The sequence below is a fragment of the Lissotriton helveticus genome, chromosome 3_2 (assembly GCF_964261635.1).
Source record: "Lissotriton helveticus chromosome 3_2, aLisHel1.1, whole genome shotgun sequence".
NCBI classification, from domain to species: Eukaryota; Metazoa; Chordata; class Amphibia; order Caudata; family Salamandridae; genus Lissotriton; species Lissotriton helveticus.
Genome location: NC_136062.1, coordinates 385,272,963 through 385,561,320, shown reverse-complemented (window position 1 = coordinate 385,561,320; position 288,358 = coordinate 385,272,963). Strand labels below are relative to the sequence as shown.

The window sequence follows — 288,358 nt, the reverse complement described above, 5'->3', positions numbered from 1 at the left end:
CACTAAAGATAAAATAGCAGTGCCCTCCAGCAATCGTCTCATTTATCTAACCCACATAATACATTAAAATTAAATACACCGCTGGCCGCTGACAAATCCTAATCGGCACAGCTTTGTGGGGGTTCGCGTTACCGCTCCCTTTGTTAGTTACTCTACAACCGCTAACCACGATTTATATTCCAGTAAAAATATGTATATATTTCTATGCCTCCCCTCTACACTATTCAAATGGATGCATTTTGTTATATCTTCATTATAGCGGCATTAAAGGTAAAATAACAGTGCCCTCCAACAATCGTCTCATTTACCTAACCCACATATTACATACAGGTTAAGTGCACCGCTGGCCACTAACAAATCCTAATCGACACAGCTTTGTGGAGGTTCACGCTAACCGTTCCCTTTGTTAATAACTCTACAACTGCTAATCGCGACTTATATTCGCAGTAAGAATACATGTATATTCTATGCCTCACATCTACGCTCTTCAGATGGGCGCGTTTTAAGTTGTTAAGTACGAGCGTTATTCACACTGAACATTAAACATTACCCACTAACGGTCCGCTATCACCCATACGTCTTAAATTATATAGCGCATTGGTTCCTCCTCACCTTTTCAGACGTGTAGCGTCAGCTGCCTCAGGGGTTCTGTTGGTTTGAAAATAAATAAACCACCCTGTTAGACGCGGAGTTTATATAATCCAGCGAGATACCGTGTACGTAATTGACATACCATACGCCATTTTGAAAGTATGATAGCCTCATTACTGCCAGTAGTCTCGAGCTATTTCAAAAAACTTTATTGGCACACAGCTAATTCCACTACCGTTTTGGTAGTTTAAAAGCCTCATTCCTACCTACTGGTAATGTCAAAAGAACTTTTTTAGTGACCACCCAAATTAGCTAATTCCACTACGATGTTAACCATATTTCCTATTCAAATTTAAGGGACTATTTACCAAGGTCATTGTTGATTAAGCTCAGACAATTGACCATGTTTCTTATCTCTATATTGCATACTCTATCATAGAGAGAAGGGGTTACAATAAATGTCCTCAAATCTTACAGCATCCAATAGTGTGCACATTCATCCAACATTCATGGGTATATACTATCGTGCTTTAATCAATTTTGCCAAAATTTAATTGTGAGTAAAGTCCTCATAATTTACAGCGCCAAAACGTCAATGTATTAGACACGTTTTTAAAGTACATTATATTAGTTATATTGTGATGTGGCTTATACTTTAACTCAATTGAATCGTATTAAACCGCTTTCTTAAGTACATTTTATCAGTTATATTTTATTATGGCTTATACTCTAACTATATTAGTACCTACGTGCAAGCTATCATAATAAATGGATATATATCAATCTCTATTCTTACTAATATCATTGATCACTATATAGAAAAATAGTCCTGGTCTGTTAGCTGGCCTGTAAGGAAGCCACCCACCTATATATGCAATAAATGTTATTTTGCTATTTGACTCAACGCATTTGTATTTTCATATAAGATGGAAACTGCTGACTATGGGTTCTGTATTGTCACTACACTCCATCTATACTGTTTATCTAATCAATCTCCTCTCTATTGTTCATACCTTGGTAGTAAGTTTTAAATTTAGACATGAAGAATTGCTCTCTCTGTTTTCTTTTTTTATCGATATCGCCACCCCTAACAGATATCTTAATTTTTTCCAAAATGAACCTCTTAAAGTCATTATCCTTGTGGCCCTTCTAGACCCAATGTTCAACCAAGGGTACATTTTTCTTATGATTTCTTGTTGCAGATCTATGTTCTATTAATCGCAGTCATACTTCACGACTTGTCTCCCCTATGTATCCCTTATGACAGGGACAGACAATTAAGTAATTTTTTTTTCCTACAGTTCACCAGATCATTTATCCAGTGTGTGATTCCATTTAGTTCAACTTTTTCCTCTTTAATTATAGATTTACAGTGCGTACAGGTACTGCACGGAAAATTACCTTTTAACTTCGTGCCATCTTGAATACTCGTGTGCCTCCTAAATTTTGGTTCCCTAAATGTTTCAACAAGATGATTGCGTATGGTTTTGTTTCTTCTATACGCAAATGTAGGTTTGCACAGAGGATTCATGCTAGGTTTGTTCAAAAGGGACCAATTCTTATTGATGAGACTTTTCAATTTATTACTCATTCCATTAAAGTTGGATACCATTACTATTCCTGGTTCTGTGTTAGTGAGTTTCTCTTTAGTCTCAAACAAACTATCGCGATTAAAGTACTTGGCTCTCTTATAAGCCTCTCTTCTTAAGCATTTAGGATAACCGCGTTGTGCTAATTTTTGTTTTGGAGTCGTAGCATAGGCACATGTTTAACTTGTAACATTCAGCTGGGGTTTGTTGTCCGAGTTTAGCATATTCGGGATGGACATTGGGATGGCAGTGTGTTAAGGGAAGGGGATGGGTTAGTGTTAAGTTATTAACAAGTTGGCAGGGCGATTAAAATGTGCAGCTCTGCTGAAGGGGTTAGGGTCCCTGCTTGAACCCAATAAAAGCAGCCTTTGCACTCAAATCTAAAGGGAATGGTGTGGTGATTTTCTCCCAAGGACGGATGTAACCCAGTCAAAAGGATATTAAAGTAGAAATGCTACAGGGGTGGGGCAAAAACACAAAAATAGGGGAGAAAGCCAACAAATCTGGAGCATTTAACAGAGACAACAAAGCTATCTAAGCAAAAGCACCAAGCTGGCACAAAGCCCTCTGTGTTATTTTATAGTTTTTGGGGACAATAGGTCAATGGTAAAAGACAATTCTAGCTGCTTGGATAGGAGACTTAATCATGACAGGCAGGGTCGGTCTGGGTACCAAAATCAGCCCTGGCAATTTGACAATCGTCCCCCCCCCCTGCCCCCCTCTTTTTCCGGATGCAGGGGTTTGCGGTGCATGGAAGTGTAAAGTACTGCTGCTTTTGTTACAGGGGGGCAATATTGAACCACTGCTGAAAAACGGGCCCCCTGTAAGAAAACCAGCCCCACCACTGCAAAACCGGCCCCCACCCTTTCAGCCTCCCAGGAAAGCGCCCGATGCCCGCTAGGATCAGTATGACTTTGATGACAGGTCTTGTCAAGTCCCTAGTTTTGATGCAACTTGCAAATTGCAACAGTCACTATGAAAAGGACAGAGATAGTACAATGGAGTAACAATCAATAATAATTTTGAAATACGATGTTAAATTGTTGTGCTACCTCAGTGGCACCTGTCTATGCATTAAATTGATATGTGTAGTTGACATTCGCCCTATGCATGTCAGACTCATTTATTTCTGAGGCATTCTTTATTTTTGTTCTAAACGGAATTGATTGGCCTCTCTTTTTCTGATTTGGGTATACCTGGGTACTTTCTCCTGTCAAGGCATCATCTTTCTCTTTTACTTTGTGTTTTTTTTGTGCTCTTTGTGCTGTTCAGGCATAGTTGATATTTCCATTCTGATACCCAGCGTGTGTTTTCTTTTACACAGAGTGCAGCTATCCCAATTCCTCTTGTGTTCGTTTTCTGCACCCTGTTGGTTCTAGTCACCTAAGTGGATGGCTGCTGCCTGCAGACACTGCACCTTGTTGTTTTTTATTTATTGTCTCCTTGTATTGTTGTGTGTCTGAGTTGCCTCATCAGTGTATTCACCTCATAGCCTGCCAGTGGCTGTTCCTGACTTTGGCCCAACTTACTTGCCGTGCATGGGGTGGTGCTACGCCGACATGGCTGTTGCATCTTCTCTCCCTGATGCTTGTTTAGTCCTTCTCTGTCAGTATGAGGTCTTGGTTGGATGTTGTGGGATGGGAAGCTTTCCACAGAGATGTGGGTCATCTTTTATGCTGCTGTCTTGAGTCACTGGGGGTGAGTGCATTAACTTGCAGAATTTCCCTTTTGATTGCTTCCCTCCTCGGTATTTTCCTTCTTCCTTCTAGCTGAATTTCCTCTTGTTTTTGTACTTTGGAAACCCAAGGTGAATTGCTTGTCTGTGGGTGGGATGTTCTGTCTTCCTAACTCATTCCAGTATATTTCTACCCATTGACTTGTGGTTTTGATGTTATTACCTTCTCCGGGTTCTCCTTCTTTCACTGGAAGTACAGGTATAATTTGCACTCACGTTTCTGCTGTTTATTGTCATAGGCTCAGCTTCATCCGGTTGTGGTCGATGGTACATAAGTGGCTTTGTAGATCTCGGGTTCTGGTCATTGCAAAAGACCATGAGGTCGGGGGAACATCCTTTACGACGCGGATGTTACCCCGCAGTACCTTTACAACGCGTATTTTAGAACGCAAGTCGTAACTACGACTTGCGCTGGAGGGCGCTAAAGGATAAGGAATAGTAGATTTCCTATTCCAACACCTTCCCTACTGTACGTAGGCTGGTGTTGGAATAGTAAATTAAACTATTACTAAGTCCGCACCCCTACAGCGTAAGTCGTGGTAACGACTTGCGTTGTAAAATACGCGTTGTAACGGTATGCGTGGTAATACCACGCGTCGTAACAACGTACATCCTCGGGTCGCCTTGGTATTGCCAGTTTTATTTGTGCCCGTCAATTTTTGCTTCTCTCAATGGTCACTCTGTTGTGTCTTCTGCTCTCAGTGCTTCATTGTTCATCCTTGACTTTCCTAGTCAGTGGATACCTTTGGGCTCTTGTTTCTAAGGGTATGGCATCCTCCTGGGTCTTGCTAGGTCACTATGTACGCAGGAAGGCGGTACAGGTTTTTGGCATGCCTTGATCTTCTTTGGCCATACACTTGCCTTCTGCTACCTGGCCTTCTGCTACCTGGCCTTCGCCAGATTTTCCAGTATTTTGTCCATTGGTGCCTTTTCCGGTAACTGTTTAGGAGCTACTCATCCGCCGCACATCTGTCATCTTTGCATGGGTCCCACCTCTGCACAGATTATTTTTTTCTCATGGCTCTAGCCATGTTTCTGCATGTAGGTGATTTAGCTGATTTCTTGGACCAGATTCCTCTTTTTCTGTTGTTGTAACTCCATCAGATGCTCTTTTGTACTAGTTTCTTATTCAGTCTTCCAAAATTCCTCCAGGTTGCATGTCTGTCTCCAAGACTTCTCATTGGTTCATCACTGTAGTATAATGTCATTCTTCACTTGTCTGAATGTTCTCTCTCTCTCTGTTCCCTGCCTGTTCTTCTACCTTTAGGCCGCCTGTTCTCTTGGGTGGGACAATTTGCACTAAACAAGTCAAACACAGCTTAGTAGGTGAGTTAGTAGCTGTGTCTGGGGTGCTGGTTAATGGAATGTAATTCTTAACAAAAGAGGGAGAGGGAGAGGAAGATGTGGATTCTGTCTCCCCTAGTAATTATCATAAACAAAAGGAATCCACAGGGTGGAAGGTGGTTGCTACCACAATGGTGGGGAGCAACCTGGGTTGTTAGAATACCCCTCACACACCAACAGGCCCCTTGGTGTCATGCTTCATCATCGGGGTCTCCGCAAAACCTCTACGGAATGCGGCGTGCTACGACTTCACGACTACGCAGGAGCACTTTTAGGTGAACTATGTGTTTGGTGTGTGTGGGTAAAACAATGTGAGTGGTGAGGTGAAGGTGAAAAAATTAAAAAATACCTGGCACGTGAGTACAGAAAAATTTATTAAGACTCCGGCTGGTATTATTAAAAAGAGTGCTGTGATGGTTGTGGTCTACTAATTAGGGTAACCCAACCATGTCAGTGCGTCGACATGTTTCGGAGTTTGAAGAACTCCTTCTTCAGGACGAGGATATGCACTACTTATCCCCACCTTACTCACATGTGTGTAGATATAAAAGTGTGCTCTACAAAAAAGATATGGTGAAAATGTACCTATCTATGTTTAAAATAAGGTCCGTTGCGCCCAATTGGCGATTCAAGACACTTATGGAAAGAGGTTTACATGGCCTCATGAGCCACGTGAAGAGGGAGGAAGTCAGGAAGCCCTGAAAGTAACCGTTGCCTTACCTGGTAGAACGGACCCCTCCTACACGCTGTGGCTCATGAGGCCATGTAAACCTCTTTCCATAAGTTGCGACAGTCTCTAAGTGTTATGAATCATATACAATTATCGAACAGAGAAGTGATCAAATATATAGATACAGTGTAACTATTGGTCTTGTATTGTGATAACAGATGATAAAGGCCTCCTAGTTGGCAAAGGCCTCGTAGAGTTAATAAAACAAAGTATAAATAATTATATAGATTATAGTATGAGTAGTACTGATCATTCAAACTGCATACCTGGTTGAAATAAGAAGACTATTATGGCCAGCACAGTTGTAATATGTGGGTTTTTAGGAACTGTCTGAATTTAAGTGATCTTCATGGCAAAGGTCCACTGAAGGGAGTGCCACAGAGATAAACTTGGACATGAATGGTCCTTTCCCAAAGTATTCTTGTGGTGGAATAGTCAAATGGATAGGTAAGGATCGAACAAGATTGTCAGGCTGTCGTAATTTGGCAGTACCTGAGTTAGCGTTAAGCTCAGCTACACGAACATTTCTGTTAACTTGACTAAACGTGTGGGGGCCATTTTGTATTCGGTGGTTTCCATTTCCTATGAACATGCGGCCTCGTGGTCAGCATGTCCTTTCGTCCTTCCTTCATGCCAATGAACCTTTTACCCTACCCAGCAACAGGCTATTTTTAGCAATGGTCAGTCTTGCGCATGCGTACATCTGATCTTTTGACTAGAGAGTGGTCACTCCTTAGGAATGTTCCTCCCAACTGACCAGTGGTATTAAACCCCTCCCTCATGTTGGCTGTGTTCCAAAAATGCCCTTATATGTACCTAAAACTGTTCTAATGTATACCGCCTACCTTTTTATTACCTTTAAACTGTATAAAAGAGGTCGCACACCGATGTTCGGGGTGATACTTCTTGCATTGCCGAAGGGTGCTGTAGGAATGTACCACCACCCCATGGGGTCCTAATAAACTTGTCTCTTTGCATTTTCAGTTTCCGTGCCAACTTCTGTTTTATGGTGTGAGAGTGTTTCTGCAAGTATGTAGACCTGATAGAACCCGACACCACAATTGGCGACCACGAAGGGACCTCATAGGAGATTCGGATGCCCGAAGGAGAGGTCACGACGAAGGATTGGAAACTCGCTATGGACGCGTACACTGCCACTGAGTGACCCGAGTCTTGGCACCCATGGTGTTTTTTCCTTTCCTTCTGATCTGACCTTCCAGGTGGCGCCGGTCCTCGACTGAGGTTCTGATCGTTTGGCTTGTCGTGTAGTGCCTGTTTTGACTGATTCGGCTACGGAACTTGGCAGTTGGAATCTGGACACTTTTGAAGATGTTTGGTAAGCTTATGTTTGGTAAGGTAGTCTACTGACACTTACTGTGGCTTTTTGAATTTGAATTTGAATTTGTATGAGTTAGCTAACGTTTGGACCTATGATTTGAATTATATGTGGAGTGCACCTCACATAGGCAGGCGTGTAGGGATATTTCTCTGCTTTTGAATTTGTTTGAACGGCACATTGTGCATAAGTACCCTTAAGTGCCATTTTATGTAATATCGCGTTTTTTCCATGATATTTTGAACATGCCTGTCCTCAGCACACTCCGAGGAATGTGCTACTTTGGAAATGGTACCACTTATCGATTAAATGAATCTCAGCCGGCTCCCCCAGAGGGGACTCCTAATCGCGAAATGTACATTAAATTTGGTCTTCCTCCCATAATGTATAGCACGTTATGGCACAAATACACTAAACCTGATTGTGAATTGCAATGGCCACTACATGGGTCATTCGATTTGCGAAAAGTCCAGTATGTAGAACAGTGTTTGTTTCAGCGCAGGTCTAGACAGGATATGTTTGATTGTGTGCGTATGTGGGAGAAAGCGGTGCGTGAACGAATGAAGCGTGCAGAAGCCTTGGCGGACAAAGAGCAGCGAAAGGCTGCTCGGGATAAAGCTTTACAGCTACAGGAGAAGGAATTGCAGGAACAGAAAGAGAAAGAGAGTCGAGAACGTAACCTGCAGAATGGTCAGTTTCCTATTAGACGTCCTCTTTATCCTGTCCTTACTAATGAATTAGATGATTTTTCATTGTTAGATCGTTGCCCGCCTCCGTATGTTCAACCTACGGCTCCGGATGTGGAATCGGACTAGGATAATCAGGACAAACAACGTACCAGGTTACATGCCGAGCGTATGACGGAATTGCGTTCGATTGCCCGTAAACTTAATGTAAATTCTATAACTGTTTCAGAGGTTGATGATTTTATGAGCAAGTGGTCCGACAAGGAACGATTGTATTTTTTAGATCTCCTTGCAGGTGAAGTTGTTGAGCGGTTTAGAAAACACTCTCCTGAGTTGGAACCTAAAGATATATCAGTTGGTCGTGAGAATTTTCGTAAAGGTATTTTTGCTCTTTCAGATGCGGACGAATTCTTCCGGCGGTTGGTTCAGTTACGAGATGAGGCGACGCGATTGCGAGCGGCGAACAAAACATGAGAGCAATCAGCGTCTGGATCGACGGAAAATACCCGAGTGTGCCCTATTTATGGATCAGATAAGAGTGTTGCAATTAATGTTTTGCCTATGCGGGAAGCTGCACCTTTGTATGTCCCTCCTAAAGGGGACGGTACTGATGATGATAAGACGTCTAAAGATTCAAAGGGCTATTTTGTGTATAATTGGGTTTATACGCCATGGAATAGAGCAGATGTTATGGCACTTAAGAATGCTTTGCCTGACCCCCGTAAAAATCCAGCAGCTTTCGATGAAGGTGTGGAGGGTGCTATTTCTTCATGTATTATGACGTTAGTTGATATTGATCTTTTCTTTGGGCTGATATTGCCTCCTGATATGTGGAGGGTGATTCGTAAGTTTGACGATCGAACGATATTAGGCGCAGATTGGAAGGACATAGTGAGAGCTGATTCAGATAGGGAACCTGCATGTAAACCGTGTCAGTTGATTTTAGATTTGCCAACAGCTATCTTGAATAAATTAAAAACGCTTGTCCCTCCTAAGAAAATAGATTGGACAGTGTTAGCGTTGTGTAAGCAGAAGCCAGACGAATCAGTTTCTGATTTCTTTTCACGTTTTGAGGAAGCATTCCATGATTACAGTGGCCAATCATTAACAGAGGACACGGGCAGGCACTTATTCGTAGATAAGTATGTGGCTAATCTCCTACCGGAGATTGCAAAGCGATTAAAGGCTAGTGAAAGTTCATGGACCACGGCAACGCCTGCCTCCTTATTAACTATGGCTCAGTATTATGAACGTCAGGAACTAGAGGCTAAAGAGAGTAGTGATAAGAAAGCGAAGGACTTAAAGACGAAAGTGATGTTGGCACAGGTTTGTGCTACGCAATTGAGAGGGAACGATAGGGGTAGACGAGGATCGTACGTTACGTCTCCCCCTCGTTCCGACATTTCTGAGGATCAGTGTGCATACTGTAAGCAGTTTGGACATTGGCTCGCAGATTGTCCGGTGCTTCGTGAACAGCGTAGTCAGAGGGGTCGAGGAAGTGGAAGGTCACGGAATAGTTATTCAGGACCAAGAGGTGGAGCGAATGATCGTGGTAGGGGTGAAGAGAGGGGTCGTGGTCAGATTGAACATAATACGTTTGATCGACGGAATCAGTATCAGAAAGCTGAAGGAGAGTATACTGAGTCTCAGGATAAAAATTATGCATAGGGTTGCGTAGGATGGGGTGTGGAATCGGTTGAAGTACCAGTCGATCAAAGGGGTCCATATATATCAGCACATGTTTTGGGTTCTACTGATCAGTTTCTGGTCGACACAGGAGCTACTCGTAGCGCTCTGTCTAAACACTTGGTTCCAAGGGCTCCCCTGTCTGGCGAAACGATTACAGCAATAGGATTCGATGGAACACCTTCACTAAGCCCATTGTCTCAACCCCTTACATTTCATGTTGATAAATTCACTGCCCCCTGTCCGTTTTTATTATCTCCAAATACACCAGATAATATTATGGGACTTGATATGCTAAAGCATTTTTGTGCAACAATACGCTGTGCCCCTGAAGGGGTGCGGGTCATTTTGAATGAAAACTACCCAGAAATAGAGAGATCGTGCCTCATGCAAGAGGCCGACGCATTAGCTTCCCTTCCAAGTACGTTATGGGCTACTTCCGATACTGATGTGGGTCAAATGATTATTACTCCTGTGCGCATTACTGTAAAGGAGGGAGCGGTTTTACCTTGTGTTCCTCAGTACAAGATCTCTAGAAAAGGCAAAATAGCTTTGATACATATTATGAATGACTTGATAACGGCAGGGGTGGTGGAGGAAGTTCCCTATAATGTTTGCAATAGTCCAATTCTTCCGATCCTAAAGAAAGACACAGATACTAAGATCTATTGTTTTATTATTGATTTGAGGGAAATTAATAAGATAGTTGTACCGCAGTATCCAGTAGTATCTGACATTACCACCTTACTTACTTTGATTCCACCCACGGCTACTACATTTACAGTGATTGATTTGAAAAACGCTTTCTTTTCAATCCCTATCCATCCTGATAGCCGATATTTGTTCGGCTTTACATTAAATAATAAATCATATAGATTTTGTCGAGTTCCTCAAGGTTACACCGAAAGTCCTAGCATTTACAGTCAGGCTTTGAAAAGACAACTTGATTCATTTGATATGCAGTCTGGGGTAGCACTAATACAATATGTTGATGACATTATGCTTGCAGCAGACACACAGGAGCAATGCGAGGAGAGTACACTCTCCCTGCTTTCTTTCCTTGCGGAACACAATCACAAGGTTTCGCGGAAGAAGCTAAATATTGTAGACCAAAGGTGACATATATTGGTCATCTTTTGTCTAAGGAGGGACGTGCATTAACATCAGACCGAATCCAAATAATCTTAGATACACCAGTCCCTTGCACGCAGAAGGATGTTCGTGCTTTCATAGGGTTAACGTCCTTCTGTAGGCAATGGATACTAGGATTTTCGTACATTGTAAAACCTTTGTTAGCATTGCTGTCCAAAACTGCATCCCTCCCCCTCGAATGGACGGACGAATGTCAAAATGCTTTTGAACAATTGAGACAAGCTCTTTGTTCTGCGCCAGTGTTAGGTACACCAGATTATACAACGCTCTTTACACTGTATGTACATGAGAAGGATGGGTGCGCATTGTCAGTCTTGGTACAGTTACACGGAGATAAACAGAGGCCTTGCGCATACTTTTCAGCGGTACTCGATCCTGTGGCTCGAGGACTACCTGTATGCCTTTGAGCAGTTGCAGCAACAGCAGTAGCTATACGGCAGAGTGAGGGAATAGTTTTGTCACACAAATTGTTGGTGTTAGTTCCCCATGCAGTAGATGCGCTATTGAACCAAACGAAAACGCAGCATCTAACCAGTGCCCGTTTAACAGGATACGAGTTAACATTCTGGCGCCACACATTACATTGAAGAGGTGCGCCACTTTGAACCCCGCTACTTTATTGCCATATCCTGTTACTGAGACCCAGGAAGAAGAACAACATGATTGTGTTTTTCTGACTGATGAACAAACAAAGGGTCGTGTCGATTTACAGGACACGCCACTTCCTGATGTAGATGGGGAACTGTGGGTTGATGGATCGGGTGTGAGATTGCCAGATGGTACGGTTTCCGCGGCCTATGCGATCACGACACTTAAGACAGTGGTAGAAACAGCACGAATACCACAAAAATCTGCTCAAGCGGCTGAATTGATAGCCTTAACGAAAGCATGTGAGCTAAGTGCTGGATTATGTGTGAATATCTACACCGATAGTCGTTATGCCTTTGGAGTAGCGCACGATTTTGGCCTACTCTGGAGGGAACGAGGGTTTATGACTTCACACGGAACACATGTTATGTACGGAGAGTTGGTATGCGACCTCCTGAATGCACTATTATGCCCAAGGAAGGTGGCGATAATAAAATGTAGTGCACATAAAAAGGTGACGGACAAAATAGGGCAAGGAAACGCTTTTGCAGAGCGCATAGCGAGAGAGACTGCCATGTTGCAAAATGACTCCCCTATGTATGTGGTGAGATCGCAAGCCGAGCGATGGCATGATGCTAGAGAGGAAGTTTTAGACATACAGAAATCAGCGTCTGAAGCGGAGCTTGCAGCATGGGCAATAGAGGGAGTGTTGGATGATGAGGGTTGCTGGAGAAGCAAAGACATGAAGAAATGGAAATTACCTGCTGCTTACTTGCAAGCAGTGGTTCAAATGACGCATGGGCTGGCACATATTGGATCTCTTGCAATTACGAAATTGCTTACACGAGTTTGGGAGCATCCTGAGATTACCAGCACGGCTAGGAGAATAGTACAGACCTGTCTGATATGCCTACAGTACAATCCTGCAAAAGGGACCTCTACTCTAAGCATGGGCGGATCTAGCGGATCTCGCGTACGCGAATTTGCGTATTTACGGATTCGCAATCCTCAAAATCCACGAACTCTCGCGGATTAGCGGATTTTTAAGTTTTTTGTGTTGGCGAGCGTTCGCGAGGATTTGTGGACCATTTCGCAATTGCGAACTTACTTTTCGGCTCGCAACGGCCGCGACTATGTTGTTTCTACGTCTGGTTTATCATCACAGGTTCACAGCACCCTCTGTTTCACCACTGCCACCCTCTGGTACACCCATGCCACCCTCTGGTACATCCTCACTGCCACCCATTAGGTTTGTTTATCACTGTAGATTATGGGGGTGAAAAAAAGCAAGCACACCAGCCCTGCTTCAACTGCCATGAATTAATTTGGGGTTGATTAATGTGTCAGTGATTTTGAAAATTCCAGTCTGGCTGGCACCTGCTTCCTTCCTTATCTGTAATTTGCTTTCTGTTGCAGTGAAAGCAAGCACACCTGCCCTTCTTCAACTGCCATGAATTAATTTGGGGGTGATTAATGTGTCAGTAATTTTGAAACTTCCAGTCTGGCTGGCACCTGCTTCCTTCCTTATCTGTAATTTGCTTTCTGTTGCAGTGCAATTTTTTTTCACAGGACCTTTATGGTCTACATGTAGCTTTTCTATGAGCCTGCTGTTTGGGTCATAGCAGGGTCATGGAATAGTTGCAAATAGGCAACTGAACTCTGGAGGGGCCCCTCAGGAAGCACTAGAGTGAATGGTTACTAATGTTAAGTTTGAACTTTTGCACCTGCTGATTGCTTTCAGTTTAGCAAAAATAGTTTTTCTGCAATTTCGCGTGATTTGCGGGGCGCGAATCCGTGCGAATACAATTTTTTTTTTGCGGCGTGTATGTTCGCGTGATTTTTTGCGTGTTCGCAAGGCGCTTGTAGCTATACGTTAGCGAAGTTACCCTAGCGGTCGTACACGGGCGCGGCCATCTTGTTTGCGTGACGTAATTCCGTTTCCGGCCGCTATGTGTAATCTCGCTAAGTGTGCTGCTTGCTAGTACAATTTCGCGCGTGATCGCGAGGAAAATCTCGCGCGAACTTACCCACGCGGTCGTGAATGGGCGCGGCCATCTTGTTTCTCATTCATTGCTATGGTTCTGGGCATGCTTTCTGTATCCTCTCTGAATCTCTGCCATCCTTTGCTTTTTTGAAGTTTATTTGATCTATTTTACTTATTATCTATCCCTCTATTTTTCTAGCTCTATATTTTTGTGTTTTCTGCTACTTTTTGTTAATTTTAAACTACTTTTTTAAACTCTTTTATTTTCTTCTTCCCTATTCTATTTCTTCTTTATTATTTAACTAATTTCTGCCCAGACCATGGTAAAGGGAGCCGGGAAGCACCCTGAGAAGGGGAAGAGTCCCGCACCCCGTGCCCGGCTCCCGGGGGGAGCAAGTGATGCCACGGGAGATCTTTAGCGCGGAGGAGGTGGCCGCACTCATCTTCCACGTCCAGCGCCGCCTCCCCAAGACGATCCTGGGAGGCGGCAAGATCGCAACCGGCTATGGCATCCGGGAGCGCCGGAAGCGGTGGGAGAAGGTGTGCCGGGCCATGTTTAAGCTCTCTGGGGTCCGGCGCACCTATAACCAGGCCACCCACCGCTGGACGGATGTCATGGACCGGGAACGGGACTTGCTGGACGCGCTCGGCGTAGAGGTCCCCGGGCTTGGTGAGTAGTAGTAGCCATTTCTAGCTATTTCATCACTAATCTGTTTTATCCGGCTCTGTTATTTGCAAATCTTTGTTCTTTACCAAGAGCAATAATGCTGCCGATTACATTAGGTAAATTATATTTCAAAATCTTCTATGCATTTCAGGTGCACTGCTCTCCTTCTCAGTAGCCTTGCTTGCTACTATGCCTATTTGTTTTGTATTTTGTGTTCATTTCATTGGCCTAAGAAATTATGTATGAGTGTAGTGTAAAGAACTGCGTAATGCTAGACACTAAGGGTCATATTTTCAATTACCGGCGCATCCCTGCAAAGTAGCAGGGATGCGGCAGTAATTGTGCGCCATGCCACCACCCATTGGCCCAAAACGTCACAGAAGCCTTACGCATCTGTGGCGTAAAGGCGGCGCATTGCTGGAGTTGCGTGCCAATGATGGCGCAGCTCCAGCAATGCTCTGGGGTGCCCTATCTCCCCAATGCTGCATCAAGCCGTACGTCGGCTTCAAGCAGGCGCAGGGTTTGAGTCACGCATCATTGTCCTAAAAGTGACTGATTGACATCTTGTAGATTTCCCTCAGCCACTTTTAGGATTCGTTCCTGCGCAGGAACGCCCTCCCTTGCGCCGGAACGCCCCCTGATGGTGCAGGGCTTTACAACGTGATGCATCTCCCATATGCTTTTTTTAAAAATATATACGTCGCACCATGGCGACTCTTTTGTTCTGCCGCTGCGTCACAAAAGTCACGCAACAATGGAGGAAAATGAGCCGCAAGGGACTTCTAAATCAGCCCCAACAGACTGAAGTCCAGTCCTTCCTTTAGACACATGGCTATAAGAAGAAATAGTGGTGGTGGTCGGTGGATTGATAGTTTGAGTATTCACTGATCTGCAAGCAGGGTGGACTTTGTCTGTCACTTTGCGTGCTGCGTACTTCTGCCTGCCAGGCCTAGGCAAACCTTTTTAGTAGTCTGTTTATTGAGTTACATAGGAACTTTGAAAGTCAACGGTCCGCAAATCAGGCAATACGAATAACGTAGTATACCACATGAGATAGGTCAATATATCCCGTGGAATAGTTGTCTATCTATTTGCTATTTCTCCAAAATATTTTGTTATAGTTCTTTTGAAATGTTTGATTTGGTTGACAAATCTCATCCATGTTTTCTGGTCTTTCTTTCTTTCATGTTGTACATCAGCTCCCCCCAAGGGCAAGAGGACACAGGAGGAGGGTGCTGTTCAGGAGGATCGGGCAGGCGAGGGCTCCTTTGCTGGCCCCAGTAAGTTTTAATTTTAATAAAGAGTACCTATTTTTTCCTAGCGTTCCTCATTCAATTTTTTCTAAATCGTCTTTGATCTTCTTGTAGACTGGATCTAAATTTTTATCCTGCCTCGACTATGACTCCCTGTGGTATTACTAGATTATTCTTATTAGTCTGTTTGTGTAGCTAACTAAGATTGCACATTTGGCAATTCCATTGGACTCCCATTCTAGTCAGCAATAGCTCTATGCACTGAGTGCAGTCCTCTGGGATTGTCCATAATGTCTTTTCAAGTCTTCTAAATGTTTATGCTTTGACAATTGCCAACAATAAAAAGGTGAATGACCACCAAGAAAGAATAAGATACTACTTTACTTTTGTTTTGGATAGGAGGACAATCCATTCTACTACTGTTGCAGGGACAAATCTGCACAAACCGAACTATGAACACTAAATAGTGCATTGTTTATCAATTATAATAGGCGCAGGTAGACTTTCTTTCCACATACCTCAGTGATATCAGACTTTGAAGAACCCCCAATCTCCTTACTGACTAGATAGTGTGGCAGAGTCATTTAGCTCCCTAAGTCACCGATGATTGTTCCCCAATGATCATTAGATTATCCTACGCAGGGCAAGAGTACGGAGTCACAGTCAAGAAGTGTCAGAGGCACTCATGCTTGCAAAAATTCCAAAACCTTTAGCTCATCCACTCTAGTCTGGAGGACCAAAAACCACAGAGTCTATTTAAGTTTAAAAGCTTTATTAAAACTAAACACATTTATTAAAATCAACTTTGTCATAAAAGTAAACGTTTAACTGAAAATGGAAAAGTGCTTAGTGCTAACGATTAATTGGACACATTTCTTGTGGTCGAGCTGAGCTCTCACCTGGTTTGAACTTGAGCTTGACCCTGATCGTGTTCTTAGAAGTCAAGCTTCTGTTAGGAGAAAAAGTGTTGTGTGTTAAAAATAAAAAGCAAGCATTCATCAGTTGTGCCAAAAAGTGCAGCAAGACAACAGCCTTCCCTGGAAAAAGGGACATTTTTACTGTAGAGTATACAGTTACAAATTATTACATTGTATTTCGTTTTTTTAACTTTCTTTATTCCTCCTAGACCAAATATTATACAGTAGTGAGTGGTGTATTCTAACATTCTAAAAATTTACTTTGTAGGTGGAACATCTGGTGGCGGGGCCAGCGCGGAGGTGGTGGATGAGGAGGACAACACTTCTGGGGAGGAGGCGGTGCGAGTGCCGGACGACACCAATGTGCCTGTGAGGGTTGACACGGTGGTGGCGGGCACAGGTAAGCTATATATTCGAAAAGCGAAAGAAGGGTGTAAGTAAGTGTGGAAGGACGAGAAATTTTATGATGGCTGGCAAAGAAGAATGATATGTGTTTGCTTGGCCCCCGAGGTGGCTGGGAAGGAAAGAATATGGTATGGTGCATGGCTGGGTCAATGATGAAGCAAGGATGGGTGGAAGGACAACAGCCTGGGTGGGTGAAACATAAACTGTATGTGTGCATATACTTTGAATGGATGGATGCCTGGAGCATGGTATTATCTGACTCTTAGATAGCACATGTGTATCTAGAGAGAGTAGATGGTGACTGGATGAACTAAGTGTTACCTTGAAGAGCATGTAACACCGCACCCGCACGTCCGTTCCAGTGTAGGGAAGGCAAGGAAAAGAAATTGTAAATTTGTCCAATACTACCATGAATAGTAGCAATAGTTTGTATTGCAACTGCAAGCACAGCATATATCCGGTTATTACGGTGGACACTCCGTACCTCTCTTAATAACTTTAGTTTAGTAGTAGTACGTCATTCATGTGTGGGTGTATCACTGTTCACTCAATAATAAGCAAAGCACCTAAAGTCATCCCATATGTCATCAAATACATCCCATGTGAAGTGATAGATAATCTAATTATTTAGCTTCTTCATTTTCCTTTTCTAGTACTCATTTGCACTGTAGGGTGAAAGGTAAATTAATTAAGCAGTAGCCCTTGTAACCGAGTATTCTCAGTGCCACCCGTAATAGAAAAGTAATAGCTTCACCACCTGCATGTACTGGACCGGTACAGTAACGCAAGTCTGTCTCACTCATCATGGTGTGCGTCTGTTTTTCTCGGGTGCAAGTTCACTGCGCTGGCATTTTGCCGGCTTGCATAAGATAACGTACCAATTGTCCGAAACAAGAGAGAAGAAGAAGAATAAGACTGGTGTACTGTCATAGTCGACTGTAATGGAAGTCCATAGTGGTCGTAGAATTTGTTCATTAAACTACCACTAATGTTAGAGCAAGGATGCAGAAGTGGGAGGTTAGATAGATACTGTCCTCAATAGTTATGTACTGTGCTTTCAATTTGCTACTTGTACTGTGACACAACTTTCGGCTCAATCACTTTGTGTTATTAATGTTAAGGAGCATTGGTTACAGACTATGTCTTTCTTTCTTCATATAGTTGCTCCTTCCAAATCGACATCACGGAGGGAGCAGGCTCGAATGGCCCAGCAACGGAGGCTGGATGCCACTGTCGCGGAATATCGGCGGCTGGTGGCCCTGGAGGAGTCGGAGGACACGCAGTCGACCGGTGCAACCACAACATCCTCGACTGGGACAGCTGCATCCTCCTCCGTGACCCCACGGGCTGCCAGCCAGCGCAGTGCTCCAGCGGTACGGAGCCGGGCTAACAAAGCCAACCGCCACCGCCAAGCAGCAAAAAGACCAGCTGCCCCCCACAGGAGCTGCAAGGCACGCCAGCGCCGCCTAGGAGTGAGAATGTCCTACCTGGAGCAGGAGGTCCTTAGGTACAAGAACTTGGTGGAGGGCCTCCGCTTCGACCTTGCCACCTTCAGCAAGGAGTATGATGCCCTGGCCGCAAAATTCACCAGCACCCTCCAGTAGTGGAGTGTCCCTTGCCCTTTTTTTAGAGACTTTTGGGGGTGGGATTTGGGAGTTGGGTTCTTTTTGGGACTTTTCAAAGACAATCGTTGGGGTTAGGGAGGGTCTTGAGGGAGATTATTTTGTTAGGGCTACATAAATATACTTTTTTAAACTTTATCTGACCATACCTGTTTTTTACTGCTTTTCAGTCTGGTGGGTGGGGGTGTAACAGTAAGTTTGTTTTCCTGAAGAGTCCTAGGACTTTAGTAGTACTACCGTCAATCTCTCGTCTAGTCCTAATACTCCATTATACTACCTCCCACCAAACGCTCATCTTACCTGTAATTTGTGTTAGAAATTAGGGCTAGGCCCAGGGCTGGCTCCACGTGAAATGGGGATTAAGGTTGGCAATCCTGGGCGGATGAAATTTCCTCATTGCGGTGGTACTAGTGGTGTGACACAGTGGCAGTTGCATGCCTATGGAAAAAAAGAAAACGAAACCTGGTTAGTCCTTACTGTAGCATTACAACGGTTACGGTACGATCGAGAATATAGCAGGTGACAGTACACTAGAACAGTGCCACAATGTAGCCTAACAAATGGTAAAGTATTGCAAGTATAACTAGTACTTGCGTTGAATTTATTTGACATTGGCTCCTACTACTACAAGAAATAGTACTGAAGCTGAGTAAGTCTAGAATATATCCTCGTATTCCTTCACCAGCCTGTTGCTATGACCTTATCCTCCCCAGCAAGTGTGTGGAATTATTGATGTCATTTAGTCAGACATCAAGCAAAACCACACAGCCCGGGGGAAGAGGGTTAGGGTTTGGAAAATGGATGGGAATGGGGGTTTCTTTTTGGGTAGGTTTTGTTGAGAGAAGAAAAAAAAAGCACAGCATGGACAAACAATAATTGAAGATAAAGAAATCTTTGGGTACAAACTAAAGCTAACCACATGCAGTCACACTCATAGAAGAAAACAATGGATACTGTATCTGTATTCTGTATGTTGTTGGAGTTGTCCTGTTGAATTTGGTAAGTAAGTTGCATGGACCAAACAATTCCTCTTATTAGCGGCACTCCTCCATTCCAGCTGACGCTTCGTCCATCAATGTTGGTGACCACTGACAGAAGACACCCTGTCCACTGCCTGCCTGGCGGATGTTGACTGAAACCCGGCCTGTAATTATTGAACGGAAAACAGGAAGTGCTATTACAATACCACTGATAAATAAATATAAGGTATGTACGCTGTGTGGTGCAAAAAGTCACACTTTGATTTCCCTAATAGTCAGTATAATATTTTTGAAATTGCGTACTCTGTCTGAGTCACCTTTTTAAGGATAAATAAGTATGGCCAAAATAATTTAGCGGATTTTTCCCCTCAAGCTAGGTGTACTGTAAACTGTGTTTTAGAACAAAATTTGACCTTAACAGCAATGCTCCCACCAAGACCCTTACTAAAGCCAGTCGCAAAAATGTAGAAGACCCCCAATCAGATCTCAAAAAACGAGGCCTAGCAGAAAAATGGTGACAAAACGTACTTTGAAAGTAAAATTAGGCCCAAATACACCCTTACCCACCGTGGATTGTATTCAAACCACTTGCAAGCAAGCAAAAGTATCCATAGCCAGCATCGCTCCAAGAGTGCTCTAACACCCCAGAACTGAGTTGCAATAGAACACCCCGAAACACATGCAATCCTGCTGCTAGGGCTAACCCTAACGAACTCTAAGTTACAAAAAGTGCCAAAAGGTTTTTCCTTATGGATTTTGTCCTAAACACTTATATCCGGTATTAGACCTTCACAGGAATGCCCCAAGAGACCCGCCAACCCACCCGCAAAAAAGCACGCGACAACACCCCCAAACAGCCAAAAAGCAAAATCTCATACTTACAATATCTCTCGACCTTCGGTCCAAACGCGCTGTGCAGCTAGGTCATCATTCATCATAACTCCTGTTTTCCACCACGGGTGTCCTGAAAAGCAAATGCAGTCAAGATTAGACTGTCGCAGCAGTGCTTCGACAGAGACCCCGCAACCCACTCACAAACACCAGGAAGCCCCCCAAAACGCTACATTGAGCAAGATGTCAGAAGAAATAGCAAAAAAATGGGTTTTCCTTATGGATTTTGTCCTAAACACTTCTATCCGGTATTAGACCTTCACAGGAATGCCCCAAGAGACCCGCCAACGCACCCGCAAAAAAGCACGCGACAACACCCCCAAACAGCCAAAAAGCAAAATCTCATACTTACAATATCTCTCGACCTTCGGTCCAAACGCGCTGTGCAGCTAGGTCATCATTCATCATAACTCCTGTTTTCCACCACGGGTTTCCTGAAAAGCAAATGCAATCAAGATTAGACTGTCGCAGCAGTGCTTTGACAGAGACCCCGCAACCCACCCACAAACACCAGGAAGCCCCCCAAAACGCTACATTGAGCAAGATGTCAGAAGAAATAGCAAAAAAAAGGCTTTTCCTTATGGATTTTGTCCAAACCACTTCTATCCGGTATTAGACCTTCCCAGGAATGCCCCAAGAGACCCGCCAACCCACCCGCAAAAAAGCACGCGACAACACCCCCAAACAGCCAAACAGCCAAAATCTCATACTTACAATATCTCTCGGCCTTCGGTCCAAACGCGCTGTGCAGCTAGGTCATCATCATAACTCCTGTTTTCCACCCCGGATTTCCTGAAAAGCAAATGCAATCAAGATTAGACTGTCGCAGCAGTGCTCCCAGACCCCAAAACTCACCCACAAACACCCGGAACCCCGCCAAAGAGCACCTCAAAGGCAAGCAAGTCAGCAAAAACGGCAAGAAATTTCCGCCTCATATTTGGTCCAAAACACTTTTATCCGTTATTAGAGCTTCACAGCAATGGGCCCAGAGCCGTCAACTCACCCGCAAAGAAGTAGAACACCCCCACAAGTGCTGAGTCTTTCTTCATTGGGCATAATCCAGCCCTCTGCTTTGAGGGAAATAGGAGGAGGAGGATAGAGGAGCATGTTCTTCTGAACATGTGAACCTGAGGAATGTAGACTGCGGCACCTTCAAATCAATAAGCAAACAAGTGAAGACAGTTCTGCTGATGGGCTTGTTTTTGGGATTAGGTGATTAAAGTTTGAATTAAATTAACTGTGCAAAACAAAGAAAGACAGACACACAGGAATAAAAGTGAATAAGGACGAAAAAGAAAGTTATTGATTCATTGTCTCATTTTCAGGGCTCGGTGTCAGGGAATAAGAAGAAGATTTCGTCATCATACTCTGCGAATTCAGGCAGGATGAGGTCAGCGTCACCGAACAGAGAACAAATCCCCTCATCTACGTTGCCGTCCTCCTCGTCTTCATGCGGCGTGCTTTCTCGTACTTTGTAATCTGGTGGTATGAGGTGCTGATTCATCTTGATCATTGTTAGCCTCTTCACATTTTTGGGCAAGAGGCGGCTCCGTTTGGGAGTTACAATGCCACCAGCAGCACTGAAAACACGTTCAGAAGACACACTTGCGAGTGGGCAAGACAAATAGTTTATAGCCAGGTTGGAGAGCTGTGGCCACAATTGTTTTTTCCCATGCCAATACTGCAATGGCTCATCATTAAGAAAGACCTCTGTTGAGTCATTCAGATAGTCCTGCACCATCGACTGAAGGTCCTCAACGGTTCCTCCACTTTGCTTACTTTTTGCTGTGCCTGTGACCTTTTTTTGAGAACCATACCCAAGCAAAGTTAGCCAATCCGCTTCAGCAGCCACTGTTACTCTTGTGTGTGGTGCAGATGATCCAGTTGCCGGTGTCTTTAACGGCTGAGAGGTCACTTGTGCCACAGCCACAGGTGCAGAAGTGGATTCTTTTGACTGGGGATGGCCTGCTGATGCTGATGCTGATGTACTGCCTTTTCCTTCAATATCCTGCCGTTCTTTTTCAAACCTCTTGGCTGACCAGGCTAGCCAACGTTTGTACTTTTTAACATCTTCATCAGCAAAAGGAAAGAATGCTTGGCCTGCCAGCGCCTTTTTGTAGCGTGGATCCAGAATAGTAGCACAAATGTAATGCTGTTCTGAGTTGATCTTTTTAAGACGTTCATCACCACGTAGGCGCTCTAATAATTTCTCCGACAAAAGAAAAGGGTCTTTGTTTTTTTCATCTTTTTCTAACTCAGAAGACACCGCCTTCAGTTGGTGCTCCAGCATGCACAACAATGGGATAGCTTTTCCCAAATTACAGTCCTCCTGGCTGACTGCACGCGTGAAGAACTCAAAAGGACGAAGCATGTCTGTCAGGCTTTTAACTATTTTCCCATTGCGCCGCACCCATCCGCAGGTCCTTCTGAGCTGTACCCTCTTTTAAGAAATAGTGATCGAGTACCGTATACTGCTCATACAGACGCTCAAGCATGTAGAAGGTTGAGTTCCAACGTGCTGCCACCTCCTGGATGAGTGCTTTCACTGGCATTCGACGTTCAAGTAGCAGGCTCCTCAGATGCTTCCGGGCCTTAAAAGAATGGCTGAAATGGTTGCACATTTTGCGGCAGGTGGCCATTACCTCGCACGCTGGACTGTCTTTATCACTCAAGAATTTTTCAACTACCAGGTTGATACAGTGCGCCAAACACGGCACTCTGAAATAGTCACCCAGCGCCATGGCCTTAACTACATTGGCGCCATTATCCGTGGAAACATAACCAATCTTGCGTTTTTTGGGGGACAGCCAGTGAAAGACCTTTTTGTTAAACTCGTCCAAAATGTTTTGTGATGTGTGACTTTTCTCCAAGCCAAACATGGCTAGTGTTGCATGTTTACGAGCAGCTTTAAAAACTTGGTCCGGGTCAACACCTGCGTTTAGCTTTGCTTTAACACCTGAAAAAGAGACCCAGTGTGCAGTGATGCACATGTAATCAGCGCCTGCGCCACTGGTTCACATGTCTGTTGTCAGATGTATTGTGTGAACAGCACTCTTCTGCAAAGCTGCCCCAATCGCCTCCAGCACATCTTCATGTAGTGCTGGAACCGCAACTCTGGCAAAATAGAACCGGCTAGGAACCTTCCATTTAGGGCAGAGCGTTGCCACTAATTCTAGAAAACCTACCGCTTCTACAAAAGAAAAAGGGAGAAGGTCCACAGCTAGCATTTTAGCCAGCTTAGTGTTATACAGATGCGTCAGTGGATGGTTGCGTTCATATGGCGCGTCTGAAGAAAACATGGTTCTAATGTTGCCCTGGACCAAGCATTTACGGGATGATAATGACTTCGTTGACCCAATTATGCTCGCTAGTGAACTTCTGCGCGTTGGTGTCTCACTCGCTACAACACTCTTAGTGTGCCTCACATGGGGTGTGCTGCTGACAGGGGTACTGGGTGTAAGTGAAGTGTTTGACACGTCTTCTTCCTCCTTGTCATCATCAGATGAAACATCAACGTTTTCTTGACTTCCAATTTGGGCTTCCTTGATCGCCTTTAGGTGCGCATACCATTGGACAGTGTGCTGTCTCCTAAGATGACCTCTCTGGCCTCCGGTACCATAGTTGGTACCAAACTTACACGACTAACTGCAAGCTTACAAAGGGTACAAATGGCAAACTTTTCCCTTTTTGGGCAAACAGTAAAGAAGTCCCAAACTGGGGACTTGAAGTGTCTGTGGGGCCTGGAGGAGGCGGCGATACTGGTGGTGGTGGTCATGCTGCTAATGCCAGATGAAGTGGAGGATCTGGATTGCCCAACTTTTGTACGTTGTGCACTTTCACCGCCACTAATTAAGGTCGAGGTGGATGGAGGTCCCTTCTTGTGAGAAAGAAATATGGAAGCGGTACGAGTTGGTGTACTTAACTCCAATGATTGTGGTGTTTTCACTGCCTCCTCGTCGACAACATCATCATCATCACGCTCAGCAGCTTTTCGGGCTAGGGTCATAATGTCTGTTTGCTGCATGCCCGCTGGGGCTGCAGTGACCTTTATGATGACTGGGTCGTCGTTGTCAGAGTCTTCATCAGCAGCAGTATCCCCCACTTCTTGTTGAGCCTCATCATCACACTCCATAACTCTGAGACTTTGGACGAGCTACCTTTTACGCTTAACTACCTTTGTCAGATCATGTGCCTCACTCTCAGACGGCAGTGGTGCTGGTTCCCAATTTTGATCCGTATCATCAGAAGGAGGTGTGCTTGAAGAAGATGTAGACACCACCCTTGATCTCTTCCTTGCTAGGGGTGTGGAAGACAATGAATGATCATCAGGAGGAGTGTCTTCCTCAAATGATACCTCGCCTTGATTGTCGATTTCCTGATGTGCCCCTACTTCGGGAGGAACAACTATTGTGGGCACTTGTGACCCTCCATGCACCTCTGCTTGCGCATCTCCTTGCGCTGCCTCTCCTTCCACATGTACTTGGGCTTGTACTTGCACATGTGGTTTTTGTTGCGGCTGTGGTTGTTCAACACTCGTCAGATGAGTTACAACAACCTGTGTTGATTGAGGGACATTGCTGCTACTTTCTTGCGATGAGCCAACATCACTGGTCGATGGTGATTGAACAACTAGACTAAGTGCCTCTGCAGCACTGAAGGGCTTGGACTTAAGTTGGCGTGGTGGTGGTGGTGGCACTGAGCCCAATGGAGCGGGGGTGCTGCTCCCCGCTTGGTCCCCAGCAGATCCAGCTGCTGCTGCAGGCATACTTTTTTTTTTACTCCCAGAAAAAGGGGCGGCCGGCACACCAGTCTCCTTGGTAACTTGCTTCTTCTGCTCCTTACTGGCAACTTTCTTGCTAGAGGAGCTACGGGTAACTTTTTTTGGGGCCATCTTCTTCAGAACAGCAGGCAGCAGTTGCACGAGTTGCAGAGTTGTCTGTGTCCAGACGTGACGTCGCGTGACGTTATGCTGCACACACACACCGCTGCAGGACTTCTTCCTGGCACTGGTGGTTCTCTAGAGTCTTGTGCACCTAAAAGCAATGGAAGACAGAGGAACATCAGTTCAGTTATACACCCCAAAAAATGGAAAAACACAGAAAAATAAGCACAATCCCATGCCATCCATGATGTTTACATTCAAGACACCACACAGAAAGACTAGGCCCATGCAACACTACCCCTGGGGATAATGGATGAAAAGTAGGCTAAATAAGTGCAGGCCTCAGACACTGCCTCTCTTCAAAATGGCCCCTTGCACCCCAAGCACATGTTGCCTGTACCAGCCAGCACTCAAGATGGCCACCACCACCACCCACATGGCCAGTCCACATCAACAGTACACCCCAAAAAAACAGAAAAACACCCAAAAATCACCACAATCCAATGCCATCCAGGATGTTTAAATTAAAGAGAGTGAGACCCCACAGGCACACTCAGTCCATGCACCCCTACCCCTGGGCAAAAGGCCACACCAGCAGCCCCAAACAAACGACAAAAACCACAAAAAACAGCACAATCCCAGCCCATCCATGACCTCAATGGTGTTTAAATTCAAGAGGACACCCCACAGAAAGACTAGGCCCATGCAACACTCACCACCCCTGGGCAAAGGGCCCCACCAGCAGCCCCATAAAAACGACAAAAAACAATAAAATCAGCACAATCCCAGCCCATCCATGGACTCAATGGTGTTTAAATTCAAGAAGACACCCCACAGAAAGACTAGGCCCATGCAACACTCACTACCCCTGGGCATAATGGATGAAAAGTAGGCAAAATAAGTGCAGGCCTCAGACACTGCCTCTCTTCAAAATGGCCCCCCCTTACACCCCAAGCCAGTCCACATCAACAGTACACCCCATAAAAACAGAAAAACACCCACAAATCACCACAATCCAATGCCATCCAGGATGTTTACATTAAAGAGAGTGAGACCACACTACAGGCACACTCAGTCCATGCACCACTACCCCTGGGCAAAAGGCCACACCAGCAGCCCCAAAAAAACGACAAAAAACACAAAAAACAGCACAATCCCAGCCCATCCATGGCCTCAATGGTGTTTAAATTTAAGAGGACACCCCACAGAAGGACTAGGCCCATGCAACACTCACCACCCCTGGGCAAAGGGCCCCACCAGCAGCCCCAAAAAAACGACAAAAAACAATAAAATCAGCACAATCCCAGCCCATCCATGGCCTCAATGGTATTTAAATTCAAGAAGACACCCCTCAGAAAGACTAGGCCCATGCAATACTCACTACCCCTGGGCATAATGGATGAAAAGTAGGCAAAATAAGTGCAGGCCTCAGACACTGCCTCTCTTCAAAATGGCCCCCCCTTACACCCCAAGCCAGTCCACATCAACAGTACACCCCATAAAAACAGAAAAACACCCACAAATCACCACAATCCAATGCCATCCAGGATGTTTACATTAAAGAGAGTGAGACCACACTACAGGCACACTCAGTCCATGCACCACTACCCCTGGGCAAAAGGCCACACCAGCAGCCCCAAAAAAACGACAAAAAACACAAAAAAACAGCACAATCCCAGCCCATCCATGGCCTCAATGGTGTTTAAATTTAAGAGGACACCCCACAGAAGGACTAGGCCCATGCAACACTCACCACCCCTGGGCAAAGGGCCCCACCAGCAGCCCCAAAAAAACGACAAAAAACAATAAAATCAGCACAATCCCAGCCCATCCATGGCCTCAATGGTATTTAAATTCAAGAAGACACCCCTCAGAAAGACTAGGCCCATGCAATACTCACTACCCCTGGGCATAATGGATGAAAAGTAGGCAAAATAAGTGCAGGCCTCAGACACTGCCTCTCTTCAAAATGGCCCCTTGCACCCCAAGCACATGTTGCCTGTACCAGCCAGCACTCAAGATGGCCACCACCACCACCCACATGGCCAGTCCACATCAACAGTACACCCCCAAAAAACAGAAAAACAGCCAAAAAACACCACAATCCAATGCCATCCATGATGTTTACATTAAAGAGAGTGAGACCACACCACAGGCACCCTCAGTCCATGCACCACCACCCCTGGGCAAAAGGCCACACCAGCAGCCCCAAAAAAACGACAAAAAACAATAAAATAAGCACAATCCCAGCCCATCCATGGCCTCAATGATGTTTAAATTCAAGAAGACACCCCACAGAAAGACTAGGCCCATGCAACACTCACCACCCCTGGGCAAAGGGCCCCACCAGCAGCCCCCAAAAAACGACAAAAACAACCAAAATCAGCACAATCCCAGCCCATCCATGGCCTCAATGGTGTTTAAATTCAACAAAACAGTTGTATCATGCACCCATAACCAACCCTGGTCCTACTGGATACTGTGGCTACCCACAATATAATTTATTTAATGTTCTGAAAAAGTTCCAAAATTGTAGTTGCAGCAACTGTAATGCCCCAAACAAACTTACTTGTGAAAGTTGATTTCTAATCCAAAAGTGATCCAAAGAAAGTCAAAAAGGCCTCAAATCCAAATATCCAGCAGCACCCAAAAAAAGTTATCCTTCCAGATCCAAATGAAAGTGACTAGGAGATGAACAAAGCACTGGGAGGAGCCTGCTGGACAGGAACAGGAAGTTGGAGACTGTGGGGCACTTCCTTCCCTCCCCCCCAAAAATGGACTCCTTGCAAAAAAAAAGGCCATGCAAATGTCAACCTGAGGAGTGATTCTGATAAAAATCATCATTTTCTGAAGGTCTATCCTGTTTGCTGGTGGATTTCTTGTGCAGAATTGCAAAATCTCTATTTCGCGAGTGCGAGATTGTTCCTTTCCGCCGCAACTATGTGTTCGCAATTGCGAACTCTCGCGAGGTGTGCTGTGCAAGGTGGCAAGCCTCGATTACGTATTCGCGGGCACCAAACTCCCGCAGGATCACGCAGCAAGATCCGAAATGGCGCAGCACTCGCAAAATATGATCGAGAAAAACAACTCGGCAAACGCTTAATGACGGAAAGTGAACGCCGTGCACCACGCCGCGCGCCGCAACCAAGCAAAAAATCCGCCGCGAGCGGATTCACGGATTTTTGACAAATTCGCGAGATTTCGCGGATTGCGAATTTGCCGAAAATCCGAAAAATCCGCGAGCGGAGCGGATTTTACGCCCATGCTTACTCTACTCCTAAAGGAGGGTTCGTTCCACCTACTGCACCATTCGAAGTACTGCAAATGGACTATATTCAACTGGAGCGCTGTAATAACCTCAAGTATGTCCTAGTGGTGGTGTGTGCTTTTAGTAAACGGGTTGAAGCCTACCCCACAAAGGACAATACAGCATTAACAGCTAAGGTACTACTAAAAGAGTACTTCCCACGTTATGGTGTTTGTAAATTCTTGTGGAATGATAATGGTCCTCATTTTGTTGGGAAGATAGTGGAGCATGCCCTGAAAGGATTGGGAATCAGACAAAAATTCCACGCTGTATTCCACCCGCAGTCAGCAGGTCTAGTAGAAAGGTATAATGCGACTCTGAAGCTGAAGTTAGCGAAGATCGTGGCATCCATGTCTTTGAAATGGCCAGACGCTTTGCCATTGGCATTATTGTCTATTAGATCAGTGCCACACTCCCGAACTGGCCTCACACCCTATGAAGTGGTGTTTGGAAGGCCCATGAATATCTGGGGAGTTCCAAAGCCTCGTTTGATACATGATGTGCCTTGTATATTGATGAACGATTATTTGGCACGATTAACAAATGATTTACTTTCTATTCATCAACAGGTTCGAGAGGCGCTCCCCGACAATTCCATTGGAGAGGCTCACAATCTTCGTCCTGGCGACCATGTCATTATCCGGGTGTTTGAGAGATCCAGCAGTTTGGAGCCGAGGTGGGGTGGCCCTGAGCAAGTGCTGCTGGCAACGCGAACGGCTGTGCGAGTCACGAATAAGAAGCGGTTGATACATTCAACGCACTGTCGACGTGTTTCTCCGGATCTGGTGAACCCTACTGTCCTGTCTGATTACCGAGACATCTTGGATGCGGAGAAGGGCCCAGCTGTTACGCCTCACGAGTCGGAGGGAGCCTTCCCGGACCCCACTATTTCTGGCGGAGTGTAGTACAATCTACGGCCAAGGAAATAAATTTTTTTGTATTTTTCATGACTGGTTGGTAACCGTTCTGAGGTTTGTGAAACGGAAGCCGGGAATATCAAGGGGGGGGGGGGATCAGTTCTGTCCAGTGTAGCGACACCCGTCTTGAATCTCGGAGAAAAACTCAACGGCAGCCTCGGTTCTCAGCACCATATTTTTATTTTTAGTTTGTTTCTTGAGACTTTTGTTCATTGCACCATGGCACCTATGACATTGAAAAACAGAAGAATTCTGGGTGCGGTTCTTTTTGTTGCGACAATAGTGGTAATAGCAGTAATAGCTTGGACTATAGAAAGACTATTTCCTGCACGGGACTATTTACTGCCTACCACTCCAATTCCATCTGAACATTTCCATTTTACTTTGCCCTATCACGAAGAAAGACATAGACAGACCTATTTGAATAATAGTTTCATTCAGATATTGCACCACACGCATAATATGACCAACACGTCCAATTGTTGGGTATGTGGGATGTTACCTGGGCATCAGAAAAAGGGCGGAACCCCACTTATTCCTCTTCCTTTTTCTCACAATGGGTCATGTAATACTTGGTACACTCTTCTCTTTACATTGAGATGGCCAACAAAAGGTGGACTACTTTTTCGATTGAACAAAGTTTGCTATAACGATCGAGATGGCTATCCACAAGCAGAAGGAACTAAATTCGAGTGGGAAGAATATCGACCGGACAATGTATCTACGCCTCGTATCTTCACCAATCAGAGACTTACAAATATGACCAGTTTACATGTAATTACCGTTATTGATACAAAAGCAGACCTTTGTATTAGGAATAAGGGAACAATTCCGGTGGGGAAAAGTGAATGCAATGTTACTCTTGCCTTTGATACACCCAATGGTGTTTCATTTGTGGCCTCACGAAACACTTACTTTATTTGCGGAAATAAAGGTTATCATCGTCTTCCTCTTGGATGGTTAGGTACATGCTATATATCTTTTGTATTACCCCCTGTGTTTATTGCCCCACCTATGTACCATAATGATTATGTATTGTATCACGATTTTCTATTGAATAGAGTTAAGAGAACATTGGATATTGATGAAGTCGACCAAACTGACACCTCACTACAACAATATGTGGATTTTAATTTAGGGTTGTTCTCTTTTGTAGGTGCTGCCCTAAACAGCAGGAAAATTAGACGGTTAACACTTGTTGTGGAGGCAGTTGCTAATGAGACTGCTTCTGCTTTAGGGAATTTAACTGAAGAGCTTCAGATTACAAGAATAGTTACGCTTCAGAACCGGATGGTTCTGGACGTAGTGTTAGCTGATCGTGGGGGTGCATGCCGCGTCATTGGAAGTAGTTGTTGTGTTTATGTGCCAGATAATTCACCATCTGTGTATGATGCTATCTCTAGATTGCACAAAATTGCCTCTGAAATTCACACTGACAATGGTACTTGGACTTTTTCTAGCTGGTTTTGGACTCTGCTTAGTACATGGGGTTGGAAACTGCTAACTGTTCTATGTGTGATTATTGGGATATTTTTCTTCTGTTGCCTATGTATTCAATGTGGTCCTACTTTATGTACTGTAGGTATTACGGCCTGTATCCCATCCAAACGAGCTATTGCTAAAAATGTACAGATGAGTAATGCTGAAGTGAAGCAAATAATGATGATTGACATTAATGATGAACATTCAGATTACTTCCATTATGAGATAGCTTCAGCTAAACGCTAAAAGGGTCGTCTGTCGTAATTTGGCAGTACCTGAGTTAGCGTTAAGCTCAGCTACACGATTATTTCTGTTAACTTGACTAAACGTGTGGGGGCCATTTTGTATTCGGTGGTTTCCATTTCCTATGAACATGCGGCCTCGTGGTCAGCATGTCCTTTCGTCCTTCCTTCATGCCAATGTACCTTTTACCCTACCCAGCAACAGGCTATTTTTAGCAATGGTCAGTCTTGCGCATGTGTACATCTGATCTTTTGACTAGAGAGTGGTCACTCCTTAGGAATGTTCCTCCCAACTGACCCCTCCCTCATGTTGGCTGTGTTCCAAAAATGCCCTTATATGTACCTAAAACTGTTCTAATGTATACCGCCTACCTTTTTATTACCTTTAAACTGTATAAAAGAGGTCGCACACCAATGTTCGGGGTGATACTTCTTGCATTGCCGAAGGGTGCTGTAGGAATGTACCACCACCCCATGGGGTCCTAATAAACTTGTCTCTTTGCATTTTCATTTTCCGTGCCAACTTCTGTTTTATGGTGTGAGAGTGTTTCTGCAAGTATGTACACCTGATAGAACCGGACACCACAAGGCAGAGAGGTGACAGGCCATATTATAGTCCGTTAATGATATAAAGGCATTTGAATGTCATTCCTTCCATTTTAGGAGAGCAGATGGAGGGACAGGAGTACCAGTGGCATATGATTGTAGCAGTGAGTCACAAAACAGGTGAACAGAGTGATTCTGGACCCTCCGAAGCATGATGACTAATTTGTTGGTTAGGCCAATGTAGAGTCATTTTCAACAATCACAACAGAAAACCACCATTTTAGAGGAATGCAAAAACTTTTAGCGAGCGAAAAGTGATGAAAATCTGATTTGAAACCAGTTTTTAGTTAAACAGTTTTGGAAAGTTAACTATTGAACTACACACATACATCATGAGTTTCTTGAAGGATTCAGGCAAAGGGAAAGTGTGGAGGATTGACCATCCCTAGGAGCAGAATTTCATTTTTTTTTACCATTTTGGACATAACTCGTCTTTGTATTTCCGCTAGTCGATAAACAATGAGAGATGAATGATGTGTGTGGGTACCCGATGCGGTGTACAAGCTTAAGAATTAACATAAGGTGCTCAGCATACATGTGATGTCCTACATTGCTTTGTCTAGGGTTTTGGTGAGAGTGATCATGTAGAACAGGTGTCTTCATAGTTTCCTGTAGGAAGAATTGATCACTGAAAGCTACCCTGAGCTACTGCCTAATATGGATAGTAGATTCAGGTACATAAAGGTCACAAAACCTAAACACTACTCCTGAAATATTTCAGCGAGCACACAATATCAATGGTGAACAGACTGCAGGGCTAAAGTTTTCCTGTGGGGTACCCTGGCTCAGTTTGTCCCCTTGCTCTTGTTTATGACTACATCTCTGAGGTGAGTGTCACACCGGGAGAGGTGGTCTTATTATCATGCAATGCATGCAATAACTTTACTCTGATTTTAGAGTTAAGACCTCAACAACTACCACTACACTGGCTATTTTGCACCCAAAACAAGGACTATGTACAATAATAATGCATTTGTTAAAGCATATGTAGACTTCATATTTATTTAGATATTGAGAGTTTTTTATAGCGCTAGCTAACCTCAAAGGTATCATCGTTCTTTACAAGTAGTGTGCATAGGATAATTTGAGATACATGTGATGTTACGGGTAGGTCAAATGTAGTTAGTGGGAGCTAAAACAGAATATATTAAAAATAGTGAGAAAAACTCAGTCAAAGTACAATAATACATTAACACAGTAATGATGTTACACAATGCATCATAAAGGTAATGCCATTAGTGCCAAAGTTGGACTGACTGGATCAGGTGGCTACAACGAGAGAGTCTGTGCACTGGGTAAGGTCTTTTGAAAAAGTAAATGACTTGTGTGTGAGTTAACGCAATTGTTTAGTAGCAAAGATTTGAGATCTTGTTTAAAGCTGTAGAAAGAACGGTTGCATCTGAGAACTTTGGGGAGTACTTTCCATATCCTGGGGATATTTTCTAAGTAGGTGCGTGTCTGGGTGGATTTCTTTTTTAGCTTAGGGAGTATGAGAAGTAATGCACTGGTGTGTACCAGCTCTGTAAAGTTTAGTTACTAGGTATAAGAGGTTTTTTGTATGAAGGTCTTTCTGGGTGATGCAGGTGGTTTTGAGGATGCATCTTCCTTCTATGGGAAGCCAGGTGAGACTCTGAAGGGCCGGAAAGATGTGGTCAAGCCGTCTGTGAGGAGTCTCGCAGCTGCATTGAGAGTGGCTCTCAGGGGTGCAAGATTACTTTTTGGAGTTCCAGTGATGATGGCGTTGTCACAGTCCAGTATTGAGTGGATGAGAGATTCCACTAGAGTCTTGGGGGCCCATTACGATGTGGGGTGGATTGCCCCCGCCAGGCTGGCGGTAGCCACCGCCAGCCTGGCGGGGGCAATCCGCCCGATATCCACACTTGTTTCCCCCCCCCATATTAGTATGGCGGGGGGGACATCGGCGGACGGAAAGACTGTCCGCCGCTTTTCCGCCCCGGTGGCCTAGCGGCTGGGGCGGAACAGGAATAATATGGTGGCGGTGGCTATCAGACACCGCCAGGCATATTAAGATGGGTAATTGTGGATGCCTTTCCATGGCGGCAATGCCGCCACGGAAAGGCATGCGGAGAATCCCTGCGGGGGCCCGTTGCGGGCCCCCAGGGACTCCGGGGGGCTAGGGGGTGCACATGGGGGGTACCTATGGTACCCCCTAGTAGTTCCATGCACAGCATAGCAGGCACCGCGCGGTGCATGGAAGTGCACAGCATGCTTTCCTGCCATTGTGGCGGGCGGTGCTGAGTGCACCGCCCGCCACAATGGTAGGAATGCGGGATAAGCCCGCCACTGTGGCAGGCGCATCCTAATGCTGGCGACGGGACCCCCGTCTTAAAAGCGGGTGGTCCCTATTACCACGAGGATGGCGGGCGGGCAAAGTCCGCCCGCCATCCTAATGGGGCTCTTAATGTCATTGTTGGGGATAAAAGGTTTGATTGATTTTTTCTCAGGTGTTTTAGTGTAAGAAGGGCTCCTTTAGAGGAGTTGTTGATGTGCTCCTACATTGACTTGTTTCAGTCAGGATGACACCTAAGGATTTACGGAGTTGGGAAGTGAAAGACAGCAGTCTAGTACGTGCAAGTTCTTTAGCCATTCTTGGATTGCTTCCAGAGTGGTCTGAGTAATCATATCTTTACACTTCCGGGGACTGCTGTTAGCCAATCATGTAATTAACAACAAGGGGTGGTGATGGACAGAGTCTCTGAATTAAGCAGAAAACTCTCACCCAGTCAAGAGATCAGGGCTAGATCCAACACCGTTTTTTAGCTCACTGCATCATCCCAGTTTCAGAACCTGGCTGTATGCAAATTAGTCCGTTCCTGTCCCAGTGCATGATGGGAACAGGGCAAACCAAACTACAAAGCCAATTCTTACACTGGAAAGGAAACAAGCTACCGGGGACCGGTTTCTGGCATTTCAGCCTCTTCGGCCCGGCTTGCTTGAATCCTGATGGTGCAGTGAGCAAGGGACTCATGTCTGAGCATACCCTTCCACGCTTAGGGTGGACAAAATAATTAACAACAAGGGGTGGTGATGGACAGAGTCTCTGAATTAAGCAGAAAACTCTCACCCAGTCAAGAGATCAGGGCTAGATCCAACACCGTTTTTTAGCTCACTGCATCATCCCAGTTTCAGAACCTGGCTGTATGCAAATTAGTCCGTTCCTGTCCCAGTGCATGATGGGAACAGGGCAAACCAAACTACAAAGCCAATTCTTACACTGGAAAGGAAACAAGCTACCGGGGACCGGTTTCTGGCATTTCAGCCTCTTCGGCCCGGCTTGCTTGAATCCTGATGGTGCAGTGAGCAAGGGACTCATGTCTGAGCATACCCTTCCACGCTTAGGGTGGACAAAATAATTAACAACAAGGGGTGGTGATGGACAGAGTCTCTGAATTAAGCAGAAAACTCTCACCCAGTCAAGAGATCAGGGCTAGATCCAACACCGTTTTTTAGCTCACTGCATCATCCCAGTTTCAGAACCTGGCTGTATGCAAATTAGTCCGTTCCTGTCCCAGTGCATGATGGGAACAGGGCAAACCAAACTACAAAGCCAATTCTTACACTGGAAAGGAAACAAGCTACCGGGGACCGGTTTCTGGCATTTCAGCCTCTTCGGCCCGGCTTGCTTGAATCCTGATGGTGCAGTGAGCAAGGGACTCATGTCTGAGCATACCCTTCCACGCTTAGGGTGGACAAAATAATTAACAACAAGGGGTGGTGATGGACAGAGTCTCTGAATTAAGCAGAAAACTCTCACCCAGTCAAGAGATCAGGGCTAGATCCAACACCGTTTTTTAGCTCACTGCATCATCCCAGTTTCAGAACCTGGCTGTATGCAAATTAGTCCGTAGCAGGCACCGCGCGGTGCATGGAAGTGCACAGCATGCTTTCCTGCCATTGTGGCGGGCGGTGCTGAGTGCACCGCCCGCCACAATGGTAGGAATGCGGGATAAGCCCGCCACTGTGGCAGGCGCATCCTAATGCTGGCGACGGGACCCCCGTCTTAAAAGCGGGTGGTCCCTATTACCACGAGGATGGCGGGCGGGCAAAGTCCGCCCGCCATCCTAATGGGGCTCTTAATGTCATTGTTGGGGATAAAAGGTTTGATTGATTTTTTCTCAGGTGTTTTAGTGTAAGAAGGGCTCCTTTAGAGGAGTTGTTGATGTGCTCCTACATTGACTTGTTTCAGTCAGGATGACACCTAAGGATTTACGGAGTTGGGAAGTGAAAGACAGCAGTCTAGTACGTGCAAGTTCTTTAGCCATTCTTGGATTGCTTCCAGAGTGGTCTGAGTAATCATATCTTTACACTTCCGGGGACTGCTGTTAGCCAATCATGTAACACAAATTAATGTGTGATAGGATTGCATTAAGAAGTTAAGCACCCGCTAAGCAAACAAGCATTAGAAATGCAATAGGTCTCGCAGCATTAGAGTTAGTGCTTTTAGAATTGTTAATGGGTTTAGCATGAGGGTGAGGGTGAGTGAGGGTGAGGGTGAGTGAGTGTGAGTGTGGGTGAGTGGGGGTGAGTGTGAGTGGGGGTGAGTGTGGGTGAGTGTGGGTGAGGGTGAGGGATTGAGGGTGAGGGGTTGAGGGTGAGTGAGGGTGAGGGGTTGAGGGTGAGTGAGGGTGAGGGGTTGAGGGTGAATGAGGGTGAGGGAGGGTGAGGGGTTGAGGGGTTGAGGGTGAGTGGGGGTGAGTGAGGGTGAGGGGTTGAAGGTGAGTGAGGGTGAAGGTGAGTGAGGGTGAGTGTGGGTGAGTGTGGGTGAGTGTGGGTGAGTGTGGGTGAGTGTGGGTGAGGGATTGAGGGTGAGGGGTTGAGGGTGAGGGGTTGAGGGTGGGTGAGGGGTTGAGGGTGAGTGAGGGTGAGGGTGAGTGAGGGTGAGGGGTTGAGGGTGAGGGGTTGAGGGTGAGTGGGGGTGAGTGAGGGTGAGGGGTTGAGGGTGAGTGAGGGTGAGGGGTTGAGGGTGAGTGAGGGTGAAGGTGAGTGTGGGTGAGTGTGGGTGAGTGTGGGTGAGTGTGGGTGAGTGTGGGTGAGGGGGTGAGGGGTTGAGGGTGAGGGGTTGAGGGTGGGTGAGGGGTTGAGGGTGAGTGAGGGTGAGGGTGAGTGAGGGTGAGGGGTTGAGGGTGAGGGGTTGAGGGTGAGTGGGGGTGAGTGAGGGTGAGGGGTTGAGGGTGAGTGAGGGTGAGGGGTTGAGGGTGAGTGAGGATGAGGGGTTGAGGGTGGGTGAGGGTGAGTGTGAGTGAGGGTGAGTGAGGGTGAGTGAAGGTGAGTGAAGGTGGGTGAGGGTGAGGGGTTGAGGGTCTTGAATATTAATATAGATATACCTGTTTGTGTGTATATTTTGCACTACTGCTGTACTTGAAATCAATCGTTTTATGTATTGATCAATTGACAAATGTATTACAAAATCTGCAGAATGTAAGGGGTTGAGGCAACACACTGGGTTATAAGGGGTGACTATTATTTACACTTCGCTGTGTTGAAAGTATATAAATAAGATACTAGGACAAACATTTTATTTTTATGTGTTTATATTTGGTATAATTCAGATTTTTTAAATTCATTCTGGGTAAACTCGAGGCATATTCGAGTATTTGCGTGTTATAAACTTGGATATATTACTTTACTTAGAGCACTGCCATGATGAGTGAGTTTAGAGGTATTCGCGGCGCTAGTCCTTTTTTAGTTTCCGCTCTAAAGTTGGGATTGTGTGCCCCGGTTTAAGTCTAGTTGGTCCGCCCTCTATTTCTAAGCCCTGATATGGCGCGAGAGACAAACGCCTAAACGCAAACTTTTACTCTGGATTGTTGACGGGAGGGAATCCTCTTACCGTGTGATCCTTCCCCGTTGGATTTAATCTTCTACCCAGCAGTGACTTGAGTTGCGCTGACTGTGTAGAGCCCATTGAAAAAATGTGATCGACTCGGGACGCTTTAAATCAGACGGTCCCATTATTCGGTAAGGATTGGTAATATACGAATGACACGCTGTGTGTTATTCTTACGGGTTAATTTAGCTTTGATAGACGTGTAAGTTCCTTGTTTGGTTTAATGAGTATACTTCAATTATTCTTTACAGAAGATCGAGGAGGCGGAGAGTTGAGGCAGGCAGGCAGGCATGGGAGGAGAGGAGGAGGTGGAGGAGAGTAGGGGAGGCACGGCCTAGCGGCCGTGCAATCAAGTAGTGAGGGGGCGGAGTTGTGGGAAGGCTGAGAGAGAGAGTAGGCGGCTGGGGGCATGTGCACGCGCATTTAAGCTCAATGCGCATGCGCATTGAGCTTAAATTTATCGTGCACTGCAAGGAATCGCCACGATTCCTTGCAGTGTGGATAAAGAGTAGATGAGCCCCTATAGTCTCGCTTGCTCGATGCGCATGCGCATCAACAGGCGAGACCTAAAAAGGGAGAAAGAAAAAAAGCAGAAAGAAAGAGGACAGAGACGATAAACAGGGAAGAACACAGAGGATTAGAGAAATTGAGAAGAAGGAAAAAAAATTAAGAGAGAAAACAGAAATTAGATAGAAAAAATATAGAAGCAGATAAAGAAATAGGAGAAATAAAGTGCTAATGAAAGGAGAGGGACAGATAGAGGGCCTGATTTACAAAGGAAAACTTACACTTTCATGTAAGTTTACATATTTTTCGGTATTCACAAGCTACAAGTAAATAGTGAGGGGTTTATTTACAAGCTGATTGTGCTGCAGCCGCATCATTTTTATTGAGGACCCGGCAGCACAGTGTGCCTATCCATATTTACAAGGCCACGTAAAGTCTCCCTCAAGCCTTTTCGTGGCATTGTAAATATGTGACCCTTTCATGAGTTACTCTGTGTGAAAGGGACATCCATGGGTGTTGCTGTGTGTGTTCCAATGCATCTTGATGCATTCCAGGATTTACAAGGTTTTGTTAACCTGGGAATACTTCAGATTCCTCTGCCTCCCAGGGGAGGTATAAGAGAGGCTCAACAAGAAAAAATACCTTTATTTTTCCTTTTTCTATGCATTTTGCAGCACACATAGAAAGAGGAAAACACCTCTTGCGATTGTTTTTGTGTAGGAATTTTTTCCTTCCTACACAAATAAACAATTCTACAATGGAGACACCCTTGCATCATGGCGCAAGTTTGCATGCGTTGGTGCATGGCAGCCAATTTTGCACCAGTTCAGGGGAAAAGTACAGGAATGCACTGTTTCTTATAGATTCTGTGCATTCTAGACCTTTTCTTTTGATGCATGGCAGTGCAGTAGAAAGGCTTGCTACAGTGTCGCGCATCAAAATATTGTAAATGAGGCCCTAAGTTTACAGTTGTGGAGACTGCGCAGTTGGGTGGAGAACTACGCACATAAAAGAACAGACCACAAAAAGACAGGCCTATCTTTTTATGTATGGGGTACTCTGCCTCGACTGTGGAGTCTCCACAGTCACAAACTAACGTTTAACTAGTAGTTTGTGAACACCAAACAAACTATAAACTTAAACCTAAGTGTACGTTTACCTTTATTACTCAGTCCTAGAAAGAGGAAAAAATAAATAACCAGAGACAGATAGTGACAAAGAGAAAAGAAAAAGAAATGGTCAAAGAAAGTTAGAAAGGAAAATAAATAAAAAGAAGTGGAAGATAAAAGAAAGGAACAAAAAGAAAGAATAATTAAAAGGAAGGAAAAGGAAGTTAAAGAAAGAAATGAGAAGGAAGAAAGAAAGAGAGAAAATAAAAATAAAGGCAACAAGCATCTGAACTGAGCAAAAGAAAGAAAGAAAAACAAAGAAGTGCAAAAGCAAAAAATAAAAATGCAACATACACAAAGGGAAAAAGTGAAAAGGAGAGATATTTAAAAACAGAGTGAGACAAGGAGAGAGAACAGAAGAAAGAGAGGAAGAGTGGAAGAAAAAGAAATAACAGATAAAAATAAAGAATTAAAGGAGAAAGAAAAAGAGATAGAAAGAAAACGATAGTAAGAAGGAAAGAAAGTAAGAAAGAAGAAAGAAGGAAGAACAAAGAACAAAGCAATGGAGAAGAAAGGAAGAAATGAATGACAGGAAAAAGGAAAGAAAGAGCAAAAGAAGTAACATGAGAGAAGAAAAAATAGAATGACAGAAAAAGTTGTGCATTGTCAACTATGCAGGTGTCACAGAACAAGTCATACAGGCCCTGATTGTGAGTCAAGCGGCGTGAAATTACCATATCGAATTTTCATCCCCTTGTTTTCCCAGGTGCTGCAACACCAGACCTGATTTTAGCAACTATTAATTCTGCCTGGTAAAATCGCATGAAGCTTCGCTGCAAAGACAGCAAAGCTTTGTATTCCAGTCTCTGAGAGAGGTTTCTTCGGAAGAAGGGAGCATGCAATGCAATGCCAAAACTATTCTTCTCTTTTCCTCAACATCCTCCAAGCAATCTTCCCTCACACCCCCGCCCCGCAAGCAAGCCACCATTTAGAGTAGCTTTTAAGCGAGAGTGTTAAACCCCTTGTAATTGGGTAGACTTTGTGTAATGTAGCACAGTTAATCAAGATATGCTTGGTTATTCCCCATTCCCAGGATTCTAACTTGTAATAGGTAAAATTGCATGTGGTGATATTAGCCGGTTGTGATAATTCCAACCGTTGGTAATGTTTGCGTGGAATTCCACCTGAATTGTAATTAGAGCTGCATTGTTCTGCAGTATTTCCTTAGCAGGTGGACAAATGCATAATCTTAAACCAGCAGACAGGCGATTATCAAGTGGGAGCTGGTCAGAGGCAGTTCACATGCTACTGGCACTTCATGATCATCCTGTTGGAACCCCCAATGTTGCCAATGAACAAGTTTGCAGGTAGTAGGCCTGTACGTGAAATTCCACTCCTCTCGCGGAGTTTGCAGAGCGGAGTTTTTTCTTTGCTTGTTCTCACCAACACTAATTTGGCAAGCAAGGCAAATCTTACTCCAGACCACCTCCTGGTGAGATTTCTCAATGTGGGCGGTTACGGATGATCACAACTGATCACGCTGAGAAACCCTCCGTTCGTGGTTAGCAAGCTGCCGTCCGAGTAGAACATCTACTCGAGTGTCAGGAAGAAGTAGCGCCCTCTTGCGCTGTGTGTGGTGCTGTTTGCACTGTTTTTCCAGAGCGGGACAAACACCTGGCGCTGCTGAGTTTTTTGGTCACTTTGCAGAGTTCTGTGTAATCTGCCCAGGCCTAGCAGATAATGCGGAAAATTATGATGTTAATATATCTGGAGAAGACTGGATGTAATTTGTTCTAAAGGGTGTGGTTTTGGAAGAAGGAGGAAAACCAATTGAGCACTGATCCTAAATGCTGATGTCCTGAGTGCTACAGAGTATCCAGTAGTACTATGTGCTCAGTTGTGACAAGTACCACTGAGAGGTCCACTAGAATCAGGGTCTTTGGCATGCCTTAGTACCTAATGTTGATTAGTTTTTCCTTAATATAGCCTTATAGCCTGCTGTAGCGGGCAATACTGGCTATTAAAGGCCTGTTCCAGCGTTAAAGGCCCGAGCTGAAGGCGAGGGACTTTAACAAGGGAGCAGGACTTTAATAGCTGGTATAGCCCAGCTACGAAGGCTATAAGGCTATTAAAACATTCTGTCACTAGACGGAAAAATGTTCCAACAAATAACACAAAGGCCTCTCGGAGTTCGAGGGGTTTAAATTCCCTTGAGCTCCGAGAGCCCTTTGAAAACTCCGATGGAATGTTGCTTTGCTGGCCTTTACCAGCCCGTAAAAGCATGGAGCACTCTGTTGTCTTCAATGGAGCTCACAACATTCCTATGTTCTAATATTTATTAGTGTTGCTTTTATGTACCTGTGGCGTCTGAAGCCTACGAAGACTGTTTGATTTCAACTGAGTGTTGAGATGGCGGGAGATGATTGATCAAGTACATTAGATAGACCCTCAGTAATGTGAATGACTCAGAGTTTGATGTTTGGGGTAATACACGGGGAAATGGGACTGAGCTCTTGGGATTGGGAGGAGGGACTTCAATTGTTATCGACAGGGAGGTTCCTGCAGTTGAGCAGAGGAGCGTCAGTCACCCCACTTAAATGCCCCTAGAAAAGCCCTAGAGATGAAGTTAATTCATTATCATTGTATTTTGCATCAAACTGTCATTCAGGAAGGGGTGGGGCCTTCTGAGTGACAACAGGGGTGAGCTGCCTGTGCATTGTCTATAATGCATGTCCCTATGGCCGGCTATTTTGCAATAGTCAGCCTGACATGCACACTATGAACCTCTCAACCCAGCTATCTTAAACAGCTGGGCTGAGAGCCTGAACAGCCCTGTACTGCCCTCGGGAGTGCAGAGAGACACCATTCCCTCTATTCTTGGCACTGCTTTCATGCTGAAAGCAACTCTAGGATTGATTAAGTAGGTTAGCTGAGTCCTGGGCTTGACATTGGAAAATAAGAGAACCGGGGACGTGAACACGTGTATGCGCAAGCAGGTGAAGATTTTAAAAATGTGTATTTCATTTTATGTTGATGTGTAATCATTTTATGTCCCCGCCCATTTGTCCGCCCCTCCAATCAGAGTTACCAGCCCACTGGTCATCAAAATGTGGCACAATATCCAGTCAAATTATCAGTATGACACAATTGTTTTGTTAATTGAACAAATGCCAATAATAAGATATAAAAAAAACACTAGATAGACCAGAGCTTGGTCTATAGTCTGTAAGGCTATCAAGGTCTACTAATGGCTTCTTCAGGGTTGGAGGAATGATAACATGCTTGAGCAGTTGTGGTATGTACCTGGTTTGTAGGGAGAAATTGGTTGGCCGGTGGCTTCTGGTGCGCAGCATCATCACTTAAATGGTTTCCGGTGCTCGGCACTGGCACCTAACTGTTCCAAGTATGATGTTGACAGTCTACCACATGGTGGCGCTGCTCATTTAATTTAGAGATGAGCAGAGCAACAGTTGTTTAGCATTACAATATAGATTTAAAAAAGTGCGAATACCTGCCTCCCCAGCCATTCCTTTAGCTTTGCGGACCTGGAATAATCTGAACTGTCGCATTTACATGCAAGAGAGATGGTTAGTAGTTGTTTTGGCAGCGATGACAAGGGAGATATGTGGTGCAAGCGGCAGTGGCCTCCTGGTCAGAGCCCTGGCACTTAGCATTTTACAAACTAAGTACTGGTTAGCCAGATAATATGTGGCAGATTGACTAAAGTGAAATATTTAAGCATTGCAAGTGTCCCAGTAAGGGGGGGAATACTTGAGGGGCAATAACATTTTTCAAACTTCATCTCCATTTTACTTGTAAAGCTCAGAGAGCTGATGACTAACTCTTTGCACTAGACAGTACTGGAAACTACTATGGTCTGCAACATCCAGAATTCATTTGGAGAACTGCTGCTGACAATAATGCTGTAATAAAGTCAAGTATTGTTAAGCGGTCTTCCACAAGCTCTTTTACAAACGAGTGGATATTTTTTCTTAGGGCTTCAGTTTTGTTAGAAGGATAGGAGGTGATTGTTTGATGAATATGTAAGACTGATGATTGGTTGTGGGTTTTAATCTGTCTATAGATTCCAAAGGGTTTTCAATGTTTCCGTAATGGGATTGGTAGTATTCTTTTTTGGCTCTTGTGTAGGCTACTCTACTACAATCTACAAGCAGGTGAATTGGATTGCAATTTAGTTTTGCTCTACCATCTTTGCAGCACTCTTTCTAGATGTATTTGAAGAGGGAGGTGGTCCATGAATGTTGGTCTTCATCTGATTGTTCCTGCCTGTGAGGAGGGGTACCAGACAGGACTGTCCACTGTCCCCCCTGCTCTTTGCAATTGCGATTAAACTGCTTGAAGGGTAGCTCTGGGTTTTGCCTGGGCACTTAATATGACAACTATTGGTATTCCTTAGCGATTTGAGCCGATCAGGTGTGGGATGGCAACAAATAGTCAAAGTTGTCAGTGACTTCTTCTGTCTTGGCATAAAGACTACCACTGGAGATTTAATCCAAACGGTCTGGTTTTGTGCAAAGATTTTTCCTTTTGGGAGTGGGTGTTGTCCACACTGGAGAATATTTTGGGCTGGTAACTCCATAGACAACACAATACGACTCTTTTTTACATTAACTTCATCCAGGATAGCAACAGATACAAATTGGGTCTGCTATGGCTCAGTCTTTTGGCCTGAGCATGAAGGGTGAGAACTTTACATTTCTGGAGGGCTAGAAGATTGGATAGGACTATTAATGGGTTTGGGGGGCTCGGGCTAGGCAGCCATAGGCGGCACAGGGAAGTATCGCAAAATTTAGGGACAATGGGCCCAATTCATAAGTATAATGCTTGACGGAAGTACTGGGGTCCTTGGTTCCTAGGGACTGAGATTAGGAGCTTTTCCACTAAATCATGAGTCATAATATATGATATGTTCATATATATCGCCCTTGCAAACACCCACTGTATCCATCACAGCCGCAGCTGTGGCTTCTCCTTCTCCTACATCGTAGCCAAGATCTGGAACGACCTTCCCGTACAGCCCCTAAAAGGCATTAACCCCCTGGCTGCGGCCGGAATTCTGCACCTGTGCGGCACATTCCGATCGCTGGCGTGGTCATGACGGCTCCCGGCCGTCATCAGCCAACGCCCACCATAACTGATGACGACCGGGAGCCGTCATCAGCACCGAAGGGGTTAAAGTATAGGTCGAGTTATTTGCCAGTTCCTTTGGTGAGCACTCACTCTCATATTTTAGGGGGAAAAATAGATTAGAATAATGAAAATTGCTTCCAAACATTCAGGACATTATCATTGCATCTACTATGCAAGCCTTTCAAGTGGCCACTCCTACCATCTCACTCAGTTTTGTCACTCCTCATCTGTCCATGTGCTAACCCCTATCTCCCCCCCCCTCCCCAGCACAGAGTTCAAAGCACTTGCAGCTCCCCTGAGCACAGGTAACTGATGCACACATCTTTCTACCTTAATGCGAAACAGGGACTGAATATATGGAAAGATGTGAATGTCCACAATGTGCAGAGACAAATATTCGTGTTCTTGGTAATCTGCACAATAGATTGTCTAATCCTACACTAATAGTACCCTCTCTGTGAGGCCGTGATTTTGTGCACCTTTCTTTCATCCCAAATAGACTATTATCTCTTTATCTCACTCATACAGGTTCTTTTTCATCCCTTCTTTCTCCATTTTCACTGTTTCATATATTTCTCCTTAATTGTCCTCATTTTACCTTTCTCTCTCTTGCTATATGTTTTGAAGTCTGATGATGAAAAGGTAGTCCTGCTCCCCAGAATTGAATGTCGGTACCCTCCACCTGCAGGCACTGACACACATTAAGCACTGCATTGCCAGTGCTTGTAGAGAATGCTGACACTTTTAGGTGGTATTATCAGGCAGTAAATGTAATGTTATTAAAAATAGTCTATGTTGTTTCGTGCTTCTTTTCTTGTATAATAATTGAAAAATACAAATTCACAATTCTCCCCTAATCTGAGTCAAATTACCCTTTTAGTTGGAGGTTTTCAGTGTCTTTTATTATACCTCGCTTGTTGAGTGAGTGTCTTACTTCTTTGCACACACAACCTTGTGTAAACATATAAACTGGCACGGCTGCCGCGAGTTGGCTGCCTGATTTGGGGCACACAGTGCCATGCAAGTCTTAGGAGCGGATTATAACAAAAAAAAGCATGACACTCCAAAGTACACAATGTGATTTAGGACTGTGGAGTGCTACGTGTCCTCTCGCAAGCTATGGGATGACCTGATGTTAGACAGAATGGGGCCTTTTCACCTGTACTTCAGTTAATCAGGACTCGGGAGCTATTCCAGAATCAATACATGGACAACAAGGGAGCTGATGGTAGGTCATATTTCACAGTAATAATACGAACGCATGCGACTACAGGTCATCCTTTGTATTCATTCCAAGCTGATATGAGAGGGCTTATCCAATATAAGTCGATGAGTGGGGAGCAGAGGGTTCAACCTAGATTTTATCCTCACTTCATTACAGATTGTTTCATGCTAATATTTATGTTCTAAAACCTAAGAAAATATATGGAAAACATGCGCGTTCTTAAAAGTGGTACTCTCATCTCCATCCAACAAAGCGGTTCTAGAAAGAAGACAATGAGTTACATATGTGAATTTCTGAAAATAGAGTTTAAGTAAGAACTATGCAGTACTTTCGGATATAGGTTTATAAAAATGGGGGCGCAATTTAGGGGAGTCTTTGATTGCAGCAGAGAAACAGCCCATTTCTGCAGAAGGAGTGACAGGGAGGCGCATGCTTAGAGATAAAAATGTAAGGTTTTAGGGTCAAGCTGTACCCACTGCTGGTAAAATGAAGTGTGGGAATACACAATGTGTGTCCTTGAATTGTAGGAACGGGTATCAAATACATTGCTGGTGGCATGGAGGGTCTGATGGAGAGGCACCAAAACTATAGGCCACATGTACGACCGTTTTTAGCAGTTGCAAACGGAGATTAGGGCCGTTTGCGACCGCTAAAAAGGGTTGTAGCATGTATCAACCCGAATTTCCTAGTAACCTTTTACCGAATCGCAAAAACGGGTTTGCAAGTCACTATTAGGAAGGGGCGTGCCAAGGGCTTCCCTTCCTAATTGCAAGTTGCAAGGCCATTTACGATTGCGGTCATAAAACAATAACAGTTACCACCTACTTCAAGTACGTTGTAATCCAGTCGCAAACAGGAAGGGGTCCCTGGGGACCTTTTCCCTTTTGTGACTGGCAGTGAAAATGTATTTTAAGAACAAGACCACTGCCTACTCTTAAAAAATTCTGATCAAAGGCAGCGCTATTAACCCCGGCAGGAAAGCGGTAGAGAAGAATGGCAGATGGGTAATATTGGAATGCAGGCAAATAACTGGTTCTTTTACATTCAGTGCAGTTTATGCTCCTGTTTTAGAAGATCCAGGGCTATTCTGTTCTCTGGCCAATGAATTGCCATCTTGGCCAGCCGCGGTTGTGTTGTGTGGGGACCTGAATCTCAATGGGTCTAGAGACAATCCAGAAACAGACGGGACTACTACTAAAGAGCGGAAGCCACATTCAATGAGGGCGTTTAAAAATCTTGTAATGGATATCGGCTTGACAGATGTTTGGCCTAAACTAAGAGCTCCTGAGCCTGCCTATACTTTTTATTCAGCTCCACATGGCAAGTTTGCCAGACTGGTCTACTTTTTAACCTTGCCATGTATACTACAAGAGGCACAAATAGAGATCTTCCCCAGAGTTATGTCCGATCATAACCCGAAGGACTAGATTAGAGAGGTTTTTTTTATAACAATAGTGGTAGTACCCTCCAGGTATGGTCTGGGATGCTTTTAAAGCGGCAGCGAGAGGTGAGATCTTGCAATACTGTTTGAGTGAGCGGAAAAAAAGAGACACAACAGATCAAACAGTATTATCAAAAGCTTGCCTGACTCAAAACAGAATTGATCAGTACTGCGTCACGTGGTGGGAAAGTGTCAAAAATTCTGAGTTCTATTGACATTACTAAAGCCTACCTGAACGATTTTAATACTGAGAGACTTGCAGGAAAATATTTAGCCAAGAAGCAGGATTGTTATGAATACAGCGAGACAGTGGGCAGATTACTGGCAATCAGGGCTAGAAAGCAGGCTTCAGTAGGCTATATAGACAAGATTAGAAATATGTAGGGTAAAGTTGTGGCAGAGCCTGCTGAGATTAGAAAGGCTTGTAGAGAATTTTATTTTATGAAGAGCTGTATTCAGCTACATCTGGGGAAGGGCACTTATCAAATCTAGAAGCGCAGGATTTTTAAACAATTGGAAGGGTTCCTCTGGAGGAGGTTGCCCGGCTTGGGGCAGAAATGACACAGGAAGAGTTCTGAAACGCCTTGCAAGCTCTCCCAACAGGCTAGGCATCGGGAACGGACTGCATCCCTTTAGAGTTTTACAAAGTATTCGTTGGCGAAATACACCGTCCTATGTTTAGGGTATGTCAGGAGCTCAAGGAAGGAGCCACACCACCGGGTTCCTGACGAATCGCGAACATCGTCGTCTTTCAAAAAAAGGCAAAGATCCAACGAACTTAGGCTCATAGAGGCCTATCACGCTGCTAAACAGTGATGCTAAGCATTATTCTAAAATTTTTGCCTCATGTCTGAATTCTGTGATGCACCATCTTGTCTCAGTATGGCAGCATGGTTTTTTTACAAGGGAGAGGAACCATGGATCATGTTAGGAGGTTAATTACCCTCTTTGATGCTACCAAGATCGCTGCTAAACCTATGGGGGTAGCTTTATTAGACGCGGAGAAGGCCTTCGACAAGGTGTCATGGAATTTTTTCTGGCAGACCCTTAAGGCTTATGGCCTAGGGGAACCATTTGTGAAAGCAATACAGGTTTTATCTGCTAACCCTGTAGAAAGACTACGAATTATGGGTGTAGAGACCGCCCCTTTTTCCAATCGGCAGGGGATGATATAGTGGACTTAAATATTACCCCTATAATAGGGAAAAGTAAGTAAGTAAATCTTTATTCGGTTTTCAAATTACATAAAAAAACCATAAAAGAGTTTCCACAGTACATTTCATATAGATATCAAACTAGCCATTATTCCTCAAATATAAAATTTAAAATTCATTTTCTCAAAAATTAAGACAGAATTAATATATTTACATTTAAAAAGGGTTCCCTTATTCTTTTTCCCCCGTTGTTCAGACATTACCTTATTAAAGATTTACTCTATGTTTAAAAATACATTTTAAAAACGTGCTCACAGTTTTACAGGTCAATTCAGAGATCACAAATTGCAACCACAACATGGCGGGACGGCATCTTCTAAGGCCCAAAGTTCTCAGAAGGGGAATTAACTATAGCTTACGGTGTACAGTATAATATTTGCAGAACATTACAGTGTGGATCGTTGATTGTTCAGACATTTCGTCACAGGGGCACACCGTTAAGCATTCGTCCCAGCTATTTCTGTTAGGAAAAGCTACAACCCTATGAAAAATGTTTAGCCTAAATCTTGCCAGTAAGAACCGCTCAAATTGTGACTCGACATATGTCAAATATGGTTCCATTTCTACAGTAGTCATGACTGTCAAGGAATGTTGGACTGAGGGTTTCTTTATCTCTGTGCTGATACGTAGTTCTTCTATATAGCTCAAAGCCCTTATTTTTAGATCTTTCTTCGGGATTTCAGCAATTGTTTCAGGGTTCAAGTAATATTTGGCCATCCCCAGATCAGTAAGAAGATTTTTTACATATCTCAGCCATTCTATTTTTTCTGCATAGTCCAGTAACATACAATCTGCCACAATCTCTTTTGTGAAGGAATTTTTCGTTGACGTCCAAATACGACGCCAAAGCAGTATGGGTTCGATCTTTGCCAAATCCTCAATGTGGGGCATTCCTAGCTCTGCATGGCATGTAAAGGTGGATACTCGTTTAGGGACTGCCAAAAGAAATCTCATGAAGGTGTTCTCTGCTACCTGTAGGGTTTTTGTATTTTTATGTCCCCACAGACCCGCCCCATAAAGTGCGGTGGAATGACATTTTGCTTTGTAGATGCGGAGCAGCTCTACTGGTGGCCTCTTTCCTAACTTCTATGCGAATTTTATAAGAGCAGCAATTGCTCACAGAAGTTGATGTTTGCGGGCTTCTATAGCCGCTTTCCAGTTAAGCTTCTCGTCCATCATAATCCCCAAATAAGGGTATTGGGCGGTTGGTTCTATTTTTTCATTGTCAAGAAAAATGCTCTTCCCCTGTTTCTTTCCTTGACCTGCCACCATGACATAAGTCTTTTTTTATATTTATGTGGAGGTCCAAACTACCCATGAATTTTGCGTACCTATTCAGTGCTTTCTGTAGCTCCCGTGGGGTGCGTGCTAAAATCACCGCATCATCTGCGTATAGGAGCGCAGGCACCAGGCGATCTTTCACTCAGGGGAGGTCCTGGCCCCCCTTCAACATCTCTACCTCGAGCCCATTAGTATAAAGGGAGAAGAGAAAGGGGGCCAGCACACAACCCTGCCTGACGCCGCGCTCCACTGTGATTGACTCTGATAGTTCACCCTGCACTCCGAAACGCACCCTGGATGAAGCATTGGAATATAATTCTCTGAGAAAGGTTACCAGGACTAAATCTATTCCCATACCGATGAGAGCTGACCACAGTTTTGCATGGGAGATGCAGTTGAAAGCTGCGGATAGGTCGACATAGACCATGTACAGCCTACCCCGCTTTGCCGACACGTACTTCCCCATGATTGGGGCCAAATTCAGGGCTTGCTCTGTTGCACCGAAGCCCTCTCGGAAGCCAAACTGAATATCTGAAAGAGTCCCGGTATCGTCCGCCCACTCCTGTAGGCGCTGGAGTACCACTCTGCCCAGTACTTTCCCCAGCGAATCCAGGAGCGAGATCGGGCGATAACAGGACACGTCCTCCCTATTTCCTTTCTTAAATATGGGTACCAAAATTGATTGGGTCCAAGATGTAATTAGCCCACATTTCATTGTAGCATCAAACACCCTCTTTAATATTGGGGCCCACAGATCTAATTTAAATTTAAAAAAGTCAACTGGTACCCCATCTGGACCAGGAGCTTTTCCGCTTTTGCTCGCTTTTACTGCATTTATTACTTCATGGAGTCCAAAGTCTAGTGCAATTGGGAACGGGTTAACCTGATTATTCTGGTTAGTTCCCTCAGTTAAATCTACTTCTGAAGGTTTACCAAAATTTTTTGAAAAATGGTTTACCCATATTGGTCCTTCAATAGCGACTTCTACTTTTGGATGGTTATTAATATCCATCAGAAAGGGAGCTTTCACCACCTTCCAAAACAATTTGCGATTTCTATTTAGTGAGCTCTCATGAAGTTGGTTCCATAGGGCTTTCTTCAATTCCTCTTTTCTTGCTTTACATGCCAATCTATATGACCTTCTCAAGGTCCTAACCTCCTCATGGTCTCTAACAGCTTTTGTTAGTGCTATTTTTAAAGTTTTGTGGGCCACTGAACAATTGTGATTAAACCACCCTTTTTTTCTCCTTTTTTACCTTTTTGCTTTCTTATTAAACATTCATTTACCTTATCCAGGATCACCCTAAAATTTTCTAGGACTCCCTCTTCCCCTATATCAGGGTCTGGGCACTTCAATATTGCCGGGTATGACGCAGTTACCACCTTATTTGTTAGTTCTACGGGATCTATCTTTCCCCATCCTAGGGTATAACCATTTGTTTTTGTTAAATGTATATTGTTCTGGGCTAGTGCGGTCATTAAAAACTGTGCTGATAAGTGCCCCTGATCTATAAATAAGTCAAAGCCCAGAGCAGCATGATCACTCAGAGTATTTATTAACACTCTGAATCTCTGTGCCTTATTTCCAGTAGTTGCTGTGATCAGTATATAATCAGTTGTTGACTCACAACCCCTTCCCAGGTAGGTTGGCTCCAACTGCCCACAAGGGGTTTTCGCTTCATTTATTATCACCAAGTCCAATTCAGATAGAGTTTCGTTTAAAAAATCTCCCACCACAGAGTGGCTGAAGTGAGTTATTTGGTCATCTATTTCATCCCCTATACCACAGATGTTACTGTTATTCCTCTCGCAGGGGTGGTGATTGAAGTCACCCCCCACACAATACTTGGGGGTTCTAAGCCTTGTGACTGTTTTGACCAAGTAAAAAGTTTCTTGCGGAGAGCCCCAAGTGTTTTTACTCTCTCGCTTTCTGCAAGATTGTCATACATATTTACAAGTAGGATAGCCCTCTTCATCTGAAAAGACAATCTCAATATCTGATAGTTTGGTTCTAAACTAAGCACTGTGATTTCTAGCCCCGGTATGGTGTTCGCTATGTAGATCATTAGCCCACCCTTTGCCCTGCCATAGATGCCTGCGATTGCTGGGGGAAAATAAGTTTTATACCCTGTCAGGTGCATTTCTATAGTGAGCCAAGTCTCCTGTAGGCATATTACTTGATAGTCTTGGACAAAATCTAGGGCACTTCCATCCACGATTTTTACTCGAAGACCCGCAATGTTCCAGAACATAGTTTGTAGTTTTATTCCTTTCATTCCGGGGTCTGATCTTTCGTTCATACTACTAGCCTTATTTAAAACAGAGGTCTCCAGTACCAATTGCCTTTCCTCCCTTATTGGATCTGGTATACTGCTTTGTGTATTCCCTAGGATAAGATTTTCTCCCCCCTTGCGGGTATTGGGTTCAGTAGGACCAACTGGGTGTCACCTTTTGTTTGTTGTCTTTCTATAGTACCTTTCAAATTAGTATCACCCTGCAAGTTAATAGATTCTGCCAAAGTGTATTTTACTCGAGAGGGTTGTTCCCTGCCAAGTCAATCTACTTCATCCAGCCCAAACAGCATTGAAAAATGGTTAAAGGTAGGTACGTTAAACCCCTGGTATGGTTGGTAGTTATTATTCTGAAACCCCCATTGTTACTGGGGATAAACTGTTTGGAAAGGTTGGTTATACATTTTTTTCTGAGAGGGTTGATAGCCCCCTTCTTTCCGGTCTGAGTGAAACCTTTTAGCTGAATTCTGTTTTAGATGTGTTATCAGTTCTCGCGGGTAGAAGTAGCTGACATAGTGTGTAGAAATATTATCACCCCCTATGGCTTCATACCAGTCGCCAATGCACCTCACTGCTCTATGGTCCTTAAAATTGATGATTATTACGTCCCCCCTCATATCTTTTGGTCTTGATCCCACCCAGATCGCGCGTCTTACTGTTAAAATTTCCCCATTTATGTGCACGGGAAGAGGTCTATTTTGCTTCAGCCAATAGATAGTTTTATTTTTTAAAGCATGGTAGTTCTCTCTAACCCCCTCTGCTAATTCCGGCACCCAGGTCATAATGATTGTGTATGGGGCTGATTCAGGGGGTAGATCTACTATCCTAGTCATTGATCTATTTAAACGCTGAGGTAACTGTTCCCCCTTCTCCTTATCTAGTCTATTTTTCATAGGCGGGTTATTCATTACAGGAGGGAGGTTCGTTTCTACTTCTCTTTTCTCTCCTTCCTTTTTTTCACTGCCAGTTTGAGTCTCTCCATTTTTAGGTCTCGCCTGTCGATGCGCATGCGCATCGAGCAAGCGAGACTATAGGGGCTCATCCACTCTTTATCCACACTGCAAGGAATCGTGGCGATTCCTTGCAGTGCCCGTGACTTTTAAGCTCAATGCGCATGCGCATTGAGCTTAAAAGCGCGTGCACAGCCGCCCGCATTCCTCCGACACCTTCGAAGTGAAGCTTAGCTTCACTTCAAAGGCCCGGCTTCCACGGCCGCCAGGCCACATCAAAGGCTTCCCCAGCACTGCCCCGCCCATCAATCACCCTCCCACTGCCACCCCCCTCCCTCTCCATATGGTGCGCTCTGCCTTGTTTCTCAAGCCGCCCCTCGTTCCCCCCGCCCCCTCCCGCCACACAATGCCGAGAGCTTGGCAAACAAACCTACACACATTATAAGCAGGGTTTGGAAAAGCAGGAACAGCTCCATATTTTTATTATAGTTCCCCGGAATTCGACTCATCCCGGAGGCAGTAAAACCCATTGTTACAGTACACAATCTTGAATCAGCATAAAATACACGACTGCAGCAGCGCTGTTCGACAAAGATGCGCGCGACTGAGAGCACTGGCCCCACCCGGCAAAGCCCAGCAGCACAGGCTTGGATGGAAACCGACACGCCCACTGCACGTAGTAAACACACACAGAAACGTTTCACAATAACAATAACAATGACATGATAACGGAGGCCCAGCCAACGAACGGGTGAAACGTGCGAAGAATCGAATCGTTTTATTTGCACGACGCCATTGGGGGAGCTGGTGTTTGTTCTGTAAAATGCCGACATCGGGTCAATAAAAGAGAACAAACAAGTAAATCCAAAGTCAACAAGGCAACCCCCGCAAGGCAGCGCTCACCCATGTGCGCCGAGAGCTGTGCTGACCAACCTTTCACATGATGCTCACACGCTTGTACCTGAGCTCTGAAACTGTCGGCACATACAGTACATATGCGCTGTTCGCCAGGGTTTCTTTCCCAGGGTCCTTAGAAGCTAGGAATGAGCTTCGACATCCCATCACCGACACTGACAAGTGAATCAGTTAAGCAGCATTGCACGCGGCCATCGTTGAGCACTTGAACCTGAGCTATGGGCGGAAGCAACAACCATCCTGTGTGAATGAGGAAGAATGTTCATTGTTTCCGCTGTGAAGGATGAAGGCTCCTCTCCAGGAGTACACATCAGAAGAAGTATGGAAGAAAAAAAAGTGTACTTTATTCTATGGTTACTTAAAATCTTTCCAATTCAATCAGAGCACCAGAAGACTCACACAGAATAAAATACATCAATATAAAATCACGAACTTTGGGGTGGCGAATAAAGGCAAGCAACGTGAAAGAGAAGGGTCCATTTAGTCCAGGAGGAAATAAAACAATGCATCGCATGAGGTTCAAAACACAGCGTGAGTAAACATTTCAAATGTGATTTAGGAAGCAGGCATAATATTCAAAGTGCAAGGTGCCAACAAAGACCAGCTGCGTGAGTCGCAAGACTGCGCTAAGGAGGGGCACAATTATCAATGCATAACAAAGGCATTTTACAAATCAGCAGGGGCAGACATTTCAGATATCATTTCAGAGTGCTAAGCTGTCGAGGCTTTTCGATCGACTCACAACAGAACCCGACAAGGACCAGCAGAGTGACTAACAAAAGTGCAAACTCACCAAGGTGACACGTGCAGATGCAACAATGACTGTAAACGAGCATTTCTTTCAAAGTGCCGAGTTGTCGGAGTGCAATGTGCACACTCACAAACATATCACATGCCGATCCGACGATTGTAATCAAGCATTTCTTACAGAGTGCATGGGGCCAAGTTTTAGGACCATGCACTAAAGTGCCACATGCTAGTGCAGGAATGATTGAAAACAAGCATTACTTTCAAGGTGCAGAATGCAATATTGGTGAGCCATATGAACTAACATCGGGTGCGGTTATAATTCAGCATTTCTTTCAGGGCCAAATGCCCGCCCTCTGCGTCAACAAAGGCACGCATAACATTCCGGGTGCAAAATGCCACAATGGCAAGCCTTATCAAGTGCTGCAAACGGAGCCTGACTAGGGCCAACCGACTAAAAGACAAAGGTGAAATGTCATTAAAGTGCCACATGCCGATTCAAAGGTGACGGTGGACTGCATTTCTTCAAAGTGCAACACTGCCAAAGACGTCAGGCAGCACCAAATAGCACACAGCAGTGGGACCATTCACACAATGCCAAACCTGTGGGCTAGCAAAGAATGTAAGCAAACATGGTTTACTGAATACAAGGTGAAGCTTAGGCAATGTTTATAGGCAGACATGTCTTTCAAAGTGCAGAGAGCCAAGTTATCAAGCCATTTCAAAACAATGTCACTCTTAATTTCGTGCTAGCGGCTATCTAGAAGATATCCCCGTTTTGCTAACCCCTACTGGCTGTTACAAAAACTTGCCAAACCGCGCTAGTTCCTGTGGGACATTGGATGTATAGATGCGAGTGCCTCTTTACATGTTCTCAACCCCTCACCCTCAACCCCTCACCCACCCTCACTCACCCTCACCCTCAGCCTCACCCTCACTCACCCTCAACCCCTCACCCTCACCCTCACTCACCCTCAACCTCATGCTAAAGATTTACAAAAAAAACCATTAACAATTCTAAAAGCACTAACTCTAATGCTGCGAGACCTATTGCATTTCTAATGCTTGTTTACTTGGTTGCTTACAGGGGGCTTGGGCTTTTCTTTATTGGATATTTCCTTAGATGATTTAGCCAGTGCTTTTTTCCCCTGCGTAGTACCGGATTTCGCAGGTACACCACTGGTAGATAGTTGCTATGAGAGCGGAATGGAGGGGACAACAAGATTAGTAGTAGAGCTTTTAGGATGTAGCATTGCCAATTTAGTTAAGGCCATGGCGTTCCCTTCTATTTGCTTGCCCAGCAGCCTCCAAAAGTCCGGTGCAGGAGCAGTGACAATGCGGGACCCGCGAAGCGGGTTCCGCGAGGAGTGAAGGTTTCCAAAAGGTCCTCGATATGCCAGAAAAGTGTCAAGTAGCGTCCCACGGTTGAGCAGCAGGCAGGGCTTTTTACGATGTACGGGTGGGGCGGGGCAATCAAGGAGAGCGGGCCAGGTGTGGCGGCCTCGGGGTTGCCGGGACTCCTGGGATATCGAGTCCCGGTCCCAGCGCTCGCAGCCCTGTCAGTCACCCACAGCAGCCTCCAAAAGTCCGGTGCAGGAGCAGTGACGATGCGGGACTCGCGAAGCGGGTTCCGCGAGGAGTGAAGGTTTCCAAAAGATCCTCGATATGCCAGCAAAGTGTCAAGTAGCGTCCCACGATTGAGCAGCAGGCAGGGCTTTTTACGATATACGGGTGGGGGGGGGGGCAATCAGGGAGAGCGGGCCAGGTGTGGCAGCCTCGGGGTTGCCGGGACTCCTGGCATATCGAGTCCCGGTCCCAGCGCTCGCAGCCCTGCAGCCCTGTCAGTCACCCACAGCAGCCTCCAAAAGTCCGGTGCAGGAGCAGTGACGATGCGGGACCCGCGAAGCGGGTTCTGCGAGGAGTGAAGGTTTCCAAAAGATCCTCGATATGCCAGCAAAGTGTCAAGTAGCGTCCCACGATTGAGCAGCAGGCAGGGCTTTTTACGATGTACGGGTGGGGCGGGGCAATCAGGGAGAGCGGGCCAGGTGTGGCGGCCTCGGGGTTGCCGGGACTCCTGGGATATCGAGTCCCGGTCGCAGCCCTGCAGCCCTGTCAGTCACCCACAGCAGCCTCCAAAAGTCCGGTGCAGTAGCAGTGACGATGCGGGACCCGCGAAGCGGGTTCCGCGAGGAGTGAAGGTTTCCAAAAGATCCTCGATATGCCAGCAAAGTGTCAAGTAGCGTCCCACGATTGAGCAGCAGGCAGGGCTTTTTACGATGTACGGGTGGGGCAGGGCAATCGGGGAGAGCGGGCCAGGTGTGGCGGCCTCGGGGTTGCCGGGACTCCTGGGATATCGAGTCCCGGTCCCAGCGCTCGCAGCCCTGTCAGTCACCCACAGCAGCCTCCAAAAGTCCGGTGCAGGAGCAGTGACGATGCGGGACTCGCGAAGCGGGTTCCGCGAGGAGTGAAGGTTTCCTAAAGATCCTCGATATGCCAGCAAAGTGTCAAGTAGCGTCCCACGATTGAGCAGCAGGCAGGGCTTTTTACGATGTACAGGTGGGGTGGGGCAATCAGGGAGAGCGGGCCAGGTGTGGCGGCCTCGGGGTTGCCGGGACTCCTGGGATATCGAGTCCTGGTCCCAGCGCTCGCAGCCCTGCAGCCCTGTCAGTCACCCACAGCAGCCTCCAAAAGTCCGGTGCAGGAGCAGTGACAATGCGGGACCCGCGAAGCATGTTCCGCGAGGAGTGAAGGTTTCCAAAAGGTCCTCGATATGCCAGAAAAGTGTCAAGTAGCGTCCCACGATTGAGCAGCAGGCAGGGCTTTTTACGATGTACGGGTGGGGCGGGGCAATCAGGGAGAGCGGGCCAGGTGTGGCGGCCTCGGGGTTGCCGGGACTCCTGGGATATCGAGTCCCGGTCCCAGCGCTCACAGCCCTGCAGCCCTGTCAGTCACCCACAGCAGCCTCCAAAAGTCCGGTGCAGGAGCAGTGACGATGCGGGACCCGCGAAGCGGGTTCCGCGAGGAGTGAAGGTTTCCAAAAGATCCTCGATATGCCAGCAAAGTGTCAAGTGCTGGTACTTTCACTTTAACAGTCTTACACCCTGCCCAGAAGTGCTGGTACTTTCACATAAAGGTACTGCACCCAGCTGAGAAGTGCACGTCATCGGTACCTCACCTGTCCATTTCAAACACTGATCCCAGCCCCGTGGATTCCCTCCTGTCCGGGGTGTTCGCTCCCGCCCGACAATCATTAACTCCGGACACAAAACAGCGAGTAAAAGGACGGCCAGCGGAAGGCGGCCTCCCGGCCTGTCCACTCTCAGCTCCCCTCTGCACACAGCGCCTGGGTGTTTGCCACGAAGCGCAAACAGTGAAGGAATGAGCCGAGGATGCACTCCACCTGCATCGAACAAGGGCCCCCTTTTCCCTTTCACAATAGGGAAAAGTAAAAATGATCTTCAACGTTGGGACAATCTGAAATAGTCAATAGTAGGGAAATGCAATCTTTTAAAATTGATGATCCTGCCAAAACTTTTGTATATTTTTCGTGCAATTCCTTTGGAAATTCATAATGTTTGGTTTAAGCAAATAGAGAAAGGGGCAACTAGGTCTATTTGGTGCTATAAGATGACTAGGAGAGGGAATATATACCACTCTCTACCTAGGGATAGAGTAGGTTGGGGACTACCTTCCTTTAAGTTATATTATTTAGCGGCTTCATTCCAATATTATTGGCCTGTCTTTGGAGTCAAGGCAGGAGAGGCTGGGAGTCGAGGATTCTTGCTTTTTGAGATCACTAGAATTGTGGGACACTGTTCTGTCTTCTGCCAAACTGCGGGCTCAACAGTTCAAGACCCTATTCGACTTATATATTACACCTGCACATTTTTTTAAATGGGGTGGTACTGAGGGGACATCGTGTTTTAGATGCTCAATATTTGGGGTGGATCTAGCGCATATCTTCGCCAGTTGTAACTGTATAGAATCTATCAGAGTGAAATCACAAGGATTTTACAACAGATTCTCAATGTTGATGTTCTTTTGACACCACAGCTGATGTTATTAGGGGTATATGACTCAGCAGGCAATGAAGGTGAAGAACTATAATTACCAGAAACCCATGCACACTCTAATAGATAAACAAAGATGTCAGTGTAGACATATTGATACAAATGGAAACAAAGCGTTTCATTTACAAACAAATAATTGGTTATCTTGGAAACAGTCTGTAGAATAGGTGTCTTTATTGTTCAAGAGAACCAACCGGCACGTGTTTCGTCGCGTCTAGGACAGTCTTACGGCGACTCCTCAGGGCTGGGGGGGATACAAAGGGAAGTGATGGGGTACATGACAACAACATACAAAACCCAATGGTATGCGACATTTAACCTAAACAATGGAACATAGCCAAAGGAAACCACAGAACGCGTGATCAAAAACGGCGCCGTTAGAGTGGGTGACATTTTGATGCAAAGGTGACTGAAAGGTCCCTGGTGGTAAAACATTGGATTGAAGTGGCCTATGTCATGCGTGAGTATGAGAAAGGGAACGTGGTTGGGGCAAAAAATACATTTGTGCGATCGCAAATGCAATTAGTGGAACACACAGGGCGGGGGACAAGCACAAGAGATAAGAAATTTAAACAACGAAAAGAGTGTCAAATTCAAAACATGCATGTGTTTAGAGAAACAATGACGAACTAGTAAAGTAGATCATACCTAAAAAGAATTGCAGTATCGTAGGGAGAGTCTACAAAACAAAGTGAATGTGCACAATAAAAAACACGACCCTCCTCCGTAGGGCTGGATATCATGTCAATACTAGCAGGGAGGAAAAGGGGGGAACATTTGAAAAAGGGTACTAAATCTCAGGGGCAAAGTTATTTTCGGGTCTTCCAGAGTTTAATTTTTCTTTTCTAAACTATGCGACACAATGTCTTTCTGTTACACGTTCCTATTAAGGTCAAAGCTGACAGTCTTAAACCTGGTCGGTATACATTACATTTGAACAGTAATTCAGCTGGGAGATCGATGATGTAGGGTTCTAAACATTTTCATGTTTCATAAGTATAAACAATGGGCAGATTTACGTTTCCTGGTGCATCCCTCGAAATCAGCAGTGATGCGCCAGGAAAGATGTGTGACGCAAGTTTACCCTTGTGCCACCATTTACAATGCGGCGCATCATGGCGCAAGGATAAACAGATGCGTGTCACACCTGCTGGTGTAAGGTTGGCGCAGTGCTGGAGTTGTGTCGCGGGTGCGCGCAACTCCAGCACTGCTCCAACCTGGCCTACCCTCAACGTGGTGCATCACGCCTTACGCCTGCTTCAAACAGGCGCAAGGTTTTGACGCAGCAGCGTCGGTAAAATTACTGAGTGAAATCTTGTAGATTTCACTCAGGCACTTTTCCAAGGCGTTCCTGCGACGGAACGCCCCCCCCTGCACCGGAACGCCCACATGAAACCTAACGCAGGTTTCATGTGGCGCAGGGCTTTCCAACGTGACACATCTCCCTAGATGCGTCACGTTGTAAATAGGGCACGTCACGTTGTAAATAGGGCGCTGTAACAGCGGCGCAAATGTGGCACACGGAGCTCGTAAATCTTCCACAATAAGTTTATGCTGTTAAGATCAGCCGTAAAATAATATATATAAATGCAAAAACCATAAGCCAGCACAAATCTAATAAAAAAGTTGATAAATCGATCATTTGTGCTTATATTTATGATTCGACTGATTTGCGCCTCATTTGAACTAGTGACTCTGTTAGGAACCGACCACAGACGGGAGATTTTATTACTGACGTCACTGCCACATGCGAGTTCAGCAGGAACGTATAACCCACCAGTGGATGTTTGAAATTTTTAAATCGAGCGTGTGGAACTACTTTGTTCCATGACTTCACCAGACCTCTTGTCTGCAGAAAAGAAACTGTACATGTGTAATGGTAGTTGAAATATATCGGAACATGTTTATGGAAGCCAACGAGTGGTGTTTGAAATGTGCAATACGGGACCTCACGCGGAGCGTTTTATGTATCTCACAGTCATCGATGGATTTAATCCATCTACTTCTACTCCTTTGGCTCCCTCTAGTGGACATCCTGCAGATATATCGGTAGGAAAAGTGAAGTAATTAAAACTTTATATTCATATATTTGCTCAGAAATAAAAATGTTTTTTGTACATTTTCACAGAAGTTACAAAAAGGTTTATTAATACGATAAAAATAGAAAAGACAACTGAGTACTTGCATTAAGTTTAACCTTTTCACTTTTTTATTGAAAAACGAAAACTATGATATACAACATATGTGTGTGAAGTTTTATAGTCTGCATTAACAGAAAATAATGTAGTAGAATCACATATGCATTACATTTCAGCAGCACACACCAATGAAAAGCGTGGCCATTTACATTCCCCCCGCCATGGCACAGGTACACCTTTAAAAAGAGAAGCTACTCCAGTGATACCAATAGCACAATGTTCAACAAATCTTTTAATACTTCACACCCCATGAAATAAAAAAAAAGAATTAGAGCCCACCAAGAATGAGAAGCATACTTATTTCGCATTGACTCCACTAAACTGGTAGCTCCAAACACATTTAACAAGTAAAAGATTGCCGCTATATAAAGTCATCCCTCTTAAACATCCAATCAAATACATAATTTCCAGCAGGCTATGGGCATCTTGCTCTCCCTTCTTTGTAAAAGTATACACAGGGGTGGAGATGGAAAGGATTATTTAGTGCCCTTACTCCCTCTGACACAGACTACCAATGAGAACATGAGTGACAAGAGTGTTTACTGATTGCTCATTACAAAGAGGATCGTATCGGAACGGGTTGCACACTTTGTTATTCCGTTTATTCCACATGTTAAGCTCATTTTAAACCAGTGTCTCTAATGTGTAGCGTGCTCACCGGCGACGTGCCAAGCCCAAACAGCACGTTTAAAACCAAACACAATCATATTGGGGCACCGTCTGCCCCAAACCAGTGGCGACAGCTTCTCTGCGAATTGCATCGCTTATTTGAAACTTACATTTCATTTATTCTTTTTCTAATCCATTTTGCACTGTTTTATCCTCTTGTTTTCATTTTGACCGTCTACTTCCCCTTTGCAATGAACTGCAATTTCCCAAATTTATCATGTTCAAGTAGGCCATCCGAACCTTTCTCCCAAGAACACGTACAAAGGCAGGGTTCATCCAAAACAGTTTATTGTACCCAATGCATTTCGGACCCCGTGGGTGCTTCATCAGGAGAAAACTGTAAATAACAATGAAACATATTTTGGAAACCTCAGCTTCAGCAATGTAAACATCAAACTTATTATGAAACGCATAACCTCTTTGTTACTCCCCTGCTGAAGCCTACATGTTATCAAAATCTCCTTCTTAAAAATGGATACGCCTCCAACCAACAAGCGAGCACAGTGTTGGTTGGAGGTATATCCATTTTTAAGGAGGAGATTTTGATAACATATGTGTCAGTTTCCTGTTGACTATTTTCTCTCCAACTTGGGCTTTGAAGGGGAGGAGCGAGATGGACTGATAGTTCTTGAGGTCGGTGGGGTCAGCTGTGAGCTTCTTGAGCAAGGGTATGACTTCTGTGACTACTGCGTGCTTCCATTCCTTTGGGAAGGTGCCTGTTTTGAAGGTGGTGTTGATGGTGCGTTGTAGTTCGGTGCAATGGCGGCAGCGGCTCTATGGTAGATGTGAGGGGGGCAGGGGTCGATGGGGGCCCCCCGTGTGGATGCTTTTCATGGTCGAGGTGGTGTCTTCGGCCGTGATCGGTGTCCAATTGGAGATGGTGGGCCGGCTGGTGTTTCTTGGGGGCGGGGGCAGTCTGTGGCACCTGGTGGATCGTCGATGTAGTTGTCGTGGAGGTTTTTGATCTTGAGGTGGAAATAGGTTCCAAGCTTGTCACAGAGCTCTTGGGATGGGGTGATGTCTGTGGCTTCGCTGCGTGGGTTGGTGAACTCTTGAATGACAGTGAAAAGTTCCTTGAAGTTGGTCAGGATTTTGTAGTGGATGAAATTCCTCTTGGTGGCTCTGATCTGGTTGTGGTAGTCTGTCATGGCATCCTTGTAGGTGGCGTCGTTTTCGGTTGTCTTGATGTTTCTCCAGTTCTTCTCCAGGCATCTGCAGGTAAGTCTGGCTTCTTGGAGAGCGGTGGTTAATCAGGCGTCTTTCCTGGGGCGTAGTGGGGTGAGCTCTACTGCACAGTTGGAGATCCAGGTGTTGAGTTCTCTTGCTGCGTCGTTTGTGTCGGGTGTCCAAGTGTAGCTGTCTCGGGTGAGGGTGGAGTTACGTTACTTGTCGGTAACCTTGCTCCAGTTTCCTCGTGGTGGGCGTGGGGCTGGTCTGGGTGCCTTGGGTTTGTTGATGTCGAAGTGTACACAGTTGTGGTCGGTCCATGGCGGCTACCTTGTGTGACTGAATTGGATGCTGTTTCCAGCCGCGAAGATGGGGTCGAGGTTGTGTCCTGCTCTGTGGGTCAGTGTGTGGACCAGTTGTTTAAGTCCGATGCTGGCGTGGTTGTCACAAAGGATAGTTGTGTTGGTGGTCCCTGGGGTTGTCGAGGTGGAAGTTCGGGTCCCCAATGAGTATGTAGTTTGTTGAGGCGATGGCGTGGGGTGAGATGAAGTCGGTGATGGTGGTGGCGTAGGGTGTTCGAGGGTCTCTAGACGAGGGTTCCTCGGAGTGTGGCTGTGGGGGTGGTCTGGATCTGGAAGTGCATGTGTTCGGTGGAGGGAAAGGTTTCTCTGGAGGTGGTGAGGCGGAGGGTGCTCTTGTGGGCGATGGTGAGGCCCCCTCCTGGGTGGTTGGGGCGGTCTTTCCTCTGGATCTTATATCCGTCTGGGTTGGCCATGCTGATGTCGGGAGCAGAGGAAGCATTGGTCCAGATCTCTGTGGAGAAGGCGATGTCTGGCAAGAGAGAGAGTCGAGTAGGTACCATATTTCCATGGCGTGTTTGTGTACGAAGCGTACGTTTAGGAGGATGCATTTTAGGGTGTCGCCGTTGCTGGTGTTGGAGGTCGGGGTGGCGGTGAGGGTCTGGCGGCAGTGGAGGCAGGAGTACTGGCCGTGGGTCATGGTCGGCGAGGCCTGTTAGCATTCTCTAAATCTTTCAGGGTTGAGTGCGAGAAGGGTGGTGGTGTCGCAGCTGTGGGTAGTAGGAGGTCCAGGGATCCTGGCGCTGGCTGCAGTCGGGTCGCGGACGGGCACAGACAGGCTTGTCTATGATGCGCCTATGGCACGACCACGCAACGGCCGTCATTAAGTAGGGGAGGTGGGAGGGAGCGGAGGCTGGGAGACGGTAGCGGGGGAATTCTAGGGCGGAATTTTAAGGGGGAATTCCGGGAAGGAGGGGCCGCCGGGGCGAAAGACAAAAGGAACAGTCAGGCTCGAGAAAATAAAAACAGTGGTGGAATTAGAGCAAGACACAGATGGGCACAATAACAGTGGCAAAACAGGGAAAAAATTAAGAAGACAAAAAAGGCTGAGAAAGGTAACGGTGGTTGCAGGCAGTCTGTTCCCAGTTGAAGTGGGAAGCAGGCGCAGGAGCGGGCATCTGCGTCGAACCTCCCAAGCAGGAGGTCGGGTTCTGGAGGCCAGAAACGGCACAGTGGAGCTGCGGGGAGAGAGTGGACAGAGCAACTGAGTTCCAGATCGTATAGGAATATGGCCCCAAAAGGCATGTTGGGCTCACCGACCGTAGTTCCAGGCTGGCAGAAGAGAGCATTCTCGTCCCAGCCTTTTGTATTCCCTATCCGGTTGAGTGGCAGGGAATAAGCTGGGGTTAATTTTTGAAGTGTAGGTCGGGACCACCACGTTCTCTAGGGAAGGACGCTGTGTGATGAAACAGGGGTCCCCTGCGATGGGATGATGGCAGTAGGCAATTGTCCTATGCACAGGAGCCTCTGTACAGGGCCTGGACCAAATTCTAAGTAAACTTAAGGGCTTCCTTAAGTGGAATTAATGGTTTTGTGGGTGCAGTTTCTGCCTGAAGCACCTCCTTCCAGACGTTCAACTTGACTCCCACTGAGGGTAGGACAAGGTCCAGGACCTCAGACACCCTGGGGAAGTAGATGTGGCCTAACGGCTAGGGCGGTCAACCTCAAATCTGGGGAACTGTGTTTGAGTCTCGGCAACGGCACTCAACATCCTGTGATTCTGGGCAAATCACTTAATCTCCCTGTGCTTAACCACTTGGATGCTAAGCATCTTCTGGCACTTCAATGTAATTTCCATTGAAATGAATGGGCACTCCATGACGAGTTACCCTTGTCATTAGCATCCAAGTGGTTGTAACGCAACTGGTGCTCATGTAAAGCGCTAGGATACCAGATATCTTTGGGTCATGTTCACTCTATATGAAACTAGGAGGGGGGGGGGGGCAAATGAGGCGCCCTTTTTAGTAGCCATGGTATGGGGAATGACCCGCCCACTGGCATCCACCAGCTCCTCACACCTTGTATTGTAAGGATATTTAAATGTTTGATAGCCATGAGGGTCTGCAAACTACAACTACTTCTTTTTCTTCTGGGATTTACCAGATTTCCCTGATGACTTTGAATGGGACGTTGATTGCCAGGTGCGACTTTGTTAACGATCTGTGGACCTTCCTTGCGACCAAGAACTGGACCGGCGCTGAGTCCCACAATGTAAGGCAGCAAGGAACTTGAGGGACCACTCCTTGGGATACATGGCGCTGCAATACTCACATGTCTCAACATCCTGGACAACATATGCTCATCCAATTCCCAGGGCAGATGAACTTATAGATACTTTGATCTCAGCCAAGTTTCTGAGTAAATTTGAGCTGGCTACTGGCAAATCAGACTAGCTGAGGATGCCAAGCCAAAAACAGCATTCTCAACCCCTTATCGGCATTATCGATTTATTGTGAAGCCCATTGTTTTGAAGAATGCACCTACCACATTCCAAAGGTTAGTGAATAAAGTTCTCTTAGGCCAGGAAGCCTATAGTGCAGCATATCTTGATGATATAGCGGTCTGTTGACCTGGTCCAACGCAAGAATGTTTTGGAGGCTCTGCAGAAAACAGGCCTCACTATCAAGGCCCCGAAGTGCCAGATAGGGCAGTGCAAGGTTTTGTACACGAGCCATCTGATAGGTGGAGGCTAGGTTCAACCAGTGCAGTGTGTGGGAGAAGAATAGGGCTAGTTGCACTGTTGCTATGTATTTTGGGTGGCGGTTTATGTGTGGAGTGCTCTGAACAAGTTTCTTCATGGAAAACTAGTGTATATCTATGCGGTATAGGGTCGGGTGCTGGAGGAACCTAGTAGTGATATTTCCTGTGAGTGGCTCAAAAAAAGAGCAACCAGTTCCTGATGAAGCCACTCCATGACAGGGCCCTTAGTCTCCTTCTCTAAATTAATTAGTGGAGGTTTGCAAGGCACAGTGTCCTAGCTTGGTGTGGATGAGATATCAGAGCAGAATATGGTCTGGGTGCCGACTGTGGCTACATGATTGAGGGACGTTTGGGTGTGGACTACTGATTTACATTTCAGAGCTGATGTGCCTTTCGGAGCTATAGGGGTGGCTGGTGTAGGGTGTGGAGCCAATGAAGCTTTTTGAATTTCATACAGGTGACCAGTAGTCCTGTAGTTTTCAGAGCTAATAAGGGTTTTGGTGTTAGAGCCGATGAATGGATGAGGCCAACCTTGGCAGAGGCTTTTGTGGGTGCCGACCGGACCCTGTCAGGCAGTGGCCCTTGTCCAACTTTATCCTTGCCAACGTGGTCTGGTGAGAGGCAGAGATTGTACATCGGGTGGGACGTGGTCCACAGGTACTTGGCATGGTATTGTGGACTGTATTGGAATGGTGACCATTCCATCATCTGTGCCCATTGCTGGATAGGATGCCACAGAGAGAGGTGTTTTTGCTTCTCTAAAGGCCTTGGCCCTGACACTCTTGAATAACGACCATTGAGAACAAGTTTGATGGCTATCGCTTAAGACAAAGAGCTAGAACTGAAATATTGAAAAAGGACACTAAGGATCCAACAATACTTTTATGTACTACACAGGAACCTGGAGCCAACAAGGTGCATATACGAATTGGAGGGTAGAAAACAAAACGATCAAACATGAATGTGCAATGTTCTTTGAGTAGAGTTGCCGTAAACAACTCGTGACTCGAGAAATTTCTTTGAAGAAAAACAAGTTGTAAACATCTCAGTCCAACACTAGATGGCAGAAGTTTGCTAAGCATGTGTATCTTCATCCACACATGCAAGGATGATAAATAAACAGACATACAGAGAGACAGACAGATCTTGTTTGGCATAATTCTGTTTATTTATTATAACTGTTACTCCACCTTTATCTGTTGATTTCAATATGATATCCTCATTAAGCTTGTTTCTGCACCTTCCTCTGCTCCTCCTGGCTTTGCCTTTGAACCAGTGTTTTTTTCTTTAAACAGGAACACAAGCTGAAGTGCTAAATTCACATGAAGTAGATGCTTGTGTATTTACCTATTGGTGTCCTCTTGGGGTATTACATATTTTGAGTGTTCTAGAGGCAGTTGAATTCTTACTTGACAGTATCTATCCGTTACTCTGCAGTGGTGTTCTACCCCTTCTCTCGTATACAGTTTAGACTAAGGGCAGACAACCTTTTTATACTGTGCAGTATACCTTATATACTTTGTTGAGTGTCATTATAATTCTGTTACAGCTTTGAATCAATATGTTATAGTATTTTCTGCAATTTTGTAACTGGTTTAATGCCTTCAAGATTCACTTCCACCTCATGGAAATTATTAGTCAAGTTTACAATGGTACGTAAAATGATTGTTGATATATCATTTATTTTGGTTGTACTATCGTCTATAAGTAAATTCTTTATTCTCTCAACATAAAGTTGGTAGTCACAGAATTTGATTCATGGAATTCAATGAAGCTTATAGAACACTCGTCAGAAATATGACCAAACCATAGCTGACCACTGCTAAATCATTGATAATCATGAAATGGCAATGAACATAAACAAACTGGAAACAACAGATTCTCTTCTAAATAATAGGTTTATGTTTTCAGCAAAGAGTGAGTATGTTCAGGTACAAAGTCATGAAATTGTATATGCCAAAGTAAAGTGATGGTTATTTAGTACAAGGGTATCTCTCTTTAACCCCTCCCACGCTCATGACGAGCTCAGCTCGTCATGAGGTACACCTCTCGTACACTCATGACGAGCTCAGCTCGTCATGAACCGCAGGTTTTAGCATTCTTCAGCGCACCGCGGTAAATCTGCACCGCGTTGATGCGGTTAAAATATTTGCTCTTACGTGTCATTCAGTGTGCCATCCCTGCACTGTTGTATTCCACTGGACTTTATATTCTTGCCTAAAGTTGTCAGAATATATATAAATATTTCTTTCTTCTTTCTGAAGGTTCTGCATCTCATGCCTTACCTCAGTCTAGATGCAATCTTGGGTTTAGGCGTTTCATGAATCTTGGAGGGATCGAGCCACAAGGCAGGTCTCCAAATTAGTTCAAGTACATGAAAGCTATTGCCTTCATCATGTACATAATGGCTATTGCTCAAAGAATGGTTGAGAGATCAGCAGACAGTGCATCTACCCTTAGTATACCAGTAGCAGTTGAGACAATTCGTCCCATGAGTTACACAACTTAACTCCCTGGCTGAGTTGCCACGCAGGACTCTGTTGCTCAATATAGTCCTTCATTTCAACTCATCCATTCACAGGAAAGGCGGTTTCTCATCGGCATATTCCCAGGAATACTAGGTTTGGAAGCTCACTTCTAAGATACTCCCCTGCTTGATCTCAAAAAAGTTAAGCTTTATAAAATCAAATCAACATTATTACTTTTTACAAGAATTAACCTTTCCGTAGGGACATAGAAATAAATGTAAGCTAGTAGTACGGTATCCTTGACAGCACACCAGACAAAAAGGTAGCTTTGCAAAATTTGTGTGCATAACAACTCTGTTGACCAAGCCTATCCACTTTTGTGATTGGATAGCATTTAATAATTCATAAATGCGCTGGAAATCAAACAACCACCTCTCCATTGGCATTTTGTCGATTCAAATTCAATGCGATGTAAGGGATTCTAACAACATTCATGTCTTTTGAACCCCTTAAAGTCACACACTTCCAACCTAATCTTTAAAAAATTACAGCATGTTCATCCCTTAAGCCAGTGGTGCCTGTTGGTTTAGATAAGACTGCCAACTTCAACCACTAAAGTTTCAGATAGAAAGTTTTTAAGAGTGCCCTTGTTCTGCTTTGGACTATCCAGCTCAGATTCTCAGTACTCAAACTTACATTTTGCTGCTTGGCTGGAATCAATTTTGTGTTTCATGCTGGTCTTGCCTGTTTATACATAGTGAAACCTGTCCTCAAGATACCAGCTAAAACAAATATATTAGAAACAATACATATCACTCTGAACTCAATTTACTATGCTCCCAAACATACCGAAAATACTAGACAAAACCATAGCTCATCCGGCAGAACTAGTCTCAGGATCCAGCTGAGAGATTTAACCTGGTTGATGACCCTTCCCAACTCTCTGAAAACTGAGACTTGGCTCTAACTTATAACACCAGGTAGTAGAGGCGAGGGTTGTGCAGAGGGCATGAAGCAGTGAAAAGAGAAGGTGTCAGGACACAGGAGAGGTTGCGGGCTGGCATGGTGTACATTCTGTACTCCTCTGTACACAGGAGGGAGTCAGAAGTGGGTCAGAGGCTGGAGCCAGATTGCATGTGCAACTCTTGTGATGGTACCGGCTGGATTTTCTCGTTGGTAAACTCTAACCCAAAGTACCTGCATCCTGGAATTCTGTATGCGGGAACATCAGGCCAGGAGTAGTTGAGCAGAGTGGAAACCCACCCAGGAATACCGCTCAGCACTTGAAAGAGAGTCAATACATCCTTACCGGCCTGTACGAAGTGTTATGGCAGCAGAAGCTCTCAAGTAGGCACTTTTGAGTAAAGTCTGGGGGAGATGTGGCTTCAATTACTGACCTTGAAAATCTGCAGGCCTGAGTTCTAATACCAGCTTCAGTACTTGAACAAAGTGCTGGTGTTCCTGGGCAAGACACTCTGGTCCATCTTGTAAATATATATATTGCAAGTACGCAAACAAAAGCAATGTGTGTTATAGTGATGTCTGTATTGCATGTTGGCACCTCCCAATAACATCCTGGTTTCTGTAATCCAGTCTCAACTAAACCGACATACACATTGCGCTTCTACATACAACACTATGTTTAGTGTTTGTTTCTATGACAATATATTAGTAAGATGTTCCATTGTTCCAAGGAGCGGACTCCTTACTAGGCTAAATATCAAGTAAAGAACATATAATTCTAATTTACTTGTCAATATGCAGACTTCCAATATCATGATCTCATCTTACTTTACAGAGGCTGTTCGTTCCAATTGCATGAGAGCAATTATCAGTACTCAGGCTCACCTTTCTATTCTTTACTCACTCTTTCGGTGTACCATTTGGTCAGCTAGCATTTTATCTAGAAACCTTTATAATGTACGTGCTTCGACATAGACTCTGGCAGATGTTCAAGTAATGTGCAAAGAGGCACTTTACCATCCCATGTGCAATGCCATTTTATAAATCACCTGAAATTCGAAAATCAGGGGCCTGATATACTTCTATAATCTGGTCAAGGGGACAGTAGCTTGTGAAGAGGAGGAGAGAGGGCCAGGGTGAGAAAGAGTTGATGTATGTGGAAAGATGACACTGATAGTAAGATTTAATTAATCGGGGCATGTAATGGCCAACCCCTTCACACAAAAGTAATTACACTGCGTCACTCAGGCACCAACAGAGTCGGTATCAAGGCTATGCGATTGATTGAAAAAGATTATTGAATGATGGTGCCTAAATCTAATCTAAGCAGAAAATATGATGCATTCAAGAGACCTCAACTCCTGCCTTTTAAAGACAAGAAAACAGAACAAGAGCACACATATCATCATCTTTATTCATGAAATGAGAGGCAGCTAAAACACCAGGCAAAACCAAAAAACGGTCTGTATTAAATAAACCTCCCACTTTGGGAACTAAGCTTTAGTTCACAGAAGCTCAGATTTTCCAGAGGGGGTGGGGTAGTGGGAGGAAAAGGCAACATGAGCAGAAAGAGAATCAAGTAAACAAGAAAACAATGTGCAACACACAAAGTAAACAAACAAAAAACAGTTTTTACTTGTTTGCAGAAATATTCTGTGTCCCCATTATATGCAACCAAGAGCTGAGGAGGTTGATTGTATGGATTTAGAGCATGGTTTAGAAGTGTCTGAAGAAATTATGAAAGCAACTCAAATGCAGCCCATAAGGATTAGAGGCAGGATTAATTTGACTTGAATGTAAGGCCGTAAATGTCAAAATCGGAATAACTGTCACACAAGCTTAAAAACAAGTATTCGTCAGTACACAACTTATTCTCAGGAGTAGAAAATCAGGGTTGAATTATTACCTAGTGCCCGTACCACAGGTACGTTTCAACGGCTAATTATAAAAAACAATCTTGTTTTTCTAGACATACCAAAAACCAAAGAAACAAAAACAAATTCAATAATATATGTCCCTAAAAACGAAAAGTAGTAATACAATTATGATACTATTGTCATTCGAAGAAGTCGGATCTGGCACTGACCTCTGTTGGTAGCACCCGCCAGCCATAGGTCAGATCTAAATACAATACAAGAATTATGTACACTATACAGTATCCCGTATATTGGTGGCATAGCACTGTCACTCCTATGTAGAAGCCAAAAAAAGTTTTTGCAGGGAGTGAAGCATAAAGAGGGATTATCAGGTTATACCATGGCCACTTGGTGTGAAGTCAGGTGTGGCGCGGGCAGCGCATGGTTGGGTCAGGAAGAACCAAGACCCGGCGCCGTGGTCGCTCATCGTAGTCTTCATCTCTTGGTTCCTCTCCATACAAGGCATATTCATCTTTGCCACTCTCCTAGAGACCAACAAGAGCCAGGCAAGTCATTTGCATTTCGGTTACGACATGGTACACAAATCATAAAAGCACTCAAGGCCTCCTTTATTTTGAGAATGGGCCAATATGGTTTGCTGCAGTGCTCAACAATAACATGTGCATTACATTACTGTGAAATGCTACAAATTCCATTAAATAAGCATAAACTTCAGATCACTTCCAGGTCAATCTTTCTGAAAATTCAGGTGTACACGCCAATATATTTTCAATGATGCCTCGAAGAGTAGCTCAAGAGGCACTATATGACAGCACAAATCTTTCTGTTTCAAGGCAGGTATAGTGTTAATGCTGGAGTTGGAAAACAAAAAAGCTGTCTGCTTGTTGTTTCTGCATTCACAAGTGCTCTGAAGCAAAACAAACAGATAAGCAACTATCTCAAACTGCTCACTCCAGCTACAAGCAAAGATGCACATGCTTTACAGAGATGCTGCAAAGTCAGTAGAGTTCTCAAGTTGTCCTTAATTTTACTACACAGTCACCCCTAGTTTTTGGCAAGAATCACTAGGAGTTCTGATTCTTGCGGTATGAATTTTATAAAGACGAAAATAAACCTGCAAGTACCAGTCAGCAAAGTGCTACGCGGAAACAGCTCAGACTGATAACATATACCACCTATTTTGGGGCAACTTGAGATGTCGGACTAATAATTGGTGATCAGTTTTAAAAGAGATTTGTTGTGCTGTATAAATGTACATCCTAGAAAGAAATTTAGGTAAAATCAGATTTTAAAACACTGCTAGTAAATTGGCGTAAATCCATTGAAATCAAGACACTGTGTGCTTTTTCAAATCTTTTGTAAGTGGATTTTGTGCCGTTGCTTTTCTTCATTTAATTTTAGAAACAAAAATAAAGATTATACTATCATAGTAGTTTGTATGGTATACATATTTTTTTGAAGTGCAAAATATGGTGTAACATTCTGCACAGGGGTAGGGTCTATGATGATTCTGAATTAGTGATTCTTGAGGTGTTATGGATTGGGCTCATGCATTCATAAAAAGATGCAGCACTGATTTTTTGCCTGCACTAACCCGCCCACCCCCCAAGAAAACTACTTTCCTACCTTAAGAAGAGGAGTCTGCTTTCCTTACAGACTTCTCTCTACACTGGTTAGTGAAATGTTAAATAAAACGGACAGCTAAACCACCAAATTAACATGATCTTGTGAGGGGCCATAATTAAGTACAAAGGGTTACATGACTACCAGACATGTTGTTTACTAACCCTTCTACAATACATTGTCAAAACCGTGCAGGGTTGGGCCATTATTAGTGGCAAATGCTGCTCTATACCCTTTATGCAATATTTAATTACTGCCATTCTGAACTAAGAAACCACTGTGTTTGGTCCTCGCAAACAGTATTAGATCTTGCAGTTTCACTTGTAGCAAAGGACATGACAATAATTCCACCACTACTAAAAGAGGTAGACCAATACAACCTTAACTCTTACCGTTTCTGGGCAATATGTCTCTCTAAAAGTACCATATCACAAATGTCTATCCTAATGGATGAAACAGTTTTGTGATAGATCACCTTGAAACACTCAAGACTTCCACACATTCGTGGTAGAGGTGCACTTGAGCAAACTGCAAGACCTCAGATGATGGTGAAAGAGTTGAGATAGACCTCCATGATATGATTTTCCGGTCTTATTATGAAAAGCAATTGCCTACACTCACCTTGTGAGGTATTTGTATCTCTCAGTCACAAAACACTGCCTTGTCAGTCAAGTACACCGTAGCGTGATTATATATATTAATTACTACTGCATATTTCTGATTATTTACTGCATCAGCTGTAATACTTGGAAAAGTGTCACCAAATCCCATGTACCAGCACAGCTACAGTGCATTGCTGATGCAACCTTGTGTACAAGTGGATGTGGAATTTTGTCATTTTTTCCTTTCTCTTGTTGCACAAAGACTGACTTCAGGAATGCAAACTATCTAGATATCTGGTTCTTGTGTCTAAATGTGTGAATCCTGAATATGATAACAATGCAATATTGCCTTCTTCTCTTGGGACATGCATTTCAGTGAGTGTGATACACTATGCAATGGGCCATCACTATTTTGCCTGAGCAGCCCAAAAGAATTGAGGTCATCTTGTTCATAAACACAAAGAGATGGTGGACGGAGCGCCGACACCTTTCAGACACTCACCCCCAGTCACAGATCTGGCTTGAATCCATCATTGTGCTTTAGCTCACTTCCCCACCCCAGTTTAGACCCAGCTACATGCAAATCAGTCTTGATCTTGTGCCTCATGGGAACAGTCCAGCCCGAACTGCTAAGCCAGGTCTTCCCTGAACCGGAAACAAGCATCCTGGGACGGGTTTTCTGGGTAACACCCTTCATCAGCCAGGCTAGCATGAATCCAGTGGCAAAGGGAGTAAGGGACCCACGAATGGGCATACCCTGCCAACTTAGGGTGAACAAAGCAAACACAAGGAGATGATGGACAGAGTGCTGAAACTTTTCAGACACTCGCCTCAGTCACAGATCTGGGTTGAATCCATCATCGTTCTTTAGCTCACTTTGCCACTTCAGTTCCGGTCGAAGGATGCTTGTCTCCAGTCCATGGAGGACCTGGCCTGGCAGTTTGGGCTGGACTGTTCCCATTGGGCGCAGGGTCAAGACTGATTTGCATATGGCTGGGTCCAACATAGAATTGCATGGTGAGCAAAAACACAATGGATTTAGGCCCAGCTCTCTGTACTGGGGTGAATGTATGACATTGTTCTGCATTCTGTCCATCAATTGTTCTTTTTGCATTTGTCACCCTGAGTGGGACGGGTATGCCCAGACGTGGGTCCCGTGCTCTCTATGCCACTGGAGTCAAGCTATCCTGGCTGATGAGGGCTGAAAGCCCGAAACGGGTCCTAGGATTCTTGTTTCCAGTCCAGAGAGACGTTTGTCTTATTTAGGCATATTTATAGGTCTGCTCACGTGAGTGCACTTAAACTTATTTTCTATTCATTTAAAAAGTTGTTGGCTTTAAAGAGCTTTAGAAATAACTTTTAGATTCCACTATGTTTGAGGCTAAAGCTGGGAATTCTAACAAAGTTACACATTGTGCTCAGGTTTGGGCATCAGCTTGCTAAAGGAAGCTTAGTGAGCAATTGTGTGGGTTCCAAGGCTTCCTTCTCTGTTTTGGCAACAGTGTAGACACCCTTTATTTCAATAAACATTATTGATGTTAAGTAACTGAAGTTCTAATACGTCTGATGTCAGAGAATATGATCACAACACCAACACTGTCAAAGGCGAGTCTCTTTTAAAGTCATGCAAACTGTGTTTTTGTGATTTTGATGTTGAGAATGTGCCACTGCTATGCCCTTTGTCACATTTCTAGTTACCTTCGCCTATGGCATGGTAAGAACGTTTAAGAAGAAATGCGTTACTTACCTGTAACTGCAGTTATCCAGTATTGGTGTCTTTCATAGATTCACATGCCTGAATCATTCCCCGTCGTCGAGACGGGAGTCTCCGGTACATAGAAAAGTAATGTCTTATAGACATACATAGAGAATAGTAGGCCTAAAGGCCTCACCTTAGTAACATATCCATGTCCTTTTGTAAAAAGGACCAAACTCTAGAGAAGAGCCAATCAGCTATCACCTCCCTCTAGAACCTTCCTGGCAGGAGCCTCAGTTCCTCAGATTTTCGTACGCACTAAGCTAAGTAGGCGTGACACTGAGAGAGTTAGGTGAGGCCTTCCAGGGGAGGCGGGAGGGTTGCATGTGAATCTATGAAAGACACCAATACTGGATAACTGCAGTTACAGGTAAGTAACGCATTTCTTATCCAGTATTATGGGTGTCTTTCATAGATTCACATGCCTGAATCAGACTAGCAAGCAATGCAGAGTGCACATTTCTGATGGAACAGCATATACAAGTCCTTAGATAAGACGCATCATGCGAGCATGAACCATCATTAGACCCCCACAATAAGTATTACTAAAGAAATGGGCACACCAGAGTAGGATGGAGGGACGGAGGAAGGCTCACCTTACTGAAAAGATGGCGTAACACTGATTGTCTCACTGCTGCATCATTCATCAGCTCCATATCCAGGCAGTAGTGCCTAGTGAAGGTATGCGGCGACTTCCATGTTGCCGCCCTGCAAATGTCAATGACTGGCACCCCTGCAAAGAGAGCTAAAGAAGTGGACATGGCTCTCGTGGAGTGCGATCTCACTTTGGAATGCAATGGCTGTCCAGCTTGGTCATGACAGAAAGCAATGGCTGCAGAAATCCATCTGGAGATGCTCTGCTTAGCAAGCGGTAGACATTTTCTAGGTCTGCTGTAAGCTATGAATAGCTGGTTAGATTTCCTGAATGTTTTCGTTTTGTCAGTGTAAACTTCAAGCATCGCTTGAGATCCAAAGAAAGCAGCGATTTCTCAGCTGCCGTGCTTGGGTTCGGAAAGAAGGAACGCAGAACCACAGGTTCATTTAGGTGGAAGTCCAACGGGACTTTTGAGATAAACCTAGGATTGGTTCTCAGGATTACTCTGTCGTTATTAAACTGTAGAAAAAGATCCTGGATTGAAAACGCCTGTAGCTCACTGACCCCCCTTGCAGATGTGAGCGTCAGGAGGAGTGCTGATTTCCACGAGGCATACTTTAGGTCAGCTCTGTGTACTGGTTTGAACGGATGTTTCATGAGCTGGTTAAGAACCACATTGAGATGCCAGGCAGGTGGCAACATCCTTACTGGCGGGAAAGATCTGTATAATCGTTTTAGAAATTGCTTAATCAATCCGCTTGACCAGAGCGATGGACTCGTTGAAGTTCTTTATAACGAGATATTGCTGCTAAGTGTACTTTAATGGAGGAGTGGGCTAGGCCTGACTGTGCCAGATGTAATAGATAGGGTAATATTTGCTCCGGTGATGTGGAGAAAGGCCGAATCCCGTGATCTGCACACCAAACACAAAAGCGCTTCCATTTCAGGGAATACGTCTTGGTCGTGCTATCCGCCCTTGCTCTGGCAAGAATGTCTACAGTCTTGTGGAATATTCAGATTGTGGAACTCTCTGAACACAGGAGCCGGGCGACTAACCTGAGAGACCTCAGATCCAGATGTTGAACTTTATTGCTGTTCATTGTAAGCAGAGATAGATACTGCCCAGGTGGACCGGCGGCTCCAGGGATAGACGGTGGAGCTCTGTGAACCAATGTTGCCTCGGCCAAGTTGGGGCTATTACAATTAGAGTACAAGGCTCCACCTAAATTTTCCTGAGGACTCTGGGAAGCATCGGGAATGGCGGAAAGGCGTACGCAACGACGTTGCGCCATGCGATGGAAGATGCATTCCCTAGAGACCCTGACTGGGGATGCCAACTTGCGAAGTGTGGGCATTTGGTGTTCATTGTCGTCGCAAATAGATCGATTTGCGGCGTGCCCCATCTGGAGAAGATCTGGTCGATAATTTGTTGATCTAGCTCCCACTCGTGTGACGATGTTTTCTGCCTGCTCAACAAGTCGGAGAGCACATTGTCCGTGCCTGGGACATATTCCGCTCTTAGGGTTATATTGTGGAGTATGAGCCAATTCCAGATTATTTTTTGCAACTCGTGATAGTGTGTCAGCGAGCGTGTCCCTCCCTCTTTGTTGAGGTAGTGCTTAGTCGTGGTGTTGTCTGCCCAGATGAGCACCAGGGAATGTTTTATTCTTGGCAGGAAAGCTTGAAGGGCCAGGAAGACTGCCCGCAGTTCGAGCAGATTGATATGTAGTTTCTTCTCCATAGGAGACCACTACCCGCTTATCTGTAGCTCTTGCAGAAAAGCTCCCCAGCCTTCCAAGTAGGCGCCTGTTGTGAGAACATGAGGAGCAGCCGGAAGCAGGAATGACAAGCCTTGAGAGAGGTTTTGAGATGACATCCACCATTGCAGGGCTCCGACCATCTGAGGATTCACTTTTATGTGGTCGTCGAATGACCTTGCGCATTGGACCCACTGCTTCAAGAGCGCCTCCTGTAGATTCCTCATTCGTAGTTGACAGTGAGGAATCAGGAGGATACACGCTGACATCCCCAGGAGGGATTTGAAGTGACTGACTGTCAAGACTTTCTTCGAGGCTACTATAGCAGCTAGTGCAAGGGGCTTGTACATCCTCTCTCTGGATGGGAAAGCTTTTGCTGACCGTGTGTCCAGGGTTGCACCTAGGAAACTGATGCACTGAGAAGGTTGTAGGACCGATTTTTCCTGATTGAGGGTGAGACCCTAGCAATCGAAAAGCTTTAAACAGGCGTTGGAAGACCTGGACGCGTCTTCTAAGGATGGAGTCCTGACCAGCCAGTCATCCAGATACGGAAAGACGTGATGGCACTGTCTGAGATATGCCGCCACCGGGGTACGACATTTCGTGAATATGCGCGGTGCAGACTTGAGCCCGAAGGGCAGAACGCGAAACTGCAAGTGTCTGCTCGCTACTGCAAATCGCAAGTACCTTTTTGTGATTCCTGTGAATTTGGATATGGAAGTAAGCGTCCTGTATGTCTAGGGACGCCCTACAATCCTGCTGTTACAGTAGTTGCAAGACCTCCTGGATCGTTACCATGCGAAACCACTACTTCTTAGGAATTTGTTGAGGGCCCTAAGGTCCAAAATTGGTCTCCACTTCTTGTCTTTTTTCTGGATATAAGCAGCAAGAATAAAACCCTTTTCCCTTCTGAGATGGAGGTACTCTCTCTATTGCTCCTTTCTGCAGCATAATCGAGATCTCTCATAGAAGCAGCCATAGATTTTTGTTATTTCCGCTGTCCTGTACCTTGAAAGGACGACCTCCCAAAAGAGGATTGCTTGTTTTGCTGTTGTTGGCGCTGTTGGTATTGCGGTCTACTCTGGCCTGAAGGGCAGGAAGACCTGTATTAATAATTTCCTCTGTAGGAAGACTGTCCTCTTCCTCTATTTCTACAACAGGACTGGTTCTTATACTGAAGAGTGCCCAAAGGTCTCGCAGTGTCTGCTTCATCAATTTTTCGTGCCAAATAGTAACTGGCTAACATATGGCATGCCCAAAATCTTTGTTTGCACCTCAGGACGGAAAGAGGTTGCCTTTAGCCATCCTTGGAGCCGCAAGACTGCTGCTCCAGCCAACTGGCGGAACCCTGTCATAGCGATATCCATCGCGCAGTCTATAGTTTCTGACGTCGATGCCTCATCATCTAGCAGAATCCTCTTTACTTCCACTTTGGATGAATCTGGCAATTCCGACAGCTATGGGGCTATGTGTGCCCACAATTGCCTATTATAGCGTCCCAAGAGCGCTAGGGCGTTCGCGGCCTTTACCGTCATTGCCGATATTGAGGAAAACCTGTTCCCAATGTTGTCCACTCTTCTTACCTCCTTACCAGGAGGAAGCGACAAAGGGGCCGAAGGATTCCTTGAGGTCTTCTAGGCCGCCTGTGTCACCAAGGAGTCCGGCTTAGGATGCCCTGTTAAACACGCGGGTGCTGTATCTGGCGCCCTATACTTCTTATCCAACTGAGGGATCACTGGTGATACAGAGGAGGGGTTCTGCATGACCTTTACCCCTTCTGACTATAGATAATCGGTATTGACCTTACTGCCTTCTTGAGAGGTTCTGTGAAGTCATACAAGAAGCAGACCGGTTCTTGAGAGACCATTGCGATCTTAAAACGCTGAGCAGCCCTCTCTACCACATTATAAGAGATTCCAAAATTGTCGGAATTTCCCTCGTCGACGGGTCCGTCGACGAGATCGGCGTCATAGACTATGCCGTCGTAGACGAGCAGTCATAGACGAGGCCGTCGTAGGCAACATCATAGACGATCCGTCGTAGACGAGGCCGTCAATGAGGAGCCATCGTAGAGGAGCAATTGTAGATGAGGCCATCGTAGACGAGGCCATGGTAGACGAGGCCATTGTAGACGAGGCCATGGTAGACTAGGCCATGGTAGACTAGGCCATCATCGACGCCATAGACAGGCCGTCGTAGACGAGCAGTCATAGACGAGGCCGTCGATGACGATGCCGTCGTAGATGAGCCATCGAAGACGAGCCCTCGTAGATGAGGCCATCGTAGACGAGGCCATCGTCGACGCCATAGACAGGTCGTCGTAGACGACGCAGTCGTAGACGAGGCCATTGTAGACAAGCCATCGCAGACGAGGCCACCGTAGACTAGGCCATCGTAGACTAGGCCATCGTCGACGCCGTAAACAGGCCGTCATCGACGAGCAGTCATAGACGAGGCCGTCGTCATCGACGAGCAGTCGTAGACGAGCCGTCGTAGACGAGCCATTGTAGATGAGCCATTGTAGATGAGCCATCGTAGATGAGGCAGTCGTCGACGCTGTAAACAGGCCATCGTCGACGAGCCGTCGTAGACGAGCCACCGTCGACGAGCCGTCGTAGATGAGCCACCGTCGACGAGCCATCGTCGACGAGCCTTCGTAGACGAGCCGTCGTAGACAGGCCATCGTAGATGAGGCCATCGTAGACGAGGCCATCGTAGACGAGGCCATCGTAGACGAGGCCATCGTAGATGAGGCCATCGTAGATGAGGCCATCGTAGATGAGGCCGTCGTCGACACAGTAAACAGGCCATCGTCGACGAGCCGTCGTCGACGAGCCATCGTCGACGAGCCATCGTCGACGAGCCGTCGTAGACGAGCCATCGTCGACGAGCCATCGTCGACGAGCCGTCGTAGACGAGCCGTCGTAGTCGAGCCGTCGTAGACGAGCCGTCGTAGACGAGCCGTCGTAGTCGATCTGTCGTAGACGAGCCGTCGTAGACGAGCCATCATAGACGAGCCGTCGTAGACGAGCCATCGTAGATGAGCCATCGTAGACGAGGCCATCGTAGATGAGGCCATCGTAGACGAGGCCATCGTAGACGAGGCCATCGTAGACGAAGAGGCTGTAATAGGCAATGATGATGGTTTCTTTGTCGACGATCCTGTTGACGATGTTGGCTTCTTAGTCTTTACCTCAGGAGGAATAGAAGACGCCTTCCTGAAGGGTCCTATGACCAGAGGAGGTGATTTTGACGGCTCAGAAGTCGCCTTTTTGACATGATTTTTCTCCAAAAGCAAGTCCTTTACTCTCCTTATCCACAGAGTGAGGAGATTTTTAAGAACTGCGCCCAGAAGACCCATGAGTGGTCTTTTTTGAGGGCCTTCTCAGGATGTTCCCCTGAGGAATGAGTCTGAGGAGATTCTCTTCTCTTTTGAGGTCTCCTAGACGTTGAGGATAACGCCTCATCACGGTCACTGGAGAAAATAAAAAACCTCCTTTCTGGTCTTAGTGTTTGACACCATATTAAAAATCACCCTTCACAACCTCTCAAAAACTTACTTGAGAAAGTGCGACATACCTTGTAGTCTTTGGCCTGTACCAGACCTTCTTTAAAGAATGTATTTGAAGATAATCCATAGTAGAAAAGAATCCTTGACAACAAAGTCATTTAATGAAGTGAAAAAAAACAGAATCTGAGCAGAGCTCAGAGGAGACTCCCTTAGCACAACGTGCGGTAGAAAATCTGAGGAACTGAGGCTCCTGCCAGGAAGGTTCTAGAGGGAGGTGATAGCTGATTGGCTCTTCTCTAGAGTTTGGTCCTTTTTACAAAAGGACATGGATATGTTACTAAGGTGAGGCCTTTAGGCCTACTATTCTCTATGTATGTCTATAAGACATTACTTTTCTATGTACCGGAGACTCCCGTCTCGACGACGGGGAATGATTCAGGCATGTGAATCTATGAAAGACACAAATAATACTGGATAAATCTTTCCAGTGACGCACCATGTTCCCTTTCAGGAAGAGGGGCAGAATGACGGTCTCTGAAATCCATATCGCTTGATCCAGAAAATGCTACATGGCTTAGGTTTTTGGCTTAACTCCTCTATTCTCAATTATACTGAGGTCATGTCCTTACAAACTACCTTCTACAATCCATGGCACTACTTGGCAGAACTGGAGAAGATGTATTAACAAAAAGTATTTTCGGGAAAACTTTTGAATCTTGCCAAAATAACACACATGCATTCATTTAGAAAAAAAAGAATATTGTTCTCACTAAAATACTGGATAAGAAATGCTTTCAAATTGGTGTTGTTTTGAGAAATAACTTCTTAATGCTCCTTAACATCTCTGCCTCTCAACTCTATCAAATTTGACAAACTGCAAAAGAGATGACCCTATTAAACTCATTTTATGAAACTTTACAAGGTGGTCCAAAACACCCTTTACAATTTACCTGAAACATATTGCTATGACACAAAATCAACTTTAGTTGCTATAGTTATTCAACAACTACCAGTTTGATGCTTCACCTCACCTACAGGCTCCCATCGAATCCCATCTGATGATTCTTTGTAAGAATGCGTACATTTTATAATTTGCATATTTCTTCCTTTTTAGGTCTCACCTACGCAGCTGCAAAGGAGGAGATCTAATGCCATCGGCAGAGCTTTTTCAGCAAAGAGGTGCACGCGTTGCATTGCTTGCAATGCAACGCGTGCACATCACGGCGATTTCCTTTCGGGAGCGCGCTGCGCCATATGGTGGTGCCATATGGTCGCACGCTCCCGAAAGGAAATCGCCCATGCCCCCTCCCCCTGCTGCCACTTTCACTACAGCGCGGCTTTACTGCCGCACGGCCAATGCTTGTTTTTCTAAAGGTACCTGCCTGAAGCAATTGCACGGCGCGCTTTTCAGATAGAGCGTACGCCACTGTGTGTCAAGCATACCCAGAGATCAGCGGCATTAAGGGAGGGAGCGCAGTAAGGACAGGCAGTATTTAATCGCAGTGAGTTAAGTTTGTTTAATGGAAAGGGGGCAGAGAGTCCACGCAGACGGTGTGATATTGAAGGGAGCTGAGTGATGTATTGTAGCTAAATCCTGTCTGGGCTCAGTGCTTGTGCTATATTAAAGTCCCTTACATCATCGCGCAAGCAGTGCAATCAGTGACCCAATAGCAGTTCCCCCTCCTGCGACTCACCAAGGCAAAGCATTTTACTAATTAGGGAAGCAAATTTTAGATCTACTGGTGAATTAGAAAGAAGACCTAAAATGCAGAGCGGGCTTTGCGCCGTAGTCGTGCTTTTATATAGGTGCGTATGGGACTTGGCATGTTGTGATTCAGACGAGTTAGCTAATGCCGAAGAAGACTGCAAGAAATGTTGTTTATGCTGCTGTAGCGCCAAATTCGAGGCGATTAGGTCATAAGCTGAAATAAAATATTTTCATTGTGAAGGAGTAACAAATATTATTTCAAGCTCTTAGAAATTATTAAAAATATATAGTATTATTATTATTATTATTAATCTTTATCTTGTTATTAGTTGCTCTGTTTTGGTATTCGGTTACTGTAGTGCCTTATCACCCATGACTGTGTGGTACATATTTGATGCTGTTTTTTGTTGAACACGATTCCCCTGATACTTATTTACATAACGGTTAGAGCAGCCGAATGTGAAGCTAGGGAACCAGGTTCAAGTCTGACTGGAGGCTCAAACATCCTGTGACACTGGGTAAATCAATTATTTTCCCTGTGCCTAAAAATAATGTGGTGTTCATGTAAAGGGCGCTGATACCTTTGGGTCGAGTTAACGCTATATAAAACTGCAAAGCAAAAAATAAAGATATTATGGTAGGGTTTAAGTGCTGTACAGACAGGCATAAAACATGCTGGAGGCAGAACACAAAGTTACAGAAAGGGCATGTAGACCCAAGCACGATTTTGTTAACGGCTTCCCTGACAATGCTTTGTGGGTGACTTGTGCTTCCTGCACTCGGCAGATAATTACTGTGAAAGTTCCGTGCTCTGCAAAAGCCACAGTGATTAGAGCTGCCTTGAAAGTTTCCAGAGGCCTCAGAAGCAGACCCGCTGGCTGAGACACTCTTGGTTACTCTCCAAGTCTGTTTCATTTTTGCAACATTTCGTCTGTCAGCCTGTTAATTTGTAAATGCATGAAGACAAGGAAGAAGGTGAGATTCTACTTCTTTCTAATGCTTTCCCTCTCCCTCCTCCAAAGTCGGGCTCATGGCTTACAAAAGAAACAGGAAGAATCAAAAATTTACTAGCATTCGCGACAAGAATTTTCAATTCTATTAAGGACACGGAGGCGAGGATTATGCTTCTCAATCTTTACTGCATAAAACACAGCAGCCAATGAAATGGATATTTTCATAAACAGTAACAAAACTTCATTTCCCATGAACACACATGAGTATAGGCACGCCCCCACAGTCCATAAGAACCCCCTGCGTGCTCCCATCTTCCTCTTTCTTTGAGGCGAAACAAGTCCAACAAAACTTGAACAGTCACAATCCTCCAACGTGGAAGAACAGCTTCAGGTGAAACATCCTGACATCCGATGTCGATCAATTCGACTTCTTATCAGATCCTGCAATAAAGGAAATAACACCACCGTAATCATTGCATAAAAGGGTGGGTAAGCTTATTACATACTGTACATTAAGCCGCGTGGGGTAATCCTCGCCTCCGTGTCCTTAATAGAATTGAAAATTCTTGTCGCGAATGCTAGCAAATTTTTGATTCTATTACAGGACCGGAGGCTTCAGATTATGCTAGTTTAACGCTGAGTAAATACCACTGAAGTAATATCTCCCACCGGCTTATAATAAAACGTTTTAAACGTAGATTCAGAGGACCAATCTGCACAACGCATGATATCCTGGATACTTGATCCTAAACCATATGATTTTGACGCCATAGCGCCTCTTACTGAATGAGCACCAAAAATCTGTGTATCGACACCTGCTTCTTTCATAATGAAGCGAAGCCATCTAGCAATAGTGGCAGCCACCACCGGTTTAAAGGGCTTTTGAATAGCAATCAATAATTGTGAACCGCCCTGCGGCCGCAAGGCCTTCGTACATTCCTCGTAAGTCTTCAAACATTGGACCACACATAGTTTTCCATTTTCAGGAAAAGAATTATAAGAAATATGGCGTGACAATGTTTTAGTACGACCTGTGATATGAAAAGAAACCCCCTCTGGGGTAAACACTCTACCTGTGAAGTCGAGTGCTCTCACATCCCAAGACCTTCTGCAAGACGATAAGCAAAGCAACATGGCCAGTTTTGCCGACAATTGCTTTCTGGACAGGAGAGAATTAACCGGCCATCTGTTAAATAATGAAATCACTACCGAGACATCCCACAAACCCGTGTACTTGGGTTTGGGAGGGTCGGCTACCCTGATACCCTTCAACAACTTACATACAACCGGGTGCATGCCTACTGGCCTACCGTCCACACGAGCATGCCCCGCCGAGATGGCTGAACGAAAGTTGTTGACCGAGCGATACGCCAGGCCATCGGCTGCTTTTTCTGACAGAAAATTCAGAATTTGGGATAACTCTGCCCCCACGGGATCCAGATGTCGTCCCACGCACCAATCCACCCAGTTCTTCCAGGCCGCGGAATATCGTTTCCTGGTGGAAGGAGCCCATGCCTGTTTGATGAACTCGGCAGTCTGGCTCGAAACTCCCGGCAGCTGCCACTGTTCCCGGAAAGCCTCCATGCCATCAGCGTTAGCCTGCCCTCCAACAGCAACGGGTGTTGCTCCTGAAGAGGGCCCTGCAACAGCCACTTCAAATCCGGTAGTAACCGGGGGCGGTCGCAGCTCCACTGTAACAATTTGGGGAACCAAGCCTGTGACGTCCACCACGGAGTCACCATGACTATCTCCGCTTCCTGCCTTATCACCTGTGTCATCACTCTGGGGATCAACAAAAAGGGAGGAAAGGCATATTGAGTCCCCTACGACCAATCCTGCAGAAATGCATCTGTCGCTGTCGCCATCGGATCCGGTCTCCAACTGAAGAACCGGGGAATCTGGTAAGTCAACCTGGAGGCGAACAGGTCCGTCTGAAAAGGACCCCAAATCGCCCGCAACCAGAGGAAAACCTGGGGAAGCAGCTTCCAGTCGCTGTAATCCCGCAAATGCCTGGAGTTCCAGTCCGCTACCTGGTTGGACTGTCCCGGAATGTACTCCGCTATCACCGATATCTGATTCTGAAGGCAATAATGCCAAAAATCTTTGGCTATTTAGACAAGAAGAGACGATCTCGTGCCGCCCAACTTGTTGATATACCTCACTGCGGACACATTGTCCAGACGCAGGAGGATGAAATAAGACGTCTGCTTCGGGGATAACGTGCGGACCGCGAACGATCCCACTAATAGCTCTAAACAATTTATGTGTAGTTCTAGATCCTGCGAGGACCACCTGTGGAAACCTCTCCACAGCGCGCGCCCCAGCCCCATCTGCTGGCGTCTGACTCGGTCACCACGTCCGGTTGCGATCCGAAGATCGCCCTGCCGTTCCAGGCGTCCACGTGGCCTAGCCACCACTGAAGCTCGGTCCGAACCTCGTCCGTAAGTGGAACCGAGTCCGTGTACGAGAGACCCTTCTGAAGATGCCTGATCTTCAGGCGCTGGAGGGCTCTGTAATGTAGAGGGCCCGGAAATATCGCCTGGATCGAGGACGCTAGAACCCCCACAATTCTGGCCAGCGTCCTGAGCGTGACCATTAGACTGTCTAGTAACTTCGTGATCTCCTTCTTCAACTCCCTCAACTTCGCCTGTGGAAGACACAGCTGCGCCGCTAGGGAGTTGTTCGTAAACCCCAGAAAATCTATCACCTGAGAAGGTGTCACTACGGACTTCTTCAGATTTATCACAAACCTTAGGCTCTCGAGCAGCGAAGTAGTCATGGTCAGCTGCTGCTGCAAAGCCGACCGATCCTGCGCCATGATCAGGATATCGTCTAGATAAATGATCAGACGCACTCCTCTCTCTCTGAGATAGGCCACAACCGGCTTCATCACTTTGGTGAAACACCAGGGGGCCGAGGAGAGACCGAAAGGAAGAGCCAAATACTCGTACCATCGGCCGTTCCAGAGAAACTGCAGGAATCTGCGATGTGGAGGAAAAATCGGAATAGAAAGATATGCATCTTTCAGATCCAGCCGTACCATCCAATCTCCTTCTTGTAACAAATCCGCTAACATGTGAATACCCTCCATTTTTAAATGGTTGTACGCCAGATACTGGTTGAACTCTTTGAGGTTGAGCACTAGCCTGTTGCCACCTCTTTTCTTTTGAACTATAAAGACATTGCTGGAGAAACCGCGAGGGCTTCTCTGACACGGAGCGATCGCGCCCTTCCTCAGCAAGTCTGCCACCTCTACTTCTATGAAACTGTGATCTATTTGGGAAAAATGGAGAGGTGGCGGGGGAAACGCTTGCGCCGGATGAGAATAGAAGTCTAGGTGGAACCCTTGAATGGTCTGCAAGACCCAAGCATCCTGAGTCAACACCTGCCACTGCAGAAGACAATGCTGCGTGCGACCCACCAATGGAAGAAGAGACACATCTAGTACACTCACCGGAACTCTGGTGTGCCTTGAAATTTGCTCTGTTGTTCCCCGACTGGAAACGTCCTTTGTTGAAACCTCTCCGGGACGGATAGAAGGTTCCACCGCGGGTGGAGTCCCACTCACCACGTCCGCAGCCAAAATCTCCTCTCTGGGAGCCTCTCTGGAAACCTCGGCCTGACGAGCGACCCCCGCCTCGCCCGGCCCTGTTGAAAACACCCTGCGTGAGTGCGCGTTTGATACCGCTCTGGGCCTTATCCAAGGCGGTGAAAGTCCCTACATATTTGGTGACATCTTTAACGAAACGGTCTCCGAAGAGACAACCACCAGCCAGGGGACCTGGCTCCGCCTCTGCAAGTTCGGTCAAATTGCTGTCCATTCGGAGCAACAAGGACTTGCGCCTCTCCGAAGAGACAGCGCAATTGGCGTTGCCTACAAAGCAAATCGCGCGCTGAGCCCAGCCAGCCAAGATGTCCGGATCCACCTGTGTCGCCCCTTCCTTGGCCGCCAGGGCCATCTCCAAGATCTTCGCAAGGGGATCAACAACATCAAGCATCTTGTCCTGACAGCCCCGCCAAGCCCTGTCCAGCCCCCTTTTGGGGTCCTTTGAAAATTTCTTCAAAAAGGTTAACATACTGGCATCAATCTCCGGAGTGTCAGCGACATTGTCCGGTATATCTGGACGCGGGCACTCCGACCGCAGCCGGTTGCGGACCTCCCTGTTGAAGCTCTTCCTGAGGTTTTCGTGAAGGTACTCAGAGACCTCCGCTGGCGGGACCCAGTCGGAAGACCGAGGGTGAATTATATCTGATGGATCAAAATTAAAGGTCTAGAGGGCCTTGTCTTCTGCCGTCTTGGGGGCAGTCTTGGCCTTCTTAGGAGGGGGAGGTTGCTCCTCCGAGGTGTCAGTGTCTGTATTGGTATCCGTATTTGTGGTGGTGGTATCCGTGTCCACCACTATCGGGCGTTTACTCTTTGCCTTACCGCCAGGACGTGGCTGATCTAAAGCCTCTCGAGCTGGCAAGGAAGCCACGGACTGTGCATGCGGCCATTGCTGTTGCACATCCGAACCTGCAGTAGAGGGAGAGGGATTTGCCTGCTTTTGCCTCTTCTGTTTATCATAGCCGTGACGTTTAGCAAAACCTTCCAGTTGTTTTTCTTATGGGGCGCAGGGCCACTGTGAGTGCCTTTTGCACAGTCTGGGGGACCTTCGTCTCCATGGCTCGATTTACTGAAGCCTGGACCGAGGCATCCAAAGCTTCTACAATATTATCTTCCAGGACAGCCTCCTGCTGCCCTTCAACCATTTCCTCCCCATTTGCCTCTTCCTCTTCAGGGTACTTAGCCCAATTCTCCATGGTGAGGTATAGAACCAACAACACAAGGGATAAACCTTGGCAGATCTTGGGGGTAGTGGGGGGGGGGGTCAGCCCACAGCACACAGATATCAGAAGGAACTTGCAACGTTACCTAAACCCCCTCAGCAATGCTGTAATCTCCAAGGTCAGAGACCCAGGCCCTAACAATCTCTAGAGCGTGTGCACACTCTGGGCCTCATAAATTTTACAACCAATGGACTGGCGATCCCACGAGAGGCAAGCCGGTGTGTAGAACGTGCAAAATGCGCGTTCCGGTGTGTCTTGGGATCGCGCCGAGGCGCGCCGCCCAAAACGCTACCAAAACCTACTAAAAACAAGCCCAAATGGTCAGCGTTTTTGGGCGCGCGCGTCGGCCGTGAGCCACCCGGCCTTTACGTCAGGGCGTACGAGGGAGCTAATGCGCGCCCTCAGGCTGCCGGTACCGGGCTCCACTGATACGCGCGGCGGCCCCTCGCCGGTCAGAGACCGTCAAACAATCGCGCAGGCACGCGCGCGCTCCACCGCGGGAGCAGCCCCAGTCAGTCGATCGGCCCAAGCAGCGAGCACAGCACAAGGTCAGAGCGCTACTCGCAATCAAAGCTGAAATCACAAATCCCCCAATACGCAAGCTACATAGCACCTAAAGTCCTCAAGCACAAGCGGAATATCCCGCATTAAAATCCAATGTAGCAGAAATTAAGTTCCCAAAGCACCCCCAAACCAACAAGCAGAGTGAGGGGACAGGGAAAGGTGCACTTAACTCTGGCTTGAGCAGCAAAGAAAGAGGATGATGGGAGCACGCAGGGGGTTCTTATGGACTGTGGGGGCGTGCCTATACTCATGTGTGTTCATTGGAAATGAAGTTTTGTTACTGTTTATGAAAATATCCATTTTCATTGGCTGCTGTGTTTTATGCAGTAAAGATAGGGAAGCATAATCTGACGCCTCCGGTCCTGTAATAGAATCCTGCCTTCCCCCTGTCGTCATGCATTTACAAATTAACAGGCTGGCGGAAGAAATGTAGCAAACATGCATAGAGCCGATTGTCATACCCAGTCGCCGTTTATGTGGAAATTTCTCCCAAAGAATGCCCTTACTTTTATGCGGGGAGTTCATTGCTGCTAGCCAACCTTTATCCTCATTGTCAGATCGAATACACCAAAACCCTATGTCAGTCTGATTTTCCTCCTGCGTTCCTTGTAAGCTGTTTTGCTCTAAAAAAAAAGTCGGAAATGCAAAACGTGCTAGTGAATTTTCTGACCTTTAGAGCACCTTCAATTTCTGTTCGAAAAATAAACAAGTATTGGGCTAGCCAATATGTCTCGCTTTTGGGACCTTATAAGTGTTTAGCCATGCAACAGTTAATGTTGTTGCACCAAGGACATTGTGCTGGATAACAAAACACTTATAAGGTCCCAAAGGCGATACCTATTGGCTATGCCAATGCTTGTTTCTAATGAGGCTACTTTTAATCTTCTACAGTTGCTCCTGAGCTCATCTACAGTTGCCAAACCACCAACCATTCGTGGACACCTCTTAATTTCTAACCCTCACTATCCAACTTTATATTGTTCTCCCTCCTATCGTGCAATGCACCGATACTCAATATTGGCACTCACCTGAAAAATGACCACTAAATAGTCCCCTATTACTGTTGTTCACTAGAGCTCTTGCTGCCCAGAATGTTCACATGCTACTCCTGTTTCAACACATAATGCCCTGCTGCATTCCATTAGATTACCAGCTGTTTATTTTTTGCTGCAAATCATGATCTGCACGCTTTCTACTCCAACCTTGCAGCATGTGCTACCATCCAAGTCCGAAGACTGTTCAGATTTTAACTTCAACGTACCATAAACAATCAATGACAAAAGAACTTCTGTGATTTTATGGTGCAAGGAACATGCAGAAACATACAAGCCATAGCTTTTCAAGGTATGCATGTGGTCCTTGAAAGGTCCACTGGTACATGTAACGCACAGGCACTGCAGCTTACCGAGCGTGCCGTGGACACTCTGAAGTTCGGGCACACCATGTGAAACCTGGGAATGGTTACGTTAAAGACTTCGTCCTTCTTGCCAAGACGATGGAAGGTGTAGTATCCTTCCATAAATCCTGAGGTGGTAGAGAAGGTGGTGCAGCTGGTGTATTCGTACACTTTCCCTGGCCGAATTTTTGGGTATTCCCCTGAAAATATAATTGTCAAAGTTTGAGACCATACCAAGGAACTAGGAAAGTAGACGTGGTTTGACTTAGTGATGGGAGCAGAAGCCTGTTACTTTTCAGTATTTTATTAACATTCATGATTTTGATTGGTCTAGCAGTGCACTAAATCATGACGGAACTAAAGTACCTTTCCGTAAACCAACAGGCCAATGGCCCCATTTTTTTTTTTGTCGGAAAACATTTGGTAAAAAGAACATAAAATCACTAAAATATTAGAGAAAACAAGATAAATTGCCTACCTGACTTGTAGGAAAGGATTTTGCCTTATTTCCCAATTTTACAATTCAAATGTCACAGTTTAGTCCCAAACTTATAAAATGTCTTCTTTAGCAAACACTAATAATGATGTTTGTGCTACCCCTCAATTCTCATTGCTCAAACTTGCTATTTTGAGATAGGACCAAGCTGCTTTATTGAGAATCACAATCCCTACTAAAGGGAAGGAGATGTGGGTTATTGGCTGGGTTGCAACAAGGAGCCTGGAAAATTGTATTCTAGTCTTAATTTTGGCACCATTTAAATGTTGTGATTCTGGGCAAATTGCTGTCACGTTGTGCCTATACTGTAAATATAGGTAATGCAAATACTTGTGAAAAAAAAAAAACATGTACAATGTAAAAAATAGAAAAAATATGCTGTGGACTGTTCTCTTTTTCTCTTCAAATTATGACAGGTTTCAATAAAATCTATTATCAGCTAGTATCTACCCTCGCCCCCCCCCCCCCGACATTCACACTATACTCTTCTATGTGCAGCGGTTCAATGTAAATATTAAAGCACCATAGTAGATTTCATCAGTCAATTCACAAGACAAAATTCTGACAGGCTCCTAGGCTAAAATGGCAGTATACTGACTAGATTAAGCAGCAGGAATAATGAGAGGGTTGGCTGCTAACGTATATCACACCTCGAATCTGGGAAAAGAGCACACACTAACGATGCTTTTCAAGACAGGCTTCCAATATCCGAAATGCCCTCCCTAACAACACTAGAAATGGTCCTACTCCTGTCTGCAAAAAAAAGACTTAAAACTTTCATAGTGATTACTATCGGTCCACATGAATGCAGTTATAGCCTTGATTCAGTACAATGACCTGCCGTTACCCATATAAATCACTCTGCAGCCTTTTTGACTGTGCCCGTGGAAAACATTTTACAGTCTACGGTACTTGTATCTATGCTACACTGACATTCGTCATATCTCGCTACCTAAACTATTCTCGCACATGAAACACCAACACTTTATACAGATCCCGTTTATAACCATGTAAATTCTACGCACTTAGTATCCTCAAGTGTACGTGTTCTGTGTAATAAAATCTTTTGACATTTTTTAATCGTGGGAGCCTATATCATGTAAATCTCATGTTTTGCACAGTGATATGAAAATTGCCACTGTTAGGTCCAATCAACGTAATTATAATAAAATGTATATACTACTGTTGGTGAATATACAAAAGATTGCCATCTAATAATCTGTACCAACAGAGGTACGTCCTACAAAATGATCAAGGATGCACAGGTCGATTATCCAAGTTTTACACTAATAATTCGGATGACCTGGTCACCACTTATCTGTATTTCAAAAGGTCTACATCAGCAAAGAATGAGGGTAGCATTGGCCTGATAATGGCAATGCTGCAGAAAGATTGATGGATTTGGTCATACCTCTCAGACATACCCACTGGAATCATTCACCCTGACAGGGGACCTCCAAGTAGACAAGAGAGGTCATGTTCATTCTTTATTTGCCCTATAATTAAGTCCCTCGTTGCTACTTGAGGTAGGAGATGTCCAGCACCTCCCAAATCAGTATGTGGAGCCTCATTATCATGGTGAATGAGAAGGTCTGCCTGCATGATCGTAACTCGACATCTGTTATCACTAAGCAGTTTATAAAAACTAGTGGTGCAGATGTCAGACAGAATAAACCAATGGTGTATAATTGTTGTATTTTTTACAGGAAACAGCACTATATGCATGATTTGTCCAGCAGCATTCTACATATGGACCCTAACATATGCAAAATAGCCTTTCTGCAATGTTCTCTCTGAATAAATCTTCCAAGGACAGTATTTTTGATGGCATAAAGTACACCCAGAAATGTCCCAGTTTCAGCTCCTCAGCACCTGTTCAATGGCTAGCATATTACACTTGAAGATTATTCTCACTCAATAGAATAGAATCAGGTCTTAGAGTAGTTGCCACTGGCACTGAATCAATCTTTCTTCATTCTCCCACACCATATCACTTACACATTTTAAAACTTCCAGACCAAGTGTGCTAAGCCCCCAACATCTGACAAGACATGTCTACAAACATGAAATTACAGACTTATCAAGTAGCAAGATTAGATGCACCATTCCACCTGATCAAACAATACATACCTACAACTCCTGGCCCCTGAACCTCCTCAACATCGCCTTTGGCATTTGTTATCCTCCAGTATCTACTGTCCAGTTGGCATGACTTCTCGGGAAAGGCATCTTTTGACATCTCAATTCTAAGGAAGCAAATGGTGTATCCACATATTTAGTAAATGTATGTTTGTGATTTTATGAGTATAATCCTCAAATAAAGCTTTGATGATGATGACATATTTAGTACTTTCCGATTTTTGGAACTATTTAAGACGTCTTAACGCTGAACTACATGTAATGACCATCTAGTAAAGTGGATTCGATGTGTTTGTCATTTTCACTTATTTAAATGATTATACTTTGCCACGGTGCCATAACAGCTATTATAGCAAACACTAGTAGATGTGTTTAGACAGCTATCATAGAGTAGCAGACATTCCCCAAGACCATGTGCTAACACGCACAATACATTTTATATGCTACCTTTTCATCAAACATAACGCTTATATGAAACATTTACAACACCTACACCAATGCCAGTCTCTTCATATCCCTTTTCCTCAAAAGTTTATTTTCCCACTTATACATACTGTCTTCATTTAAAATATCAATTTAAAAGCACAGCTATCTCTTATCTATACCTTTTGCCTAATACCCTAAGGTGTCCTGTGCCTGTAGCATTCAGCTTCCCGCCAATACGTTTTCTGTTTCCAATGCTGACTTAATTCAGTGTTTCATCAAAACTAAACCCCGCTAACAGATTACAATGTCTTGCAAGACATCAATACTTCTATAGAAAGATAGTAAATTAAAGTGATGTAGAGCAATTAAACATCACAAAAAGTAGAAAACCGAACTGTCCAGTGCCAGATTAAAGTCTCCACTCGTAGCGAAGATGGCGACCCATCAGAGTACAGGCAAGGACTTCAAAAAGGCGAGAACAAATCTACCAGGAAGGATTGAGTGACTTGAAGAAAGCAGAGACTGATATAAACTTAGCACTACAGAATGCCCTTTCAGATGTTGTGGCTTTGTTAGATGTTATAGGCATTTGTAACCAAGTGTTCTTAAAGCTTGAACATGTTCACAGATCTAGTTTGTCAATGATCCTTATGGAAGGAAAAGTGGGATGAATAAGTGGGCATACCACTGGACTAGGAGGCCTTCAACAATGTAAGTAACTACTAGATGGCATGCAAACAAATGAACAAACACCACCAATGTTTTCCATTCTGCTTGAGGTTGTGCAGACTACAAGCACGCTATCTCTGACAATGCCACAGAAGCAGCTAACTATGGTGACTAACATCTGCATGCCAGCAACAGGACTGAACCCAACAGATCAACTGACAAAGGAAAATGAGAAAAAATGCTGATACCACGTTAAATTGGAAACCAAGACTTGAGTTTGATTTGTACCAGTGCTCCTGCACATGGGCTCACTGGTTAAATCACTGAGCAATGCAGACGACCACCAAATAAAATATGGGCATGTTAAAAAACAGCAATACCAGTTTCAGCGTCCACCTCGAGGTTGGCATTTCACCAGCCATAGCAAGTGGCTCACCGAAAATTAATCAGCAAAACGTCTGAGAACAAAAAAGTGCGTCTTACTTTCTCTTTATTCTTACCTGATTCTGTATGTGAAGAAGTAATGAGGTGGATGAACAGAACTCAGCTCTGGTAAAAATGATGTTGAGACAGAAACAGAAATGTCTCCAGTTGTAGCAACACATTGTTTGTCATGAACATACCTGTGAAATAGGATACGCAACGGAAAATTACTTTACAGCGTACCTCAAAGAATTAGATAAAAATTTGATACATGCCTAAAATAAAATTGAGCAGTGTTTTAGAAAAGAGAAGCTTTTTGGGTCACGATCTTCACATCATGGAATTCAATGTCAGCTGAGGGACTAAATTCAAAACATTAGCTTAGGTTGGCTATCAGAATACAGCATTATTGTAAATGGTGTGTATACTACATGATAGGAGATAGGACTGAGAGCTAAAAGCACTAAGAGAGAAGGGAATAATACACATTGGTGTGAAGTGCGTATGACAATGTGCTCCAAAATGTATAATTTTGGAAGACGTGGTTTACTGGTGCAGGAGACCTGTGACACGTATCTCAGAACTAGAGCTGTACGTAACACCGATAAGCTGCTGGGTTGGTGTTATCCAAGTGATATTTCTCTTAACAACGGTGACTGACAGGTACTTCACAGTATTAAGGGTTAGATGCAACGCATTATAGCAGTAGGATACAGCCTATTTTTTTTTATCTCAACCCCAGTGGAGAGATTGCCCATCTACCCTCCTTGGAAAATCCTTGTATATCATTACTGGCAGCCCTCATTTTTCAATTTATTTTAAGTGTGCATAGCATGCTTTGGTACATGCAAGTGGGATACGCATGTTGAGAGCACCTGTGTGTTAGTGCCTCGAAAGCTGTAGTTTGCTTTATAGGGTTAGTGGTGGTCAGAGTTTGCTATCACTCTTTTCCCCACACACTCAGCTAAATTCAGTACCCACTTTAGACCAGTACTTCCTAAACTTTTTAGAACCACAACACAATTTTTAGGACAAAGTTTCACAACCCACTCAATTGTAATGGATATGAGGCAGCCGATTATTTTTAATGTGTGGTTGCGCACTGCCCTTCACAGAAAGCACGTTTTCCGTGGAAATTGCCACTACATTTGCACAGATATACAGTTTTATAGATAAAACTATATTGCACACAAATGATAATGTGTGCCAATAAGGTTTCAGTGAATGTTTATTATTTGTGCATCACAACAACACAATAGGAGTCACAGGGGGAGAAAGAAGTAAGGCAGCCCCCCACTAACAATATTATAAACAACAGCGGGCCTCACCGATACTGCACCCAATCCTAAAGGAACGACAATTCAAAGTGTTTTCAATCTTCTTCTCAATTCCGTAGTGTGCGATTACTTTCACTACTCTAATTGTCACCGTGTATCAATCACTGTTTTAAAACCCATCCAGGCTAAGTTCCACCTCCAATTAATGAATATGTGAAAAAAGTGTGAGGAAAGAGACAGAGTACCTCACTGAAGTAACACCAAGGGAGCTGCTGACTGATACCCACTTATCATAGGACACTCTCCCTCTGTGTAGAGAAAAAAAGGAAGAGTGTGTATTCTCCTTTTGAAAGAATGTCAAATAAAATGTGGTAAAGATTGATAGTAAAACTTAGATGCAAGTAAACCATCAGTGCCTACTATTTTTATAAGTGCCCATTGGACCCCTGTGAGAATCAGTGAACATAATTATCACCTTTAGAAACCTGTGAAGCTTGCTGGCCTGACAATTTTATTAGATGCTGCAAGCTTCCCCAATTAAAAATGGTTTCCGTCAAACCATAATCAATTCTATATTGCCAACATGTTTCGTTGCTAAACCATCTCGCAACTTCTTCAGGGCTAATTGGGGTTCCAATTCTCAGCTTCACTACTCCGTTGTGAAGACGGTTGCAGGTAAGCTGAGACTTCGCAACCGCTAGGTTTTAGGTGAATCTTTAGTGAAGCTGAGAATTGGAACCCCTATTAGCCCTGAAGAAGTTGCGAGATGGTTTAGCAACGAATCATGTTAGCAATATAGAATTGATTATGGTTTGACGGAAACCTTTTTTAATTGGGGAGGCTTGCTGCACCTAATAAAATTGTCAGGCCAGCAGGCTGCACCGGTTTTTAAAGGTGAGAATTATGTTCACTGATTCTCACAGGGGTCCAATGGGCACTTATAAAAATAGTAGGCACTTATGGTTACTAACATCTAAGTTTTACTATTGCTCTTCACCACATTTTCTTTGAGATTCTTCCAAAAGGAGAATACACACTTTTCCTTTTTCTCTACACAGAGAGTGTCCTATGATGATAAGTGGGAAAGCTGGCGAGTACCAGTCAGCAGCCCCCTTGGTGTTACTACCGTGAGGTACTCTCTCTTTCCTCAAACTTTTTTAACATATTCATTAATTGGAGGTGGAACTTAGCCTGGATGGGTTTTAAAACAGTGATTAATACACCGTGACAATTAGAGTAATAAAAGTAATCACACTCTAGGGAATTGAGAAGAAGATTGAAAACCCTTTCAATTGTCGTACCTTTAGGATTGGGTGTAGTATAGGTGAGGCCTGTTATTTGTGCATCGCCAAGTAAAGTGTCTTGGTTTGTTCTAATCCTATTAAAATATTTGTTTTACGTCACACTTCAGTATTATTAAAAAAATGAGCTTCACTTTGCTTTTAACTGAGGAATGTATACAGTACATTTACAGGGATTTACATTATGTATTTTGCGTTTTTGGGGAAAAAATGATCTCCTCCAGATTTCCTTTCACATTTCGTGTACCCCAGCAGGATTGTCACCTAATTCAGTTTATGTTTCTTTGTTCATAAAAACCAGTCTCCCTGTTCAAATATAAGTAGCAGAAGGCATTCACCTGCTATTTCACCTTTGTCTTTAAAGTGCAGAAAAGGTAAATCCAAAATTTAAAGGCGTCTTTATTTATTGCCTGACCTTTGGGAAACCACTAAAAATCCGGTCGTGGCCCATCCACAGTTTGGAAAACTTTGCTGTAGAAACATAAATTAGGTTTTTTTCATTTCTGAGTTCATGACTCCTAAGCACTTTAAAAGGAAATAGTCTATCATGTCCTACTAGGGTAGGGTACCTTCATGCTGTGGGAGACATCAAAATTATTTAACAAGTAAAAGCATAGTAAAGATGCCTGCAATGTATCCAAGAATATGAAAGTGCCCACCACTAACTTTGGCCCAGGTGTCGTTTTGGAGTGACTATAGCATCCTAAAGCCCTGATATTCCTGTGATGGTGCCAGTTAATTAGAAATCAGGTTAATGGTTTCATCACAATAGCCAAAAGTAAAGATTAAAAGCTAGTTTAACCTCTGAGATGAGAATTTAGATGGCGTCGATCAGAATGTAGGGTCTGTTCCTAGTTCAGCTACTATATGAAAGACTACCTGACTCAGTAATGTGACGGTGATTGTGAGCATCACCTGAACAACTACCCTGAATAGGTTAGCTCCATTATGATTTTATAAAGCTTTTCCAAGACTATATGTGATGTTTCGGAGTTGAATGGTTGGCCTAGTTTCAAGCCTGATGATGGCCGATATAAACTACCAGGGTAGGCAGTCTAGCCACTCACACATCCTGGGCTATTTTAGTATTCGGAACATGGACAGTAACATTTCTTAACCAGCGCATCTCCAAGCAAAACTAGATCCTGCAACCTTTTGTACGGTAGCAGTCTGGATTTATAACTCAAAGCTCTAACAGAGTCTCCTAATTTATGTTACTGCTAATTTACACTGCAAACTATTCTGCAATGTGCAGCAAACCAATAATATCAACCACTAAAAAAAAAGCAAGAAATGAGAAAAAAAGAACTGTTTTAAAGGATACCATCTAACAAATGCAAGCATATTAGCTACCAACTTTTAATTGTTTTAGGATTCATGACTGGAATGCAGCAGGAGATATTACATAATTGTATACAAGCTGAGCCATAACTACCAACTAAATGTCAATAGAAGATTGGCACAAGAAAGGAGTGGGCAGTTTTATGTAAATGTACAGCTGAGCCATCAATACCATATATAGACTTGCATCTACAATAATTTGCAAGTATTATCTGTCCTACAGCAGACAATAGCAGGGGTACTAGGATCCTAACTCCCCACACCATTTGCACACCATTCCTTTTCAAAGCTGGAAACTCAGAAACTTCAAATGAAAATCATTAAGAAATAGATGCAGCCAGATATTATGTAGATGTAATACACTCAGACTGTCCACTTTCGACGTACATCACTAGCACTGATTATTGACAATCCTACTGGCTATGTCTCTTATTACCTGAAAATCTGTTCTCGGATGATTGGATAGTTGCCAGTTACCACATTGTGCACGTATGTGGTAAACCAGTCTGAAAACGAGGTGCCTGGAAACAAAGAAAATGCAAAGGGGTTAATGCCTGACAAAACTTGTATCAATGTGCATCCCCTTGCTGCCAATCGCAGAAGTGTGTTTCAGGTCTGCACATAAGTGCATTAAAGGCCTCAATGGTGGGTTTCATCAGTACAGCAGCACAATATCGACGAGAATAAAGAGTTCTGGTTAAGACACAATCATTTGCAAATGTAGATTTAAGGAACTTTAGTAGGGCCCCAGAACATCATCATGGCTTGAGGTAGTGTGTGTTAGGACATTTGGACTAGATAACTCTTTGAAAATGTTTCTACAGGCCTAATATGTCTGGTGACGATGCTTTGCAGACGTGCTTGCAGAAACAAGTCTTCTTCTCTTATCATCCCTGTAGTTTGTGTATGTGTGTATCTTTCAGCATGCCCAGTCAGCTTCGGATCCAGACAGAAGCAACTGATTTTCTAACTTGTAGCTCACTCTTTTCCTTTTTTTCCGGCTTATTGTTATACTACTTGTCCGAGTTGGTTTCGGTCTTCAGTCTTTCAGTTTAAGCCCGTCAAGTTTAGAAGTGTAAATGCATTATTGTGAAGAAGGTTTTCAAAGAGGGTTTCTGGATCCACACTGCTAGTAGGCATGACAGGGATTGTTTTGTTAATTGTGTTGAAGACGCATACGCTTACTTTGTGGAATTGTCTGAATCTGGCTGAGGACATGGTGATGGGTTGTGCGGGACCTTAGATTGGACGAGGGTGATTAGTGAAAGGTCTGAACAAAACTGTGGATGCGATAAGAGTTTTCATAAGTAGATCAAGTGAGATGAAACCAGATACATTTAGTGGTAGGTTGTTTGAGCTGGCACAGTCATCAGCTAAAGCACTTTTCCTATAAGCTCTACAGTCCCTTGACATTAGTTCTGTTCACTCAATGCTCATTGGAATCAATTCTCAACCTCAAAGAAACATACATTCTCAACCTTTCTATCCTGAAACCCACCAATCACTTCAACAATCCCCTTCCCTCCATTTTTTTTAAAGAAATGATAGGGTCCCTAGTTCCACTCTGGACCAAGATTGTTAATTGGTCCTTACAAGAAGTTAAGATCCCGACAGCCTAAAGTCTGTGCTGGTAATCCTATGGTCAAAAAACCTACAGCTGACCCAGAGGATCTGAATACCTTCCGACCAATCACAAACATCTCCATTCTGGTAAAGGTCCCTGAGAAATGTGTCCATGTACAACTGTGTAACACACGTTAAGGAATTGAATCTACTGGATATATTCCAATCGGACCGCCATCAAGGCCATAGCACGAAAAACAAACATCACTCATATAGTCGATGACGCTCTTACATTGCTCAACCGGAAAGAATCCTGCCTATGAATCCTACTCGACCTCTCATCAGCTTTTGATACGGTCAATCATGACTGCCTCCTGAGCCTACTAGAACATAGGGTGGAGCTCTCTGGCTCAGTAATAAAATGGTTTACCTCTTTTCTCCATAACAGAACACGGAATTAAAAACAATCAGTCCCTCTCCAATCCCAGTCCTTGCACACTGGGGGTGCCCCAAGGCTCCTCGCTGTCATCCACACTTTTTAACCTATTCATTGAACCTCCTACTAAAATCTAACTAAGTATCTAACATCCAATAATACATATTTGCAGACGACACTCGATTGTATAGAAAAATCTCTTCCCCTGACGATATCAAGACATTCAACGGAAACCTGCACAAAACCCTTAACTGGCTAACCTTCAACCATTTCAAACTGAACGCCCTAAAAAAGGAATCCCTCCTTATTTCACCGCCCAAGCAAGCCACTATCCTGGAAGAATATATGAAAAATCTTTCTGCTCTCAACTGCACACCACATATTCTTCCAGGATTAATATGTCAAACGTTGAAGAACGGGATGTTGGGGATGACTGTATAGCAGGCAAGTACAAATCAGAACAAAGAGTAACACTAACCGAGAAATGCTTACCAGCTATTTCTGAAAAAACATTACTGTTGAGCAAACTAGATCTACTCCATCTTCTTTATAACATCACTTTTCCTCTGGAACTCTATGTCACGGAGAGGAGCACATAATAACAACGTTACCCATCTGCAGTCAAACCATGTTAATGTTACTTTTCCTACGTTCTTGGAATTCAGGTTGCGTGTAACAAAGGTGTAAATTTGACAAGTGTTTAGAGGCAGTGAGGGGGGGCGTGGCCAAGATGGCGGAGTGAGTGGTCGCACTATCCGCAAGCTCTCCCGGCCCTGAACCCCTAAGCCACGAAATAGCGCAGATCTCCTCCCGATCTGTTGGACATTTGCTGCAGGGACGGAGAAGTGCCCTATGCTCACCTTATTTCTGACCCTGGCATCGAGATCCCGACAGCGGAGCGCCGACCGGACGAGGGCCGAGGCGGAGTGGAGGTGCGGCCTGACGCGGAGGCCTGCTGGTGGTCGGGAAGGTCCTCCTACCCTGCCCACGGTAGCCCGGAGTGCAGCGGCCTTATCGACTGGGGAGCACGGCGCTGGTGGAGCCATGGGCGTGACCCTGGGTCCCAGGGGCGACCGGAGAAGGCTGGCTGAAGCACCGGAGCGGCGCAGCCGCCGTGAGGCTGATACGCGAGGCCGGGGTCATGGCCCGCAGGAGGCAAAAGCTGATCCCTCCGCCGCGACCTGAGGGAACATCGACCCAGCCACCGGGAGAGGACGGGTGAGGAGTCGGCACCGGTGGGGAGAGCTACAGAGGTCAAGCGTCCTAGACTTTGGCATACAGCGGCTGGCAGGGGGAGTAGACCAAGGATCCAGCCCGCCCAGAGCTCGAAGCCTCGCTGAGGCGTGGTCGGGCGTAGACCGACATGAGTCCGGTGGAGAGCGGGACAGGGCGAGCCCCTGCGGTCCCAATTAAGCCCCCGGTGGCAGTGGTGTGCTGCGAGCTGAGGGTCCCTGGGCCCGGAGGGCGAACGGAGAGGGCCGGCAGGAGCACCGACGTGAAGCAACCGGCGTGAGGCTCTCACGCGAGGCCGGGGACGCGGCCTACAGCTGGAACAGGCCGGCCCCTCCGCTACGACCTGAGCATATACCGGCCCAGCCACCGGGGGAGGACAGGTGAGGAGCCTGCAACGGTTGGGAGAGCTGCAGAGAACGCGCTTCATGGGGCATTGATGTGCAGCGACCGCCGAAGGGAGTGAGCTCAGGATCAGGCCCACTCGGAGATCTGGGCCTCGCTAGGGCGCAGCCAGACACGAGACCGGCCTGAGTACCAGTGGAGGACGAAACACAGCGGGAGCCCGGGGGGACATCATCAATACTCCACGGGGCCAATAGGGGCACGAGGCTGACTCCGACGACGACATTTGGAAGGGCTCAAAGGGCAGGGACTGATGGCGGCCTGCTGATACGGCCTCAGCACTGAAGGGGACCCGACTGCGCATTGTTAGGAGGGTGCGACTGGGACGTGAAGGAGTCGCAGAGCACCGGCCCGAGGTGTCGGTCCGCAGGGACGGTAGACTCGGGGGTCCCGATTGCACCGGCATAGCCTCCAAAACAACGAACTGCACCTGGGGAGGATTGGTGACCCTACAGAAGGAAAGGTCGATCCACAACCTCGGCCAAGGGAGGTGGGCTGCATAGCGGAGTCCGAAGACGCGCCCCCCCCCCGGTCTGACACTAGCTTGCACATCACCGCTCCTCGCACCGGCCTTGCAGCCCGGGCGGCTCCGCCCACGCACCGCCAACCTCAGCGATGGCTAGCAACAGAGGGGCTAAGAAAGGGCAACGGACACTGCCCGAAATGTTGCACAGGGGGCCACAGAGACCTGACAAAGGGCAACACTCGCCGGGCCCCTCGAGAAACCCGCTGGAAGCGGAGGGAAGGGAACCACCAGTCACCAGGTCCTTCCTGGAATCTCTCTTCAGTTCCCTACGGGAAGACTTCCAGACGCTGAAACAGAAGGTAGCCGGAGAAGTCAGAGAGATGCAGAGAGAAGTAGATAGCCTGGGCGAGAGAGTGGCTACCATGGAAGGAGCTGGACATTCCAGAGATGAAGAGATCGAACACTTGCAGCAGGAGGTGCTCCGCTTGCGGGATCAACTACTGGACCTCCAGGCGCACAATGAAGACCTCGAGAACCGGTCTCGTCGGAACAACATCCGAGTCCGGGGAGTGCCATCCAGGGAAGAAGGGGAGGACGTTGCCAATTATCTACAGTGCATGTTCAGGGAAATACTGGGGGAATCGGAGGACTTTCCCATCAGAATAGACAGAGCGCACAGAGTAGGCCCGGCGCGCGGTACCTCGGCACCGCCGCCAGACATCCTGGCCTTCCTGCCGGACTACCCGCTTAAGGAGCGAATCCTCCGTGAAGCTCGGAAACAGCAGTCGTTGCACATCCGAGGGCACCCGGTCGCACTCTTCCACGACTTATCAGCGATTACGCTTCAAAAGCGTAGGACATTTAAGATTGCGACTGACTTTCTGAGAAGCCATGACACACAGTACTCGTGGGGGCACCCTTTCCGGCTGATCTTCCGATGGAATGGCCCCCTGCACCAGCTCCGTTCCCTCCAAGACACATGCGAGGTACTGGGCATCACCGCGTCGGACGAGGATCCACCCACACCGCGTCGCAGACGCACCACCAGGGACGGCTGGCAGCGAGTCCCAGACCGCCGGTCTTCAGCCTCATCGGCCCGCCCGGATTCGCCTACTATCCGGTCCGGCATGGACGGTACAGGAGGCAGCCAGAGACACGGCCACTAATGGTGTCGCGTTGACAGCTTAAGATGACTCCGGGGGGAGATCGACGCAGCCTTTCTATAACGCAGGTTTGGGAGTTTGGGGGGCTGGGGCGAACGGGAGTGCAGTGGCGGGACGTCCACTTCAGTAACCAACCACAGTCTTGTCCTTGAGGGACCGGACTGGGACTATGAGAACTTGGGACTTGTTGCGGGATGAGGGAGGTGGGGAATGTTGGGGTTGTTTATGATGCTCTGGGATTTGTTGGCAGCCACTGAGGAAGGGGGGGGGGGAGAGGTGGTCGGGAGTTTCTGGTGTTTGGTTGGGGAGAGGGGGGTGGAGGGGCGGGGAGGGGGAGTTTTGGGTAGGATCTAGGGGGTTGGAATGGAGGGGGTGGGTCGTCCAGTGCGCTATGCAGGCCCTAGGCGCTTTGGTGACATTCATATACCTTGCCTCGCTCAGGCGGGGATACTACGCTTTCACCTATACTTTCTCCTATGCCTTTCGGCAATTTTAAGGTGGTGACCCTTAATGTTAGGGGCCTCAACAATCCGATTAAAAAGGCGGGCGATCATGTCTCTCCTAGAAAGCACCCAGGCTGATGTTTGTCTCCTTCAAGAGACACACCTACTATCCCGAGACACTCACAGACTGCGCTCCCATAAATTCCCGACACAATTTTTCTCTTCTTGCACCACTAAGACGGCGGGGGTGGCAATCCTGGTGGCCAGACACTTTAGGGGGGAAGTCCTCCACAAACATGCAGAACGCAAAGGTCGACTATTGGCATATCGGTTTAAGATTGGGGGTATAGCCTACACAATTGGGTCCTTGTATAGCCCTAATGACCAGCAGGAACGCTTCTTGCACTCAGTGCTTGTGGACATTACTGACATTATCATAGGAGGAGACTTTAATATGGTCTTTGACTCGGCCATGGATAGATCAGCGCACCGCTCCCCGCAGGTCGGGGAATTCTCAACTGGGTGTAAGGCACAGATGGCGGAGGTAGACCTACACGACCTCTGGCGCCATATGCATCCCACTGAAAGGGGGTATTCGTATTACTCCCATGCCCACAAGACGTATGCGAGGCTTGACCATCTCCTGGTCACGACTCCGGTACGGGTTTTGGTCTCTACGTCGGAGCTGGGAGTGCTGTCTCTATCGGACCATGCCCCGGTCTCCGCCACTTTGTCTCTGCCGCCGGTGGTTAATCCTCCCAGAACATGGCGCCTCCGCGACACTCTGCTACACAGGAAAGTAGTGGTTGACCGAATTGAGGGAGCGATCCAGGAGTACCTGTCCCACAACGATAACCCTGACACCACCCTAGCGACGCAATGGGCGGCCTTGAAAGCAGTCCTTAGGGGGGAATTTCTGGCGATTTCCTCCGTGGAAAATAGGGAACGTCAGACCAAGAGGGATGAACTTACCCAACGGGTCGGTGAGCTCGAACAGATACACCGCAGGACCGGATATGGAGACAGCTTAAGGAGGCGAGGAAACTCCTGTTGGCCCTAGATTTGGACCGCGCGAAGTACGCTGCGCTGCGCCTACGCCATGCTTACTATACCGGGGGGGACCGCTGTGGCAGACTGCTGGCTAATAGGCTTCGGGTGGTGCATCAGAGTCAGCAAGTGAAGGGGATCTCGGACTACTCAGGGACGGTTGTAACGGAAGACGCACACATAGCGGAAACGTTCCGCAGATTCTAAGCGGATCTATATGCAGGAGATCCGCCGGATGACCTGGCAATGTCCAAATATTTGGACTCGGTCACCCTGCCCTCCCTAGACTCCTCACAGGCAGAGCACCTGGACAGGACAATTAGAATAGAGGAAGTCATCTCCACCATCGCCAGACTCAAACATGGCAAGGTACCGGGTCCGGACAGGTACACCTCGCTTTTTTATAAAACGTTCTGCACGACATTGCCCCAATCCTCACCCGCCTTTTTAATTTGTTCGCTGCTCCCGGGGCCATTCCACCTGACCTCCTGCGGGCCTCGGTCACGGTTATCCCCAAACCTGGGAAGGATCGGATGCACTGTGGCTCATACAGGCCGATATCCCTCTTGAATGTGGATCTTAAATTGTACACAGGGATCCTTGCGGCACGTCTAGCCCCCCATCTACCGGGACTTATATATCCGGACCAGGCGGGGTTTGTCCCGGGGAGGCAGACGGTGGACAACACCAAGAGGATCGTTCACCTCTTGGAGAAGGCCTCCCGGATCCCTGGGGAGAGGATGATGCTGGCGGTGGACGCCGCGAAGGCGTTTGACCGAGTCTCGAACGGGTCCTAATGAAGGCGGGCATAGGTGACAAGTTCCGCTCCATGATCCTTAATTGCTACAGATTACCGACTGCGGTGGTGCGAGTGAATGGTTACAGTTCTGGGAGCTTCAACATCGAGAGAGGTACCAGGCAGGGATGCCCGCTCTCACCACTGCTATTCGCCCTATATATGGAACCATTTCGCCCAACGGGTGCGTACCAATCCAGCGGTGACTGGGGTGCGGTTCGGGGGCTTTACTCACGCTGTAAGCCTCTACGCGGATGACGTTATACTTTCGCTAGACGAGCCCCGGACGGCCCTTCCGGCATGCATTACGGAGCTGGACTCCTTTGCAGCGGTCGCAGATTTTAAAATGAATATGGAGAAATTGATGGCTCTAGACATCTCCCTTACCCCAGCCACTAAATCTTATCTGCAGGGCCGATACCCCATGCTCTGGATGTCGGAGCTGGTGCCTTATCTGGGGATACAGCCACCGGTCGGGTGGATCTCACAGTTACAGGCAGATCTCTCGCGCTTTATTTGGCAAGGCAAGAAGCCCAGGATGCGCAGATCTCTCTCCATGCTAGCCCCGGAGGCGGGTGGATTGGGAATACCAGACCTACGCAAGTACTTCCAAGCAGCACAGCTGCGTTATCTGGTTGAATGGAGCAGGTGTGAATCAGATAAGCACTGGCTCTTCCAGGATCAGGCGGTGGCGGGCCGACCCCTACAGGAAGTCCCGTTTCTACGCCGGCCTCACCGGCCCGCAAATTTGTACGCCTCCTTTGTCAACAGAGTGCCCCTGCGAGTCTGGGACACCACCAACCTTGCCCATAACCTTACTACGTTCCCGTCACCACTCACACCGTTGGTGGAGAACATGGATTTTACTCCAGGGATGGAAAAAGGGGCCTTTACTCACTGGCGAGCGGCCGGATGTTGAGCCCTGTGTCATATGTATAGCCCAGAAGGAATCATCCCCTTCCAGCACTTTCGACAGGAGTTTTCACTCCCTGAATCTGAGAGACTCCGCTATATGCAGGCTCGTCACTGGGCATTACACCCGCAGGTATGGGAATCGGCCAATAGACGACTACTCCCATATGAGAAATGGCTTATGACACGTAAATCAGACACGAAATTGATCACAGATCTCTACCAGCTGCTGCAGCCACTCTCTTCGCACCTATACAACCCAGGGAGGGAGCGCTGGGAGCGAGAATTAGGCAGGGCACTGAGCCACAAAGAATGGGAGCAGATATCCTACAGGGCAAGACACTTGGCATACCACATGGGCCTCACTGAAACGATGACTAAGGTCTCCACCTACTGGTACTATACGCCGGAGCGGCTCCATGAAATGGACCGTTGGAGGGGGTGCGGGCACCGGGGCACACTGACACACATTCTATGGGACTGCCCGCTCCTAGGACCCTACTGGAAGGAAGTGCTAGATGACATTGATTCACACTTTGACACAGAACTACCGCGCTTCCCCGCATATACCCTGTTAGGGCTTCCAAATGGGTTGATGTATCCCCTCAGATCACGCAGGGGCAGACAAATAGCCATTGCATTGGGTTCGGCAGTTCAGAACATATTGTCACACTGGCGCACTACCACACTACCCTCTCTCACGGGCTGGCTACATAGATTATGGCATGTACTGGGCATGGAGAAGAAGTCGCTCACAGTAGCGGGGGATACGGAGCAATTTAACGATCTTTGGCAACCGTTCCACTCTTTACTGCTCACTGAATTCAAGGAACTCACCTGTCCTAAATACCTTCGCCTCTTGAGGCTCACGAGTCCTGCAGCACCGACCTCCTGAGCTAATACGGGACTCTCCTTCCTGGCTAAGTGTGAACAAGGTAGACAGCCTGGAGATGACATGCGCACTGGACGAAAGGGGGGGAAGGGGGTGGGGGGCTAGGGGTGTTGGGGATCCGGGTGTTTGGGTTGGGGGGTAGTTTAAGGAGGGGAGGTTCCTTTATCATTGCAACGATGACTATCATTCAGTGCTGAGGCGGACTGGCCCATGATCGAACTGTCCTTTGCAGATATACCGCTAGAGGCATGGCCTGGTCCGCACTAACGTGATACCTCCTAGATTTTGTATGTTTGTCCCTTTATGTTGCACCGAATAAAATATTTTAAACATAGAGGCAGTGAGAAGTCAGAGTGAGGAGTGAAGGTACACCCCTAAATTCCAAATTCAAGTTGCCTTGATGAAGCCTCTTCAACGGTAACATGCAAGTAAGTTTCAAGAGGCATACTGGGAAGGATGAAGTTTCAGATTTTGACAGGAGACCACACGGTTTAGGCGTTGCTGTCATGGAGAGGTATCTGGGAACTTAATCTGTTGTTCAGTCAGCACACTGTAGTATATGAGACAGGGCTACCTGCCTATGGATGGGGTTACTAAATTGAGGAAGGGGTCTAAAAGTGGCCAGGTAATGAAGTTGGGACTTGCAAATGTCTCTCCTTCTGGCTTATCGAGTAGCATAGGGATTCAGCATTGTTCAAGGTGGCCTTGGATAGCACTGAATAAGCACTGGCAACTGAGGTAAAACAAACAGGGGCAGAAGAGATGACAGAGGGTTGGTGGGGCTAGTCGAGCCTAAGGATCATGGGAAAGGCGCGCTGAAATTGGATAGGCACAAGTAGCTTGGTGTGGGACGAAGATAGAAGTGCTTGAGTCAGTAATTAGATTGTTATGCTAAAATTACACACACCACACATCTTAAATAATTTGATATAGGAAGCAAATATAGCAAGTGCACCTAGTAGTAATTAAGTTGCCTTCTGTCAATGTATAGATATATATATATTACACAACTTTGGAAAAATATCCACTGAATGTTACTTTGCTTACCTGTAATGAACATGTCTATTGCAGATGGATTCTGTGCTATTTGATCCTACATATAGAAATGAGAGAATGAAAAATCTTGCATTATAAAATATAATATTATGAATAAAGAATTACTCCTGCAATGTTTCTGACCCACTGATTTCTTTCTTTCTATTATTGATTAATTTAACTATTGGCAACACCCCTTTATTGTATTACCCCAAAACATGGAGCATTTAGTCTTTTCCTTCAGTTGTGTATCATCACATTTTCTTTGAATTTCACATCGCTGGATGTCCCTCATTGGAAACCCCATCTAAAGGATATTTATTTGCAAGAGCAGGGTCTCCGCGCAATCAAAAAATAAAATTCATTAAGAGTATCTCATACCTTGAATGTACGCAGAAGACACAAATGTATATTTTGCAAAACCCAACCATTGGATGCATATGACAAATAAAATTAAAATAGTCACCCGTACTGAGGGCATTAAGGAATTCTCCAATTTGTGTCAGTCTGTCAGTCCCGATATCTCTAGTATTTCTTACTAACTTGACTCATGGACCCATCACTCAAGCTTCTGCTCATTTGAGGCATCCCACCACTCCTTCTGGGTCACCTCAACTCTTCACCACTGCCCATGGCTCCATCACTCAACTTCCCATGTAGAATGGTGAAAGGGGCATGGTAGTTTCTTAAGAGGATGGAGATTATGATGGGGGATTCTCCAGTTGCAAAACTATAGGTAGATTTCAATCTAATTCGAACAAAAATGTCATGCCAGTATGACAAGTGCCGTACTGGACACTGACACCAAAACAAAACCAGAATCCATCACAGGCCCTGCCGAAATGTGGAAGTTTCTTAAATAGTACAGGAAAGCCAGGAAGACACTTTAGACACAAAACCACTCTTTCTATGTAGGGCGCCAACCTCTGGCACTGTAAAATAAGACGCATGTTTTCAATTCAATCTTAACTAGAGTGACACAACTGAATACCATTTTGAAATGCGCTTGTTATTTGATGGGAGGAAAATGTAACTTTTACACTCCAAAATTTACTTCTTAATGTGCTCTCTTCAATGCCTGCTTACTACATGCAGCCTCTCACTGACATTTGGCTTTTTCTTCTTTTGTCTAGCATGTCTCACTTTGATGAGCAAATAAGTAGGGGTGGGCAATAAATTCCGCTCTTCCGGCAGAATTTGGCCACTCAGCGTTCTGTCCGAATTCCGCAAACTGCTGTATGGTAGAATTTATTCTCATGCGCAGCTTGCCAACAGTAAGTTTGCCACCAAGATCTGGCATCCCCTAGTGCGGTTTTCGGTCACTAGGAGGGCACCAAGGGAGATTTCCCCCATACAAGCGGACACAACCATTCGTGGTCAGAAAGCTGCTGCTTGAGTATACAATCTACTTGAGCAGCAGCAAATTCAACTTGAGTAGCAGCACCCTCTGGTATTTTGAGTTGTGCCGTTCACACTGATTTTTCAGCATGGAATGAGCTCCTAGAGCTAAAAAATCAGCACGCGCAGCACGATATGCCTAATGCCACCCGTTTGCACGGAAACTCAGAGAGGTTTCATGTAACTTTGCGGAATCCCACACGTTCGGCCCACCCCTACAAATAAGTTTACTTTGTCTTTTCACTGTGCTCATGCCACATGCAATATCAATGCACAGCCCAATAAACACAGACGATTTGCATGTGGCCAGCAGAAATTAATTCAATGATTTATGGTGAAATGTACTCTTTTTCTCAGATAAAGAGCAGCACTCTTTGTTAGAGAGGCATTGCACTTGAATAATGCTACTGCTAATGTTACTCTAACAACTCAAATGGGAAGCAGAATGTATAAAAAGTGACATCAAGCAGATAGTGGTCCATGTTGTTCTGATTGGGTGTAAGGCTTCCCAGCCAAGCATGCAACCCACATAAAATACCAATTCTCAAATGCATGTTGTTCTGACTTTGGAACTACAGGAGTGGAAACAAAGCACATACATTGCTATATTGGCGTTAACTTCTTCGGTAGAAGAGAGCCTTACTGGACATTGGTAGAAAATATCACACTGTTCACGCCCCTCTACATTCTCTAGTGCCATGTACTGACTCAGGCCGGTGTGAATGCAAAAGGTCAGAGGCAGGCATTGCCGCAGTCCAGGTCTATGCTGGAATCCTCCTGCAGCAGTATCAATGTCCAGCAGATCTTCTGAGCGATAGTGATTGGACAGGGCCATGCTCCCCATCAGCCTGAGTGCAAAATAGAAGAGAAAACAGTTACAATGATGTGCAGCTACACACTTAGATTTCCTCTACCTTTGTCACATTGTGGTTTATCGGGCAGTGGCCCACTAACTTAAGAGTCAACATAAACCTCAACGAAATAAAGGTGCATAAACAATAAAATCAATAGCCATTAAAATAGGGAGCATATTATACTGAATACTAAACCACCAGGTGTTATGTAGACCACAGATCTATTGAAGATGAAATTCAAATCAAACTTTAGAAGCAGCACCTGATACTGTCCAACCTCTCCACACTGCAAGGTCCTTGACGAATGAATGACAGAAGACTCACAAAAAAGAAAGGTCTATCCTGCATGTTTTGTCGACACTACTGAAATAGTGACTAATTTATTCAAGCCCTTTATTGCTTGCAATGTCGTTTTTCAAACGTCAGCTGACATTCTCACAAAAGTGCCTTAAAACCAGGAAATTAGAGTGAGCTTAAACAATCGGTATTGCTATGCACTTGACTCACAAATGGAGCAAGTGGTTTTTTTTTAACCAAATTTCTATTCACCAGCTATACACACACTTGCCAGATTAGATGCAGAGGCTTAGGTGTGCACTCCCGTAAGCAAAGTCACAATTAACATATATTTGTAGAAAAGACTAACACTAGTATCTATGTATGACATCTCTCTTTTAGCCCGCTTTTCTACAACTTACCCTGGTACCACAAGCCTCTGCCCGTTGTGAATCCGAAAGGAGCAACGATAGTCGTCTGGTAACTTGCATTTGATCTGGTCTTCCATTGCATTTAGGTCTTGCTCTTGCACTCCATCTGAGAAGAATATTGCAATGGTAACTTCACACAATATCCCATCAATGAACATCAGGATCATTAACAACATTCCTTCCTATGTCCGCATCAGGCACAAGAATTGTGTAGCAATGGTAAATAACAAGGACCCCCTGATTGTGGATCAATTTCCTGGGTCAGGGCAAGCAATATAATGACAAGTAACAACACCAGGCAAACCAAAATTCCAAAGTGCAATGAAAACCAGCAAATTAAAAATTGCACTTTAGTAAAAAACGATTTTTATAAAAAAAAGTTCCAAAGGTCTATTTGGCCTATTATAGATTCGTGTCCTTCTTTTAAAACGACAGCCAGAGTGCTGCACAATTGAATGTCCGATCAGCCGTATTAATATTTTTAGCTTTTTCATAGTGATTGACACGCTCGCCAAATTACCACAAATATCACTAAGACAAATCAGAACCTGACGGTGCAGTGCCGTAAGCTTAACCTTTCAGATTAATTATATGATGGTACTTTCCTGACGAAGACACTTGGTGTCGAAACGCGTTGAATAAACCGTCACTACTTCACCCTTACCATCATTTTTAAATTTTATGTTCATGTCTGTTTTAATTATTATGTATATGGTTTTTTTGAAAATATATGCATTTTTTGTGTAATTTGTATTAAGAAAATTATTAAATACTCTGATGAATTTTTATAAAAAACGTTTTTTAATAAAACGTCATTTTTAATTTGCTGGTTTTCATTGCACTTTGGAATTTTGGTTTTCCTGGGGTTGTTACTTGTCATTACAAGAATTGTGTAGTCCAGTCAAACACAATAGTGATTTTTCATTATAATTCTTGTCCTTGGTGTTCCCAGTCTTACAATGGCAGCAGATGTCCAGTTCCCTTGCAGAACGCAACAGGTAGATGTTGGCCCTAGTAAAAGTCTCAGTTAATAATGACATTCACTTGCAAAGAATTCCTGGTTGTTTTTGGATTCTTTTTATACATTGCTTGGGTGTAACTCCTGAGTATTTTCAGGTATCATAAAGAAGTGAAATTTGGTCAAAACTTGCCTCGATCACTTTTGAGCACATAATTTTACTACGTCCTAATCTAAGGCAACTGTGTTTTATTTATTTCCAGTCTTGGACATTCACACAGTAATGTTTGGTAACTGACTCAATGAGGACCAATTATAGCCTTATAGGAGTCTACTAAAAGTATTAACATATTCCATAAGAAATCTGTTACTACTCCCTTTCTGAGACAAGAATGCAGGAAGTAATACAGAGTGTTTGTATAGCTTTAACATAGCAAATCTCAATGAATTTGACAATCCATTTTACAATTCCTGCTTTAGATGTAGGATAAGCAAGATGTGGAAGAGTGGAGACAACAAAGAGTTGCTTCGTTTTTCTGATGCAATAATAAGCTGAACAAGATGATGGCTCTTCTAACACACCTCTCGGAGGTAGACCGAGGTTTATGGAAAAACGACAGTCAAAAGACTGACAAAGTGGAAAGGAGAAATTACGTATGGTAGTAAAACAAGGACATGTGCGCAACAACACACTACCTTCATAAATTTTTATAAACTGCCCCTCAACTGATAGAGCTTCATGTATAATTAATCAATGCAGCTCAGTGATGGTAATCAAGAACAAAACAAGCATTTAAAATAACAAGAATACAGTTCTTGAGTAGTACTTCCATGACTTTAATATGAACTATATTAAGGTTCTATGCATTAATTTAGTTCGTGCTACCCTATGAGGAATTATTTTTTATAGTGCTTCTATAAGCTTAACATACCCAGTTACTATAAACAGATTCTTGTTCTGCTTTGAAGACATGCTATAACTGCAGTCAAATAAATCCCATTGCCAAAACAGCTTTTTACAAGTGTAGAACATAGCAAACTATATGCTGTGCTGTGGCCATGAGGGGACCAGTGTATAAAGGTGTAGCAGTAGTTGGCAAAATGTTACCAAATAGCAGCATAAGCTGCTCAAGTAGGAATCTTTCTAGCTCTCTTTAAAAAGTGCCTAGATTCGTTCTGGTGCGGCAAACAGTCAACTTCCAAGATCTTAGGTGCTAAATCACTGAGGGCCTCAGATTGGGTAGAAGCAATTGTCCTGGATGCTACTGAGCAGATCTGGACATAAAGAAGGTTTGGATATGGATGTAAGGACACCTCTATGAGAAGAGAGTATAACAGTTGACCTGCTCATCTTGGTGCAATGAAAATTATGGCGACTGAAAACTGCCCAATTATTTTTGCATCAAATACAGGGTAGGTAACAGCAGGTGAAAAGGGTATTCACCAGTTCCTCCATAGAACATTCCCCAAAAGACTAGAAGGGAGGATACCTAGAGGCTGAGAGACGTTTTGCATGAGTCATAAACATGTCTATTGTTGGGTCCTCTGAACGGTGAATATATGGATATAAATGTGAGATTTGTTCTCCCATTCATGAATCTCCAGATAGTATTTGCTTAAGGGTGTAGAAAGTAGCACTTCCAGAAGATACTCTGATAATAAGTATATATCATACTGTAGTGACCAGTGAAAAATGGCTTATGAATACACAAGCGCTGTGGTGATTGTGAGCTTTCCTGTTTCTCAATCTAATACATTGTGTTCTAGGCTTTTCATACTGTAACCACCTAGTTTTGACCCTTTGTGCAAAATGCTTTTAGTGTCAGTTAATCCACCTACAGACCCAGCACCATTATGTGGTGGAGACTCTCCTGTGGGGACCACTGGCCACGCACTGTGAGGTCTCTCATATATGCGTCCTGCTATGTGAGGAATGCATCTGCTGTGATGGTCACCTGTGTCTGTGGGTTTGAGAAAACTTGCCCGGTAGAAGGTTTCACCTGCACCACCACATCAATTTGTGCTGAGACGTGGGCTCCAGTAATACAAAAGCATTCCAGTTACCAGTCACTTGAGACCTTTGTTCATCTACATTTTCTTGTTTCTGGAACATATTGAGGGGAGCACTGGGTACCAGTGCGATGCACTAAGCCATCATTCCCAGCAGTTTTATCATCATTCTCACTCTCAGAGGATGTAACAAATGTTAAAAGGAAAGTGATATCAAATGCCACGACTCTGTAGTTGAGTAAGCTTTGACTGGCTGAATTTAATAGGGCACACAGAGATGTTTGCACCTGTTGCAGCTAAATGTGCTGACCGTGCACCCGCATCAGCGGAGCAGGGGAACTGTTCCGCATATCGAAAATACAATGTGAGCCACCCCGTCAACCAGCTAATTGTTGAGATAAGGAAACACCTGTATACGGCTGTGACGAAGACTCTTTGCTACCACATTGAGAGTCTCAATTTGTGGGACTGAAAAGATGCAGAAGGGAAAGACTTTGAACTTGTATTCTACTAACCACAAATCTCAGGCAATCGAGTTGCACTTGGTATATTAGGACGTAAGCATTTGTTTGATTAAGGTATGTCATGTAAGCCGGCTACTAGAGTAGGAGCACCTTCTGATGGGAATGGCAGTAGTGGAGTGGATGAGCTGCCATAGAACGCATATGGGTAAGGGAGGGCAGCCATCTTTTCTTTGGATTGAGGAAACGGAGTATACTCCTCGTCATTACTGCTACGTGGGTACAGTTTCTCTGCCACTTTTTTGTAAGTAATGAAGCAACCTCTTCCTACAACAGTGAGCAACAATGGAGGAAGGGAACATCTTGATTTGTAATGCTTTGTTGGTGATACGGAAGTGTGTTTTGAACTTGTAGCCAGTTTCCTTGTGCTATTTTGAAAATCACCCACTAGTCAGCGGTCATGTTCTCCCACTGAGGAACATAAAACTTCAGTCTCCTCTGACAGGTGTCTTGTAATCAGGAGGCGTGAAAAAAAGACACTGATTCGTTGCAGAAGTACCTCTTCTTGGGGCCTCTGTGTCTGACCATTGCCTCGAAAAGTTACACAATGGAACAGTGCCAGTCTTTAGTTTTCTATACTTATCCAGAGCACTCCACTCGAATTAATCGAGCAAAGAGTGTTTAATAATAAAATGTACGACAAAATGTATTCCAATAACTTAGTACACATAGACATTTGAAGAAAATATATAGAGAGATCAATAATGATGTTACATATATAGAACAGAACAGAGATCACACGGTCATGTACTGTTCAAAAATAAATGTCCATAGTAAAACAATAGTGTACTGAGCTTACACATTTTAGTTCAACGTGTGAATAATTCAGACAATGAAAGAAACAATACGCTACAATTGATCGTTTCTTATATGATGTTCGATTAGATCATACAGCCAACATGTGTTTTGTCTAAAAAAGGCTTCCTCATGGCTTGTAGTAGTAATTTTTATGGAAACCAACAAAAACTGGTAGAAAAGCTACCTAAGTGCAACAAAATTGCACACATTGTTAGTGTATATGAAGATCCTTAATTTAAAAATACGATGTTCAAGAAAATTATTTGAAAACTTTTTGTATCTAGGGGTTACTGCACCGCCAGACACAAGTGCAAGGTCGCTGATGTCTAGGTCAACAACCGGACGAGCTACAGTTCAATTGGCACCGAAATACACCCATACTGGGTGACGGCAAGTTCCTCCGGCGGGCCAAGACAACACTGGTTGGTAGGGAGAACGCGGTATTGGCAGTCCTCACCACATTTGGACAGCAAAAGTAGGTCTAAGAATAGAAAGACATAATATTCTGAGTCCAACATTAGGTGGCAGAAGTGCGCAGAGCAAGTGCTCAACATAAAGCAGCATATGCTGTAAACCTGCTCTTACTTATAATGAATTTGTCCTACCTATCAAGCTATTTGGACAGTAAGACATTAGTGCACTGTTATTGTAAAGCACTGCATGTTATACATTTTTGCCTCAAGTAATAGCTTTTCCCAAGTGTGGTCATCACATGTTGCAATCACTGTAGAAATGTCGAACATTGTTAACAGATGTCCAAGAAGGTTGTTGAAATGTAAGCTGTGTTACACTGGGTTAAAGGAGGGGCAACTGCTAGGATTTAAAGAGACACAGGCTGACAAAAGGTTCTAAGCCTGATGACCATCACGATGAATGCAGTCAAAGAGGGCACACCAGTCATAGATTGCCAGTATTATTAAAAAAATTAACGTGAAAGGTTTACTGCTTGACTTAAAATCAAAGTTTAAAAAAACCCTGCTGAGCTAAATTGTTAGACAATAGTGAAAATAGTAATGGTGGAATTTTGAATTAATCGCTGCTATAGGTATTACTCATTACAAAAAACAGTGGACTCTAATAGTTTGGGTGATCAGGGTAAGAATAGACACAAACTGGAATAGTATTTATGTCCTTTGTCCAGCCGGACAAAGTCAAAGTCAAATCGTTGCTCCAGCACTAAGCATGCCAGCAAAGAACGGCCCGTGATGTGCGAATAGTAAAATGCACCACCGTGTGTTTTTTGTTTTAAACATGCCTGGCCACGTAATTACATTGTGTTTTTTTCCCCTTTTCTCCCTCATTTTTTTCCCAATAATATCATTTGTATGTAGCATGAAAGGCAATTGTTTATAATTCCAAGACAAACATGATTTATATATTTGTCCTGAAGATGATGCCATTTATCTTGTTTTTCGGCATGGAAACGTCGTCGACACAATAGGATCATATGTACTGAATATGCTTGTGAATACTATATACAATGGTCACTCAAACTACAATCAAGTTTGTTTACTGATTATAAGTATACAGACCGATTTGCTCGTTCTTGCCTATACTTCTTGTTTTGTCTTGTTCACTGTGGTTCACGGGATGTGCCTCCTTGACATTACTTTCTGATTGTGTGCATCGCCAAATAAATTCCTGTCCGGCTGGTCAAAGGACATAAATACTATTCCAGTTTGTGTCTATTCTTACCTTGATCACCCAAACTACTAGGGTCCACTGTTTTTTGTAATAAGCTAAACCCCAAGGTCCCTAGTGTACTACCTTAGGGTTCCCTTGTTTCCTATAACTATAGGTATTACTCATAGCCACATTCTAGACCATTGTCTTATGCTCACTGTACCACTATAAACAGGGACCAAGCATTACCAAACCATTGTTGCCCCCATTCCCCTTCAACAAGGGACAGTCATCCTGAACTTCTAGGCTATGTCTCATGCATGGGAACAATAGCAAACCCAGAAAGGGTATGGCCTTATTAGACTATTGGTGAGGTGCATAGTGAGCTGGCGGACCCATATTTGGACAAACAAAGTTGAGTTAAGACAATTATGTTATGGAATGCACCGTAAGTAAATACCTGCTGCTCAAAGTGTTTACATACATCACCCTATTGGAGTCAAAGTGAGTCACTTTAATGGTAAAGGTATACCAGGGGTGGGGGGACCCTTGTCACAGGCACTCAAAGCTGCACTTCACTGACAAAGCTTAACAAAGCAGAAACTGGTATGGGTTTTTGAGTTCCCATACAGAGGAGATGCAGCCAGTACCTGCTAGATTGTTAATAAGCTCAGGACCAAAACTGATTTGCATATGGTTGTTTATCTTCTAAACAGATACAGAAATACTAAAAAATAAAAGACTAAAGAATGTTTAATATGCCCAGCTTTGGGTCCAGTTCTTCTACATAATTCATGCCATGTGTGCTTTCCTGTTTAAATGCTGAACAATTATTTCGTTTACCAGATGACCTCTAAATACCGGTGCGTAAATGCTTTGTCTTCGCATCAACTTCTTTAGAAGTCAATGAGCACCGATTTTGCCCGCAGCAGCACTTTTCTTCCTGAGAAACCTTGGCTAGTTTCTTACTAGACAGACATGAGATAGACTGCACCTACAGATCATCTTTCTGTATTTGGCCGTTTTTCCAAGTCTAACTAAGCTTTCCTCATAACTGGTTCTATAAAGACATTTGCCGAGACTTCCAAAAGAATTTAGAAATTTTAATTGCTTTTGCACAACTATTATCAGTTTGTTCTTTAATATTACAATAGCTAGTTGGTAATGAGAAGAGAAGCATTTCCACGATCACTCACACATAGCAAAGTGACCAGAATGCTTTCTGATAAAACAATGCGCTCAGATCCAGTACTACGCAACTTGCATGACTAATCATTACCTAAACTACGGAGGTCAAATAAAAATGTTAAGGCCTGTTACCAAACCCACCCTTTGCACTTGAATAACTTACACCCAGACTCAATGGTATACCTTTTAAAAACCAACACCAGTACCAAGTTCAATGTGGCTCAATGAAGTGTGGTTTGTAGTTTCATTAGTGCATTACTACAAGCAGGACTGCTCTTTTTAGGTCGAGCCTAGCTCAGCACGCATGCGCTGCTCTAGGAGATGACCTTTTGGAATTGGTCTGCACTTTTCCAACACTCGTGCATGTGGCGGCATTCACCTTGCGGGAGCGAGCAGCGGCGCACAGGGGCCAACAGTTTCTAATTAGCTTGGCTGTGCGCGCTTGTTTACATTTGCCTGTCTCGAAAATAGCGGTGGCGTGCTTCACTTTCCCGCTCTGGCTCCTAGGGCATGGTGAGCACTTTCCGCTATATGTATCAACAAACCATTTTGCATTTCCTAAATAGCGAATTTTAAGGAATCGCTATTTAGGAAATGCAAAACGGTATGTATGTACAAAATCGCTTTCCAATAGCGATTCCTTAGCATTCCTAATTTGAGATTAGCAAATTGTCATTCGCAAATTACCCCTTCATTTCCATGGGCCAGGAGGCCCATAGGAATGAAAGTGCAATTTGCAATTAGCAATTTGCTGATCGCAAATTAGGGATTTTTCCAAGGGTGCAGGGGTGTCTCAAGAACACCCTGCTGCACCCCTGAAAAAGACATTTGGGGGCATATGGCGCACATACATGCCCTAAGGGCATGTATGGGCGTCATATGGCACCTTTGGGTTTTTTCCAAAAAGCTTTTTGATAAGAATTCGCAAATTACCACCAACTAGAAGTTGGTGGTAATTTGCTAATCCTTAATGGCATTTTTTCCATAATATTTGTTTGATACATTGCATTTAAGGAATCGCAAAATTTGCAATTCCTTAAGTGCAATCGCAAAATAAGGATTAGCAAATTTTGCTAATCCTTATTTTGCATCAAACTTGTTTGATACATTCCATTTGTCCATTTAGCATTCGCAAAGGCCGAAATTCGCAGAATTTCGGCCTTTGCGAATGCTAAATAGCTTGATACATATAGCGGTTTATCTCTTTGCTCGCGTTGCTTCCCTTATAGCCCCCGCCCGCAACGCTCTCCGAGAAGCAGGACACCTCTTTTGTTCTCCCTTGTGACTGCGAGCTCAAGACTTGGTTCAGTTCCCGCACTGCTCTGTCGGGGGCAGTGAAGCCCTCCGTTTGTGTGTGCTAGTTGCTGATCATGCTCTAAATTGGGTATGGCGCGCTCTCCCACCGGCGCTGCTTGAGCAGTCCCTGAGCCTCCCACTGCAAGGTGCGCTCACCCCGTAACATGCTAAGTAGACGCGCACCTCAGCGCGAGGGAGATTTATATTAGGGTTTGCAAATAAGACAACTGCTTTATTGTTTCGGTCCGCAAAGAACCTTCAATTCACTCCTTTTGGCCTGAGTGGTCCCCAAGGCAGTACGCAGCGCACCTTGCCTTTTGGGCAGACATAAGGTGGCCTTGTATTTTCAGCAATCAACTAGTAGAGATCATGGGAGGTCACACACGCACACAGTCCTACCATTATTTCTGCAACTTCTGCAGCTGCCGTGCGCGCTTGTGGGCAGCTGCATGTGGCTAACTTGTACCTCAAGGATTTTCAGTGTCTGTGCCCTCCCCCCATCCACCCACTCCACTGTGCTTTGCTTTGGCCATGCCTTTATAGGCCATACCCTGGGGCACTTGAGGTTCTAGGTCTTGTGGATACATGACTGGCGAGTCCTCCACGGAGGCCCCGCGTCATCATTTCGAATCAGTAACTACTACAGTCCATGTAGGAGGCGCCCAGAGGCTACTGCGGTCTACATGGCGTATTTGGTACCGCTATGGCCTGTATTTTTATGGTGATATATGCATTATGATTCACGTGTTCTTATTCCCTGAACTGCTGCATTGCATGCTCCGATACTATGACGCATATCGCTTTGATTCCGGTTTATTCAGGATAACGAGTACCATTTCCGGACCTGCACCATACTAATAATACATGGGGATTTATTTGTTTTTTGCTATAATTATAACTTAGGTAACAAAAATGCTTATAACACTTTTTACTATAACTTTGCAACATGCTGCACAACAGCCACACTACTCTACAACATAGCTTAAATACACTGGCAAAGCCAATAGCTCTGACTAAACACTTATAAGATCCAAAAGGCGAGACTTATTGGCTAGGCCAATGCTTGTTCATTCAAGTCCCAATTTACTACATATTACAAGGAAATGTTACACACAGTGGGCTTTAGGGCCTTATTTGTACAATGTGGCATCTTAATAGAAACAGACGATCGGTCAGAAATTCACATTGCAGCAATACCTTTCAAGGACAGAATCATGCGGGGACATTTTTCTCCTAGGTATCGCTCAAGATCATCCCAGGCTTGCTTTAAGGTGGCGTAGTGCTGAATGTACCGCCCTAGGTCGGCGTAGAACTCCTTGAAGGCAGCCTTCCAGTTCCGACTCCTTGGTCCCTTCTTATCCCTAGATTGAGGTGAAGGAACAGGTTACCCAATCAGTGATGGAAGTTGTTTCCATGGTAAATATGCTCTATAGCTACACATTATTGATGTACTTGAACCAACGCACCCTAAAATCTTTGTAAGTAGCATTATCAAAGCCAATTATTTTAGTATTTGTGTTGTAAAGAAGGTTTATTACACTTATGTGAGGCACAAGGAAGTGATATTGCGTATGTGGCTTCAGTGCAGTCACTACATAATTTGTGTTTAGCAGTAAAGACCAGCACAGGCTTCTGTCATACACCAAGTCATTAGATCATGGCCACTATCAGTAAACACAGATGCAAGTATTTTTCTATTAGTACATAGAGGAACATTTCGAACAGAAATTATGTGCATACAGCCAGGTAGACATATGGTACATAGACTAATCAGTGGGAAGGGTGGTGTCACAAACACAGATTATAAAGGGAAATTGGACTTAAGGGGCTGTTTAGAAATCAGAAACAGCATATGAAATACAGTACTACAGTGTATAAACAGTTAGAACATATTAACACAGTGAGGCCCATAAAACAAAATCCTTAGTATCTGTGGCCTTCCTACATCGAGGGATGGGAGTTCAGTTTAGATTTAAAGTCCTGTATTGTAGGGCAGGCGCTAATGTTTAGTGGGCGAGCATGCAGGTGATTGGGCCCAAGGTAAAAAGGTTCGAATCTGGATGAGACGCATGGCGGTTTCGGTGTTGTAAGGGGGTGCAGGTTGGCATATGTTAAATTGAGAGAAGGGATTTTTCGGGAAAGAGTCTCTGAAAGATAGCATGCAGCTGACCCATGTATAGCTTTTAAGATGGGACACTGAAACGTCCTCTAGTGGCAAAGTGTAGAATTTTGTCAAGGGTCGCGAAGCCATGACGAGGAAGGCCCACTGATAAAGATTATTGCAACGGACAAGCTTGATAATAAACAGTGAGCTAATCAGTACTTTTAACAGTACTGAATGGAACATACCTACAGATTATGCATTCAGATAAGATACCCAGATACAGGGGCAGCTGAGGGTAATGAAGCATTGCGTCCGCATGGCGAAGCTTAGATATACGCCTAAGTTTCTGAATGATGAGGTAAAGGGTAGTGTGTTTTGTGGGAAGTAGATGGAGCTATAAGAGAACCTAGTTTTGCAGAAGAGAAAGTAAAGGACCTCCATTTTAGCAGAGGTTAACAGTGATAAATGCAGAAAGGTTTTCCCATATTCGAGGATGCAATGAGGGAGAAGCATGGGAACGAGGAGGAAACGTGGGTGTCCTCTGAATGCGGGAATTGATATCAAGTGAGGTGATGTAGAGTGAGAAGAGGAGTGGGGTGGTCAATACACCACGCTTTGGGAGACACAGACTGGTAAAGGGGTGAAATGGGCTCTGAGGACTTGCCGGTCCACAGTGGACAATTGGTTTGAGTGGTAGAAGGAATTGCAGATGGGGGGCGTGGCCGAGAGCCGAGCATGGCGGACGCTTGTTGAATTAGCTCCGTCCTCTGCCCGGTAAAACTAGCTTAATGCCTGACACCCCGACGGCCCCGGCGACCCGCCCGGGTCTGCATGAGGCGGAGACATTGCAGGGCAGACTGGTCGGAGTCTATTGCCCGGCAAAACGACTTGCAAGGCGGCGAAGCGTCCGAGGCGGGAGAGGCCTACTGTCGGACCGGGAGCCGCGGCCTCGAGTGAAGTGTGGGCCCGCAGTGAGAACGACCTGCCGGGGGCGCCGAGCTGACGGGAGGCGGAGCTGACGGGAGATCGCTTGCGGAAGTGGAGTGGTGCCAATGCCGACCCCCCCCCCCCCAAGACCCTGCCGGAACACCTGGCGCGCACCCCTGGCGCAATTGGCCGGAGCGACACTGGGAGCGCGCGGAGCTACCCTGCCGTGCAGGGCCCACTGGTGACGGGGACGCCTGAAGCGCAGCGGAGTGAGTAGAGCCTAGCCGGGGGCAACGAGCAGAAGGGAGACGGAGCGAAGCGGAGGCCTCAACTTTTGGGACCCACGCTATACCCAACCCCCGCCGAATCGCAGCGGTCCAGGAGGTGAGGACGGAGGGCCGTTGCAGTGGCGCGCTTCGGCGCTTCGACGCCATGGACACAGCGGCGCAGGGGACTGCCCGGCGCTGTGAGAGAACCACGAGGGTGGAATAGGGAAGCTACCGGGGACGAGCGGCACCACGACCTGGCTGGGCGCCCACAGGGGATAGGTACGACGCAGCAAGGAGAACACTGCATCGTTGGAAGGGGGCCCAGTCCTTGCAGAGGTGTCGAGCGGCGAGGCGGCCATACTGCTTTGTGACCGGAGGCCGGCCTCGCAACATAGCAACTGGAGGGCCCCCCCTGGTGATACCGACGGTGCAGGAGGTCGTGCTGCCGACGCCGGGAGTACTGCAGACCATAGGGACTGCTGAGATAGGGGAGGCTCTCGACACGGCTGCAGAGCCCTGCAGGGTCTGCGGGCAGAAGAGACACGCCGCCGCGTGTTCCCCAGGGAGTCGGACGGAGGGACATTGGCTTTCCTGTCTGAGAAGAGTGGACTCCATTGAAGTGCGGAGGGCCTGCGCGGACACGGGCTTTGAGGTAACGGAGGGGAAACGCACGGGCAGCCGATCCGGTGCGGAGCGGCGCCCGGACAAGGGACTAGTCGTTGTATAACGCACTCACCTAGGCGCAGTGCAGCCGGCCGCTGCTGGGACCCAGGTCGGATCTCCTGATACGGGCTTAATATCACCATAAACGCGCTGAGTGTACGGCTTAACGATTTAACACCTCGTCGCCCACACACGGAACACAGGCAGTAGTAGAGTCGAGATCGGCGCATGCGAGACACCTGAGGCACAAATTATTGCACACTGGAACGAAGTCCCCCCGGGGGCGCAAACATCGCCATCCTGTCGTCGAGAAACATGGGCAGGAACAGGAACAAGGTGCCTGAAAGGGGCGCTGACCTGACGCAACAGTCTATTGGCTCAGAAGACCCACTGGCCTCTTCCAACGTTGAGATGGTGCCTCCAACGGGCCAGACTTCACAGGAGGCCAAACTAGACCTTATACTGACAGAGATACGGGCTTCCAGGGAAGCGATGGAAACGTGCATGGACCAAATGGCAACTGGTATGGCTCTACTGCGCGCTGATCATAACAAGCTGGCGGAGAGGGTCACGGAACATAAACTGGCCCTGGACGATATGATACCGCAGCAGACGGAGCAATCCACGAAAATGGAAAACGTGGAGAAGCAGCTGAAATTAATATGGGAGAAGATGGACGATGTGGAAGGGCGGGCGCGCCGTAACAATGTACGAATCCTAGGAATTCCGGAGCGAAGCGAGGGGAGGAACCAGACGCAGTTTGTAGAGGATTGGCTGCAGAAACTTGCGGGGCCACAGGCACTTACGCCTCTCTACAGCGTGGAGAGGGCACATAGGATACCAGGTAGACCACCAAGGGCAGGAGCGGCACCTCATCCTTTAATAACTCGCCTGCTCAACTACAAAGATAGAGATATAGTGTTGCGAGTAGCACGAGAGAAGGCACACATACGCTTTGAGGACAAGATTATATCGATTTACCCAGACTTTACCCCGACGGTGCAAAGGGCCAGGTATACGTTCCTGAGCGTGAAGAGACGATTGCGGGATAGGAACCTGAAATACGCCCTGCTGTTCCCTGCCGGCCTGAAAATAATTCACAACAACAAATCACTTTTCTTTGACACGGCCGAGGAGGCGGCGGAATGGATGGAAGTGACGCTGACACCGCCCAATTCGCAAGACCCTCTAGTGGAGGAACAACGGAGGAACAGACCACCGCGAAGGGAGGAGAAGCCGCCTGCAGAGGGTGTCACACAAGAGGAAGTGGAGGTAACGAGCGGACCGGACACCCTGGCTGGAATGCGGGTGTCACAGGAGAGGGCCCGGCTGACAGAGGCCGCTCTGGCTGCACACAACGCAGGCGGCGCGGCGGTCCTAGATAGCGCCTCTGATGCCCGGACGGAGGTGTCTGGCTCTGCGGATAGCCTGCAACTTTTTCCGAAAATAACCGCACAGGAGGCGAATGAACTTTAATGGGACTTCGGAAGACTCCGACTGGTAATGTACAGACTGCATGTAGGACTCTGGGCGGGTTGGCTGGGACCGGGGGTACGAACACTAGCCAGGGCACACCAAAAGGACTCCGGCGGGGCCCAGGCGTGGGAGAGCGGGACCACACCCCCAGGGCGCAGCAATGGTACTGTTTGATTGCCACCCCAGTTGGGTGCAAGTGTTTGGACCTCATAGTTCTTTAAATGGGGACCTTGATGTTTTGGGGATTTTTGTAACTGGGGCACTCACGGCAGCATTTGCAGGAACACTTGTAACATGGTGGGATACACTGGTTCTACTTGTCACAAACAGCCATGGGGTCACTTAGCGAATACAAAATGTGCACCTGGAATGTGAGAGGAATGAGCTCAGTCCATAAAAGGCATAGGGTGCTAGCGCAACTAAATAGGAGACATGTTGCAGTGGCATACTAACAGGAAACACATCTGAATAGGGATGAAGGTGCGAAACTGCTCAAGAAATGGAAGGGGCAACTGTTTGCCACTACTTACTCTGTGTTCTCCCGGGGGGCGGCAATATGGATCAGGAACTCAGTCCCCTTTAAGATGATGGAAGAGAGGTTAGACCCAGAGGGCAGGTATGTGCTTATCAAGGGATTGTTGGATGGCTCCCCTGTTGTGCTTGGCTGTGTGTATGCACCGAATGTGGGTCAGACAGGTTTTTTAACCATGCTTAACAGAGCGATAGCTGACTGGTCGGAAAATGTGTGGATTATTGGAGGGGACTTTAATGCAGTCCTAGACGTATCGCTGGACAGGTCGCACCCACCACTGCAGGCTACTGAAAGCAGGAGGCAGGCAGAAGCACTTTCTCAATGGGCAGCGGGTTGGGGGCTGGCGGATATTTGGAGATGCATGCATTTGTCAGACAGAGATTATACCTTCTTCTCCCCTCCCCATGGTTTACACACGAGAATATCACGTTTTGCAACACAACATTGCTGGGGGAGGTGGTAGCCTCAGAACACATGGGTAAAACCCTCTCGGACCACAATCCGGTTGAAGTCACGCTGAGATGGGGCAAGATACCCACTCCGATACCGACATGGCGTATGTCCCCGGAGCTGCTGGAGGACACTGTTTTTAAGGCCACCATGGCGGACTACATCACACAACATTTCCACATAAATGATGGCACGGCTAGCACGTGCCAGATTGAGTGGGATGCCTTTAAGGTGTACATAAGGGGGGAAGCAATGAACACACGATCGGGTATGAGGCGTATGATCATGGAGAAGCTTAGCGATGTGGAGGGCCGTCTGGCCATGCTGGAGAGGGAGGCTGCGGGTACGAATTTGCCTTTTACACCTTTGCAGGAAGCACATATTCTACAAGCTGAGCTGTTGGAAGAACTTCGTGTCCTGGATTACAGGGAATACACATGTAGACAACATACCCACGCGGACAAATCCGGTCCCCTACTGGCCCGATTTTTGCGAGATGCTCCGGCCCCCACTCCTGTGTTGGAGGTTATGGACCAAACTGGGAAGCTGATGGCGACACAGTTCGATATAAACGCCGCCTTTCGTGACTACTATGAGTCACTGTACGGTCCACATCGACGTATGTCAGATGAGGCATTTGACGAGTTCATGTCGGGACTCGAGCTGCCGCGCCTAGAAAAGACCCAGAGTGAAGTCTTGGCGCGACCCATATCGGTTGCGGAGATAAGACAGGCAATACGGGCACTTCCGAGGAACAAGACCCCAGGAACCGACGGCTTACCGGCGGAGTTTTATGGGGCATACATAGACTTGTTGGCCCCGCGATTACACGTGGTGTTCAACGAAGCGAGGAAAGCAGAGGGGTTACCGCAGTCCACACTGCAGGCTCTGATTGTTTCATTGCCGAAGCCGGGTAGGGACTGTTTACGGTTAGCTAACTACAGACCACTGTCTTTGCTGAACACTGACCACAAGGTACTGAGCAAGGTGTTAGCGACGAGACTGGCACAATATATCCCGGGCCTGATCCACCTGGACCAATGTGGTTTCGTGCCAGGCCGAAGCACGGCGATGAATCTGAGGAGGCTTAGCTACATCATGCTTCACGAGCGTTTACCCATGGCAACCGAGGGCTGTATCTCGTTGGATCTGCGGCAGGCATTCGACTCCCTCCGGTGGGATTATATGTTCGCAGCGCTGGAACGGTTCGGGATCCCGGCTGACTTTATAGCTTGGCTCGGATTACTGTACACCCGCCCTACTGCTAGGGTGCGCACGAACAGATTTATATCGCCTCAATTAGACATAGCGAGGGGCACGTGGCAAGGTTGCCCGCTATCCCCGCTATTGTTTATACTAGCACTGGAGCCGCTTCTATGTAAACTGCGGCTTCAGGCGCAGCACAGAGGCATCAAGAGGGGAGGTGCAACTCATGTAGTATCGTCGTACGCCGATGACATCATCCTCTATTTAAGGGATTTACAAGGGGGACTGGACCCCATTCCCGAGCTTTTTGAGGACTTCAGTGCGCTCTCAGGCCTTACGATCAGCGATTCTAAGTCGTACGGGTACTGTTTCACTGCCCTAGAGGCACGTGCCCCCTTGCCCTTCCCACCCTATAGCTTCGAAATGGCGGAGACAACCTACCGCTACCTGGGGATACAGATTTATAGGAGGGCGGCAGATATGCTTGATGGTAACCTGGGTCGGGCTGTAGCAGCACTGAGGTCGCAGGTACAATTCTGGACCGCACTGTCTGTGGCGGGCAGGGTAGCCATCTCCAAGATGGTAGTGCTCCCGAGACTCCTTTACTACTTTACGAACTTGCCCTTTATGGTTCCAGCTATTGTATTTCGAACCTTGAATACCATACTAACGGAGCTGGTCTGGGGACGGGGTAGACGCCGCATAAGTCTGGCAAAACTACAACTACCCACGGCGGCTGGGGGGATGGGAGTTCCGGACTTATTGGCATATTACTATGCGTGCCAATTACAGTGGCTGGCTTATTGGCTAGCGGGACGCAACCTGCATGAAATAGACATGTCTGAAGACGACAGGGGTAGGGGTGCCATACACACTCTGCTGCTGCCGAACACGGCGGTCCCTGGGCAATCTCCTCTCTTGCTCAAGATGGCCATCGCCTGCTAGAGGAGAGCTGTGAGATGCACGTCCCCCACCTCTTCCTACGCTCCCACAATACCATTGCTGGGGATCCCATTGGGGACGGGAATGTTATCTACAAGGGCGCTCACCACGTAGACGGATGCTGGGGTGTCGCAGGTGGGCGATTTATTCACCGATGGTCACATGATGACCTTTGAAGACTTCTGCACAGCACACCACGCGCCTGGGGGGATGTTCTTACTACATGGAGGGGTGCGCGGCTACATCACACGGAATTGGGCACCGGAAGGTAACGAACCGAATATAAACCCACTACACACGATGCTATACCTGATGGGCTCAGGGAGCAATTTAACAAAATGGATCACGAGTGGTATCCGTACCGGGAGGGCGATATCGCTGCAGCCGCTGCGTGAAGTATGGGAGAGGGATGCAGGCAGAGCGTTTCGAGATAAAGAGTGGGAGCGTGTTCTTAAATTCCCCAAGAAAGTTTCGAGGAACCCAAAGTTTAAATTCATTCAACTTATGATCCTACACCGCGCATACCTCACGCCTCACCGATTACATGTAATGTTCCCCGCCACGCCAGACTCCTGCCCTCGGTGTGGAATGGAGGATGCGAGGTTGATACACATGCTATGGGACTGCCCGAAATTGGGGTATTTTTGGGCTACAATACACGCCGCAATACACAGAGTGTCCCCCAACAGACAGTACGACACATATCATCTAGCTTGCTGGGACTGGGACCCACTGAACGTAGGAAAAGCGTGGCCACGAGGTTTATTGACCTCTCACTGCTAATGGCCAAGCGTACTATTACCATGAGGTGGAAATCGAACAGGCCGCCTGACCCAGACATGTGGAAAGCTGTAGTAGTGAGGTGGGGTAAGGCCGAAGGTATGGCACTACAGACCGAAGAGCGAAAAGGCTTGAGAAGGGTTCCTCTATCACTAGAATGGAACGCTATAATGATATCCTTTGAAATGGCAGATGTGGACACTACCACTGGGAGCTCGTCTGTGGATGGCTGAAATGGGTTGAATGCCTTAGGACTACCGCTTATTTGGACTCCCTTGTACATCCGAATGGCAAGGGACAGTGGCTCACGCACAGACAGGTGCACTGCATAGGATGACATTTAGCCATGGCTGACTTGTGTCTAATAGGGTCCTAAAGGGCTTTGTGACAAAGACATGGAGAAATTAAGAGAAGGAAGCAGATCGTCTTGCCATGTATAGACAACACACTGTGCTTACATAGAAGTGCCTGGGGTGGGATGTTGGGTGGGGGGAGTTGGGCGGGAAGTGTTGGGGATTGTGTAAAAGTATACAAATAAGACAAGGTAATTTGAGCTAATACGGTATTACTGAAATATACCACTGGAGCATATGCCAAATCGAACTGAACTGTAATGCCTGTGAAATGTTATCCTTCAAATAAAAAGATATTAAAAAAAAAAAAGGAATTGCAGATAACGGCAGATTCAGTAATGCCAATGTTTGAAAGGATGGTAAGTAAGGCAGGATGTTTGATGGTGTTGAGAGCAAAAGAAAGATCCCAGAGTCTTAGCATCTATAAGAGTTGGTTGTGGTGTGCCAAGGTGATGAGGGTAGCTACCGGGAAACCCTTCTTGGGTAGCCGTCGCGCCTTATAAGTTTAAAAAATAAATAAATAAATAAAATAAGGTTTTTAAGTTGAGGGACCAACAAGATCACAGAGAGAGGAATTACCAAGCACAGATGGGGCGGATGTATCAACTGACCCAGCCACTGGTAGAGAACGAGTTCTCTTATCTAGCAGAAGTCTCGGTCTCAGCCCATCAGTTCATTCTGATGAGATACCGTTTGAATCCGATTCCTTCGATATTGGGGTATTCAGCCAGAAGATTGAAACACACAGATTTGCCCATGTGCACCTGCGATTCTAAATCACCACAAAATGATCTACATCTGGTACTCTTTTGTAGCATGTACGCCCAGGAAAGAAAGAAATTGGTCATTCCTATTTTGCAGAGGAACCATTTTCGGCAATGTAGGGTAGCTCTATATTACTTAAAATCATTACCTAACTCAATAGTTTGTTTTGCTATGGCAACTGTTACTGAGGGCGTGCATATGGAAGAGGAACCGTGTGACCTAGGAACGAAGTTTGGGGCCATTGTTTCCCTCAGTGGTTCTTAACTCTTTTATCAATCGTTAATTCAATGCATTTTGCACGATTTTGACCATGTAGTACTTGGGGGCCAGTATTCACTAACTCGATAAGGCTGGCCTTACTTGATCTGAATTACATTCTTATGCGATGTTATATTATGGTTTTATGCATTGTAATGTACTTTTATGACCTTTTTTAAAAATCTCAAATAACGTTTTATGAATGAATGAAAGAGGAAGCGGAGGGCACAGACACCCTATTAGAAGGGCTCAAGCAGATCGGTGGCATGAGATGAAGAGTCAGGAAGTTAAATTATTCTGGAGTAGAAGTGAAGGAGAGACACTGGAGAGTAGCAAGGGTAAGGCAACCTCAATTTGTAAGCAAAAGAGGAAGGTACCAGCATGTAGAGACTGGTTAAATAGGGAGCACAAAATAGTACACTGGGGGCTATTGCAAGATTTTTGAATGGTTTGTGGACTGAAAGGGTCAGAAGGTGTGCATGAAGGGTTATCACATTTGAGTATGAAAATACCCACTAGGTAGGATGTAAGTTTGTAGTGGGCAATTGCATCTGGACAGAGTCCTAGTGGGAATGTAGAAGGAGGGAGGCAGAGAAGCATATGATAACTAAGCCTGGGCGTGAAACTACGCTCTGTTCGCAAAGTTTGCAAAGGTTTCTGCACTTTGCAGAGCTCGCGGAGTGCAGAAAGCTCCGCTTCGCGAAGTGCAGCAGAGTTCTTTCCCGGCTCGCGATCGCTAATGATAAGTTCGCCAACAGTAAGTTTGCGAGCGCGAGCTGCCGCTCGGGTAGAATATCTATCCAAGCAGCAGGTTCTACCAGCACAAATTGCAGTGCGCACTACACTCCACCACTCGCGGAGCAGAATTTCTTTGTTACTGTGCGGAGTTCTGCATAGCAAAAATCTGCGAACTACGTCCAGGCCTGATGATAACACAAATGTCTGCCTAATAATAGTTATTTTTTAAGAGACGACAGTAGCAAAGTCTGAGACGGATAGATGATGGAGAGCTAGTTTTTTTTAAAGAAGTAAGGTGAAATTGTTCACTCAGTGTGAATGTCAGGATTGAGTAAAACAAAAAAAAACGTAAAGGTTGGAGAAAAGACCATGCATATATAAGGCTCACTTAGAAACAACAAACTATTTGGAAGATCTGGAAAGAGCAGAATTCCATCAATGGAGACAAAGGAGGCCTTACAGCGACAGAGGGAGAATAAAGCCAATTACAATAGCAGAACCACGAGGACAACCCTTTTGGGGGCAGCATAAGAAAACGCAGTACTTGAACCATGGTGTCTCACAACTTCACTGGTTGTATTGTCCTGGCATTCTTTCACCATTTCGGTTACCATACCTTTGTATCTTTTGTCCTCTTTTATCCTCTCTTGCCTTTTCCTACCATTAAGCCTTGTCAACACAGTATTTCATCAACTGTAGATGCTTGGTAGTTCCTCTTGTTTTCTTAGTGCTTCCAAGCCAGGCTATCTTTCACGGTACCTCCTGGGGTTGTTTAGAGAGATCATCATCAGAGCATGAGCTTAGACAATAACTCTTAGGAAATGGATTGTGGTGCATGTATGACGCAGACCTATATTCACAGAGAGATCTATTGTATAATCCTCTGACATACTGAAGGGTATAGTCTATAGCCAAAGTACAAGGCATGTGGGAGACCAACCAAGAGTGATTATTTCTTCTTCCTTGTACAAAGTTCCTCAATTTCCACTAGGATCTCTACCCTGTTCCTAGTGTCTTCTGAGTGAAGGATTGGAGAATTATTGTTGGAATTTCTGTGGTCGTGTACCCAGACCCACTGAAGAATCATGGCAGTGCCAGACATTTGGGGTGAGGGGGAAAATAGGTGATGAGGTTTTAGAAGCAGGAAGATTTAGTCTACTAGGTTGTGTGTGTTGCGAGCTCATCTGTATGCATGAAGGTCTTGTCTTGTTCTTGCATCGCTTACAGAGGAGTGTATGTAAGGGGACACCCTGCACTAGTCTATAGAAACCTTATGGTGATTTAGGAGGTTTTAGACAACCATAGAAAGCTCTCTAAGTGGTAGCTGTGGTTTGCAGCCTTCAGGTTTAGTCCAGGAGTATAAAAGAAGCTTGTTTTACCAGAACACCATCTTATAGTACAGAATAATTGAAAAAGAACTACACAAAGTATTTATAAAAAATATGTATTTATTATATAATACTCTCTAACACGTTTAGGAATCTCCTACGCAGAGATAACCACAATGCACAGAATATTTTGCATAGAAACACAGTAAATAGCACAGAATACACAGTGGACCCCAGGGGGGGGGGGGACCAAACCATATACCTCGAAAGTGGCACAACTCGGTCCAAAACAGGGTCGAGAAGACAGAGAAACGCTTGGGACCCGGGGAACCACCCACAGTGAGTGACTAGGAACCCCACAGAGAGCGTGTGCAGTGGGGAAACATGACCGTGTTCTCCCTACAACTCAACGTGTAAGTCGTGGTTGGATTTTTAAAGATTAAGGACCCTTCCTAGTGAACCCTTAAGAAACACAGTGGAAGACAGAAGGTTGGAGAGCCACCCCACCTGTGGATACCCTAGTACCCACTTTACCTACAACAGGAAAACCGGGTGCATAGGTGCGTAGTGGTGTTGTTAACTGCTGTGCCTTCCAATGGAGGACTTCAGGAAAGTGCCGTTGATGGAGGAGAAAGTGTCTGGTGGAATCCAAAGGTGGATTCTAGTTGAGAGGTACTTGCAACCAGATGGGACAGAGTCTATGTCACCAGGAGATCTGGAAGACAAATTCCCACCAATGTCAGGAGTTGGAGGAGAGTTGACGAGGATCTTGACTCTGCAGCTGTGAGGACCAGGCGACGCCGAGGAATACCTGGAGCCGTGCACAAGTAGTCCTACATCGGATGTCGAATGCTGAGGAGTCGCTGTCCGGCGGGTGCACCAGCAAGCCTAGGCAAATGCAACCCACTCAGAAGTCGAAGAAGATGCAATGTCAGGACCAGCAAGGTCCAGGGAACTCACCACAAGCAGGGGAGTCAGGGCAGGCCCAGAGCAATCCGGGGAGCCCAATAGAAACAAAAATGACCCTCAATTGGACCCACAAGCCGGAGGCAATGGAGTCGCGAGAGGACCTCAATCAGCTCACCAAAAGATGCAGAACACAATACACACGATGTGGTGTGGCCGAAGATTTTGGTCACTGGAGTAGCTCGAGGATGGGCTACTCGGAGCCCGAATATCTTCATGGAAGGAAGCGTACAAGCCTTTGCAACTGCAAGTTGAAACAGGGGTTCGGTTATTGCACCCCCCACGAGGGATACTGCCTCAAACTTGGTGATAGGGCAGGGCAGGCCTCAAACACTATGGCAAACCGCCACCTGTGTTGCAGAACCTTTCAGAGTCCGGAGGAGCTCAGGATCAGCAGAACGGTCGACTTAGTTGTGGTAAGTGCAAATGCAGGGAAGTAACTCCTTCACTTCGAGGGAGATGCACCCTGACTTACACCAAGCAGACCTAGATAGCAGACCTAACTTGTCAGGAGATCCAACAGTTAATAACCAACTTTTCACGTAGTGGATTTATACCCTAAGGGAACGCTTTGCAACTTCAGGTCCACAAAATAGACGCCCACCAAAGAAACCTTCTGCCTCATGGTACACCAAGACTTTGAAATAGTTACAAACTCATTGCATGCTCCTAGTACGCAGACGGCAACGGAACTATGAGCATCCCGATCTAACCAAATTCAAAACGGCTCTCAAAAATTACCACACCCAGATTAAAATAGCCAAAAAAAGTACTATATGGAAGTGCTTAAAATAGCAAACGCTAAAAGTACTATATGGAAGTGCTTAAAATAGCAAACGCTAATCAGAAAACTATCTTTAGGATAGTCAACGCTTTTACCAACCCAGAGTCACTGGCCTTCCGAAAGGCTATTAAAACCCATCTCTTCTGTTAGTCCTGCTATGATTGTCATTTCATGGCTTGCTGTGTTCGCCTTCTTTCTGTCTCTTGATTAGCGCCGGGACGCCCCTTTGCTGGGGCAGCCGTGTGCTATATAAAAACTTATAACATAACATAACTGTAACAAGAGATTGCTCCCTTCGAGTCTTCTCTGCAATAATATAGCAGACTATTTTTAACAGAATATTACAACGAGACCTTTCCCTACCTCTCTGTCCTTCTGGCAACAACAACGTCGTCTTAGGAAAAGGCAGACCAATTTTACAAATCGTCAGGCAGATCAGGTTGGACCAATCTCACCAAGCAATCCTTGCTATTCAATCGGGCTCCCCCTTTGACCCCTGTCCCCGCTCGATCCTGCATTCCATAACCGATATTACATACCCAATCATAAACGAAATAATCAACACCTCCCTGTCAACAGCAAAAATTCCTAAGAATGGAAGCTGGCAGCAGTCAAGCCGCTACAAAAAAAACAACTTGCAGATCCTACTAACCTCAGTAACCTCCGACCTATTTCTTTATTACCGTGAATTAGTAAGCTCACTGAAAAGCTTGTTAACGCACAACTCACAACCTATCTTGAAGAAGCAAATATCCTACACCCTAATCAATCTGGGATCAGATCCCAGCACTCAACAGAATCAGCCCTACTGTATATGGCTGAATCCCTCATAGCCGCCCTTGATAAGGGAAAAAATGCGGTTTTGGTCCTATAAGACCTATTGGCCACGTTCGACACGGTCTCGCATGTCATTCTCCTAGACCGTCTAGAATCCTACAGCATTTCCCACACAGCTCTGGCTTGGATTAAAGGGTTTTTGCAGAACCGCAGACAAATTATCACTCTTGCCAACACAAGTCAAAAGAAAACCCTTGCTTCCCGGTGTCCCTCAGGGCTCCATCCTTAGCCCAATGTTCTTCAATGCCTATATGGCCCCACTGATTATCTTGATATCGTCATTCAACATAGAGAACATCTCATATGGGAGGATACGCATTTAACTCTGATCCTAGACAAAAACAACACACAGGCGGAAGGTAACTTCTGCTCATGTCTAACGGCCACTTTTCAATGGTTGAAAATCAACCACCTAAAGTACAACTCTGAAAAGATGGAAATATTTCCTATAGGACAAGGGAACACCTTCTCCACAAGACTTGATAGCCAGCTAACAACCCCCCGCCTACAAACACAGTAAAAGTGGTAAGAAATCTGGGTATAAAATGTGATCCTGCATTATCCTTCAAACAGCAATCACTGGCAGTCGCTGGAGCCTGTTTCCATATCATAAATCATAAATTCTCTCAAAACCTTTTTCGATTTACTTCCCATATCAGCCAGACAGGCAGTTGCTGTGGCCCTAATCACGTCCAGATTGGACTACTGCAACAGTCTGTATGCAGGGGCCAATAAGTCTGTTTTATGCAACCTACAAATGGCCCAACACGTGGGAGCACGTCTAGTGCTCAAATGGCCCAGGAGGTCATCTGCATCGGCGGCCAAGGAAGCATTACACTGGCTCACTATTCATAAAAGAGTCCTATTTAAAATCCTAATCATCACTTTCAGAATATTTCACTCCTCGGGAACACACTACCTACAACCTAGATTCACACATTAGATTCTCTCGCGTAGTCTCAGATCATCGAACGCTAACCACCAGCGTTTAGATACGTCTCGAAAGGCGGCGAACTGCTCGCAGTGATAGGGACCAAAGCATGGAACCAACTAGCCCAACCAACTCCGTCAGATCCAATCTGAAACGCTCTTCAGTAAGGCCCTAAAAACTTAGATCTTTCCATCCTCCAATGCACTCTGTAGAACTCTTATCTAACGCCTTGCTCCCTCGCAGCTACCTATGTTCTATTCAGGAATCCACATAGCGCCATGATGCTCCTTGGAGTGACGGACTGCGCTCTACAAATGTCTGTTTATATTACATTCCTTCAGGTGTCTGATCTCCACAGGCCTTGCAAAGTTCCTGTATGGTGCACAGACGATGCAGCACACTGGAAGAGAGACGAAGTCGAGACCAAACGAAGTCCAAAGTGCCCAGACGGTAGAAGAAGTAGTGGTGCCTGCGACGAATCCAGAGACCCACCCACATGTAAGTCCTTAAGTACCCTCAGGAAAGGGTTGGGACAATTCAGGGGACCCTCCCAGGTGATGGTCTGGAAAGTGTGGAGGTTACATGACTTTTGTCCAGTTTTGCGCCGGAGCGGGAGCCGATGGCTCCCAGAGCTGCTTTGAACTGGACTGTGCATGGGGACACTAAATGTGCCCGTCATGAAGACAGCGTGGCGCTGGCAAGCACACCCACCCAGCCACCATACACTAAATCTGGTCTGGGAGGTGGTCACACCTCCATGTGACAGGATGCCTATTGTTCTGCCTTCCCCTGCTTGAGCTTGGCTCAGCAGCAGGAGGGCCTAATAGTGCCTCTGGCCGGCAGCAACCATTTTGTGCTGTCCAGGACTAGAAGGCTGGTACTCTACAAGGCTGGTACTGGGAACACTAGAGGCGTAACGTAGGACACTTCCAGTGCTTGGAATCATACCTCCCATACTGTAAACAGTGTGGGGGTATTGATAACAAACATGATAGGATTCGTAAAAGCCAGTTTCAAGTTGTTCATGGCGTAATTACGCAGTGCCCCTCTATATGGTATATGGCAGATTCACTTACAACCCGGGAGAATGAACTCCGTAGGCTGTAGAGGTGTCCTGCTCATGCAGGGACACCCTCACACTTAGAACAAAGCACCCTGCCTTCAGTATTGCAAAGGGCCTGCTGCAGGGGTAACTTATAGGTTTTAAGTGCAGTGACCATAGATATAGGAAACCTATATCTTTAGTAGGTGGTGCTAGCACCAGCTTACACAGGCTGCAATGGCAGGCCTGCTACAGTTTGCATGGTCTCCCTTGGGTGGCCTAACACATGCTACAGCCCATGGGGGGCCTCTGGGGCACATACGCCCTGGGTATCTTAGTACCATAAACTAGGGACTGATAAGGGTACCCCAGTATCCAATCTGGGCTGTACCCAAGTACTGAACATAACAATTTAAGGGAGAAAGCAGAGAAACTGGGGACCTGATTAGCAGGATCACAGTCAGACTAGTCAAAAATAGCTTAGCACCCAGCAAAAAGTAAGAGTAACCATACAGTAAGATCCTACATTGCTAAAGTGTGTGTCAGTGTTTTGGAGGAGTAGAAATGTAATCTGTGAGGGAGATTTCATGTTTTTGGAGAGAATATGAAAATTGTAAAGATACACCTGGGCACGGTATTGGACAAATTATGCGGGCAAAAAAACTCTAGGACAATGACAATTTAAACAGAGCATACAATTATCACCATAACTGAAATCAAAAAGTTATTTTTAATTTTTTTAAATGTATCAAAAAGATTTCTTTTCTATGAATGAATATATTTTTCATATATGATTTTTCTGAATAGTTTATAAAGGTTTTTTGTTGTCATATTTCTCAGTAAACCCATGAGATACAGTGATATGTAATACATGCATGTATACAAAACTAGTAGTTCATTACACCATGTAATACATAATCATTGATCAAACATGATATATAATCCAAATTTCAAAACGATGTGCAGAGACTGGCGGTTTGTTGTCAAGCTACGCGCGTTTCAGTGAAGCCTTCGTCAGGGCTATGTCACCGGAATCACTGAATAGAAAATAAGACGCTTTTTTTTCGCGCCAGATACACTGACTGTAAGACGCGCTCCGGACACGGCTCCATTGTTACGTCGCATTATACACGGGAAACCGGTTGTACTCTGTGAGAATCCTCCTCCAACACGAGAGCTTCTCAAAAACTTCAATCAGAACGGCCAATTTACGCCGCCCTAGAGATTTCCTCTGAAGAACTTTTCTATCACTACATAATTATTTTGCCCTTGAGAAGCCCATGTTTGGGTGAAACACGTTGGCTGGTTTCATCATTTGTATACATTGCACAGCTGAAAATATAAGACGAATAACCGCACTAGAATTTGTTGTCTCATTGAATGTTTACACTTTGCTTTGTACTTATATGTTGCCTCTCATCTACCTAGTTTGAGAATAAAAGACAACATAAGAATACTAGAATTTTAGTACCCGCTATTTTAAAAGATGAAAACTGCCCATCAAAAGGACAAATAACATAAAAAAGATATAAAATCAAAGAGTTATGTCTCTTGTTGGTAGTGCCAAAACAGTAATAGCAGTCCAAAGATACGAAGATTGTTGAGATTTGCATGCATCAGTGAGAAGATACCATGAAAGCAAAGAAACACACCAGACATGCAACCAATCTATGAGTATGTGATTTATTTTGTGGATACAGCAATAAAATGCAGAAATAGACAATAGTGAAGCATGCTTATATCTCCCACAGTGACAAACAAGGCCATACCTTTATATATGAGATTCTGAATTATGTTTAGGGGTATCTATTGCTTGTGCTCAGATAAAAAAAAAAAAAAAGATGTCCCACTAATTGCCAGGGAGGTTACCAATGATTGAAGCAAAACAGAACCATACCTGTTTCTAATAGTGCACTTAACTCAACCAGAAGGGTTGAAATTTGACTAAGCGCAGAAGGAATGCTACGGAGATAGTGGAAAGATACCGGCCCAAAATCCAGAAGGAAAGATTTATATCAAAGTCAAATATTGAATGCTTCTGTATAGTGACAGAACACGGCATTATCGATGAGGTTAACTTTAGGATCTATAAATATATGTTAAAGGTCAATGGCCCACTATCTGAGAAGGGGTTAAATAAGATTAATTAATCTTGAAGACGCTATGGATTAGGAAATGTGTTTTGTTAATGATAATCAATTTCTGTACCTGCGCTCCATTTTAATGGAAAGTTGGCTGCGGAAGGTTCAATCATTACCTGCCTGGGGAGCGAAAGGTGGATATGACCAAATAGCTGAATGCAATAGACAATTCTTGATTCTGGACCGAGATGGTATGACCAGCTATTCCCTATAATTAATAGAAAGGTATCTATAGTAATGTTGTTTGAACCTAAAGGCCTCTGCACCAAGGGAATAATGGTGCCAGTACTAACCTGTACAGTTTTTCCTTTAGGCGATAAATCCAACATCTGTATGATTTCTCCAGAACTTGTGTTGATCACTCATCAGTGTCCCGGCGGCTAGAGCAACTTCTAATCAAACCCTATGAGGGGGCTTACAAGGCCATGCAATTGAAAAGATTGAAAGGTTATGGTGTCAATGGTCTGCATGCAAATGTGACCACATGCCTCAAACAATAGAAGCCTCGATTTTATAAATTATAGCTCGCATTTAGGATATATATGGCCTTAGCACCCTGTGAATGGAGTGGGCTAAAAGTGAGGCTTGACGCCAGTTTACAGTTGGGGGCGAGTTGGGCTGGGTGGTAGCAACAGTCGTACCCAATTAAAGCTAATAAACGACTGTTGGTCTTATGAGGGTATGTCTAACTGTTTAAAATTTCCTGGCCTTTAGAGTATAGACATATTGTTTTGATAGAGTGCCCTATTGGTCTTAATACAATGAAAGGGAATCCTAATATTCAATGTTGTACCAAGACATGAACTCTTAATTATACTGTCAGCCAGTAAAGCCCCATATAAGCCATTGAGTAGTCCGACCAGTTCCCAATACTGGCAATTGGCAGGTGGCATACATACAGCGCCCACACAGATACGCCCTCCTTCTTCAAGAACACCCTTGGTACAAAGAGTATAATCTGGCTCCCAAATATACAAACAGTGAAGATGCAAAGAGTTATGTCCTCATTCTTACAGTATGTAATTGATGCTTTGCAATTCCCTCCGAAATTGCAGTATGCGTCGGCACTTAGACCGAGCTTTTAAAATGTACCGCATACGCTGACCTCTACGGGGTGTTTCCCTCCGGTGTCCTCACAGAGTCAATGAATATTGAAAGAGGACTTGACTCGTGAGCCCCATGTTGGAATAGATAGACTTATCCAGCATTAAAGTTTTCGAAATCGAAGATGCGGGAGCATTATTACTAACTCAAGATTTGGAGAACATGATACTAACTCCAATTCATCGTGATGTAGCAACACTTAATCTGATGTGATAAGGACTGAGGTGAATTCATGCCTAATTATGCAAAATAAGACCGAATTGAGTGAGAACAAAAATCAAAAATGAAAAAGATACTGTAGATAAATCAAGAGGAAAGACTGCACTTAAATGATGCCCATATAACAGGAATTGTAGAAAATTCACAAAATATGTGCGGGAAAAAAAGTGGGTATGGTACAAGGACAGCACTTCTATATGTACATGAGTGGCTATTATGAAATGGACAACCATCATTGTAACATTAGTTCGTATGTACAAGGTACTTACCAAGAACATACTACAAGTCACAACCCTGTCCAAGTTCACCTGTCGGATTGAATATAGACATGTGTGGTTCAATAAGTGCAACAGACACATTGCAGTAGTGCAGAGATGCAAGTCTATTCAGATGTTAAATTTGATTACTTATATCACGGAATCTCCTGGTTCAAGCCCACTGTGGGTGTCCCAAGAATAAAGATCCACTAGACCTCCCTACGTTTTCTGACTGCCTCACTGTTAATCCTGGGTTTCAATTCAAGTCTGCTGTGTATGTTGCAATAGATATATTGTATTTGTCGGGCTATGCCCATATTGTACCTATTAAAAAATAATTAAAAAATGTGGTGTACAAATAAAAAATAAAATGTACCATTGTTCTTTTACTTCTTATAACTGTTCTATGCTCAGTTAGATGCGTATTAATGGCCCTCATTGGAGAGAATATGCAGTTGAGGTAGTGACAGTCAATAATTAGTAGGAGGGTCTGACTGAATGTTGGAGATGATGTGCTATGAAGAAGAGGTAGCTGTGCATTTGCCCCAGAAATGCAGGAAGGGTGGTGGAAGAATGGTTTCTACCAGAAAAGAAGGGGGTAGCGATGGGGTGTGTGCAGATGGGATGGTCACTGATAAGGCAGCAATGGCATAAACAGTGGGAAAGGGATAAACGGTAGGTAGGGAGTCCGACAGTAGATTGGAGATAATGGCTTTGCACCCTTGGGTGTGTGTGGATGTGTTAAGTATTAAGTGGACATTAAAAAGTAGCATGACGCAAGTTTGTTGCGGTTGACTTCTGAGGTCTAAGTTAAAGTCTCCTATAACTATAAGGGAACTGTTTGGCGTTATTGATCAAAGGACATTGTCCAGAACTTAAGTACATGGCAGTAGGAGAACGGTAGAGGGTCAGGAAGGTTGCCTGGTAAGCGGCAATGGTCTACGTGAGATGTTACTTATGAGGGGGGGAAGAGAAGTGTGTGTAGAATTGTGGGCCTTGGGGGCTCTTGAGTAGTTTGCCGAGAAGAATGCCAGCTTTTTCACCTTTGAGATTTTATATGAGTGTAGGAGACAGTAGCGTGGCGAATGTGAAAAGCAGCAGGAATGCCAGCGTCTTTGGGATCAATCAAGATTACAGTGATGGCACTGAATTTAAGGGGTAGGGGCGTATGAATAAAGTATTTGGTTACGAAAGTGGTCTTCTTTTAATTTGACCAAGCATTTCAAAGGGAAAAAGGCAGTGTATTTAGCCGGATGTGTCTCAGAGAGCTTAAATGCTTCTTTGGAATTTTGTCTAAGAGAGTAGAAGAAAGGATTTTTGATGGATCAGTGGTGTCAGTGATAGGCGACAAAAGAGGTGGTATCGCACACCATGCTATCAACCTGATGTATGGTAGTGGAATGTGTATGTAGTGGTGGCGTGATTCTGTATTTGATTAAGTGGAAGCAATAAGTATGTTATGAATGGTCGATGTGGTTAGAGGAGATGCAGATGTACCATAGGTGGAGGTAGCAGTATAATTGTGCGAAGCAAAATTACAGTGTAGAAAATCACATTGAAGCAAAGCACAGTGTGTTGAGATTTAACATTGATGGCAAGTCTCTAGGAGGATCATAAAAGTATCATCAATTGTATGATAGACATTACAAATCATATACCGGGGAGTGATATAGGCATATAAGTTGATACTGAGTCAATGACATGGTTCTGCTTGCTTTGCACAATGGTGCCGTTGATGCTGAACACATTATCTGTGTCTGATTTGCCAACATTAGTATACTCCTCTGCTAAGTTATTGTGAAGGAGTACAGACACTCAAATTGTTTGGACACAAGTTTGATGACCCTTAAGACTTGTGCCTGGTCAGATAAATGTCCGAATAAGTCACAAAACCGAAAAATGATGTGATGCTACCAGGAATATGTTGATTATGTGATACTACCAGGAATATGTTGATACTGATTTGACCAGGATGTAAATAAAAGGAGAGTGAACCAAGAGGAGTGAACCAAGTGCAATCTTGATATATTTAGTAGATAGCTTGTGGAAGACTTGGATCTATAAAAAAAGTTTAAGTAAAGCACTGGAATTTAAGGGAGTGCCATCATCTTAGCTCTTGTGAGCTTTGAGATGCCAGACGGCGGTTGAGGTGTCTCCCAATTTAGCTTTTACTCTACAGGTAGTGTTATGAATGGCTGTGGTAACCATGCAAGAGTTAGTTAGCAAAGACATCTAATTCTTTTTCTTTGGATATAGACCTAAATGCTGAGGAAAAGATGGTACAACCCGATCACTAGTTGCTGTGGTGGTTAATTGTTAGTATGATATCCTTATGGTATCAAGTTTTTTCTGTCAAGGGTATATCCTTCCTTGACAGATGGTGAGCACTGGAGTGATTAGCTTGAGCTCTTGGACATCTGGATCAATAAAACTTGCACCGCTCTGTATAACTTTGAGTTGGATTTGTCAGGTGACCTAAAGCTAGACTCGGGCCCTGCATTTTCATTTGTACAGTCCCTGGTGTTAATTTTAGACTTCTGGTTGAATTTTGCAGCTTTCTTAGGGGAACCCTGGCGTCTCATTTTTCTTTTACCAAGAAAAGGTTAAATACAGAAGTACATCCTGCCTCCGAGTGGCCAAACATTTCAACAAAATGGGGAATATTACTAATGTGAAAGAAATGGTGCACAGTCCCTGGTGTTAATTTTAGACTTCTTGTTGAATTTTGCAGCTTTCTTAGGGGAACCCTGGCGTCTCATTTTTCTTTTACCAAGAAAAGGTTAAATACAGAAGTACATCCTGCCTCCGAGTGGCCAAACATTTCAACAAAATGGGAAAAATGACTACTGTGAAAGAAATGGTGCCACTGAAAGTTCCAGTATGCTCTTAAGGACTAGAAAGCACTGGAAAAAAATAAAAGAAAAGCACTCTATACTAAAGGCTATCATTTAGCATGAAAACAGAATCACAAATCAGAAAGTAAATCAAGATCAGAGCTACAAGTGAGTATTAAAAGCATCTGAATCCAAAGTAATTTCATTCTCCTGGCAGTATACGGTTTCCCAATAAGTTAATGTTAACCGATATTCATGGCAAACATCCACGGTAAACTTAAAAACACGCAAGGGGACTAACGAAAAAGTCCAAAAAACAGCAGCATGTGATCAGAGTCAAACCAGGTAGGAGTTCACATAAACAAGTAATAAAGAATGCTGTATGGTAACAAAGGCTTGGAGATACCAATGAACAAATGCTCACATCTTATAAGCTTTTTTTTGTTTTTATTTTTTTAGAACCACATTAGGACAAAAGGAAATGAAGGGGTCCGTATGCAGTCAAAACCACGTTTATTTGTAAGATGTACACAGGTGCTAGTGAGAGCAATTTTAAAGATGTAGTAAGAATTTCCAATGATATACTCATAGTCGTTATAGCTCGGGAATTCTGCAAATACATAGGCGTTTCATGTCCTGAATTTAGATCAATGATTCCAACATTTTGGTTGAACCTCTATTTACAGATTGGTCATTTTATCCTTCTGAAAAGAAAATGCAGATAGAGTGCCTTACTGTAATGGGAGCAGAACATCATTAATGTTGGAGGAGGAATACATGAACTATCCTCAGCTCCAGTGCAGCTCTTGGACAGTGATATCTGAACTTCAACATAGTGTATGAACACGACTGCTGGCTTCAGGAGTGCGAGTCTCAGAATATTGACTAACCTTAGACTGGACAATTCTCGCTCACTAAGAACTTCTTTTGCAATATTAGCAGAAGCTGGGCAGAGAGGAGTGGTGCAGATTTAGAACAGAAGATGTAATGTTTTCACACTATCACTGTAGTCACATAGGAGCATTCCAGGCAGATTTATATCATTATAATTCCACCCCCCTCCCCCCTCCTGGTTTTCCTCCCCTTACTCCTCACTTGATCCCCCCTCGGAACAATCCTAACCCATACAACTACCCAACTAATACTGTTCTTCCAAACTCAAACTCAATCCACACTTTGACACCCCTTTACACTGAACCTCTCCTTTCATCCCTCGTTTCTGAACTCTCCTCACTCAGAAACGCTATCTCTCTCCTTACTAATACCATCGCCTCTACCCATACCTATTCTTCCACCCCCTCCCAATACACACTATCTCCGCTCATTAACACCAATTCCAACCCACCATCACACTGCCCCACAAACGAGACTACCAACATCAACTCTTCTCCGCCCGCATATAGCTCCTCAACCTGTCCAACACCCGCTCAACCTTCCTCAATCGTCCCACTCCACAATTCCATCACGCCCCCCCACCCACAACCTGATACTTGCCTAAGAACCTCTGAAACTAAACCTTACACAAACTTACCTTCCGCCCCCTGTTTACCCTAATCCGCTACACCACTCATTCACCAATCTTCTGACACTAAGCACTCTACTCATCAATCTACTATCCCAGTTCTCCTAGGTATAAGCAGACTCCCCCCTTCTTCCTACCTCCCCTAGACCTCCACAACAATTGAGACCTATCCCCACTTGTCCCCCCTGTCCCTCAACTCAACAACCTGACCCCTCACCCCTACATTGCATGTTGATCAACTGCCGATCCGCCTCCTGCCACGCCACCGAGATTGCTGAAACCATTCTCAGCGAAAACATCGACATAGCATTCCTAACCGAAACCTGGCTAACCGCCCACTCCACTCCGATTCTCGACTTGCTTATTCCCCCAGGTTACTCTATCATCAAGAAAGATAGAATAGAGCAAACGGGAGGCGGGCTTGCACTAATTTTTAAAGCTGAACATAACATCTCGCTTGTCGAATCACAAAACCCTTCATCCTTTGAATACCTTTGCGCAGATCTCCTTATGCACGACTCTCCCACCACTCGGCTGCATACCATCTACCACCCCCCTGGAAATTGTATCTCTTTTTCTGAAGAGATGTCTGACCTTATTATCCAAGCATCTCTCTCACACTCTAAGAATCTCTTCCTTGGTGACTACAACATCCACTGGAACAAAAGTGATGACCCTGCTGTCATCACATTGAACAATACCATGCACATCACCAACATGTCCCAACTCTGCATTCCCCCACTCACAACAAAGGTTCCACCCTAGATGCTATCATAACCAGCAACGACCTGGCCTCCCTCTCTTGTATACTTCCTGTCGATTGGTCTGATCATTACCTCATCCTCTTCAACGTGAACAGACCCTCTAATCGTCCCGCCCCCATAAACACCCTACCTAAGAAACCTACACGCAACCTTCACCTTATTCCTCCTGGTGAACTGGAATCCACAATTAAAACCTGCTTACTTCTCCCCCCTCCCTCTGACAGCACCAATGACCTAACTAACCATTATAATAACTCTATTCTCGAAGCCCTTGATGTAATTGCTCCAATTAAACTCAAACAACAAAAAAACAACCCTTCCAAATCCTGGTTCAATTCTGAACTCAATAATGAAAGACGGTCCCTTAGACAATCTGAACGTATTTGGAGAAATCGTCCCACCGCTGACAATCTGGTCCTCCTCAGAACTGCTAGAGCCCAATACAAAAAACACATCTATAACGAAAAAGCCTCCTTTCTCCGGTCACAACTTGACCAGGCTAGAAACAGACCTAGAGAACTCTTTAGCATTGTTAAAAAACAAACCTCTACTGGCCCCCCTAAAATATCAGCCTCTATTGACAAATGCGAAGAAATCGCCAGCTTCTTTATTAGGTTTCGCTGGAGGGCGGAGCTCTTAGCTCCGCCTCCAGAGAAATCTCTTGATTTCAGTAAGGAAAATGGAATACACCCCCCTGTCCCATTGGCTAGCTCCATAAATGGAGGCTAGCCATTGGAACAGAGATCTGTCCGTCAAGGCCGGACCAGATTCGGGGGCGTTCCCGAGATTTTTTCCCAGGGCGGAGTTACGTTTTTTCCCGTTCCCTCCCCTTTCACTGAAAGTCTGTCCATTCCCGCCCCCTCCGTGTGCCTTTCCGCCCCCCCTCGCTGTCCTGTGCACGTTTCCCGCCGTCCGTGTCCTCTCCCGCCCCCTCCCGCCGTCCGTGTCCACTCCCGCCCCCTCCCGCCGTCCGTGTCCTCTCCCGCCCCCTCCCGCCCCCTGTGTCCTCGTAGGTGCTTGTTGATAAATTGCACGGTGTGGAAGCTGGTCAGCTGACTTCCTGCACTGCGGCCCAGAGCTCCGGTACACTCCCGCCCCCTCCCGCCGTCCGTGTCCTCTCCCGCCCCCTCCCGCCGTCCGTGTCCTCTCCCGCCGTCCGTGTCCCCTCCCGCCGTCCGTGTCCACTCCCGCCCCCTCCCGCCGTCCGTGTCCTCTCCCGCCCCCTCCCGCCCCCTGTGTCCTCGTAGGTGCTTGTTGATAAATTGCACGGTGTGGAAGCTGGTCAGCTGACTTCCTGCACTGCGGCCCAGAGCTCTGGTACACTCCCGCCCCCTCCCGCCGTCCGTGTCCTCTCCCGCCCCCTCCCGCCGTCCGTGTCCACTCCCGCCCCCTCCCGCCGTCCGTGTCCACTCCCGCCCCCTCCCGCCGTCCGTGTCCTCTCCCGCCCCCTCCCGCCCCCTGTGTCCTCGTAGGTGCTTGTTGATAAATTGCACGGTGTGGAAGCTGGTCAGCTGACTTCCTGCACTGCGGCCCAGAGCTCCGGTACACTCCCGCCCCCTCCCGCCGTCCGTGTCCTCTCCCGCCCCCTCCCGCCGTCCGTGTCCACTCCCGCCCCCTCCCGCCGTCCGTGTCCACTCCCGCCCCCTCCCGCCGTCCGTGTCCACTCCCGCCCCCTCCCGCCCCCTGTGTCCTCGTAGGTGCTTGTTGATAAATTGCACGGTGTGGAAGCTGGTCAGCTGACTTCCTGCACTGCGGCCCAGAGCTCCGGTACACTCCCGCCCCCTCCCGCCGTCCGTGTCCTCTCCCGCCGTCCGTGTCCACTCCCGCCCCCTCCCGCCGTCCATGTCCTCTCCCGCCCCCTCCCGCCTCCCGGTGTATGTCAGTGGTTGTCTTATGTCTCTGGATACAACAACAGAAAGCACAGCGAGGAACTAAAATACAGGTTGGATGGGACACTATGGGAATCACAGAAATTTAGTTTAGTGTTTAAGTCACACCCTTAATTAAATAAGCCACAACATTTTATAAAAACCTCTATGGCTCAAAATAATCTTATGCTGAGGATTGCGGCTACATGCAGAAGACATATAAACTCTTGGTTCTGAATGTATAGCCAAATTATATAATGAGCCATTTTTCACACGTATTGAATATTTGCAGAAGGGGATGAAAGGATCCTTTTTAATTTTTGGAAATTGAAGTGGATTAAACTTTGCAAAGGAACTACGTTTTATGTGATTACTTAATGCGTAAAACTGCTGCATATAGTGTCATCTGCGCAGCAATGGATATAGAGTTATGGTTCTCTATGATAAAAAGAGGAGTGAGAAATGGGGTCTTTCAAGGTAAAGCTATGGTAACCGTATATGCCGTATGCAGTGGCAATTGTGTACTGTGAAGCAAAGTCTAGATTTTACTGAACCCTTTCATACCCCAAGTAAATCGTCTAGAAACATAGGCCATATTACAATGTGGTCATCCCATGCCTCCACGTGGTCTCCGCAAAGAACCTGCTCCTCCCACCGCCGTCCGTGTCCTCTCCCGCCCCCTGTGTCCTCGTAGGTGCTTGTTGATAAATTGCACGGTGTGGAAGCTGGTCAGCTGACTTCCTGCACTGCGGCCCAGAGCTCCGGTAACGAAGGGAACAGAGGGCTTTGCGTATAGTTTGAGTCTGTCTTGAAGAGCCGAGCAATCCATTTCGCAGGCAGCTATGAAGTTGCTGGTCGTATTCCCGTTGGTGTTAGCAGCAGGTAAGGGCCCTAGTTTTTCGGATACACCCTAAAAATACAAATGCCCCTAACTCTTAACGCATTGCACAATCCCTCCCGTATTAGGAGGCTCGGTGGTGGTGTTTGGGGATGTTGAGAGGGAGGAATCTTTACTGTATGAGAGATAGATAGCATTGACCTCTCATCCTGGCTATAGAAAGGGAGAATCAATTTGTTTACGGGGCGTTGGGGTATCCTGGTAATGTGGAAAGAGGATGACTAGATCTTGAAACTCAGGATCCACCCGAAAGTAGACTCCTATTTTTTTTTTTTTTTTAAATAGGAATTTAACCGTGCGTAGGTATCTCTTTATTAGTCTTGTACGCTCAAACGTCACTCTAAAATAATCGCCTACTTTTACTTCTACTCCTCCCGTACAATCGGTGTGTGCATGCGCACTACTAATTTTCAAACAAGTTTACCTATGACAGGACCTTATTCCTTTGGTGGGATCATTAACCGAGGATCCACCAGAGCCGTTCCTGTACTGCTTTAAATGGGCTGATGCAGTCTGTTTTAAGAGATGACCTACGTTCCATACTAGAGCCACACCCGTGGAAGTCAAATGCTCCCTCCCTCTTTTAAAATAATAAGATCTGTACTTGAAGTTGCTAAAATCACCGTAGCAAGCTTCTGAAAACCAATACGGCCTCGTGAAATATGGGACATCTGGTCACTCTCATTCATTGCAGTTTTATATAGCGCGGACATTGACCAAAGGTGTCCGAGTGCTTTACAATAGCGCCATAACCTTAACAAGCATTTACAATGCAACGGTTTCGCCTTTGGAAAAGTTTGAGCTATTGGCATTGTAAATGACAACATTTGTATTTGTGTTGGTTTTGAAAACAGATAAATAAATGGCATTGTCCTTTACATTGCCAATCGCTCTAACTTTTCCAAAGGCGAAACCGTTGCATTGTAAATGCTTGTTAACAAAGTCAATAAGATCGAACTTTCCTTCTCCTCTCTCCCCCCATCACTCCAACCCTCCTACATACAACACACCCTCCCTAACACTCCTAAGTCACTCTCGTCCAGTCTTCCCACTCTTCTCGACCCTTCTATAACCCTTCCTACCCCCGCTCATCCACACCCCCCTCCTAATGAACCCACAGCCAAAAACAATGCTTCATGGAGTGAATTTTGTCCAGTTTCAGAGTCATCAATCATTAACATCATCACCAAACTCAAACCTTCCTCCCACTCCAAGGATCCTCTTCCCGCCCATTTGGTCCAAGACCTCAAATCTACCATTGCCCCTATGTGGACCAATATCATCAATTCCTCCCTTGCCACTGGTTGCGTCCCGGCCTCCCTTCAGCTTGGCCAAATCTCTCCCATCCTGAAAAACACCTCTGCCGACCCAAATGACCTTAACAACTTACGCCCTATCTCTAACCTTCCTTTCCTCTCTAAAGCCCTGGAAAAATGTGTCCTATCTCAACTAGAGAACCATATCCTCGCCTTCAATCTCCTTGTTGTTTTTCAATCCGGATTTAGAAAAGGCTGTAGTACAGAGACTGCAATGTTAAACATCACAGACGACATTCATCGCTCCCTTGACAAAGGTGAATCCTCACTGCTAATACTCCTTGACCTATCGGTGGCATTTGATACTGTACATCATCCCACCCTTCTCAACACTCTCAAAGCTCGATTTGGCTTGGAAGGCACTGTACATAAATGGTTCTGCTCATTCCTTCAAAACAGATCTCAGCAAATCAAGCTTAGCCACTTCCTTTCTAAACCCCAGGCTCTATCCTATCCCCAACCCTTTTCAACCTTTTCATGGAACCACTCACCCTCATTCTCAAACAAGCTAAAATAAGTTACCACCTCTACGCTGACGATACCCAACTATACTACAAGATTAAATCCCACAATGACATCCTTCACCTCAATGACACCCTGACTAGAGTACAAGCCTGGTTCCATCTCAACCATCTCAAATTGAACCCTAAAAAAACTGAACTCATTCTTTTCACCCCCAAAAACAATACCCTTCCCATCCAAATCTGGATCGACGATATCAAAGCTCTCAATTGCTCCCTCTCCACCTCTAATTCTGTTAAATCCTTAGGCATCAGCATCGACCAGAATCTCAATCTCATCCCCCACATTAAAAACACAGCCAAAAGTGCTCTTTTCACCCTTCACCACCTCAAGAAAATCAAACCTTTCATTCCAGCCGATGATTTCAAAATCGTTGTCCAATCGCTTGTCCTCTCCAGGATTGACTATGGTAAGGCCACGCTTACCGGCTCTCCTAAAACCCATCTTGCTCCGATTAAATCTGTCCTCAATCTAGCTGCACGACTTATCTCTGACTGCAAAAGATTTGACCACATATCCCCCGTCCTCAAAAATCTTAACTGGCTCCCAATTGAAGGAAGATCCGCTTACAAAACCGCTTGGATCACCCACAAAGCTCTTCACCAAAACACCCCCTCCTACCTTGCAACCAAACTAAAAAAAGCAGGTTGCTCCAGGTCCCTGAGAAGCACCAACTCCCTCCTCTTGATCCCACCCAGACTTAAATGTCAAAAAACCCAATCAGGCGCATTCTCTGGTAATGCTCCTACCATTTGGAACTCTCTCCCCAAGGACCTTCGCTGCATCCCCTCTTACTCCCTTTTCAAAAGTGAACTCAAAGCACTTCTCCACAACAAATATTGGGGTATATAACAATACTGTCACTGAGCTTGTCCACTCTTCTCTCCTCTCTTATCCCCCCTTCCATTCTGAATGCAACTTTATATCCCTTTTAACTGTTTTTGCCTTTTTGTAAGTTTACCTTCCTTTTATTCCCCCCTTTTAAATGACGTATTGCAATACTGTATCACGTTGCTAATTTTGCACCTATTGTTATCCTATATTTTGTTGTTCTACCTCTGTTGTAAAACGCTCTGATACTCCAGGGTCCAGCAGCGCTATATAAAACCCTCAAAATAAATAAATACATTTAAAAAAAAATGCTTCAGCATGTACCCTCTCAATTTCTGTAATCAATGCCCCCATTTATGATCATATTGGTAGAAGTACAATGGAAGGCACAGTCAGTGAACTGAAAAACTCCCATAGTGCTCTTTAAATCACAAAAGCTCAAGAAAAAAAGAAAAAAAGACGTCCAATAAGGTGGAAGTAGGGACATCTTTATTAAAGTTTTTCCTTATGTGACCACATTATAAGAGGGACCGCTAGCTTGAATAAGTGCTATAATGGACCACTGAGATAAGAAAAAGAGCTGGCAGGACTTGTTCATAAGGGCTGTGATCTCTTACACCTACGCATGTCAGAAAATAGGTTCTAAACTATGAAAACTCACAATGTTTCGCTTTCAGACCTATTTCATTTGGATCCCTGCTGTTTGTTGAACCTCCCTAATGGAGTCTCACACATAGTAAGCTCTATTTAAATTAGAATATGAGCTGAAACCTGTAGCGCCTGTCTTAATATAGGACTAGCTACCTGTGGCCAGCTAGGGTGAAGTGACCTGGGTAGGTTGTGGTGAACAAGGGGTATATTTATAGTGTTTATTGTTTAATACTGTAGTTGATCGCAAACACATACGTACAGCTCCTAGCTAGTACTGGTTGCACCGTAAAGGCACGAGTGAACCAAAAATATTGACCACGACTGTCTGTTCTTGACATATGAGCGCCTAAAAGTTGGCATCCCAGGGACTGTCCAGTGAGGGTTGGACTGAAATTTGGGAGCTCAGTTAAGTTTTGCCTAGTGGACTAAAAACTCTCGAATTGACTGCACACTCCAGGTACTTATTATCAATTCCCATTTAACAGTAAACTGGAATACAGACTTTGCTCAACAGGAACCAACAACTCTTAAAGGATTTTGGGTGGTAAACCGACCGAGTTTCTATGATAGGTTCTACAGATGTGGGACGTCTGAACTGTTTTAGGCTGAATTACAGCAGATGACACACAAAACCACTTATTACCACCCATAAAGCTGGAGCTAAGGGGCCCTCAAACACTAAACTGACCTTGAAATATCAATGAAATTGTCCTTGCTGCGATGCCGTCCTGTTATGTGGATCACGCAATTCTGCTTCTAGTGGCTGTACACCGTACAACTCATAAGGCAGGGCCACACACTTCTCGTTCAGTTTCTCAACTACGCGATGTGATTCAGCAGACTATCGTTGTAAATGCTGGAGGAGCATCTCTTTGGGGCCCATGCAGTAAATTCCATGCTGCTAGACTAAGACAAGTCACCAAGTCTTACAAACCTTCCTAGCATCCCACCTGGTATGCATCGGTCAACAATTTCCTTCTTTATAATAGGGAGACATTCTGCCACTATCTGTGTTTATCCCACCTTTTAAATATCCATTCTGTGCCATCTAAAACACAATATTAGGAGCAGGCGCGTGTTAGATGAAACACATTTGCGGCCGTTCAGCTGTCTACCTCTAAAAACAGTCAACCTAGTTGTAATTAGCATTATCTCTCCACTCCAAACCTAGATCTAAACTGCATTAGCGTCTGTAGAGGTGCTGCTATCCCTGGAAGGAACTTAGCAGACTTCGAGTGCTGCCAGGCAAGCAGCCTCAGGGTACTCCACCCACAAGCATTTTATTTCCTATATCCATCACTAGATGAAAACATAGTTCTCATACAAACATTCACTGTGTATTAAAATATATTTATATTTATTTATAATGGACTTTCTACTTTGAAAAGTAAGGAGATAAAATACTGCCACTCTCTTAACTCAGAAGTATCAAGTGACTAAGTAAGTTTAAAAGAGGGAGGGGAAAAAAAAATTAGCGAATGGCGTGCTATTTCTTTTTTTTTTTTTATCACTCAGAGTAATGCTGCTTCACAAGTATAGAAAAATGCACCATATTTATTTGCTCACCCTTTGGTGACTCCTGTAGGAAAGTAGGATCTACTTCTATGGTTAACCCCACGTTTTGCCTGGTGCTAATCTTTATTTGACTAATCTGACTGGGATCCTGCTAATCAGGACCCCAGTCTATCTATCTGCTTTCTCCCTAAACTGTTGTGTTCTGTACTTCGGTACATCCCAGATTGGATACTTGGGTACCCTCATCAGGCCCTAGTATATGGTACTAAGGTACCCAGGGTATAGGTAAACCCGAAGTCTCCCATGTATTATGCTGCCCATGAGAGACCATTCAAAATTGAACGACAGGCCACCATTGCAGCTTGTGTAAGTTAGTGCTAACACCACTTACTAACTATATCAATTCCCATATCTAGGGTCACTGCACTTAAAACCTATAAGTCACCCCTCTAGCAGGCCTTTGCAATCCTGAAGGCAGGGTACTTGGTTCTAAATGAGAGAGTGCCCTTGCATGAGTAGGACACCACTGCAGCCTGCGGAGTCCATTCTCCCGGGTTGTCAGTAAAGCAGCTACATACTATATAGATCAGCACCGCATAATTACACAATGACAATCTCAAAAACGGCTGCAACAAATCCTATCATGTTTGGTATCAAACGTGTTGGTATCATACCCACACACCGTAAACGGTGTCGGAGGTATGATTCTAAGCACTGGAAGAGCCCTCCATTAGGCTCGCAGTGTTCCTGGTACCAGCCTTCTTGACACAGCACAAAATGGTTGCAGCCGACAAGAGACAAAATTCTGCCCTCCTGCAGCAGAGCCAAGCTCGAGCAGGGAAAGGCAGAACGATAGGCATCCTGTCACAGGAAGGTGTGACCACCTCCCAGACAGGATTTAGTGTATTGGGATGGGGTGGGTGTGGTTCCGAGCGCCACTTAGTCTGCACAAGGTGCACATTTGGTGTCCCTGTGCATAGTCCAATTCAAACCGCTCCTGGGAGCCGATGGCTCCCACCCTGGCAAAAAACTAGACAAAGGACATGGGAGTAACCTCCCCCCTGTCCAGACCGTCCCCTGGCAGGGTCCCCTAAATCTTCCCAACTCTTTCCCTAGGGTACTTAAGGGCTTGCCTGGTTGTGGGTCGCTCGATTCGTCCTGTGATAAGATTCAGATCAGACACTACTGCACTTCGACCGCCTGGGCACGCTGGGCTTTGTCTGGGCCAGACAGTCTACCTTCCAGTCTGCTGCATCATCTCTGCCTGTGCATCATACAGGAACCTTCCGAGGCCTATGAAGCATCAAAGACACTTGAAGAAATCTCCCTTCGAGTGAAGGCATCACTACCCTGTATTCGCAGGCACCGCAACTCAGTCGACCGGTCCGCTGATCCTGAGCTCCTGTGGACGGCTCTGCAACACAGGTGGTAGTTTTCCACAGCTCCCGAGGCCTGCTCTGTCCTCTTTCCAAGTATTCCTCGTGAGGGCTGCAATAACTGAATCCTGTGTACCGTGTCAACTTGGAGTTGCAGAGGCTTGTCGACTTCTTTCCAAGAAGATTTTCCACTCCAAGTAGCCCCAACCTCGAGCATCTCCTGTGACCAGTATCTTCAGCCACACTGCTTCGTGTGCATAGTGTCCTGCATCTTCTGGTGAGCTGCTACAGGTCCTCTAGCGAATCCTGTGCCTCCAGCCTGTGGGTCCATTTGAGGGTCACCTTTGCCTCTCTTGGGCTCCCCTGTTTGCTTGGGCCTGCCCTGACTCCCGTGCCTTTGGTGAGTCCCCTGGATCTTGCTGGTCCCGACATTGCTCCTTCTTTGATTCCTGCGTGGCTTGCCTTTGCCAAGGCTTGTTGGTGCTCCCGCCGAACACCGACCCCTCAGCACTCGACATCCTTCGTGGGACAGCTTGTGGACGGCTCCAGGTCACCCTCAGCGTCGCATGCTCCTTACAGCTGCAGAGTCAATGTCATCCTCATCCATCCTGCAACATCCAACATCGGAGGACATTCATCTGACAAGTCTCCTGGTCGCTCCTGAGTGGCATTGACTGTCCCCTCTGCTTGCAGGTACCTGACATAAAGAATCCATCTTCGGGTTCCACTGGACACTTTCTCCTCTTCCAGCAGCGCCACTTTCCTCCATTGAGTTCAAAGGCGGTTTCCTACACCACTTTACACTTATGCACTCAGCTTCCCTGGTGTAGGTAACGTAGGTACTAGGGTATCCACGGGTAGGGTGGCTCTCCAACCTTCTGTCTTCCACAGGGGTTCTTCAGGGTCCACTAGGTAGGGTGCTTTATCTTTAAATATCCAAACGCGACTTACACGTAGAGTTGTACGGCGCACGCTGTTGTGTACTCACACTACACACATACTCTGCTGGCTCCCTATCTACTTACCTTGGGTGGTTTAATGGGTTCCCAGCACTTCTACATCCTCTCGACACCATCTTGACTCCAGTTGTGGGAATTATACCACTTTCTTAGAATATGGTTTGGTCCCCTCTGATCTCCTCGTGCTATTTACTGTGTTAGTTTGCTAAAGTATTGTGTGCATTGTGCATATCTCTGTTAGAAGATATTTCGATGTGTGAGAGGGCAATATATAATAAATACATATTTTTATAACTACTTTGTGTGGTGTTCTTTTTCATTTAATCTACACTATAAGATTGCATTCTGTTAAAAAAAAAGCTGCTTTACACTCCTTCTGGACTAAGCCTGACGGCTGCTCTCCACAGCTACCACTTAAAGAGCTTTCTAATGTTGTCTAAGACCTCTTAAATCACAATAAGGGTTCTCTGGACTGGCCAGAAGCACACTTACATTAGTCAACATCATACCAGGCCAGCTACTCAAAACTCCTCACTAGCTAAGACTCAAAACTTCATGAGTTGTAGCATAACCTCCAAAGGTCCTTTATCTCAGTCAACCATCATGCCTTAAAAATAAACACTTTTGAACACCGGACACTGTAATGCCAAAAGCAAGCCTTGTGTCATGCTGTTCCTACAGTGAAGATTACTAAGGGCCTAACTTAGAATTAGATGGCTGACAATATTCTTAAATGACTTAGGCTGCATCGCTGCAGTGCCAGTGGCGCTTGGACGGCCACATTTAAACTTCACTTATGTCAACGCAGATATTTTCCCCCAGACATGGCTTCTGCACACATGCAAGGAGCAGCTCTGGGGGAAATGATCCATGACAGCAGTTTCACCTTGCCATGCTGGAATGATCAACCGGTCATCACATGTAATTCCTGAAGACGAACATGTCCATGTTTAGAAAGCACATGCCTAATGTCCCACACGTGCAGCTCTCTCCCACTGCTTGGGTTGCATTTTCTGTACAGCAATGTCATGGTTTACAGGGGGATTCCAAACAGAAAGGATACTATTTCCACTGGGGTTGGTTTTGCTATGAGGGAATTAACCGAGGTAACGCCACTGGTGGCTCTGCAGCCACCAGAATGCTGTCTTCCCTGCACTCTAAATCGTGATGATAAATATAGAGGACAGACTAAACGCCTGGATGTCTTCTAATTCACTGTCATCTAAATGATGACGTTACTTCTACTGTCTTCTAAATGATGATTTAAGGCCCGGGGGAAAAATGTAATATGTTTGTACCATGAAGCTGCAAGGTCTTCAGCACTCAACTCTTTCCTACATATATAGATTTCTTCCTTTTCAAGAATGTTATGAGCTAATACCTCAGGGGAAAAGGTACGGTTTGGATTTTTCTTCCAGGATTTTCACTGGCTATTTGTTTTCAAACTTTTCCAAATAGAGAAGCAAAACTTTTTAACGAATTCATAGTTGGACACCCCTACTAAACACAAGCCATTAACTAAAAATTCAGAGCAAAATCACAGTGATAAAGAAATATATACTTACTCAGACAAAAGCCAATACTTCTTGCAGAACCTTTTCCACAGTGGCTCATGGGCAGAGAGTTGATTCAATCTCCGGTTAACATAGCTGCAGCTATAAACACAAGCATGAAATGAAGTTCAAGTTAGTTTTCTTTGCAATGACAAATAAGCTCATGTAATAGTCATTTGGGCATTTCCGTGCAGAGAGAAAAGGAACATCAAGGAAGAAATATGCACCTGTCGGACCACTCACTTAAGTTTAGGACATAGCTAGTTTTTGAAGCTACCCCAAACACTTCCGCTTGCTGGAAAGAAATAGGTGATAGTCCTACACAGAGAACCTACATACACTATAAATTGACAAAAACCTCTTTCTTTTCTAGTTTTTTTCAGCATGCATATTTTATGAAACAATACTTCAGTCATTAAATCATTCCTGCTGCCCATGTGCTCATTTACAGCACTCTATTTCACAGTCATTCCCTTAATCTGCCCTCATGGTTACTTCCCAGACAATCGTCATTCAAATCAAAGTCAAGAGGTTTCGCCATCTGTTTGAAAGTTTTGATTGTGACAAGTCCCCTCGTACTTCGCTCTACATTTATGTTGTGATCCATCTCTCTAAGATGCCTATTCATGGTGCCCTCTCCTTTTAACTGCTTATTATATTCTGTCTTGCTACCTACCATAAGCCAAGTGGCAACCAGAATTTCTGATATCTATTCCGGTCAATTTCCCCACAGATCTTAATGACAAGGTCAAACACTAATTCAATGAATGAATAAATCAATTACTCAATATTGGATTTGCAAAACATGCGATTGCCCTCAGGTGGAACCCTGATACTGAATACTACAATGCATCAAGCAACTTTTGGAGGAGGCAAATCATCCAAACTAGATGCACCAGCACAGACCCTCCCCCAGATATATAGGACAACATGTGTTACCCACATAACTGAACCCAAGGTCCCTAGTCTAGTGAAAAGCACTCACAGAGCTTGCTCTATCAGCACCAAAAAGAGAAAGAGCGGAACACATTGATCTGAAAATTCATGAATCACACAGAGCCAAAATAAACATGCAAAAAAGTAATATAACCTCAGCTTCCAATAACAAACACTATAAACGATACTTTTAAAACCAGGCAAAGCTCTAGAATAACCTCCAACGGCAAAACATAACCACAGAATTAACTCCGGTTGGATAGAAGAAGGAAAAAAGTATGGTGCGTAGAATTCAACAGTGTTTAGATAAGGACTCTTTTTGTGTGTGTGTGGGGGGGGAGAGAACACTGTCCATCTTAATACTTTACGTCCATCTGGGAACCTCACTTTTCCTCAGCTTCAGCACAAAATATAAGAATGGTAAAACGTGGCGACCATCATCTATGTCGATTTCTCCTTTTTGGGTTTCGCCTGCCGAAGGCTGCGCCCTGCGCAGCTTTTCGGCGCAGGCGAAATCCATTGATTACAATAAGGACTTTAGGAACGTCCCCCGGCTCCTATTGGCTAGCTCCATAAATGGAGGCTAGCCATTGGGTGCCGGATCTGTCCGTCAAGGCCGGACCAGATTCGGGGGCGTTCCCGAGAATTTTTCTCTTTTGGTCACGTCATGCAGCGGTGGGCGGGGCTTTTTTTTGGCTCGTCGAGGTTTGTTTGGGCCATTTGGCGGCCGACCGCCGGCCGAGGAAGTCCAGGTGAGTGGTTCCTTTCCTGTCCCCCCTCCCGCTGTCGGTTCCTTTCCCGCCCCCCCACCTCCCGCTGGCCGTTCCTTTCCCGCCCCCCTCCCTCCCGCTGGCCGTTCCTTTCCCGCCCTCCCCCCTCCCGCTGGCCGTTCCTTTCCCGCCCCCCCCTCCCGCTGGCCGTTCCTTTCCCGCCCTCCCCCCTCCCGCTGTCCATTCCTTTAATGCAGAAAAAATAATGACTATTTCATACCATAGTAATATGGCCTAATAGAGGCAGCCCACCAGCATTGCTTACACGACCCTTCTTCACCGCATAGGGAAAGAAAGTAAAGCTCTCGTACGGTTGCAACTCTCAAGGCACTTTGTGTGCAAGGCAGTCACTGACACGTTCTGTAGTTCCAATAGCGATGCCTGACAATCACGCCCACCGGAAGAACGTCAGTAGATGCACTCTACAGCTGGGAACCTAGGAGGCACATTAAATACAAATACGTAACTATCAACGCGCTGTATCATAATGCGAGGTGGTCGCAGCCAGCATCTCCCATAAGGGAGCAGGGCGTTCACCTCGGGGTAGGGGTCAAGTAGCCGTGGCTTTCTGTCAGATGAACGAATTAGTTCTGATATAGTACCACAGCTCTAATGAGGACTTTCTGGAACATACATGTTTTCACGTTGAACCGTGACCCGTGCCCTGTGCCAGTCGTAGGAAATGAACAGTGGCAGCGGTTCTTTCACGGGCCCACCGGGAGAGGCCTCCATGCGGCCCCACCGCCCAATCACCCTTAACGAAGACAGAGACACACCACAGTGCAGCTCAGGGGGGGGGGGGTCCTGAACTGCACAGTCACACGGTGAAACCATCTCAGCTGAGGGACAATTTACCCCACCGTCCGTGAAGTGGCAACAAACGTATACACATCTACGTGTGCAATGGTAAACACTGTAAACCTCAATGGTGGGTCAGTGGGAGCCTTCCGCCGCTGCCTTCCACGACTCTTCCGTCAAAATAACACGAAATAAGCGGGAGGGATAGCAAAGCTCTTTCTTCTCTTCACATCTTGCGGAATATATATGTTTTGGAGGAGTTTTATGTAGCGCAAACTAGCCCGGAAGTTATCAGAGCGCTTTACATGAGCACCAGTTGCATTACAGAGTGACACATTCATTCGTTGTTAGGCACGGAGAGATTATGTGATTTGCCCAGAATCACAAGATGTTGAGCGTCCCTGCCGAGCTTCAAACCCCTAGCTTTGAGGTCGACCGCTCTAACCGTTAGGGCACAACCTCTGATGTATGTGTGTACACGCTTAACTCTATGGAAAGAATCGATATCCTACTTGGGTCTGTCAGGTGCTTTCCTAAACTTACAGCCATGCTTCATGCACCTATTTCCGCTGCCAAAGAATCAGCGCACGTGAAACACTGAAGCTCGCACAAGGAAGATTGGAATAGACCTTATATGCGAATAAAACACTTTCCTGTTCTTTTAATCAAAAAGAAATGTCACCAGGAGTCAAAATAAGTGTTTGGATGAAAGAGAGCACACACATTTCTATCAGCAGTTTGCCCATGCACCATTTCACTGTGCACAGTTTGCTCATGTGATGTGGCCCTTCCTGTCCGTTTGCTCGTTCCCGCCCCCCCCACCCCCCGTTGGTGTGCCGCCCGCGACACTGCCCCCCACCCCCCCACCCCCCGGCCACCGTCCCTGCGAACCACGGAGAGCTGAATCCCGGCAGCCCCATCAACCCCGCGTCAAATTGAATATTTCACTGTGGCTAACGTTTATTATGCGATTGATCCCGACAGGATAGCATGTTTGTATTTTGAATGTTCGAAGCCCAGGTGTTGTAGGGTGATTTGGGTATACCCCTAGATGTTTAAAAGTAGAGCACATGCTCTGCATAGGCTAATAAAAAGTAGTACCCCTTTCCCTAATGCGGTGCCTTGCAGTAAGCAGTGTATGACATTTAGAACAAAGTTTTAAATACAGTTTGCCAAACTTGCGCCTCTTGTTGGGCTAAGCTGTCGTGAAGCCAGCAGCATGATGTAACTGCAGCTAGCAGACAATGTAAATTTGCGCTGCCCTTTGATAGAAAAAAAAATGTGAACTGCAATGTTGTCTGGTGGATAGGTCAGAAACCAGGCTGTCTTTTCCTCGCATGTGGATTGCAGCATCTATTTGTCCCACAGTGTGTAGATCAAATTGAGGTTTTAGGGACCATCTACAATGTGCTTACCTTCCCCCTTATCCTTGATTGTAAATAGGTCACACCACCCAAAGCTTCCTGCATTTCCACACCCTTGTATTCTCTGTGTAATCACTGATTTTCCTGCAAGAAAATGGTGCCAGCCAAGGTATTCTTCCATTCTTTATGGATCGAGTTTCTGTGTCTTTGCCTATAAGTCTCATTCATGTTCAGGTTTTGATGGAAAAGCAATTGTTGGCTAAGTATTTTTCAGTGCGTGGTAGATGACAATAACGGGGTGGCTGGCCGTTGCTTTTTCCTCAGAAACCGTGGATTAGCAATGTATATGGTTACTTGCCTTTCCTCAGAGTCAAAGATTTTGTGTGTTTTTGTGTTAGTCCTAGATTTTTCTGTGAAGAGAGGTAGGGAGAACGTAGCAATACACTCTTAGTCCCCAAATATATTGTTCAAACAGCAAGAAGTGAGATGTGGGCTGCCCTGCCTCTGGGTGGGTGTGTGTGTGTGGGGCTCTGGGTGGGTGGGTGTGTGTGGGGCTCTGGGTGGGTGTGTGTGTGCGTGTGGGGCTCTGGGTGGGTGTGTGTGTGTGTGAGGCTCTGGGTGGGTGGGTGTGTGTGTGTGTGGGGCTCTGGGTGGGTGTGTGTGTGTGTGGCTCTGGGTGGGTGTGTGTGTGTGTGGCTCTGGGTGTGTGTGTGGGGGGGGGCTCTGGGTGGGTGTGTGTGGGGGGGCTCTGGGTGGGTGTGTGTGTGGGGGGGGCTCTGGGTGTGTGTGTGTCTCTGGGTGTGTGTGTGTGTGTCTCTGGGTGTGTGTGTGTCTCTGGGTGTGTGTGTGTCTCTGGGTGTGTGTGTGTGTCTCTGGGTGTGTGTGTGTGTGTGGCTCGGGGTGTGTGTGGCTCGGGGTGTGTGTGTGTGTGGTAGTAATTGCTGTCTGCTGAGCTCGTCCGTAGGGTACAATAGGTCTCACATTACGAGAGATTAAGCTAATGGCAATGTAAATGACAAAACCAACACATAAATACAAAGTTTGTCATTTACAATGCCAATAGCTCTAACTTTTCCAAAGGCGAAACCATTGCATTGTAAATGCTTGTTTATTAAGTGTAATCTTCTGCTACCTTCTTCCTTTACCATTATTAAAACCTGTATTACTCTGGCTTGCATCCTTTTTTAATTTTTACTTGTGGCTTGAAAAGCATCAGGGGGAACAGTATGTATCCATCAAATAAATAACTCGAGTTTTTGGCTCCTTTAGATACTCAACTTCTAAGCAACCTCTCTGCAAACAATAAGAATCAGTACCTCATTTATTCATTCAACCGTCTGGGATTATGGAATGTATTGCATGCCAAGATATTACTGCATCGAGTTATGAAGCTGAAGCCTGTGCTCAAAGCAAGTGCCCGAATACGGATACAAGTAGCTCGCTTCGAGCACAAACCCTAAACCTCTGGGATATATAGGGCTTTCTCTGGTCTCCAGAGATAGCAGAATTACCAACCTTTGTCGATCCATCAAAAGGATGAAGCGGATTGCTAAAGATCTGGGATTGGTCCATTAACGGTGCAAAAGATTGTGCATCATACTTTGTGAAGGAAGTGCAGCTAAATGTGGCATTTAACGAATGAAATCGACTCTCTTTAGTATTCAGGACTCAACTGAGCAACAAACTTACCTGAGCGCCTGCTCACTTTTCCAATGGGTGGTGCCTTACTCTATACGAATTATGAAGCGGTTTTAAAATCTAAATTTTCATATTAAAGGTTCCCTTGGTGTTTTATAGTGTATAGTGAACACAACTTGTGACTGATCAGATAAAAAATTTAAATTAATCTGATAATGTTAAATCTCGGATAATTCTCCTGCTGGTACCTCCTTCCTAGCTGTGAAAGTACCACTTTGCAAGCCTATATTTGCTTCCTTCAGCTACAGCTTAAGTGTCTCAATTTTTGCGAACTATTTAAACGAAATTAAAAATTTCCGAAGTTTCTAAGTGGAAAAACGGTATCCCCAACTCTTCTATAACCTCACAAAGAGCCTTTTTAGTTCACTAGACACTTTATTTGTTCCATCAACGATCTCAGCAAGTTTACAGTATTTTAGAGAAATTGGAAACGGCTAAGGCTCCGCTGATAACTATGTAGAATGATATGTATTTTAACTTCATCTGCTTTGTCCGGGAGTGTTAATTTTTAAATTGATACGTCGCAGTAAGCACTGATAAGAAAGGCCAAATTTTATTTTGCTTTTTCTACTTTTTCAATCTGTAAAATTGTACTTAATGTGTTGGAAGAATATTTTAAAGATATGTTTTTATATATCTAAATAAAGAAATTATTATTATTATTATATTATTGTTCCATCAACTAATTGGCCAAAGAAATTATTATTATATTATTAGAAGGGAAGCAGAGGCAGACCATTGAAAAATGTAATGAACTGCGACAGACAGACTGCTGCTGCTAAGCATTATTTTATATAATACTTCGATAACAGTTGGATGGAAGAAACAGGGACGTACTAGGTTTAATGATCTGTTATTCCGGGGATATCCAACAGAATTTAATGTAGAGATACAAAAAGATTTGTTCGTTTGTATGACGTTTTAGCAGCAGACTCTGTTCCCATGGCAACTAGAAGTGTGCCAGCCATTCCTTAGGCTGACCCAGCCTCTTCCAAAGTGATCGAGAACTATAGACCATTCTTCTCTGACAGACACTGGTACTAATGTAATGGTGGAACCGGATACGGTTTTTGCCTTGAGAAATGGCTATTGTTGTCTAAAAAACTGATTTCAATATCTCTGTTAGTAGGATGGCCTCTGGGCATGAGTTGGATGCACTTTTATGCAATTGAGTACCAGGTGCTTGGCACTGCAGCTAAGCACGCATAATGAAAGGCATCTGAATTTTATTCCATTCTTACTTGGCAATCCAAAGTTCTGTCATTTCCTTCTAAGCGCCCTGCTTCATACATATTAGACGTCTTTAGAAATCAGAAGTGCACAGTTATCTGCTGCAGGAAAGATAACAAGCATTGGAAATGCAATAGGTCTCGCCTTTGTTTACATTAAAGCATTTGCTATGCTAATGGTATTGTATTTTAGCTATGTCTTATTGAGTGTTTGTATGTGACATGTTGTGCCTTTATGTAGGTTGAATTGTAATTGTTGTGTGTGTAGTAGTTAGTAGGAAAGAGCAGTGTTTAAGATTTGGGACAGAGAGTGAGTAGAAGAATAGCATAAGGGTTAATGAAGTATAGGGAGAGTGTAGAGGAGCATGAGGCAGAAGAAACGGGAGTGGGTAGAGTAGTATGAGGGAGAAGGAAGAGAGCGTGGAGGAGATTAGCGTGATTTTGAAGGAAGGAAAGTGTGGAGAGCAGTATGAGGCATAAGGAAGGAGAGAGGAGTAGAAGAGTAGTAGGAAGGATATGAAAGGAGTGTGAGAAGTAGAAGAGTAATGTGAGGTAGCACGAAGGTAAGAATATTTGCTTAGTATTAGGCATACGGAAGTAGATAGGTGTAGGAGAGCATTGTGAGCGAGATTGTAGGAGAAGGAGGAGGAGAAGAGGAGTGTGATGCAGAAGGACTGAGAGTGATGAGGATAAGAACAGTGTTAAGCAGAAGGATGGAGAGTGTTGCGGAGTAGAGCAGTGTGTGCTAGAAGGTTTGTGAGTGTGGATGCGAGTAGTATGAGGCATATAGATGTAGTTGTGTTGGTAGTGTTGTGTTGTTGGTGTTGGTAGTGTTATTTTTTGGGTGTTGGTGGCACTGCGTTGTGGTTTAGCTAATGTTGGTTGTTGCATTCGTTTAATAAACACAAATTTGGTATCCCCAGTGCCATGGGGGATCTGTAATACTTTTCCATTCCCTTCCCCCCACCCAGTAGGCTGGCTCCTCTTGACCCTAATGCTCCTTAAGGAGACGCTTTTATTCATTGTCGCCCCCCCATCCCCCACAACCTCTTCACTCCAGCCCCATGCGTTGGCTATTCTCTGGGGCTCTGACCCTTTATATCGCCGCCCTTTTCACTCTAGCTCCTCTGACAGGGTCTGTCCCTGCCCACCCTTCTGGGACCTTACACAGTGCTGCGTTCTCAGGGCAAAGCGCCTTGCATTCTGGGAAGGGTAGGGAAGTGCAGGCCTGCTACGCATTGGCTTCCACAGAAGTATGTGTGGTTGCTAAGCATAGAGAGAAGCCAGAGCTCTTGGCCACTGGAGCAGGAAGCCGACCCCCACAGTATATTATACAAAAGAGTCTTATGGGGGGTCCCTGTGGCAAGAAGAAAGCTGGCGGATTAGGACAACCACATGACGGGTAGTGTAGCAGACTTGCATTGACAGTGAAATTCGTTTTCCGCAATTGCTTTTCTAACGGCACATTTAAAAAATAATTTCAGGATTCTACACTAAGACTATCTGCTCTTACATGTAAACTTGGTTATTAAAATGCATTTAATTAATATATTACTGGCAAGTGTTGCTCGGTGTAACTGTAAGTTGTCTTTATAACTTAAAAGTTTTTAGCTGTGCCTGCGGTTTCTTAAGACGTACTTTGGTTCTGTGGTTTCATGCTGGTTCACGGAAAATAAGCGCAATACGAGAACTATGTAACATAACTTACGCTCATGTTGAAGCGCTATGATACCTTCGGGTCGAGTTCGCGCTATGTAGAACTATATACAAAAAGAACACAATGGATAGAAAAGAAATGGGAGGTGACTGGATCGTAAACAGAAATGTAAATGATTTCAGCGGTTCTATGTAGTGATCAAGCCCCCAACACAACTGTGAATACATAATCAGTGCGTGCGTTGATAGTGAGTTCTAGAGTAGTTACCAGACGCCGCTTGCTATTAACAAGCGCGGTCCTCTTTCAATAACAAAAAATAAAGTGGTTACTGACTTAAAAAAAGCTGCTGCCACGCCATCGTGCAAATGAAAAAAGAAAGTGCTCATCCAGTAATTAGAAGACACTGTGTCACGCCGCAGAGTAAAAGATCCAGTCCAGGTGAGTAGGCCCAAAAGTGGACAGGGTGGTAACCAGGAGGGAATAAAAAGCCTCCTGCACAATCATCACACTCAGTTTAGCATAATTAATGATGCCAAATGACGCACACCAATTGAAGTTACGGGCGGAGCTGAAATGCAACTTCGGAAACCGTATTGATTCCAAGAGGCATGCGCGCTGCAACGCCAGGCGAGACCTAAACATTCTACACTAATGTTTGTGAGGCAATAGGTAACATAACAGAACATGTGTATTTGTACAGCTCACATTCACCTGCAGAGGGTATCTTGGAGCTGGATAACAGATGCTTATTGCTATCCTACTCAATGGTACTTATTTTATCGACCCCAGAAGGAGGAAAGGCTGAGTGGACTTGCCAGGATTTGTAACTGTGGCCATGAGGTCTTACACAGGCCCCCACAGTGGAGGCATTAGTCCACCGAGCCACCAGACCCAGCCCTAAACACTAGCTAAGTGAGGAAATTCAAAATCAAAGACCTAAAACGACGTATTCTAGTAAAGATGATCACCTGCGGCCAGCTAGACGACAAGTACCCTAAATTAAAAGCCTACCTCCATCATGCTTTGGCAGATCTTATAAAGCTCTATAAAGACTGATTGTTTATTTTAAGCAGGACTGGACCTCTGTTTTTTTCAGCAGGACTGGACCTCTGTTTTTTTCTTACTTGACTAGACATTGTACTACAAATGTTTGCCACAGGTTAGTAGTGCCTGTTTTAAAGAGTGGATTACCCCGAAGTCAGAAACGTGCTACGAACGTCCTTGACCTTGGCTTGGCTATTCTGTACATTTCCAAAATCAGTTGGGATGCAGACGGCGGGAGGTGTTCAGTGGCGACCAGTGCTGCCTTCAGAATCACCAAAAAGACAATTCTACCGACGGAGAAAAATGAAAATGTGCATCAAGTCTTTTCCCCTTTTTTCTATTCTTCACGTAGAAAAAGAGCAACAGTTTTTAATTTTTGTTTACCGATACTTTTAACTTCGGCCCGACTGTATGTGTCAGCCTTTTTCAGCATTTCTTATTTTAGAATTGAAAAGCATTTCTGATTGTGCAGTACTTTACTGAACTGGCAGTGAATTCCTTAATTATTTGATGAGGCCATTCCAGTATCTCCATTTAAGTTACATTGGTTCGGAGGATGGTCTCGCGGATTGATACCATTTGAGACCAAAACGTCGAGGCCAAGCCCACCTCTTTATTCCCTTTTTTAAATTCCATATGCTACGTTTATCTTTTTCTTGATGATAGATAGACAGTCGAGATTGATCCTTTGGAGAGGGGGTACTTATATATTGAGAAATTAACCCCTTCGATGCTGACCCGTTTCCGCCGCTGTGCGGTAAACAAACTAACAGGGCGGGGCTGTGACGAATCCCAGCCGTCATCCGCACACGAGCACCGCGGAGCGTGACGGCTGGGGTTCGTCACCAGCATGCAAGGGGTTAAATCATGTGATGTGAAACAGTCCATACATTGCATTGCCAATGTGTATTCGGATATCTTTGTATCTTGGACCCCTGCTGTGTGATGAATAAATAAAAGTTTATTTATGATACGATCTATTCTTATGTCTGTCTTGTGTTCAAGAAACTTGCTTTGTTTGTTTTACCCCTTCACGTTCACTAAAGGTTTTTATTTGAATAATTTCTTTTGATTCTTAATGCTACTAGATTGGGCATCTCCAATATAATTTAAACTGTCTACTTGTGTTTCGGTGTTCCCATTGTTAGCAGTTTACATTTCTAGTGTTAGATAGACAATGCTACAGGCAAAATTGGGTTGGCCATTCATTTGATTGTGAATATGGGGGAGTCTGTTAATGGAGCATAAAAAGTTACATTTGTCCTGATCTCCATGTTGCTTATCACTATAAAACTCTTGATTGCTGGGCGTCTGCCCACTCCTGAAAAAGAAACTTTCTACAATGTTTGCAGAGACATTGTACACACACTGGAGGGGCACTTTCCTTGACATGCATCATAACGTCATACTGGGCACGTCTTATATAACTGACACATCAATGGAGTAAGTAAGGGATTACATGAAGAACCATCAACCTCTATGCAGCGCTAAGCGCTGGCTTAATAGCAGAGGGTAAATTGGCAGGTGCTTACTTGTGCCCCCATCTCAAAAGCTTCAAAGCTGCATACATAAAGTCAGTTTTATCTTAGTCGAGCCAGCATTACGAAACCAACTGAAGTAGATTTACTGAAGTTTCGAGCAGAGGCACCAACTGCACAAATGTACCCTTGTTTCCACCACCTAACAAGCATTGGCATAGCAAATAGGTCTCGCCTATGGGACCTTATTAGTGTTTAGCCATGCAACAGTTGATGTTGTTGCACTTGGGATATTGTGATTCATAACTAAATACTTATAAGGTCCCAAAAGCGAGACCTATTACCTATGCCAATGCTTGTTTGGAATGTATCAGTACACAAAGCCCCCAACGAACAATTTGTAGATCGGTCTGAAAAACTTCCTACAGATATATAAAAGCTTCTAAAATAGTGCGATCGATTTTCTCATTAATAGGTAGCAAACGGTAAGCTCGCAGCCCCAGTAGAAGTCACCAGGGAGAGCTTCTAAGGCCAGGCGGCCACCGGAAAGCCTTGCTTAAGTATTCTGGGAGGGCGGGAGTCCGGCGCGACTAGAGCGCTCACCCCGCTACTCCCAAGATGGCGCCCACCGCCGCCAGACGCCTGAACAAATCGTCTAAATCGGTAGGAGTAATGAAATGAAAGTGTTTCAAGGGTGTTAGAGTTCCTATCTTACAATTCCCAAATTATCCTAGTATTAAAGCCCCCAACGAACAATTTGAAGATCGGTCTGAAAAACTTCCTACAGATATATAAAAGCTTCTAAAATAGTGCGATCGATTTTCTCATTAATAGGTAGCAAACGGTAAGCTCGCAGCCCCAGTAGAAGTCACCAGGGAGAGCTTCTAAGGCAAAGAGCTGTATGTAGAGACATGTATATAATGGCCTACGTATTCAGAGCTGCTCATAGGGAAGTGTGTATAGTTTTGTGCAGAGTACATATCCTATGTTTGCAGACAACCGAAAACGAGGTGATATGGTGAGTCGTGTTGAGAATACTCTCTATAGAAAGCTGTAGTGAGAAAGCTGGGTATAGAGAGCTTCGCTTAGAGATGTGTACATTGTGCTAAGATTGGAAAGCTATGGACAGAGAGCCAACCATGTAGCTATCGCATCACGAATGACATAGCAGAAAATAGGGCCACTTTTCTTCACCTGGTTGTCTTCTCTAAATGTCCCGGCATTAAATTGACAGCTACTAGGAATCTGCATGCAGTTACCAGGAACTGCTGAATAAAACCAGTTCGGTTTTCCTTAGGAACCACACACCTCGGAGTTTGTTGCTCATCTAGTCAGCTCTGCCAAGGAATGCACAATTCTCTGCATAACGCTGGCAGTAAGTAGCCCGCCCGGGCTTCCGTTTGTTGTAGCACTGTGCTTCCGCGGAGGCATGGAAATACAAGCAGTTCACACTGTAGAGCAGGACTTTTGAGTACTGCAGGAAGCGACAAGACATACCGCCTTGAAGACTGGGCTCGCATGCGGCTGAGTGGATGCCTTCTGGAGCAATGGTGATGTCTCTTCCGGTTAAGCAGCCTGGGGATTTTGGTTGGGGCATTTTTTATAACCTTACCCACTCCTACTTGTGGTAAAGTAAGCTGCAAAAAAACTCGTATTAGGCTCCTCAGACTATTAATAGTGATTTATCCAGTTTTCTCAGTACCCCATCTTTAAGTAGGTAAGCAATCAATGTCAAAGTTTAAAGTTGTTAGGATGGATTCATATTAACAGTGCTATTTAAAAACAATTGTAGCTTACTCACGTCCTTGATCTAGGATGAAAGCACAGAGGAATAATTTATTTAGACGAAGAGAAGGTTGAGAAACGTACTGCCTGTCCCTACACGTCCGTCGCTCAGGACAGGGCGACCAGCTTGGAGGATTGACATGCGCAATGTAGTAAGGCATAACCTGTACAATTGATACCACGTAGGCTGAAGTCAGGACATTTGGAGTATCCTTATTGTATCATGGCATCCAGAAGAGCTCTGCACTATGTATTCAAAGTGGAAGACAGAACCCGGACTGCTACATTTTACAGGGAGCTGCTAGGCAGGAAGGTAGGGCGGTAGGTTACAAGAGCAAATCTAGTAAAAGGTGATCATGAAAGTACATATAATGCCAAATTGAAGCTTGTCAAGTGTTGCACACACTTCAAGTGAATCTAATGTAGATCCCTTTATACCAGAAGAGTAGTATTTTTGTCCTGCATTCCTTTCATGTTTCTGAAGCTGACTGTCTGAGAGGGGAAGGGGCTTGCATCATCTTTGACATGCGGAAGGGATTATTATGCTACATGCAGTGGTCGGAGCGAGTGAGCGTGGAGACAAAGGTGACGCTGAAATAACCAAAATATTATATATTTTTTTCCTTTCTCAATTTCAGGTAAGTACCTATAAACCAGCATTGGCCGTGCGGCCGTAAATGTAACAGCCGCGCGGCCGTGAACACAAATGTGGTCGCGGTGAAAGAGATCGCGAGGATGTGCGCACGCAGCAGATGGCGTCTGCACGCATGCACCGAGCTATTACAAGCCAGATGCCAGCTGTGCATGTCGCGCGCTTGTGCGCGTTACAGCAAACTGGTGGCCGGCGAAAGCAGCACTTTTAATATTCAGCTACAAAGTTTCTCGCCAGAGCAGCGCATGCCTGACTCTAGCGAGACCTAAAAACGTTGCTCAACTGACTTAGTGGCACTGGCAGTGTTGCAGCATGATACAAGCATTACTGGCTGCTGGCGAAGGTTCCTGCTGCTCTTGCAAGTTATCATGCCATATGTGTGAAAAACAACAGCTACCATGGCAGGACCGGCCGGAGTGGGCATCGGGCGTTTCTCCGGGAGGCTGGAAGTATGGGGACTGGATCTGCAGTTGTGAGGGCCGATTTTGTTACTGGGGTCTAGTTTGTCAGCAGTGCTGCAATATCGGTCCCCAGTAATAAAAGCAGCAGTGCTTCACACTTGCAAAACCCCGCTCTTCAGGGGCTGGTGCGACAAAATCGCCAGGGCTTCTCTGGGTTACGAGCCCGGCCCCGACAGCTATACATGCGGGGTCAGTGTACTTTTTTGCTCAGTCTGAGTCACAGGCTGGTCTGCATTTTGTGCTCTTCATCTTCAACTGTAAGACTTTCAAACTGATTTGTACCCAGTGTAGGAAAGTAGGCTCTGCTTTTATGGTTACCCTCACTTTTTGCCTGGTGCTAAGCTGTTTTTGACTAGTCTGAATAGGATCATTCTAATCGGGACACCAGTCTTGCTGCTTTCTCGCCTAAATTGTTATGTTCAGTGCTTAGGTACATCCCAGGTTGGATACTGAGCTACCCTTATCAGTCCCAAGTATATGGTATTAAGGTACCCAGGGATAGAGGTCCCCTATGGGCTGAAGCATGCATTGTGCCAGCCATGGGAAACCATTCAAACTGTAACTGCAGGCCTGCCATTGCAGCCTGTGTAGGCTGATGCTAGCACCACTTACAAAAAGATATAGGTTTCCTATATCTACTGTCACTGCTCTTAAAACCTATAATTCACTCCTATAGCAGGCCTTAGCGTTTGTTCTAAGTGGGAGGGTGTCCGTGCATGAGCAGGGCATCCCTACAGCCTAAGGAGTCCATTCTCCCGGGTTGTAAGTGAAGCAGCCATATAGAAGATGTTAGACTTGGCATCTTTTGGCGTGTCTGCCCCCGAGTTTTTGCTTTCTGCCCTCTCGGTTTTTACTCTGTTTTTGCTGGTATAACGTTTCTGGATGCTTTTCGCACTGCTGATCAGTGGTAAAGCACTGGTGCTCCTCTGGTAAATTGTGTTATGATTGGATGTGTGGCTTACTTATCAGTCCCCAGTAAGGAGTACTGCGGGTGCCGGGGCTTGTGAGTCAACCGCTACTCGCGGGCCTGCAGCACGGATTGTGTCACTCACGTACGTAGCCCGAAAAAGGTATTAGTGAATGAAGTACGGTATGCCTGAACTCAGCGTTTAAAGACAGAGCCTTTAGCAAGGGTGCCTTTTCATTCTGAGTCCATAGAGGTCACTTTTAGAAAGTGGGTATTATTTTGCTCAGTCATCCTGTGTGCCTCTGGTGGAATGTGGATTGCCTGACTGGTTTTTGGACGACAGATGGCTAGGAAGCAGGGTGGCTCTAGACCACCTAGGTAGGTCAGGATAGGGCTAAATAGGCCTGGGTTATGATGGGGGAAGAGGGAGGAGCTTTCCTTGCACCTCAAAGGGGCTGGTCTGCCTCTGACAAAGCAGTCTCCACCTTCTGCCAGGAAAGTATGACAGAGAAGGCCCAACTGGTTCTGGCCGGACACCGACACCCTCTGCCAAAAAGATCAAAGGATTTTTGTGTACAAATACTGGGTCCCAGACCCCTGAACTTTAGAACTCATCTGGATTAAGAAGACTGCACAGTAGAAGAGCCAGAGAAACTGCTAAAAGGAACGACCGTTTTGCTGCGTGGTTTGCTGGGCTGGGCTGGGCTGACCTGCAGTGGCTACTTCTGTCTTGGGCAGTGAAAGGCCTGGACTGGACTTTCTGCAACCGAATAGGGCTTGAGGTAGACCTGCCCCCTATTCACGAAGTCACAGGAACAGCAAAGACTGCAGGTTCTTCGACCTGCAGCACTGGGGACTGTGTGTTTTGTGCTGCAACCCATAGAACGCCACTCGACGACATCATCGACGACCCTGCCAAACCCGTGACCTGAAGGCACCGCTGCAATGCCGCACCGCGACCCTGGTCTCACCGACGACACCTGCTGACGCCATCACCGAGCCGCTGCTCGCACCGCGACCTGTGGGCATCGCAATCCGCACCGCCTTGCTTCACGCCGAAGCATTGGCATCCCTGCCACACCACGACCCTGGTCTCACAGACGACGCCTGCTGACGCCATCACTGAGCCGCTGCTTGCACCGCAACCTGTGGGCCCGCACTCTGCATCGCCTCACTACAAGACAACGCCGTGGTCTTCCTGACACGCCACTTCCCGCCAAAATTGACGCGCTGCCTGCATCGTGGTTCGGTGGCACCGCTCGTAGGTTTACACGACACACACCGACGCCGGTGTCATCGACTCTAGTTCGTCAGCCGACGACAACACTTCAGAAACGACAACGCCGCTGCTTGCGCAGTGACCTGCTAGCACCGTGAGGAGCACCGCCTTCATCTCGTACCGCGACCCCGGTCTCACCGATGCTGCCACCGAGCCGCTGCCTGCACCGCGACCTGGTGGCAGGGCACTGCACGCTGCGCTACACACCACAGCACCCGACGCCTGTTGGCGCCAGCACTCCGGATCCCATCAGAAAGGAGCTCGACCTGCAACGCGAGTGACTTCAATGGCCCCATCGCCCTGCATCTCTGAAAGGTACTGTCTTCCCCACACCGTAGTTGACCTGCATCTCCACAGTCAGCTAGAACTGTTTTTGGATTTGCGTGCTCACGACGCCATGGAAGCCCGGACGGAGCTATCTGCACAAGGAGCTCTTTTTAATCAACGTATTTTTAACCTGTGAACATTTAAGTATAGTATTGTAGGTTTTCATCGTTTCTGGTGTTGTTTTAATTATATAAAAATAGTGGCTATTTTTCTAAACTGGTGTGGTGTCCTATTGTAGTGCGTACACTATATTACTGTGGGTTATGTGCAAACGCTTTACACACTGCCCCTAGGATAAGCCTAGCTGCTCGTGCCAAGCTACAAAGGGGATGAGCAGGGGTTATTTTAGGAGTGTAACTCCCTTGTACTGACTAGAGTCCTGACTCGCTTTGACGCAAGTCTCAGATAACCAGAAATCCCATTTCTAACAGAGGGACACCACGTAATTACATGATGACTATCTCAAAATTGGCATGAAAACATGGGAGGTATGATTCCAAGCACTGGGAGAGCCCTTCGTTAGGCTCTCAGTGTTCAGTCTTCTAGACCAGACAGCACAACATGGCTGCTGCCAACCAGAGACATGATTCTGCCCTCCTGCTGCAGAGCCAAGCTTGACAAGGGGAAGTCAGAACAATAGGTATCCTGTCACAGGGAGCTGCGACCACCTCCCAGACAGGATGTGGTGTACTGGGGCCGGGTGGGTGTGCTTGCCAGTGCCACTCAGTCTGAATGAGGTGCACATTTCGTGCCTCTTTGCATGGTCCAACGCTGTGAGCCATTGGCTCTCGCTCTGGCACGAAGCTGGACGAAAAATATTGGAGTATCCTCCCCCTGTCCAAACCCTCCCCTGGGAGGGTCCCCTGAATCGTCCCATCCCTTTCCTAAGGGTACTTAAGGGTTTACCTGGGTGTAGGTCCCTAGAGTCGTTGTGGGACACGGTTCAATTCAGACACCCTTTTAGCCTCTACTGTCTGGGCACTCTAGACTTCGTTTGGGCTCGACAGTCTCCCTGCCAGTCTGGTGCAACGTCTGTGCCGGTGCACCATACAGTAACCTTCCAAGGCCTATAGGCATCCAAGACACCTGTAGGAATCTCCATTGGAGGGAAGGAGTCACTTCCCTGCATCTGCAGTCACCGCAACTAAGCTGACTAGTATGCTGATCCTCTGCTCCTACAGACTCTGAAAGGTTTAGAATGGTTCTCCATAGCTCTCGAAGGTCTGCCCTGCCCTCTCACCAAGTTTGAGGCCAGAATCTCTCATAGGTACCGAACCCCTGTGCACTGCGTCGACTTGCTGGTGCAATTGCTTGTTGGCTTCCTTCCATCAAGATCTTCGGTCTCCAAGTAGTACCAACCGCAAGCATCTCCAGTGAACAGAATCTTCATCCACACTGCATTGGCTGCACTGTGGCCTGTATCTTTTGGTGAGCTACTCGAGGTCCTCTTGCGACTCTAGTGTCTACTGCCTGTGGGTCCTGTTGATGGTCACCTTTGTTTCTATTGGGCTCTCCTGATTGGTCAGGGCCTGTCCTGACTCCCCTGCTGGTGGCGAGTCCCCTGGACCTTGCTCTTCCTGACATTGCACCTTCTACGACATCCTCGTTGTTAGCAGTTGCCAAGGTTTGTTTGTACTCCCGACAGACACCGACCCCTCAACTCTCGATATCCGACATGGGTCAGCTTAGTCTTCAACAGCGTCGCCTGGTCATAGTCACCGTCAACTCTCCTGCAACTCCTGACATCGGTTGTCATCCTTCTTCCAGTTCTCTGGGTCACTCCTGAGTGACAGACTCTGTTCCCTCTGCTTGCAGGTACTTCTTATTCTGAATCCACCTTCGAATTCCAACGGACACTTTCTCCTTCCCCAGCAGTCCTCCATTGGGTTCCAGTGCAGTTTCACATACCACTACACACCTATGCATCTGGCTTCCTTGATGTAGGTAACGTGTGTACTAGGGTATTCCACAGGTGGGGTGGTTCTCCAGCATTCTGTCTATTATAGGCTTTCTTCTGGGTCCACTGGGATGGGTCCTTAATCTTTAAAATTGCAACTGCAACTTACAGATTGATTTGTACAGAGAAAGCAATCGTGTTCCCACACTGCACACAATCTCCATGGGGGTCCTAGTTACTCACCTTGGGTAGTGCTGTTGGTCCCTGACACTTCTACGCCCTCTGGGCCTTGTCCTGACATGAGTTGTGGTGCTTATACCACTTTCTTAGTATATGGATTGGTCTCTCCCACGGTGTATTCTGTGCTATTTACGTGATTTCTATACAAAGTATTGTGTGCAGTGTGCATATCTCCAGGTAGGAGATATCTGTTTGCGCTATTGAGGATTATATAATAAATACATATTTTATTAAATACATTGTGTGGTTCTTTTTCACTTAATCTATATCTATATCTATAAGATGGCTTTCTGAAACAACAAGCTGCTTTACACTCCTTCTGGACTAAGCCTGAAGGCTGCCGTCCACAGCTAACACTTAGGGAGCTTTCAAAGGTTGTCTAAAACCTCCTAAATCACCACAAGAGTTGCCTGGACTGGTGCAGGGTGTCCATTTGCATAAGTGTACATCAAATAACAGGCCAGCCTCTCACACTTGGGGGCTCTCTAAGAGACTCCAGCGGATCCAGAACGCCTCGGCGAGACTCATCCTCGACGTCCCCCGACGCAGCCACATCTCCGGACACCTGAGAGATCTGCACTGGCTCCCGGTCAACAAGAGAATCACCTTCCGGCTCCTCACCCACGCGCACAAAGCCCTACACGACCAAGGCCCGAGCTACCTCAACAACCGGATCAACTTCTACACTCCCAAGCGCCTCCTCAGATCAACCAACCACGCCCTCGCCGCCGTCCCCCGAATCCGAAGAGCGACAACAGGAGGAAGATCCTTCTCCTACCTGGCCGCCAAGACCTGGAACTCACTTCCGACCAATCTGCGCCTGACCCAAGACCACCTCTCCTTCAGGAAGAAGCTCAAGACCTGGCTGTTCGAGCAGTAGCGGCACCCCCCCCCCTCCCAGCGCCTTGAGACCCTACGGGTGAGTAGTGCGCTCTACAAATGACCTGATTGATTGATTGATTGATTGATTGCATTCCCAGGGCAGACATTTTTACGAGTGTAACCACGACCATTTAAAAGGATTACTACTCCACTTAGTAGCTCATTATTGGAAAGGGGGAACAAGTGCGGGACATGATCTACTTTCCCCAGACAATTTGGAGGAACAAAAAAGTGCCAAGGACACTAAGTACCATTTTTGGTCAAGCAAAAGCATAGAGAAAGACTGGAGCACAAGCCTTACTCTCAAAAGAGGGGTTTCTCTCAGTCCTCTACCACCATTTGCTTTTCACACCTCTTAGGGGGTGGAATGGTGTAGTACCCCTTAATCTCCACCTTGGGACCAGTAGTAAAAAACAAGAAAATGATTTCTTTTAAAAAATGTAAGGAATTTACAGGACCTGTGCACCATGACTATTTGTGAAGTCCTAACCAGCTATCCCACACGTGGGCGATCATATCACAGATGAAATTAACACTAAAAATATAAACCTATGTGCTGGTGCTTTTTGATTTGGGGAAGCTAGTGGTAAATCGTTTGAAGCAGAGAGAGACGGAACAATCTAGTGATCTCCACTTATTTGCACTGCTTAAGCTTTTCTTACCCAGAATGCTCGGCAATTGGCAAATATTATTTCTAGTGTTTGTACGGAGCTGACGTAGACAAACGAGCAGTTAAGCGCTTTACACAGGACATAATTTAAATACAGTTGTAATAAAGAAACAAAGAAAACCATCACTACAATAGAAAGATAAATTAGATCAACTAGGAGGTACTATTTATTAAGGGAGGATAACAGTGTGATTCACAAAGTATAAATATGTGGATCTTAATATCCTTTCTGAATAGGAGTAGATAGGGTACAATCTAATGGTGTGAAGTTGCTTGTAGTCTCAGTGCTAAATAAAAGAATACATAGTTTTGCCTCTTTATCTCATCATATTTGTGACGGCGGTTGGCAGGCATGCAAGGAACCCTACAATCTCCAGGTATTTCTGAAAACAAGAGCTCTAGAGGGGCAGGGATTGCAAGGATCCCAGAACGTGGTCACCCCATGGGCAATGCTTGCTTACAGACTATTGAGGGAGGCCTCCCTATCCCCCTCAGATATCACAATACGTCTGTTCACATGACCCTGTTGGCATTACAGTACCTGTGTCAGTACATGATTCTATCATTATATTGTGTAGCAAATTGCCATTGCCTGCCTTCTTTAGCTCACTCTGCTCCTCTGGCACCTTTCCCCATTACTGCCTCATGCCATCCACTCAATTTACACACATCAGCGCCCCTACTACACTTGTTGCCCAAATCGTATACTCTGTTCAAAACATAAAAAAATTAAACACTTTTTTGTATTTTGATGGCTTTGTTTCTACAGTAATCGATGTAAGTGAATATATTTGTGATACTAAGTGTATATGAATTTGATCAGCACATATGCCTCCCTAGAGCACTGCAAGATCTAAACCGGCAGCTTGCTTAACACGAACCCCAAGTACTATGCCGTAGTGTACACTGGCACAAACTAGAGTAAGGTAGATCCCAAAACAAATTATACAAATGAACAGTGTCCTCAATGTCGCAATATAATTAGCCCTGAAACACAAACAAGCTAATCAAATTTCCTACTTTGAATACAGAAACACAGCTGTGAACATTTTAGAACTAAAATGTTCATAGTTACTAGTTGTATGGCAGTTCATCAATTTCTGAAATGAATTGTGAAAGGTGTAATCTCAACAACATTTAAACGTTGTTCCTTTAACGCAGGGTTCTGCAAAATCAGTCCTGAGGGGCCAGATTCATGCCAGATTTTTAGCATATCCCCATTTAGATAAAAGGTAGAGTTATCTTAAAAATCTGGCTTGGATATGGCACTTCAAGACCGACTTTGGAGAAACCTGCTTTAACGTAACATAATGAGTATTCAGGACAAACAGAGTTCTCAATGGAGGCGTTTGTGCACACTGCCTAACAATATCTAGTACAGCTGCTGACTTCTCTGCGAGTAACATCACATGGTGGCGAGGAGCTAACAGGTATGGCTTAGCCCAAACAACACTTACATAATCCCATTTTAAAACGAGTGCCACAACACTGCATTTAAAGGCTTGTCCCAACATATTCCTAAGCCAGCGAAAATGCTACAGCACAAGGAAAACTGTTATTACTGACTATATACCCGCCCTGTTGTTTTGGGAAGGGTGGGGCTTTTCCATTTATTTTTAATGCGTATAATTATTTATATTAAATTGTTTTGTTACATCAAAAGTGCAACCCACAAAATATCTATAATGATACAATAAATTACTTACATAACAACATTGGAAAACAAAAAATACAAATAATTCAACTGTCTCCAAAATATGGAGATCCTTAAAAAATGCACTTCATCACTCACTAAACCAATTTGTGCCTCGGCGAATATCAAACCAACAGGCAGTATCTCATTTTTTAAGGCTAATATAATGAAACAATGGGTGCACCATAGTTTGTGCATTCCGCAAAAACAACACAATATGAAAGGCAAAATTAATCCCCTTCCATTTTCAAACGACATCTAAAATCTGCAGTTGTCTCATTCTGAACATCAAAGTCAATCATATATTGTATATTTGTTTGGTGGAGAGCAATTTTTCATGCTAAAACCACTATGATACATGTATCTAGCTCACATAATCAAGATATCTTCTTTGGCTCCACTGAGAGATCCTGGGTTTATATATTAAAAGACCAGAAAAATACAGTGAGGGCTTTAGTGATCCTCTGGCAAAAATCAAAATGATCCAACATCTTATGCCCATCATTCCTATCCACGATATAGGCAGGTCTACTCAACTACTGCATGCCAGTGACAGCCATGGTAAGTTGAGGTTAAAGGCAGTTTAGAGGTGTAGATGGGTGTTAAATCATGAAGGTAACTTGCCAGAAAATGGGCAAATATACTTAGTGTGACAAACTCAAGTAGTACACCAGGGAAATGGGGCATCTTTCATGGTAAGAAATACATACCCATGCTGAACTAACTGTAACTGAAACAGACTCAGTCACAACTGCTTCATATTCCAGACGATTTTGCCTCCTCGACCATGTCGAGAATTTTTGTTAGGGGGCCGAGGACGTCTACGAGCTTGTCCCGGCAGGATCGCCAGGACCTGTCAATGCCTTTCTTGGGATCGCGCATAAATTTCTGTAAAAAGGTCGCCATACAGGTGTCAATCTCTGAGATGAGCGCGACCTTGCCCTCCAAAGAGGGACGCGGGTATTCCGCCCGCAAACCACAACGGTTGGGGCGTAGAATGGGTTGACCTTGTGGAGGTGGCTGCAAGGCACGAAAGGCCTTCTTCGGGTGCTCAAAGGCGCAAGTATCCAACCCTGCTTCACGTGGATGTTGGGTCGATGGAGGAGAACCTGTTAAGGCCGCGGGGGTAGTAGTAAGAGGTGGCGGGCCCACCGGAAGATAGGAAAGGCGCGCCAATGCTTGATCGTTGCGCTGCGTAAGGTGGTCCTCTTTTTATAATAACGCCGTAGGTAGAGCGCAACTGTTTGGTAACACGATGGTGGGCCCGCGGCCTTTTGAGTGGGTTGCTTTGATGTTACCATACTGTGTGTGTTGTGTGTTTTTTGGCAGGTATCGTACTACAGTGGCATCACAGAGCAGCATGTGTTATTACCATCATTGTGTACTATTTAAACTTTATTAAAGTGCTTGCACAGATTGCGCTTTACTATAACAATTGTACCTGAGTTTATTTGGTCATGCTCCATATCACGTTGTGGATGACGACTGATTAACGTCTTGATATATCGATTTAGCAGCCATCAGTACAATGAGCCACTATTGTGTACTATTTTAAAAGCGCTTGCATAGATCGCGCTTTATTATAAACCTGAATCTGATGTTGTTTGGTCATGCTTCACATCACATTGTGTATGGTGACTGATTAACGTCTTGATAAGTCGATATAAAAGCTATTGGCAGACTGCGCCATGAGAGGGGCGCTCGTAGATGATGTGAGCCTTAGGGACTGTTCCTTCATTTACTAGGATTTCGAGATTATATGCCTGTAAGGTGTCTTAATGTGAGTTGGTCTTGTTTGTTCTGTTTTTTACCAGAGCGGTGCTCCACACACCTGAGCTGCAGCCAGGTGGGGTGAGGTATTTTCCTCCTACCAAATAGGTAGGCGGGGTTTGGTTTAGATAATGGAATTGCTTTCCATATTCGTTTTGACATGGCATGCTAGTGGCACCTAATGGCTGAATAACCTATTAATGTTTTTTTCTTTTCTCTTTGTGGTTCTCTGTGTTTTCTTGTTTGGGAGCATACTTTCTCCTCAGCTTTTTGGAGGCGACTGAGCAAGACCTGAAAACTATACAGGTGACAACTTTTACTATTATTGCAGTAGCTGCTAATACTCTGGTCCTGAAGAAGGCAGTGGCGTAACTTCAGCCACATTTGCCGAAACATGTCGACCCTACTTGCAGGCAGATATATTGTTAAATCTGTCAGTTTCCTATATTTTTAATATTGGGAGAATTGAGAGACACTATTAAAATTGCCTTTTCTACTCTATTCTACCCAATTTTATATCACTTCACTTCTTTTTTATTTCACACCCATGCACTGCAATTCAGTTACCCTGGTGTGGTTTTACGGTTCCACCCTTTTTTCAAAAAATTCCATCTCACTCAGATTGTCTGTCACATCAAACATTTAGTGGCAGACCACACTTTCTCCTGGGTTAGGAGAGCCCAGATGATGAATAGGGTGGTACCGAACGGGAACTGATAGGCACTTTTTCCTACTCAAGGAATCTAGTGCGTTCTGCTACACTTTTGCACCAGTCACTTGTTAGTCTGCTCTGGTTGTGCTACATATTTGGTTACACAGTAGAACCCTATATTTTCTTTTTTATCCCACAGACATATTTTTTTATGTATATGCAGTATTAGGGCACGTGTCTGTTAGGGGTCGTTAATCTGGCCCTTGGGCCCTCACCAAGTTATTTTTTTGTGGTCCTCTAAAACGGGCCTCAGCCCTTGCGCCACGAGAGAAACGCTCTCTAAATACATGAACACAGGAAAAACACAGTGGCAAATATTAAGCGCTACACAGAGCAAACTGTATAGCGTTGGGAAACTAGACAGCTAGCGAGAACAATAGGAAACAATCAATCTGACAGACAAAGTAAGCATGAGGAAAAAACACTGCTGCTGAGCAGCGAAGAAAGAGGAGGAAGGGCCAGTGAGGGCGGAGACTATCTGGGTGCTGAAGGACCCCTATTGGTGGACTATGGACAATATTAATTGGTTGTTTGTTTGACTACATTGTTTTCCCAGGGTTGATGTGAAATGTAGTCTGTAGTTTTATAATGGCTGCTGTGTAATAAAGTGAAGAATGGAAGGCATAATCCTTGCCTCTGGTCCTTAATAGAATTTAAACTTTCTGTTACGTTAGCTAGGAAATTTTTCACTCTTCATCTGAATCAGTGAGCAGTAAAGACGAGAACGTACAAGAACTGATGCCTGGCTGTCTCCAAGACGAGCCTCGTTCAGCAGGGATGTGATCTATAGGTAGAGCGGCCAAGCTCTTGGAGACCTGGAATGTAAAAGGACCTGTGGGCGATAATACATTTGCAACCTCACTCCAACCGCTCAGTGCTGCTGCAGTACTATGCTGCCTCAGAGGTAATGAGATTCTGGTACCGCAACAGAAAAAGGCCCATAGATGCCGCTGTTGGAAGGAATGTAATGCTCAACAACCATGTATATAGTTGTGGAACCTTTACATCTCACCAACCACCTATTCAGGACAGTCAGTCTCATTTGCTATTTTCCACTTTCAGATCACTTAAAAAGACAGTGGTATTGTGCCCACTACTAATCTACATTTGACAGCTGATTGGGGTTGCTGTATCTTGGATTTTGCCCGTGATATTACCCGCCTGCTGCTGCTCATTTTGCTACCTTTACATACCTCGGGGACAAAGGCCAGAGAAGGGGCTGTTTCCTTGTGTTCGGCAGGGCTGCGAGCTGACGTCAGAGACTCCGTGGACCAGGAGTCCCTGCGTGCCTCATCACCACCAGCTGGGCTGCTCTCCCTGCCGGACCCGCCCACCCGCCCACAGAGTTAAAACAAGAGCGTTGAGACTCTTTTAGCGGGGTTGCTGTATCTTGGATTTTGCCCGTGATTTTACCCGCCTCCTGCTGCTCATTTTGTTACCTTTACATACCTCGGGGACAAAGGCCAGAGAAGGGGCTGTTTCCTTGTGTTCGGCAGGGCTGCGAGCTGACGGCAGGGACTCCGTGGACCAGGAGTCCCTGCGTGCCTCATCACCACCAGCTGTGCTGCTCTCCCGGCCGGACCCGCCCATCACGTCCCTTGTTGTTACTTTTAGAAGGTTGGGCACCCGCAGCGCGGGAGCGCGCGCGGGAGAAGCCCGGGACAAGGGCGGGACCGTCTGTGGCCGTCAGGGGCCAAAGGAGGCCGGGCTGGTCTATCTCTCTGTCACATAGTCTACAGGATCTTTTTCAGCAAATAGTATGTCCTTAATATACCTAGTCCCATTCGTGTTGTTTTTTCTATTTTTTTTATTTTAAAAACCTTGGGGGCTGTAAATAATGTCTTCATTACCAAACAGTACCATTTTGGTTTCTTCCCAGGCAGAGGTAGGACCTGCTATTGTAGGCCCACTAGATAAATATTTTAATCGGCTTACTCAAGACATTGATAAGGAAATTTCCTTGGCAGAGAGACGTGCTGAGCGTAGGCTGTCCATTGAACTCCTTAAAAATCCTGTGGAGAAACGGCCACCACAAGCCTTTCCGGCATTGGTTACCCCTTTGTCATCCCTAACCTTGTCCGTTGTATCCGAAACATCTTATGCCTTCCCTCCAATCATGGAGCCCCAGGGTGGTTCGCCCTCAGGATCCGATATTTCCATCTTACCCGCTATTTCATTTATTAATCCAAGTGACCCTCTAACTTGTACAGTAGAACCAAGTGTGGCAACTCACGTGGTTCAATCAAAACCATGTTCAAAAAGAAAAAGGAGTACCGCCCCGAGGAAATGTTATTTCCCCAAACCTCCATATAAAGTTAGGAAAGTTGGTAAAAGCTTGTGCCCTTGTAATGAAGTTATTGGGGATAGTCAAAGTGGGGAAACGCCCGATGAGGGGGGAGTTGTTGTTCTAGTAAGTCCAGGCTCCACTACTAATGACTCCTCGGGGATGGGGTTGGCTGGGTTATTACCCCCTATCCATTCACTGCTCCCCGAGCTTGAAAGGCTGCTAAGGACTCTCCTGACTCCCATTGAGGAACGAGTTAGTAGGTTAGTAGACCGGCTAGACCATTTTGAGCAGGCTACTTTAGATAATTTTTTCACCACGAAATCATTAATTAAATCCCAACTCAGGATGGGTGAGAGTAGTAAGTCGCAGCTACTTACTGGGCAGGTTAAAGATGTGTCTATTGTTGAATTACCCCTTCCAGTAGGCAGTACTATAAGTGTGCCGAAGGGTAAGGGACTAAGTCAACAGACCAATTCTGTAGTGCCAGCTAGCGTTGCCAGTAGCTCTGGGAAAAAACTACTAAGCTCCCTGTCCCTGTGCCTATGGGCAAGAACATAGAATGCCCTAAAAGTGCCACTTTTTTCCCAAATGATTCCCAACCGTTACCAAGTATCCCAAAACCCCCCCTAGTGTTGGAGTAGGGGGTAATATAAGTCCTAGGATAAGCAATGCTGTACCTACCAGTTCCCAGCCACCACATAATATCCCTATATCTCGTCCTGCTGCTACAGCTACTAGACCCCTTATACCTTCTTTGATGAAGCCACGTCAAAAGAAACCCCCCATGAATCTTACCCCAGACTCCTATCCCTTTGTGGTGATCCTTACTAACGTCCCACCTCTCCTGGGTGGACAAAGAGAAACCTTCCAGATGCTAAAAAACAAGGTAATGCACTGGTTAAGGGTAAACAGACCACTACCTGGGGAAGTTGATGGGCTGATAATAGGGGTAAGGAGGACCGATTGGATTGGTTGCCTTCCCAAAAATTTGGGGGCGGGGGGGACTGTATTGTCATCAATTTTCAAGACCCTAGGGTGGCAGGTTGGATAACGAGGCAGGGCTGGGGCACAAGTAGTGGTGGAATTGGTATTGTCGATCTTACCTTTTTTTACCCAAGACCAATAGGCGCCCATTTGGGTGTGTTTAATGATTTAAGTTGCCCTAACAATCCCCTCTCGCTAGGGATTACTCCCTTTGCCATACCATTACAAAGACAAAACCATCATAATGGCCTAAACTATAACTTTCCTGATGGTATGTATAATCTGGGTTGGGGCTGTTGACCAAAGTTTGATTTGTTGAATAGTAGGGGAGGTGGAAATCGTTGGAATTCATGTGGGAACTCTAATGCATCTGCTTTGAACACTAATGTGGTGGTAAACGAAAAGAATGCTGGTGAAAATATTGTATCTGTGGAAGTAGTATGTGGGGAGTGTACCCAAAATCAGGAGAGTGGGGAACTACCCTCACCAAGTACGATTGGTATCCAGGAAGTGGAGTACAACACCATGGACAATGTCCAAAATTGTGAAGGGCATGGTGGTAGTTTAACGAATCTCTCTATCTCTCCCTTGTTAAAAGCAGTATGTAGGGATGGTCCTAGTACAGGCTAGTTTATCTCCTGGAATATTGCAGGATTGGGTAGCAAGCTGATGTCACAAACCTGGTTAGATTTTATTAATGGGTTCGAAGTGTGTTTTTTACAGGAGACATGGGCTTGCGATCCCATTTTTCTTCCTGGTTATTTAAATTTTTCAATTCCAGCAAATAGAGGTGCCAGGGGTCGACCAACGGGAGGCCTTACAGTTTGGATAAAGCAGGGTTTGGATATTACAATTAAAGTGTTGGAGTTGGGCTGTAGTGACATCTTAATGTTAAGAATGTCTTCAGAAAAGTGGGGTGTGATAGACTTGTATAACATCTATGCCAGAGGTACCAACACTGGGAGTTCCCCCACTTTAGAGGCCTTGTCCACCTTCCTAGGAACAAAGTCTCTGGGTAACAGAGTAGTAGTAGCTGAGGATTTAAATAGGACCTTTGAACCGTTAGACAGCACAGATGATCCCCTGGGTCAAGATGAGGACATATTATGGGGAGTACCATCTTTAGATTTAGTTCCTGTCAAACGGTGGACGAAGCACATACTGCTACTAAATGCAATGTGTCTAGAGTACGGGCTGAGAGCCCTAAATGGGAGGACAAAGGGTGACAAGGAAGGTGCTTGCACTTTTGACAATGGCCACAATAGAAGTAGGATAGACTACGTTATATGTAGTCTCAATCTTTGGCGGGGGGTTTGTGATATGGAAATCAAGGGTAGATTGGAAAGTGATCACAATCCCCTCTGTGTGATCCATAATTGGTGGATGGCTATGCCACACAACTCGCGGCCAAGTGATGGCCTACTGCCTGTTATGGCCAATGACATGCGCAGACTCAAATGGCTAAGTGTGTTAGCGAATGCAGAATCCATGAATTTTATTAGCTCTGAGGTGGACAATGCTCTCGCTTCTATGGAGGTAGCAAACTCCACAGCCCCAGGGTCTAGGGAAATTACAGATATCCACAATAAGCTTTTTTCCCTCTTAAGACTGCACTTTATGAGAACATGCAAGGCAAATTGTACACTACCTCCCAAACCAGCTAGGTGGTTTAACCAACAGTGTAGGGCAGCTAGATTAGCCTTGGGTAGGGCCATTAGAAATAGGGATAGGGCTGCGATTAGTGCAGCCAGGAAGCGATATAATGCAAGTATCTCCCTGGCGAAGAAAAAGTGGGACGAAGAATACTGGGCTGAATTAAAGGAGGCTAATGGAGCAAAGGATTCCAGGCTTTTCTGGAAGATTGTGAAGTGGGGTAGAGGTGGCACCCCTAGTAAACCAGATAATAATGTTGCCGAAGCAGCTTGGGTGAATTATTTTAGACCCCAATATGCAGAGACCAAGGAGGCGGGGGTAGGGGAAGAGGTTCCAGTTGTTTTTTCTATTGATAATCTGTTCACTCCCAAAGAAGTTGAACTTGCAATATGCTCTGCACAAGGGGGAAGGGCCCCGGGCTTAGACGGGATACCCTCGGATGTTTTTAAAAATGACAAATCAAGGTGGGTTAGGAATGTGTTCCTATTGGGAAATGTCATTGCTAAAGGAGCGGCAGTCCCAGAATTATGGAAGGGAGCAATTATCATACCCATCTATAAAAAAGGAGATCTGTCCCTCCCGGCTAATTATAGGCCAATAAGTTTGATTGCCACTATCCAAAAAGTGGTAGGGAAGATGGTGGTAAACAAATTTATGGATTGGGTGGATGAGAATAATGCCCTCTCCCCTTACCAGGCAGGTTTTCGGCGGGCTACTAGCACGGTTGACCAAGTGTTTCGCTTCACCATGTTGCGGTGGGGGACGGTACTGCTTGGCAAGGGCAGCCTGTATGTCGCATTTGTCGACTTGCGGGCTGCCTTTGACTTAGTCCCAAGGAGTAAGCTTTGGGCAGTCCTAAACAAAATAGGTATTCCAGCCGAATTGCTCACTCTAGCGAAATTGCACTCGTGCAACCTCATGATTAGAGTCCAGTGGGATCTGAATGGTGAATCTTCCGTCGACTTTCCGGTTGAACGGGGGGTTCGCCAAGGATGTGCAATGGCACCCTTGCTCTTCTCACTGTTCATTAATGGAATTGTGGGTAGAATGCTGGATGTTAGTGTAGATGCACCTTCGTTAGCGAGCCTCAGGGTCCGGATCCTGATGTTCGCTGACGATACACTAATCATGTCTAAGACCCCTGCTGGGCTACAACGTGCCCTAAATATCTTCGATGGTTTTTGTTTGGAACATGGCCTCGTAGTCAACGTGGGCAAGACTAAGCTGATGGCTTTTTCTGCAAGCTGTAAATCTCGCCCTAGGATATTCCTGAATAATATTTAGCTTGAGGTGGTCAGGGAGTTAACTTACCTGGGGGTGCAGATAGCAAATGGCCAGGGTTGGTGTCATCATATAGAAAAAGCGGTCTTGAAACACCAGCAAAATTCGGGGGCACTTCGGGTGGAGCACAAAAAATCAAAAACAAAACCAATAAAACCTGTCCTTGCCGTATACGATGCAAAGGCTATAGGGTCAGCCCTATATGGGGCAGAGTTGTGGGGCTTCGAAAGGCTTTTTTCCCTACAGATAGCAGAGAATAGGTTCTTTAGGGGAATTACGGGACTTCCCCAAAGTACCCCACTAATCCTGCTTTGCCTTGATTTAGGGAGACGATCTGTTAGTGATCGAGCTCGATTGCGTCCTATCCTATACTGGAGACGTCTCTGGACTACCCCTGAGATTAAGCATTATGCTGATGGGTTTCTGGCAACAATCAAAGTTGATACCTTTCATAAGATACCATGGCTGAAAAATCTCAGGGTTATGCTGGGTGAACTCGGCCTCTCCAACCTCTGGGACAATCCCACGGAGGAAGTTTTTACCCTTAAGATTTTATATTGGGATTGGATAGATGGTAGGCTCTGGAGGGGCATAAAATCTGACTTGATGGGGGGCCGTTTTCTGGAAATCAAAATGAGTCCCGTGTTAGAACAGTATTGGGACAGTATTACTGTCCCTATGGACAGGAAGTTATTTTTCCAGCTAAGATCTGGGTCCCTCCCCTTGAGATCTTTGACGGCTAGGTGGCGGAGTTTGAACACCTTGTGCTGCCCGGCGTGTGGTGCAGCTAATGAAAGTATAGGCCATTTTCTATTCGTTTGCAAAGCCTACGCCACTCCAAGAAGGGTATGGTTAGCTCCAGTTTGTAAAAATCTTGGGACGTCTAGTGGTGTTGAGGCGTTGAGAATCATCTGTACCTCCACCGATAAGCCTATTGTTCTTGGAATAGCTAAGTATTTGGGGTGGGCGTGGTCCATTAGGCGGAGGGCTATTCCCACTAATGCAATTGACTCCTGTTAAATGTGTGTTAATTTTAATATTGTAAAAGCTTGCACAACTGTTTTAGAAATATGTATAAGTACAAATATGAACAAATATTTTAACTGTCATGTATTTTAAATGTATGTTGTGCTTTAAGAGTATATACCTCGAATAAAGCTTTCAAACGTAAAAAAACGATAATGTTTTTCATTTATAAACATTGTTCTCACAAATGTGGGGAAATGCAAGGAAAAGATCGTAGTTATTCGGAGCTAGCATTTAACTAATGCTGGGCAGGCGATTGGTTCTCAACAATAACGCTCGTTTCCTAATGGCAAAAAAACGTGGATTTATTTGTAGCCAAAGGCAAGCAGACTAATATCAGTGGGACAGTCAGTCATAGGAGATTTTTGGAAAATGGGTAGTTTCATTGGGGAAACCTCCTCATGACGATTAGTGGAGGGAGATAAAGGAGTGCTGTCAGTGGAGGGACTAAAAAAGAAAATGTCCAATAAAGACAAATTCTGAATTAATCATGGCGTTAAGGTCAAAGTCTAAAACTAACATAACAGAGTAGACGCGGCCACCGAGTGAGATGCGGTCCCGGGGGAGCTGATTCTAGGTATTACCGACACGTTTTCCCGATCACGGAAGTAAGTGATATTTCTCTCTGTGATGGTCCCATTTTGCCAACAGCAATGCGAACTGAACGATTGATCTTGGAGGAGATACTTACCAATTTCTCTTCTTTTCTTCTTTGCTAATCCCGTAACGAAAAACCAGCATTGATTCCATAAGGTGAAAACGAACCCCTATAGAGTGACCATGAGGTGCCATTGAGCACAGCTACAAGTAAATATCACGACTACCTCATATGTACTTAATTCTGTCTATGCATTTATTATGTGTTCTCTGTGTCTATCGTCCTAGTCATATCAAGTCCTGTCTTGTTTTTTTGTGTGAATTCACAACCACTTATTTAAGAAACTAATGCTTAGCATGAGAGCCTGCACGCACCAATATGGTGCAACCACCCACCATAGCCCATGATGCGTGCGTCATGAGAGGATACTATGTAACCCTCCTATAAGGGAGGTTTGAAAATGCTACTAATGTTGTGCTTTCTTTCCGCAGCATTTGAAACCAACAAATCGTATGTATTCTATTAAGAACGCATGCTTTATTCACTAAGTATTTGTTCTTTATATTTCATTGTATCACTGTCTTACTAAGGACTTTGGAGTGGCAAAAGCAGAGCTGGTCTCTGCATGGTCCTGAAGAAATGCTAGGGGTAGCATGAAACATGTTGACCTTCTCACTGAACCAGTCCCCATTATGGGCTGGTTGGCAGTGACACCCACCCCATTTTTAATATACCTGTCTAGGAGCAAAATAAATGTATTGAGGCCCACTAAACACGGTATTTTTAATATACCCACACCCACTCCACCACTGTGCACTACACATAGTCTCTCACTTTAAAGTGCTCCTCCGTAATTCGTGAGTCGCAGCACGCCCCTTTTCGTAGAGAACTGGGAGGGCCCCAATGATGAAGCATGTCACCGTGGGGCAACCCTGGTGAGTGAGGGGACACTAGAAAGAAATGTTTCTTTCTTTCTTGGTAGGTATCACTGATCAATTTGGTCAGTTACCACGACATGAGCTAGGTCTTGGAACCCAATATTTTGGATTCTTGATTGTACACTTTATCCTGAGGGCGACCTAGTCTATCATTCCTCCTTCTCCCCTAGTCTCATACTCCTATATAAATACTTTACATTTACATTGTGATACAGAGATTGGTAACTCATTTGGCATCCACACACTTATGCAAGGCCAGCGGGGTACAGCTATATATCATACATGATTATTTTGTACATACACATTAAATTCCACTATTTTATTAAACAACGGCGGAACGATACATTAAAGTGCTTAAATTCTATCATCCCCGCATATATTCAGAAGGTAAGGAAGAGTGTACTGATCAATATTCAGTGCCTTCTTGGGTGGCCAGGTGGGACATAATAGCGAGGAACTACAATTTGCTTTGTGGAATTGGGGTAGCCTATTTGCCATGGTAGTGCATTATGTAGTTATCTGCCCTTGGGAGTCAGGATTTTGTAGGCAGAGCCAAGAGGTGAAAGGGCCCATATAGCGTTTGGCTGGGACCCAAATGGCATGAGTTCCCAGAAGGTGGATAGCTGTTCTTTGCAGTAAGCGACATACTTCAGCCAAGCTTTAATGCCTGTGAGAATATGGTCTAGAGCAGTTAGAAATACGTAATTGAACGTGAGGCAGGTAGCCCACAGCTGACAGTGTCGTACGTGTCTCAGGGTGCTATTTGGAGGGACTATGCCAAACTACACATCTGGGTGAAGTGGTGTTTGAGCACCCACTCCACCGCACCTCTGTCTAATAGCAGGGGGATTTGAGGGTTGTTAGCTAGTGGAATGGACAGTGCATATATCCAGCCGAGGTTCGCCCTTTTCCACAGCCCCTCCCATGCCCATCAGATTGTCCCAACCATGTCAATCTCCCTTCTGGGGTTCTGATAGTCATTGTAAAGGGCAGAGCTTAGTGGGTGAGGGCAACCCGGTCCATCTCCAGTGCAACATGGGGTTGGAATGGTGTTGAGAGTAGCCAGAAATGTACAAATTGGACTCAAGCGCAATACACAGATAGTGTAAGGTCTGGGGCTCCCAGTTAACCCTGTGCCAGTGTAAGGGTGCGGAGCTCCCAGGATACTTTGTGTTGTTTGCCCGCCCATACCAGACTGATCACAGTAGACTCGAGGCGTTTGAGGAAGTATACTGTGAGCAGCATCAGAATTTCAGCGAAGAGGTAAAGTAGCGTGGGCAGGATTATCCTTTTGTGATTGCAATACACCATGTAAGTGTTAGGGGTAGTTTAATCCATATGCGCAGTCTCTCCTCTAGCCATGTCATTACCCTGCCATAATTGGCGCTCCAAGCTCCAATGTATCCCTGCTAATCCAAATGCTAGTGCATCTTATCGGGCCATCTGCCTATTTAATCGGGTACTCTGAATCAAATTTATGCAAGCCCTCAGTGAGCAGAGATAAAGTGAATTTGGCCCAGTTTATTTGGATCCCTGATAGGCCCCCAAATCTCAACATCTCTCGTGTCAATGGTGCCAAGTTCACCTCAGGGTTGCGGATATAAAGTGTGACATCGTCTGCATACATGGAAACTATTAGCCTCCTTGGGGTGAAACCTAGTCCTCTGTCAGCGTGATGCAGTTGCAAACGTACTGCCAAAGGCTCCATCGCGATGGCAGACGGGAAGGGCGACTGAGGACTTCCCTTATTTGTACCTCAGGAAATGTGGGTGGGGTCTGAAATCTACACGTTGACTCACACTCTAGCAGTTGGAGCTGTATATAGTAGTTGTGGATACCTTATAAAAGTGGGACTTAGATCCAACCGGGCTAGGAGTGTGAAAAGAATACCCTCTCCAGTGAGTCAAATGCTTTTGTGGCATCGACATAGCCGCTATCGCAAGGACTTGAGGAGCGAGGTGGTGTGTCAGTACCAAAAAAGTGCGTGGATTACACGACGTAGAGCGCCCAGGTATAAGGGGAGTAGCGGCTGTAACCTATTCGCCAACAGTTTAGCAAATAATTTATTATCAGTATTTATTAGTGACAGTGGGTGATAGGAGTCACATAGTATGAGAGGTGTGCCCGGTTTTGCAAAGATATAATGGCAGCTTCTCGAATGGATACTGGTAATTCCCTGGATTTCAACGCCTCCCGGGATACAACCAGAAGATGAGGGGCGTTTATTGTGGCATATTCTTGTGAAAAGGCTGCAGTGAGCCCTTCTAGCCCTGGGGCCTTATCCCTTGTTAAACTTTGTATGACCTGAATGCTCTCTTCAGTGGTGAAGGGCTCATCTAAGCAAGCGCAGAGTGCGCAGCCCAGCCATAGCAGCTGGAGAGTGTCTAGCTATTCCAGCAATTCAGACTCCTCGTGTTGCGTTGAGGAGGTATATAGCGGAGCATAGAATGCTGTCATTGTGTATAGTAGGGCTGTCAGGGTGCGTACCTGTGTGGTTTCTGTGTACTGAAGTTACGTAATGTATGAGGATATTCTTGGGGGCCTAATGCATATTAGCCAGTGTTTTGCTAGATGATCACCCTCGCCATAACGCCGGGCAGGAGAGTGATATTGTAGGAATCCCACTTCTCTATCTGCCTCCTCCTGGAATTCAGAGAGTTTTTATCTAATATTGGCTAACAGAGTGGGATCCTGAGACCGAAAATACTGGCTTTCCAGATCCTCCTCTAAGCTGTCAAGAGTACACCGTATGGCTCTCAGCACTCCAGATTGTGTGGTGATACATACACCGCAATTCACTACCTTGAAAGCCTCCCACAGCGGTATGGGTGTTTCACTGCAGGTGCGATAAACTCAAAGTATTCAATATGTCCTTGCGAGTTTCAGCTCTGAACGGAGCATCTAGTAGTGTCACTAGCAGGGGGCGTCATGTGAAGGAGCGCGGGGTGCAATGCAGGATCTGCAGCATGATCTTGACTGGTGTATGATCCGAGAGTGTGCACAGTTGGTGAGTGGCAGCTGTGGCCCATGTATGGATTTCACGAGATGTCAGTCAAAAGTCCAATCTGGACCTGGCCCCATTTTGTGTTGTTACACAGGTGCCCTCTTTTGATGTAGGGTATGGTTGTCTCCAGGTGTCAATTAAATAGTAATTGTGGTCTCGGGCTCAGAGTGTGGACGACATTTGGGGATGATGGCTGTGGGAGATGCCCACCCTATCCATTTGTTCCTCCATGATAGCATTGAAGTCCCCTCCACAAAGTATTGTGGGGTTGCCTAGAGATTGTATTTTTGATCACGTGGGGATAAAAATGTGGTGTCATCAGGGTTGGGACCGTAAATATTTACTATAGTGATCTATCGCTCATATAGAGTGCCCCCTGGTAAGATAAATCTTCCATCTGGAACTGATAAGACCTGGACAGTTTTCCATGGAAGATTCCTACAGAGTAGTATTGCCACTCCTCTAGAATAGTCTAGATCATCTTTGGGCTGCATGAAAATCTCAATTTTCCCTGTAAATCCCCAAAGGTAAAGATGATAATGATTTAATACATGCAGCCAAGCTGGTGATCCTGGAAGCGTGAGGTACAAGCAAGGTATCAGATGATAAGCAATGGCTTTCTTAAACCTGGAAAATAATGGGCATCGAAAAGATATCAATGACAGTGGAGAAAAGAGGGTCGGACTTTGAGAAATGCTGGGTGCCTTATCTGAAACATCTGACAAACCATTTCACTGAAACTACATGCCTTAAATACCCTAAATACCCTCTTGTACTGTGACCAACAGCCACGAATGAGACTTAGGATATAAGAGCTAATGCTTCCTTGAAGGGGTGCACTGAGACACTACTAAGAGAGGCGGTGTAGGGCAAATTGTATGGGTAGTAACAGTTATATATTGCATTTGCTTCCCTGCCAGTGAACAGGATGTAGGCAAGCATATGCACTTCTTTTTTGTAACTAAAAAGATTCCTAAGTGGTCTCTCTACAAAGTTATGTCTGAAGAAACACCAAGTCTAGAACAATGCAGCTCACCGCATGCCCATCTCAAGAGGCTCCTATTATATCACTCTTACTATAAGGACTGTGCTGGTACTGGAATACCCCCATTAAATAGCAGCCCCAATTCATAGTGCCCTGCTCAGTCAAATAGTTAGCTTTAGGATACACCTCCAGTCAGTGCCACTACCATCGGCCAACATAGATTCACCGCTCAGCTACATAAAAAACACTAAACACATCTTGTACCTACACAGTACACATGCAGGTGGCAATTAAATGTATAGTTTTTCATTAGTTCATTTAAGTAACCAACACATCATATTTTAGTGCTATGTGTGTTCTTTAATGCTTAGAGTCAGAATGAGCAAAAATGTAATTGATGGAAACTGGGATTACTGATACTGTCAGGCTCAACACTGACAGTAATCATAATCAAAAAGCTTGCAACCATAACAAGCAAAAAGGTCAGATGTGTTGACAGCTGCCTTTATCTACTCAAACAAGAGAATAGGTGGCAGATGTAAAAAAATAAAAAATAAACAAGCATTGGCATAGCCAATAGGTCTCGCTTTTGGGACCTTATAAGTAGTTATGCAGCATAATATCCTTGTTGCAACAACATAAACTGTCGCATGGCTAAACACTTACATGGGCCCAAAAGCAAGACCTATTGGCTATGCCAATGCTTGTTTATTAGCGCCACTATATTCCAGGGGCGTCAGAGAGTTTACAGAGTAAAACAGAAAGCATTTCCTTCCTAGTACCGGAGGTTCGTTGAGCACCGCCTGTCATGCCCAGACAAGGTGTAGGCACGGCCTGCAGGTGGCACTTTGTCTAGTCTAAGAAATGCTGGGAGGGGGGTTGGGCAAGCATGCAATGCTTGCAGAGCGGCCGGGAAACTGAAAGTACGGCCGGCCAAATGGAAATCAAGAGCCTTAAAAGAGATGACAGTAATTGAAAACAAACGTGGATAGAATGAAACGATGGATGCCATCAGTCATGTAAAAAAATGCCCTCGGAGAGAAAGTGGCTTCATGCCGTAAAAAATAATTAGCTGACTTGTGTGCATATCAAGATAGTGAATATCAAGTGAGCGTGATCTAGTGATTGAGCATACGTTGGAGGGTTAAAAAAGTGTCCACAATTGCAGTGTACTCACTTGCAGAAAACACGTAGCTTATTACAGAGTTCACCAGATTTCCGAACGGAGACGGAAAATGCCTTCATTTAGATGAAGTGTCATTGTCAATGAAAGAGGGCAGGGTCAAACAGACGGCGAGCGGCATTTTGAGCTGATGTGTGTAAACGGGGCAATCATGTGAGAACAGTGTGATATATCCAGGCATACCTCAGCATACAGACACGTTTAGATGCTATTGTGTAAAGTAACAAGAGGCTTCCTTTCAAGTCGGGTGGGGGGGGGGAGCAGGGGAGCGAGTGGGAGGGAACAAGGGGCAAGCGCTGGGAGGGGGGTTGGGCAAGCATGCAATGCTTGCAGAGCGGCCGGGAAACTGAAAGTACGTCTGGCCACCGGCCAGCCATGAATAATTAGGGGAGGAGAAGCCGCACAGCACACGCTGGAAGAAGCCCTTTGATGTGCTGTGCGGCCGTGAAAAAATGCAACTAGGAGGGAGGGAGGGAGGCTGATGCGCGTACTTGTTTAATCACGAGATTCACGTGAACTTAAAGAAAACCTCACCAAGAAGCCCTTGGTTTGACGAGGATTTCGAGCACTTGAATTCTCGCTCCGCTCAATGCGCTTGCGCGCATTGATAGGTCGCGAGACCTAAAAAGGGAGGTCACACAAATGAAGAACCACCTACTTCAGACTGATCTCGGTTTTTGCAACCTAACCTATTTTGTGTTGGTTGCGTCATAGAGTCTCAGGTTGCAGGTAGTTTCCGTACAGCCCGTCTAATGAATATTAAATAGACAGTTCAATAGTTGTAAACCCTCTGGGTACACAAACTGGGACAGTGGCCTGCACAGAACAGCATCTCACTATCCCGGAGTCTTAATTCCCAAAGTGGAATCATTTTTCTAAAGCAGCATGTGTTCCTTAAAGAAAGCAGTGCTTCTTTATAAAAGCGAAAACCCCACTTGGAAGAACACGTACAGATGCGGGAAGGGTTCCACTGGACCAATATCAGGTCCTGCGCTCAAGGCTGGGGATATGTATCAGAAGTTTAAGGTGTCCCAAGGAGGACAACTCCATTTCAGAGTATCAGTTACCACCTCCAGAGGGAGGTAACTCGTTCACGGCGTGTGGCCAAACTGGGACTACAAACCACTGATACATTTCTGTCTGACTCAGAAATAGGAGGGGACATCTCTTTTGCGCCCGCTCCCTTTGTGATTCGGAAAGTATTGCGAAAGCTCTTTTACACGCTGGGACGAATTTTGCAGCTCTCAAGGGCTTTGTATATTCTAAAAAGCCTTTTTGCGGTCGCGAACCTTGTAATTTTTCAAATAGCAGGATCTTCAACCGCTTTAGTGCTATGTACATCAGGATCTAAATCACCCAAGCATAAAAATTTGCATGGATAGACTTACCATGGACTGCAATAACTAGAATCAAATAACCTAAGAAAGGCACAAAAACAAAACAATTGCTTTGCACAACCACACTTTAATCCCCATACCTGCTAAATTTTGATGACAAAAAATGATGCTTTACAAACCCAACCAGCAAAAAAGAAAACCCCCACTGAGTGATTCAACTAGATAATGGAAAAGAAACAAACGTGACAAGATACTCCTGCAGAATTCGGGCACCTAGAGACCAACCAAATGTGACTATGAACGAGAATGCTAAAACACATGATGGGAAGGATAATCAGAAAATTTCTCCTTGATGTGCAACCCCATCCGGCACACATATCGGTGTGACTCTTCAAAAGAAGGAAAGTTCACATGCAAAAGAAGGATATTGCAAAGGACAACACTGCATGACCCGCTAAAGTGGTAATATCTAGAGAGATTCAAAACATTATCAACAACCTGTTGTACCTCATGACTCTCCACATCACCTGCCTGAAAATTATCCTATATTCCCTATGAGCAGAGGCAAACCTTCAATGTGCTATACAAATTAATGTCATCTAGTCACTTCAGTGTCCCACCTAAGACACCACTTGCTTATCACAGCATTTGTTAGAGGACACTATGTCACGTCATGGATAAACGCAAGGCCTATGTCAGATGCCATATGATGTTTCCTGGAGATCACTGCATTTAAAGGCACAGATGGGCATCGATGGCATTGGAGTCTTCACCCTTGATAAAAGGTCCAACAATTGAACAAAAATCCACAAATGTCTGATCAAATTACAAAATATGTTCCTGCCTAAACATACATGTAATGCACAACTATCCTTTATTGCAATTATCAGTTTCTAGAAGACATTTCAAGAAATGATGGAAATAAATCTTATGCTGGTGTGAGCTGTGCTCATATCAACGCACAACACCAAGCTTTCACCTTTTGCAAGTTTATGCTAAAGTAAAACATTTAAAAAGGTGTTGCACAAAAATAACCAATAAAGGACACCATCAACTCCAATGCATAAACCTCATGCCTCCTTCAATTTCCAACAGTAGGCTTCCCATCTGAAGACAAGGTTGATGACGACCTACCACCTCGCAACCACAAGAAATAGATGTAGTAAATTGAGCAAGAAACTTTTTGAAGTCCAGATTTCTCATCCAGAAAGGGTATCGGGGCTCCAACAGATCTACCTGCCTTCATCAAAGAATCTGTATGACTCATCTCTACCAGCTGTAGGGAATTAATGCAGTTCTGACACATGCACCACAATATATATCGCTCAACAGAAAACTAACAATCATGATTATTCACAAACTACCATAGTCAAAAGACAACGCAAATTCTAATCTGGCATGGGGATGCTGAAAGTTAAGCAACTACTGCCACAAGACCAATCTCCAAAAAGTGGCATTGGTGAGGGATACTGGCAATGGCACATTCATAAGCATACAAGGATCATAAAGTATTGTACAGTTAATACTGGCGGGCCCAGATGCTTCCTGCTTATTACCATCAACAAATGAATACAAAAGCATCTCATTCAATGGTCCTGGACATCAAAGGAACTCCAGAGCAGACTGCACAGGTATGGCAAGTGTAAGAGTAAAAGTAGCAGTCTATCTAGTGAGCAGGCACTTTGCTTAGGAGAACCTCTCTCAAAGCCTTGGAGGGATTAAGGATACACTCACAACAGACTGGCCAGTAATTTTGCTCTCATTATCACCATGCAGGTCCCCAACAAACAAAACATGGTAATTCCCGGTTAGTTGGGCCCTGTGGCTTCGCCCAAGAGCCAAGCAGGTGTGTACCAATTTTTCAACTGCAAGAATCTTACGTGAAGATGCAGCAGGGAAGGAATGAGTGTGTCACCCAAGGCAGAACTAAACATAATGGCAGAGTTGGGTTATTAACAGAGTTATGCAGACAGATCTAATATTGATAATCTTTGGGTAGAAATATGTCTCAAAGTCATTGAGAAATAAGTTGGGCGAGTTATTTTGGCTGAGAGGTTTAGTAGAGAGCAGTTAGTATCAGACAGGTATTTTAAGTGCCCAGTAATGTCACTGTGTTTTATTTGTAATGGGATTTAACCTAATCAATTATGAACAAGGAGGAAGTGCTACTAAGCTTCCGTCCTACCCTGCCATCAGAGCAACAAAGTGCTCTGCTATCCCGCCAGCAAAAGCCCTACTGTCTCGGGTCTTGCTCCTCGGGATCAATTGACCCGGGGCACTCATCATCTGCATCTGGTTACTAGTCAAAATTTAGAATTACTGAACCCGTATTGCAGTAGTGATAAAGTACCTTCAATCATCTTTCGGTCCTGATGAAGTGCCATCAGACCCGTTAGGGTCTATTTTGGCACAAAACTTGTCGACCCTATGCACCACACTAGCCCTATAGGATCATTACACCCAGCTGGGGCTCATTATTTTTAGTTAGGCTAGGGCCCCTGGAAATAAATAAATGTGTTTGGGCTGTCCTAGACCTATGTTAACCTACACACTCACTGCACTACCTAGCCCGCACTCACCCTACAGCTTCATCAACAAAAAGATCTCCGCCAAAGAGCCCCTTCGCATGTGCCCGTCGGGCAGTGCAGCGCCGGCCCGACGAGGAGCAGGCCCAATGATGAAGCATGACATCCACTGGGGTGTGTGAAGGCCCTTTTTAGAAAGACCTTCCCTTTTCCCCTCCTCCCCTAGGAACTGCATACCCCCGTGTTTCTCACTAATGCCTTGGAGCATGTGTGCAGAACCTGCTTAATAAATAGCTCCTGGTTCCTTTTGTTTAAGATACTTTTTACATAGGTGACATATTTCGCATTCCACTGGTTTAGTCTAGTTAGATCTAGTGTCTTTAAATCCCCATTTGCTTCTGCTTTGCAGGCAGAAAGCCAGTATAGGTCCTCTGAATTGACTACTGAGGAGATATGAACTTTACCCACGGCGCAGATTCGGGCGCATTACTAGATGGGCATGGCACCAGATTCCACTACCTTAACCAAAGCTACTGCACTCTTGTGAGGCTCAGGCTACACTGAATGGTGCCAGGGTAATGGCTGTCCCCGAACAAACATGAAGTCTTTGCCCAGCTAGCAAGCTATTCCAAACAGACAAAAAACCTTGTTGTCCCAGGTATGTGCACCATCTCTAAAACTCGGGAAATAGGCTTACTATATATTCATCTGCTAGAATACTAGGATAGCACAGTGAAGGTGTTGGGCTACAAACTGGATAATGATGTGATGTTACAATTTTTACCTGTTGTTTTCACTGTTCATGAATTACTTAGCTAGTTCTAGTTTTTATCTTCTGTGATGTTACCAAACAATATTGTGTGCAATAGATTTAGGAGTATTAAAAGAACTAATTTAAAATAAATGTTGTAATGCATGTCAAGTCTCTAGTGATCCTAGAGTATGTAACTCATTAAGGAATTATCGCTTGGACTACCACTGCATCCCTAAACCACTTAAGGCACTAGTAGTATCTCAGAACGTACAAACACCACACCTGCAAGTATTGGTTGTGTGGCTACAGTAACTTGGGCTTCCCTGCTCAAGCAATGGTGCACTGAACTCAGTCCCTGAACATGTGTGTTGGGAATCCAAACCTTGTAAACCTGGGTACGTGCCCCAGGATACTCAACAAAAGGACTGCTATTTTTCCAAACCCTTTGTAGTTACATGTTTTATCTGTTAATATCTTTAGTTTCAATCTACAAAAAAATCCACTCAACATCTTTCATTATTAAATAAATTAGATAAACTGCTACAGGAAACCCTGATGGTTGAGAGATATTTACATGATGGCTTTACATATCTTAACAAATTAGCCACTAATCTAAATCATGACAGACCTTTAGGGGACGTAGCAAAGCAGGTTTCTACAAAATTTTCTGGTCACTAAGGGCCTGATTTAACATAAGGCAGGCTGTTTACTCTGCCACAAAGACAACAGATATTCTATCAGTCTTCTTAGAAGAGCATTATATTATTTAGCTCTTGTGGTAAGAGGGATGAGCGATCTGTCACATTTGTGATGGAGTAACCATCTGCCAAACTCTAAATCGGGCTCTTAAAATGGGCCTCCAGGATTTTTAATGATTTTAGTGATCTGCATATTATAAGCGTAGTGGTTAGTGTTTAGCAAAATGTTCAAAAGAACAATTCTGAAGACGATCTAAAACTTTTTAATACTGAGCTACTATATCTAAGATCAAAATTTTACATTGGCTCATGGAGAGGGTGACAACAATGCAAAGTTAGATTACCAAGTACTTGAAAACCCGTCAGGGAATATCTGCCAGTTTATGGAATGCCAAAGTTGAATACCATACTGTAAGACCCTCTCGCAAAGTGCAAACATTGGGGAAAGTTTTCCTTAATACGTATTTGGTGATTATGACTAGTCAATCTAGAAGCAGCAAAATGTTGGTAAAATGTTATTTTTAAAAAAAAAAGCAAAAATTTAGGCACGTAATCAATGTATTTATTTCCATGAAGGATTTTCTTTTTGTAGAAATGTTCATCTAATTGATTTTTATGATAATCCATCTAGCAACGTCAATGTTGTTGATAGGCTAACTCAAGGGTAAACAAAGCAGCATGCACCAGAGTATCAGAATATCAATTTTGGCTTACAAAGCACTATAGCGGACCACCTTAATTAAAATAACCACACTCCTTGATTGGATTAAAATTAATTCAATTGGCGAAGAAATAAACCCACTATGCTGGTATGAACATAAATTATTGAAGGTATTAAATAGCAGGAACCAGGTGCTTTTTTAACCAGGCCCTGCACATATACTCCCAAATACAATACGAAAAATGTCGATGTGCAGTTTCTATTTGTGAAGGAGTGTTCAGGTCTGTTATGGATTGCCCTCACACACCCCAGAGAATGTCATGCTTCATCATTGGGCCTGCGCTGCAATGCTCGACGGGCTCCAGCGAAGGGGCTCTTTAGCGGAGATCTTTTTTGTTTTTTGGGGAGATCTTTTTTTGATGATGCTGTTGGGTGTGTGAGGATATGTGGACAGGGTAGTGTAGTGATTGTGCAGTGTAGTGTAAAATAGGTCTAGTACAGCCCTTAGCAATAATTTTATTCTGGGGTGCACTAACCTAGCTAAAAACTGTAAGTCCTGCCTGGAGGTAATAGTCCTGCAAGGTCTATCTGGTGCAAGTGGTCAACATGTTTCTTGCCTAAGAAAGCCCCTAGCGGATATGGTGGCAATTCTTCAGGACCATAGTAAAAAAGAGAAGGTGATATCGACTCTTACACTACTGCAATGCTGGTTCTGAACGTTACGGTATAACCAACGTTGCTGTTTTTCACCAGGTCATATGGTCTGGAGTTCTGTGACCCCTGTACTCTGAGGTCGGAGAAGATAGGAGAGTGTCAACAGAACACTGCATTGCTCGTACAGTAGGGTGGCGTGGCAACTAACTATCGCCCCTACCTTTGCTCCTGTCCCTGTCCTGAAGAATTGCCACCAGACCGGGTAAGGGCTTTCTTAGGCAAGAAACATGTCAACCACTTGCACAGGTATTCCCTGCAGGACCATTACCTCCAGGCAGAGCTCACAGTTCTTAGCTAGGTTAGTGCACTCCCAGAATAAAATTATTGCTAAGGGCAGTACTAGACCTATTTTAAACTACACTGTACACTCACTATATTACTCTGTCCACATACCCTTACGCACCAAATGGCTTCATCAAAAAAAGATCTCCGCTAAAGAGCCCCTTCGCGGGTAGCCGTCGAGCATTGCAGCACGGGCCCGACGAGCAGCAGGCCCAGTGATGAAGCATAACATAAGTTATTGAGGTCACTGATTACATATGAATACTTTTCAATTTACTCATAACAAGGGCCATATTTATGTAAATAGGCGACATTTCTGGTTTGATAAAGAATATAAAATCAAACAATGATCCAAAACAAATAGCCCGAAAGATTATAACAGAAATAATTGATTTAAATATAAGATCATTTACGTAAAAACAAAGATATCTTAAGATCCTAAGGGGTTCTATTTCAAATAGTGGGAAAATATAGTTCAGTCTGGTGATTCCATACTATTTTGGGAGCACATAAATCTAGGATGCTATATCATTCTACATATCTTTAGTCCCATACATATCCTCACTCGGTGTTGGGGACTTTGAAGCCCCTCGTGAGATGTTTTTCTATAGCCCTGACAAAGAGCTACTAAAGTCACTAACCATTGAGGCCTCTACAGCAGCTAGAACTGTATGTATCCCAGCATGATTTTATAGAAAATAACCCAAGTGGTGGACTTAACATCTCCAACTACTCTATGGAAGGCTCATACTAAATGGAATAATAACTTATTCCTGGAATGGGTCCATAATTAAACCCATTTTCCAAAGAGGTCATATAAACGATCCTGCAAGTTACCATTTGATTTCACTGATGGACATGGTCAAAAGGTGGTATTATTATTTGTACTAAAAATAATTAACAACTAATCCATTAATAAACGTTTTGTCCCTCTGGAACAAGCAGGATTCCAACTTGGTCATTCCACAACGGAGCAATGGTGTGTGCTTTAGGGTAGTGCTCAAAGATTTATAGTGGCTGCATGGACTCTACATTGCTACTTCTTAGACTTCAAAAGTTTTTTGACCATGTAGTTCTTTCACAGTTATGATCAGGAAGGGTTTTTGTGAGAGGCTCATGGGTGGCACAATACATGCTGCAGCCCATGGGAGACCTCTGGGGTACCTGCCCAGGGTACCTTAGTACTGCATACTAGGGACTGATAAGGGTACCCCGGTATCCAATCTGGGATGTACCCAAGTACTGAACATAACCATTTAGGGAGAAAGCAGTTAGACTCGGGTCCTGATTAGCAGGATCCCAGTCACACTAGTCAACAAGCATTGGAAATGCAATAGGTCTCGCACCATTAGAGTTAGTGCTTTTAGAATTGTTTATGGGTTTTTTTTGTAAATGTTTAGCATTTTTGTTTCCTGTAGCCAATGCTAAAGAATTACAAATAAAAAAAGCCATAAACATTTCTTAAAGCTCTAACTGAAATGGTCTGAGACCTATTGCACTGTGTGAGGGTTTGAGGGTGAGTGAGGGTGAGGGTGGGTGAGGGTGAGTGAGGGTGAGGGGTTGAGGGTGAGTGAGGGTGAGTGAGGGTGAGTGGTTGAGGGTGAGGGGTTGAGGGTGAGTGAGGGTGAGTGAGGGTGAGTGAGGGTGAGTGAGGGTGAGTGAGGGTGAGTGAGGGTGAGTGAGGGTGAGTGAGGGTGAGTGAGGGTGAGTGAGGGTGAGTGAGGGTGAGGGGTTGAGGTTGAGGGTGAGGTGTTGAGGGTGGGTGAGGGTGAGTGAGGTGTTGAGGGTGAGTGAGGGTGAGGGTGAGTTAGGGTGAGGGGTTGAGGGTGAGTGAGAGTAGTTGAGGCTGAGTGAGGGTGAGTGAGGGTGAGTGAGGGGTTGAGGGTGAAGGTTTGAGGGTGAGGGGTTGTGAGTGAGGGTGAGGGGTTGAGGGAGGGTGAGTGTGGGTGAGGGTGAGTGAGGGTGAGTGAGGGTGAGGAGTTGAGGGTGAGTGAGGGTGAGGAGTTGAGGGTGGGTGAGGGTGAGTGAGTGTGAGGGGTTGAGGGTGAGTGAGGGTGAGTGAGGGTGAGGCTGAGGTGTTGAGGGTGAGTGAGGGTGAGTGAGAGGTTGAGGGTGAGTGAGGGTGAGTGAGAGGTTGAGGGTGAAGGGTTGAGGGTGTGAGGGTGAGGGGTTGAGGGTGAGTGAGGGAGTGAGGGTGAGGGGGTGAGGGGTGAGGGTGTGGGGTGAGAGTGAGGGGGTGAGGGTTAGGGGGTGTGAGCGTTAGGGGGTGTGAGCGTTAGGGGGTGTGAGCGTTAGGGGGTGTGAGCGTTAGGGGGTGTGAGCGTTAGGGGGTGTGAGCGTTAGGGGGTGTGAGCGTTAGGGGGTGTGAGCGTTAGGGGGTGTGAGCGTTAGGGGGTGTGAGCGTTAGGGGGTGTGAGCGTTAGGGGGTGTGAGCGTTAGGGGGTGTGAGCGTTAGGGGGTGTGAGCGTTAGGGGGTGTGAGCGTTAGGGGGTGTGAGCGTTAGGGGGTGTGAGCGTTAGGGGGTGTGAGCGTTAGGGGGTGTGAGCGTTAGGGGGTGTGAGCGTTAGGGGGTGTGAGCGTTAGGGGGTGTGAGCGTTAGGGGGTGTGCGGGTTAGGGGGTGTGCGGGTTAGGGGGTGTGCGGGTTAGGGGGTGTGAGGGTGAGTGTGAGTGAGGGGGTGTGAGGCTTCGGGTGTGTGACGTTGCGTGAGTGTGAGTGTGTTTTTCTTGTGATGTCCCACTCTATTTTGATTCATTCTCCACTAAGTTCGGTGATTCATTGGGGGGGCGTGGCTAGCCGAGCTGCGAGATGGCCGCCATGTGAGCGAGCTCCGCCGACCGGGGGATTAATCCTCTTAATTTATCCTGCAATACAAGCTGTAACTGGCGTGCTGTTCACTCTACACGGTGGGGTAAGCTTTGGTGGCCACACGAACGAAAAACAACGGAGCGAAAAGTGTCCCGCTGGGCGAGATCCGGAGGAAGGTGGGACCCGATTGGGAGACACTGAACCAGCCGCAGCCGAGCACCATTATCTCGCTGCTAAAATCGAGCCCGAGGCGGAAAGCGAGACTGAAGGCCGCAGCTGTGGGAAACTGCGGAGAACGAACCAAAGCACGCAAAGGTGCCTGGGGCTGGCGGACCGCGCTGCCTCGAGCACCAGATCTACACATTGCAAGTACACAATTGCTGCGAGAGGGGGCTGTTTAAATATAACTTTTAGATGCTGGCGCCTGAGCCTTTACCCTATACAAAATGGCGGCACCCCGCAGATTGCTCTCCTGAAGCTGGCTGCCTGATGGAGTGGAGAGCGGGCGGGCAGAGAGAGTGGCTGTGAGCTCCGGGTGCCCGTAACATCTGCTGATGTGACTGACTTTGAAGTGTTGCGCTCACTCACGTGCCAAGAAAATCTTGCAAACACTTTCCCCACCGTGCCACGGTACGTCACAGCCCTACCAAACAAACTTTAACCCCGCATTGGCTCCGAAGAAACACTTGGGATCGAGCATCTCTGAATCGAAGCAGGCCTTGGTTCCGAGGACATAAAAACAACATGGCCAAACTTCTGGACACCTGTGGGTACAAAGACACACAGACGACGTGGCTCCTCCTGTCACAGACATAGACTCACCAGTTTCGAGAAATGCGACGCGGCAGGCAGGGGAGGGGGCGAAGCGGGGGTGTGGGAGGAGTGCGGGAACAGACGGCGAGGGGAGGAGAGTAGGAGGAGGAGTAGGCACGGCCTAGCGGCCGTGCAATCAAGAAGTGAGGGGGCGGGAGAGTAGGCAAGGCAGGCGCGAGCATCTCTGAATCGAAGCAGGCTTTGGTTCCGAGGACATAAAAACAACATGGCCAAACTTCTGGACACCTGTGGGTACAAAGACACACAGACGACGTGGCTCCTCCTGTCACAGACATAGACTCACCAGTTTCGAGAAATGCGACGCGGCAGGCAGGGGAGGTGGCGGAGCGGGGGTGTGGGAGGAGTGCGGGAACAGGCGGCGAGGGGAGGAGAGTAGGAGGAGGAGTAGGGGAGGCACGGCCTAGCGGCCGTGCAATCAAGAAGTGAGGGGGCGGGAGAGTAGGCAAGGCAGGCGGCTGGGGGCATGTGCACGCGCTTTTAAGCTCAATGCACATGCGCATTGAGCTTAAAAGTCACGGGCACTGCAAGGAATCGCCACGATTCCTTGCAAGTTGGACAAAGAATGGATAAGCCCCCATAGTCTCGCTTGCTCGATGCGCATGCGCATCGACAGGCGAGACCTAAAAACCAGCATAGCACCATGCAAAAAGTAGGGGTAACAATGCAGACGGATCCTGCCTTTCTACAGTTTTAAAGCATATTTTATTTGTTTGATGACTTAGCAGAGGCATTGGCCAAATCACACACCTGCTCTTTCAAAATTGAATTGGTTCATATTGGTTCCCTTTTCTTTGCTGGTACTACTGTCGTAATAGAGTTAACCCAATAGGATTCAAAATAAAACCGGAGTCTAAAAGTTTACTGTAACACCAACAAATACAAATTTAAGCATATAAAACAAAAAATTATCTGTGTTAGCCAGAAAAAAAGTAACAATCTCTCTGCGGCTAGCAGAAACAAAATTGAATATACTTGGCAGTTAAATTGTGCTTCTATGTGGAGTTTTCATCTAATACATAATTGAAAGCTATTGCAGGAAAACGGTACCAATGCTGCTGTGTGGCTGTAAAATGTTAATGTTAGATGGGCATACAAAATATTCTGAGGTTGAAATTATGTTAATGAAAAACGCTTTATCTCGTGCAAGTTTACTAATGATCAGGACTGAGCTACGTTATTAGTTCTGTGAAGACTTAGTAAACTACTATTCACTACACATTGTAGTAAATGTAAAAGATCTCAGTAGGATTAAGTTCACCAATATTAGCCTTTTGGAGATCTTGGAGGCTTCTGGTAGGACACTGGTTCGTTGTATAAAAAACAGCCCGTTACATGATTTGCAAGTTTTACCCATGAGAATGACTTTCAGTCAAAGAGAAAATAAGGGGCAAAAAAAGGATTAAAAAATGCGTCTCTGGAGAGCACAAGTCTCAATTGGATAGACTGAAACAAAAAAAAATTCAGGTGCATTAGCTCGAAAGTACCTGGGTTCACCAAACAATGTAAACTACAATCTTAATTACAATCTACCTACCATTTTTGTAGCAACGTAATAATTAACAGAAACAATATGGTAGTAACTCAAATGCTAGTATGGGCTGCATAAGCTACTGCCTATAAGGCACCCAAGTAAGGAGCTACACATTTTTGACGGGCATCTTAAGGCTAACGTGGAGGTTGTGGAGAGACGTGCCAACACCGCTATTCATTGCCTGTACGAGCAGTTATGCCAAAAACGTAATGACTAACTGAGCTGCTTAGTGGCCAATCCCGTGTCCTGTGTGACATCTTCACTCAGAAACCTGCAATTTGCATATTTTCAGGACAAGCTATAGTTTTTAAATCCCAAAGTAGCAGCTTACGTCAGCTAACAGCCAAGACTGACTCCAAGCGTCAAACTTAACAGGGGCCACTTCTCACCACAGATCATAGAAAGTGGAAAGTCCATCAGCTGAAGTAGCTGCAACTGTCAGACCCTGCTCACTCTCCACTGCTAACATTGGCCCTCTGCACGCTGTGTGGCCGTGTCGCTCTTCGTCGCCTCCCCTACACCCTACCTGCCCCCCGCCCCCAGGTACCTGGTCAGGTCGCGATAGTCCAGGAAGGACAGGACGAGCAGCAAAGGGTCAGTGGGCAGTGTGTCCAGGCTCAGCACCACGGACGCCGCCATCTTCAGACTGTCCAGGGCTCGCTAGCCCTCATTCGCTCAGGGAAACTGAAGACGGACTAGCTAACGTACAGGTCGGTTGTGCTGGGTCGGCTCTACGTCAGCCATCTTGTGAAGATGCGGTACTCTGTTGACATCAACAAGCGTCATGAATAATAATCTAAATAATAAAAAAGCGGACTATACTGCACGTTATATGTGTCTAGAAATACTTCTAAATATTTTATATTTATATTTTATAGCTAAAGATAATCTGACAGTACAAGAAATATATATACATATCCGAAACTCTTTTATAAACGTGTAGAGATTCTTTAAAATACACGACCAACTTGGCAGATTACTCTTCTCGTTAGTGGTCACTTATATGGGATCACACTGATCAAAGTCTCCGACCACGATAGCACTAAATGGTTCTTCATAGTCGCAAAGGAAATCCTCGAAAGAAGGGTGGGGAATCTATTCTCAATTGTAAGCGCATGCGCTCTTTGCCGTATGCAGCGCCCACGCTCGTTTGTTATCAAACAGAAACAACTTTTGAAGTTTAGTGGTCTATATCACCTTTGACCCAAGACTTAAAAGGCCAAAACGGCAATGAAAGCAGAGTTTGAGAGGGGTGGGGTAAACCCCACTGACACGTGAACGTTTCAGTATGGCTGATTCGTGAGGGCACAGCGCACCCCTGAGGGTTACAATAGTACAACATGACTGATATTCATGGTGAGTTCATAGTGCACCATTCAGGAAATTATTTTGAGGGTGCACTATCATTATCACTCTCCAATCCCCATGATAGTGGCGCCTAATTGCAGAGTTGTGCACGAGGTTGACCTAAAGAACTATGAGGTACTGTGTTCCTAAAGACAAGATTCAAAACATAATTTCAAAATCAATCAATACGAAAGGATTGTCATAAAAAGGGAGTGTCAGATCAATAATTAGGAAAAGAACGCATTTATTCAAATTTGAATGAGTACTGTACTTTAAATATTGATAAATGCGTTTTTTTCTAATTCTATTTCAGGACAGGAGGCTCCGATTATGCTTTTCTCATTTCTTTATAGAAAGCTCAGCAGCCAATAAACAGTAACCAAAAAACTACATTACCCATAACCACCAGGGTAACAACCATAGAGTACACAGCATAAAAGGTCCCAATGATAGTCTTTCTTCCTCTTTCTTTGCTGTGTGGCGCATCTTTGCAGCGCACTCCGGCTCCGGTTGCGTGTTTGTAACGCTTTGCCGTTTTCCGTTTTTTCTGCCGGTTTGCTTGTGCGCATTGCGGGGAGCGTGTGCTCGCCTCCCATAGACCGGGCGCTTACTGCCAAGGTCTTATTTCTACAAGTGGAGCGGGAGTTTGCGGTTTTGGTGGCTCGCGCTGGGTGCGCGAGCTCTTCCGACTCTATTCTGGTGGTGGCTGTGTCACGCATGCGCGCCAGCTAGTTCCGGCTTCTCGTAGTGTCTCTTTACTACGCCGGTTGAGTGCAGGTTGTCTCTGACGTCGTAGCCCACAGCCTGACAGAATTTAACCCCGTGTGACGCCTTGGCTCACAGAGTGCTTGGGCTGTATTTGTGTGCATAGGCTTTGCCTAGAGTGTGGTTTTCTGTCGTTTCAGCAAGCCCTCTCCCTCCACATTTGAATTGTTTGTGCCCAGGTTTATTCCTGCGCTACTGGCTTGCTGAGGGGTTCTCACGCTCCGCCTTGCATTGTGCCTTTGGCATTCCTCGAAGTTATTAGTCATCTTGTGGGCATTACTGTACACTTTGTGTATCATGGAAGAGTATGATTATGTGGATGATGACTATTATTATGGGGAGGAGGACTCTGGCGCATTGGAGCAGGATTTGGTCGCAGAATTGGACAAAGGTGTCCAGCAATCAGTTAATAGGGCACTGGTGCGTGCCATCAACCCGGTGAAGCGCCATTTAACCCAGTATGCACAGCAACACGGTTGGTTACCTGCTTCCAAGAAATCCTCAAAATCTCCTGTAAATCCCCACAGATCAGATTTTCAGAAATTGGCTAAACCTTTGGCAGCGGATACTTCCAACTCTTCTGCACATAAGTCATCCGGTATTCAGCACACTGACACCTAGGACACTCACTCCTCTGTTTCCTCGGATCACGAGGATCCACCTCCTAGAAAGAAGGTGTGCAAAGGGCATTTTGTTGATACTCCCACACACCCCCCTGTATTGACCTTTGAACCTTCAGAAATTGTTCATCCTCATTCTTCATCTTGGTTGCCTTCCCCGGCGGTTGCTGCGTATGTTCAGGCTCACATATTTCAACCTTTCGACAGGGATGTTCGTGCCAGGCTTCGTTCGGAATGCCCTAGGCCGGATCTTGCTGACCATTTGGCTGTGACACCTGAGGTTGACCCAACGATGGTCACCTATCTAAAAAAGTATTCAAAAGACCCTAAAAAGGGGCTTGACAGATCTTGGCGCTCATGTCAGGAAAAGTTGCTTGATTTGTTGGGTCCACTGACCAAAATACTGGATCTTGGGTTCCTGGCCAAGGAGTCTGCGACTCTCGTGGATCCCGATGAATTGATTGAGTGGGCACAAAGGGCGATCTGCCAATTGAGTAACGCCAATTGTGCGATTTCTTGCGAGAGACGTCGTTCCATCCTGTTAAAACTTGATCCTAAATTGGCGGAGCTCTCGACATCGGAATCGGGTCCAGAGGCACAGGGCCTTTTGTTTGGACAACCATTCTTGAAAGAACTGACTAAGTTTGTGGCCGCTTTCAGTGTTATAGACAAAGCGCAAGCTTCGTTACGACGAGCCATGCGTCCGGTTTTTGCCAAGGCCGGTCGACATAGAGGACGCTTGTTCGGCCGAGGTTCTCAACAACAGTCCCACGAGGTTCTCAATCTCAACGAGGAGGAGGTCAAGACTCCGGTATTTCTTCAAGATCGAATTTCTATCCCTCTCGCAAGGGTCAAGGATATTACGGAAAAGGCCGTTCTGGAGGACAGCAGGGTCATTACCAGGACTCCAACACTTCAGGTGAGCCTGATTCCTGCTTGCAATGTGGTTTTGGGGGGCAGAGTAAGGTTTTTTCTCCACAATTGGCGTATGATCTCCAGCGATGCATGGGTGCTGGAAACTGTTCAAGGTTTCAAAATAGAGTTTTACCAGCCCCAGCATCAGGCCCACCCTCCCAAACCCCTATGTTTTTCCCTTCGAGATCAGGATTTCATTTTGCAGGAAATAGATGTTCTCCTCAAAAAAGGGGCGATTCTTCCTACTGTCCGTCATCCACAGGGTTTCGCCAGCACGGTGTTTCTGGTCGAGAAGAAAGGGGGCGGTTCGCGCCTTGTTCTCAACCTGAAAGACTTCAACGGGGGAGTCGTTTACAGGCATTTCAAGATGGAGGGCATCTATCTGTTGAGAGATCTCCTTCGAGAGGGGGATTGGATGGTTCGTCGGGACCTCAAAGACGCATATCTGTCGATTCCTGTCTTCGGCCTCATCGTCGGTTCCTCCAATTCCTTTGGCAAGGGATTTGGTACGAGTATCAGGTTCTCCCCTTCGGCCTCTCGTCAGCACCCTGGTGCTTCACGAAGCTTCTATGGGCGGTCGTGGAGCATCTTCGAGCTCGAGGAGTGCGTCTCATTATTTACTTGGACGACATTCTGGTTTTGGCAGACAGTCCGCTCAAACTCCTGACTCATCTGGAATGGTCCATCGATCTATTGCAGTCTCTGGGTTTTCTGGTCAACGTTCAGAAATCCGTTTTGACTCCGACACAAACGATAGATTTTTTGGGTTTCCAGATCGATTCCATTGCTTGCCAACTTCTTTTACCCAACCAGAAGATTCGGTATATCAAGAGGGAGTTAACTTCCATTATTTCCAAACCGACTGTGTCATTGAGTCCATTAGCACGTGTCGTAGGTCTGTTGGCGTCCTCCATACAAGCGATCTTCCCGGGTCCTCTACATTACAGGGCGATGCAACGCTTGAAGATCCGTCATCTCCAGAAAGGCCTGAGATATTCAGATCTGATTCCTCTTTCGGAGGAGGTGAGGTGGGAGATGCAATGGTGGCTGGATCACATGGAGGCTTGGAATGGTCGAGCCCTGTTCGGGTCGTCGCCTTAACTTGTAGAGTCCGATGCCAGCCGCTGGGGTTGGGGAGCCCGATGCGGTCCTGTCTCGACGGGAGGTCGTTGGTCTCCACAGGAGTTGTCTCTCCACATCAATTGCCTGGAACTCCTGGCGGGGTCCTTCGCGATCAGATGTTTTACTCCCCATCAGTCCAGTTGCTGCATTCTTCTCCGCATGGACAACGTATCGGCAGTCCGCTATGTCAACAAGCTGGGCGACACTCGGTCCAAGGTTCTGGCGGAGATAGCCAGAGATTTTTGGCACTATTGCCAGCAGCAGAAGATCACGGTTATTGCAGAGTCTCTTACCAGCCGCAACAATCAGATTGCGGATTGGCATTCACGACATCTTCGGGATTTCAGCGACTGCAGGCTTCACCCTCGCGTCTTCCGTTATCTCCTTCAGAGCTGGGGCCAGTGTCATATCGACCTGTTTGCCTCTCGCCTCAATACCCAACTCCCGTTGTTTTACAGTTGGAGGCCGGATCCGACGGCCCTGGCCACGGATGCCTTTCTGCAAGCTTGTCCTGCGAGTCTGTGTTATGCCTTTCCCCGTTCATGATGATTCCCAGAGTCCTGGCTTACGCAAAACGTTATCAATCGGAACTGATTCTGATTGCTCTGCTTTGGAGGGCTCAGGCGTGGTTCCCGGTTCCACTGGAAATGTGTTGTGCTGTGCCAATCCTTCTTCCCCAGAAGTGGAATCTCTTGCTGGATCCTCTCGAGGATCCACATCTCCTGATTCTGTCCGGCAATCTCCAGCTGCTGGCGTGGCGAATTTCGGGGATCGTTGGTCGATCCCAGCCCTTTCTAGAGACGCTTCCAGATTCATTAGTGAAGCTTGGTCTCCCAATACTCACAAGCGATGCAAAGGATCTTGGAAGCGTTGGTGTGACCGGTGTGTTCAACGGGAAGTTGATCCCACTTCGGCGGATGTCTCTTTGATCATTAACTTTCTGGCTTCTCTTGCCTCTTCTGGTCTGGCTAATAGGAGGGTAAACAATTTTCGTTCTGCCATTTCGGCTGGTCATATCCAGGTAGATGGTAAGCCTGCAGGGGAGCATCCTTTAATTACCAAATTACTTAAGGGTATCCGGCTGGCGAAACCGCCGTGTCCTAAGTACGTCTCTTTATGGGATGTTTCCATCGTCTTATGGTTTCTAGAGGTTTGGCCTCCTAATCCTTTGCTGTCCCGCAAGCAACTATCGGCAAAACTGACTATGTTGTTGTGCCTTGTTTTTTGCAAGAGAGTGTCTGATGTTCGGGCATTGGACCTTGCGGGTCGCAGCTTTACGCCTGAGGGTGTTACGTTTCTCGTTTCCAGACGTACAAAATCTAATACTACTTCTATTACCTATCCATCCTTTTCTACTCACCCCAACCTTTGCGTTGTTCAGTGTGTCAAGGATTACGTAGTAAGTACTGCTCCTTTACGTTCAGATATGCATGGTCAATTGTTAATTGCTTTGCAGAAACCCTTTCGCCCTGTTTCCCCTGCTACATTAGCGAGCTGGGTAAGATGGCTCATGTCAGAGGCTGGCATTGATGTTTCTGTTTTTGGTGCACATTCGGCACGTGGGGCAATGGCTTCTAAAGCTTTCTCCATGGGTGTCACTCTTTTTGACATTATGAAGGCCGCTGATTGGTCTTCTGACTCTGTTTTCAAAACTTTTTATTATAAACCAATTGCTAATATTGCATCTGTTGTGGTGGATCAGCTTTGAACAAGCATAATCGGAGCCTCCTGTCCTGAAATAGAATTCAAAATTTGTAAACATACGTGACAAGAATTTTCAATTCTATTAAGGACAAGGAGGCGAGGATTATCCCACCCAGTATTATTGATTTGCATTGTTGCATTGCTCTGCTCTTTGTTGTTGATATTGGATGTCTTCATGCTCCTTGTTTTTCTTTCCCCCCCCGCCCCTTATTTGGTTTACTGACTTCATGCACTATGTGTGTATTACGGCTGTATATCTCTTTTCAGGTTCTGACCCGAAGTAGAGGTTTGCCAGTACCATCTGCCTTCGTTTCCTTTTCGTGGCTTTGGGAATACGGTGTTCTTCAGCTGTCTACATCCAGTTAGTTTGGACATCTGCAACGTTTGTTCCTTTCGTCCCTGAGGTTTTAAATTTGACTTTCCTGTTTGATCTGAACTGTTTCCTCGACAAAGAAAGAGGAAGAAAGACTATCATTGGGACCTTTTATACTGTGTACTCTATGGTTGTTACCCTGGTGGTTATGGGTAATGCAGTTTTTTGGTTACTGTTTATTGGCTGCTGAGCTTTCTATAAAGAAATGAGAAAAGCATAATCCTCGCCTCCTTGTCCTTAATAGAATTGAAAATTCTTGTCACGTATGTTTGCAAATTTTGAATTCTATGGCAGGACGGAGTTCCGATTATGCTTTCTCTATTTCTTTACTGAAAAACACAGCAGCCAATCAGAAAAAATGAACTACAATACCCATGATACCTGGGCGACCATAGAGTACAGAACAGTATATAAAGGGTCATAGAGGTCACAAGTTCCTCTTTCTTTGTTGTGTCGCAGCCAGTTAAGTGCACTTTCTACTTATTTCATATTATTCTGTGCATGTTCTATTGATATTGTGCTTACTGTTTATATCGCCGCTGTGTTGGCTCGTTGTTTGCCCTTCCCGCTTTCTAGCGCGTCAACTGCTTATTTCCTTCGGAATTTTCATTGCCGGTTTTCTGTTCGTATCGGCATTGCTTTGGGGAGCGTGTGTCACCTTCCCTGTACATGCACGCTTGTCCGCGCCTGTTTTTCTTGTGGAGCGGGAGTTTTGGCAAACGGGAGACGCGCGCTGAGCTCGCGCGTCTCTCCTCTCGACAGGCGGCTGTTCGCGCATGCGCAGAGCCTTTATTTACTTTGCCTCACGGTCCTACGCTTCTCTTGGTCGGCGCCTTGCTACAGAGTGCAATTTTGACGGCTGTGTCACAGCTAGCGCCCACAAGCCTGTTGCTGGTTTCCTGCTACGCCCTCTGACAGGATAGTTCTGGGTTGTAAAATTGTGCATAGGCTTTGTCTACAGTGGCTTATTTTGTTGGGCAAGCCCTCCCTCCACACTTGAATTATTTTTTATACTGTCAGGTTTTTTTCCTGCATTGTGTTTGGCTTGCTTTGGGGTTCCACTCCCCCTGAATTGGCCTTGGCTGTTGATAACTCCCTTCTTCCTCGTGTGGGCATTTATATTGGCACTTTGTCGCCATGGGAGACTACTATGACGAGGAAGGATACTTTTATGAAGATGAAGAGCCCTCCGGCTCCATTGATGATGTGATGGGTCAGGCCTTATTCCAAGCCATTTCTCCCTTAAAGCGTCACTTGTCAGAATATGCTGCACAACAGGGTCTGTTGCCGCAAACTTCTGGATGCGCTAAGAAGTCTCCAAACAATCCTCATCATTCGGATTTTGTAAAACTAGCGAAGACACTTTCTTCTGCACCACCTCCCAAACAATCCGCCAAGTCTGGCCACTCTTCTCCAGGTACTGATTCAGATGAGAACACTTCGTCCTCTTCATCTTCTGAGCCCTCGCGTCCTCCTCCTTCCAAGAAGGTGCATAAGGAACATTATGTTGATGCCCCTTCCACTCCTCAGTTGTTAACTTTTGACCCGACCGATATTGTCCACCCCAATTCTTCGTCCTGGTTGCCCTCCCCAAAGGTGGGAGACTACGTTCAATGTCACATACGCCAGCCCTTTGAGAAGGATGTGCGTTCTCGTTTGCGTTCAGAGTGTCCGTGTCCAGACCTCGCTGACAAGCTTGCAGAGACCCCTGAGGTGGACCCCACCATGGTCACTTATATGAAAAAGTATTCTAAAGACCCCAAGAAGGGTTTAGATCGATCTTGGCGGTCCTACCAGGACTAGATGCTGGATCTTCTGGGTCCTCTAACAAAAATCCTTGACTTGGGCTATCGGGCCAAGGAGTCAGGCGCCCTCATTGATCCGGATGAATTGGTGGGTTGGTCGCAACGAGCCATTTGCATCTTGGGGAATGCCAACTGTGCCCTTTCCTCTGAACGCTGTCGCTCCATATTGTTGAAATTAGATCCCAAACTCACCGATTTGGCTTCTTCTGAGTCGGGGCCTCAGGCGCAGGGCTTGTTGTTTGGTTCCCCATTCCTTAAGGAGCTCACCAAGTTTGTGTCCACCTTTAGTGGGTTGGACAAAGCCCAATCGAATCTGCGTAGGGCCTTTCGCCCAGTTTTTGGCAGGGCCGGACGATTGGGACGCTCGTTCGGCCGTGGTTCAGACCAACAGCCTCAGCGAGGTTCTAAGTCCCAAAAAGGTGGTCAGGATTTCAACACCAACAAGTCCAACTTCTACCCCTCTCGGAAGAGCAGGGGACAGTACAGGAAAGGCGGTTACAGCGGCAACCAGAGAGGACGTCAGGATTCCTCCAACTCAGGTGAGCTTGATTCTCGCCTCAAATGTGGTTTTAAGGGGCAGGATACAGTCTTTTCTCCCAAATTGGTGTTTAATCTCAAACGATGCCTGGGTGTTGAAGACAGTGTAGGGTTACAAAATAGAATTTTACAGTCACCCTCACCAACATCATCGTCCTCTTCCTCTTGTTTTTTCCCAACAAGATCAGGACTTCATTTCCGACAAGGTCGCTTCTCTTCTGGCAAAAGGTGCCATAGTCTCCACGATGCCTCATCCGAAGGGATTCGTCAGCAATGTGTTTCTTGTCGAGAAAAAGGGTGGAGGTTCACATTTGGTCCTCAACCTAAAGGAGTTCAACGGCGGAGTGGTGTACCGTCATTTCAAGATGGAAGGCATCCATCTTCTGAGAGACCTGCTTCAGGAGGGCGACTGGATGGTCCGCCTGGATATGAAGGATGCTTATCTGTCGGTGCCAATTTTCGGCCCTCATCGTCGCTACCTTCAGTTCCAATGGCTCGAAACCTGGTACGAGTACAAGGTTCTTCCGTTCGGCCTCTCATCAGCTCCGTGGTGCTTCACGAAGCTTCTTCGTCCGGTGATGGAGTCTTTACGGTCGTGCGGAGTACGACTGATAGTTTACCTGGACGATGTTCTCCTTCTGGCGCAATGCCCTCTTCTACTGCAGACTCATTTACGTTGGTCCATAGATCTGTTACAATCTCTAGGGTTTCTTATGAACCCTCAGAAGTCCGACTTCACTCCGTCTCAATCGATGGACTTCCTTGGGTTTCGGATAGATTCGGTCTCCTGTCAACTCCTCTTGCCCAGTCAGAAAATCAGGCCCATCAAGAGGAACTTGAGATTGGTCTTAGCGCGAAAGACCGTCTCCTTGAGATCGGTGGCTCGAATTGTGGGTCTTCTGTCCTCTTCGATTCAGGCGTTCTTTCCAGGTACGTTTCATTACCGTGCGCTTCAGCGTCTGAAAATCAGACACCTGCAGAAAGGTCTGCGGTATTCGGATAACGTACCTCTGACGGCGGATGCCCGGGCGGAGATGTTGTGGTGGCTGGACCACATGGAATCTTGGAACGGCCGTGCGCTGTTCGGAAAGACACCGGATGTGGTGATCGAATCCGATGCCAGCGGTGCGGTCCGGTAGCCACGGGGGGCAGATGGTCTCAGGAGGAATTGGCTCTTCATATCAATTGTTTGGAGCTTCTAGCGGGCTCCTTTGCGATTCGTTATCTGTCACCTCAGTGGACGAATTGTTGCATTCTCTTGCGAATGGACAACGTCTTGGCGGTACGTTATGTCAACAACTGGGGGGCACCAGATCCAAACTTCTGGCGGAGATTGCAAAAGATTTCTGGCATCTTTGTCTGCAACGTCGGATCATAGTTATTGCAGAATACCTGCCGGGCCGTGACAGTCGGATTGCGGATTGGAACTCTCGTCATCTGAGGGATTACAGCGATTGGAGGCTTCACCCTCGAATTTTTCGGCTGTTGTCCAGGATCTGGGGCGTTGTCACCTCGACCTGTTTGCCTCTCGCCTCAACGCGCAGGTTCCCCGGTTTTACAGTTGGCATCCGGATCCGGAGGCCTTGGCCACGGATGCGTTTCTCCAGTCTTGGCCTCCTCTCCTGTGCTATGCTTTTCCACCATTCGTGATGATTCCCCGGGTTCTGGCCCGTGCGAGACAATTTCTCTCGGAGCTCATTCTGATCACTCCTCTTTGGAGGGCTCAGGCTTGGTTTCCGGTTCTTTTGGAGATGAGCTGCTCCTTCTACCCCACGTGTGGAACCTGTTGCTGGATCCTCTTCGCGAACCTCACCCCCTGGTTCTGTCTGGTCAGCTCCGTCTGGTAGCGTGGCAGATTTCGGGGGACGCTGGAAGGTCCCAGGCTTAGCTGGAGACGCTGCCTGATTTATCAGTGAAGCTTGGGCCCCCAACACACACAAGCGTTATGCGTCAGCTTGGAAGCGATGGTGTGATTGCTGCTCACAGCGGTCGGTGGATCCCGCTACAGCAGATCTCGCTATGATTATCAATTTTCTGGCCTCTATGGCCTCCTCTGGACTTGCCTATAGAACGGTTAACAATTTTCGTTCTGCGATTTCCGCGGGTCATGTCCAAATTGATGGCAAACCCGCTGGGGAACATGCCTTGATATCCAAACTGTTGAGGGGCATCCGGATGGTTAAACCTCCTTGTCTCAAGTATTTTGCCTTGTGGGATGTTTCGGTTGTTTTGCGCTTCCTGGATTCCTGGCCTTCAAACTCTTTGCTTTCCCGTAAACAACTTTCGGCCAAGCTCACTATGTTATTATGTTTGGTTTCCTGCAAACGGGTTTCGGATGTTCGAGCCTTGGACCTTGCTGGTCGTACCTTCTCTCCGGAAGGCGTCACTATTGTTGTCTCGAGACGGACTTAATGCGATACGTTTACCGTCTCTTATCCTTCTTTTCCCCACAACCCTCAACTGTGTGTGGTCCAAAGCATCAAGGATTACGAGGCAAGCACTGCACCTTTTCGACACGATTTACAAGGTCAATTGTTGATTGCTTTGCAAAAGCCTTTCAAGCCCGTCTCTCCGGCTACACTAGCCCGCTGGTTGCTTTGGCTCATGCTGGAGGTTGGTATTGATGTTTCCCTCTTTGGTGCCCATTCCACACGGGGGGCCATGGCTTCCAAAGCTTTTTCCTTGGGTGTCGGTCTTCATGATATCATGAAGGCTGCTGACTGATCTTCTGAATCTGTGTTCAAGACCTTCTATTTTAAACCAATTGTGGTTGTTGCTTCAGTGGTGGTGTCTAAGCTTTAAACAAGCATAATCGGAGCCTCCGTCCTGCCATAGAATAAAAAATTTGCTAACATTCGTGCTAAGAATTTTCAATTCTATTAAGGACAGGAGGCGAGGATTATCCCACCCTTGTTTTTCTGACTGTTGATTGCATTTGTTTTGTACAGTTATGATATGCCATGTTTTTCTAACTGTTCTATGCAATGTATCCCGCCCTATCATGGTTTCTGTTTTTTATTCCATTATGGGTTTGGGTATTACGACTCGGTTTTACTCCTTTCAGGCTCAGACCTTAAATGAGGTGTGGATTCGTCTTCTCCAGTTGCTGGTCTTGGTTCGTCCCAGAGGACTTCGGATGTTGCCTCTTCACTTCGACCTGTGGACGACCTTTCAGCGTGACGTTTTTCATGGATCCTTTGGGTTTTTTCTTCTATCACTTTTGGCTTTTACCTGATTGACTGTTATGGACAAAGAAAGAGGAAGTTGTGACCTCTATGACCCTTTATATACTGTTGTGTACTCTATGGTTGCCCAGGTATCATGGGTATTGTAGTTCATTTTTTCTTTACTGTATGCTGATTGGCTGCTGTGTTTTTCAGTAAAGAAATAGAGAAAGCATAATCCTCGTCTCCTGTCCTTAATAGAATTGAAAATTCTTGGCATGAATGTTAGCAAATTTTTAATTATTGATAACAAATGAGCTTGCAGATCTGTTTCAGTTGGAAGACTTCTAATTTTTCAAGAATAAGATGGCTTTATTTTAGCACTTGCTGTCATGTAAATCTATGGGGAAAATTATCTTACCCCAATTTTTTTGAACTCTCCTTTTTTGTAACTTAAAAACTTTGGTAATTATGAATACAGAAAAAATTTGAACAACGCAAATGCTGTATCAATCTCAGTAAATCAATTGAGTTACATGGAATTCAATAATCACTAGGGCTCTCAAATACAGAAATGACATAATAAGGATAAAAAAATTTGTTAAATACACTAAGTCTCAAATGTGCAGCAAATGTATAGAAAATCAGGCAGCATTGGGGGTACTTCACTACCTGGGCATGGAACACTCGTGTGTACCTGTGATACATTTTACCAACCACTTGTCCCACCCATCAGGGATTACCCTAGGGGTGCTCTAGTGTTAGTGGAAGGCCCACTCAGGGTTAGCTAATGAGTTAGAAATGCCAACCTGAGCATAGCCCCAACTGCCTACCCACAGGCCTGCAATGACAGGCTTGACACATGCTTGAAAGGCTATTCTGGTGAGTGGTACAATCAGTGTTGCGTCCCACCATTAGCCAGTGCAGTACCCGCCCTGGGCATGAGGTGTACCTTTTTACAGGGCACTCATAGGTACAACACCTAAACCAGTCAAGTAAGCACCCCTACCTAACAATGGTAGGAAGTGCAAGCATGGGTAGGAAGTGCATGTGCATTTTCACACTGCAATAATGTGGGAAAGAGCCCAGAGTCCTAAGGCCACGAAAAGAGAATCAGCAAAACCCAGGAGGAGAAAAAGCAAAACGTTTTAGGCAACTCCCCTAAGAAGGGCCAAGTCCAACAATCACTTTCTGTTTCTTGCAGCTCAATTTGTTTGACCATTTTGATGCTATCATAGACTAATTTCTTAAGTCCCCCAACTCAATCTTATTGCATTTGTCTTTCTTAAACGTCTTTGAGACCTTCTTCTTCAACCCATAATTTGATTCCATTTTTATAAATATTAGTTCAACACATCTAAGCAAAAGCAGCAGAACAATTGCCCAAATTGACACAATGATTTTGGAAGTTAGTATGACATACAGCATGCCCATATCCAAACTATCAGACCATTCATTGACCCATCCAAAACCATTTCCAATCGTACCAAAGACAAAGAACCAAATGATTCCCACAAATTATACCCCACAAAAGCTTTTTCTTTTATTCTTTTAAATACATTTTATTAGTTTTTGAGTGTCTTGTTATACATATACATAACATTGTATGAAGAAAGCAGCAATTACATAACTGTTTGTACATTTTGTGGTTAATGTTGAATATATTGCTAGCATTCTGTTACTTAAAGCATGAATTGCGACACTGTTAAAGTAACAACTAAAATAACCCCCCCTCCACATGTAACCTCTTTGTAATTGTAATTAACTTGTATAAAGATACGTCCTATTCTAGCATACTTGAACTAGTACCAACATCCCCGTACCAGAAAGATCTCTTACATGAACAATTATCACACATTGGACACCTACTAGATATTAACAGTATATGATTATAACACAGCATTTTAGGAACAGCCCAACTGCCATAGCTCCTGTACAATTATTTTGCTATAAACTCTTCCATTATCATGTTCCATTCTTATCAGATAGGCTTTTTGCGTAATCCTCTACTTTCTTCCCTTATGAGCTCAGCGCTCTCAGCTCAACTCAAGGTAGTGTGCATACTCACAGCACGGATAGCCATTACCTCCTGAATAATCTTGGTTAGTGCTCCTGCAGTGTTAGAGGCAAGACATAGACATTGTTCTTATTTTCACATCATTCACAGCCACAACAATAGACAGAATCATAATACCTAATACACCTACCCAGTTTGTTAAAAATCCATGCTTCACCAGTTTCAAATTAACATCACTCATTCAATTCACATGGTAATCCTGAGTGAATATCAAAGTGAGATAACATTAGCCACCCACTTGCGAGGCAAGTAAAAATAGGCATTCTTATTTCACACATATTATATTTCTCTAAATATTGGCGATCCACCAAACAAAAACTCATTATCAAGCCACACTCAGTCTTTCCAACAACCTCAATTGCCATTGTCTCTAATTACACTTGCATCTTTCCAATGTCTCAGGACTTTCACTCCTTTCATTACATATCCATGTGGCATTGTTAATATAAGTATTTTAATGGTCTGTCATTTTCATGTTTATGTATTTGTTTATACTTTCCTTGTTGTTGGTTTGTTCTATTTGGAATGTTGATGTTCAAAGAGAAGCTGTGAAGGCAGATGCTAGCCTGACAACCAGATGCTTGGAAGTCGATAGAGTTTCTTCTTTTAATAAAGTAGTCATATTACTAAATCAAATTTCCAGGAGTTACTCTTCATTCACCGGTCTTCACATTGGAAATGATTGGCTTAAGAACCTGCCTGTGCTGAGGGAATCTTCAACACGTCCTCAAATATCTGTGCATTTATTTAGATTTCTAGGAGACGCCATCTCCTAATTCACGTCTCCAGTAGTGAATCTAAGGAATTGTCTTTTGTTTATTATATCCGCCCCCCCCCCCACCCACACTTAAATCTGCTTAAGGATAACTTGGGGAGTTCAAGGGTGGACTTTGAAATAAGCCTATACCCTTGCTAAATTTGCTTCTACTGCATTCCGGTTTGCCTATGAGTGATGTCTCATTTCCCTGCCTGGATTCATTGATCTAACGCTGGGTGCAAACCTTTGGCTTTGGCTAGGTCTACTGCGGGGTAATCATTGTACTTTGGCTTGTGCACTGCTTCAATCTTTTAGCACCAGCTTCGACTTGAGCACTGCCTCAAGCATATCTTTACAGTTCTTCTTGCGCTTTCCTTACTCCTCAATGTAGAAGTCAAGCAGCTCTTCTAACGTCTTTCACGTCGTCACACAAATATCAATAACATTTCTTCCATAACTCCTTTATCCTGTGTGCTCTGGTCTTGCATGTGTTTATAGCTATCAGCAACAGACACTTTGCATTATCAGCCTTGTTTCCAATTCATTCAGAGCATCTTACCCCCGCAAGGACCTTTCCTTTACTGCCAGGAATATCAAAAGGGAGCTTAAATACAGTTCTCTTTAAGATTGAAAGCACTCATCCCTGATATTTTCTGATTAACAGTTTTGTCCTCAAGAGGATTTCGGGTTACTTAATCGAGTAGCAGTGCGCATTCTTTTTTGTTGTTTGTGATTGTTTTACACATACTTGTATATATTTTTAATTATTTTTCCCCATGCAAAATATTCTTCCTTTTCCATTTTTCTTAATTTCACCAGGTGGAATTCCATGGACAAGTCATCTCGAGGGAAGAGGTTAAACCCAAAGATGACCTGATCAGAACTATATCTAATGTACCACAGGCAACTAAGAAATAAGATGTTTAAGATTTTCTTGGGATAGCTGAAATCTATTCTAGGTTCCCAATTTTTCCATTCACTCCTCTGCCAATCGTTTGCTACTTAAAAAGTGGATCCACATTGAATGGAATGAAGATTGTCAAAGGGAATTTACAGATCTAAAGTCCGGTTTGTCCTCAGCACAATGCTTGAAATGGTGTGTTCAAAGTTTACCCTGTTGGTTTGCAACAGATGTAAGTAATAAAGGTCGAGACACTATTTTGATGCAAGACCAGGAAGAGAATTAATTCCATATAGTCTTTGTTTCTAGGTCATTGAAGGGAGCACCAATAAGGGATCCTACCATTGGGGAAAAAGCTCTGGCTGTCTTTTTGGCAATAGAGAAATAAATGCATTGTTTGTGGGGTTTCAAGTTTTCTGTACAATCTGATCACACACCTCATCAGTAAGTTTTGGGGAATAGAACTTTAGACTTAATTTCCTCTAGAAATTGTAAATTGTTTGTAGCAATGCAAAACTATCACTTTGTTGTTACAAACCTACTTGCAATGAAAATAAAGTAGCATATTGCTTGGGCAGATTCATTGTAGAACCACAAAGTGTCCAACAAGATAAGGTTGCTTGATGGAAGGAAATGGAGATCAAGGTTCGTGCCATCACTAACTAGTGTGTTTCAGAAAATGAATGGTGAATCAAGATGGAGAAAGAGGACACATTGAAGGAAGTACAAGAAGCTAATATCAAGGGCTAAAAGAAGTTGGTTAGTAATGCTAATGTTTCGGGGTTTGAGTACATTTTGATAAGTTATCTGTCACTAATGATTTTTTACTGAAGGGACGGAAGGTTAGTCAAGCCTTTTGGAATAAGAGATCGCTTGGTGCAGCTTGCTCATGAGGGTCACCAAACTATTAGCAAAACTAAAGAGAGACTAAGAAGGCCATATTGGTGTCTAGGAATGTATGTCCAAGTTGAATGGTTAGTTAGAGATTGTTGTGAAAGCAGTTGAGTGATACAGTTCAGAAACTTAAAAAATATCCCATGGTATGTTGTGAGAATCCTACAGAGGTGTGGGATGAAATAGCTTTGGACATTGTGGGACCCCTGAGTATGGACATTCTTTTGGGAATTTGCTGGTGCTTATGGATATGCTATCTAGATGGCCAATGGTGATTGTTATTTGTTAAGTCACCACTTCACCAGTTATCTGATTTTTTTGACTGACGTGTTCTCCAGAGAGGAAAGCCCTAAGTGTATACTCACAGATAATGGGGTGCAATTAGCGCTCAAAGAGATAAATACATATTTAGACAAAAGAGATATTATGCATAAGAGGTGAGTCCTGTATCATTCACAAATAAATGGAATAGTGGAGAGGTAAACTGAACTTTGAAGGAAACTATATAATTTGCCAAGTAGAAAGAGATAAATTGGGTGTAAATGGTGAATAGCAGGGTAGAGAAATACTGGTTTGCCCCTCATGCCACCATGGAGTGAGTCCCTTTGATTTGTTTAGGAAAAGTTAGCCATGTGCTAAGATGTGCGCTCCTTGATGTGGCACGTATTGCAAGTAACCTCTTAACATTAAAAATCTGGTAAACAAAAGTGGAAGATCAAGAAAGATTTAACTGTAAGAGAAAAAGAAAGACCAGTACGACCTGCGCAAACCAGTTACATCTTTTACAGTCAATGTTGGTGATGTAGTGAAAGTTAACTTGCCAAAAAAGTTCTTGTAATTTCTCTAATTTTAATAAACCTTAAAATATAATCAAATATATTTGTAATGCTGGTAAATAGGATGATGGACATATTTGGAAACTCAACAGAATAGTAGTCCATAATTAAAGTTAATGTATTAAGGTATTTTATTGTCACCTACATTCTTTATAGTGTTTAAGGTTTCGTGTGTTTTCCTCATCTACTCTTTTCATCTTATTATAGTAAAGTGTGTATGGCAATGTTATTATAGGTATTTTAAATGGTTTGACCTTTTTATGTTTTATACTTTCCTTGTTGGTATGTCCCATTTGTAATGTTGATGTTCAAAGAGAAGCTTTAAAGACAGTTGCTGGGCTCTATCCTTGATACTTGGCAGTTGATGGAGTTTCTCCATTATATTAAAGTAGCTACATGACATTATAAAACTTCCAGGCTTCCAGGCTTCATCAGTCTTCACAGTTACTAAACAAACCAATGCTCCTCTTTACTTAGACTACATATATGCTCAATTTAATTATTATGAATATTGAAGTTAGTTTGTGCAATCTTTTAAATGTTTAGAAAAAGTAACAGAATTTATAGAGTCTTCAGATATAGGAAGTTCTTCCAGCAAAGTGTTGAAGTTCGAAAGATATGGCAATACAAATTTGCTAATGAAGGGCTGTAATACAGATTCAGGAGAGTATCAGGATATGAAGTCCACGTTGGTCTGTTCCTTTTCTTTTCGATGATGCAATTTAAAGTGGAATGGCTGAAGAGCTAAGACTCACCGTACTATAGGGGCATTATTACCTTTATTTTGGGACATCCGCACTAATGGGTATGCTCTGTGTACAATTCGAGCTCTTGCCCCTCGGATAGTATCGAATAGTTTTGATAGCCCATTTGACAGCTAACCCCTCATTCTCACCTATAGAATCGTTTTTCTCACATACAAGGAGCTATCATAGGGCTCTCTATCCCCGATTCATCCTTTTGTGAAAGGACCACTCCTAGTCCCATCCGCAAGGCGTCGGTTTGTAAGATTAATCTTACAATGCATCTTTTTGAGTAATCGGGGTTGCGAAGGATGGATTCTGATGTATAGGCATTATGTGGCAACTAGAAGGCTTCTGATACGTTTCATGAGGGATGTATTAGTTCTCAGTCTGCTTACTTATTGTTCTTAAGGAGGTCAGTTAAAGGAGCAGCTATCAGGGATAACCTCCCGTCGTGCGGAGGCTCATGATGACCTCTCCTGTTGACGACGCCAGGTACGGAGAGAAGAGGGGGGCTCCCCTACACACCAGTGGGTCACCAGGAATCACCTTGAACGAACAGTGCCTGACCTTAAGATGGTGGTGGTCAGGCACATCTGCACAATCTCGTGAGGAGGCCCCGGTTGGAGGCTACATACCCCTGATGGCCGTCCCTTCTTCAGCGAACTGTTTTCACCCCTGAGGGGGCCCTGAGTTAATACCAGCCCACCCCACAGTGGGCCAGCAGAGAGGGTCCGTGCGGAGCAGCCCTCGGGGCACACACACCCCTACCCCAAAACAAAGTAGCGGGGCCGTGAAAATACCAGATGCAGGCAGCAGCCCTGCAGCCACATTCGAATGAAAGAAACTACGCCACTGACTCTCTTGGACTTCTATACTTTTCTTTTGTCCTGACCGCCATTGTGCTGCTGCTCGCGCCGCTTTTCTCTGGACCATAACCCGCCACCTTGTCCATTCCCTTGTCCTTTAACCCTTTTCCCTAGTTTACCCTTTGACGATCCTCAAATGTTTCTTCCCTTTTCTGATTTGCCTTTTCTCCATACCCTTGTATCCCTCCCACCCTCCCTTGGTGCTGTGACTGCATCCCCCCTCCGACCCCACTTAATGGAACTCTGATCTTCTGTTTTTCCTTTGGGTCTTGACCTGAGAAAATCGACTTTGTTTATATATGTATATAGAGATAACTCTAATCACTAGTATATGCAGTAGACCTTTGTACTCTCTACCATTCCTATGTGACTCTTAGAGTATAACCATTCGTATCCCTTCCCTATGTATATAGAGTTAACTCTAATCACTAGTATTTGCAGTAGACCTTTGTACTCTCTACCATTCCTATGTGACTCTTAGAGCATATCCATTTGTATCCCTTCACTATGTATATAGAGATAACTCTAATCACAAGTATATGCAGTAGACCTTTGTACTCTCTACCATACCTATGTGACTCTTAGGGTATATCCATTCGTATCCCTTTCTTATGTATATAGAGATAACTCTAATCACTAGTATATGCAGTAGACCTTTGTACTCTCTATCATACCTATGTGACTCTTAGAGTATATCCATTCGTATTCCCTTCCTTATGTATATAGAGATAACTCTAATCACCAGTATATGCAGTAGACCTTTGTACTCTCTACCATTCCTAAGTGACTCTTAGAGTATATTCATTTGTATCTCTTACTTGAGTGACTCTACTTTTTGTACATTTGCAATTGTTCTATCTGTTTGTATCTCTTCCTTGTGTGACTTTACATCTTGTACATTTGCAATTTTTTTTGTTTGTATCTTTTATGTTATACATGTAATTCTAAGTCCTTGTGTTTTGCAACTGGTTCTTACGTAAAGCGCGCCAACACTTTCGGGTAAAGTTCGCACTATCTAAAATCGCATTAAATAAAATAAAATAAAATAAATAAATCTGCGATAAGCGCAGGGCTCAATGAGTATCAACATTCAACTGGTAATTTTACAATGGTTTATGGTTTATGTGCATACTCATATCACTTTCTTTATTGCTTTATGAACTTTTAAGTCATAATTAGGTTACATTTGTTAATGACCAGAGGACTAAAATCCTAAAACCTGGAACGGGTTGAAAAGCAATGCATTTTTTGTAGCTAGAGGGAGTATAAGTATTGGAACTTAAGGAGAAACATGTTGATCTTTTAAAATGGTCTATTTTGAACCTAAGCTACTCAAGCTCAGCTCATCAGCAATATCTGCTTCATGAGTGAAGAGCATCAAAATATTTAATCTCTCATCTATCATTATGCTAATTGTTGGCTACATTAACTGGTACAAGCATTGTGAATCTGTAAGCCAACGCAATCTGTCCATAAATTTACAAGAAAAGAGCTGTCGCACTTCTTATAAAGTTGTTTTCTCTGATTTTGTAATGTTTCTACTCCTTTTTGGCTTCTGTCTTTAAACTATCTAAACCAGATTATTTTAAGTAGTCAGGAGAAGGGTGACATAAATTCTTGAAATCATCTGAACTTGCCTTTTGCACATTCTTAGGAAGGCTCACTAGCAGAGGCTTCATACACTCAAGCAGCAGCTGATGTATGCAATGTTCTCCATCTGCTATTTACTAATTACTTTCATAATTACAGTTCTGTAAAAGGTCTATAAAGCCCAATGCACTGCGGTATCTAAAATGCCAATAAAACATGTGACATTTTGCATGGACAATGATGTATTCAAAATTGCATATCAGCATCCACACATACCATTTCACAAGTCGGTGAAGCAGTTTGTAGAAGGCCATTAATCGCATCCCCATTTTTGCACCTATGCTTCAGGACCTCTGCCGTTCAATGGGCTTGGGTGAAAATCTAAAGGAAAAACTGTTGATGAGAGGTTACCCTACCAGATTCATTAAAGACTCCATAAAACTAGCAAGATACTATGAACGTGATGCCATGTTCATACCCAAGTACAATGAAAAGAGTGACAAGCTAGTATGCGTTACCAAGCACTCAAATTTCAATCACAAGGTACGACAGATTATAAACTCGCAATGGCACTTACTCAACATTGATAGCAATGAACAAAGGCTGCCCAAATCATTGTTTGCCTTTAAGAGGAATACAAATCTGAGTAACTTCCTGGTAAAAGCCAAGAGCTCTGAACCTAACACCTTATGTCAGAAATCCATCACTGGAAGTGAACCTATTAAAGGCAACCACCGATGCGGATCATGCTAGGCATGTCCGCATGCCCTGGTATGTGGCAACATACGGGTTAATGAAAGAACGGTCTTCCTTTCCTAAATGACCAACTGCCGCTCCTCAAACATTGTGTACATCATTCTATGTTGATGTAACTTGGCCTATGTTGGCGAGACAGGACGAAAATGTAGCAAGAGAATTAGGGAACATAAGGCTAACATTATACTATCTAAACACATAGCTCCACTTGTCAGCCACTGGATAGAGGTTGCTCATACTGTGAACGACCTTAGGTGGACTATTCTGGAAAAAGTTCTGCCCCAAGCAGGTAAAGTGCTTATCTCCGTACGCACGAAAAGAGAGGTTTTCTGGATTTTCACCCTAAATACTAAAGAAAAGGGCTTGAATGAAACTCTGCCTTGGGGGAATGCCATTTTATAATTATCTCCCTGACCCACCGCCTTTTCTGGTCTTGCTGTAATCCGTTCGGACTCTATTATTTTCTTTGCGCCACTGTTGCCTATTAGTAAGTAACTGATTCTGCCCCCATGTTCCTACGCTTATTTTTTGTTAATGTGTTTTGTTTCCATCCCCGGTTTATCTTATGGGGTATCGGCCTCGACCACTGCTTATTTAATGTGCTGCCAACAATGAAATATAACGCTCCCATGAAATATATGACAAATGCAAAGTAGAGAATGAGTTCAAAGTAGAGATGTTAAAAGAAAACACAATTTTAATTATCGTTATAAATACATTTATACTTAAAAAACATCAGTAAATAACTTTCATTAATGCATATATAAAATCATTAAGAAAATGAACACTTCGACAGTACTGGCGATGGTTTCTTCGACGCTCGTCTCGGCACTAGAGGTGCCTTCGTCAGGAATTACCACCAACCAATCTAAAATCAATTAAAACAATATTTAGAACTCATTCTAAGGTACATTGCTTTTTCTTAGTAACTTTTTAACAGCTGCTCTGGAAAAATTATGTAGAACATGAGATTACACGGTGGTGTACAATCTTTAAGAAAGCATTCATATATCGTTGTAATGTCTAACAATCCCCATATAATCAGAAATAGACAACCCCAACCAGAATTGCTTAGCTATTATCATGATATACAAATAGAATTAGAAAACATGTTTAATAGCTAAAAAATGCTATCATTATAGAGTGGTGTTCTATATAACTCTGCTGTCATATGATACCAGTCTGAATATAGAGCCTGTTCATGAAGAATAAAAAGAATAAGTAGATAAAAGTAAGGAATTTCAGAATAAACAGTATTCTTTGTTTTTTCTGACTATTGGCCACTTCTTTTCTGTGAATGTTTTCATTTTAGTAATTGTCAGGTCTTTTTGAATTTTGGCACCAAAGTTTTTTTTCCATTGGACTCCCTTTTGTTGCCTCATATCGCTTAGACCCGTGTTCTTTTCATGAAGAATCGGCTGTGCCCACTATCCACTGGGTAAGCAGCTACCTTCCTGTCCCACTCCTCAGCATTATACCTTATGCCTTCTTTGTCCTCATGCCTCTGTGGCTACTAACTTCTGAATGTCGCATTCTTCTTTTTTATATATATCTCCATAGATGAATCCACCCGCTGGCCACATTCTGGAGCCTTTTATTCATCATATACTCATCTATTTAACTACGTTGTCTGCCGTCCTATGATTTGGGCCGGCATCCTGGCTATCTAACCCAGGTACAGTAGGCCTTGGTGCCTTCTTTGTAATGTGTGCCATTCTCCGCAACCCTTTTTCTTTCTTTTCACTCTGAGCCTTTCGTTAACTATATCACGGGTGTTTTGTTTATTATCACTTCTATCTTTGAACACTACTGTGATCAGCACATCTACTAATCTTAAGGGCCTTCTGGTGATAATATTTCTTCCGCCGTAGAAAATAGAAACCTTCTCAGGAGTCTCACTGATACACCTGGTCCTTTTAAACCAACAAAGAAGAGATAGGCACAGTAGCTGTAATATTAAAGAATCTTTATTAACCTCAGATGAGGGAGACTACGTCACACAGTACCCTCAGGAAACTGTAGGAGGCATTCTAAGGAGTATAGAAAACAGGGGCCTTATATATCATTTGGTAACATTAGTCAGCATAAAACCAAGTGGAGGTCCTGGCATGTACCAGCATGCAAAATGACTCATATGGGTATACAAGATTTGCTTGCTCAACAAAGTGGGAGGAGAGACCAAACTGAGCACATCAGTAAGAATAGCCTGACAGTTATAACATAAGGGATGGTGCATTCTACTAGCTAGGCCCCTCTGAGCATGTGCAAGTCTCTGGAAGAGGGAAACAGCACATGGCGAGCACATGGCTAACTAAAATGGCTTAAGAAAAATAAATGGCTAGTTAACAAATGTTAACTGAGACTTAGGTATGCACAACTATATGGACTTTCAGTACAATCCGTAAAGTTTTAACACAATTTTAACATGATTAAACATTTATTCACAAATCTTTTCAAAAACAAACTATGAACAATTCAAGTATTACATTAGCATATTTGAAATACATCAACTTAATTGCAACATTATTGCTTTTCTATATACACAAAAGTTTTTCAACTGAAGCTGTTCATGGCCCAGCCCAATGCCTTTAGGGACCAATAAGGTCCCTTCGTCAGGGGCAAAAAATCATACTATAGAGGGACCAACCCTCTTGAAAAGCTTTATCTAATGGCGTGCGGCAGCAACTCCAATCTGTCTCTTGAAATCCCAAATGCGATGTCAATAAATGATGTCACTCTGGAGTTAGAATCTCTCTTTAGCTCAATGCAGAACGTATTTCACCCTTCAGTTCTCTTTAAGATTTTGACTACTCCAAAACCGCAATCAAAAGCCACTCGATCGTATCCGTGACGAAGCCCCAACTATTCCACGATCGATGCTCTTTCCCAAAGTTTGAAAAGATTTGTGAATAAATGTTTAATCATGTTAAAATTGTGTTGACACTTTACGGATTGTCCTGAAAGTCCATATAGTTGTGCATACCTAAGTCTCAGTTAACATTTGTTAACTAGCCATTTATTTTTCTTAAACTTAGAGTAATTAATCAGGTATACTCTGAATTAGGTGTAGCACACTGATCAAAATACACTAATCATAATAGTACTAAAACATAGAAGTGGGAGTGCTCTGAACACACTATCTGTACTTAACTAATATGGCTGCCAAATACAAAATGGCTTTCAGCTCATGCTAACAGATCCCTGCAATCTTTAACACTGCCAGTGGTCCACTATCTTTCACATATCCCTCTCATGTTTTCTCTAATCTCTTCTTATCTTCTTGTAATTTCTCTTGAGTGTGCGCTTTCCCTGGTCAAATAGAAACTATCTTGGTTTTATTGACCTCCTAACAGGTACTCCCCCTTCTGTTTGTGAGACTGGATAGGGATTTACTAAATACTTGCACACTTATCTATCTGTATGTAAATGTTTATTTTGTATTTGATTTCATAGGCAGTCCTTATTTCCTTTGCCCACAAACGACCCTGTCACCCTGAAGAAGGTGTGACCCAAATGTGGGGATGACATCAAAATGCTTATCGGAGCTGGAGCCCTTGTGCCTCCTTTTGTTGGCATCTCTCCCTTGTAGAAAAAAAACAGACTATGGACTGTATCAGTCACCACCAGTTAAAAAGGTCCAGGGATTCCAGTCCTGGATATTATTGCGCAGTCTCAAAGTTGATCAGTGTGGAGGGATTCACCCGAGGCACTGGACCTTTCCAGCCTCAAAAGTAAACCTGTGGGGTATGATTTTGAGTGTAGACCCCTCCTTCTCTTATTATTTGTTGAAAGACATGAGAAGATCACATATCCTTGTAGGAAAAATGCTTTTTATTTGTATTTTTATATCTCTGCTAAAAAAGCCCTTTGTGAGGTTTAATTGCAATCGTGACATCCTTGTTTTTCAGAAACTTTCACAATGTTTTACTAAAGCTTCACCAGCTGACACATGTTTCGCCCATCATGGCATTTGGATCTGGGCTCTCTCAAGTCTCATAATTTATGAAGAAGCATATATGCAACCATTGCTCAACAGTACGACACAAACTGGTTTTAGTTAGCATCAAAAGTAACAGTAGTCATTTTTACTATTTCATTTATGATGGGACGATTTGTCTCAAGTGATGTAGAGCCATACGTCCCGGGTCAATCCCTCTTCTGGTCGTCTTCACGATCGTGAAGATGACCGGAAGAGGGATTGACCTGGGCTATATGACTCTACATCACTTGAGAAAAATTGTGTCATCATAAATGAAATAGTGAAAATGACTACTGTAACTTTTGATGCTATTTAACACCAGTTCATAAATTATGAACCTTGTGAAAGCCCAGGTCCAAATGACCATGATGGGCGTAACACATGTCGGATGGTGAAGCTTTAGTAAAACATTGTTAAAGTTTCCTGAAAAACAAAGATGTTATGATTGCATTGAACCTCACAAAGAGCTTTTTTAAAAAGGGTTTAAAATACAAATAAAAAGCATTTTTCCTACAAGGATTTGTGATCTTCTCGTGTCTATCAACAAATAATAAGAGAAGGCGGGGTCTACATCCATATCATCCCCCATATGGATTGTATCAGTGCCTTGCTACGACAACCAACTGATCTTGGATTTTCTATATTATCCAATACTGTCTGATTCTTCTATTGATGTGAACCTCTTGTCAGATTACATGACTGTGTTTGGCACTACTTAATATAGTGTTATCTGATGGACTGTATGAGTATGTCTGAGTCAGTGTTTGCATGGTTGTTTGAAAGATTGTGTGTGTTTGGCTTAGGATGGTTGCAGAGTCTGTGGACATTTATTGTATTTTTTTTACTTTTTTTCTACTATGTTAATCAAAGAATCCTAATAAATATGATATCCCTAACTCACAAGTATTTTGTATTATAAATGGGAGGGGTTACCGGTTCAGGACTGTTTTGTTTATATCACTGGCGTATAGAACTTGATAAAGAAACCTTAGGCAGAGTGTCTCTTTTGATTGCTCTTTCACAAGCTCCTCTTGTTGCCAGAGTTCAAGGGCAGTTTTTGTTTTGATCTTGAGATTTTTCTTCAGCAGCCTGGGCAACACAAATTCAAATAAGATCATTTGACACAATACCATCTTTGTTGCGAAACTTGAATCTTTGTCAAATGTGTTATCATCATCTTTAATGTATGGAAGAACCTCAACTAATACTTATATGTGCAAATGACGAACTATACAACAGATAATTTTTTTGACACTTTTGCTTAGTATGCCAGCTATTTATTTGCAGCTCAGATTGAAGATGTTGCATAGTACAATTGAGTACCATAGTTTTTAATGACCAGACCACATTCAGATAGCTCATCTAAAACAGCAGATGATGTGGTACTTAGTTGAGCATTAATCTGTTTGTTTTTGTTCATATATACGTAATGTTTTGCACAGCTATCTTATGCCAGTCTTTACTGAAACAGAGTCAGGGCCGGTTCTAGGCATAGGCAGCGTGGGCAGCTGCCCAGGGCCTCGCACTCAGCCCACCAGCATGAGCCCCGCACCGATCGTGTGCCCTGTTGTTTCCCTGTCACCTGCAATTAGGGTCTGGGGGAGGCCCCCCCTCCCTGGGCCTCTCAGGGATGGTGTCTGGAGGCCTAGACGAGGTAGAAGCTTCCCCTTGTCCCAATTGCAAGGAGACCATTCAGAGACACTGTGGGAGGCCCTTTGTACAGGATTTTAGCGCCCCCACAGTTTTAACTCTCAGCCCACAAGCATTTCTTACGCCTATCAGGCTGGAAGTGTGAGAATTGCTTGTGGGCTGAAAGTTAAAACTGTGGGGGCGCTAAAATCCCGTACAATGGGCCACACAAGGTGCCTGTGTGTCTCTGAATGGTTTCCTTGCACTGGGTCACTTAAGTAAATTAGAGGGGCCTTGAGCATTCCCTTAAGTAAATTAGAGGGGCCTCACGCATTCCCTTTCGGCCCAGGGCCTCGCAAATCATAGAACCGGCCCTGAACAGAGTAACAGTTTTCCAGAATATTTAATCCTCTTTTCTATTTTGTCACTCACTGACACCATTCTGGATCCAGGCATGTTTAGTTTTCTCTCTCTAAACTGCACACAGACATAGCAAAAAAGTGAAACCATATTCTGCATCAGCTCTCTTACTGTATTTGAGGTAGGGCTACTCATCCTACCATTATGCACTAAAATCTTTTCTTTTCTGTGGGTCAGGCTCTGGATTCTTTGGGTGCAGTCATTTTAGTTGCTGATAAGGTACATTTCTAATCAAGAATAATCTTTGCCTTTCAGTCAGCCTTTGGTTTTTCTGATCTACAGGATCATAGCTTACAATGGTTCCTGCTAGTTTATCTGATACAGTTACTAGATAACAAATCCAAAAATACATTCAATTCGGTGCATAGATTCAAAAGTTCGTGTTACTTTTCTTGGAACTGTATAGCAAATTGTTTTTCATCTGCACAAGGTGTCAGTAGTGAAATGGGCTTTTATTACGCTGCATCATAATTCGGTTTTATGTTTCATTACAGTACATCGCAAACCTTCTGGTGTTCCTACTTTTTGCCCAATACAAAATAGCTCCCATTGGTACATATTTGAGTTTTTAGTTGCTTGAAGCACAGCACTACTGGTGTTCTTGAGGGACACAGGGTAAATACAGATGTTTGGAGCTGCTTTGCAAGAGTTCCTCTGCGTTCTTGTGAAGATATCTGTGCAGCATCGGGAACCCTACTATTTAGTTCCATATTTTTATCAGCCTCATCTGACACTGAATCAGTAATTTCCTTCAGAGACAATGCTGCAGGATGACACCTGGAAAATCAAAGATCTTTCAAGCAGCTTAGAAGATAATACTGCGAACTGTATTTTGGCTGTACATCTAGAAGTGCCAAGTGCTGTTGCAGCCTTTAAACAAATTAAAGAGACAATAAATGATTATATACATTATTAGCTAAACTGTAAAACAGAAATAAAAGCATCTTAAAGATTTTTTTTTTTAGAAAATTAACTTTTCAAATTGGCGCTTTTCTTGGGAAGTTGGCACTTTTATGCACCAATACGTTTATAAAGTAAACTATAGTTCCCTAGTTGTCTTACCTGGTGAAACCTTTCATTGTGGCGCGTTCCTCTAAACTGGAGTTGCAGAGTTAACATGAAGTTTATATCTTCTGACTTTCAGCATCATCTGTGCAGTCCTGTGGTTTATGTGGAAGGAGGCAACGTATTTTGTGTCTGGTTGTAGCTGTCTGCATACACTGATAATTTTTCTTATACTATTAATAGCTAGTTTTTAGGTTTCGCCTGGCCGTAGCACGCAGTGCTCCGCCCAGGCGAAAACATTTGTTAACAGTATGGATGTTCGTCCCGCCTCTGTTTCCCATTGGCTAGCTCCATAAATGGACGCTAGCCATTGGCAAACAGAGGCGTCCTTCATCCTGCGAGGCGACTCGTGGGCGTTTCTGAGAATTTTACTCATCCGGCCCCTTTTGTCACGTCAGTGCGGCGGTGGGCGGGGTTTATTTTTTTTGCTCGTCGAGGTTTGTTTTGGCCATTCCGCGGCCGACCGAAGTCCAGGTGAGTTGCTTTCAGCCTCCATTCCCGTAACGTAATGTACTGCATAAAATCGGGTCGGCTCGGTTAAGATTACACTGCAAAGTCGATTTTTTTTTTTTAACAAAAGCTCTCTCTCAAAGTCGAGTGTTCCCGTCGGTCGCTCCCCCCCCTCCCGCTCTCCGTGTGCCCGTTACCTAGATCATACACTGTCACTTTTATTTTCAAAAATGGTTAATGCGAGCAGCGTGACTGGGGCAAGCCTTGATGCAGGCAGGATTGCGCCCTTCGGGTTCTGCTCTCGCTGCGGCGTATTTTCATTTTTACAAAGCAGAGCGCGCACATCTGAGAGGCGAGCTGGCGTTTCTGGTTTCTTGAGATGCCTTGCCCATTGATCCGCCGCGTTTGTGAGGAGAGCGGTAGTAGTGCCACATAACGCGAGTGGTTTGAAGAGGAGATGTCTGGGAGTGATGAAATCCGCTTTTTAAGGTTAATCCAGGGTGTCAGCTGGTTGAAGGAGTGCTCCTAGAGCGGGGGTACCTAGGCCCTCCCATTCCGGCGGGCAGCGCTCTCGGCGCGGCTCCCGCTGGACCAATTATGGCGGCGTCTGCCGCTCGCCGTGGTCGTCATTCCGTGACCTCTGTAAAACACATCCCGCCGCGTCCGCCGGGCTGCCGGGTTTGGGGGATTGCAGGCTACGCTTTTAATGGGCAAGAAGCATAGCATTTATTTGCAGGGGTGTCCTAGCTGATGAGCACCTTGAGAGGATGAACCCTCTCGAGAGTGTGACCGGACTAAAGGGGCGGGAGGCCCTTCAGAAAGTAATAGCCTCACTCTTGAGTGAGAACTACCCCAGTACCGCGTCTAAGCTAATGCCCGCCAAGGGCCCGGTTTTAGGCTTCAGTCCAAATTAACGTGGTAAAGGTTGTCCTACTGTGGCTCTGTGGCAAAGACCTTGTGCCCACAGAGCAGACATTAGGGCAGGGATAGCTTCTGTTGAGGTTTACTAAGAACTGCCCCAGGACAGAGTGTGACGTATTGCCCACGGAGGGACCAGCTGTGGAGTGAATTGCCCCAGAATGGAGTTGAGACTTTGTGGCCACGGAAAGGCTCTTTTCCCATAGCTGGCGTCCACTTTTATGAGTGGAAGAATGAGAAGTTACCATGTGCCCACTGCAGGAAGCTTGTGGGCTTTTTTCCCTACTACAAGTACCTACTGCCAAGGCCTATCTGGAAACCTCCCTTGCAGTTTTCAGGGATCCATAGGGGGTTCCTTTACAATTTGGGTCATTGTACTTTTATTCATGTTACGTGTTTTCTTAAATTATTGTGACTGCTCTTGGTGCCGGGTATGGCCTGTGTGAATCGGGTGGAAACCAAAACTCCTATAAATTGAATTTCCATTGTATTTCTCCGCCTCAGTGTGCTGGTAGCTGCATTGCAGGCTACACCAGGATCCTGTAGTGTCTTTCACTTATCTTTAATTTTACTGTCCTGAGCTCTTTGTGTAAAATAACCAGCCGGGTTAGTATGTTTGACAACAGCACCGCTTTCAGCCACACCATTTCAACCTGAGGTTCGCTTGCGGCATTGGACTGGGTGCCAGAACTGCAGTTTCCTCATCCTAGTGAGAGTGGGTGAATGCAGGGCACACGCAGAAGCCTGCTGCACTATTGCAAATAGCCCGCATCTGCCAGAGCTCGATGCTGCCCCAGCACTTTGCCACTCACACCTTAAGAATGACCTTGTTTGTTTTAAGCCTTAATTAACTTCAGACTTAGACGGAAAGGCTAAGTGCTAAGCTGTTCCCATTGGACGGCTAGAAATGCGTTTGAGTTCTTGTGGCTGCAGGTTGGCTTTACGATGGTGTATGCAAGCACTGACAATCTGTACACAGGCATGGAGGTATATATCTGCAGGGTGTTACTTGAAGAAATAATGCATTAAGATATTGCCATCCGATTTGCGTCTTCAAGAGGTGGTAGTGTTAAAACAAGAATGAAGTTGGGGACTGAGCCAAGCTAGTTGTCAGAGGAATCAACTACATGCGTACTACCCAGAGTTTGTGGAAATGTGAGACGCAGTATGGAACATGGCAGCCTTTTTTGGGATCTAACAGCCATCGTCGATTATGGGAAGGGCAGCTGCGGTCTGAGAGGTGGGGATACTTTAGGGCTGGAAATGGGCAGATTGTATGTAAAAGGCGGTTTCCTTGTAGGAGATGGAGCAGACTTTATAGAGAGGAGCTTGCTGTCTGGAGGATGGGCCGGAGTAATAGAAAGGGCAGTTACTCTCTGGAGGTAGGCCAGACTGTAGAAAGGACAGCCCCTGATTACCCTTTGCTAGTATTCATCGGTAACACTCGACAGGCTTCTTTGTGGTGTGGTATATGAAGTGTAGCTCGTTTTTGCATCAAGTGTTGGCACACTTACCAAACCAAATGTTATTGATGAATCGGTGTCCGCGGTTGTGGATTGACACTTGTACGGGTGGCATGCCTTCTGAGTGCATGCACCTGTATTTGGTGCTGCTGTGGTACTATGGGCGTCGGTTTTAAAGGAGACCTTGCCAGCTGAAACTGAAGAGTGCTGTTTAATATGCCACTCAAACAGGTCTCGAGATGACCTTTCTGCTGAGCTCGCTAATTGGCATGTGGCCTTTCCCCATTGATATCCAGCTGTGTGGTGGGGGGGCACACTACGCCCATTGATTCTCGGGTGCTGTATTGCGTGCAGCTAATCCTTAACTCTCGCACTCGGGGTGTTGCCTAAGGTGGGGTGTTTAAAGTGTTAAACTCCCCCCCTAATGAATGCATTTTCTGTTAAATAGTTGGGTACAGGTGCTTTCAATCGGGTATTGTGAGATGTCAGTCGGAATTCACCAGGAATGTTTACATACACACAGAACAAAAGGCACACATACTCTTCTCCCTTTCGGTTTTGAAAGTCCTCAAAAATAGTGTTCTTTTTACAAAATATTGTGTTTTCTCTCATAGTACTCTTACCAGCCTGCATTCCTCTCCCTAGCCACTAACTGCCCCCTAGGCGCCTCTCATACACCCTGCTTGTCATATAATGTAGGTAAATTTTATATGCCCGCCTGATTGTCGTAAAAACTGAAGACACCCCCCCCACACACACACACCACCAAATCTTACTGACCAAGCTACTCCCCTGCTCGCACTGCCTGGGAGATTGTTTCGCCTATGAGCCACCTGCTGTTTACCCCAGATGTGTGGTAAGATAAGTTTGAGTGTTCTTTTTACCGCACTACCACACACACACACCCAGGCTCTGGGTGTGTGTGTATGGTAGTAATTGCTGTCTGCTGAGCTCGTCCGTAGGGTACAATAGGTCTCACATTTGCGAGAGTTTAAGCTAATGGCAATGTAAATGACAATGCCATTTATTTATCTGTTTTCAAAACCAACACATAAATACAAATTTTGTCATTTACAATGCCAATAGCTCAAACTTCTCCAAAGGCGAAACCATTGCATTGTAAATGCTTGTTATATATATCACAGCACGTCATACATACATCAGTCAATTTTATGTTTCACAATTTACCAAACTCAGAGGGATGGAAGGCTGAGTTTGCATGAAATCACCATACAGCTGCGGTTGTATAACATATGGATACTACACAGCGTCATACGCCTAGCCCATTACACAGTAACAAATTGATATTGCACTGCCACATCTGTATGATATAGACTAGTATATATGCACATGCTGCGTCACATTGTGCCATTGTGGCTTTGCATCATGCACGTTCCTTAGTTGACTGAAGTGTGTATTTTTAAGAAGATGCTTTAAAGCAGGTCCCAGTTGTCCAAAGTCCAATCAAAATCACATGCCAAACAGTGTACAGGGCATTTGAGCACTGAATGAAAGGTGCACAAGGCAACACTGCTTCAACCGGTGATCATTTAAGAAAGACAAGTATTATAACAAGTCAATGTCAAGCACACAGAAAATAAGGGAGTCCACAATGATTTAAAGAGGACCAAAAGGAATTAAACCGGTCCGCAGCTCATATGAAGCTCATTTGTGCAAAGTTTACTTGTGGGTTACCATCAAAAATCAGGTAATGTAGTGCTGATACAACTACTTTTACCTTAATAAAATACCGACCATTCCTATTGGTCCTCTTTAAACCATTATGGTCTCACTTATTTTATGTGTGCTTGACATTGGCTTGTTATACATTGTACTTGTCTTTCATAAATGATCACCGGTTGAAACAGTGGTGCCTTGTATAACATATTTTTCCGACATGTGTGCCCAGTCCTGTCTATGGTGGACTGGTTAATTGCATAGCCAGGTTTTCAGCTTTTTGCGGAGTTACAAGAAGAAAGGAGAAGGTCTGTGATGTGGAGTGAGAGGCTGTTCCACGCTTTAGGAGTGATGTAAAAGATCATCCTTCCTCCTGATCTGGTTCTGTATGTGTGTGGGATGTGTGTGCAGTACGGAGGTGTCCAAATGGTCGGCGGAAGGACATGCGACTATTCAGCTAGGTGGGGCCTGAGTTGTATAGTGACGTGAATGTGTGTGTGAGGATTTTGAATTGACCACATTTTTATTTGGGAGCCAGTATAGTTCCCTTAAGTGTGATGTGGGTTTGGCATAGAGGTTTGAGTATGAGTTTGGCTGCTGAGTTCTGGATGGTGGATGTATGACGTTACAACGCACACTTTTACAACGCACACCTTTACAACTCATTTTTTACAACGCAACATCCATTACAACGCATTCCATTACAACGCATGCCATTACAACGAAATTTTAAAAGCTACATTTACAACGCATTCCATTACAACGCATACTACCTTTACAACGCATACCATTAGAACGCATTACATTACATTGCATGTTTGGTAAGTATTGGATAGTGTAGGGGTAAAATTTACTATTCTAACTCCAGGGGGTGCAACAGTAGGGTAAGTGTTGGATAGTGTAGGGGTAAAAATTACTATTCTAACTCCAGGGGGTGCAACAGTAGGGTAAGTGTTGGATGGTAATGTTATGCGTTGTAATGGTATGCGTTGTAATGACTGAGTTGTAATGACATGCGTTGTAGTGGTGTGCGTTGTAGTGTCATGCGTTGTAATGGTTGCGTTGTAAATGCATGCGTTGTAATGGATGTTGCGTTGTAAAAGTTTCGTTGTAATGGTAGTGCATTGTAAAAGTTGCGTTGTAAAGGTTGTTTCCCCTGGATGGTGGATGGCAGATCAGTGAGCTGGTAGCACGCTACACCGTGGGGCAGTACTTGGTTGAAAGCGTGATGGACTGCAGTGTGGCCTGATGGGAAGCATTTTGGTGTGTGTGAGTGCCCGGAGTGGTCTCCTTCCATCTTTATCTTAGGGCGCTGCATCTAGGTATGTTATGGAGGAAGAGAAGTGAGGGTTAAACACATGTTCATTATATTATTTTCTTGTTGTGCTGAATTTAGTGGGTCTCTAGAGTATAGTATCTGTGGTCAGTGCTAATGTATTAAGTGCCGCTTTAAAGATAAATATATTAAAGCACATCTTAGTCCTAGCAGTACCTGGTTTTCTTTTTCAAGGACCGATGCTTTGCAGTTTGGTGGATAGTGCTGCAGTGACAAGTGCTGGGGCTGACCGGTGACATGACACTCAGAAGAGCCGCTTAACTAGCAATATAGTGACTTTCGAGGGCTTTTCTTGGAGACCAGACAGGAGAGATCACAGGCACCCTGCGCAGTCCTCTGTTTTGATTCAGGTGAGCAGGAGTAGATGGCACCTTCTGAAGAGAGCTATTTCCCTCAAGAGGTTATGTGATACAATACCAGTGAGATAACTCTGATGGCTAATGCACTTATTGTAGAGACCTGTATGCAGTCTAGTCATAGCTTTGACTTATCATGAAATAGCATAGAGGGTTAATGCGTTCCTGCAAACACAGCATGTAACAGACAAGTCCAGATGCATATTTTATGTAGCTAGCTCGGTGGGTTGCTACTTCTGTTATAGAAATCCTTGTATGACCCATGTAGCTCACAAAATACACTCCTGGGAGTGTAAACTGGCATCAATGAGATGCATGCAAACTGAATAGCATATGTTTAGAACCGTAGCTTTTTTAAAAATTTTCTTTATTCTGTTAAGTTTAATATCTGAGTTTATTTAGCAAAGTTCAAAATAATACAAAATATAAAAACGAAGTAGTTGTTACATTGTAGGAACGTTATATACAAGTAATTAGATATATATGAGAAATATAAAAAGTGTGAAAAGTGAGGAAAGGGGAGGTAAAGAAAACCTGCAAAAAATGGGGGGAGGGGATGTGGGGAGGGAAGAAAGAAGCTCCATACCATTATAAACTGAACTCTATAATAACTAGAAGTAAAAAGAGTTGCACATAAACAACAATTCCATATGCATAAAAAACAATAGTAAGAAAAGTAAATATCAAATGACATTAAGGGTACATTTCTAAGGGAATAGTAAACATCATGTGTTTAAATAAACAACAACAACTAGTAAATCACAGAGGTGTCAGCAGAGGATTGAGCTGAAGGATTACTATGTGAGGCAATGCAAGTTAGATATGTGGATATAGGGAGCCATAAAAGATCTCTCTTGATGGATAAAGAAACAGGGGAAACGTAGTTAGTGTCACCATTTTTCTTTATTCTAATGTTGCTTAAAAGGGTCCCTTTGGGTAGCTCATAAAGACTTTTAGTTGGTGCTACATACATGATTAATTACTTATGTAGACATCTGCCTCTGACATTCTTGCAGTGCATGCATATATCTTATATACGAATCTTAGAACACTGGAAAAACCTGCCCTGAAATCATGGTTTATCTCTTAAGCACTTGTGCAGTGACTAGCTGGTGTTTCTACCTCAATGATATTAGCATAAAGGTAAGTAAGCTCCTGTTCGCCACCTGACGGAATGAGACGATATCAAAAGCAGTGTTGATGGTTCTTTAAGTGAGGCATATGTGTTGGGTGAGCTGTAACTGAAAGTGTGAGTCATGGTACACCGGCGCTGCTGAGTGTGTCCTGCGATCAGCACGTTTCACTGAGGCCGGTGCGGATCCCGGATGTGGCGCAATAGTAGCTGCCCGATCGGGGATCCGGTTGAATCCCGCTCATTTCCAGCTAGGGTGACCAACTGGCATTGGTGCAAATTCAGGACGGTGAGTGTAAAAATTCAGGACAAAGGGTCAAAATTCATGACACAAATTCAGGACAGGAGGTCAAAATTCAGGACAAAACTTCAGGACAATTGGATATGTTTTACAGACATATCAGAGGTCGCGCAATAGTATATAAGTAAGCCGAGCCATATCCAAACATATTCAACCATTTGCAAACCTATCCATCATGTATCCTTCCATCTATTCTTTCATTCATCCATCCCTTCATCCATCCTTTATCCATCCATCCACCCTTTCACCCTAGCCATCTGTACACTCATCCATCCACTCTTCTACCCATCCATCCATTCACTCATCCATCCAGCCATTTACCCTTTCACCCATCCAGCCATCCTTTCCCTTACTGATCCATCCACCCAGTCACTCATCCTTCCACCCATCCACCCTTTAAGTCATCCATCATCCTCCCTTTCTCTCTCCATCATCCCTTTCACTTAGCAATCCTTCCTTCCATCCATCCACCCACCCATCCATCTACTCATCCACTCATGAATCCATCCATTGACCCTATCACTCATCCATCCTTTCTCTCATCCATTTATCCTTTCATTCCTTCACTCATGTACCGAGAACACTGATACCCTCCCAATGTCCCCTGCCCCAGTGAGTGCCAGTCCCCTAACGCCCCCTACCCCTGATCACCCCGACCAGGCACCTATAATGGAACCACCCCTAGAAACCAGACCTCCTCCCCGCCAGCCCCCCACCAAAATCCAGAGCGTGACACTCCTTCTCCAAAGAACATGGAGCCTGCTCCAGCTAATGCCCTACCACTGTCACATGCCCCTTCGACTGATCTGGTCAACTCGAACCCTTATCCCTTCATACCCCTTGACTATACCAATCTTGAAACTCTGCACTCCAGAGCGACCAAACTCACCCAGAGCATTCACTGCTCCATTCTGGACCTGATGAACCTCCTTCACAGTGCCGAGACCTCACTAGCTAACCTGAAGTCACCGCATACTTCCCCCCCACCCAAAACCGAGCCTGCCAAGCAACCTTTCCCGCTACCCCTAAGACATCTTCGCCCACGTAAACAACCTTGCCCACTCTCTGAGGAGGAATCCCAGGCTCTCGCCCTCACTTACAACGCACCCACCGCCTCCCCTTACCATCTTGACCTCACTGGGAATGAAATCCTAGCCATCCTCCAAGACCACAACTCTACCCCAGCCATCCCCTGTCCGCCAACCACCCGGCCCGAACACCCCATCAGCACGGTCACCATTAACCCAAACAGGCCAGCTACCCTCCACAACAGAAATGTGGTAAAAAGCAATCTGGCACCTGTAGTTCTATCTGTCCAGACTCCTGACTCTCCCTCCGACACCCCCTTATCTGGTCTTTTAATAAACTGCCGGTCAGCAGTTAAACACGCCGCTGACATCGCTGACCTAATACGAAAGGAGGAGGCATAGCCTGCATCTATCGATCCTCCTTGCTTATCACTGAACTCGCAACGGACATCTCAGACTCCTGCGAATACCTCGCACTCTCCGTCTGCAACAATTCAGTACACCTCTGTAACTTGCACATCTTTTACTACCCACCAGGTCCAAACGATGATTTCACGGATCCCCTTCTGGAAATCATAACTACAAAGATTTCCTCCAATGCCACAGAAATCTTCCTGGGTTACTTCAACTTGCATTGGAATGACGCTAAAGATCCCTACGTCAATGCCATAAAAGACCTGGTAAATGACCAAGCCATGACCCAAGCCTGCTCTATGCCAACCCACTCAAAAGGAGCCATCCTTGACTGGATCATCTCTAAGGAGTCCGCTGTCAAGCTTATCTCCATAGACCCCTGCGACTGGTCTGACCATCACTTCATATCTTTCATTTTTCCCGGAACTCGCAAGACAAAGTCGTCTCAACCGATGATTCCCAAGCGATGGACCAGAGACACTAAGAACCTTGACTTTGGGAAATTCGAGGCTCGATGCAGATCTGACCTACCCACACCCCTGCACATAACCAAGGTTAGCGATCTCAACGAGCACTACTCATCATCCATCTCAAACATCCTAGACGACCTTGCCCCTCTAAAACTTAAAAGAACTCAAATCAAGGACAGAAACCCTTGGTTCACTGGCTCCCTCAACATGGAGAGGAGAGCCCTCTGTCAGTTTGAAAGAAGTTGGAGACAACACCCCTCCGCAGTTCATCTAAAACTGCTGCGCCAGGCGAGAAATGCATACAACAAGCACATCATCAACTGCAAAAAAGAGTACTTCAGATCGGAATTAGGGAATGCCAAGAACAGACCCCAAAAGCTTTTTGAACTGGTCAAATTCCAATCTAACAAACTGGCTAAAACAACGAAAGAATCCCCCAAATCGCTAATATCTGCAGACGAATTCTCCTCCTTCTTCGCTGATAAAATCACGGCATTAGGAATTGAACTTAGTACTACCACCTGCGCCCAACCCCCTCCTGCTCTGCCACACCCTTCCACTCCTACCTCTATGGCCTCCCCTAAAAACAAAGCCCGCTGGACGGACTTCAAATACTATAATGAAGACTCCATCTCAAAAATTCTCTCTAGCTTAAAACCAAACAATCACTTCAATGATCCGCTTCCTTCCAACTGCCTCACCACCGCCTCCCAATCCATCGTCCCCTGTTGGACTGCAATTATCAACGCCTCTCTCCAGCAGGGCTTGATCCCGGACCCTTTGAAAGCTGGCCAAGTTCTCCCCATCTTAAAAAAACCTTCACTTGACCCTGCCTCTCCTGACAATTTTAGACCTATCTCCAATATCCCGCTACTAGCCAAAGTATTAGAGAAGTGTGTTCAACAGCAACTAAGCCAGCATATTAACAACTTCCACCTACTAGATGACTTTCAATCTGGATTTAGACCAGGGCACAGCACCGAAACTGCTATGCTGCACATCGTGGACGATGCCCTCCAAGCCCTAGACCAAGGCAAAACCTGCCTTCTAATCCTTCTTGATCTATCCTCCGTCTTCAATACGGTAAACCATGAAAAACTACTTGAACGCCTCAAACTCAGGATGGGCCTGGATGGCGTGGTACTAGAATGGTTCAGATCCTTCCTCCACAATCGTTCCCAGAGATTCCTCATCAACGGCAATCTATCAGCTCCCACCCCGGTCACAGTCGGAGTCCCCCAAGGTTCAACCCTCTCCCCTACCCTCTTCACCCTTTACCTTGAGCCACTCACCGAAGTTCTCCAGTCCGCCAACATCTCCTACCATATGTATGCGGACGACACCCAATTATACATCAACATCTCCTCGCTCAATGAGATCCTCTCCCTAAACGAGACCCTGAAATTAACTGTCCACTGGCTAGCCAATAACCAACTCAAACTAAATGCAAAGAAAACTCAGGGGCATATTATCAAGGGGGTTTATCTCCGCTTTTTTGGCTTTAAAAGCCAAGAAAGCGGAGATAAAATTATCTCCCTATTACCAAGCTGTCGCTAACACCAGTTAGTGACAGCTAATAGGAGATAGCGACCATCTTGGGCCCCGCTTTGCATGTCAGTGATATTTATCACTAATGACATGCAAAGTGGGCGTGCCAAGATGTTAGCGACTGGAAACAGTCGCTAACATCGCTATCTCCTATTACCAACTTTTGGAGTTATTCGCGCTAAGCGCGAATATCTCCAAAAGCTAACACCTGCCCTGAGCAGTTCTTCACCATGTTATCCAATGGGAGGTGGATAACATGGCTAAGAGCATTTGCTCGATAATGCATGAATATCGCTGACTTTTCAGCGATATTCATGCATTGTGGCCGTTTTTTATCGCATTTGCGATAAACCTTGCTAATAGCAAGGTTTATCTGCGATAAAAATCGCCGATGTGCGGCGATAATTTTTGTCTCTAAACAAGTTAGAGACAAATATTATCGCTAGTTGTTGGTAATATGCCCCTGAATTTCTCCTAATCTCCCCATCTAAAACCAACCCGGAGATCCAGATGTGGATTAAGGCCATCACAGCCCTGAATTGCCCACCGACCATTGTGGACTCTGCCAAATCCCTGGGCATAATCCTCGACAGTAACCTCAATATGAGAGGCCACATTAACTCGATGGCCAAAGCAGCTAGATTCCACCTGAGCTACCTCTGGAAGCTGAAACCTTTCATCGATGCACCAGACTTAAAAACTGCAGTGCAAGCACTTGTCATCTCCAGACTGGAATACGGCTGTTCCACCCTCACAGGATTACCTAAGACCTCCTTAGCGCCTCTAAAAGCCTGCCTCAACGCGGCTGCCAGACTACTCACAGGTACCAGGAAGTTTGACAACATCTCTCCACACATGAAAGCGCTGAACTGGCTCCTCGTGGAGGCCAGAATCCAGTTGAAATTGGCTTGCACTGTACACAAGGCGCTTTATACAAACTCCCCTGCTTATCTGGCACAGAAATTAGTGATATCAGGAGGAAGCAGAAACTCCAGGTCTGCCGGAAACCTACTGCTTCTACCTGCCTCCTTCAAAAAAAAAAGAACTTATAACAGGGCGTTCACAGGAGCAGCACCACGAATCTGGAACTTTCTTCCACCCTCCATCAGAAAAATCCCTCTTCTAGCACGCTTCAAAAACTGAGACGAAAACCTTCCTCATGGTTAAATTCTTCGCCTAAGGCCTGCCCACAACCTCCCCATTGAATGGGACTAATCTAAGACTACCGCCTCACATATCAAAAGCTACCCTCGACGAATACATTTGGAACCTTGCTTTTGTTTCTGTCTATGACAATGAGCGCAACCATTCGTGTGGATCTGTTTGTCCCTGCACCTTAATCTTTTTGCTCAACAATGTATACCGTGTAAAGCGCTCTGATACCCTCACGGGTCATGTTCGCGCTCTATAAAACACAAAAATAAAATAAAATAAAATAAATGTATTCATCCTTTAGTCCATGTACCCTCCCTTTCACTCACTCATCCATCCTTACATTCACAATTTCACTCATCTGTCCATCCATTCACCCATGCACTTAACAATTCATCAATCCATTCATCATTTCACTCGTCCATCCACCCACCCACTCACTCACTCATCCATCTTTTTACTCATCCATCCTTTCATTCATCCATCCACCCTTTTACCCATCCAGCTACTCTACCACCCATACATCCAGCTATTTACCCTTTCTCCCTTCCATCCTTTCACCACTCACTCATCAATCCATCCATCCTCTTTTATTTTCCATCTATTCAATCTTTCATTCATCCATTCACCTTTTCACTAATTCATCCAGCCATCCACCCATCCCTTCACTTACTCACTCGCCCACCTTTTCATATTAATTTTGAGCAGAGGCTTTTTGAGCTGCAGGAGCCATTTCTGGACTGGGACAGAAGCCACCCAGAGCAGAGACAGGATTTGCCACAGGTGGTAGGGTGGGGGGGAGGGGGAGGGACAGGAGCCATCCCTGGGAGGGGGGGCGGGAGGGGACCAGGATACACCAGGGTGGGCACAGGGTTGGGCATGCAGTATTCTAGTATCATCTTGCTCTCTTCCAGAGTGGGGTAGGGTTCCTCAACCCCTCCTGGACAATACAACGAGAAGACAGTCTCTTTTTCCAAAATGTTACTTTTGCCATCCCCCACTGTGATGTACAGTACTTACAGGAGATACTCCAAGAGAACTAATTGAACTGATTGTCCTCCTTACTTTGTTAATCAGTGTGGGTGTGATTGTACCATTTCTTTATTTTATTACATTAAAGACTTCATGTTTAAAGAATCGAGGTTTGTTTACAATTTAGTGACAGTAATTAAGCTCTGTGCTGTGAAGAGAACCACGTGCTGCCTCTTCACGTGCTGCCTCGGTGTAATCCAGACCGGTTTTAGGATGTTTGGGGCCCTGGGCAGTAAGGGGATGTCTCACACAAATTGCAGAGACATGCCGCATTCAGGGCTGTTTGCATCTGAATAGCAGGGCCGGACTGGGAACCACAACCGGCCCTGGCAAAGTGCTCGTCCGGCCCCCCTCCCCACTCGGGGGTGTTAGAGGTGCCACTGAGCAGTTTCCCAGGGCCGGTTTTCGGCTGATTTTGGTACAGGGCCGATTTTGCAGCAGAATCGTCCCTCTACCACAATCCGCCCCCAGAGGCCCAAAACCGGCCCCCACCCGTGCGGCGCACCGGGGGATTGCCCGGTGCCCGCTATGGCCAGTCCGGCCCTGCTGAATAGATGCCCCCTGCTCCTGAAGCTGCAGCCCCTCCCTCTCAGTCACCTACAAGCACCACTTGACAGCTCATCAAGGGCTGGAGGTGTGAGGGGTGGGGGCTGCAGCTTCAAGAGCAGGGGCATCTATTCAGATGCAAACAGCCCTGAATGCGTCATGTCAAGTCAAGAAGGTAGGTGAGTGGAAGCTGTGCCGCCTTTAGGGAGGTGCGACCGGTGCCCAGTTAAAATTACGGACAAATGGCGTCCGTTAAAGAATCCTTCATGGACAACGGACAGACGGCCGAAATTACGGACTGTCCGTGAAATTTACGGACGGTTGGTCACCCTATTTCCAGCACTGCCATCTTCAGCTGTTGGTTAACAGAGCATCGAAAAATCAGGCAGCGACAGGCAGCCGTCTGACAGTGTGCAATTTACTTTTAAATCTCAGGTGCTCATCATGTCTTGAGCCCTTCTGGCACCTCCATGGCTCACTGCTCCTACTTACAAGGTGAACGCAAACCCTCCAAAAACAGTAATATGCTCATATGCGACAACCACGTGTGATGCAACTCCCTAGATATATGGTTGTGTTGCACCCCATACAGCCCCCTGCAGATACACCTATGATTATAAAGTATAGACTGACTGTGTTTCGAACAGAGAGAGAAAACTGAAATTATTTTTTGAAGAACGGTAGAGCGGCAACTGTCGAGACACAATAAAACACCTCGTCCTAATTCACAAAGGGCCTCGGCACTCGTGGCGGAGGCCCTAAAGTCATGGTGGAATCTCCGCACTCGTGGTGGAGGCCCTGAAGTCATGGTGGAATCTCTGCACTTGTGGCGGAGGCCCCACAGTCGTGGGGAAGCCCCCGCATTCGTGGCGGAAGCCCTCAGTTGTGGGGGAGTCTCCTCACTCGTGGCGGAGGCTCGCAGTCATGGTGGAGTCTCCGCACTCGCGGGGGAGGCCCGCAGTTGTGGTGGTGTCTCTGCACTCAAGGCGGAAGCCCTCAGTCGTGGGGGAGTCTCCTCACTAGTGGCGGAGGCCTGCAGTCATGGTGGAGTCTCCGCACTCGTGGCGGAGGCCCCGCAGTTGTGGGAGAGTCTCCGCACTCATGGCGGAAGCCCTCAGTCATGGGAGAGTCTCCTCTCTCGTGGCGGAGGACCCGCAGTTGTGGGGAAGACACCGCACTTGTGACGGAAGCCCTCAGTCATGGGGGAGTCTACTCACTTGTGGCGGAGGCCTGCAGTCATGGTGGAGTCTCTGCACTCGTGGCGGAGGCCCCGCAGTCATGGGGGAGTCTCCGCACTCATGGTGGAGGCCTGAAGTCATGGTGGAGTTTCCGTACTCATGGTGAAAGCCCCGCAGTTGTGGTGGAGTCTCCGTACTCATGGTGAAAGCCCCGCAGTCATGGGGGAGTCTCCGTACTCATGGTGAAAGCCCAGCAGTTGTGGTGGAGTCTCCTCACTCATGGCAGAGGCCCCGCAGTCGTGATGGAGTCTCCGCACTCGTGGCGGAGGCCCTGCAGCCATGGGGGAGTAGCTACACTCGGAATGGCATCTCTGCAATGAGAATTCTCATTGACATGATTCCGCCCCAAGTGTAGAGACAGCCCCACGACTGCGGGGTCTCTGCCATGAGTGCAGAGACTCCACCAATACTGCGGAAACTCCGCCACGAGTGTGGAGGCCCTTTGTGAATCAGACCCCAAGTGTTCCCACTGTATTAAAAAAAAGCAATATGTTGTGATGTATACTAATGCTGCCCCCATGCAGGGGCATAACACAGGCATCTGCAGTCCCTGCGGCGCAGAGTGGCCCTTACTCTTGAGGGGGTCCCCTTTCCACTCAAGTCCTATGAATATCAGTGTAATATGAGAGTGTCAGGGGCCCCTCATGACATTCTGCAGGAAAGCCCATCATTTTGTGTTACACCACTATTAATGTATTTGTGGCCGACAAAAGCCATACTATAAATATACCATAGTCATTTGTATAAGCAGGCACATGTGACTCGACCTTTCTGTGCTTTGTCATTGGACACAATGGCCACCATTGCCTCTGGATAATGCATGATCACACTAGTTGAGGTACCTGGTCGTTCCCATGCAACTAGCCATGGGTGTTCATGTACATTTTTTCTATTAACACTAGTTGCCATGGATTTTCACCAAAAATGTATGCCTCCTCGAGACAGGTGTAACAATAGAGAAGAGGGATTTTTCTAATCAAAACATTTCTAGTTTTATATGTTTGCTGTACTGTATAGCACACATACACTGTTAGAAAAGTTTTAAACTATATTAAAGCATAGTAGTTTGTACTGGAAGGACCCCATTCAAGTATAAATCGTATGCATGACATCACGCACACCCTTGCTTTATAGTGCAAAAGTATGTGTAGTGGCACTAAGCAGTTAAAGTGCAACAGCTTAGTGAGAGAGCAGAAGAGTTCAACACAATACAGTGCACCAACTCTGGTTCCTGTGCTGTAGTGCGTGAATTCTTTGCAAATTGACCCCCTCATTTTTGTTCACCTTGGTGGCAACACTGAACTATGCATTCAGTCTTAATGCTCTAGGTATGCAGTTCAAGGGGACCCAGAGGTATGGTGGTGAATGCGCTGTGATAAACAAATACTCTACTTACCTCGAAAGATGACTGGATTTACCAGTACTCTACATAACTTCGAAAGACGACCGGATTTACCAGTATTCTACTTACCTTCGAAAGAGGACTAGATTTACCAGTACTCTACTTACCTTCAAAAGACAACTGTATTTACCAGTACTCTACTTACCTTCGAAAGACGACGAGATTTACCAGTACTCTACTTACCTTCGAAAGACGACTGGATTTACCAGTATTCTACTTACCTTCGAAAGACGACTAGATTTACCAGTACTCTACTTACCTTCGAAAGACGACTGGATTTACCAGTACTCTACTTACCTTCAAAAGACGACCGGATTTACCAGTACTCTACTTACCTTCGAAAGACGACGAGATTTACCAGTACTCTACTTACCTTCGAAAGACAACGAGATTTACCAGTACTCTACTTACCTTCGAAAGACGACTGGATTTACCAGTACTCTACTTACCTTCGAAAGACGACTGGATTTACCAGTACTCTACTTACCTTCGAAAGACGACGAGACTTACCAGTACTCTACTTACCTTCGAAAGACGACGAGATTTACCAGTACTCTACTTACCTTCGAAAGACGACGCGATTTACCAGTACTCTACTTACCTTCGAAAGACGACCGGATTTACCAGTACTCTTCTTACCTTCGAAAGACGACTGGATTTACCAGTACTCTACTTACCTTCGAAAGACGACTGGATTTACCAGTACTCTACTTATCTTCGAAAGTCGACGAGATTTACCAGTACTCTACTTACCTTCGAAAGACGACTGGATTTACCAGTATTCTACTTACCTTCGAAAGACGACTAGATTTACCAGTACTCTACTTACCTTCGAAAGACGACTGGATTTACCAGTACTCTACTTACCTTCAAAAGACGACCGGATTTACCAGTACTCTACTTACCTTCGAAAGACGACGAGATTTACCAGTACTCTACTTACCTTCGAAAGACAACGAGATTTACCAGTACTCTACTTACCTTCGAAAGACGACTGGATTTACCAGTACTCTACTTACCTTCGAAAGACGACTGGATTTACCAGTACTCTACTTACCTTCGAAAGACGACGAGACTTACCAGTACTCTACTTACCTTCGAAAGACGACGAGATTTACCAGTACTCTACTTACCTTCGAAAGACGACGCGATTTACCAGTACTCTACTTACCTTCGAAAGACGACCGGATTTACCAGTACTCTTCTTACCTTCGAAAGACGACTGGATTTACCAGTACTCTACTTACCTTCGAAAGACGACTGGATTTACCAGTACTCTACTTATCTTCGAAAGTCGACGAGATTTACCAGTACTCTACTTACCTTCGAAAGACGACCGGATTTACCAGTACTCTACATACGTTCGAAAGACGACCGGATTTACCAGTACTCTATTTACCTTCGAAAGACAACCAGATTTACCAGGATTTGAACATAGAACCTTAAAATCATGTTATGGTTCACTAAACTCATGTGTTACAAACAGACTTGGTTATGGGCCGTAATGGTGATTGTTTCTTCGACCTCGTAACTCGGCGGAGTACGAAATTTGCGTAATTTGCTTTCGTATAATAACATGACATTTTCAGGACAATTACATAAACTGGCATGTAATTACATGAAAGTAAATTAATCAATCACTTCAGGTCAAAGTGCTTGGGGCTGTGGTCCAAGGATTGTGCTGCAGGGCACTGCAGGGGATGCTTTGGGCTGCAGGGAACAGTGAGGCCAGAGCTGGCTGCAGGAACCTGAGAGCTCAGCCTCTGGCTGCAGGGGATGCTGTGGCGAGGTCTGGGTTGTTGCGGGCTTTGGGGTCAGATCTGGGGCTGCGGCAAGGATTGCCCATAGACCATGTACACACTCTTCACCTGGTAAAATAATGTCAGAAGAATAGAAAATGTGGTCTATGGCCAGGGCCGCTGGAATTATGCAGCAGAGGAGGACCAAATTATGCGGCAGGGTTGAACAAATTATCCGGCCAGGAAAGGTGTACTATGGAGCGTAATGTGGCAGATTTTATGATAGTATTACTTAACTAGTTTGACATTTTTACACCTTGTAATAGTGTCTGGGAATAGAGTTCATCTTCCTAGTTACAATTCAACACCCAAAAACAGCAATAAGCAATTTATAGACAGTTAAAGATAGCAAAAAGTGTTCTGGTGCGCAGGAATCCAAGTCGCAATATTTTTTGTAACTTTTGATCCGTTTGAGCTAGAAACAATTTTTTTTGTTAAAATCTAAAGGTTATACATCAGATGATGGATTACATGTAAAATGTGGCAAATACATAATTATGCGACCGCAGAATCGCATAATTCCAGTGTCTTGTCTATGGCTGAACTGTACAGCTAGCATCAGGATAGTTGTGTTATTAGCTCATCAAATCATTGTGTCGAGGTGTCTGCCCCCTTATTCTATTGGTGGTGCCTTGACATCCTTTAGTTGGCGGTGCGTGCATTTGTCTTCTTCCATTAATGGTACTGTCACTGTTTATTTGGCGAGATTATTCTCAGGTTGTGAGAGAGTAATAAGGAGACGGAAAAAAACAGGGTTTGTTTATTTGTGATATTGACATTTTTATAGCATATCCCATACTAGTTTTATGCTTGAAGGGCTTCATATTTGGGTGAGATTTATGTATTTTATTTCTTCTCACATTAAATTAGAAATTATCCACTTGGCATCAGGTGATCGGAGTTTTAATGCGAGTTCCCCATTCAACCTAATTGTGTGATCCTGTGCACATAACTATGACTCCCTGGGCCTCATTTATGAAAGCCTTGCGCCGCCGGTGCGTCACTTTTTCCCATGTTAAAAGTGGCGCACCGGCGGCGCAAGGCCTTCATAAATAAGGCCCCCTGTGCCTCTGTGTTTCCTTAATGGTGCTTTACGTGCTGTTGCAATACATCAGTTTGCACTGTGTGATATACAAGTAAATTGATTAAGAGTGCTACCACACAGCAATTAGCTGACAAAAGAGAATGTGCAAGAAGGTGTGATGTATTCCTATAGGTTCTGTATCGATCCCCCTATTCCTGACCCTATTCTGGTTAGCAAACTAACAAGTTAACTAGCAGTCAGCCCATGAGGCAGAAAACCCCCATGATGCAGGAACCGTTATCTGATAAAGCCACACTACGGTACAGGAACGTCTTATCTGATTAGGTCATAAAGCTTGCCATCTAATTAGACAAGCGATATTCCTCCAGCCCCTGATAAGGCATACGGAGTTCTCATAACAAATCAAACCTATGACAGACCTGGGAAAAACCCTGCGGCCATTGTTTTGATTTCACCGAGAACTTCAGCAAAAGAATGTGCTAATGACCTGGTCGTATGACATCCTTATTGACGTATCTATGTCCATCCTTACGTCAATCTCGGCACCTTAAAGGTATAAATATTACCGATATTGCCCTATGCAAACACACGCGGTGGTGAAGAGGACGGAGCAGCCAGACTTGCCGAAGCCCAGAGCAGAGCAGCCCCCGCTGGCGCAGCCCCGCCTTCTTGACGCGCTGAAATCGAGCAGCTGCCTATTTCTCCTGCCGAGAAATCCAGCTCCGGCGTTTCCGGGTAGCCCTCGCAGGCAGCCTGGAATATCGAGACCAGAGACGAGAGATACCATCACTCATTCATCCTAACTTCCAGGTACAGAACTGAATAACCCCTCGCAGAGAATTCTTTAGTCAGTCACTTGGCAAAAACAAACTTAACTTAAACTGTAACTTTCTATTCCCGCCCACGTATTAGGCTTAGGTCAGGTACACGGGGTAGGCGTATCTAGAAACACCAGTTGAGTACGTTTAGTCAAATGTATATGTGTATGTAATATATTTTATTCATTTTAAAACCTTTATATGGCTTAGAAACCATATCAATGTTTTTACAGTATTATTTTATACTTCTGCTTTTACTGTATGCACTTTACTTAACTATAAGTATTGCAATAATATCGATCCATTTCTCTTGTACGAGAAAAGAGACTGATCAATAAATAACATCTTTTATTGAACACGCCCGTCTCTTCCTTTTCTCTACATTCTGATGAGACTAAGAATGCACGTACTGACTGAGTAAAATAAATTGCCTTTTGTTCACACGACTCTCGAGATACACTCTTGATTAGGGGAGAGCAAAGTTGTCATGTTCTATGGTTGTCAGAAACTAAATCCCTTCTTGTCTAATCAGGGAAGTTAATTCCTTCCTGAACATTCGAGAAAGTTTCTAGTGAACTCTGAGCTAGCTGGCAAACCCAAAACTTTAAGTCTAATATCGACAGTAGTAGACCTAGTTAACGTCTGGTCTAGGCCTATACTATTGAAGGTATTATTCCAATGCGCAGAGCCTATTGGGATAATAGGAACTACACTACATGGCGCCCAACGCGTTTGGAAGGGCGATAAAACTAACGTAAGACATTTAGAGTAACTCAGTCGTGCTTTCTCACTCAGACCCCTTTTCCCCATAATACTCCAAAGACGTCTGGAGTGGGTGAAAGGTAATATCCGCCAAACCTCGCAGGAGGAAACTCCTATGTATGGTACTTGGTTTAGTCAACGTTGAAGGATAAACCGTTCCAAAATATTGTGCATCTAATCTTTGTTTCCATAAGAAACCTGATCTGCAAACAAACAAAATAACCATCCTGTCGGTAAAATGGCAGACAGTGATGAAGAAAGAGAGGCAGTTAGATTAGCAGCTGACATAGCAGAAGCTGATACTGCACTACAAAATGCAGACCCGGAGATAATACTCATCCCGGTCATCAAAAGGAAATCTATAACCTTAAAACTTATAGAAAATGGACTGACACCTAGAGGTGGTACAGTCATATTCGTAATTGAGGCACACGAATATCGGCAGACAGAGGTATACTATTCATGGATACATTTTCCAGCAGCAAATGCTGTAACAAAGTACTTCCACTATTACAAAATAGAGGAACCTCCTGAAATGTACACTCCTTTCGAGGAGGTGGAAGTACCACTTAAATTTCAAGAGCATTTGCTCTTATTTAATGGCGCCCTAAAACATAATAATCACATCACCAGGCTCGGTCCTTTAGGTAGACCAGGAGCAACGTGGCCGGTCCTAGCCGGATACACACCACATCCAGACATCAATGGGATGTCTGCAGCAGAGCTGTTAACACAGCTAAAACAATTAGTAAAAATACATAGACAATTAGTCCAATATGTGATGCGGACTTCAACAATTCAGCCAGCGATTAAAATTCCACAGCTGACCCCTCACCAGGGGAACACAAATAAAATTACACCACAGAACATACAATCCTGCCTAGGTAAAGTACCGGCTAAACGGGAACAAATACCATTCTGGTTGGCACAGAAAATCACCCAAATAGAGGCGGTGTTTCCTGACACCACCCCGTTAGAAAAACACAGGATTCTGACTATCTGTCTTCCAATGGGAATCGCACCACACATTGAGGACTGTGACACTTGGGGTACAGTCTTTGCTTCCGTTTACACAAAAACGCACGGTGTTCCATCCATTTCGGTAATACCAGATGTGCTAAAACAAATTCAAGATGAATATGGTCCAGAACCCGCTTTAACTCTTGGTATGAAATTACTAAAAGACTTTAAGCAGGTCTCAGCTATATTATTAGCCAACATAAAAGGTGAAGCAGCAAACGTAGCGATCCGCCAGAGGTTAAAAGAGACAGATATAGCAGACCAACCAGCTGAAATTGCCAGAATCATAGAAAAATCCTATGAGGAACTAGGTAGAGATAGTTTAGGTGGAATACCAGTAAAACCACAACTGATTGAAAGTCCTGAAAAAATATTTTTTAATAATAATTCAACATCACAGAAAAAGAGCTGGGATGGAAACAAACAATCCAATCCTAAAGAAAAGAAATTCCAGTCCAGAGGAAGGTCTCCTAGGCGGAGAGAAAAATCTCCGAACCAAAGACACAGGTCACCCCAGAGTGACCCCTCTGGGAAAAGATATAACCTTAGAAATAGGGATAATATAAAAAAGCCTGATAGATATCAAGACATTGATATACGTCCCTCTCAATCTTTTCAGACTTCCTCGCAGAAATCGGAAAGAAGAGGACGCTCTGAACAAAGAGAAGAGCACGCCAAGTCCAAAGACAAGGAACCTGCTCATCTAAAAAAGAAATTACAATTTCCAAAAAAGAAGGTAGCCAGTATCAAGGTAGTTAACAATGCCGAGAATACTGAGGACACAACTGAAAAACGGAGAATGGGCTCAGACAATGCTAGACAGCGCAGCAGAAGTGAGCATAGCTCGCAAAGTCCTTATGAATCATCTGGAGACAGTGGACACGAATGAATATCTTCAAGTGGAAACTGCAGACACCAGAGTTAGAAAACCTCACAAAATATACGAAATAACATTACGTATAGAGGGGGATAAGACTAGAAAAATAAGGGGACTATTTTGGGATAATCTCCCCAAGGGCTATGACATCCTTCTAGCTGAAAAAGACTGGCCACCAGAGTTTGTCAGGGAGTGCCCTCATGGTGAAGAAGTAATTATGCCTGCCTTCTCAAATCATATCCCAATTCATAAAAAGTATACACTTGCCAGAAAGTGGGCAGTAGCTCTAGCTCCTGCTTTATACAAAAATCACGTAGGATGGGATGAGGACTCTCCTCCTCACAAAATCCAGTTAAAATCACAACCTACTGCACAAAGGCAGTACCCAATTAAGCAAGAAGCTAAAAAACAGGTAAAAGAAATTCTAGATCAGCTAGAATACCAGGGGGTGATTGAAACTTGCACCTCACAAATGAACAACCCTTTGTTTCCGGTCTCCAAACCAGACAATTCATATCGTCTAGTTTTGGATTACCGACACCTTAACTCATGTTGCAAAACTTTTGCAGTGCAAAATTCGCATAGTGCTGCACTAATGAATAACATAGTGCGCAAAAAAGACAAAACAACATTAGACATTTCTAATGGATTCTTTTGTCAAAACATAGCACCAGAGAGCAGATATTTGTCTGCATTCTCAATAAATGGCACTCAAAAACAATTCTGTCGGTTAGCCCAGGGGTACAAAAACAGCCCGGGAGTATTCTCAGCGAGAGTAACAGAATTACTACAAATATATGACGACGAAGCATTATCGTATGTCGACGACATATACTTAACAGATGATGACTTGGAGACTCACTTGAAGAGAGTAAACACCATAATACTTGGGTTCGCAGCAGAGGGTTACAAATTCAACTTTTAAAAATCCAGAATTGCCCATCTGACAGTCCTGTTCTTAGGATATGAATTATCAAGTGAAGGCAAAAGCCTGGCTGACAATTTTCTAGAAAAATGTGCCGTACTCCAAGCACCTAGAACACTAAAAAACCTACAGTCAAGTCTAGGCTTCCTAAATTTCGGAAGAACATACATTGCAAATTACGCAGAAAGGGTCAAACCCCTTTATGATCTAATAAAACCAGATTTTAAAAGAACCAATTGGACTCAAATACACACAGAAATTTTGAGATCCTTACAAACAGACATGTTAATTAAAACAAAATTAGAAACACGTGATAACACACGCAATCTTGTAATTCGAGTCATCCCAGGGAGATGCGGATTCACATACCTGACCTCTAATGAGGGAGAGAAGGTACCAATTGCATTCAAATCACACTTGTACACAGAAGCTGAACAGAAATTCAGCATTGAAGAAAAAATTGTTCATGCAGTTCAAACCGCAATAGCTAGAGAAAAAGATCAAGCAGACGGTAGACACATCACAGTCAGAACAGCTGAATCAGCCTTTGAGGCATTAACAACACCGTGTAATTTACCAACAACAACATTGAATCCGGAATGGATACAATGGGTGAATACCATTACAACGGACAAAGTATACTACTACTTTGATCCAGAACTAGAGGAATTAAAAAATCTAGAATATGAAAGAACATTCCCTCTGCCAATCGATATTCTGCCCTGACGACACTACGCTTGTGTAATCTATACAAACGGACATGCTCAACCCTCCGTTTGGGGAGAACAAGCATACAACCCCACATGTGAGATTACAAAAGAAGTGTGGCGCGGAGGTAAACTAAGACCTCTATTAACAAAAACACACTCAGTAGAAACTAATTCAGAACAACAGACTGAAATAATGGCATTGAAAATGGCGCTAGATAATGCGGATCGCGAATTCCCGACACTTATAGTGTCAGATTCATATTACTGCGTCAAATCATATAACAAGGATTTGCAGACATGGATTCAAAACGGTTACAAAGATAACACAGATGCAACAATAAAGCAGAAACTGCTCTGGGGACAAATAGCTCTTTTACAAAAAGAACTACGAAAGACTCACGTGACACACTCACTGAGTCATCAGCGTGATGGCGTTCACGTTGCAGGGAATTCATTGGCTGACACAGCCACAGCGGTAGCAACTAAATCGGCTCCCGTAGTTCGAAAAAAGCGTACATTAAAATATGTTGACGGTGAAACAGTGCTGGCGGTGAAAACGTCATTAAAAGGCGACTGCTCAGCGCTATCGATCAACTATCCACTCAATTATACATACATAATCGATGCAAACTCCGTCCCTTTTGCTCGAATCCCTGGAGTGGGGGATAGAGTGATTCCAAACATGGACAGGAGAAACTTGTTAATCGCAGACGCACATATGGGCGAGGGTCTCAGACACCTCAAACTAAAAGATTCTCTGGAAGAATTACAATCACGGTACTGGTGGCCAGGCATGAGCCTGCATCACACCATGTTTGTGAAAAACTGCCCAAACTGCAACAGAAATCGCAGTGGGGAGAGAAACAGTGTAATACCTCGTCGTTTCACTCCAGAAAAAATCAACAGTAAAAAGCAAGGATTGCGATTAACATATACAGGCTAGTTTCCACTTATAATGTAGATCACCAGCACTCGGCTGACGTCTGGACTTTTATACAAAGATTTGCGAGTCTAAATGGCATATACGCTAAGAGCATGCTACGTTTGATCATTGTTTTCACTCTAGCCCTCCAGCCTGATGGGAAACGTGACCAAATGAGCATAGCACAGCGGGAATCTTCTCACTTCCTTCCTGAGGGATACGGGATGGTGTAAAGAAAAAACCAAGGCATAAAGCAATCTATAACAGAAAGGATATTAGGTTCGGGAGCTGGGTGGGTCAAACATCTAATAAGTGTCCAACGTAGTCTAAATAACTTGCCAAGAAATTCTCTGAAGGGATTCAGTCCGTACGAATTATTATTTGGAACTAGGATGTTGATCTCTGACCTTGACAGTCAAACTTCAGTGGTGAAGGAAAAAAGCTTTGATATCAAAGATCGTTTGGCTATTTTGCAGGACTTAAATGAAACAAGAAAAGACCTGAGCAACATAAAGTTGAAACAACAGCCAACAACCACTGAAGAACCACCACCTGTCCCAGCAAGACCTGTCTGGATTCCAAAAGTCGGGGATCTAGTCAGAGAAAAGATCGCGGTAAAGAAGGAATTTGGGCCTTCTTACAGAAAAGCAGTTCCTGTCTTGTCTGTCATCGGGACAAGATCAGTTGTACTACCGCCACTTGCTGGTAAAAAGGAGAACCGAGTTGTATCCATCGACCTGGTAAAACCACAATCATGTGGCCGATAACAAATAGTAGGCCAAGTGGACTCCCAATAAGTAGCAGAACACCAAGGTTTGCTACCAGTACAGAGGTTCTAACAAAGAGGTTAATCACTTTCGAAACGCCTACAGAAGAACAACAAGGACTATGCAACAATGCAATAGAACTTAGACCTCTGAAAACCCAAATAAAAACATTTAGCAGCGACACACCAATCTACAATGAAGTACCAAATGATAATGCAAGAAACATTAATCCTGACGCAATTGGAACTATTGACAGAACTGCATCCGGCTACTTCATAAACTTCGATGATTCCTCTGAAGGCTTCACTGAATCAAAGACACAGCCATCATCAAAAACCTTTAAAGATAAAGCTAAAGAACTTTTGAAACAACTGAAAGGAACATATCTGATTTCTCCATGGATCGAATTTTGGGTGGGTTTTGGTGCATTTATCCTCATACTTTGGCTCATCATGATACTAACATTGGGACGCTTCATTGAGGGAAAATATGCTAAAATGGACACAGCAAGTCAGAAAATCAACTTGATCCTCAAACCACACACATCTTCACACGTCGAGAAAAGAGAACTTTCTTCAGCCAACTTCACAGCCAATCCTATACCGGGTGGGGTAGCATGGGACAACACAGTCTACGAAATATATGGTCCGGTTGAAATCCTGAAATATCCACACCAAATTAAGATCTCTTTGAGTGACTTTGTAAAACCGAGCTCATTTGCTGATGATTGGGACTTCGAAAGCATTAATAATATGATGTCTGACTTAGTAATGTCTGCTAAATTTACCAAACATGATTATTTGCAGGGTTCTACAAATTATGATAGTATGTACTGTTATAACCACTATGGTAACCATTTTCTACATAGATCTGCACAACCTAGAAATGTTTTAAATTATAATCAATGGGAACATTGTGCAACCCCTCCAAAAGGAAGCTCAAGAACCGTTTACGACAAATATTCATACTTTTCAGGTTTTAACATAAGTAATGCTGAAACATTTTATTTCAAATTGTCAAATAAGACAGGGATGAAGACCATGATAACAAACACTAAATTGATATATTCGGACTCATTCTTCGAAAAATGAATACTTTTGGATTTGATTATTGGGACAAAAATGTTGAATTGAAAAGTGTTTGGGGCACAAAAGAATGGCAAGTACAGGGTATAGAATCTTTGTTTAGAGCCTGCATGATCCCAGAACAAATTATATTTTTAAATGACACTGTTCAACAAACCACCTGTCTTGGCCTAGCCAAAATCAAAGACTTAAATAAACCGTCTATTCCAAAACCAACAATGAACAGCAATAGTTCTACAGAAGAAGAGATAGACGTAAATTATGTATTAAACCAAAACAGAACACATCCAGATTGGAAACAGTGGTTGATCTGGCCCACAGATACTAATAACTGTCAAGACAGATTCCTGAATAAAACACAGGGGTTCAAAATGACCAGGCCAGACCCTAGATATCCTCAAAGACATCACCCAGGGATAATAACCACCTACAGTGTGGGCAAATTATGCCTTCAATGGCTACAAACTTCCACACTGGCAACACCTAACTTTACTTACTGATGGTGCTGACTTGCGTGATTTCACTATGGGACCACGCAAACAGCGTCAAAAGCGTTTCAGAGCAGCCTCTGTATATGCAGCATACAATGAGGCCTGGAAGGTTACTCAAATTGAAACAGCAGAGAGAATACGGGAAATTGACCGTATTAATTTGGAAAAATCACTTTCTGTAGTGGACAATGGGTTAATGACTCTGTCCTCCAGAATTTTTTCTTTGGACAGCATTGTGTCTTCAGCAATCGACATATTATCGCAAGACTTACTGTTGCTACAACACGGTCAGTCTCAATTGCGTTCTATTGTACAGCTTGGCTGGACGTTACAAAATCTGCGTTCAGGCTATGTGCCTTGGCGTTTAATCAACACCACGTCACTATTCTATATCTTTAACCTTACTGATAGACAAATCAGTATGGCCCAAAAGGGAGCTGATTATACAATCCTGAGCATTGAGAAACTTGAGAGATTACCAGTGACAATGTCAGAACGACCTGTCAGTGAATGGACCATACATGGGATAATAAATATTCCAATATCAACCTTCAGGTTTCAATACTGCCAAAAATATATACAGGCTGGCATGTACGAAAAATTGGGAAAAGGGTACATAAAAACAACATGGAACCTGCCCTATTCACATGCATGTGTCAGTAATAAAGGACAGAAAGTGTTTCTTAGTGGCAATAATTGTGCAATGTCACTAAGCGGTACACTTCTGTGTAACGGAATTAGTTTGCATGGAGCCTGTGAAGGGAACTCAAATAACCTTTCATGTCACCAGCAAGGCGCACCTGCAACAGAGATTGAACCATTCTTTCAAAGACTCTATAATGGGAGTTACATTCTAATTGTAGATCGCAGATGTTGTAGTCTTATGCCCGGGACTCCTTATCTCGTAACTACGACTGCGAAGGTCAAGTGCTGTGGACACTCATTGTTCCCCAGCTCCTTTCCAGACAGGGAGGCAAGGGCATGGCCCAACTTGAAAATTACTTCTATTCGAATAGATACTTTAAGCAGAATGAAAACAGTGCTTCTTCAGACGCCGACAAGGCTCACGTCATCAAAAGAAACGTATGATCTCCAAGTCGCAAGGACGACTGCAGAGATACATTCATTGTTATCAACTAATTCCCCCATACATTTCGCAGAAATCCTGAATGAAATCTTAAATATTTCTGATACCAGCGGAGTCTCAAAAGTATTTAAGACAGTATTTTCGATGGCATTAACACCATTCAAAGCCATACTGGGTATTTTTCCAGATTTCGTCCATTCGATTTTTGGCGGACTTCCCCTCAATTTAGGACTGATTGCAGGAATCCTATTCCTAGTCCTTATATTTCGTTATGGCAAACCATGTCACAGACAAAACACCTGCGACAAGGGAAGAAACAATCCTAGCCATTGGATACCGGGACCGGATATCAAAAATCCTGGGACTATCCCGGCTTAGAGACCTGAACATGACTTGGTTTCTATCATTTCAACCAATGTGGCAACGATGTGTTTTACCTGTATTAAGGTGCCTGCTTTGCGGAGAAGAATGCGTGTTAGACACCTGTCTGACGCTACAATCGGATGCGCCAATGGATGCAGAAACATTGTTGAGTCCAACAAAGGCTCATGCTTTGTGCTGCCCTCAACGGCTACCAATCCTGATGACGGCATTTGTGGAAGCTTCACCACTACGATTAAGGGGTAGTGAAGTTCAAGATGAAAGCGGCATCGATCAGGTACGACCTTCTGTCAGCAATCCCAATCAGAATGTCAATGGAGACAATCATGCGCACGAATGCATGGTTACACCTATTTCCGAGTTAGTGGAACTCTCCCAGGAAGCTGTTGACAACTTTTTCGAAAGCCTAAATGATATGATGTTCTCACCAGAACAGAAATAGCGACTTTTGAACAAACTCGTACACGGCGTTCCCTGAATTTGGCCTTCAACTTTAATAATAAAGTCACATGAACAATTTTCCCTCCAGTTCACGGACAGCAATTTTTTCAGCAGCCCCAAAATATTTTTGCATATTTTTCGGGACACTATCTTCTGCTTAAAGTAAGAACTATTCTTAGAGAACTAAGATTTCTTAATTTAGATAGCTTATAGACATTAGCTGCCCGCTGGCATGTTCATAGTTATTATTATTCTGTGATGAAATGGTCTCAAACCTTTTTTCTGTATTAAGAGCCATTTCATGTGTACATTTTCATATACAAAATAGCAATAATGTATACAAATGCGTGATTACTTTAGCATTATTCTACAGCTTGAGTGCATACTATACATATGACTGCATTTTTCCGTATATTTGATAATTTCAAAATGCATTTATGTATTTTGGGGTGGTAAGGTATACACAATACTCTACAGTATGTTGTACTATGCATAGATTAGTAAATATGACCATAGTTAGCGTGGAGTGGGTGTGATGTATTCCTATAGGTTCTGTATCGATCCCCCTATTCCTGACCCTATTCTGGTTAGCAAACTAACAAGTTAACTAGCAGTCAGCCCATGAGGCAGAAAACCCCCATGATGCAGGAACCGTTATCTGATAAAGCCACACTACGGCACAGGAACGTGTTATCTGATTAGGTCATAACGCTTGCCATCTAATTAGACAAGCGATATTCCTCCAGCCCCTGATAAGGCATACGGAGTTCTCATAACAAATCAAACCTATGACAGACCTGGGAAAAACCCTGCGGCCATTGTTTTGATTTCACCGAGAACTTCAGCAAAAGAATGTGCTAACGACCTGGTCGTATGACATCCTTATTGACGTATCTATGTCCATCCTTACGTCAATCTCGGCACCTTAAAGGTATAAATATTACCGATATTGCCCTATGCAAACACACGCGGTGGTGACGAGGACGGAGCAGCCAGACTTGCCGAAGCCCAGAGCAGAGCAGCCCCCGCTGGCGCAGCCCCGCCTTCTTGACGCGCTGAAATCGAGCAGCTGCCTATTTCTCCTGCCGAGAAATCCAGCTCCGGCGTTTCCGGGTAGCCCTCGCAGGCAGCCTGGAATATCGAGACCAGAGACGAGAGATACCATCACTCATTCATCCTAACTTCCAGGTACAGAACTGAATAACCCCTCGCAGAGAATTCTTTAGTCAGTCACTTGGCAAAAACAAACTTAACTTAAACTGTAACTTTCTATTCCCGCCCACGTATTAGGCTTAGGTCAGGTACACGGGGTAGGCGTATCTAGAAACACCAGTTGAGTACGTTTAGTCAAATGTATATGTGTATGTAATATATTTTATTCATTTTAAAACCTTTATATGGCTTAGAAACCATATCAATGTTTTTACAGTATTATTTTATACTTCTGCTTTTACTGTATGCACTTTACTTAACTATAAGTATTGCAATAATATCGATCCATTTCTCTTGTACGAGAAAAGAGACTGATCAATAAATAACATCTTTTATTGAACACGCCCGTCTCTTCCTTTTCTCTACATTCTGATGAGACTAAGAATGCACGTACTGACTGAGTAAAATAAATTGCCTTTTGTTCACACGACTCTCGAGATACACTCTTGATTAGGGGAGAGCAAAGTTGTCATGTTCTATGGTTGTCAGAAACTAAATCCCTTCTTGTCTAATCAGGGAAGTTAATTCCTTCCTGAACATTCGAGAAAGTTTCTAGTGAACTCTGAGCTAGCTGGCAAACCCAAAACTTTAAGTCTAATATCGACAGTAGTAGACCTAGTTAACGTCTGGTCTAGGCCTATACTATTGAAGGTATTATTCCAATGCGCAGAGCCTATTGGGATAATAGGAACTACACTACAAAGGAAGCCAGTAGAACATATCAGTGAAAGTATTACAGTTGCTTTGTTGCATTGAAGGCATGTTTTTGTTGGTTTTAATATGTTTGTTTGCCTCATTATTTTCAGGTTTTATGAGAGTAACAAGGAAACTACAGAAGTAAGTAAGCGCTTGTGTATTTGTATCAGACTTTTTATAGCATTCACATAACATTCACTGCTACTTTTAAAGCGCCACATACCTGGGGGTGATTTTATGATTTTTATTTCCCATCTCATTAAAGCTGAAATTCCTGATTTACCATTAGGAGATCTGAATTGTAATGCTGACTCCCCACTCTAATTGGGTGTTCCTCTGCAGATCGCGGCTGTAGGTTTGTTTGGTCTTGGAATATTAGATACCTGTTTGCAAATATGCAGCTTTTCAAGTTGTATATTTAGCCTACATCCACGTGTGCCTGCGCATTGCGTGAATCACTGCCTGTGTACACGCACCATACAAAGGTCTAACCCGTGGACTTTGTCAGCGCCTGTTTCTGCGGACAGATGTGCTTTGTTTCCAGGTGTTAATCATCATGACTGGAGATGGGGCTGCGGCAGGTGTTCAGAGAGGCCGAGTAATGCCCGCCTCCTCTCATCCGTCTTCAGGACACGGGGTGCGGGGGGGGTTTGAAAGGGGTGGGGGGGGGGGCTGGTTGTCTCCGTTCTCTCCTCAGCTGCTCGACCCTCCACCAAATGAGCCTCATAAAAACATGAAAAATAGAGGCAGTCTGGACTGGACAAAAATAATAAAATAATGAGTACATAACTATAGTTTCCTTAAAAAAAAGAAAACGTAGCTGTTGTTGTTATGCAGCACAGAGCTGCCTAGAGAAATCAGGGGGCTCACTGAAAGTCTGGGAGGGCTGGGAGAGAGAGCAGGTCTATCGAGTTTTAGCACATGTTTGATGTGTGACCAAGGACTCCTTACCAGCTGCCTGGAGTGCCATTCATCGCGGCTAAGGTTCCCAGGTCCATGCTTTTATGCAGCTCCAGTCCAGTTTTTTTCCTTTTAAATGTGGGACATGTAGTCTTGTTTTCTAATGAAATAAAAAGATTACAAGTCCCAGAATTCAAAGATTATAAAATGGACTGCTGGAGCAGCACATCACGCATGGACCTGGGAAGCCTGGCAGGGCTGGTATTGTTAGGCGTGGGTGGGTTTGGGAGGGAAAAGGAGCACGACAGGAGGGCAGGAGGGGTATATATCACCAGGTGAAGGACTGGACTTTTTAACAGTACCAGCGGTGCCAGGGAACAACACCTATAACCTTCATGGGATACCTGTTTCGGCGCACAAACTACAGAGACACGGGACACTTCCTTCGGCGTCAAAGATTCAAGGTTTATTTACTGCAGGGAACACAGAAGTCACAACAAGTACAACACGTGCAACTTGGGGAGACTGCTTCAAATTGGTTCTGTGGATCGCTCCTTTTATACAAAATTAACTCATAGGACAACATGGTACACAAAAGTTTACAACCTGGTTCCCATAATTATCCCCCAGAGGGGTCGCTTTGGTCACTTTGGTACACATAAGGTCCGGAACATAAGTGCGGAAACATTTGGCGGTTCCCAACTGTAAAAACCCATCTTCCTAACATTAGTGAATTCTAATCGGCAGTAAAACAGATCGAAATAGGGACAAGGACAGGTGCAGAGGAAGATGGAGACAGTGGGGGATTGAAAAGAGTGTGAAAGGGGAGGTATCGGGAAACACGAGATACAGGCATCAAAGGGACGTGCCTAATGAGATGCACGGCTGAGACAATAAACCGGACGGCAAGATGAGCCTCGAGCGGGGCCATCTGCCTTACAGTATCATCCCCCTCATCGTAAAAGATATTTACAAAGTACATGTGTCTTCCACAAATATCCTGAGAGTCCCAGGGTGACGAAGCGGACAGTGTCCGTTCGCTGGCTACTTGAGGGCAAGAGACAAAATGGATGCCGTATCTAAGATGGAACCCGTGGGTACAGATGAAAAACCCGCATATCAAACGAACGGTTTAAGTTAGCACAGCGAAACTGCGCACACTTACTAAACTCGTCATTTGCGGTTCTTAGATACCAGACTCGACCATATTCGTGCGAGTCGAAAACATCACTTAAAATTGTCACGGAACCTCAGACGCTCCTTTTGCCCTCATGTAGGCAAGCACTAGTCGGAATCATATTCGATATTCATCAGACCCTCGAGATGTTGCTGTAGCATAGCTCTGTCCAACCGAGACCCTTTGGTAACAGGTGGCTGTCTCATACACGTTGTAGCACAGAGGCCACATAAGGCAGGACCGCACTGCACGCAAAGGCAACACGTGAACAGGAACACTACAGCGACTCCAATGATCGTCAGAATTTTCCAACCCCAAGTCGACATCAGGCCCCAAAACCATCCAAGTAGCGTCCAATCCCCTACATCCACGTGTATGGATTCGGAGATCTTATGCAACTTCGAGATGGCTTGATAGACAGTCGGAGCGTTATCAGGAATGAAAATACAGCAGCTCGAATGGATCACCTTACATACCCCACCTCGATCTGCTAAGATCACATCTAAAACCATACGGTTTTGTAACGTCATAAGTCTATCCGCCTGAAGTTCTGTGGTGATATTACCAAGGGCACTGGCAGTAATATTAGCTGTCGATTCTACCACTCGAGTCAACTGTCTCAGGTTCCTACTATTAACCATAGGTCCCCAAAATGGGAGGAAACCCTTGAAAAAGTCTCCTGCCTCTTGACCGGCAGTATCCTCTTCGCTAATTACGCCTCTCACAACTCTAGTTTTGTGATAATCTGCATCTACAGTAAATGTCGGAGGCAACAAGTTTGCGATAAAACATGAGCCCATGAAGTCAGAGGGCAACCATGCATACGCACGATCATGACAAATAAAGTATGTACCCTTGGCAGCCAAAAACACAGGGGACGAGACCATTGGCAAAATATAATTTTCAGTGCAAGCACTCTCTCCAAGTCGGGCTTTCGATCTACGGCCGCGACCTATTAAACAAAAATTGCCAGTGTGGGGTACGACCCATATCGGAGGCGAGCTTTTAAGCTGTTTTTCACCAGTGAACACACTATATTCGCCTCTACTTAGGACCCTATAGGCTTGTACCTCTTCTTCAGGGATAAGCGAGGGATCATAGATATCGCTATCTAAATCCTCTATTGCTATAGACAAAGATTTTTGGTACGAGGTAGGACCAGAGTAGGGGGAACGTGGTTCTCGAATGGGGTGGAAACCCAGTGCGCTTCGAAACATTGTTTGAAATGCTCGAGCAGACCCTTGGGAGCTATACGGTAACACCAGATATGGAATTCCCTTATCCGTAGTATGTGGCATCAACCCACACACCCAACAATTAGTAGTGTTAACCACTAACTGATGCTGATGAAGGAGCTGAATAAAAGAATTGTTGCGGAATTCTGCACGTCTAGCCTGCTCGTGTTCAGGTAAGATGTGAAAAGAATGAGGAGAAACAGTGGAGGTGAGTTTAAAGTCAGGGGTAGGAGTAGGTATGATAGAGGACAAGAAGTAAGACATTGTGTAATACACTACACCCGCCAATAACGCAGAAACAGTCACAAACAGTACGAATATTTGGAACACAAAACATTTGGTACGACTGAGTTGCTGCAGCTTGAATCTTTGTGCTTGAGCTCTTTCCAAGTCCATCAGCTTTGAAAATGCCATTTCCTATGACCGTCCGCAACGTTTCTTGACGCACTTCGTTCTGTGTAGCAATAGTCAATTCCTAGGAGTTCCCAGGAACCGACGGTCTTTAACCTAGCGTCAAGACCTACTAACCAGGAGGAAGTACACGCGCGGCCCTACGGTCTTTATTTCACAAATATATATATATGAAAACAATGTCTCTCAGCTGTGGAAACAAAAATGTAAGGAACAAAGCTCAATGAATATGTACAAAATAATTATAATAGAATGAGTGTTCAAACTGATCATGGAAAACGGGATAATGCATTTGTCAAGGGACAGAACGGGTTTTTTTTATTAGTCTTTAGTGCTGGATCTCAAAAAATATCGGGTTTTCCCAGGACGTGTCTGTTCGTTAAACAAAAGATCCGTTGAAGGGACAACGCCCTGTTGATCAGCTGAATGTTCTGGTCTTGAGTCTTCTGATGACAAGTGTTCAATAATGCCTTTTTGCTGCACTGAGGATTCTCCGACAGGTTGTGCGTCGCTGAAAGGTACAAACGCCGACAATCTTTCGGTTTCAGTTGATGCAATGCCTTTCCTCACCCACGAGTCTGCTGGCAACGGAATGGGGACTTTCTTGGTATGGGTGGCATGCACCCAATTTTTCCGCCCCTCAAGACGAACTGCAGTTCTCGTGGCAAGGAGGACCTGATAGGGTCCAGTGAACCTGGGATCCAAATTGTTCTTGCGCGAAAAATTCCGCGTTACCACCCAATCTCCGGGCTGGAGCTGGTGGCCTGGACCCTCCGTCTGTGTCGGCAATGCTTCGTGAACCTGTTGGTGAATTAACCTCAGTTTAGCAGTCAAGTCATGAAGATAATCGATCAACATTGGATACTCAAGATCACAAAAGGCACCCGGTCTAGGGACCCCCCAAACATTGGCAGGACGACCGAACACTATTTCATAGGGACTGAGCCCTACTCGGGAGTGTACAGTTGCCCTTGTTGACAGTAATGCTAAGGGTAAAGCGTCAGGCCACGAAAGACCTGTCGTAGCCTGAATCTTTGCTAGTTTTAGTTTAAGGGTGCCATTGTACCCTTCAACCAAACCGGCTGACTGAGGATGATTGGCACTATGAAATTTCTGTACAATCCCTAACCCGCGACACACACTCTTCATCACGCTCCCAACAAACTCACTTCCGTTGTCTGACCACACAACCCGAGGCATTCCGTAGCGGGAAAAATACTCTTTGAGTAAAATTTTTGCCGTGGATAAAGCCGTATTATCCTTAAGGGGGTAGGCCTCAATCCACCTAGAAAATGCACACACCACAACCAGCACATACTTCAAATTATTACATCTCTCCATGTGGATAAAGTCCAACTGGATAACTTCGAAAGGGTACGCAGGAGGGGCAAAATGGCCAGGTGGAGTGGGAGTGCCCTTACCAGGATTGTGCATCAAACACACCATACAATTCTTAACCAAGCGTTCAGCACATTTCGTAATACCATCATTCTTCCACACAGGAAACAGCAATTTACAGATACCTTTCGCGCTAATATGTGCTAACCCATGTGTCATAGTCACAATAGCCAGCACATACGCATCAGGCAACATCCATCTTTTCTGTTCCGATAAGTCAGTCCAACAACCATTCGCATCCAACTTTCCCGTACTTTCTTTCCACTTCGCCTTTTCAGTCTCGGTGGCCTCATTCTGAATTGCTTTCACACTCTCGATAGTGTTCTCACACATACTTGATTCTGTAGGCCACCTAACCGAACTCGTCACATACATTCGAGTGCTAAGGTTCCGGGCAGTCTCCTTAGCAGTCTCATCCGCAAACGCATTACCACGACCAACATCATCCGTCACCTTACGATGCGCACTACATTTAACAATTGCCACTTGCTTAGGCAACGTAAGTGCATCCAAAAGATCATTTACAAGCTGTCCATGTTGAATCTTCGTACCATGTGACGTAAGGAATCCTCTCTCTCTCCACAGTCGTCCAAAACTATGTGCCACACCAAACGCATACTGGCTATCTGTAAACACATTCACCCGTTTATCCTTAGACAACACACACGCTCTCGTCAAAGCAATTAACTCAGCAGCCTGAGCCGAATTCTGACTTAACCTTGCGCTTTCCACAATCGTTCTCAATGTAACTACAGCATATGCAGTTGTCACATCACCATTCGGTAACTTGAAACAAGAACCATCCACATACAAAGTACCATCGGGATCTGTCAATGGAGTATCTTTTAGGTCAATGCGACCCTTAGTTTCCTCTTCAGTTTTGAGATAGCAGTCATGTACTGCTTCATCACTTGATTCTGTGTCGATCGGCAGCAATGTTGCTGGATTCAACACATTACATCGTTTTATCCGTATATGACTGGCCAGCAACGTCAACTCATATCCAGACAATCTTGCGCTCGTCAGATGTTGAGTTTTCGTTCGGTTCAATAGAGTGTCGACTGCATGCGGAACCATTACCGTGAGCATATTATCCATGACTAGACCTGCGGACTGTCGAATGGACGCCGCAGCTGCCGCTGTTGCCCTTAAGCAACTTGGCAAAGCTCTTGCTACTGGGTCTAAAGTCGAAGAAAAGTAGGCACATGGGCGTTGCTTACCACCAAAAGACTGTGTCAAAACACTCAACGCGCAACCATCCCTCTCGTGAACGTATAGTGTAAACGGCTTACTGTAGTCAGGGGTACCCAACACAGGAGCCGAACACAACGCATCACGCAATTCCGAAAAACTTTTCTGACATTCTTCAGACCAAGGTACTGGGGATGAAACATCTTTGCATGTAAGGGCTATCAATGGTTTCGCTAACAATGAAAAATTTGGAATCCATTGTCTGCAGTAGGACGTAATACCTAAAAAGGCACGAACATCTCTTTGGGTTTTTGGCACAGTCATTCGGGAAATCGCTGCAATTCTCTCTGGGGTCAACCTTCTCCCTTCTTTTGACAATAAGTGACCTAGATAGGTAACTTCTTGACAACAATACTGTAGCTTTGAAGGCGATACCTTGTGGTGCAAGTCATGTAGATAGTGCAATAATGATACTGTAGCCGTTTTGCAAATGGCCTCCGTATCAGCTGCCACTAAAAGATCGTCAACGTATTGAATCAAAGCTGCACCTTTAGGCAATACAAAGGCATCAAGCTGACCTTTAAGTGCTTGGCTGTAGATTGACGGACTCTCACAGTAGCCCTGTGGAGCGCGTTTTAGCCTAAAACTGCGACCTCCTAATGAAAATCCGAATAGGTCTCTGCTTTCCTCTGCAATCGGGATGCTAAAGAAAGCATTCTTTAGATCGATCACTGTGAACCAGGAGGCAGATGCCGGAATCATTGTTAATAAGGCTGTAATGTCAGGGACCACAGGAAATTGCGGAACCACTATTTTGTTTACCTCTCTCAAATCTATTACAAAACGATACACAGGAGGTTTAGTTGGGTCAGTTCGTTTCAGAATTGGTAATACAGGGCTATTGCACACGTTTCCACGCGTTTCTTCAACAACACCTTTTCCAATGAGATCATGAACGATTGCTAACAGCGCTCGTTCGCCCTCAAGAGAAATACGATATTGAGGTAAACGCGGTAATCGCGCATTTGGTTTCAATTGAATCACATAGGGTGGAATGTCTAACAGGCCCACGTCATTGGGACCTGTGGCCCATAGAGACGCAGGGAGGGAACTCAATTCCGATGGGAATTTATCAACCGATAAATACATGGGAGAGATCACTCTCCGTCCCAATGTAAGCTCCACTCCTTCGGGGGAACAATACAATGTTGCATATAATCGTTTCAACAAATCCAGACCCAAAAGATTTTCACCACAACCTGTAGATAGAATCAGTGGAGCGGTTAGCTCACAAGGTCCAATCATAAGAGGCAAAGGATTAGAGACTGGGTTACTAACAGGGGCGCCAGAGAATCCGACGGAAACATTCGTTAAGCCAGACAAAGGTGCGCCAGGGAGTTTTGAATGCATGATGGAACTTTTCGTCGCACCAGTGTCTAACAGAAAAGGCTCAACTACACCCGATGTAGTCACTGCAACGTAAGGCCCACTCTGATCGACCGGAACTGACACTACTCCCTCTCTTTGTCGTTGGCTGTCCTAGTAATGGTCGTTTACAACAGTCTCGTGCTCTACGTAATAATCATCCACATTATACTGTGCAGATCGAACTGACCCCGCATTTCGCTGGTCAAAGTAATTATTTGCATCTGATTGATTTTGATAACGATCACTCTGATTGTGGAATGAACCACGACCTCTACCACGTGGTGCCTGTTGAGGACCACCACCACGGTTTCCACGTGTCGACACACCATTCAGGCGGTCCCGTAAGGCAAGACAATCATATTTTAGGTGTCCCTCTTTCCTACAATATGCGCACTGATTATACCCAAGTGAAGATCTGGAATCAAAGTTGTCAGAGCGCGGCTGTGTCCTATCGGGCTGTGCTCGCGGTCGATACTGCTGTTGTGCATCATTTTGGTTTGATCGTGGAGGGTATGCTTCTTTTCTACACGATCACTTTCTTCCTTTTCCCTATTCTCATAATACTGGGCCGTTGCTAGTATTTGCGCAGGGGTTGAAACTGCCCACGCACTCTCTGAATTCTTCAATTTGTTGCTTAGTTCAGGCAGCAAATTTGACACGAATTTGTCAACGAATAACCGATGGCCTCCCTCAGCGCCCATGTCCTGGCCGCTGTGGTCGACAAACGCTTCCTCAAACCTTGTAAAGAAATCTGAGACACTCTCGTCTTTCTTTTGCTTACAAGCTGATAACTTATCCCAGTTCACCTTCATCGCTGGCATGAGAGTTTTCATGAGCGTAATGATTCTCTGAGGCAAATCCAAGATCAACTGTTCAGGTTTAGCCCCACCGACTTGTAATGCATCAGCTGCTAGCAGTGCAGCCCAATCACCCCCTAATTCAACTGCGTGATCGGCTTGACGAATTTTAGCCCAAACTGGTTGCGGTACAACATTGCCAAACAACATGTCGATGTCGGCAATATTCATAATAGAAGCTTCTATCAGTTGTGATAACTCCTTATAATAACCAGCCGGATTTTTACGCGGATCGGGTAAGGATTGCTTCACTTGCAAAACTTCCGATCGTTTCCATGGAAGATGTATCCACACCCTTCGAAAATGTGGTAAAACCGCAGGGTTAGCTTGCGGATCTCCAGGCACCCACAGTGGCGGGACTTCTCTCATGGGATACTGACCAGGAACCGCTTTCCAGTTCTCAGTGGTATCATCTAATGTCACCCGAGAATGTGCTGTGGATCTGAATGCTAATAAGCGTTCCACTGCACGTCGTACATCGTCTCCTATAATCATACCGTTCGAAAAGTGACTTTGAAGTTCAATTATGTCGGACGGTACATCATCTACATCATTATTGTACCATTCTTCCCTCAAAAAGTTACACATCTCCTCAAATACGAATCTCTGCGTAGGCTCATTAAACTGAGAAAACGTATCAAAGACTACGCGTGGAGTGTAATTAGCAGGATGTCTTATCCACCTATGTGCCATTGTTACTAACGTCTCTTTCTCCCTACCACTAGGGATCTGACTCCGTCTCTGAGGAGTTTCAGATGAATCAGACGAAAATAACGGACCAGAAAGAGGTGAATAAAGAGTAGCAACAGAGTTAGGAACACGCTTACGAACAGAAGGAGAAAGAAAAACAGGGGCAACAACACTAGAGGTGAAGGAAGGCATAGTAGGAACGGACAAGGTAGTTGGAGTAGCAGAAACAACAGTCTGCGACGGTACAGGTACAGGAGCAGTAGGAACGAGGACAGGTGGTGGAACAAACGTAGGGTTAACAGCGGGCTGGCCCGCAGCCGCTGGAGCAACAAGAGGAACAACAGGAGGAGCTATAGGAGGAGCTACAGGGGCAGTAGCACCCTGTACATAAGGAGGTGGTGATTTCATCAAGTATGATAACAAGGAATCCTCCTTCAAATCTTCTTCTTTCTTTTCTAGATTATTCGGTAAAACTGGGTAACATTTATCTATTTTCATGTGATGCAATCTAGTAGCGATTTCCATGTCTTTTTCTTCTTTGTCTTGTCTACATTCTTTTATAGCTTGCATTACAGGAACGAACTCTTGTTTTTGATTCTTTTTAAGTTGTTTGATTTCTTTCTGCTTGGCCTCTTTACGCCATATCCGAAAGGAATCAAACATAGCTGGCCTAGCTTTCTTTAAAAATAATTTAGCCTCAAGATTATCTAAAATCGAAAGTTCAAAAGTTCCATGTGGCGGCCATCTAAGGTCACCGTCTTTCTTTGTATAGCGGATCCAGTAATCATTATATATTATAGGACCCACCCCATGTCGACTATAAAGATCATGTATCGGAGTTCCAACTGGAGGTATCGGACATGAGTCCTCCAACCGGGAATCCATTGCGCAACATTTGAAAATACGAAACAAATCACTATGGCTAGGCATCGTGCACACTAACCTAGTATCAAACTTCAAGGATTACCGAAGCAATAAAACCTCGTGTAAGTCAAAACCCTCGGTTTTTGGCAATTGCAACTGTCAAATAATACTAAGGACCAATACTAAGAACCACAAATGCAATGGAACCATGCAATACAACAAAGCCTTAAGGCTATTACAAAGCTCGGAGAGCTAACCAAAAAGCCTGAGGAGGCTATTACAAAGCTCAGTGAGCTATTACCACAAAGCCTTAAAGGCTAACCACAAAGCTTTCAAAAAGCTAGAACAACCACTAAGGACTGGGAGCGACCCACAAATACTTAACTCAGAACTTCAATGGCGTCACCAGGAAGGCCCGTCTATCGTCTCGCTTGTACATAAGGTCTACGCCGGGCGTCGAAGACAGGTCGACAGTCAGGGCATCGGTCCATTGCAGCCATCAGGAGGCGGGAATCTTCGCAGGGAAAAACTTCGGGCCACTTATTTCGACAACAGGATCGATGAAGCGGGGTGCACCTTCCCTCGGAGATTTCACACGAAGTTCCTCACGATCATCAGGCTTTGGACCGGACCGGTACCGCTGAAGTCGCCCCACGTTGGGCGCCAACTGAAGGACTGGACTTTTTAACAGTACCAGCGGTGCCAGGGAACAACACCTATAACCTTCATGGGATACCTGTTTCGGCGCACAAACTACAGAGACACGGGACACTTCCTTCGGCGTCAAAGATTCAAGGTTTATTTACTGCAGGGAACACAGAAGTCACAACAAGTACAACACGTGCAACTTGGGGAGACTGCTTCAAATTGGTTCTGTGGATCGCTCCTTTTATACAAAATTAACTCATAGGACAACATGGTACACAAAAGTTTACAACCTGGTTCCCATAATTATCCCCCAGAGGGGTCGCTTTGGTCACTTTGGTACACATAAGGTCCGGAACATAAGTGCGGAAACATTTGGCGGTTCCCAACTGTAAAAACCCATCTTCCTAACATTAGTGAATTCTAATCGGCAGTAAAACAGATCGAAATAGGGACAAGGACAGGTGCAGAGGAAGATGGAGACAGTGGGGGATTGAAAAGAGTGTGAAAGGGGAGGTATCGGGAAACACGAGATACAGGCATCAAAGGGACGTGCCTAATGAGATGCACGGCTGAGACAATAAACCGGACGGCAAGATGAGCCTCGAGCGGGGCCATCTGCCTTACAGTATCATCCCCCTCATCGTAAAAGATATTTACAAAGTACATGTGTCTTCCACAAATATCCTGAGAGTCCCAGGGTGACGAAGCGGACAGTGTCCGTTCGCTGGCTACTTGAGGGCAAGAGACAAAATGGATGCCGTATCTAAGATGGAACCCGTGGGTACAGATGAAAAACCCGCATATCAAACGAACGGTTTAAGTTAGCACAGCGAAACTGCGCACACTTACTAAACTCGTCATTTGCGGTTCTTAGATACCAGACTCGACCATATTCGTGCGAGTCGAAAACATCACTTAAAATTGTCACGGAACCTCACAGGGGCGCAGCTAGAGCCAATCTTCTGGGGGGCTAATACTTCCAGCAATGGGTCAGGACGAAACATATCCAGAAGTGGGGTTGGAGCTAGCCTCACAGCCCATATGAGAAGCTCAAGTGACTAACTATGCAATTTAAACATACTGGACAAGCTTTATATTGGAATGAGTCTGGTTTTGTAGATTTGACACTGTTTCTGGACTACTCACAGTGATAGCAGATTGAGTGCACTGACAACTAAAAACAGCCTTTATGAATTTGAATCCAAAGCATTTAAAACTCTTTTTCACAAAATTATTTCAAGACAACACCATTTTTGCTAATATCCTCATCCTTTCTGTGTAGTATATTTAATGCGCAAATTCAGAAATAGGCTCCTGCCCTATTAATGACTGATGGTTCTACTTATTTTACCCAGTTGAATGTTGCAAAATTTTCATGGGTGAGGCTGCCCTAAAGTACTGGTCTCAAAATATAAGGCTTGGTGGCAGTGCCAAATTTGAGCCAAAGATTGCAGGTGGAGCCCATTTACACAAATCTTTGGGGTCCTGCACTCATTTTTGCTCATCAGACATTGTTCCGGAACAACACAAAAGGGGGGAAAGAGAAAGATAGAAAAATTATGACAAAGAGAGAAAGCAGAAACAAAAAAGAACCTGCAAGAGTGAGATAAAGTGGCAGGGAATGTCTGGTGATGGATGAAAGTGGCACATGGTAGAATCATTACCTCCTCGTCCGTCTTCCTCGCCACAGTAATTACCCATGAGCCTCCGGCTCCCACAGAAACTCCAAGCAACTTTTAGCTCTCTAGTCTCCCTCTCCCTCCCTCAAAGATTGCCCCCAGTGGCTACAGCCAATCCCATAAAGGGATACAGAAAACATCCAAACGACCTGTTTTTTGGTTTCTGCACTACTCCGAGTACTGTCTGTCTGTGGTACAGGTGAGTGGGGGCTGGGGTCTTGCTGGAGCAACCCCTTATGGCCTTTGGTATCTGGAAGGGGGGAAGTTAGTGTTGTTGGGTATTTTTTCCTTACTGTTATGTGGATTTTTTATCGTGATTGTGTTCTCCACACTTCTTCTGCCTGCGCGCTCCGTGTCCTGCTCTAGCGGACTTTCGGAGTGTTTGTGTGTGCTGGGTTGCTTTGGGCCTCGCTCCGTGGGGGCGCGCCTTGGGTCCTGCTGAGCCGGACCATTGCTGGGTGTGCTCTTTTCCCGACCGCGCGTCCTGCTTAGCGGACGTGGCGCGGCCGGGTACGATTTGATTTGGGAGGCGGAGGCTCCCGGTGACACGCGCTTACCTTTCTGCCACCTCTGTTGTTCGGGGGCTACGGGTAGCGCGTCTTGGCTTCTGATGCTGCTCTTTGTTCACGATGTGTCCAGGCATTCTTTACTAGGCGCGCGCGGGACTTCCTGAGGTTTTATGCTCTATTGTGGGCGTGGAATGGGAGGTTTGTGTTGGTTGCCTAGAAACCTCCGGCCTTTTTTTACCGGGAGTGTTTTTCGGTGTATTGCCTGTGTTTTTCACTTGTGTGTGGCTATCATGGAGGGTGGTTCTTCCGATGTGCCTGTTCCTGGTCCCTTGGATTTAGCTTCTGGTTCCGGGGTGACAATTCCGTCTTTGGAATTATTGCAGAAAATGATTAATTCTGCTGTGGCTGCTGCTTTGCAGGATCAGGTGCCGGTTACTCCTGTGAAAAGGGCGAGGGATGATGGCGCTCCTGCTCTCGACTCTGAGGCTGAAGAGGATGTTGACGTCAAGGGATGTTTTGTGCAAGGTACTGAATTTCAGTTGGTACTTGGTCACATTCACAGGAATTTGGTGTTTCCTGATTCTGTTGTCCCTCTGGAGGATGATTTGTTCTCTCAATATCAGCCTCCTGAGCCTGAGTCTTTACCCCTTCATTCTTCTGTGTTGAGGGTTTCGGAGTCGGAGTGGAAAGATGTGGACAGGGGCTCTTTTCCATGTTTTTTGAATAAGCGCTATCCTCTGCAGGACTTTGCAGTTAAATTTCCTTCCTCCGTTAAGGTGGATTCCTTGATGGCCAGTATGTCCTGTCATGGGACTGTTGTTTCTGAGGATTCCTCTCCTGCTGACCCTGTGGATCGTAAGGTGGATGGTGCAGTGAAGCGTACTTTTGCGGCTGCTAATTTTTCCATCCGGGCTGCAGCCTATTCTTCTTACGCAATCCAGTCCTTGCTTAAAGATTTTCCATTTTTGGCTGAATTGGTGGACCAGAAGGAAGATGTCTCTTCTACTCTGGCGATGATGGAACAACAGATTTGGCTGCTTTCTAATGTTTCTTTTGATTCGTTGGGGGCGGCTGCTTCTGCTGCTGGGTCTTCTGTCACTGCGAGACGGCAGTTGTGGCTCCGATCCTGGAAAGCTGATGCTGCGCAGAAGGGTCTGCTGATGAAGATACCTTTTTCCGGTGTTAAACTGTTTGGTCCCCCATTGGAGGATATGGTGAAGAAAACGGCGGAAGACCGTAAGCTGCTTGCTCCTGACCGTACTGGTCGCTTCCGTACTTTTGGTTCCCAAAGGGCTTTTGGTCCTTCGCGGAGGGGCCGTGCTGGTCGGCCCTTTCGTGGGAGGGGGCGTGGCCGGGGTGCTCCTTCCTTTGACAAATCCCGGTTCTCCGGTGCTTCTACCTCCTCCTCTCCAGCTTTAAAATCATGACTGGGTTGCTCCTGGAGTGGGTCCAGTTGGGGGTCGTCTAAGTTTCTTCTGGGACTCTTGGGACGAGACTGTTTCAGATCAGTGGGTCCTTCAGGTGATTTTGGAAGGTTTTCATCTTGGATTTACCCAGACTCCACCAGACTGTTTCAGGTCCACTCCTTGCCCCAAGGACGTGCTGAAGAGGTTGGCGCTTTTGGAGGGCGTCGAATCCCTTGTGCAAAAGAATGCGGTGATTCCCGTACCGGAAGATCAGTTGGGGTTGGGAGTCTATTCCATTCTGTTCATGGTATCCAAACGCACAGGGGATCTCAGACCTGTGATGGATTTGAAGTGGGTGAATACTTTTGTTCCTCATCTAAAGTTCAAAATGGTTTCTCTCCGGGTGATCCTTCCTCTTGTTTCTCAAGGGGATTTTCTGGCCTCGATCGACTTGAAGGATGCTTCTCTGCATGTGCCTGTGCACGCCGACTCTCAGAGTTTTCTGCGGTTCTGCGTCATGGGTCGGCACTATCAGTTCCAGGTTTTGCCTTTTGGGCTCTGTTCTTCGCCCAGGGTTTTTACAAAGGTTCTTGCTCCTCTTGTGGGCCATTTGCATGGGGAGGGCATTAGTGTTTTTCCTTATCTGGACAATATTTTGATTTCTGCTTCTTCTCTTTCTAAGGTGGAGTTGCATGTCCGGAGTGTGTGCCATGTCCTGGAGCATCACGGATTCCTGGTGAATGTTCCGAAGTCCTACCTGGTTCCTGCGCAGGAATTGACTTACATTGGGGCTCTTTTCAAGACTCAGTTGGGGATGGTGTTCCTGCCCCCTGCTCGGATTCTGTCCCTGATGTCTGCTGTTCGTTCCCTGTTGTTGGGGCCTTCTCATCCTGTGAGCCTGTGGTTGTGGGTTCAGGGTCTGATGTCGGCATCTTTGTTGACGGTGCCATGGGCTCGCCTTCACATGTATCCGGTGGTGTCTCACATTTTGTTGCGTTGGGACCCCTGTTCCCTAGATATGGAGGTTCTGATCCCTATGTCATCCGAGGTTCAGGTGGTCCTGGGTTGGTGGTTGGACGAGGTTCCTCTGTCTCGGGGTCGCCCGTTTCTGGTTGTTCCAACTCGGATTCTCACTACAGATGCCAGGCTGCTGGGATGGGGTGCTACTCTGGGGATTCAGCGACCCAAGGGGTTTGGTCTTCCTCTGTGATGTCATGATCTTCCAACTACAAGGAACTGAAGGCTGTTCTGTTGGGTATGTTGGCCTTCTCGGAACTTCTACGGGGTCACCATGTGCAGGTCCGGACGGACAATCAAGTGGTGATGTCTTATGTCAACCAACAAGGGGGTTGCAGGATTCTTTCCCTCAGTTGCCTCAGTCGTCGGATTTGTTCTTGGGCGGAATTACACCTGGCGTCCCTGTCTGCGATTTACCTGCCTGGTCGGGAGAACACTGTGGCGGACTGTCTGAGCCGTGTGTTTCCGTCCATGGGGTCTTTGTCCCTGACGCTTTTGATGTTCGGGAGGTTGAGAATGATGTTTGGGTCTCCGATTGTAGACCACTTTGCTTCCCAGTCCAATGCCAAAATCCTCTGCTTTTGCACAATTATGCCTTGCCGGGATGCTTGGAGAGTGGATGCTCTGTCGTTCATTTGGCCACAGGGCCTCTTGTATGCGTTTCCTCCTGGTCCCCTGATTCCGGCTGTCTTGCAGAAGATCAAGAGGGAGGGGTCCTTTGTACTTCTGATTGTTCCGGGGTGGTGTCATCGCCCTTGGTATACCCTATTGTTGCAATCGGCTGTGACCCCGGGGTGGGCCTTGCCATTCGTGCCTTACCTTCTGTTGGGACCTCTACTTCCTCTGCCTGTGTTTCGGATCCTGGGTCTGCGGGCCTGGCTCTTGAGAGGGATTCGCTGATACGTGGTGGTTGTTCGTTGGCTGTTGCTGATGTTATTCAACAGTCCCGGAGGCCTTCTACGCTGAAATCCTATGCTAAGCATTGGGATAACTTCGCTTCTTGGTGTGTTCGTCAAGAGCTTTCGGTGGATTCTTTGGACCCGGCAGGCATTCTGGATTTTCTGAATTATGGTTTTGAGTTGGGTTTGGCCATTTCTACCCTTCGTGCTCAGTGGGCCGCCATTAGGGCCTTTCATGTCTTTCCTTTGGTTTCGGTGGCGCCTTTGGTGGCGAGGCTTTTTAAGTCTCTGTCTTTCCAGCGTCCCCGTCCTATCCTGTGTCCTCCTCCTTGAGACCTTCCTTTGGTCTTACGCTCCTTGCAATTGGCTTCTTTCGAGCCTTTGGAGTCGGTTGACTTGAAGTTTTTGATGCTTAAAGTTGTCTTTCTTGTGGCTATTGCTTCTGCCAGGCGTATTGGGGAGTTGGGAGCTTTCCTGCGGTCTGCTCCGTTTTTGGTTATTTTGGAGGATCGTGTGGTATTGCGCCCTCATCCTGCGTTTGTTCCGAAGGTGGATTCCTTCTTTCATCAGTCTGCTGAGGTGATCCTTCCTGTTCTGTGCCGTGTTCCCTCCTCGGATGAGGAGTGTCTTTTGCATCTGTTGGATGTTCGACGTGCCTTGTTGATTTATTTATCACGCACGTCTACCTTCTGTAAGGTGGACAATTTATTTGTCAATTTTGGTTTCTCCCGTCAGGGCTTGAAGCCTTCCCTTTCCACGGTCAGTCGTTGGATTAAGGAGACTATTTTGCTGGCATATGATTCTGTTTCTGTGGTTCCCTCTCTTCCTGTTCAGGGTCGATCCACCAGGTCTGTTGCTGTCTCTTGGGCAGCTTTTAAAGGGGTCTCCATGGAGGATGTTTGCCGGGCTGCCACTTGGTCATCCCCTCATACCTTCATGTCCCATTACCGCCTTCAGGTTGGTGGTGGGGGCTCTGTTTCCTTTGCCTCTTCTGTTCTGACTGCTGGTATTTCTTGAGGGGATTTCTTTTGTTTATCTGCCTCTTGTTAATAAACTTGTTGTTTGGCTGCCTTCCTGGTGTGGGCTGTTTTTACTTACATGAAGCTGATTTGCTTTGGTATCGGCTCATGGGTAATTACTGTGGCGAGGAAGACGTACGAGGAGGTAATGCCCTGGTTACTTACCGGTAAACTTTATTACTCCGAGTCCTTGTCTTCCTCGCCACAGTATAGTTTCCCTTCCCTCCCGGCCCTCTTGGTGGTTTCATGTCTGCGGCTTGGGTTTCAGGTCGTTTGGATGTTTTCTGTATCCCTTTATGGGATTGGCTGTCGCCACTGGGGGCCATCTTGGAGGGAGGGAGGGAGAGGGAGACTAGAGAGCTAAAAGTTGCTTGGAGTTTCTGTAGGAGACAGAGGCTCATGGGTAATTACTGTGGCGAGGAAGACAAGACTCGCAGTAATGAAGATTACCGGTAAGTAACCGGGACATTACTGATGTTTGTTTTCATAATGTGTTTTCTAGTGAATTGTGCAGCACTGCCTTAATTGTGATTGAACATTGGAGAGAGAAGCAGGGGGTCTTAAATCATTTGGGGGGTTGAAGTAAGGCAGGTGTGACAAACATACAGCAAGGGAATGTCCAGAGGCCTCTAACTGTGCTGTCAAGACATCAGGGTGCCCTATGGTACTGCAACTTCAGGTACTAGGGTTAGAAGACCCTTGTACCTGTTTACTCCTTCAGTGGGTCTGTCATGGTGATCTAGAAGCCCGTCAGCTCTCCCTGTTCAGAACTCATGTCTCATGTTTAAGTCACTTGACCACAGCCTACTCTTCAGGCCACAGGTGATTTCTACAGGACACAGGGCAGGTTCCTCTAATGCAAGGCAAGCATTAGGTATCTTGGTTCCAGTCAGCTTTCCCCGCTACCTACTCCTAATTCTAATACATATTCTGACAGGATAACTGTGCGCTACCAAGATCCCCATACTCACTGTCATTCGCTTACTAAGATGTCAATGAGAGTTATAGGCACAATGGAAGGCAGCGGCTGGCTAAGGCAGGGCGCGGCAGGGGGGCTGCTGACAGATGACGGAATGGGAATTATTTATTTAATCCCATCCCGCCTCACCGCGCTTACCTGAGCTGGCCGCCACTGGCAATGGGTGCAGATAGAAACTGTGTAAGTATATTAGCAATACATGTATGAAAGGAAATACATGAAAACAGTGATCTTTATTAAAACTGAGAGGGTTAAGAAAACACTGCACTGCTCCTGAATAATAATTTATGTCATGGCAACCCATGACATTACTCCATGCAGTAGTCTAGAAAAGTTACGATACCGGTATAGTGCTATGTTGCACTTTTTTAAAGCACCCTCACAGCACTATACAAGTAGTTATACTATTGCAAACAAATGTATCCACTTTTTAAAAATTAATATCAGAGCATCCAATTGTTCTTGTGAAATGCTTGACTCGTTTGGCAAACGTGTTTTTTTTATCTAGTAACACTTTGCATGTTGGCTTTTTCAAATCCAATTACAATGTAAAAAAAAAACAATAAAAAACTCATATTCATTTAGTGAATCGAAATCTAAGAATGGCTGAAGGTGTCACACAGTACAATGGGTAACTATGTAAAAAGTTCAAAAACAAGTTGCACTTTTTGTGATTTTCAACGTACGTTTTTTTAACCAAGCAAAGATTAAGCTGTGGAGTGCTGAAAGCGCAAATATTTCGTGTAATGTGCAGAAATTAGACTTCAAGTGATAGCTGTCACACATTCAAACTCCTCTGAAACTTGCTAAAAACTGACACTTTACCTCGGTGACAGCTCCGAAGGGCTAGAGGGCTAATGCTATAGCGTCACCTGCAACCCTTTGGTCATGCTGTGTAGTAGCAGCAACATAACTTCACTGTACTGAGGAACGGAAAACCACTATGCTGGCACCTGTGTTGCCAGGCAGACTTGAAGCTTTCATGAGCCTCTCAGCTGAAATATTCTTCGTTCTTGAGCCCAGATGTCCTACTGAAGCTAGTGCCAGTGTGCGCAGCCTCAGACAGCTCTCCACTATGAGACCTGCTTCCACAGAGCACTGCCATCATGCAGGCCAACAGATCCAAACGCTGATCTATGTCATGGCTTCAGCAGCAGCAAAAACACCAGGCCCTTTGCAGGCCAAGGAGGCCCAGATGGAGAATTAAAAAGTACCTGTGGAGCCAGTGTTCCTTCTCCCACCCACAACGCAACATTGGCTAAAAGTCCCTACTCTATTCCCTCACCAGCTCACAGCCTGTCGTACTGCTTCATCCTTAGCCTGTTGTACTTGCTTCCCACCTCTGCAGACATTGCCTGCTTTCTCCTCCTGTACCAAATAAACACTTGCTCCCAGCTAATCCCCATAGTCTCAACCCAATCTTCAGTACCTCACCATCTCCCAAAGCCTCAACCTTGATCTCCCTCCTTCCGCCTTCCCACCTCCTCAGTCCACTCTCCCCACTTGCACTGACCACGCAGATACAGATGGATCTTATCAGATATCTAGTTCTATGGAAAGTGCAGATATTCTACAGGTGACTTTGTAGAAATGTGTATATTCATTACCGCTGGGTCCTTTTTAGGTCTTGCCTGTGACAGTGCATGTGCTGCTTGAGAATGCACCATCGCTTGCAAGACATATTGTATACAAGAAGGGGCTTTGCCAATGCTTGTTATGTGTGAAGCATAACAGGCGTGCTCATGTAAGTGCTAGGTGATTCTGAATAGTGTGAGTGATTGATGCATGAGTGGTGCAAGTGTATGGTGAAAGGTATTACGATG

At 45.2% G+C, this 288,358-nt stretch overlaps 1 protein-coding gene across 2 annotated transcripts; it reads right to left on the bottom strand.

The window, feature by feature from the left end:
• Nucleotides 1–70,259: 70,259 nt before the first annotated feature.
• FBXO3 (F-box protein 3) lies at nucleotides 70,260–209,007 on the bottom strand. Of its 2 annotated transcripts, none has more exons than XM_078684269.1 (11): nucleotides 208,407–209,007; nucleotides 157,541–157,630; nucleotides 121,045–121,208; nucleotides 111,445–111,559; nucleotides 110,536–110,740; nucleotides 108,507–108,552; nucleotides 98,543–98,627; nucleotides 94,265–94,387; nucleotides 92,661–92,776; nucleotides 90,044–90,234; nucleotides 70,260–71,266 (listed from the first exon to the last, which is right to left on the bottom strand). In XM_078684269.1, the coding sequence occupies exons 1-11, from the start codon at nucleotides 208,496–208,498 to the stop codon at nucleotides 71,141–71,143; spliced, it is 1,353 nt and encodes a 450-aa protein (XP_078540395.1). In that variant the 5' UTR covers nucleotides 208,499–209,007; the 3' UTR covers nucleotides 70,260–71,140. The 2 variants fall into 2 exon arrangements, with proteins under 2 accessions (XP_078540395.1, XP_078540396.1); XM_078684270.1 differs by lacking the exon at nucleotides 70,260–71,266 and adding an exon at nucleotides 83,417–83,688 and having other exon boundaries at nucleotides 208,407–208,580.
• Between the last annotated feature and the right edge of the window lie 79,351 nt (nucleotides 209,008–288,358).

Coding starts and splice junctions, on each gene's coding strand:
- FBXO3 (XM_078684269.1), bottom strand. CDS start 208,498: ATGGCGGCGTCCGTGGTGCTGAGCCTGGACACACTGCCCACTGACCCT. Junction 157,631..208,406: donor GACTATCGCGACCTGACCAG/GTACCTGGGGGC, acceptor TTGTGTTTATAG/CTGCAGCTATGTTAACCGGA. Junction 92,777..94,264: donor TTCTTCACATACAGAATCAG/GTAAGAATAAAG, acceptor TTGCTTCCTTAG/AATTGAGATGTCAAAAGATG.